Genomic DNA, 288,358 nt, shown 5'->3' with positions numbered 1-288,358 from the left:
ATAAAACAGATATTTCTTCAGAGCATAAAATGTATTTTTATTTCCATTTCACATCAGTGAAGGCATTCACTCTGACATGCAGTTGTGGGGTTAGAATGATGAGCTTTGTAAAAATGTTTTTATGAAATTAGATTGAAACAAAAATAATGAATGGTGAATAATATCTGGTGTCACTAGGGTCATGTTGGTAATGGATTTTGCAGCACGCAGAGAATGTGGTAGGAAAACAATATTCTGGGAATGGACTTCAGTGCTTACAATGTGTAGTTCTTTATAACCCTGTTGAAAGGGCCATTCATGTGTATATATATATATATATATATATATATATATATATATATTTAAAAATAAGTCCATAAATGTTTCAGCTGGGGTTATGGTCTGGACCAATCCCACAGTCCATCTCTTGCTTCCAGGAGAAGCAGCCACCTGCAACTCCATGGACCAGCTTTTTTGGGGGGAATGCCAGTGTGAGGCTCTGCCAGTGCAGCTGCACGGCTGGGCTCTGCCCTGGACCAAGCACTTAGCGTGGTGCAAGTTGTGCTTTCAGCACTTTGCCTATTTATCCCTACAGCCACATAGACATAGCCAGGAGTCTGTTTTTGTCAGCTGGTCAGTTGAGAAACAGCCTCCCATCTAGCTTCAGTAAGGTGTGCATCAGGTCGTGGAAGAGACGAGAACGAGACTTGAAAGTGATAGTTTACACAGTCACATTATCTTTTTTTTTTTTTTTTTTCTTTTTCCTGCTTAAGCTGTCTTGACCTGCTTGGGCTTTGAAGCAAGCAGAATCCTGCACTTCAATAGGGGTGAAATGATGTTGAAACCAGCTGGAATTTTCGGAAGCAGCCGCTTTGGGGATTGTGACTTCAGCATCACACACATTATAAGACCAGGAAACTTTTTGCCTGTGGATAAATTCAGTTGTATGCTATAATATCAACAGCATACATACGATTATTCTTGTTCTTGCTTCAAAAGCATTTTTTATGGATGACGCAATGCAGATGTTATAGCCTACTATCTACATATGTCTCTGCCAGTGATGTGTTTGTGAGAAATGACACAGAGCACATAGCAACAGAATTAAATATTGAGATGTGCTGTGGTGCTTCTTGCTTAAGAAAGTCCGAAAGAGTAGAGACCTTCTTATAGAATCACAGAATTGCTCAAGTTGGAAAAGATCTTTAAGATCCTACCTAACTTTAACAGCCCTCTGCTGAATCATGTCCCTGAGCACCACATCCAAATGGTTCTTAAACACATCCAGGGTTGGGGACTCAACCACCTCCCTGGGCAGCCTATTCCAGTGCTTAACAACCTGTTCTGCCAAGAGGTGTTTCCTGATATCCAACCTAAACCTCCCCTGGCACAACTTGAGGCCATTCCCCCTTGTCCTGTCAGAAGTGAGAAGTTTTTTTCTTGTACAGAAAAAAAATAAGGAAAAGAGTAGCAGAAGTAGATTTCTTCAATATTTAGGGCTTTATATTTTTTTTGTACACTTGTTTACTTCTTTTTTTTCTACTTTATTTCCTCTGCAGACTAATGTGATGTAGCCAGATAGGATTGATATACTTTCTTTTTTAATAATTCCAACTGTCATTTCACTTCATTGAGTCAGTAAAAGATACAAAAAAATACAAACAAAAAAAGCTGTCTAGGGAATGTTTTTTGAAACTGTCCCAAACAGAAGTCTGTTCAGTGAGTATCAGTATTCCGTGTTACGCTGCATAAACAAAAAGTGGGCTTTTACATTACTAAGGTGCTGTGGTGGTGTGCTCATGTCTTCAAGCATCAGTGTCAGTGCTGCAGCTTGGAAGTAATGTTATCAAAGCTTACTTCAGGTGATCTATACGATTTAGTAGTGAAGATGCTCTTTAATACCTAAAGCACATACAATCTATAGTCCTGATGATTTGTTGCTGAAGATGTTGGCCTCAGTACAAGGCCTTGCCATATAACACTGATAAGGAAGAGAATTATTTTTCTAGGCAGCCCTTGGCAGATGAGTACAGTATTGTCTTCTCATAAATTTTCATCATTTACCGAGTTTAACCAGAAGACACTTGTTAGCAAACTACTCTCACGCCCTTTCTCACCTCAACTGTGACTTAGATGCATGTGATTAGGAAAAGAAAGTTGAAAAAGGATGTTATGTGTGCTGAAAGATGTTGCATCTGTAGTTCCAGTCGTAATCCAGTCAGAGCCAAATCGCTTCAGTTTTCCTCAACAGTGCCTTCGGTAGGACTAAGCAAGGCAATGCAACGACTTCTGCTGCCAACAATGATGAAATTGTAGCCAACGAAAAAATTGATACTGTGCCAAAACAAGGTGTGCTTCTAGTTACTGAAGTTGAATTATTGAAGTTTCAACTGAGAGCACACAGTTCTCGTGAGATGTTCTTTACTAGAGTAAGACCACCCCACGTATACTTGTTAACCATAAAGCTCTTTCTTTTATGGAACATCACTTGCTACTGTAACAGCAAACAAATTTCAAACTTTTCTTAAAAACATTGCTGCTTTAAAGCAAACAAACAACAAAAGCATGCAGTGCCTGTGGAAGTTGTAAATTTCACTAAAAAAGAACCTACCACCCAAATAACAGTTACATGCCATTTCGTAGAGTGAAATGGAAGAGCAGATGTTTTTCTTTCTTTCTTTCTTTCTTTTTTTTTTTAATCTTCTGATACGAGTAGTAAACAGCTTTGAGTCTAGAAAGCAAAAAAAAACCCTTTGGCAGTCAGGCCTCTTTAAATGATGTGAATTGCAGTCTTCACCCATCCTGCAACGTAATTTGAAGTTTTGTTGAAAGAGCTTTGTGGTATTTATAATGTGGGAAGAAAACTCAAACAATTTATAAAACCAAACAGTATACCAATGTAAGAAAGAATACAAACAACACTTCCACCTTTCTGGAGGCTCTTTCAAGCAAGCTTTCCCGTGTGTCCATTGGTGTCTCCTTTAGGATGCAATATTAAGACCAAAGTTAACAGTTATCAATGAAATAAACTGTTCAATTACGTACTGTAAAAATGTCTTTTTCAGTAGAAATTGACAGCATAAATAATAGCATCTTTGCAGGGAAGAAAGAATAAGGACAATAAAAGTTATAATTCTGGAAATTATGCAGGATCTTCAGGGAAAAAGTGCTAAGGGAGAACAGAAAGCAGCTCAGGAATGCAGGGATGTTATAAAAAGAACAAATATAAAAAAAGTATTAACAATGTCAAGTTGATAATGATAAACTCAGTGTAGATAAAGAAGGAAGCGATTATTTAGTGTTTCTCGGTATAGAGCCTTTCCCAGTAGGGTATTAAAGCACAAGGTTGTAAGATAGGAGGCAGAGACATGTGAAGTTTTTCCTTAGCTTATCAAGGAATTAATCTTTCTGATAAAGTGAGAGCAATATCTAAATATGTCCTGCGATATCTGCCGCTGGATCAGTAGTTCATGTGTTAAACAGCAAAACTTCTGAAGAAAAAAATATGTAGAAATAAGAGGTAAATGTGGAGAGAGATCCTATAGAAGTGGAGTTAGTAAAGACACAAAATGTTGCAGGTACTATGAAATGTGAAAGTCAAGAAGGAACTCTTAAAAGCAGAAGAGGAATTTAGTAGTAATAGTAGTTTAGTAGTAATAAATCGGTAGTTTATAAGGAAAGAGTGAGAAACAAAATGCAGAAGAAACGCTGTAGTATTCAATACTTTTTTTTTTTTCTTTTCTTTTTTTGCATGTCTCCATACATGAGTAAAAAAGCCCAGCCGGGACTTATAGGTTATGATCATTTGAACAAGGAGGTGACAATAAGATTCGACAAGGTAAGAACATTTAGGTGGTACATCTTTAAGGTAGTAAAGCCCGGTGAAATCTGCTTTGGAGTAGTTAAGGAGTTTCCAAAGCCGCTAGGGATTATTCTGCAGAGGTAGCGGAGATTAGGTTAGATGCAAGAAAACTTAAGAAATTTTAGTATAGAAGTTCTCTATAATTTCTAGGTTCAGATGGCATGAACATTAGAGGTCAGGAGATTGTTTTGTTAAACTAAAAATACCTGAACAAGTTATTAAACAACCTATAAATATCTGGAATTTAAGTAAAAGCACTGATTGGTTCTTGAAAAATCCATCACGTTTTGTTTTTGTAATAATTGGTCAAATAAAAGAGAGAAAAATAATAGATGTTATAGATTTTGGCATCTTCACAAGCAAAGGAGATTAATGAAGCCTCCAGTAAAATGACTGTTTTGGAGCAATTGGTCTGTAAGCCCTGTATAGCAGGAAAATAATTAACTCCAGCAGCAATTAGGAGTAAGCTCTGAAGGGACCAATGTGCAGAACGGAGTACTGGCAGGAGATGAGGAAGGGAAGAAAACTGTCAAGAAAACCCATTTTGTGTTTAGATAGGGTTCTTAGGGAGGTCACATACAGAATCACTAAGGGAACAATTTCTCCACCTGGTAACTGCAAAAAAAAAAAGAAAGGAAAAAAAAAAAGAGCCTCATAAGCCAAATAAGATTTGTATGTGCTAATGGCAGCAGGTGGTAACAGGTCTGTGCTGTCTGAAATGGCATTGAAAACTGACCCCCGAGGGCCTGTGGGCTTTTCCACATAACCACGTACTGGGTATAACGTGAGGTAGCCTTGCTTGCTGTTTTTCCTGAATGCGTTACCCTGATGTAGGATTACAGCGTTACTGCTCAGAAGGGTTATGTCAACATCTCACACTTCCAGCCTGATGTTGCCTTGTATGAAAGAAGAGCCAGCTCGCAGTACTCTTCTGGATGATAATGGTTTTAGCAGACAGTTCCTTAGTTAATTTTTTTGTCCATAAGTGGACAGTGAAACAGTTTACAGATCCAAGGAGATAGACGGAGCAGTGATCCCAGATCCCATTTGTTCATCCACAAGAAACCACCTCTGGGGCTAAGCAAAACGTTAATATACCAGGTATTCAAGAGCAAATGCAAGGCATCACCAACGTGAGTAAGTAGTCAAGTTTTACAAGGGAGTATTTCTGAGTAACCCTAGAGGACATCATATCTCAAAGGCTGTAAATCTGAATTTAACTTCTCCTTTGACACTTGCAATCTCTTGCAAATGCCAATGAATGTTCTGTTGGTAAGAACAGTGTGGTGGAACAAGTGCTGTCTTTCTCAGCCTCTTGCTCTTACTCATCCTCGTTAGCTGAGTAGGAGTAGGTAGATACATCCATTTTGATATTGTGTCTGCCGATTTAATAGTAAACACCAGCAAGCTGAATTGTTCTCATCTGATGTCTTCATTTTAAAATGTCTGATACATAAACCCAGAAATCAGCCTATGTGATAAATATTCCAAGTCGAATGCTGCTGAAGACTTTTCTGCTAGCCATGCCAAGTTTACGCATTGAGAAACACCAGAGGAAAGGAAAATAATAGTTAAGAAATTGAATGAAGTATTGCCAGCACAAGAAGGAAGAAATACCAAAATGGGAGCGTACATCAGAAGAGAGAAAACGGATGGTAATACCTAAATTACCACATACTGAGTCTGGGAAAAAAATTAGACTTAGTAAAAGAGTTACTATAGAGATATTATGGATGTGAATAGGTTGCATTAAAAATTGCTATGAATACAGCTTGAGAAAATGTCAGTACTCTGAATTATTACTGCTGGCTTGCTGGTATCTGAGCTGTGTAACATCTCATAAACATCTGTTAACCCAGACAGTTGAATTTCTACAGTGAAGTGTGATCTCATGGACATAAGATGTGTGGATTACAAGATATTTATGAAATGGAGCATTTGAGAGGAAACATTTGCACCTAAGAAATAGCAGAGTGGCTGAGGCATAAGCAACAGATCCAGAGTACTGATTTCCAACTGATACATTTTAAATATCTTTTAGTACCATCACATAACAAGAGTTTGCATATTTAAGTAATCTTTCTTCTCTTACTCTCACGTTTGCTTTACTGTATTTCTCTCTAAGCAGAGAACCAAAAGACAGTTACTGTTTTACAAATCCAGGTAGAGTTTGATCTGTAATCTAGTCTCATTGCTTTGCAGTCAGTCATTGTATGATAGAAATACGATACAATTATGTTCAGTAAATGAACGAAGATTTTGATCCTATAATGGAGTTCATCGGAACTTAATCAAAGTTATGGAATGATACCTTCATGAGGGGAGCCCAAAACAAAAAAAGCATGAGATGTTTTTAGTGAGAAAATTCATTGGTGATTGCACTGAAATGCCAAGAAAGAATCAGAAATGTTAAACAAAAAGGTTAAGATGCAAATGTAGACGGAATTATTATATTTTGCTTGAACTTTTCAGCTACTTAGAAGTATTTCATGATCTCGGTGAAAGTAATTAAAAATGTTAATTGAATTATTTTTCAGAAAAGTATTTTAAATATTGTAGAAGAAAAGTAATAGATCTTTTTGTTCTTCTGAGAACCGAGAAACTTTTTAATTAGCTCAGAGATTTGCTTGGGACGTGAAAGCCATTTTCTTTGTCTTGCCTTATTAATGTTCACAATTGTGAGTGTAGACTGGATGAAATAATGTACATTCACTGGGACCTGGGCAGTATTCTGGATTTAAATGTTTCAAACCTGATGGAACAGTTTGTAGCAGAATGCATTCAGCGGGTAATTAGTACTGAGGTTGCATTCAGTCATTATATTCTTCTGCACCTCTCAAGATGCTGTGACTTCAATCACTTCAAAAAAAAAAAAAAAGAAACAAATTTAGAAAAATGTATCATTGGTTTACAAGAAATTATGTGTGTTCGACTTGTGTTGTGCTGTCAAGTGATGTTTTTCAAGTCTAGGTTTATGTAGGGCAGATTTTTGAGATGGAAGCTATATTTAAGTCTCACAGTTTATTTCTGTGTAATGTATGCAGTATTTTGTAGAAAGCTGTGTTTTCAGTTTTGTCTGAATTAAAGGCAGTGATGACTCAGAAAATGAGTGGGCTGCAGCATGTATCTCTTTTTTCTTCCCAGCTGCAAGACTTTGTATTTTGCCTTGTTGAGATTCATGAGATTCCTGTCAGCCCACATCTCCAGCCTGTCCAGGTCGCAATGAATGGCAGCACATCCCTCTGGTTTATCAGCCACTCCATACAATTTTGTGTCACCAAGCAAACTTGCAGAGGCTGCATTCTGCCCTGTCATCATTAACAAAGATACTCAACAGTACTGATCTCTAGGGTACACTGTGAGCTAGTGTCCTCCATATGGACTTGTACAGCTGATAACATTTCTTGGAGTCCTGTTGTTCATTCCATTTTCAGTCTGTCTCATTCTCCTCGTCCAGCCCATCCTTCATCTTCTCTGTGATGGTGTTACGGAAGACAGTGTCAAAATTCTCACTGAAATCCAGGTGGACAATATCCACTGCTCTCCACTCTCATCTACCAGGTCAGTCATTGCGTCGTAGAAGCTTATCAGGTTGCTCAAGAGTGCCCCATGCCATGTCCATATTTACTTCTCCTGATGATTTTCTTCGTGTGTCTTGAAATGGTTTCCAAAATTGCTCCATCATGTTCGTAGGGATCAAGATGAGGCCTGTAGTTCCCTGGCTTCTCCTTCTCACCTTTTTTGAAGATAGAATTTCTCCAGTCCTTTGGCGACACTCCGAAACCTGAGTTGTTTCTGTAATTTTTTAGTTTATTCAAAACTTATGCTAAACACAGCTCAGCAATTAAAGTTTTTGAGATGCTCATTGAATACATTAATACATTCTAGCTTTCAGATTTTTATTTTTTTTTACATCAGATAGCAAAAAAAGGATGGACTCCTGTAACTCCTTTATGGTACTATTCCTAAAAGCATAAATGCATACTGGCAATCCCTATTTGAGTGTGGCACTTATTTGGCTTACCATGCTTCAGGTCATATTTAAATGTTAAAGAGCAGCAGGAGAGTCCTATGAGAATAGGAATGCTGACAAGGTGGGATACTCAGATTTTGCAGTAGTGAGGGTCTTGATGTAACTATTCCCTTTTTTGTGTTCTCAGAAAATCCACCTCTGTTCCCTTATGTAAGTAGAAAGAATGGCAAAAGCAGGCTCTGTCTACTAATGAAAAGAGTCTGTGAGAGCCCTAGGTTTGCTGAAATAAGATGCAGTTACACCAGCAAATGAATCAGTATAGCTCTTATGATGCACAAAGTACACATAAAATGCTACTTGCCAAACACTTTATTGGTACTAAACTAAGCCCTATTGTAAATGTTGTCAATGTGCATTTGTATATTTTCCTTTACTTGGTGACATTTTTTGCATTTTATAGATTGAAATTTCACATTTATAAATAAAACACTTTCAGAAGCGTATCATAACTATAAAAATACGTACTAGCTTCGTAATTATGTAAAAACTTTGAGAAACCATTTGAGTTTGCTATGAACACGAGTACGATAATGCACGCGGTTTAATCAATATACCTTTCAAGGGAGCCTCATTTGGGGTAATGCAAAAGCCATATCTTGCAGTCAGTAATAAATATTTCATTAAATTATCTCAAATTTAACTCTCACTCCCACTGGCAAACCTCTAGTGGTACATAGTTCTTTCCTCTTGATTTTATTGCCCTGGTAACATGCAGTCATCTCACAACCCTTTGCTTTCTCATCTGCAGTATATTGCCTTGCTTTAGATTAACCTCACAGTCATTATCTCATTTAAGTAGGTAATATTTGACCATCTAATCAGCTTAAAGAAATTTGAGTAGAATAATACGGGCTTATTTTTAGCATTCAGAAACATTTTTGAAACAATGAGAAAGAGATTTATTAAAAAATACATGGTCTAAATTATTCTTTTTGTGCATGGAAATGCACACTGCATTTACTGACATAATTAAATTGGCTGTGTATCTGACTTTTTAATAATGAAAAGGGAAACCCTAGAGTGCTTAGATAATTTGCTGTTTTCATTTAAAGCGTGGAATTCAGTGGTACCTATTGAGGCATTTAGTCTTCCTATGCACTGCAAACGAAATAAAAACAGTGCCATAGCTTTCTAGAGTGGCAGTTTTTTTAATTTCTCTGATTTAAGTGCTCTTTTTCAGTGCTTGCATTTGTATCTGCTAATTAAAATGAAAAGGAAAAGATATGTTTACCTTGTCCTCCCACAATAAGAAGAATAGTATATTTGAATGCCAACTTGCAATTTTTGATAGACAAATAACACTTTTTTTTTTTTTCAAGTCTGTGTTGTTTTTTGTTGGCAGATAGCAAAGGCTTCTAAGTGTGCTTGGAAATAAGATTTAGATCTTGAAAATTATGAGCTAATTATCTTGAGGCCAAGATAGCAATGCTGTATCGTCTGTGATCTAAAATGAATTGATACTGAGGTTAATCTGCAAGGGTTTAGCTACCTGCTAGTGTTTGCAAAAAGACCTTTGCCTTGCTTAGACTGTTGTTTAGGTAATATGCATTACTTAAGATATCTTTTCAATTCTCTATGTAAAATTCGTCCTCTAGGAACCTTAATTTCTCATTCTTTGCACATTACCCAATCTCGGCTTCTTCGATTTTTATCTCATTCACTAGATGCTATCCATCTTCTCCAAAAATATGTCAGTATCATTTCATGCTATGTTTTTGTGCTTATGAGTGGCTAAGCTTGTTGTAACTGTTAGCTTGTGTTAAAATTAATAAGAATCTAGGAATTCAAAAAATGTACATCTAGATATTTATTTGAATATAAAGTTCTAATTGGCGTGGAAGTTTACTCCTGTCAAAATCCTGGGTGAAAAAGATAATCCTCTAAAACCAAAAGCCTTATCTCCTTTAGCTGCAATTTCCAGCACTCACATAAAGCCCTCAGCAAACGTGCATGGCAGCAGTGCAGTAAGCCATGAATCCCACTGGCAGTCCTCCAGCTATCCAAAGAAAAGTATGACTTACTTTTATCTATTATTCAATATTGTGGTATGGTGAGTTGCTAAGTGTATGGTCTCTTCCTTTCTTTATCTCTTTTTTTGGGGGTGGGAGGTGGGGATGGAGGTGGTGGTACTGTAGCACACATTCTGGCGTTAGCACTTACTACATACCACAATCTCTAGATTCAGAAATAGAAGGGGAAGTATTGCAAGATTTTCTATTCCTCTCTAGGTCTGTACAAACACTGTTACCCTTCTTTCTTCACCAAGATTCCTTCATAACCCTCTTATTATACATTAACTTTGCATTAAACCCAGGGAGAACACTCCAAATCCATTATTAGTTACTGCTCTGAAGGACAGCTGTTTTAATTTCCAGTTCATTGGTTATCCCAAGTACATAGCACTGTATTTGAACCCTTTGGTTATAAACAGACTCTAACTATTCCAAGCATGAAAAACTCATGAGTAAAACATAGATGTAATTTGAATGCAAAGTTAATGCTTGGCAGTTGTTTTCACAGTTCGAGCATGGAAGACAGGTCACAGATAAAGCATATGAAATCTCTCTTCATAAGGGATAGATGGATAGAAAGATCAGTATTGCTTTTTATGACTGTGTTTTTGAAAAAAGGCAAAGGACAAATCCATGCAGTAAAAAACTAAAATATGTCATGGACTTAATTTGGATACTATAACTTTTAGAATGTTACTGTAGGAAATACACTACGGCTCATACGTGTTGTTCTGTAACATGATTTCAGAGCCCAGTACCTGTTGGTAGAAAGGCAGTTTACTGTTACAGCTCCTTCAGTTACCCAAATAAGGTGGCATGTGCAATTCAAACATATAAACATTCCCAAAGTTGTAACCCTAGTGGAGGAATGTTTGACTATTTGGATTTAGGTCTGTTTGTGTCTGTTGCAAAGGAGATGGTTTAAACGTGACATCTTCAAAGATGATGCAACCGATGCTAATTGATAGGAAAAAAATTGATCTAGCCTCGTGACTTGTCTGCAAGGTACACTGAAAGAAGAAACTGCAAAAACGTCTCAGTGCTACAGAATAAATAAACCGTTGTATGTTGAGGAAATAGCAATGCAAACCACAGGAAAGAGTGTGTGAAGAAGAACATGAAAACTTTTCTCATGTATAAATACAAAAGAAGTAGAGAATTCAGAGAATAAAACTGTCTTCGTAATAGCAAATCACTGGTGGGTTTTGTGTTCCTGTGTTATTTATGTTGTCACAGTATGCTGCCATTAAAGTTATGAATCTGTGTTTTCTTTGTGATGTGCTTAAGCTGAAGTGTTGGCAGTTTCTCTTGTGAGTTTTACCGCTCTTACATATTCTCTGAAGAAAATGTGGTCTGAAATGCAATAGCTCCCATATGTATCTGGTGATGGTGATGTGGAGGCACTGTTTGTTCCACTAGATGAAACGCATATATTCTGTGTCAGTTTAGTTTTCAGACACTGTGGGAAAAAAAGGAACAATGGGTTTTTGATTTCTTCTTTGTAACGTGGCATCGCTCATCCTCTGGTGATGTCATTAAAGAACAATGTTTGTACTTCTCCTGGACCTGAAATTAAATATGTCAGACCATTAGAAGTTGCTTGAGGCGTTTTCATATTCATTTATTCCTGAAAGGGAAGTCATTTTGCCAACACATAGGCATTTAAAAAATTACTCTCACTTCTTGCTTACTCTCTGTATTTTCAAGCTTGTGTTTCTTGACCCTGTCCTGATGCTGTTATTTGGAAAGAAACATTCTACCTCTGTGCTAAAAATAATTTTTATTTGATAGCTTGGATTCCGTTAATGAAGCATAATGAGGAAGATAATTTGATGTCTCCTGATTTCTAACCTCTTCTTCCATTCATTATCCTTCTTTGATATCCACTGCATAGGAAGATGCCTCCACTTCCAGGTGTTTCTATATTAAATTCTTCCAGGCCAGAGAAAAAGCACAAGTTATCCCAAATGCTGAAAGTTCTCAACTCATTAGCACATTTTACATATCGTATGGACGTACTGACAATGTTAATTAGTGAGAAAGAGTCGATTGTTCTTTAATTACTTTGCCGAGAGCTGGTACAAACTATAAAGCCACAAATTATGTGACGTATTGTAAGTGGATTGACTTTAATGGTATCTTCATGTACCGACATGCATATTTAATTACTAAGCTTTTAGCTTAGTTATTAGCATTTTAACATGACCATTACTAATAAAAGTGCTGGGTTATGTACATGAAGGAATTGTTACTGCAGAATTTTAAAAAGCACCTGACAGGGTGCTGCACTTTTTTAGCGTGTTGCAAAATTCCAAATATCAGCATCAGCACAGGACATGCAGATTGCAGAGCTCTTCTAAACTCCGAACCCTAATTGTTGCGTCCTCATATATTTCATAAGAAGACTCCTTAGTACAAAAAATGCAAGTAGCTTGTGGAAAAGAGTAAAGTGCCCTCTTGAGAAATTGGTCAAATTTGTCTCATGGCTGTGGCCTCTGAAGATCTGACTTTCTGAAAGTTAGTATTCATCTTTGGGGAGAATTCCTCTCGGAGTGAGGAGATATTTCTGCTGGAGCTGTAGGTTTAAGGCTAAGCAGGGTGTTGCATGCTGGTCCCTGGCTTTTTGCATGTTCTTGATAGCGAGCTATTATGCATAAAATGGAAACATTAAGCCCCCCAAGCTATCTTTCTAAGAAAATTACCTGCTTACTGAAACAAATCTCATTTCCTTTAACATGGAACTTGTTTTCACAGCAGTGCCATACTGGCTTGAGTAAAATGACTGCTCTCACTGATTGATAACAAGACAAAGCTAGTTTAATTTATTATATCTGCTTGTTTATTGCCATCATATTCTAAAGATGACATTTATGTATCAGCTTTGATTTGAGCAAATAACTTTGACATTCAGCAACAAAAGGTCAATTCCTCAATTTTGCTTTGAAGTTTAGAGTTCTATTAGTCAAATACAAACTTTTTCTCACTTTACCTGTGCTCTTTTGTGTTCCACAGGATAGGACTAACAACGTGAAAGCAAAAAGAACTACACGCATCTGATGAAGATGCACTCTTTGTTTTTTTCTATTTTCTATCATCTACCCACTCTCCTTTGAGACCAAAAAGGAGACAAGGGATATTTCTATCTGATTCAATGAAGAGGAAAACTCTCAATCCCCATTGTGTAGGTAAGAAAGCTGGGATGGCCTTTTTTTCTCTCTTCCTTTTCAGCTGTTTAATATTTTCTTTCACAGAAGATTCTTAGTTTGAATACCTCTTTCTTTATGCCTGCGTTCAAGAGTGCTTTGTATTTTGAGTAATAAGAATGCTATTGTAATTGCGTATTCATTTAATGCATTGCAAATATCATATTTCACTTTACTAAACACAGTAAAAAAAATCTAGGAAGAGCAGATGGTTTGGCATTCTGAAGGAGACAGACTGCAGAAGGATGCCGAGTTCATTCACAGTGTTGCCATGTTCAGTTCAAAAGATGCCTTGTTCATCCTAGTGAGTAGCGAGGATGGACTGACAATTTCACTCTTGACTATTCATTATGCACACATAATCACTTTGAGAGTCTTGCAATAGCTGAGATTCTTGATGGAAAGCTGAAGATTTCTGTAATGCCACTTAATGTGAGAATAGGTCACGAGCAGAGAGAGGTTAAGATAATAGATGGGAATCAACAAACATTCTTTGGACCAGAATGCTGTTTTATTTTTTTGAGAGAAAATTCTGATCTACTGTTGAAAAATCCTGATTTAAAGAATCTGGAATACTCGTTTCTAGACCAAAGGAGAACAGCTGAAAGGCTTGAGACAGAGGAGTGCCTTGCTGTATGGTTGTATTTTGAGCATATTCCTAGGGATTCTGGGCCATCTGTAAGCTGACTTTCACTTTTTGCTCACTTGTATACAGTTCTAGAAAAAGAGATGTGGCTCTTGAGAGGAATGGATACTGTGCAAAGGAGACTTTTTGTGGAAGTTGTCATCTATACTTAATTAATTGACAGCTTATTCGTGATCTATTTTTGCAGTAGGAGTTTAGGGATAGAAAGCTGCTGTTCACCTTTTGCTCTGATCGAGGTTTTCACTCAATATGACTCACCTCTTCTTTATAAAGGGAAAGAGTTCACTGGCTGGAGCGCCTAGTGGTGAGTATGAGTGCATTGAAAATGCTGAGGATGGATGCAAGTGTTAATGGTTTCCCTTTGTTTCTCTTTGATGGCTCAGGCTATTTATTGCCTGCCAGCTTTGCTTGCCTGTTTTCAGGTATTGCCAAGCCTTCACTGAAATGCGTGGAAAATGTTTCTTTTAAGAGGAGCAAAAAAACCCCAGACTCCATGCTGACATAGTTCTATCCTGAATTAAACGTTCATATATTGTCTTCCAAAGCCTCCTTGACTTACAAGGTTACAAACAGGGAGAATTAATTAAATGAACAGTTTCTCCTTTCATGGTTCTGCGAATGGCCCTTTTCCTAATTTAGACATTGTACAAATTACATTTTTAAGATAAAACCAGTGATTTCTTACTTTTCTGGTCACTCGTCTTTTTCACACACACACAAAAAAATATTTGTACAATTTATGTGAAGTAAGGTATATGCTATTTTTCTATTTCACGGAAGTGAAACTTCAGTGAAAAGATACATTAAAATTATGGCTGAAATATTTAACAAAAGTACAGCTTGTTTTGTTTTGCATTGTATGAAAGGAATTAGGCCCAAAGCCCAGCTCCTATGTCATCAGGTAGAGCTGTGCATGTGCATCCTTGAAGCAGAAGCAATTTCACTTTCAAGAAAATGTTGTGGTATTTTGATAAAACTGAAGCCTCTGGTAACAAATGGCAGCAGAAGCATTGCCATGCAAGGAGGGCACACAAAATCCAACTGTGGATGCAGCTTAGTGGTAGCCAGCTGGCTAATTAGCACAGATGTATTGGCTACTCCATCAGCAGATTTACAGCTTTCACTCATAAAACTGCGGCTGCTCAGAGTGAAGCGAAGAGGTGGAGGGGGAAAATGAAGCTGTAGGTAAGAAATAGAGGCTGAAAAGACACAATTTTGTGGGAATCTGAGCTGTTATTAGAGCTTCTTCTAATAATTTTGGATCAAGTCCTCAGTCATCCAGGACTTCATGGATCCAGGAGATGCTTGGCTATGGTTTGGATTCAGAGGTTACCAGATGATGGGATTCTGAGGGTAGGATGCTGGTGTCAGAACACTGAACCCAATGCTTTCTCTCTTCTTCGTGTAGTCTTCTACTTAGGCAGTTTTCTGACTTGAGGTTTTGATGTTGGATTTTTCAGTAATCTCCTATGTGCAGTATGCCAGTGACCTGAAAAAGATCTTTGTAATAGAAGCTTGAACTGCTCTCTCTGGTTTGTGAGTGTACTGTACTCTCAGATTATGATAAAGTGAGGAAACATATACATGCTATGCTTTAAGTTCTTCATGAAGTGACTAGTTTCCTTAAGGTTTTGCTCAGCTTCATGCTGCGAAGCTTCTCCTTTTGTTAAGGAGGAACAAAGCTTTTTGTATGTTTACTGAAACGTAAATAATCTCATACTTGGCTAGGAACAAAATGATTTAGATTGCAGAGATTTCTAAGGAGATTTCATCCCAGGTCATCATGATGTGAAATTTAGGAGGTGCTTAAAGTATATCTGAAGGTGACCCAGAAAGCATCTCTGTTTGATTTGGAGGCCTAGCTTGTCTATTTATTACTTCTGATTTGTATGTTTATTGATCTCTTGACACACACACTTCCCTTGACAGCAGTATTGGAAATGAATGGGCATTAATACATGTGTATTTTTTGGAGGACACCACTGGCACGATTAGCTGTGGTGAAGGTAGTGAAAATGAAGCAAAAGAAAAGGAAAAAGAAAAAAAAAAATATCTCATCCCCAGCAGAGGTAGGTGATATTTGGCCATTTGAGACTACTGGGAGGAGGCTGTATAGTAGATACTGAAGGGTAATACATTTGTAATGTGTAGCCATTGTGGCTGGAGGCATAAATATTCAGTACCTGTTACTACCTGATAAAGTCATACATATGTATAGGTATATTTCATGTGATAATTGGAGAATCTATTTTAGCATCTGCTTTTACCTGATAAACTAATGTGTTTTGTTTTTTTTTTAATTTTAAATAAGAGAAAAGCAATAATTCTGAAGCCGTGGGCAGCAGGAAGATGTAAGACAAAGCTGTCCAAGAGGAGGGAGGAAAGGAGGACAACGTTTTAGATACACTTGCACTGGTATGCAGGAGGCTGAGCAAACAAGAATTACATGTGCTTTTTTTTTTTTTATATGGCTTGTTAGAAATATTTCTGACTGCTTTCAGAAAGTGTTTGTGAATGCTTAAACTAAGTTTACTTTCAAGTAAAATGAACTTATGAACAAATCTGGACATACTATGTACGTCTGTTTTTGGGGCTGATTCTAAATAGGAGTGTTCACCAGGATGGATGATTGTTATTATTATTACTATTTTACTGTTTTTAGCACACATACAGCAAAGGATTTGACTAATGTGTTTTGAAAGCTGGTTATTGCAGTGGTCAGATAACAGCTAATAAGTGAATTATAAGAAAAGTGAACTTAGTGTTGAACGTGTGGTGAGGACATGGCAAATGCACTTGATGGCTGTAGGTTAAGGTCAGAATTTTAAGTTGAACAGAACCAAATATGGACTGCATATTTAAGGACAGGAAACTTAGCATTCACCTTCAGGTTTAAGAATTCCATCCAGCAGTGATCTTCAAACTGTTAAGGATTTACAGGATACCTGTGCTGGTACCTTAGTTTGGATGAAGAGTGTGTTTTTTGAACCATTTTCCCATTAATTTGTTTTCTGGAGTGGTCCTGCAGCACATGCAATGCGTTCTTTTTCAGTGGAGCTGGTCTTGTTTCCAAGGAGTACAAAAAGGAATTGATGTGCTCCTTTGGATACATAAACACAGGCTGCAGGATGAGAGATCATTCTGAAAATAAGTATGGATTTATTTGCTGTTATGTGTCCAAGGTAGCACATACAGTTCAGTTATCCACATTTTCAAAAGGTGACAGACAATGTAAACATACACCACAAAGCTAATTCTAAAATACATCTTAGGGCAAGATATAGAGCCATCTCTTTGTTTAGGGATGTGGTTAAGGCTTTATTATTGTGAATAAGAATCTTAAAGAGAACTATCATGTGAACCACAGGGCTAGAAGATATTTTTATGTATACAAACTGGTAATATGCACTGTTTTTTTTTTTTTTTTTAGTGGTGAAAATTATTGGAATAAACTTTCTTGGGAAGAAATGAATTTTCCATATATTGATGTTCTCAGTTCAAGACAGAATGCCTTCCTGGAGGATGGACTCCTGCTGATCACAAATTGTATGTCCTGCTGCAGGGAGGTATGTGATATGCAATAGGTCAAACTAAGCAATATCACACTGATAGGGCTTTTGGACCCTGAAATCTATGAATCTGGGTTATCACATTTATGTATGCCAATCTCTTACATACTTGGAACCTCATTTTGAGCCACTTGATGACTGTGAGTTACCTGACACCTACAGTATTCAGTTTCTAGTATGCTCTTATTTCTGGAAACGGTATCACTCTCTCTCTCACGCTCTCAAGCACTTCTTCTAGTCATTACATTCAAAAAATAAGGTATTCTCTAAACAAAAGAGAGCAGTGCTCTTTTGACGGGTGCTGGTATAATATAACCTTATTCATCAGACATACTGCTTGCAGCTTCTTCCAGAGAGCCTGGCAAAGGCATGAGCTGTGGAGAAAAAAAACGTGGTTGCAAGGAGAGATGATGATTCCCACAGCTGAATTTGTCATTCTGTTTTGTCTCTGACTGTTTTCAGAACCATGTAAAATTTTAATCTTCTCTGCTGGAATCTGTCATAGGAGTTTTATTTTATTTCTTTTGAGGGAATGAGAGTACGTACAGTAGCCAGTATTTCCAATAACAGTAATAAGTAAGGTTTAGTGACTTGGGGATGCAAACCTGTAGCTGTTGGTAATCTATAGAGGAAAACGGGGAGTACAAAGAAACCGGAACAGTCCAGATTTTCAAAACAATAAATAAGAAATAATTTTACTCAAAAACAGTCCATTATATGTGTAACTGGAAAAACTCAGTTCAAATGTGATTCAGAAACAGACATGATATGTGAATATATGTTGTAGGTGAATGTTCAGATAAAATTAAAAAAAAACCCACCAAATTTTAAATGCAGGGGTTAAGATTATTTTGAAGACTGTTAACAAGAAATTAACTCATTAGGGCTAAAAGGATATATGCTTAAAGGACATTTTAGAAAGTTTGTTGATAGAGACCCATGCATGGGGACATCCTCGGTGCTGGAGTGACATGACAGCGTTTTGGGTTGAATCCTGATTTCACTGCTTTTTATCATGAAAAAAGAATCTTAATCTATGTGATGTGATCAGATATACTGTGACTTTATTTTAATTCAGATGATCTACAGGGCTGCTGTCCAGACTTGCAGAGAGAGGATTAGGAAAGCCAAGGGGAAGATGGAAGTGAACTTGGCTAGGGTTGTTAAAAACAACAAGAAAGAATTCTATAGGTACATTGGCCAGAAGAGGCAGGCCAAAGAGAGCATGCCTCCTTTGGTAAATGAGAAAGGAGAACTGGCTACGACAGATACAGAGAAGGTTGAGATACTAAATGAGTTTTTTGCCTTGGTCTTCACTAGCAGCCAGGATTCTCATATATGTCTCAAGTCCCTGAAGCTCACATCCCTGAGCCTCTAGGTTGGAACTGGGGGAGTAAATCCTCCTTGCTGTAAGGGCAGAGCAAATCTGAGACTGCCTTATGAGACTGAATGTGTACAAGTCTATGGGTCTGGATGACATGCATCATTCCAGAGTCCTACAGCAGCTGGCTGATGTTGTGGCTGAGCTGCTCTCCATTGTATTTGAAACGTCACAGCTGTTGGGTGAAGTTCCCTGGGACAAAAAAAAATAAATAACATCACTCCCATTTGCAAGAAAGAAAAGAAGGAGGATCCACACAACTAAAGGCTGGTGAGCCTCACCTCTGTGCTTGGGAAGGTCACGGAACAGATCCTCCTACAAAACATGTTAAGGCGCATGAGTGATGAGTGGGTGATAAGAGACAGGCAGCGTGGCTTTACCAAGGGGAGGTCATGCCTGACCGATCTGGCGGCCTTCTGTGGTGGAGTGATAACATCGGTGGGCAAAGGGAAGGCAGCTGATGTCATTTACCTGGGCTTGTGCGAGGTCTTTGACAGGATCATCCACCATATCCTTATCTCCAAATTGGAGAGATAGAGATCTGAGGGGTGGACTATTCAGTGGATAAGGAACAGGTTGGAAGGCCGTAGACAGAGGGTTGTGGTGAATGGCACTGTGTCCAGGTGGAGGCCAGTGATGAGTGGTGTCTCCCAGAGGTCTGTCTTGGGAGCAGTGCTCTTCGACATCTTCATCAGTAACACTGATGATGGACTCAGGCATCCTCAGCAAGTTTATTGATGGCACCAAGCTGAGTAGTGCAGTTGATAAAAGTGCAAGGTTTTGCACTTGGGTCAGAGTAATCCCAGATACATATACAGACTAGGAGAAGGAACTCTTTGAGAGCAGCCCTGGGGAGATGGACCCGGGGTCCTGGTGAATGAAAAACTGAACGTGAGCCAGCAGTGTGCTCTTGCAGCTTGGAAGGTCAGTGGTATCCTGGGCTCCATCAGAAGAGGGGTGGCCAGCAGGGGCAGGGAGGCAGTTGTCCCTCTCTACTCTGCCCTCGTGAGGCCCCTTCTGGTCTATTACTGGATCTAGAGGTTGGTGGCCCTGCCTGTGGCAGGGAGATTGGAACTTGGTGATCCTTGGGGTCCCTTCCATCCCAAGACATTGTATGATTCTATGATCTTGTAAGCATAGCCTACATTGTGAGCAATCTCATTTGCCTGATCTTTGCCTGTGGGAAGGTTTCTCTGTTCCCCACCTTCACTTGTATTGAGGATCACCCATGTTTACCTCAGCTGACTTCCTGGACATCTAACTGAAAGTAGTCTGAATTAAGCTGCTTGTGCCGCAAACTGAGCCTTGTGTTATGCTAAATTGGTATCTGTCTTCTTATATCTCTGGTATCTATCAAGTATTGTATGCCAAATTACCTTATACTAACTAAATACAGTACTTACTGCTGTGTAAAGCAGTTATGAGTAAATTAGAACTTTACACCTTTCCTGAAAACTGCAAGCATTCTTGTAATGGATGTTAAACCCAACAGTAGAAAAATCTTTCAGGGACATTAGCCTCAAGTCAGTATCGTTCCCAGAAGATTTAGGCTTGCTTTCCTCCACAGATTTATGTAAATTAAGATACGATATCTGTGTCAAGGAAGTTATATAGGATAAAATGGGAGTTTTTGCATGTGTTGATGGAAGGCTGAAAATTAAAATTCAATTCTGAAGTGCTTTCTTAACATCTGTACCACTCAGTGACACGGTTTGTTGTTTGTGTCCTGCAAATTAATAGCATCAAGGCCAGTTGCCTGGAGACAGCATAAGTATTTCTGTGTTTAGAAATTAAAGCAACTCTGGGAATTATATGAAAAATATGTTTGTTTGAGTAGGGACATAGGGAATTAAATGCACTTAATTTAAGGACGTTTTAATAGGCAAACCCATTTTATGTGTTTGTATCGGTTACAGAAGCCATCTCATAAAGCTGCTCATTCTTATTTTCTCAACTAAATACATTTTCAGCATAAAACCTATACAATGAGTGGGAGTAAATTTGGCCAGGAGACTGTGGCTTATGTGATATGTACATATACATGTTTTAATTCCAGTTGGCTCTCTCCAGATTTACTCACTAAGCAAATATGCTTCTCTCCTGACTCAGTTATTGTAACTCAGAGAAATGTCTGGAGTTTGGTTGGCTAAATTGAGCTGTTCCTCACCCTTCCCAGCTCCATGTGCCAAGTCTCTCTCAGGTAGTCTCTTTCCTCACCTCTCAAGTGGGTTAGAAGGAAAAGTACTGTACAAAGCAGTGTTTTGAGTGGAACAGTGATAGGAGTCTCTCCAAGCATTCTCCTGTATCAGGCTGTACTCTTGAACCTGTTCTGCACAGTGATACCACGTATTTCAGCTAAACGATGCTCATCCTCACCTGGCTTGTGGACAGCTGGGAGAAGTTCTTCAGGAGACATCAAGTCAAGGATGTGTGATCTTCTGAGGATCAGCAACAGCAAAACTTTCCTGCTATTCTATTCTTGGATGTTAGAATTTACCACTGGAAAATACAGCCCTCATCTCCCAGTGTAAATCAAAAAGCCCTCACTAATCCTTATGGCAGAAACTGAGCAGAGAAGTTCAAAGCCATGGACTTGTTTTTACTCTCAGATGCTGCTTCAGGAGCAGCAAACTGAGCAGAAAGCTCAGCAAAGTATCCCTCTGCCCAAAAAGTATGAAAGAGTCCTGAATGTTAAGCATTGGCTTAATTGCTATATTGTTTCTGGTGACTGATCTTTTGAAAGGTGTGGATGGAACGTGAACTTCTTAAAATGGCTCAGTGTTTGGAGAGAAGCATCACATCAGTGCCTGTGTATGCCAGGTGCGGGTTTTACCAGCTGCAGATAATTGAATTATCTACCCGCAGGAAGGGAAGAACAGTGAAAAAATCAAAACTTCCTGAAAAAGAAATGGGGAAGGAAAAAAAATAGTAATCTGATATTCAGATACATGTCATGTCCTATCCATTGGCATTATATATGTAATCTGATGAAGTATTTGAGTGTGCATGGAGCTTTGAGAGTATTTATTTCTTTAACTACAGTTTTCTTTACACTTTTGTCTGGATGATTCAATTTCCTGTGATTCTGAAGAGTCTGAATGAATTTTCTTTACTCACCTTAGCTTGCATGCAACTCAAAAATGACAGCAAACACAGGGTCTGCAAAAAAAAATAAAATAAAAAATCTCCAAATGTTATCTACAACATTTTAATTGTTCAGTGCTCATCTGGTGATCTGTATTTGGTAAGGCTGGATATAGAGATCACTGCAGGAATGTTCTTACGGTCATGATAGACGTAGCAGAACCAGCATAACTGAAAAAAGAAATAGCAAAAAGCTCTTGGGCAGTTGTGCCTTCCTTCCAGTAAGAAAGGGAAGCAAGAGAACTTAATGCTATATGCAGTCTGGAAAGATAGAAATCATCAGATACGTATCAACCAGCCTGACTGAGAGAAAAGGTCTGGTATCCAGCGAATTAGGTGGAACGCTATGTGGAGAGACATATTAAGGTGATGATCTTTCCATTGCGAGGGAGGCAATTTCATTTACAGGCTGTGAAACGTTGGGAGGTTAATGCTGAGAGAGATGATGGTTTGCCATAAAACCCACACCTGTGTCAGATCCCTGAAATTTGAAATCCAAGAGTTATAAATCGCGTTGCAAACAGTTGCCTTTTGAAGTTGTGCTGTATGTCTCCCTTAAGGATTAGGACAGAGAGATCAGAGGTAAAATGACTGTTTTCTGCATTCCCTTCTGACAGGAAGGTGTGTGTGGAGCTGAATTGCTGCAGCTCTGATTCCAGCTGGGTTGTCTTATATGTGATTCCCTGGAAGACTGAATGCAACGGTGCTCGCATGATAGCAGACCTGTACTGGAAACGTTGAAGAAATGACATTATTTCACCCCTGGTCTGCCTCCAGGTTTTCACACAGTGGCCTCCTCCTTGGCTTCTTATCTCAGAAATGCAGTTTCATCTCTTCCTCTGTAGTTTTTAGAGGGGAGGACATAACAGAAAAAGCAGTGTTGCACCAGATAGCCCAACCTTGCTGTTTTCAAATGTCAAAACTATCTCTGCAGTATTACTGTGAGACAGAAGGTGCCATTTGTCTGGGAGAAGTTTTGGACTCTGGATAGTACAGAACCTACGTGTAGTGAATGTTCTCAATGCTTTAATCTAGTTAATCAATTGAAAATCTAATATGATAACTTACCATTTTGTGCATCCCACCTGGAAAACCAGTCTTTTCCATGCACTGTGTAGGAAACCTAGAGGCTGGCATACTTTTATTCTGTAATCTTTCTCTGATGCAAGTTCACATTTATCAAATCACTGTAATGCTTCCTAATCTCATGGGGGGTTGTGTGATCGGATAGCCTAAATCTCTGTGAGAGTCGGTAAGGCAAAGGTCTGTTAAATGTGCCATTGGGAATAACAGAGAACGACCTCCAGTTGCTGGCAGAAGTGGATTGCAGAGGAGGAAGTCAACCTTTACTTGACAATACAAAATATGGGAAAGCTGATTTGGAAAAGAAAGGCTTTCAACTGCAGAAGGAGTTGTAAGGTGATGAGTCACCTGTGAACCAGTGGTGGGTGAAGCTCTCACACACACATTTAAACCTGACAGCTTGCCTAGTGCCACTAGATTTCCTGCTATGTGGGTATGTTCACGGACTGCAAAACTCCAAGAAGAGTTGTACCAAGAGCCACACGACTGAATCAGCTTTGCACTGAGCGTTAAATCTGGCCAAAACTGGAGCTGAGGCTAACAGACCCTTTGGCCACCATAGATAAGAGTGACAAAGCCCCAAGTCTCTGCTCTTCAGGACAGGTTCTTTTTTTTTTTCCAGTAGTATACAATGAAGTCAGCATCTTTCATTCCTACTCATCTTAAGTTTAATGTACTTACCACCAGTCTCATGAGCCCTTCTCTTTGCTGCCAGTTTTTATGTGTAAGTTCTGACCTGTCTAACTAAATTGCCATCAAAATATGATTTAAAAGTTATGGTGGCAAATGAGGAATATAGAAAATTACCAAATTTTCACAACACTTGCAGTTAGTAATAGGAATTATATTGTGTTTGATTCTTGTATTTTGAATTAGGAAAAAAAAAACAACAGCAAAAAAATATTTTTAAAAAAAAATCCTTTATGCCAGAACTTCTGAAAAGGAAAATTGGCTGATCCATTCTGCAAATATGGCAGAATAGAATCCAGTCTGAACTGTCCTCTGTGCACTACTGTATGCGATCCGTTTTATGGATAGAGTAAGGTATTGTTATCCTGTTTTTTAATTTGTCAAAAGGTGATTTTTAAAAACTACTTATTTATTTATTAAGTGCTGAAGACTGCTGTGAGAAATGCTATCTCAAAGGAACCATCCTGGTTTAAAATGTTTCATCTGTTCTTTTTCTAGATTTACAGCACTCTGCAAGCTATCTGGTATAATAACAAAGCATGAGCCTTCTTCTCTCTCCTTTTTATGTATTGCTTTTATTTCAGTGTTTGCATGGACGGCAGAAAAAAATCCACACCTAGGAGCACCTTGCCATGCTCACGGCACGGATAATAAACACTGTGGAATTTTTTCACTGAGCATCACATTTACCATCCGTACTGTGAATCTTATGAATCTTAAATAAGCCAGCTGACATCACCGAGGCCGTGCATAATGACCAAAAAAAGAAAATAAAAGAGAGAAAAATGAGACATCTCCTTGGAGTTCTGTAGAGTGCATAGGACAGTGATAATAACGCAGAGTATCATGTGCACAGTGTTATTTCCAAATGAAAACGCCTAATTGTATCACTGATGTATTCAGATGGAGGTGTATGTTTTTCCATCTATTAATTTTTCATTCACTGAGATTATGACACTGAATTGCATTGCAGCTGCTCTCACCCTGTGGCATCCTGGTCTAGGAAATGCTGCAGTTGCAGTGTAATTTTCGGGAAGCTCGCTGCTGTTCCAGTTTCTCCTGTAGCTTCTCCTTTTCCTCTTAGCTTCCTCCCCTTATCAGAGCTGTGCAGGAGCTGCTGAAACGCATGTGACCGAGGGGTCTGTGAGCCTGAGCTCCCCTTGAGCTGCTGGGTTGGTGAGGCTGGGTGTGTTGGTTAGGGCAGGGTGGGCTGTCATGCTTCATATGTTAGGGTGCTGTTAAGAAGTTAGTGATTAAGTTAAATGATTGGTGCCATTCGGTATGGTTCATTTTATTTGTTTAGTTAATTTCAGCAACTTTTTTTTTTTTTAAAACTCAGTTTCTGATTAGTTGCATTATTCATTAGGTTCGTGATTAGCAGAGAGTTTCTTTCACCTAAACCCAAAAATGGAGTGCATTCACAACTGCCAAAAGAAAGCCTGTCAGATTTTTTGTTTTGTTTTTGTTGTTGAGATTCTCAAAGCAGAGATTCAGAGTGTATGTTCTGGTGTCAAGCTGTAATTTATCAATACTTGCATAGTGCTGCATTTATTTCTTTCCTGACTTTAGCATGTGTACCTTATTTCTGAATAACTTTAAGGCAGGGATTTGTTAGATGAGCATCTCTCTCAGTCAGGCTGTGTGAACAAGGTACTAAAATCACTCGCATACTTTCTACAGTCTGCATTTCTCCTGACTCCTGTTTCTCCATTTTTCAAGAGGCCTGTTTCCTTCGGCCTTTCCGTGCAATTTGGTATTTTTTTATTTTCACTTCTCCATTTTCTGTGTATTAGCAATTTTATAGCTAGGTGGTCATAATTGGTATTACAGTGTAGTGTTGGTGTAGGAATGCCAGGCATCACATTTATGGCAGTTTCTCTCTGAAAAATCTCTAGCAGTTTGTCTGAAAATCCTGCTTGCCACCAGAATGTTCACGATGGAACTACCTAAAATGTATACTCATTCACGTATCGATGTCTCAAGGCACTTTTTTTTTTTTTAATCCATCCCTTTCAATTCTGCATTTCAGAATCATCACCATTTAAGCGTAAGAAATTGGGTGAAATTTAATTGCATGAAATTTCAAAGATGCAAATTCTGCAAATTCGTCAGGGGAGGGGAGACCACATTAAGTCTATTAAGTTTTCAAAAGCATTGGACACTGATTATAAAAAGGCTCCAGAGGCAATGGCATTCAGTGCAGGATGAAGTTCCTCACAATCAATTTTGTACGGTCTCCTCATAAGCTGAAAAAAGCATCTATATATCTGTATTTGCAAGCGGGACAGAGAAAGGCACTCTATGGCAATGGCATTAAGCCTCTAATTCCTATACTCTCTAAGAAACACGTGAAACACTGTGTTTATCTGCAGCTTTAATTTAAAAGCAGGAATAAGTTTAAACTGCTCAAAAAATGTGCCGGCGTGCGGTTTGCTCGCTGATAGCTTGTAAGTAACTGTAAAAGCCTCTCATTTTGGGTAAGCTGATTTGTCCGCATCCTAAATTTAATAGGGCAAAGCAGTGATTTTCCAGTACTGTGGCTGTTTTGTCTGACATGATGGCTTGGATGGAGGGACACGCCAGTCTCAGTGAGACCGTCACTGGACAAGATGCTGGCAACAGGGCACAGGAGCCTGGCAGGGCTCCTCTGGGATGGGGCACAAGCCAACCTCACACCAATCCTGGCCAATTCAGCAGGCGGTGTGGGAAGGGAAGGTGCTGCTTCTCCCCAGGATAGAACAAATAATGTGATAATTCAGTCTGGGAAAGAACCTCTTTGGCCTGTGACTATGGTTGCTACTATTACTACTCTTTAAAGTTTGATGTGTGGTGTGTAATAAGATAATGAATGAAAGCAGGAAGCTCTGTGTGAAGAGAAATTGCTCTCACGCGTGCAGTGCGTGCTCATTTAATAACGTGTTGTAATGGGTCTAAGATTTTTTTTTTAAGAAGATAATTTAAAAATTGCAAGACCTAGCGATACTCTTCTCCTTTAAAGGGTCTGCACTTATCTGACTTGTCATATGGATTTCAGTGAAAGCTTTCCGTGAGTAGGTGCTGCAGGAATATGTTGTGTTTGCATGAGCTCATCCCCTTTGTACAAAAAATCCATCAAAGCAGTAAGAACGCAGCCAAGTTTAAGCTTGTGTTTTGTTGTAAGAATGGGAGTTGCTATCAGGCCAGTCCACATGTCTGCGTTCTAATCAACAAGATCTGCAGAAACCAAGCAAGAGTTGCTCAATAGACATTGAGGAGGTAATGAATGTAAGGACAAAGGAAGCTACTTGTCATTCATTCCAAGTAACTTTTTACTTATATCTCAAATGTGATAGAAACTATTTCCCTGTCTTGAAGACCATTGAATTAGAATTTCAGTTCAGGAATATCCAGTGAATTTTATCTTAAACATTTTCTTCCCATCATACTCTGTATATCTCGTAATCATTTAAATCCAATGGAGAACACTGATCCACCACTGCACCGAGATTTCTTCTTAGAAGTTCTTCCATGTACCACTTGTACACTGTGAGTACTTAGATAAACAGTAAGAGACAAGACAAACTCCTTTACTCCATCTTGTTTTCTTTGTTTATCTTGATGTTGGTTTTGTATTTTTTTGGTTTGTTTTCTTTTTTGTGTAGGATAAGGCTATTTTTTGAAGGTTTTTAAGTAATCAAGCACAAAAGCAGTCCAGGGCAATACCAATGTCTGTAATGCTGAAATAAGTATTGTTGAGGTGATTGTAATGCTTTCTCCTTCCCAGGATTTTTAGGAATAAAAATGCAGATGTCTTTGTCAGGGGTGACACCCACAACATCTATGAGATATTTCTCTTTTTTTTTTTCTTTTCATTTGGTCTTTACGTATCGTTTGTGATGTGCCTTGCTTAGAGATCTGGCTGAATGTAATATCAGTAGATGACAAGTCTGGTTACCAAAGTTCCTGGATAGATTAGAGATCATGGGATTCACCCCACTTGAGTTCATACTTCAGCCTGTGCAGTAATGACTTAAAGTAATTAGCTACCTGCTTGAATAAGGCAACTCAGAATATGCTTCTTCTATTAATCCAAGCATTGTGCCAAGGAATATTCAATCTTATTAAAAAATCGACAGTGGTAGTAGACAGTGTTGTCACAGTGCTTACTTAAAATTAGGAAAATTAGTATAACAATTAATTATGCATTAATTACAGATTATTAATTATTAGTCATTAATACGTTACAGGGAATTTGTCAGAGCAGAATGGAGTTGGACAGGACCAACGTTATTGCACGTTATTTTTGTTTCCCTCTGTGTATTTATGTTGAAAAAATCACGGTTTTACTTCAGCAAGAGCTTGAGCATGAGCTAGTGTTCCTTTACTGTGAAAATCAGAGGATGAGGTGTTGCCACAGCCACAACTGCCCTTCCTACTAAGATGTCCTACTTACCTCTGCCTGACTGTGCTCCACATGGACAGCGTTAGCCTCTCCTCGGCGGATATAAAGGCAGTCATCCTCTTGCAAAGTGGCCAGTAGTGCAGGATGTGCGCATCTCTCTTTCCGTTCCTCTTTCACATAAGCCTACTCCTCATCCCTACTGCCCGTCATGGCTGCTGCTCCCCATTTCTCTCCTACCTGCCTGTTTTCCTAGGCTGGAGCTGCTGTGCTATCCTGCTCTGTCTTTTCCTGCCTTCAGCTGTGGCCACCAGGTAGCTCAGGGCCGTGGAGCAGGAGGATCTGACAGGTAGCACTTCAGGTTACCCACGTGCGAGGCTGCACCTCTTAACACTCCTTCAAGTCCTTTGAGTGAATATAATAATGCAAAGACCAAATAGCAATTAAACAACATATTTTTAAAGAAAAAAAATATACAAAAAGGCGTTGCTCATTCCCTTTTACTTTATTCCATTTAGCTGAGTGCCTTAACACATGGGAGATCCATCTGTATTGCATGTACAGTAAAAATACCAGCGCCCCTTATTTACAATTCAAGTCACTTTTTAACAATTTTTTGACTTTCCTCCTGCATGTATTTCTGCAGAGCTAATTATGTTCCCCTGCAGGATCAATGCTTTATTAATTTAAATATGTTGTAACAATATTGTCACCAATGAATTTTACTGCTTCAAAAGGCAAATTGTTCTGTGCCAACAACTAGGAAAAAAAAGTGCTTTGTTTTTCTTTTATGTAAATTCTTTGACATTAGCATTCACCTTGTCAAGGAGGCATCTGATAAGGGACAAGTAGCATATTACATAAAAGGATATAAAGCAGAGAAATAATCACATCTCTCCAAAGAGAGAAATTAAAGTAATCTCTGTGACAAGCAGGGAATTCTTGGAAATCAGATACTGAAGCTGTATCTGCTCTTTAAAAACCTGATCAGCACATGCAGTACACAGCAGGTAAGGTATGTATGTTCTTCCACTTGCTGGAATTACAGTAATAATCCTCCCGCCTGTAGGATTCTTTATACCTGATTTATTTTTAAAACCTATGATTTGATGTTCTTTAAATGTCAGGAAGCACAATGTGCTTGTGGAATGGAATTCTTTTTTTCTACCAACCAGCTCTTTTGGGGGCAAGAACTGCTGCCTTACATGAACTATGTCACCTCGACAGTGATAGTTTAAGAAAAGCACCTTTGCTACCTCTCCTTGTCTGTTCTTTTAATTTCATATTCACTTCAGAAGGGAAGAAGAAAGATGAGAAATATCTCTTGCATGGAAATATTCGTGTTGTTTGATAGAAATCTGGATTGATTGGCATGTGAACTGGAATTGGGAGAGTACCATTTCCCTTTTTAGTCCCTCTTCCTTTTTTTCTTTTGCTGCTTGGGATTGTGAAGGAGCACCAACACCGCACAGACAAACACTGAAAGTGTTCGTCAGTTCAGCCTGAGTGCTGGAATGTATCTTGTGATGCGGTTGGTGGTGGTTAGTGCATGTGCAGGAGCTGTTTTATTCAGTCTGTGTTAGACTTTTCATAATGTATTTTATGATTAGCCTGAAGATGTGTGGGAGCTGTCTTTACTTTGGATGCTGGCTCATGCATACGTTACGCTGCCTGCTCTTAGCAGGAAGCCATGCAGACATACCGACCCAGTCTTCTGGCAGGGTCTAGGTGAGGCAGAGGCTTTGCCCTCTCTGTTTCTGCCCTTTCAGGATGGTGCAGGTGGCACAGTGGCCCTGAGCTCTTGGCTTTGACCTCCTCTGAACAGGTTGGATAAGCAAAGCTTTTCCCAACTCACGATTCCTAGCTTGTCATACTCAGCAAGCAGTACCTGAGGCTGTTGAATAGCAGTGAGCTGGGAATTGTCTCTGCTACCTGTAGCTCAGCACATATCACTGGTTGTATACTGCGTGTGCCTGATAACGCCTACGAATCAGTGACCACTTTGCTGCCCTGTTAAGGACATGTGGGATTTCACAGCTTGGTTTGGGAGTGCCCTTGTTCCCTACGGAGTACAGCCATTTTTTTTGCAGCTCTGCTTATTCCTTTTCCTTACAGCTGTGCTGGATTGCCTTTAGAAGCTCTCTAGAGACTGATGCAAATTCACTTTAAACCCTCTGCAGCTGATACTTAAATAACATTGAAATGAACTCTCTTCAGTCTGTAGGCTACTGTTGTACTAGGTCTGCCTCACAAAGCAGAGCAAATGTTCGTGTCTTTCTCTGGAGAAATAGATTTGAGGCTTCCTTCATATGAAAAAAAAATCAGTGTTATTTATTTACAGGTTATTTACAGGATGTGCCCGAGCACATCCCTATAAATAATGCCTTGGCCTTATTTTTTCTTTTGTGAATTTTTACGTGAACTTCACAATTTTTTGGTGCTTCTTGAGGCCTTAAGGTTATTATCACTGTGAATACTGCTACTCTTTACGTGTTGTGTTGGAAGAGACAGGTTGTTCCCCTCCATCCCATCTGCTAATATCTAAATCTAGTCTGCATAGTACTGATATTTAACATCTGTTTTCTGTTAATTTCTCTTTTGGTTGTACTTCTTTTCAAATTAGGTATCTGACTATTAGTGGCTTGTGAAATTTATTACGTATTTCAGGATGCTGCAGTTAGCAGCATCAATGTGATTATTCAGGTATTATCACAGGTGTACAACAGAGAGGTATACAGGAGAGTCTAGAAGAAAAAAAAAAAGGGTATTTATTTTACTAAATTTCTTCAAAACTAAGTTCTGCTTTTTAAATTACAACCGTTAATATAATTTACTAGGAGCTTTTGACACCTTGTGCTGCTGCAAAATATTTTTGGTTGCCACCAGTAGATTATGCATTCAAGTCTTAATTATCTATTAGCTATAACAGAAGTCAATTATTTTAACTTACGGAATAGCTGCAAGCCTGAAAAGCATTTTATAAAAGAATGTTAACAGAATTGCTAGTTTGCAACAGATGAGAGGAATGCCATACAAGCATGCCACTTTCTGAAGGTGTGTATCCATATAGCAATTGTCCTTTGACATTGATTTTACTGTTGTAGTCTGCTTAAATATGTCTTTAAAAGCCATTTTCCATTATTTTACTATCTGATTGTTTTTGTTGTGTGTGTGAAATAAAATGCTGTTACGCTTTTCTCATGGGGCTGCCAGCTGATCTGTTGGTAGAGCGACCCCCAGGTCAAAGATCTAACAGGCTACTTGCAGCTTTTTATGCTGTTCTTACTGGGACTATTTTTATTAGACTTAAAATGGATGCTGTTATGCCTCTAGTGAGTCAGGGCCCTGGAACATTTCTACCACCTGTCATCCCTTCTTAACAGCTTTGATCTTGCATGCACTGGTTGGAAAAATTATTGTGCCATTTTTCAGTTTCAGCCTGCAGTGGTTTAACACAGCTACTGACACTTTTTCACAATATGAGTTGATACAGACAAGCATTTTTGAAGAGAGCCCCAAGGCTAACAATAATATTTATATCATCTGCCATTCATGGAAAAGCAGAGCCAATAAAGCAGGCAAAGGCTCTGGTATGTATTCCCTTTAGCTCATTAATATTTCAGCTTATTCTGTGGGTGTTCTGTGGAAGAGTGGTTGCTTTCATTTTCCCATGAAAAGAAAATACTATATTTCTTATTCAGATCTATTACCTATGAGATTCTGCTTTAAGCTTTTGCTTGAAGGATGTTGTTCATCTCTTTTACTTACGAGACATATATAAAACAGAAATATGTGTGAGTTGAACAATGCTGGATTGCCTTGAAAAACACATTCACTGCAAAAATAGTACCTGACAAATGCAGATGGAGAAACAAAGCCTGGTCCAATAGGAAACACCTACAGCCTTCCAGATTGTGTATCTTTTTTCTAAGAGGAGAGGACTAGTTCTCAGAAATGTGTGCAGCCACAGAAAGAAGAGGTTTGCATGCATGTCCCTGTGTTGTCTTTCTCACCCTGAAGGCTCTGCCAGTCAGTCTCTGATTCCCTTGATGTGAAGAATACCCAACTCCCACTCACCTTTTCCCCAGTTATCTTGCAACACATGCTTCTGATTTGTTCCAGCCATAGCAAGGTGCTGCTTGACTGTCTTGCACTCCTACAAGCTGTAAAGAGTGCATTTTCTTCCTTAGCATCTCCTTAATTTCCTTGAATTTATTCAATCTTTGCTCCAGGACCTGCTGGAGAAACAGGGAGGCTTGTGGTCCTGAGATGGAGTGATCCTTGCGACCACTGAAGAGTTTAGAGCAGTTAATGTTTTCTGTCCAGGTGTGCAGGATCAAGTCCTCAAAACTGAAGGGAATCTGATTAATGTTATTGGGCAGCAATATTCTTAGTCAATAATTTTGTAGTTCTGGGAAAAACAAAGATTCATAGCATGAAGTCTGGGGATCCCCTGGTCCCATCTAGGTGGAATTCGAGTGTTTAAAATGTTAATAAGCGCCTACTTATAAGAGTCTCTCAAGAGGGCTGAAAGAGATATTTGTCCTGAAAAATGACAGATGAAGTAAATTACTGCTTTTCTGGAAGTACCTTAAGTAATTATGTTGAAATAGCTGATATTTGTTCTGTTCTTAATATATGAGCTTTTTTTGATGAGCTTTTTTTCCTTGAATCTATGCAGTGAAGCCACATCAAATGGTACTTTCAAAGAGCAGTATTCTAAGTTTCAGTGTTTGGTTTCAAATGAAAAGAATGAAATCCGCTAGATAGAGAACATTACGAAGTGGAATAGATCAAAACTGCTTCATTTTTATGTTTTAAAATGCCAATCTGTAGAGCAAAGTTTGTAAGAATTTACTTGAATTATTTAGAAAGAAGTCATGAAAATTCAGAATAATTCAATATAAGTTTGCTTACCTGGTTGTCGTAGTTAAATTATGTATATATATATATATCCGAAATTGTGAGGACTGCTCTGAAAATAGTGCCTCCTATTTTGTTACGTTGGCCCCTAATGTCAAAGGCAGATGGTGGTGGTGTGACAGCAGAGGTCTCACGTGGACTCAGTCGCATTAAATTGCTTCATTTGATAATCACAGTCATACAAGAAGCAATAGAAGATTACATTTAAAGGTGGAAAATGAAGTGATGGGAAATCTGAGCCCATCTGAAATGGGCTTTTTAGAAATAGTGGCAAGTTCCAGCTTTTTCTCTATGTTTGTACTAGGGAAAACTGTTTATTTTTTTTTTCCACCAGGTTCACATATTGCATCTACATTTTTTTCCCACTGTTTCCCAGTAGTCCACATTATCCTTAACAGTGTGAAATCATGAAGATGTTATGGGCCACAAAAACAAACTGTAGTCATGATTCAAACATGAGATACGATGACAGTACATAAGATGATGAGAATAATGTACTGGAAGTTCAGGATGACCTTAAAACAGCGTTAATAGAAATGGAATGAAATGTTCTAGTACAATGTCAGGTACTTAAGAACTGCTAATAAGAAATCTACTGTAAATTGAAAATGGGTGATAAAGACAGAGAGACAGTTAATCATAGAATAATTATATGATGTAGCTCTGAAAAAGAATAAAGTCTTCCTAGAATGTGAACATTCAGAGTCTGGGAAAGTATTTGTGGCATTGTAAAAAGTCTTGGAGAAATACTGGCCAATCATATTCCAAAAATACCAGCAAACTTTCATGCGCATAACTCATCTGGTTAAAAACAAAACAAAAAGACAACAAACAAAACCAATACAACCAAACAAGAACAAATGCCCTTGTCATTATCGTTACAGATTACATGATTGTTTTTGAAAGACAGCACTAAATCACAGCCTGGTGACTTCAGAATCTTCTTTCTTTACTGCAGGTGCTTTTCTCCCTTAACCTTTTTACACCTCGAGCTTTTTATAACTTCAGGCTACTGCTCCTGCTCCACCTTGATCTCTGTTTTTATGTCATTTACTATTTTAAACGTGCTGATACTTGGAAATATGAGGAGGTTGTAGGTGAAAAACAGTGACCTTTTAAAATAAAGGTTTTACAAAGGAGTATGTGCGATGATCAGGGTGACAGAGAGCATATCTTCTGGTAGGAGGCTGAAAGAACTCTGCTCAGCTTGAAAGTCCTGAGTCCACAGGAAGATAGGGTTTCTGTCTATGGAAGTCCTGATGATGACATCAAGAGCGTAAGTAGCTTAACACAAAAGTGTTACTTAAGGGAAAAGGTAAAGCAAACAAAATGTAAGAGTAGGTCCCAGTAACCTTAGCTGGAAATTCTTTTAAAAGAAGAAATACCATAGGATTTGTATTTCAGTATAGTCTTGAAATTGGTGCAGTAGGGAAGCAAGCACCAAAAATTAATTGCTCTTATTTGATTTCCTTACAGAAGAGAAGTTACTTACCTTGCTTGATGTCAGGAGACTAGACTTGCTGATGTGGGAGGGTCTTTTCAGTTTTCAGTGTTTCAGTTTCCTCTTTGCAAGACACTGGCTTTTCTTTCCTTCTCTTTTGTTTTTTTTTCCAATTTCAGTTTCTGTGGGCAGCATTACTCAAGTCTAAAAACTGACTTGAATTTAAAGGTATCATGTATTTCTATTACAGCAGAAGTCTGGTTGGCCATCTTGATTAATTTGGGGATTATGTGCTATTTGTATACCAACCCCCGGGCGAATTAATCTCAAGCACTTAGAATGGGATATAATCTCTTCTGTTCAGAAACTGCAAAATATTTTACCAGCAGTGATTAACCTCACAGCAACTAAGTGAGTTATTGAACTCTTGCAAAAATACCCATCAATCAATGACAGAATGGCAAAGAAGAATCCTTCGATGTTTCTGCTAGTTAAGAATTCTGTTTTCACTGATTAGAAAGTAGCAACATAGGTGTATTTTTAATATATCGTGCTGCATGTTTTGTTATTGTAAGGTTCTGTGAAAAAGATCATTAATACAGTTTTGCTTCAGAATATTGGAGTTACATTGATTTTACAAGAATGAGATCTTTCCACAAGCTCGATTTGTAAAATGTTCAATCTGTATCTCAGTTTTAGAGTTATTTATGGTCCCTAGAACAAGGCTTGAACAAATTAGGAAACTAAACCAGAGAATTTTAAAAGACCAACAGTAACAGAAGAGTGATGTCATGTCTGTTTCCTCTTTGCATCATTGGGTGAGCAGTGTTTATATATCCGAGGCTGACAATTTCCAGAATTAAGCATTTGCTCACTGCAGGTACTTAATTCCAGTTCTACCTTCCAGAAACATCGGTACTAAAGATGCCTCATATAGAGCCTCCTATGTAGATAAAGAGATATAAAAATGTGGCAAGTGAGAACTGCAGAGAGAAGTGATTTATTCAGCAGCGGTGAGTTGCCCTGAGAAGTATTTGGTGTCTGCTTTCATTGTAGATCCCCCGAACAGTTAAGTGTTAAATAATTTGTATGAGAAGTATGTAAACCTGAGTGGTACTGAAGCTCTGAAGATTTGTGAATGATAAATAAAAGATTGTTGTCTGTTTTAGCAGCATGTGTCCTTACTATTCACTGTCATGCTGAGCAGCTGAAAATGAGATAGTGGAGATGTGATGTTGTATTTCTGTAAGAAAAAAGAAGACAAATTTGAGGTCAAATACAAGACCTGCAAGAGCAGATATTTTTTTCTTCTCTGGTAGTAAATATGCTGGTTTTATGATTCCAATGCAAATGAAGGCATAATTAAACCATAGAAATAGGTGCTCTTGGTAGCATAAGTAAGGATGAAGAGTTCCATTATGGACTCATACTAAAAATGTGTAAGGCACACAAGACATCTGCTACCTGGAACCACCATTCAGTTTGCAGAAATCAGATTCCTGCTGGCTTAATCACGAGTTAGGCACCAATCCTGATACCATATGCAAGAGAGAAAACATTTCAAATGTGAAAGCAAATGCAGCCTTACTTGCGGTTGTGTTTCAGGTTGTGTCAGGTATGGCGAGAATTAGTGCGAGATGGGGAAAGGTGACACAAAATAAGAAAAGAGCTGAATTCTTTATACTGGGAAATAGAGAGCTTGGTGTCATGAGTGACTGATCCTTGTTTTTTCTGCCTTGTCCTCCCCTGCATTGCCTGAGAGTTGTTGCAAAAAATATCTGGCAGATAGGTTGTGAGGTGCTGAGGTCCGATGTCCTTCAATCAAGGCAACTGGAGAAAGTCAGATGATGTTATCATTAGCCATTCAGGTACACCGTCAATCTTAGAGTTCAGTCCCTAGAAGTGCATTTAGTGCCTACCAGTATGCTCCACACTCTGGCCCCAGGTCTCACACGCGGTTATTGCAGTCTATTACTCACACAGTTGCCAGGCACTTTTGTAGAACAAAAGAGCTTGATTATTGTCAATCACTTGAAACCTCTTAGCTCACTTACAGGAAGCAATCTAGACACTAAGTACAGAGCGAGCTGCAAAATTCAACTGGAAAGCAGAGTAATTTAGTTTTCACTGTGCTCCACACTGGAGCTCTGTGGTTGGATGCTACTAGTTCCAGCTTTCAACTACTGACATAGGATTTTGGATGACACGTCATTGGCATTGCATCTTCAACTCACGTTTCATTCAGGATAAGGTCACGACTACTATGTTGATATAGTCCTTGTCTTGAGAAATTTGTATTCTAATTTTGAACACGGTGAGGAATAAGAGTAGGTAATGATAGGTATGCATCAGTGTGAAACGGCAGAGGTGACTGTCGTTCCATTATGGGCTGCATACATCTTGATGGCTCTCTGGGAAAATTGAAGACTATAACAGTAATTTCCCATGAAAGTTGCATCTGTTAGAAGGTAACAGATTATTTATTGTGATAAAGTGATACTACAGTAAAAAGCCTTTTCTCCCAGAAAAATGCTCATTCAAGGGCCAGGAGCTGTGGGTTCTGTCAAGCTCAAGTTGGCTGCCCTGTAGCTACCTATAATGTTTGCAGTAGGGACTGAATTTCAAGATACATTTCAAGTGGCATTTAAATTCTCTTGCACCTGTGTGTTAAACTCTCTCATCTTGTTTTTATTTTACTTTTTTTTTTTTTTCTGTGTGGGCTCTCTTGCCAAGAAAACTGTAGCTCAGTTTTTAATTGACTGCCTTTCCAAAATGCTGTCAGGCTAAGGCACATTTTCTTTTATATTATCCACCAACAGTTCAAGATTAATTTGTATTTCACCCATATTAAAGGTATCATCTGTATCCTGAAGGCAAAGTATGGTGTTTGGCAGCCTCTTCAATCATTTCAAATTCTTCTCTGTGTACTGTATAAATAATCTGTGGAAAAAAGTGCTCTGTTCTCTGAGTAGCTGCAGATACAAATGGCATATTGTCTACAACTCCACAGTCTTCAGTCCTCACAGATTACCCCATTTGCACATTATGTGAAGGATAATAAATATTTTTTACATGTCCTATAATCTTACAACAAAACTGACGTCAGATTAGCGTTCGTTCTGTGATTTCAGTGCTTTATGTATTTTTTTGTTTGCCTGGCTTGCAGAGTGATCACTCTGGATACAGGAAGGTTTGTTTGTACTGCTGGAAGTAAATATTTTTAAGTATACATATTAAAAATGGGAGGACAAATTATAAGCAGTTGCAGTGATGCTGTTTGGATGCATTATGTATAGGGTGATTAGGTCTTTAGATCATTAAGTGTTGTAAGCAGATGCAATAACTTCATTGTTTACTTCCTTAAGTTCCTGCTAATTAGTTCTATTTCTTACGAATTAAAATAGCTGCCCAATATCCGTACTAAAGTATGATGTCTGCTGTTAGTGACTGTGTATGCATTCTGAAAATGCACAGAATACTTTATTGAATGACTGATTTGTTGAAGTTTTGAATAAGATACTGAGCATTTAGCTCACTGCCTTGTGAATAGGCAGCAGGACAAAGGTAATGCGGGCAGACTGTTCTCTGCAATGCTCTGTGAACTGGCATCCTGCTATTGCAGTGTGCTTGGGTAGGTCCTGTTAGTGGGCTTGGCTGTTTACATTAAAGATTGGTCACCATTGCCCGAGGGTGAAATCCTCAGTAAAAGCCTTAGACATTAGAAAAGCGTAGAGCAGAACGCTATGTTTACTCTCCTCCATCCTTGTAATGCCAAAGGGAAGATGACCGTATCTGTGTTTTTTTTTTTAGCTCAGTGATTCTAGAGGAAACATTTCCCAAAAAGCTATAAGCTGACCTGACATGGTACGGTTTGGATTCAGCCTGATTTCTGGCTTGGTAGAGGTTGTGTGGGCAGGATTTTGCTGCCAGGAAATGCTCTGGTCCTGGTGCCTCTGAGTCAGCTGGTTATCACTGCCTGACAGCTCTTTATTTGGTAGACTCTAAGCTGTCATTTATAAATAAATAAACAGGCTTCCTGCATTGCAAAAATAGTATTCTTAGCATGAACTGATTCACTTCTTCCTCAGTAAACTTCCTTTACAAAAATTCTTCAGCTGAACAGTAGAAGAGAGGTATGAAATGTATTACCTTGTGCTTCAATACTTTCGCTTCAAAACTATTTAAGCAAGCTAAAACTGTAACCATGAAAATTGTTTTTTTTTTCCACATGGCTTACATGTCAGTCAAAATATCTTGGCCTGGTAAGGAGGTGGAATGCATGACCTAGTGCACGTTTTCTGTTTTTTGTTTTTAATATCTCTGAAATACTTTGGTAAGACTAGGAAGAACAAAAAATCCTGCTTTGTTATTCCCTTCCATTGTTCTGGATAAAGCATACCTACCTTCTCTTCTCAGGTCAGCATAACAACAGCCAAACTACAACGTGCTTCTGTTATTCTCTTGCACAATTTATTTTACTTGATTTCCACTATATTTGGACCATTCTTCCATTTCACTGTGTTTCAATTAATATTATTTTTGATGAAGTGAGAACATAAGACATTGACTTTGCACTCTTACATGAAGTTTTGAGCCTCCCTGGCCCTTTTAATACTCATTTTAAAGATGTGATTGTGCACTTTCCTGGAGTTTTGCTTGGCAAGTTCAAAGCAGTGTTTTTCTTCACACTGATGGAACAGTTCTAAAACTGATTTAAAGTTGTGGATGAGGGAAGTGGCTGAGGTCTTTTGAGAATACATACAAAGGAGACATTTATGTTATTAAGTTGCATGCATATTAGAACACATAACTCACCATGGACTTCAAACTCACCTTAAAACTCATGGCTGAAAATTCACTGGCTTCCAGCAGCTATTAGAAGAAGTTCTAAATGCTGTGTATTGGCCTTGCTTGTTCCTCTCCCAATTGCAGACAGTGGTGTGCTATGAAATGGGCTGCAGAGTTTTCTAGAAAGTTATTTAGGAATAATTTTTTTTGTTGTTGTAAGTTGATGGGTTGATCTTTTTAAAGTTATATAAGAAAGTATTGGAGAAAAAAAATTGAAAGGAATATTTTTATTGTCTTTGGCATGCCTTCTAGCCATGCCAAACCACCACAGCAATAGGCAGTGCCTCTGGTTTCCTTCAGGCACAAAATATTTGCCATAAATTATATATAACATTTAGGATTCCTTGGCTGCTGTGTAACAGCTGGCTCTTTTTATTATTTAACAGATTCAGTAGGTTACAATTTTTGGAAATAGAACTCTGAAAACTCTCAGCAGTCTTTGGCATTTCAATATTGGAAGTGATAAGCTAGGGAACTCATCCACACCTACTTTCTGTGAGTATCCAGTCTTTGTTCTGATGTTCGTTACTGCATTTATTATGCTGTGTGATGTTTTACAGGTTAGTTTTGCTCTGAGTATGAGAAAGTCAAAATGTGAGGGCATGGCAGGGAAAGTAAGAGGAGGTCATCTCACTGCGCTGTGCACACCTCTCATTTCAGGGAAATAGGAAAGTCAGACACTGAGTGGGTTTTGGACTTCTTCCACAGAACTGTCAGAAGAAAGTCGTGGCCTTGAATGATCACCAGTATCTATGTTCAATTGAGTGTGACTAGATGAAGCAAGAATTCAAACCGAGTCTCCTCAGCGATCTGGCTGCTGATGGAGATGTAGCACAATGAGAACAAAATGGTCCATGGAGGACAAATTTCTACTGAAAAGGCAATTGCAAAATCCCAATCTGAGGCTAGAAAGTACTTTCCAAATAGGTTGTGATGTCAGATTATGATAAGAAGGGAAGGGAGAAATACTTGGACATTTTTTCTTTGGAAATGAAACGTGCATCACGCATTCCTACAACAACAAATACTGTTAATTTCTTGCTGTTTCTTTAGGAATACATTCTATTTTATCTGACCACAAACTGGTGGAAATTCCCATCAGTCAGATGTTGCCTGGAGTTTCATTTTTTCTTATTGTGGGATATTTCAGATTAAAAACTGTCACCTTGTGTTGTATTAAAGAGCAGCTTACAAGTCACCCCTTCTGCTAGCTTTTTCTGGTACCTTAATGGATTTAGAATTGGCAGGATTTTCCTTCATTTCTACCTTTCTGCTGTTCTTATCTTCCTATGTGGGATATTAAAATATTAGAAAATATAGCAGAGAATAAAAAACAAAAGGAGAGAGAGAAATACAAGGAACTCTGGAAAACTCCCAGAAGATGCAGTCTCTTTTGATGTAGAGACCAAAATGCTGTCTGCCCAAAGCAGCTTAGTACATTCGAGCCTTCTCCAACCATTCTGCCTCCTCACAACTCAGGAAAGTGGCACAAAAAATGGAGACGTTTAAGAGTGAGTGACAACGTATTCTGAAGTTCCTTCAATGCAAGAGAAATACATGAAGTTTCTCAGGCAATTAATAAGTGTCCCCGTGAGCATGTGGTTTGGATCCTTGTCTTATTAGTGCAGGATCCTGTTTTCATCCAAGCCAGCCACTGTCTGGCAAACTGCTGAAAGAGCTCTCATCTGCCTTTTAGGCATTCTGTTGATGAAGCCCTTCACGTCTTGTCATCATCTTGCTTTATGGCAACTTTCTGCACATAGCATTTCTTGTGTTTGTTTTTTTTTTTAATTATTATTTTCACAGAACAATTGTCTGCATCCCCTTTTCCATGCTGCTGACCTGGCCATGCTCACTGGTGGGTGCTGCGCTCTTCCAAGGACACGTACAGCCAACTGCTGGTGATTTTGCTGCAGTCAGGGAAGTCCAACCTTCCTGTAACAGTAGGTGGAGAATTCCCTGGCCACTGAAAGATTTGCTGCTAGAAATTAATAAAGTAATTTGGCGTAGTGATGAAGTTAGCAATCTGTTGAGCAAAATTTGTGTTTTCGGGTGAGAAGATCATCAGGTGCAGTCATTCCTTCAGTTTCACTCCTATCTGAGGAGCTCAGAGAAGAGCCTTTTTGCCATGAGTGATGGCTGCAGTAACATCCCTCCAACCAAAATATTATCACTGCTTCTGTAAATGAACTTATGATAATTTCTGTAAGAAGAGCATTCAAATTCTTATTTGAATACAGATAAGTTTGTCTAAGTGTTTATTGGATTTTATCTACCTCTCTTGCTTTGTAATGAGCACATTGTAACTATATGACTGTGCCCTGAAGTCTGCCACAGATAAAACATAGCGCATAGGTAATGAGAACTTTGGATTAAATTGAGAGCCTTACATTCTTCAGGGATCTAATATATATCAAGGTCTAACACCTCCCAGAGGTCTAGTCGGTTTTAAAGCATAGGCTTATGTTCCATTTGTATTCTGATAACAAGTCATGTTTATTACAGTCTTCCTAATGGTAGATCTTCCCTCAAGTATTAAGGGAAATATAATTCACAGGTGACTTGTACTAAAAATAAAAAGACCCTAAAATATACCATTTGTACATAATGACTTAAACCAGTGTTAATGGGAGGAAGAAAAAAAAAGTACATTTAGGTGAGACGATTATAAAGGATGCAAATTAAAAAACAAAATTGAAAATTCACCCTACATGAGCAATACTTGCATGGGGGCTACCAACTTAAAGGTGATTAAAATGTTTTCACAGATTAAACCTGTATGAGAACTGTTGACTAACGGCGTGAACCACTGGTTGATCACCTGAGGCACAGGTGAAGCTGTAGACCCCATTGAAAGGCTGACTGCCCTTAGGAAGGCTCTCTTTCTGGGGATCCCTCCTCTGTGGAGTCTTTCCTGTGAACCTGCATCTTTGAATATGGTTGAGCATTCCTGCCCTGTTTGTTTCTTTTCCTGTTTTCACCACAATAGTCTTTCCAGCTGTAATACCAACTGTAACAAAACCATAGAAAGAAATTGCCTGGCTACTCGTTTAGTTAATTATCTGGCTATACAGCAGGTGATTTTCTTATTATACTACATCATTTAAAGGCTGGCTGCTGCAGAGGTGGTGTGTCCTACTTTTGGATTAAATTGAGTTTAAAATCATTGCGATACTGAACAATGGGCTCTGGTTGAAAATGTATAAAGAATTTTAATTCTGGAAGTGTGCTTCTGAAAGAGTAAATACCTAAATTGGATGGAAATAAACAATCAGATTAATTGTCGTGGCCAGCACCAAGGTTTCAGAGGAAAGTGTTGGGGCTTGATACGCAAAGCTCATTACTCTTCCATGTTGGGTTTATGATAGCTTGTGCCCTGAAGCGTGGGATTCAGTACTGTCCTGCAAAGGTTAACCTTAATATTAATAATGCTGTTATGTCCTGTGAAAGTAATTTGGAAGCCATGAGTTACAGCACTCCGGGAGCTGAAGGCCCAATTCCGCTTTTAATTGCTTACGTACACTCTGTAGTAGAGTCCGGTTTGACTTTAAGACACAAATCTGCAAATCTAATAACACTTGCTAATGAAAACTATTATTTAGCATGCTTACCATTGTCTGCAGTACATCTCTTTTAGCATCCAAGCATAGCAGTCACATTTATTCAATTCACAAACAGTGATTAAGGGATATCTCACTCTCAGCAAGTGTTAGTAGTCAGCTGGGAGAAAGAAAATGGTTGTAACAGCAGCTTTATTGTCTCTTCAGGTCCTTATAATTCTGTCAATAATATCTGTATTATTTAGAGAGGTAGCTGAGGACAAGTAGTGCAATATGGCCTGCATCTGTGAACTGCCTTTCCACCAAAGCAGGGTGCCTTTTCCCGCTCTGCAGTTGTTATCTTGCTGTGGTGTTGCTGGAGAGAAATTCTCTCCAAGGAGGCTAAAGTTGTGTGATGGAGCATGTTAGAATTAATTAGTATGGACTGTTGTATACCTTGTCTGTAAACTATACAGTAAACTGTATAGTTTACTAGATATACTGTATAGTATAGTACAGTTTACTAGATAAACTGTATAGTTTACTAGATATGAATATAAATAGCTCTTTTTAAAGCCATGCTTTGCCATTGGCTTTGGAGACTAGTGATAGATGATGACTTGAAGCAGGGGTAGCAGGCTTTGGCTGTGCTCTGTGCAGCCTACAGGAATTTAGCAAGAGTTAAGAGTTGTTGGTGGACAGTGGGACAAGTGGCTGCCCAGCTGTTCATCAGCTTTGGCACATAAGCAATGGATCAAGATCCTGTGGGCATCTGAGCATCTTGAAAAGTTAGTGAATTCTTAGAGTCAGCTTGCCTCTGTATGAGAAGCTGAAGCAATTACCTGCAACCTGCGTGCTTCTTAGCTTGCTTAACCTTGTGCCTCACAGGCTGGAAAATCTTGTCTTCACACTAGGAGAAATTCCTATGTGAGAAACAGAGGCAAACTTAGGAAGCAGAATTCACTCTCTGGCCTCTCTCTGTGTTAATAAGTCAAGAAACCTGGTTTATCTGTCAGGAAGCTATAGGCTGTGTGAGATACTATGCCGCCCACCAACAGTTGATGTGAACCCTGAGGAGTGTGCAAAATGCTCACCAAATGAAATGTACTTAGCTTGCTTTCATACCTGATTCTCAGTTCCTGTGAAAACTGTATCTCTGTATGTAAACCACATCTTCAGAATGGTGAACAAAGCTCAGAAAGCAGTTGAAACAGAAAAATGTGAATCATGTTTTTAATAAAGTACACTGCTGGAGAAAATTTGCCTTCAGATGTTTTTGTATAGAACGTAGTGAGAAGAGTTTGGAAGAAGTCTGGGTCAAGAGGTCTATTTCTTCTGGTGCAAAGTTGTTCTCCATAAAACCTTCCCAGCTTTATCCACGCAGGAGTCTCAAACAATAGGGATCAAAAGGCAGCTTTTGAAAGGCTATATGACAACTTGACTCTTGTCCAGATCAGGAAGGTTTTTCTAATATAATTCTAAATTTCTGCTTCCTCAGCAGTCTTTAGTTACGGTTCCTGCACCACATAAACTTTTCTCCATTGTGTTCTGTGTGATCTTGATGCATATCTGCTTCTAGATACTCACAGGCTCTTTCCTACTTATCAGCTATTTTCAGGTCTGCACAGCTTTGGTTTCATCAGCTATTTCCAGGTACACACACCCAAGGTTTCCATTTTCCTACTGTGGACTCAGTGCTCCATGTTCCTTAACATCATTTGGAAAAGATAATTTTTTGAAGGTGAGGGAGCAGGTCAAGTTCCTTTATTCTTCCATCTTTGCTTTTGTTACAAAAGGTGAAATTTGCTTGCCCAAAGCATTGGCATCTGGTGACAGGTTAGATGTATTAAAATATCCTGCCTGGCCTCCAGCCACTGCTGCAGGACCATGTGAGTGTCCTTTGCCTTATTCTCATCTCCTTGAGGGTGATTGTTCCCTGAGAATGTATGAGAGAACACTGGGCATCTTGATCATAATCTGAATATCTACACTAGTTATGGAAAACTGAATTTAGATTGTCAAACAACATCATTAAAATTGAGTCCTGGGGAGCTGTTAAGGAAAGGATTATGACTCAAAAGTGTCATTTCCAGCAAAAGCTGATGGTAACTAAGAGAGCGTTTGTGAGTATATTAATCCAGAGATTTAAGACTGCTACATACACAAACACAAGCATAAGAAAGCCTACAGGCCAAATTTGAGTCTCCTTTCAGGAGAGTGATAGGCATTTCTGTTACCCATCTGTGGAATGACCCACTTCATAATTAATGACAATTGTTAGAGCTTGGTTTGGTAAGTTCAGTTAAGGGCAGAGTATTTGGGGTTGTGTAATGGCTAATGATAATAGCATTGCATACTAAATAAAAATAGTCTTGCAATAATTATTTAATCTTGTAGGAAATCATCTAAGAGATCTGGGAGTTAAGAGAAAGGTACTCTGTAGCACAAGATTGAATTAAAAGCATGAGTTTTTCAAGTAGAAGCAGGCATACTAAGTTATGTTACTATATTGATTTTACTCCATGCAGTAATTGTTTTATTATTCTGCAAATCACATTAGGAGACTAATTTGATAGAAAATAGTGCTGACATGGAGAACAAGAAAGGGAGACAGTGTACTAGAGAATAATATGATAGGATCATATTTTTCCATCTTTGTTGTCAATTTGGCAGCTGCTTCTTTGTAAGAGCCAAACCAAAAAGGTCAAGGGAAAACATCTGTAGAAAGAAAGCTGCTGGTCCAGCAATGCAGCATGTTGCTGTCACAACTGAGGCAGCCCTTCAGCTTCCTTACTGTATGTAGTATTTTCTACTAACACTGATATTATTTGTTTTATTTATTATTTTGATATGCTCCTCCCATCTCAGCCGTGCTTCATCTTGATGGTGCCCAACAATATTCGATATATATTTAAGATGCTTTCTGAATCTATTTCTTTTTTCCAAATCTTTGTTTTGATAAACTTTTCATTGCAGCAACTGCTTCCTACTCTTCTTTTTTTTTTTTTTACTAATTTTTACTCAGTTCATATTTATATAGTAAGACCTATTTAGTTGAGATTCCCATTGAGAATCCCCAGCAACGAACTACCAATAATAAGTAATATTATTTCTTATTTATTTTGGGAGCTCTTACTATGTCCCTCTAACCATGAGGCTTAATGAGTTCTCTGTAATGAAGGAATCCACAGTGATGCTATTCAAATGACTCTTGGTAATGCCAGTTCTATAATATGTATTGTTGCTGAGAAACCATGGAAATGGTGTCATACAATCATTTTATTGTTTAAAAAAAGTATAAAAATTGCATAAATTCAAAGAACATTGTCTCCTTCCCTGAAGACTTAATTTTAATTCTTTTTTTTTTTTTTTTAAACAGCAAGAATCATCCTCTTGAATTTTCTTGATGCTATATTGAGGATCTTACTCAAAAATGTTGTTCATAATGTAGCTTAATAGCTAAACAGCCCTGCTCTTGAGTTAGGCACATGTTGTAATGCATTAATTAAAGTTTGCTTGTAGTGTTTTAGTTTGAGGAAATACATTTAGATGTTACATAGAATATCTTTGGACACCATCAAAGATCGTGAAGTTGCTTGAAAAACCAACTCAATTGCATTTATAAAAAGAAAAAAAAAAGGGAAAAAAAAGCAGCAGTAGGCAGTAGGAATTCCTGTTCCTTGCGTTCAAGCTGTTAACTTTAAGGCCAGTACCTTTCAGACACTTGTCACTTGTGTGTCCCACTGTCACTTGTGGGACAGCTCTATTAGAGGGGATCTTGTGTCTGAAGAGCAGCACTTGTTACACCGACAGCTGAAATAGATGCATAGGTAATTGCTGCCAGTGGTGCTTTCTTTATCAGGAGCTATTAAGTGGAAACACTGGCAGAGCAACAACAGTTGTAGGAGAGGCCGTGCATTTTAATATCCAGATTTTACTTACAGTTCAGACTCATGGGGACATGTGGATGACTTTGGGCTGGGCTCCTGAAAGCATGTTGAGCTGCAGGGCGTTGTGAAACTTGTCAGTACTTCTTTCTCTCATGGTCATGTGGCAAAGATTAAGGACAGTACTGAAAATATTGTGAAAATCAGCTGGTTTAAAAACAAAAAAAAGAGTTTTGAAGGGCCTTTTTAATTTCTCAGATCTTCAAGACCTGTTCCTCAAGGTGATGTTTTTGTTTTTGTCTGAAAGACAGAATGGGTGTATCTTAACAGAGTCACTAGGGAATGGTGACAGCATCATTCTCTGAAATTGCAGGGGAAAAAAATAGTGAAACTGGCGTAGCTGGGTAGGAATTGAGGAACTACTTCAGAAGGTGACCTTTCCTTATTAGTCGTGGGTTCAGTTTTTGTGTTCATTGGAGTAAGGGTCTGCTCTGAGTCCCCTCTTTTAGACTTTAAACTCTGCCTCAAGGCCTTTTAGCCTGGAAAATTTTAGAAGACTGCTTCATGGAGTAAATGGGATAATCAGGGATAGAGATGCACCATTTCACAAAACTCTACAGGAACTTGTTTCTGGGTTACTAAAATATACAAGTTGCTTCCAGGTTTTATAAATTAACATGAGATCTTTATTGAGTGCACAGGAATTCAAGAACTGACAACTTCTTTTAAGCTAAAATATTCCAAGTAAATACAATACGACATCCACTCCAAATAATATTTTCTTGTATTTTAGTTAAATAAGGCAAAACTTAAAACTTTTCTCTTTGCAGTCAGCGCACCTCCTCAGGGAAGCATGATCTTCATACCAACTGAAAATAAGTTATGCTTAAACATACCTGTCATTCCACCTCTCAAAGGAAAAGCCATGGATTATTATCTCCATTTCTGTAATCACTCTTGAGATTCTGTTTGCCATCATGCTTTAGATCAGTAAAAACCAAGTAGTTTGTCTCATGGATTAAAACCTTTTAGATAACAGTACGATTATTATGTAGCATGGTTAAGTGGAATTCAAAGTTCAGACTCTTAGGACCAATCTGTTGCCTGTGCAGGGCTCAGTCAGACACTGGAACGGTCTTTTTTCTGACATCAAAGGTCAAATTTCCTCCTGATGCTATTTGGAGTGAGAAAGGGCAGTGATGACAAGAGTTGACAATTGAAGCTCATGGTCTTGACATTCATTCTCTGAAAAATGCAACCTCAGTGAGCTCGCTATGCTTTGGGATCAGGTCTTTGCCCCAAAATTCTTATGAGAGTGCCTGTAGTTTGTCAGCTGGAGGCAGAAGGGACAAAGGCGATTATGTTGCAGTTAATAGGTTATATCTGTTATATTCTCAAACTGTCATCTTTGTCAGTTTCCTTCTATGGAACTCAAAATACACAAACTTTGGTTCCTTCTGCCTTAGACTCCCGCATCAGCAGTGATTAAAGCTAGCAGAGGAAGATAATCTCCCTTCACACTCTGTTTCGGATCCCTTGCTGCCCTTGACTGATGTGAACTGTGAAATACTGCTTTGGCAACCCTTAGAACGAGGATTCTGACAGAATGTAGAAGTGCCTGGTATCCTACTGCATGTCTCCAAAGTGCTTTCAGCTGGAACCCTCACTATGTTGCACAAGCCACTTTCTGTGAAGCCGAGAAGGCAATGATCTCCTAGAGACTGTTGCAAACCAGATGGACTCGTTGCTGGCAGCAAGGAGTAAGGGTTAGGTAAGATGAAATTCCACTGCATGTGAATACTCTACGATCCTGATTTTAGTACGTATGATCCCTTTATGCACTGTTAAAGTACATCTTTATAGGACTTTGCAGAAGTTTTTTAGACCTATTTTTTGCTTGGTTTTGTTTTCAATATTAAGTTTTCTTCCCATGCAGTTTTAGATATCTTTTTGATGCTTGTTTTCTGTTCATCTGATATAACATTCCCCACATTCCTGAAACATAGCAGTGACTTCATATTGATATTCACATTTTTGTTAGTATACAAGTTTAATAGCCTTTGGCCAAATTCTCCTCTTACTTACAAGCTTCAGTCCTTAAATTTTTATGAACCAGATATGAAAGCCTGTGTATGCCCATTGGTGACTGTTTTTTTCCCTAGTAGTGGAGTGATAGCTCACTTCTTATCTGACATGTTTGTGGGAGTTATCGTGATCATTAGCATGGACCAGAGGAGCGTACAGTGATACTCAGTTCTACACCTGTCTCGTGGAGTCGTGGGGTGGGAATGCCCCAGCTGCTCCCTTTGCACAGCTCAGTGACTGTGTGGCAGCAGGGCCCAGAGCTCTGGAGATGGGCAACAACTGTCATGGGAAGGATGATGAAGAAGGGAATTTATGTAACTTGAGCAGATATTGAGCCATTTTTCATGACCAGCACATATTGTGGCTTTTTTAAATAAAAGTGCTCAAACATGGCTATAAGAAGACAGAACTGAGTAGCTTTCACGCAGTTTCCCTTATGCACCTGAGAGGCTTGCTCAGTGCAGAATTAGAATTGCATCCTGATTTTAGTTGCATGTCGATGAAAAGACCAATGGTGAGTTGGCCACTGCACTGTAAAATATGCTTTTCAGTCACTCTGATTTTTATCTGGTAATTCCTTTGATTTGAGGAGTCTCACAAGAGTCTGGTAACTTGTAAATCAGTTTGTGGTGACTTTCAGAAAAGCATATTTTATGGAGATTTGTATTTATCATTGCCAGTATCAGCTTCGGTATCTTCTGGCTGTGAGATCACTCTGAACTCATATACTTAGTGATGACACAAGGAGAGAAATGCAAAAAAATACAGTGTGAAAATAGCAGAAGTTTATATTGTTTTTTAGACTAGAAATGTTTACTCATCCTAGAAAGGAAACTGTGGCCTCTGAAGTGGCTGGAGTTTTCTACCATCAGCTTCATGAAGCAGAGTATTTCCATCAGAAGTAAGGAGCTAAGGGATGAAAACATCATAATTTTTTAATAGCATCACTTCCAAAGTTACTTTTGAGGATTCCAGTCTTCTTCATGATGCTAATTAACAGCTGTGGAATAAACAGTTTTTTCTTAGAACTCTAACTATCCTGAACTCATTAATTTACCTTGTGTTCACTAAAAAGGACAGACCACTTAAAGCACTGTATAAGGTCACCCTTGAATGAAAGAAGTAACAGTTTTCAAAGTAAGATGCAGCAGTCTGACCCCAGTTGCAGTACAAAATCACCTTTCACACTTGTCATGGGCACAGTTCTGGCTCTCCAGCTGCAGCAGAGCAAACCCTTGCACAAGGTATAGTACCAGCCTGTGTTAGGTCCTGGATGTAGTTCTGCTGCCTGACAAGGTCCTTACTATCAGCTGAGCTGCAGGAGGAGACAGCGTGCATCTCCTCAGCCTGTCCGGGCTGCAGAATGAAGCAAGCTGTTTGCAATTCGGATCAAGGATGTTTCAGTTACTTTATTTCCTAGCCTGGAGTTTAGGGCAGCTCAGAGCACACAGACAGATATATCCATTCAGCATGGGTGCACTCAGCATTCCTTGTGCCTGGGGAACATCTGCTTTTAACATCAATTATTTAAAAATACAGTATTGAGAGCATTCCACTGCACCAGCTCAGGTCCTGCAGGACTTTGCTAGTCAAATAACAGAAGTAGAAGTTCACAGAAATTTGCCAGTTATATTCAGATAATCATTTTATGCCATGGTAGCAATTCAGTTGCTGTCTTGCTGAGCTGCTGGAAACGTTATGAAGTTGTTTTACCAGGCAATTATCTCTTGCAGGCCTACCTGGGAACAAAAGGGAATTTAGAATATATACTTGCTTTTAATTTCTTGCTTTTTGTGCAAGGCTCATTTTAAAAATCATATGACTTCACCTTTGTGCATAATACATGGTCATTCTATTATGACAGCTGATGAGCTTAGCGTTGTTTGGCAGTTATTAAAAATGATTATAAATAACATATGCAAACAGGATTGCTGTGTTTCTGCATACTTTTTCAATGGCTTATTTACTGGCACTTCTCTTCAGTACTGTACAAACCATAGTGACAGATTTTCTCTCAGAAATCGTCCATCATTGCCTTGAACTTGTCAAGATGAGTAAGACTGTGCCATGCTCATCTATAATGGCATTCATATGTTAAAAGCCAAGGCTTTCATAAAGATATTAGGCTTTTTGGAGGTAGATAAATTTGATCGGCTTCTTTGAGTTCTTTGTACTTCTTTGTTAAATGCCCAAACTTTAGAAACACAATTCGTTGTAATTTCTAAAAGCTCCTAAAGGAAAAAGAGTTAAATACTTCATCTTTTACTTTCCTTTGGTATGAATAAATATCAATTTTTCCCTACTGTGAAAAGAGAATAAGAAAAATTTGCTTTTTTTTAAATCTGCCTGTTTGTCTTAGAACTTCATACCATATCCATATTAATTCATACGTTAACATAAAGACTTAACACAGTGAATCACAATGCTAAGGAAGGGAAAGAGGAGACAGTGCTATAGAAGATAAGTTAATCTAAAAGTAAGGTGATTCTTTATTGAGGATGCTTGGGTATGGAGGCAGTGTGCAGCGTGTGTGATGCCTTAACAGTGCTGATGACTCAGACCTGTCTCATTACTGAATGGTCAGCAAGCCAGATGCTGCTGCAGGGATTTGCTTTCCCTTCCACCCTGCTCCTTTTCCTATGGCAAATGTGTCCAAACACTGAATGTGCATAAAACCAGAGCATGGTTTGGGCTGGTAGGGAGCCTTAAAGCTCTTCTAGTCCAACCCTCTGCCATCTGGTTTTCCAGAATTCCATCCACCCTGGCTTTGTATGCCTCCAGGGATGGGACAGCCATAGCTTCTCTGGGCAGCCTATTCCAGAGCCTAACCATCCTCACTGTGGAAAGTTTCTTCCTGATGCTGACTGCACTGATAAGGTTTGCCCCACTCATGTGGGAATTCAGGTCAGACTCCCAGACTGCAGTTTCTGTCACACTGTCTGCAGTATCTGCCTGTAGTCTGAAATAAGCTCAGCAGGCATGGAGCACATTGCTGACTCAGATTTCCACTGGATATTAGCATTCAGAAACAGCATGTATCTTGCTTTTTATATACCCTGCATGTTTTGAAGGAAAGCAGGCAGGAAAGCAGATAATCTTATTCAGTACAGATGTAGCCAAGAACCCCAAATGATTGCTCTTGAGCTTCAAAAACATAAACAGCTTCCTGGGAGCAGCAGCAGGCTGTGCCTGGTTCTTGCCAGGCAGAAGCCATTCCTGGGGAAGGGACAAGTTCCCAAGGAGGAGATACCAGCAGACATTAGACCATTCTAGACTGTCTTTCATTTCTGTCTGTTCCAGAAAAAAGTTGTTCCACATTACTGTAAGCACACTAGATATGGCTCTCTAATCTTAATTCAATTGCATATAATTGCCATGTTGCATTCTGCTGCATAATAGTCTGCCTGTTCCACAGACAGATGTGAATTTATTCAGCTTGAAAGGCTTTCAGAGTCTGAGACATGTAAGTTCATGAGAGGCTCTGCTCTTGATCCAGATGCAGCTATAGATTTGTAGTGTGTTTTTTTTTTTAGGAACGCTTTTTAAAGTTCTTCAGTCATGCTTCCACACTTTGGGAACACGTGATAATAAGGAGCAATGACATTGACCATTGACCTGTTAGCCCCACAACATTCCATTTTCTGTGATTCGTTTAAAAATGAAAGAACAGGACTGGCAAATCTGGAAGGAAGAAGATAAATGAGAGAGATCTGTTCATCCTGTTTTGCATTCTCAAAAGTTGAGCATATGAGCGGGCAGGAGATAAATTGGAGGAAACGTTCTGAGAGATCTCCTTGAGAGCAGCCCTGCAGAGAAGTGCGCTTGCAGCCCAGAACACAGTTGGCCTTCCAGGCTGCGTTAAAAAAGGGGTGGCCAGCAGGGATAGGGAGGTGATCGTCCCCCTCTACTCGGCTCTTGTGATGCCCCATCTGCAGCGCTGTGTCCAGACCTGGGGCTCCCAGCACAAGAAAGACATGGAGCTGTTGGAGCGGGTCCAGAGGAGGGCTGTTAAAATCATTGGAGGGCTGGAGCACCTCTCCTATAAGGAAAGGTTGACGGAACTGGGCTTGTTTAGCTCAGAGAAGAGAAGGCTCTGGGGAGACCTCACTCAGTGCTTGAAGGGAGCATATAAACCGGAGGGGAGCAGCTGATTACGAGGGTGGATAGTGATAGGATAAGTGGGAATGGTTTTAAACTAAGATAGGAGAAGTTTAGGTTGGATATTATGAGGAAGTTTTTCACTGAGAGGGCAGTGATGCACTGGAACAGGCTGCCCAAGGAGGCTGTGGATGCCCCATCCCTGGAGGCATTCAAGACCAGGCTGGATGTGGCTCTGGGCAGCCTGGTCTGCTGGTTGGTGACCCTGAACACAGCAGAGGGTTGGAACTGGGTGATCATTGTGGTCCTTTTCAACCCAGGCCATTCTATGATTCTATGTAATACCCTATTTTTTAAAGTGGACTTCAAAGATAATTGTATGATTATTCCCCTAACTGTGTTTATAAATATAAATTATAGTTTTATTTACAGGTCTGTATCAATATAATATCTGAAAGCTTCAACCTTCAGTGTATTGAAGTTGCAGCATTCCTAAGGAGTATGAAGATACGACTTTGACCATATATTGCAAATAAGAAATTGAGGCCAAAATAGAAGCAGCCCTACAGGAGAAAAATTTTGTGAAATTACATGTGCAACACTGAACTCCTGAGTGAAGTACTGAAGGTGAGGCCTTATAAGAGCAAAGTAGATGGGGACAGTCATCTCCTCCTCCCTCTGGTCACACTGCTTTTGATGCAGTCCAGGGCACAGTTGGCTTTCCGAGCTGCAAGCACACACTACCAGTTCATGTTAAACTTCTCACCAACCAACACTTCAAATTCCTTTTCCTCGGGGCTACTCTTGATCCATTCTTTGCCATCCTGTTTTTGTGTTTGGGATTGTCCCAAACCATTTCCCTCTTTGAGCTTCATGAGGATTCTGTCAGGCTATTTCACCTGCCTGGCTTCCTGAGCGTCCTGGCGTCCTGGCTTCCGTGAGAGGCATTACATTCTGGTTTATCAGCTACACCTCCTGTTTTGTATTGTCTATGAAATTACTGAAGGTACACTGTCGCATTGCCCAAGTCATTAATGAAGCCATTTAACAGTGCAGAGCTCAGCAGAGAGCTCTGAAATACACCACGCATGACTTGCTTCTATCTGGACCTGCCTAGAAGGAAGTTAAGGCTTAGAACACTGTTCAGGACCTTACCAGCAGGTTCTGTTCCTTCCTGGCTCTTCTAGCTAAACTCACATTTCTGACTTTCTCTGTGAATTTTTTATCTACTGAACTGCAGAACACACAAAGGTGAGATAGTGAATAGAGCTGTTTGTTTTATGTTCTGTTTTGTTTGAGTTACTTTAATAGGGAATACCGTTAAGTATGTAGGTTGAGAAACCTAATCGCTCAGAGGGGCCCTTTCTGCATCCTATAAATTAGTGTCTAAACCTGAGAAAGGTTAAGGTTTGGGGTATACTCTTCTTAGTAGTATCTTTCACTGGCCAGCATAGACTAGTCCCTACCAATTGTTTGCAAGTATAGTGTTTGAAATGAATAAGAAATCCAGTCTCGAATAAAAATGGAAAATCCTAAAAAGGCCTCATACATGGCTTTTATCTCTTCACGTTCTTTAAATCCTACTCTTCTCTCCCCCCTTCCCCCACGCCTCTCTTCCTTTCTTTTTAAAATTGTTTTATCATAAAAGTAGGGGTAGGAACTCTGTTTAATCTTGCCTCGCCAATCCACTGCTTTCAATTTTTAATGATGACAGCTAAATAATAAAAGCTCCCCAAAGGTAACAAAATCACAGTAACATTCTGATGGATCCTTTCTAGTCTGCTATGGAAACAAACATCTGTGAAATATTATTTTCTTTAATGCTGCCTGATGAAGATGACCTTTAGAGTTATCACAAAAGCAAAGATTTAACCACCTGCTGATGAATAAAAGGCAGATATTTACACAGTAAATGTTTTAACTACTGCAGGGGGGAAAATAATTTTTAAAAATTCTTTAGATAAGCCTTCAAACTGTATAATAGCTGGTAATTGGACGCTAGGAACTTTTCAGTTAACTTGTTGCATATTAAATTCATGTTCAGTAAGTAATAAAATAAATATCTTAAAAAATATCCAAGTAAACAGGACTCTGAGCAGGCACAATGGGTTTAATCTGCAAATTGAGAAAAGAACGTTAAAGATAATTTAAAAGTTTTCTAGACTTCAGTAAGAGTGCAAAGTAATGACCAGTACAGAGTAAGAAACCTGTGCTAGAAGAGCTTGAGGCAGCAGTGGGTAGTATACTAGGTGATGGTGGGTTTGGGCTGATGCAAACTAGGAGATGCCTTCTGGAAATTATTGTGAGTTAAGTCTGAATTGCAAGCTGTGCTTACAGAAGCCTTCCATTAAAATGAGTGCAGGACAGAGTCTGGCATTCCTAACGTTTGGATTACTAATCTTGGAGTCTATATAGACTTTTTTTCAAGGGTAAAAAATGGAATCCTTTTTTTTTTGGAACATTATGGTATTTTCAGTTAAAATCCAGGTACCTTTAGATATAGGTAATATGCAGACATATCAACATAATTCCGCATAGTATAAATATCCACAAAAATACAGCATAATTCTGTCACAATGAAACAATTCATTTGATATGACGTTAATGTGTCTTGTTATTGTATTCCACTGTTTCCACTCTTGATCATTTTTGCCTGACTTTGGAAATACTGGACTTCTCTGTAAAAAATCTTGGAGTTCTTGAATCAACCACAGTGAGAATTCATGTTTTCTTTTCTGTGTAGATGCTGGTACCTGCAGAAATGTGTTTCTCCCGGCACTAGCTGGGGACATGGATTAGTCTTGCCCTGCAAGCAATAGGTAGCCTCAAAAGCTACCACATGCTGGTATCTACTAGCATTCTCGGGTGACCTATCGTTTCCTGGCCTTGCTTACTTTGTCAGAGGTAATAGGATTACAGCAAGTGCTTCAGTGGGCATCTTTTCTTATTTTTCATCTCTGCATTTTCTATTCAGATGAGGCTGTCCTTTTTTTTTTTTTTTCTTTTCTTTTTTTCCCCTATTGGCGTAGATATTTAGCCTTCCCAACATAATACCTAATAGTTAAAGATGAGACTGCCAGCAAAACGGAGTATGGGAAGGATATCATATGGTTCTCAAGATTAAATTTAAAAAAATATATATCTGAATCTTTATTTTTCCCAGACATGGATTCAGTGAATGGAAACAAAAAAAAAAAAAGAAATAAAAAGAAAATGGATTTTTCAGAGAAAAGGAATTATAAGAGCTGGTTGACTTGACTCTTGATCACAATATTTAATAAACCTTGGATGATTCGGACAGAAAGTAAATGATTGAAATCAGCCTTTAATTGTAGAGGTCGGGCATTTCTGGTGGGAGGTTATGCTGAACTATCTTCTCTATACGAAACATACGAATTAATTTCTTTAAATTTTGAGAATTTTGAGAATGGTTTACTTGGAATAAAATTAGGTACATTAATTTTAGTTGAGGAGTTATATATTTTTTTGTGAGCATATTTTATCTCATCTTATAAGCTGAGTTTGGAAAGATATTTCCAGTGGCTTTCCTGGCATGATTGACAGTTCCTTGAGAACTGTTCTTCTGGTTGAGTTCACAGATACAGTTTTTGATATGCACAGAGCCCATTTAGGTTTTGGCTGCGTGGCAGATGAGTGTTACAAGATCAACATCTTCTCATATAAGCTGTTCTGAGTAAAGTTCTCAGTTGAGAAAATGTTTCTGGATTTTCCTGGCCCACTCTTAGAAAATGAAATATTTTTTCTTTTTTTTCTCAAAGAGAAGTGAATAATTGCATCATGTCTTGAATTTTAGTTTAAGCTCTCCCAAAGATATATATGGTTAAGTAAGAGAAAATAAGTTCCTTTTCAAGCCTAAAACTGGATCATTTCAGATCACTAGTAGTACTATGAAATGTTTAGCCTTGGACTGATTGTTACTCATTGCAGATAGGAAGCTTGTGTTTGGGGCAGAAATTAATCTGAGCTATCTAAGATTAAATGTATTGCAGTGATTCTCATGAGAAATGCATTGTTTCTGATAATGCCACAGAAATTTTAGAAACAATGCAAGAATACCACACGAGTAGTTCAAGTGTAGTCTCAGCAGCTATCTTACAAATATTAGCTTGATCAAATTCAATTACTGGTTCTCAGAGGGAAGAATGCTCAAAAGTGAAGCATCTTTTTAGGGATCAATCTAAATTTTTAATGAAGGTTTACATCAGGGACTGAGAAAACAACATAGAGCTTTCGCTGTTGGCTTATGGTGAGAAAAATCCTGGGGACTGAAATATTGATGATTCAAGGATTTGAGGGCTTAAGCAGTTTGTGTATGGTGAGATTGTTTCATAAGATCTTCATTAAAATTTTGTTTGAGCAGTTAAGGAGAGAAATAGCATTGCTAAACCCATTTTGTTGTAGTTGGACTGTTAGATTACGACCCACTTACATTCTAATTGCAGCTTTTAACCTGTTCAGTGTAGGACACAGGCCCATGTCCATAAAGCCATTTAAGAATCCAATTTCTGTTTGAACATCTAATTGTCACTGATTTAAGAGAACGTACTTACTAGAACTGGACTTGAGTGCCTAAATACCTATGAATAGCTGAACCATGGGGCTTTTCTTTGGAGCTGGAGTTCATACAGATACTTATATTCTGTTTTTTATTTTTTTTTGAGAGATGCAGCAACGCCCTTCTAACTTCCCCCAATCAAACAGTATGTATCTGCTTATTATTTTCTGGCAATGCTAAATAGACAGGCTTTTATCGTTTATTTGTATTTCTGGAGCAATGGACAGAAATAAGTTAGAAATTCATGTCAGCAAAGATAACATTACCTTTTCATTTCTGCAGCATACTTTGAATTAGAGGCCGTTAATGTTCTCTTCATGAAGTGTCGATGCAGCCAAATTAAGCTCTTTAAATAAGCAAGGGATTTTTCTTAACTGGAAGTATAATATGGAGTCAGCAAAACCACCTGATTATTTTGTATTTTTATATTTAGTTAGCTGTGCTCACTTCCGTGTAATTGGGCTGCTACTATTAGCAGAAACCATTCAGACTTTATTAAACGTATTTGTAAAACTCATTTTCATTAAGTATTTGACATCTGCATTTCTGTCTGCTGGGCTCTGCCTTCCTACCTCAAACAATCAAAGCTACACACATTATACATCTGCCATCTTTCATAAACTAAACTGCCTCAAGTAGGAACAATGCATTTATATTTTATAATGAAAAGGAAGACTCTGAATGCCAACTAGTAGACACCAAAGATTATCTTTGTATTTTCTGAGCATGGATTGTCAGACATAAAATTTTTTAGCAGCCACTCCTGATGAATTATTGATGCTTTCACTATTTAGAAAATGGATCGCGTCACTAGAGTAATTAGCACCCTGCCACTTCTGCCCGTCATATTTAATGTGTCATGAGAGAAGACTGCGTTGAACTGTTTTTTTTAAATGACTGACTAGCTTTGTTTTGGATCCGTAGCCGTGTTGCATATTTACCATCTAGTACATCCAGATGGTATTCCATAGGGTATATGTTTCTTGTAGCAATTTTATAGTGTAGATTTTCCCTCTGAGGATTGTTACACTGAGCAAGTTTGAAGTCATATCTATCTATCTATCTATCTATCTATCTATCTATCTATCTATCTATCTATCACATATATAATATTTTATTATATATATTATCTAATATTATATGTGTGTGCATATATATATTTTAACTCACCAGCAGTATCTGTTGGTCATAGTGAAACACATTCTTCATGAAATACAGTTTTATCACGTTAAAAAAGACACCTTGACTCTGTCGTGTGACTATTTGCATCATGTTTGTAGTGGGAAGTATTTCTCAACAGTTGGCTTACAATGCAATTTAATATTGTTAGCACAATATTTGTTTGAGATTATCGATATAAATGGTTTTCTTTAAATTATTATGGATTCATAAAACTCCTAATGAATTTAGTAGAGATCAGCCATTGTGTGCATTGTGCGTATTGGCTGGCTTGAGTGGTGTAGCATTTGAACTTTGCACGTAAAACATAAAATGGATGCCTTCTGAAACTGTCAAGCTGTGATAAAGGCACCTACTAGAGGTATATTCAGATCAACATAACCAAGTGTGAGCCTTTATATGCAAGACATCTCACTTCAGGATGTCTAAGTGCTTAGAAGCAACATTGCTTAGCAGATTTTTCTATTTTCAAAATGAATGAAATACAGCTCTGCTTTGAAGCTCAAGTCCAAAGAAACAACCACCTCTCAAAATACAAGATTTAGAATAGAAAGTACTTTTAAAGTTAACTAAACATTAAATACACAACATAGAAAAACGCCACAGTTCAGCCGTGACGTAAAACCATGACAAGATCTCATCAGAAATAAAAGTATTTGACATAATTTGCTCTCCTACGATAAAATGAAGTCGCCACCGTGAAAGTTTCTCTTTCTTGACAATATACATCCAAGTATTTTGGAATACGTCATACCTTAGTCATTGGTTTCTTCCTAAGAGCCTACCAGAAATGACAACACAGAGAAATGTATAGCGGTACTATAATTTTATCAGATCAGTAATTTACAAACATAAAGCCTGTTACTTAGCAATAGAGTTTTTTCAAAGGTATCCAGGACTGTGTGTTTGCCTGCGTTACTGGGCACTTAGCTGAGCACTCAGTTATTCTCTGCATGTAAATGATCTCAATATTCGATACGTGGGAAAATAGAAATATTAGTAGAGGTACTTAAGAAAATAGGAAAGTGGAAAGAAAGATCACATACAATGTATGAAATCTTTCTAAGAAATCAATAATTGTGTAGCTAAATAAAAGGCACAATCCGACCTTACTCCAGACACATGTATTTAAAGGCACAAGGGCATTGATCAACATAATTAGATGCTTAACTGGGCATGATAGTCCCTGAATATGAATGTGCATTGCAATACACCGTGTGGAAAGGTAACCTCCTCTGTTTCAGAATGCTTTGTTTTCTCACCTCAGACATTTTATGTTATTGAAGAGTATAGATTCTGTAACAAGGACAGTCGTGGCAAAATTTCAGAACTAGATGCAAACAAAATTCAGTCGGCAGAATAAATAAAACAAAAGCCAAAATCTAGGTGATACAGTATAAAAAGAAGTAATGATAAACAGGATAGCCCTAAGGACCTCCAGTCACTTTTCCAGATAATTTATTCTCAGTGGTAGGCACGCATTTAAATTGCGTCCTGCAGTCGCGGAGTGAAATTGTTCCTTATTTCACCGTGCCAATCTACAGAAGGCTTTGCTCAAAGCAGCGATAGAAGCTGAAGGAATGGAAGCTGCCCTCCCCTTGACGTCTAGCACATTAGGAGGGAAAATTCTGTGACCACCTGGCAGCTGCAGTAAGGGCTGGAGCTCCTGTAGCATCTCTAAATGGAGAGCGTTAAGCCTTGGGATATACTTAACGCATTAGCAGTGGACGTACCGCCCTTCACCTCCCAGCACAACCTGTCTGCTAGCTGTCATGCTGCTGGGGAACCACAGCCGTGTGACAGTCAAGTGCTCCGGAGCTGCCAGAGGGTCTTGTCTGCATGTGGCCTGCCGTTACCGACAGCAGCAGTTGTTGTGTTTCTGCCTGTCAGCACTGCAAAACACTTAAATACGTGAGGGGTCTACCAAAGTTGTCTGTACATCCAAGCCATCTTAATTTCGTATCCTACAGACATCAGCTGTTGTCTCCTTGGTGCAGCCAAAACATTTTGATGCGCAATTGCCTCCATCTGAACGTATGTAAACTTTTGATGACTTTGATGACTATAAAGGCAATGTTAGTGAGGCTCTGTGCAGCTCATTTATTTGGTCAGAGGTTGCTCCTGGGGTGAGTATCTCAGGGATCTGCTGCTGAGCAGGCATCCTCCTTCAGCTTCCAGGAGGGAGCCTGCAGCTACTGAGGGACTTGCAGAGGTAAAGGAGAATATTTGTTTTCTGTGGAAAATTACGGGGTGGCAAACTGAATGGAAATTGGGTACCAATGGAAAGACGGAGAGATTTGAATTGGGCAGGTAGCTGACCAGTTTGCTTTCTTCCCTTCCCTACTGTCTCTGCCTGTAAATTTTGCATGAGCAGACTTCACTTTCTGCACTGTGTTCAAAAACTAGTCGTGCTGGGTCTTTTGCTTTTCCTGACTGTGCAAGCTTGTGGATAGTTGCAGAGCAAAGTTTGCCTTCTGTTATACATTCAGTTGCAGGAGGAAGATCTGATATCTTTTCCTTTCTTCTAAGAGTTGTACCACTAGCCACAAATGTAGGAAATGCTTGAGACTCAACGCTTAAATGGATGTTCTACTTATTTATCTACTTTAGAGTTAACATTTCAATGCAGTAGTTTCTCTCCAACAGCAGAAGGAGTAAGAAAAGGAAACAAAAATTACACATCTTATATTAGTCTGCACTCTCACAGTTCCACAATTAGCAGTAGCAGGGCTCTAGCACTAAAGTGGCATCTCAGAACAGTGGTGAGGCTTGCACAGGACTGGAGTCATGCTGTACTGCCACTTCCAAGGTGCACACCTTGGTTTATATTCCAAAGTGTGCACTACCAACATTTACATACTATTTAAGATAAAGTCTGGAGGCAGCAATGGACTGCTGTTATGTGCTCAGAATGCAGATAAGAAAGCTGCTATAAAGAAAAAAGTGTGCTTTTCTGTGTGTTTAAAATTGACTTGAAAGAACATACTTGAAAGAACAACTGCAATTTACAAATCCTTTTTTCCTTAGTACAACCAAATAATAATGAACAAAAGATGTTTAGAAAAAAGGAAATAACTTCTATTGCTTCTCAAAAAAGTGATTATGTATGCAGAGAAGAAGTGAGAGACACTGTAAACTAATCACTGAATTTAATACTTTTATCCAGCTTAGATGGCTGCGAGGGTCCAAAAGAATACTTCTCTTTCTGCTGGGATCATAAAACTCATGTAACATTGTATTTTTCCTCATATAATGTCAATATGAACTCTGCTATAAAAATACCTCTCAGTGGTACTTGGCAAAAATAATATCACACTGAGCAATGTAAAGAACAATAAAGAGAAAAGTACCTTGGTGACTCTAGCCTTCTGTCTCACTAGCTCTCAATAATACGTAGGCATCTAAAAGTCTTCTCAAGAAGAAGATAGAAAGACCTGAACATTCAAATGAAACTTAGAGCATTTTCTAGCCCCTGTTGCAGTTTAGAAAGCCCCCGTTCCCCTGTCTCCTTCCACCCAAACTTCCCAAATCAAACAGGATCCCCTCCTTATCTGACCAAGCGCTTACCTCAGTTCTCACTTGGTACACCCACACAGCTGCCACCTGACATCCTGAAACCTGGCAGAGATGCAGGATCTAGGTCAGGTGCTGTTACATCCTTCAGAGGTCCTTCACAGAACCTAGGTGTGCCCCTTGCAGTGCTGGTCATAGTCACTCTCCTTCCTACTCCAGACTTGCCAGGGAGCAGATGAACGGAGGCTTGTGTTCTTTGTTGTTTGCATCATGTTTTAGTGGACAGAGCTGTCATCCAAGCAGAACATTCCTCTGGGAATCTAGATGGGTCCCTCTGCTGTAATCCTAGGCCTAAAAACCAATTTCATTTCCTGAAGTAAAGTTTAACAGATAAAACTTTTCCTTGGGGGAATGAGGGGGAAAAAAAGGTGGTTTTTTTTCTTTCTTCATCTTCCTGTGAAATAATGAGGAGGAAGCATACGTTTTCTGTGATTGATAGATTGCCAGGAGGGTAATTAAAATATCTGGATATATGGCACTGCTCAATTATTTCTAGTTATTGTGCACTTCAGCTCCCAAGTGTTTATGATTTTACATCATTTGTTTTTGCACACATGTACATACTTTCCATTTAATGTGCTCAATCTGGGGAATCCCAGTACAGCAGCACAGAAACTAATTATTTCTTCAAACAGATCTGGCATCATGCACAATTGATACTGATGGGTGATGAGGTTATAATTTTCATGTGATTAAGCTGATTGCAAAAGCAGAGTCATCTGTCAGGGAGTAAGGGAATCCTAACGTTATAATTGACTGATGGCCATAAGCTCATCCAGCTGTCTTGTCATAATCATATTGTTGTCTCTTTGTAGTAGGAATCTATTGGACTGAAAGTTTGATAGGAATTGATTTGTCTTTTTAACTTGCTCCCAAGCATAAACATGAAGCTGTGGCAATACGACTGCTTTCTCAGGCAGTGGTGATAAAAATTCCTCAGGCCTGGTTGTGTGTGGAAGCTGGATCTTTGTCATTAGAGCCTCTTCTGTCAGAACTTTCCTAGAAGGGGTAGCTTGTACTGATAATTTATGTATCTGGGTTATTGACCTATTTTGGACATAATAGGAAAATATTTCCCCTTTTGGAAAATACAAGGGTATAGAAGGAGGAAAAGAGTATGATAAAAATGTGTAATGAAGCAGACTGGCTTTTCTGCATTTGTCAAAGCCTAACATGGAGTCTTCTTGTGAGAATTTAACATTATCACTGGGATTGCCAAGTGAACTACTCGAAAGAAGTTGATGCCAGCATATTTTCAACACTGCTATTTTGAGGATGCAAGTTGCAGTGAAGTTAAGCTGATTACTGCTTTTTCACTGTGCAGAAAGTGCAAGACCCACATCCAGTACTTGCAACCTTTAGCCTTCAAGCACAGTATAAGGTGCTCAGCTTTATCCACTGTTAACTGTTCTAGCACTACTGCAGATTCAAAAACAGTTCCTCTGTAGGCTTATCTGTGAACTTTCATTGTCATATCCGGGTGCACGAACTGTAATTTTCACAAGTCTGAGAAAAGGGGTATTTTTGCTTTAGTTCCGTTTTACAGATAGAATACCTGGGATGCTGGAAAGCATCAGGATTATTTCCCCCTGAAGCAGCTTCTGACTTTTTGTTTATTCTTCTTTCCATGTTAGCATGGCAAATCGTATGCATTGAAACCACAGTTCTAGTGAGCTTTAGTCACAGTTGTGACTCTGCAACTCAGACACCCAGTCTCAGGATGAATGTTGATGTGTTATATATATATATTGCTAACTGATCATGGAGCTTAATTTAAAGGACTAGTCAAACATTACACCAGAGATGCTTTACACTTCACATTAGAGCACTGCTCTACAGTTATGTCTCCAGTCGCTTAAATACCTAAGCCAGCAGATCTGCATTAGTATGTCATTCCCACTTTGGCTCACAAGGAACTGTTTTGTTTAGCTTCAGTGGAGCTTGATGTCATCCAGCTTAAGTATCTGTGCACAGTGCCGCATTGTGCTACACAGATGTGTCCTGCATCAGATGCGGCAGCAGAATCCAGCTCTGCGTGATGCCATTTAACTCCTGTGTTCTTAAGAGTAGCTTCTGTCTTGTGAATGTCCTTGTCTTTGTTCATTACACATATCCTAACCCTCATAATGCAGGGCCTGATAGATGGCATGTCCACCTGTATAGTTAACAGCGTGCATAAATTAGTTCAAAACGAGGAATTGGAAGCTTTGATTTTCATGCACTTCTGCAAGCTTTTTGACTTGAAAATACTGACCTTCTTCAGTAGGGTTTCTGGAAGAAACTGTGCAGCCAGGAAGTTCTGATCCTTCTCACCCAGTTTATTCCTTGTTCAAATCCTCTTCTTACTAAAATCTACTTACTCCACTGCTTACTGTGGTAATGCCATCTTGCTCACGCCGTCATCTCTCTGCTTCTTATGTGAATCCTGTCTCTTGCCTAGCAGTTGTCCCCATTCCCTAATAGGCTAAAATAAATCCAAGAACATTTCTCTGAAAGGATGTGAAATGTAAAACCTTTCCAGTGCATTCAGTGCATTTGAAATACAACTTGTCTTACTTTGACAATCATTAATCTAAAGGTACTGAACCTTGAATATAATTATAGCACCAAGCATCAAGCTGTGGGATTTCGTATTTTTCTTTTGCTTTGGTTTTTTAAATATGTATTCTCTAAGAAATTTACTTGATCTTATAAACCCATCTTTGGCAGGTGTGGTGTGGCTCTGTGCAGAGCCCTGATGATCCATCAAGCCCTGGGAGGACAGTCCCTGAAACAAAGCAGGGTTTAGACCTTGACTCAGATCCCCAACTCACTTGTGCTTAGCATCCAAGGGGAAGTAAATCTTGTTATTCTTGTTCATTGGTCATCCTGTGTCGCCCTTCTTAATTCATTTCCGCTCATCCTTCACCTCCCTGTCTGTGAGCACAAGAGGTTGTCTATTGTAGAATCCCTGTGCTTCGCAGAAAACCAAGTATTCCCTGCTCTGAGCACTCAGAGCTCCTTTGCTTCCTCAGGTAGATGCATGGGTCGTCCCCCCGTCCAGACAGAGGCTTCTGTTCACTTCAGCTCTGCTGTTGTGCTCTCATGAGTGTGTATTTGGCCTGAGTTTCTTTGTTTTGCTTGCTTCTTTCTTTAATTTTTTTGTTAGATGATCTTCAGAGTAGGCTCTCTTAACAAATTCTTCTGAAAAAACAAAGTGTATGATGTTTTCACATGCGTGCTGCATGTAGCCTCTTAAAAAGATACCCATTAAGCTAGTTAAGAGACCTTTATCACTTTATCACTTAGCACTGTCAAAGCATATTTTGCAAGTCCATCATTCACTGTGATGTTTTCCATACATCCTATATGCTGAGAGCTGGTATTAAATTAACTAGACAATAACCGTGTGCTGCATAATAGCAATCTGTTGTCCTTCAGCTACTTTACAGATACACCGAGCTTATTTGTGTAGTGTGAAAATGACATTATTCTTCTAAGAACACTCTCTGAAAAGGCTATCTTCTGCTATTAGTGGGAGAGGCATTATTTTCTGACGGAGAAGATCTTAACTTACATGACCTGATCTTCTACTGTTAAAATGCCCCTAACCTCCATTTACTTCACAATGAAAATAATAGGATGGCAAAATCAATACTGACAGTTCAAGGCAAAAGAAAATCTAGCTAAGGGCTTTTTTCATTTCTGCTTCCCCTTTAAGGCAGGATATGGTATGAATGTGTTTGCTTTCCAGTCGTAGGACTTTCAAAAGCAAAAAGTTTTGGTATTCTGATAGAATGGCTAGAGGTCAGTGCTTGTACCCAAATCTGCCTGAGTAGCAAGTAAGTATACACCATGCTGACCCATGAGGTTTCTGATTTTTTGCATATCGTGTACATTGCAAGTACCCTCTTTATTGTGCTATTTCAGGCAGTGCTAGGAGCCTTACTCTCCAAAAAGATTGATTTTGTTTTCCTGGCTCTGATTTGAGAGATCGTCGTGATAGTTTTGTCAGTCCGGATAAAGTGGCCAGGGTCTTCTCTGTGGCTATTCCATGAATAGGTCTGATACTGTAATATTTTAATCTTTTTATTTCTGTCAAAAAACTTTTTTCATTTCTGTCTTCATTTCCTTTCAGTCTCTTAGCAGTGTATAGCTAGACGTAGTGCTATGTCTATTTTAATATGTGACTAATCTTTTCAGACCCATTTCCACCTCTGTCTCTGCACTACAATTGCTAGATGTATTATACCATGGAATATGGTATGCAGCAGTCCATCAATCCTCTTTAGTCATCTAAAGGCAAAATATATAGTAATTGCTTAATAAATCTGCCATTTCTTTATCTCAATCTCCAATCCTCCATTTGCATTTTTAGTAGTTTCATCTTTAGGGCTGGGTGGTCATCTAACCAGGTCAGGATGATGATAGCTAACTTTTATAGTACAGAAAGCAATAAGATTCTATGGTGAATTAATGTTTTTTATTAATAATAGGCAGTAAATCTTGATAGAATTGTTAATGCTGCGCATAGCTCCAGCCCTGAAGAGCTGCTCTTGGCTGTTTGCTTTGAAGGCACCTAAAAGTTTTAGCCAAGGAAAAGCAAAAAGAAAAAACATAAAGGTTCTGATCTTGTTTATTACAGTCTTGTCTTACACTATATTCTGTGCAGCATCAAGTTAAGAATATGCCATTACTTCTTTGAAATTTAATTTTCTACTTACCATTTGCCTTCTGAACTTGCTGTCCAAGTTCTGTGCTAGGGAGGTTTAGCAAGAAAACATTTATTGCTGATCCTACTTGTCTGTGCTGCTTATCATTTTTGAACAGGAATTTCTACTGGGTAGATCTTCAGATTCAATCATGAGCATTTTCAGAACCGTAATTTATATTTTATCAGCTAAACTGTTTGTTTGTTTGTGTGTTTGTTTAAACACATTTGATGCATCCTGCTCACCCTGCTCCTCAGGTGAAAAGGTCAAAGTAAGTTCCAAGTCCCCATCTTTATCCAGCGGGAGCTCCATAGCTTGAGCTCCCAGGTGTCTAAAAGAATTCCAAAAATTGCAGCATAAATGCTGTACTGGATAATTCATAGTTGCAGCTTCCTCCATAGGATTGCATCTAACTTCTGATTACTGTAAATCTCATAAGGCTATGACAGTTGACAGTGGGACTTTGGACCATCACAAATCTTGTAAAATCCTCTCCTTACACTTTGCCCTTGCTGGAATAATTACACAGAAATAGAAAAGAAAAAAAAAAATCCTTAAAAAGCAAATAAGACACCGATCCAAACCAAGTCAATGATTGCCTGCACTCCTGAAGGACTGTTGTTAAATACTGTATATGTTTTCCTCTATTTACTTTGCTTAATAAATATCTAGAAAATATTAAGAGAAATCTGTGAGGGACTCCTGTTGAGCTGTTGGAAGGAATTGCTGCTCGCTACTGTTACAGTCAACAGCACAATCTAGGAAAGATATAAAATCCTTCATTTATTTTTAACTGTGTGCCAAAGCAAGAGGAATAATCAATTTATAGAGTGCAACAACACAGATGTGACACATAGGCTCAGTTTTTTGCTGCAGGGAATCTGGGAGATTGTATTCCTAAGGCAGCAGAGGTACATATGGGAATATACAGTGGAAGAGTTACTGTTTTATCTTGTCCATTTTCAAAACAATGGGAAGCATATAAATAAGGCAAAAACTGTCTCAGTGAAACATGAACAAATGTTTCTTCATGGGATCTTACGGTACTTTTTATCTTAAACATAAAATGAACCAAATGATGAGTGTGAGACACGAATCGGGCTTCCTGGGGTGTGTGGTCCAACACATGCTGGATCCAAATAGGGAGGCGAATTCAGATCTTGAAGGAAAATATTTTGATGCTGACAAACAAGCATAGCAAGGAAATAAAACATATTATGTACAGAGGAAAGAGATTCAAAGACTGCAGATCTTTAAGCATATTCAAAAACACTTCTAAACTTATGACAAAGTGCTGCTTGGAAGGTGGGAAAGCCACAGCCTCTTAATGTACTGTCTCCTAGAGAACTAGGTATGCAAAATAGAATCCAAGGTCTTATTGCAACGAGATTGCTGTGTGTTTATCTCCCTCTCTTACAACACAAAAACAGTCTGCTACTTTCTTCAGCTTGATTCTGATTCACATGGGGGCCTCTAATTCCTTTCCATTTTTAGACTGTTCAAGTTTTACAAAAATTTTCATTGCTTCCCCTCTTGATTATTCAATATTACTTGATAGAATTGGTCTCTGCTGCCCTATTTCTTTTTAGCTTCAGCCTGGCTGAGGTTCAGTTATCTCCAATTCCCTTTGCACTGTCCTTTAAAAGATTTCTTTTACACTGTAGAATTTTGATCACATTTCCTTATTTTACGTTCTTTCAAAGGTACTTGTATTAAAAGAAATAACTTTGTTTCTTGCGATAGTGCTTGCACTTGTATTTGTGTGGAATGACAGTGCTTTATTTAAGCATTCCCTCATTTGAAATTTACCTGTTCCTATCTCTCCTCTTACGTACAAGTTTCTCATGGCTGACCTTCATCCATGTTTCCTAAGTAGCAAGCAGAAATATGAGTTCTATGGCCTTTGAAAGCAGAAATCCTTCTGATTTATCCAGGAGCAGGATGGAAACTTTCTGTAGATGTCCCTGGATTTATCTACATGTTCCACGGCTGCTGTTCTTCTCCCAGAAACTCCGTCTGTGTTTTTCACAGGTCTCCTGAAACTTCTCATCTTCTCCAGACACAGAATGGTGTATATGATTCATCAAAGAGGCAAAGTGAACATCTAAGAAACTTCCCTGTATTTCTTGTTGTTTATTGTCCTTTTCCATTACTTCTCACCCTCTTCCCGCATTGTCTTTTACTGTGCATTTGATAAAAAGTGCACTCTGGTATTTTTTGTTCCATATGACATTTCTCTTTCAGTCAATCTTTGATATGTGTAGGTGTATGTGGTTTTTTTTTTTAATTTTGTTTATGTTCTTTAAAGTAGTTAGTGAAATGCTTTCATGGAGGAGAAAAGGCGAGCCAGTCTTTGCTATCTGTGTAGCAAGGCTTATGTCTGTAGATAAAGCATGAATGACTTCACAATAAAAATATAAGGTCTGTTAATGGCTGTGTTTCTGCAATGATAGCCCAGTAAAAGCCTGAAACTACTGTGAATAAAACAAAATAAAAATATATGCATTTTATTTTCTGTCCTGTTCAGACATGCCATTTCTGGGAAGAGATTTAAATTGTTAGGTGTCAACTATGAATATGAAGATGGAGTATAATACAGAAGATTCAAGAAGTATTTGGAAATCTTCTACATGACCTTGTCTGAGATTGGTAAGGAGTGTCTTAAATCAACATGAGCCAATCACCATCACTTTGGGACAATTCTGCATTTGAAAGCATCTCTTCGGAGTTGTTTGCCTTTGAATGGGAGCACCCAGGAGTGGTTTGTTGACTAAAGACTTGGCCTGGGAGAAAACGAAAGCAGCTTGATACGGGAGATTGGGGGATGATACCATTTTATCCTGCAAAGGCAAGATACAAGCTGAGTCTTCCTGCTTTCTCCTACCTGCTGACTTAATTTTTCAAGGCCTGGAAGACAGGAGTCTTGCTGAGATCCCAAAGCCAGAAGCTGTCACTCCAAAAGAGCAGGCTCGCCTGCGTTGGACTATGAGTAATGGTCATCGTTAGTCATCGTCCACTGAACAACACAACCTCTGGGACCCAGCACTACAGAAGGTCAGCACCTAACATCATGACATGCCTCTCTTTCCCCATTTTTGATATTTTTTCTTTATCTTTTTAATTTTTTTACTCTTTGTAGTAGCCATTGCCTAATATTGTCCTGTAAGGCTTATTAATCTTAACTAGGAAATTAGCCAGTTTTACCTCCAAGTCTTAGTTGTTAAGAATGCACTTCATAAATGGATGTGTATTATTCCTCTGAGTCTCCAACAACTCCATCGAGGAAGAGAGCCCTACTGACTCTGGAGGCACGGCTCAGGAGACAGAGAAACATTCAGCTCCCTCAAAACCTACTGAGTGGGACAAGACACACCTCTGTGAACAAACCTAATTCTAGTTAGCTCTGGATCTGTGTTGATTCTATTTATTTATTTATTTATTGGTTGATTGGTTGCTGCTGATGTTTTGTTTGCTCTCTGTGCGTGTTGTGTGTGTATGTGTGTGTGTGTGATTTGCATTTTGTAGTTTTTTGTTTTTTGGTTTTTTTTAATTTACAAAAAAAAGGAAACAACCAACTAACTGAAGGCTTGAAAGTGTCACAAGAATTATAAACTAATCCAGAGATCAGCTAAAGAAGTGCCAAATGTGCCAGGTAGTCTCAGCACAGAAAGTTAGTTCTAGTGAAATGCAAGGCTTTCTTTGGCTTCAGCAGAGCCAGGATTTCACCTGAGAAGCCAAGTACCGTTCCTGATTGTTCTGGGGCACCCAGAATAGGAATGAGACATTTATCTAAGGCATTCTTACATACTGCAGCCAATTACACTATTTGATATATTAGCTTGCACTGTAGAAAAGTAATTTGGTGGTGAATGGATATTATATGTAGGATACAGGTATCCTATGCTGGTAAATAAAGTCAAATTATGAGTTTCAAAACAACTCGTTTCCATGGTGGCCTCAGGAGTTTGATTCCTTCTTACCAGTCTCATTGCTGAAAGACTAAGTTCATTCTAAAGCTTTTGAAAAGTGAAAGCACTTTCTATGGAGGTTTTCTTAAGCCTAGGATCACCTCCAAGAAGGCAGGATCCATTTGCTGACTGCTTGCTGCTATCCCTGCTGAGATTTTTCTAGACAAGCAGCAACAGTGGGAAGCTCAGATCAGAAATCAGGTCGTGCTCAGGTCATGAGTGATTTAAAAAGGCTGCCTTGAATGTGGTGTGGAAACACAAATAAAATGTGTTAGCTGCCCAGTGTAGAAGGGATGTGAGCACAGAACACGCTGTATGCTGCCCCTATATATTTACTGAAGACACACTATAGAATAGTCATTGTCACTGTACACACTAGACAGTGTGTAGTATGGACAGAGTTGATGCAACTTGAACAATAGGGATGTGGGTTGGTCCTGTGTTATCAGGATCATGTTGTGGAGCACACAGGAGAATGTGGTTGTATTACCATGCTCAGATGTATTAAATCTAATATTCCATGGGCTGGGTGAGGAAAAGAAATGGACAGTTATGAAGCATATGTTTCTTTTAAGAGAGCTTGTAAAACAGACATGAACATAGAAAACAGCATCCTTTAAGGGTACAGATTACATGTAGATATTACCTTAACTGTGGACCAGAATGTCCATCTGGAACATTTTTTACTTGTTTATTGCAAGTGTTTCCAGTTCAGATCATATATATTGATGTCTGAGAGTCTCCTTACACTTGTCAGTCTGTAGTGTCACTTCCTGTTGATTTCTGTTGGTTTTTTTTTTTTTGTTTTTGTTTTTTTGTTTTTTTGTTTGTTTGTTTGTTTGTTTTTGTTTTTGTTTTTTTTTTTGTGCATTTCTTCTCCAGCTGTGATTTGTGGTCACCTGCATTTTTTCTGACAGGTACTAAGAGCAAGTCAAAACCTATCAAGTACTTCTGTGCTTTCCTTTTGCTGGGGACTTCACGGATCGTCATGACGTGCTTCTTCAGAAAGCAGAATACAATTTGGGTGTGCATGCCACCAATAATTGTGCTTGTCAAAAGAAACAGATCATGTTATAATTTAATCACAGCAAATACGATAATTCATAAGGGAAATCATGTTGTGCAATTTCTTTCATTTCATGGAATTTAGCGTAGATCAGGGAGAAAAAAATATGCTCTTCAGGCAAAGCATACAGAATAGTATAGAATGGCAATCACTTGCAGAGTTTTTACAATGCCTTGGTGATTCCTGATGATTAAAATACTTGAGATTTCTACAATAAAAACACTGTATGAGAAGTTGAAATAAAGAATGATTATAGTTAATTATTGCATAACATACCTAATTTTATTCAATTAAGAACTGTTTTATCTTTTTCTGTAAAGATATGTGCTGCTGGGAGCACATATAAAGTAGCATTTCAGCTGTGGTGATTGAGACTGTTCTGTCTTAAGTATGACTCTGGACTAATCCATTAAATCATATTTGTTGCATGCTGATGACTGCATAAGTGAAGTCTGGATCTGGGCCAGATTACACATACTAAAATGTACCGCAATTTTTAATTTTGATTTACAATAATGACATTCAAATTACTTTTTAAACAGCTAATCATCAGTCCGTTCCTCTCCAAGTAAAGTAAATAAGTGATCCCAAACACAACAAAAACAGTTAGCTTACAATAAATGAACAGGAAACAACAGTTTATCAAGGAACGAGTTATGAAAATAAGGTTTTTTTTCATTTTCATATCCTTAGCTGACATTTCTGTAGTAACTCAAGTATGTTCTTAAGGAGTTGTTTGAAGAAATGGATTAATTATGTGAAGCTTGTTGTTCATAGCCTGACTGCAGATGTGTGAGCCAGCCTGGAGGTGGGTGCAGAACTCCCAGGCTCACTGAGGGCATGGGGAGCCTGGGTTGGCACAGTGGCAACTCCAAGCCCCAGCTTGTGTGCTGCTTTTGCCTGTGAGCATCCTGGTGAGCCCTTCTCCTTTGCTGGTATCCTTGTACCTAGTGGCACTCTGGGTGCTGGACGCATCCTGCTAACGATGCTGAGTGGCTCAGTTAAAGCATGTATAAAAACTACCTGTAGCACTGACTTAAAGCATGGAAGAAGAGCCAGTACTTTGTTTATCATGGGGCTCCTCTTGCAGATACAAAGAAAATCAATATGTTGTTATGTCCTGGAATGATCTCCTTGAATTCAGTCACTGCATAACATGGTTATTATCTGAGACATAGGATAGAGAAGACAGTCCCAATTTTGCTTTATGTTTACTGATTTCAGGATTTTGCCCTGCAAAAGGGAAAACTAAGAATCCAACATCCTCCTGAGGTCTTTATAGGTAGCAGTACCTGTCTGGAAATAGAGAGCTGCAGGGTAGACAGGCAGGCTCTACAGAAGAGAAAAGGGAAGCTCAAAGCAGAGGAAATGGCCAGCAGCAGGAGACTTTACAGTGAAAGGCTGTAGCAGCAATGCTAAGTCACAGCTTGAAGCAGTGATTGAGCACCTGGTGGGAAGGCAGGGCCAACCCAGGACAGCTCACATACATGCAGTGCAGCTGAGTGACTGGAAGGTTGGAGCCAGGATCCACCCCTTCCCTGACCTCATTTAAGGGCTGGTAGTGGAGGTGAAAGTATCTCACAGCTGTAGCCTAGGGCTTTGCTACCTGCTATTGTTGCTGTGCTTCCCAACACATTATAGTGTTATACAGGCCAAGGCAATGACAACTGCAGTGTTGAAAATGAAGATTTTAATAACCACAGTTCAGAATAATGACCAAGTGCTTTTCATCGAGCTTGATGGAGATGACTTTGCTCAGCAAAGAACCTTATCAGCAGTGCTATGTAACAGTCATGACAGGAGGTTCTTTGAACTCAAGACCCTGTGATACATAAAGTGAGAAAGCATTCTATGGATTGTCTTGCCAGATTCTGGTTTTGTTCAACACTGTCAAACGCAGAAGATGCAGAGCGGGATCTTTTTTCTAGTTTGATTTTTCATTGTTAGATATAAAATATAAGCATGCATACGTGAAATTGTTCTGTTGACTGGTGTATATAAATGCTAATGTGATCAAAATAACCCACCGTGTTTAATATTTCAAGGGCATTGTACAAAGTGTCCTCTTCAGAAACAAACCCTCCAGCAGTATACAATGACTTAAAACTGTTATGATAATATAAGCCTAAGGAATCCAGCAAATCGTGTTGAAGAAACCAGCTCTTTATACTGAAATTTCCTGCATCTAGCAGTCATCTAACAGTTGAGAGCTCTGTAAGTACTAATTATAAGAAGAGTTTGACAGCTCTGTAATTTTTGTTCTTTGTGGGTCTCTACAGTGTATTAGTAAGGTGATTCATAAAACAAGTCAGCTATAGATCTGGAGTTAGTAATATCTGGACTAAGAGAAAATATTTCAATCACTTTATACAGAGTCAGTTTTGCTGTTGCATTTTAGGGGATACTCTTCTCAAGATAAATGCTCCACTACACCATAGACTATTAAATCAGATCAGTCTGATTTATCACAAATACATTTCACAATGCAATAGAATTTATACTAGGATGTTATTTTATTTTAAGGTGGAAGTTTCTTCAGCCCTGTGGAAATGTGTAGGAAGGGATTAGGAAAGTTGAAGTTATGTCATTTTACTACTTCTCACTGGATTGTTGAGAACTCTTTTATACTTAATATTTAGAATCTCATTTTGCAAATAGAAGTCTGTATTGCTCTATAATTTTTCCATAATTTCATTCAGCATTTGAGTACTCTAGCTTTAAGCTTGATAGGTAACATTTCTACTGTTTCTTCTTTCATCATTTCAACCAGTATTGGTGACTCATGAAATGGCTGTGAGTAATGCATCTGATGCTGCCGTACTGTTGGTGGTGCTCATTTGCTACAAAATTTGGTGTAGTTACTGGGAGTGTAAAAAATGGTTTTTGAGAGAATGGAAATTGAGAAGAGTGTATCTGTGATTTGTAAATGCACTGTGTGTTTCATGAACCATGCTCGATGCTTTTTAAATGGTGGCCTTTAATTCTAGTCAAGTACCACAGGAAACAGATGCAGTAATCAAAATGTTTTAACCAGAAATTTCTTTGCTGACTCAATGGGAGAAAGGCTGTATTCTTGCTCTGTCCTTCTTGTTTTCCTACCTGGGTTTGGAGAGGGAATAAGGCACTGATTGATCACCTGAGGTGAGGACTGAGTCAGCCCTGGGAGTACAAGTAAAGGCAATTCAGCTGTGTGACTAGAAAGGGTAGAGCCTTGCTCCACCTCTCCTAGACCCCATTTAAGGGCTGACTGTGATTGGAGAAAGGTTTCTTTCTGGAGATCTCTCCTTTTGGAGTTTTCTACTGTGAGCCTAGGACACGGGTGAGATTTCTTTTTTTTGTCTTTGTTTTTTATTGTTTGTTATTGTTTTTTATTTTTCCATGCATTTTTCTAACTGTAAACCTGTAAAATACCATCCTAACCGTTTCACTTTTCTGACTGTACACTTGTTAACTGTGCAATCGGTTAATGCATTAAAACTTTCTCTCATCTATTACATAAAACAACGGAGTAAAAGTAGCCCATTTAGAACTACATCTCCTCACTTCAGTAGTGCAAAGAGAAACATTCTCTTTTTTTTTTTTTCTTTCTATTTTTTATTTTTAATGCCTGTAGGAAGTAGGTAAGTGAGAACTTCTCTGTCCACTCCTATGTATCCTTCTATACCTTCTAGTTGCTTTAATACTTCAGGAAACTGTGTTGCATTGAACAGTTTTTTTTTCTGCTTTTCAAACTTTACCAGAGTTCTACAGTGTTCTCCAGCCTCTTTAGCATGGGGACTGGTTTAAATGAGAAGGCATCTTTCTCTTAACAACGTATTGCTAAATGAAAGTAAATGGTGTCTGAACTTCTTCATGAGGAGTTCAGGAAGCTAAAGAGAAGTATAGTGTTTGAGATCAACGATCAGCGCATTAGACCTGAGAAAGTGAGATGTAGATATGGTGGTATATTAATCAGGAGAGTTTCCAATTTTTCCCCCTTTGTGATAAACATATTGAGCTCCTTCATGGGCGTTTCTGGAGAGAATCTGAAGATTGTGATGTGGCGAAGGGCCTGAAGCACCTCTGTAAAGAGGAAAAACTGAGATATTTGGGTCTGCTTTTCTTGGAGAAGAGAAAGTTCAGATGAGTCTTATCTATGTCTATAAATTCCTGAAGGGAAGGTTCAAAGAAAGTGAAGTCAGGTTCTTTTCAGTGGTGACCAGAGCACAGGAGGTTCTGTCTGAACTCCAGGAAGGACTTCTGTGCTATGCAGGCAACAGAGCTCTGGCACAGGCTGCCTTGGGAAGCTGTGAGATCTCTCTCCTCCTTGGGGATCTCTAGAAGGCACCCAGATATGGACCTGGGCAGCTGTTCTGTGTGTCTCTGCGTGAGTCCAGAGTGGGCTGGACTAATGGCTTCCAGCAGTCCCTGCTAACATCAGCTATCCTGTGACCATGGAAGAGAATGGGGGAGAAATGCAAGATGAGCATTTAAGCATGTAATAGATGTAGAAATAATGTTGAATGGGGTTAATGCCTGTACATGGAAAGAGATCAGTATGTGTTCCTATTTCCTTCAGCATTTTGGAGTTGGTGGATTGTATGGGAACAGCTGAGTCAGGGCCTGAACCTCTGATTGATCACCTGAGGGGAGCCATGAGTCAGCCAGAGGAGCACAGGTGATGGCAATTCCTAGACCTATTGAAGAGCTGGCTACCAGTGGGGAAGGATCTCTTCTGGAGATCTGCTCTGCTGGAGTTTTGTGAGTGAGTGCAGGATAGGGGTAAGCTTTCTATCTGTTCTCTTTTTGTCAACATTATTTGCTTTGCCAAACTCTTGTTTATTTTGTAATTATAACATCTTACTATTCATTGATTATGCAGTGGATGTTAGTTAAAAGTTGTGGCTTTTGAATAAGGAATGTTTAGAATAAAACCAGGGCTCCAAACAACCTTGTTCATTTTAGAAGTTCAGAATTGAGTCTTAATCCAATGTAATGCCATCTAAGAGTGACTTGCACCTGACCTTGAATCCCTGATCATCACCAGCCACTACAGAGGAGAATTGCTTGGTCTATATAATTCATATACTGAATACCAAATCATTACTTTGGAGGTGGAAATAAATCGCAGAAAAAAAAAAAAAAAAAACTGATAGAAAAAATACCACAAAAGATGAAAAAAAGATAGGAGAGTAAAAATTTTAAGCAGGTAATGGAAAACCCATATTTCAGGACTGTGGTTCTAAACTTTTCCATTTGTTGATGGAAAACTGCAAGGAAGATGGAGCTAATTTTATGGTTTCATTCTCTAGGATAAATTCTTTGCAGGTAGTATGAACGTAGATGAAGAGAGCATTCCATAGTAAGCGGTAGGTGGGGTAGGGATAAGCCACTTCCCTCAATGTAGTGACAGAAGCAGCTCATTCTGTAGAACAGAATTATCTGTTATGATGCTAGCTAGCTTTATACGCTTACTCTGAATGTAATATTTTGGGTAGAGCTGTGTGAAGCTTTGCTATCAGAGCTTTTGTATTCAAACCTGTGCAACAGCTCTGCACTAAAGCAGCCTTTCTCAAGCAGATGCAAGAGAATCAGGTTGGACACAGAACAGGGAGATGTTAGCACGTTGCAGGATCAGCTCCAAGACTCTGAAGGATCTTGCTGTGCTGCTTTTGCTCATCTATGTGTTATGCCTTTGAGACCTCTGGGTTTGCTTCCATACGTGCTCATCATCACAGCATGTACCACTAGGCTCCAGCAACTGTCCCACATGTTGAATGACATAAGTGTTTTGTTGTTTTTTTTTTTCCCCTGCTTCTCTGTTGTTTCTATTCTGCGATGTTGATGTAGTCAGAGCTGTGCCTTCACATGCCTGGTTGGAGATCTTCTAAACATAATTTTTGAGTGATATATTTTGGCTTTCTTAAACATTTAATGTTTCTCTTTTTCATCATCTCAGCCTACTCCATAAATTCAAGCTTGGTTTGGTAATCCATATTGCCCCTCTATGTGCAGTGAATTCTTCTTGTATCTCCTATCAGTATTTTTTCTTTTATTGATAAGTGCTATGTCAGATTTCAAAAAAAAAAATAAATAAATGGAGAATATATATATTTTTTTCAAATAGACAATGAAAAAAAATACAAAAAAGTCAAATTAAACTAAGTGATAAAAATCCTGAAAATGATGTCCCACTAAGGGGTAAAACAAACTGTGCTAGACCACTGAGTTATAGTCTTCTCTTTCAAATAGGATATTGGATTTGTTGTGCTTGCAGATTTGATTTGCTGGTATGCATGTAACACAAAATTCAGGATAAATTCATTTGTATGTAGCTATGTAAGGAATTTAGGCAACGGCTATTGGTCTTGAGATAATATTTATGGAAACTTCAGAGATACCAATTTCTTAATTTATCCCCTATTTTAAAAAGTTTTTAGATTTCACAAGTTAGAGCAGTGACCTAACATTTTTATCCATGGTTGTTATGCAAAGCAGGAACATCAAATGTTTGATTGTATCCAATTGGTTATTTTGAACTAATGAGTAGTCATTGAGAAGTTTAATTTCACAATGTTCAATATGGATTTTTCTTTCAGAAATCGAAGGTTACCTTTCTCTATTTGTCATCCTACCCCACAGGGCCCCAGCATAGTTTTCCAATAACTTTTGAAAGAAAAAAAATATTTTATGGTCCTTACACAGAGAAGATTAATATGCAGGTTTAAATTATGATTGTAAACCTTCATCATCAGGATGTTAAATGCTCTTAGACTATGGACTAAAAGAGGAATTTGCTAGTTTCAGTCAGTTAAAGTAGCTGGACAGCTAGGACAAGAATGAGATGAAACAGATGTGATTTGTCTTTCAAACAGAGAAGTCTAATGCATGTGTAGGTTCACTGATTTAGTTGGACTTATTTCTGCTTAGGTATAAAGTAGTGCAAGGCAATTAGAGTCAAATATGGTCTTTTACACTCTTAGGAAAGTTGATTTTTTTTTTTTTTTTTTTAACTGAGGAAAATTAAAAGTCCCAAGACAAGTTAGAAAAAGAGAAATAAAAGATAAAATCATTCTAAGCACTCCATGCTCTCTTATTTTATTGTCCTGTTGAGAGAGAGAGAAACTCAAGTGAATAAAAATAGGCTTTGATAAAGGGGGGGGGGGGGGGGGGGGAAGCAGTCAGAATAGAAAGAGATCGATGGTGTGTATAGCCAGGTAACTGTCCTTACTGGAAGGTACTATGCAGACTCTTTTCTAGAAGTGTTTACAAATGTTCTGATAAACATCCTTGCGTAGAATATCATCTCACAACTATTTATTAAACAAAACCTTTAGGATCAAATTGTTAGCTTAAATTCTGTTATGAATTGAGAAAGATGGGATTGCTTTCTCCGCAAATCATAGTTATTTCCCAAGCTGGCTTCTAGTTCCCTGAAGGAAAGTAAATTGTTTTGGATCTAGCCTGCCTCCGTGTCTCGAGTGAACCAATTCAGTATGATTTACTGACCTAATGACTCGTTTGTTCTGTTTGGCTAAACTTCATGTTTGTCTTGGTGAGAGAAATTCCACAAGCTTTCACCTTCAGGCTTTCAGGGAATATAACCTGCTCACAAGATATACCAAGAACTGTTTCAAATCAGTATTCCAGTATTTGTTGGTTTCTCAGAGCAGAGACTATGCATTGGAAACCATTGTATATTGAGTTATTGGTCATTCAGTTGTGGAAAATAAAAGAAATACAGCATTTAACAATTCTAGAAGAGACTGGACTGTGGATATTATTATGACCTTCACAAACAAAGCAGTTAACTAGCAATGTGGAAAAATCTGTTTTGCTCACAGTCTGGTGATGACAATTGGGAGTGTATGCTCTTAGTGTAAGACAATATGCTGAAGCTCTTTTAAGCTTTCTCAGAATTGCGGATTCACAGGATGTCTTGGGTTGAGAGGACCTTGAAGGTCAGTTAGTTCCAGCCCTGCTATCATGGGCAAGTTTGCCACCCAATAAACCAGTCTCATCCAACCTGCTCTTGAATGTCTTCAGGGATGGGGCATCCGCAGCTTCTCTGGGCAACCCTCAGAGTAAAGATTTTTTCCTCATATCTTAAACTGAAGCCGTTAGCCCTTGTCCTATCACTGCACTCCCAGGTAAGTAGTCCTTTCCTAGCTTTAGAATTATAGAATCGCTAAGGTTGGAACAGGCCTAAAAGATCATCCAGTCCAACTGTTCACTTATCACCAATAGCTCCCACTAAACCATGTCCCTCAACACAACATCCAGCCTTTCCTTGAACACCCCCAGGCTCGGTGACTCCACCACCTCTCTGGGCAGTCCATTCCAGTGCCTGACCACCCTTTCTGAAAAGTAATACTTCCTAATGTATTACAGCTAATACATTAATACTAATAGCTTTCCTGTAGGTCTACCTTTAGGCACAGGAAGGCTGCAGTAAGGTCTCCCCGAAACCTTCTCTGTGCAGAACGAGCCCAGCTCTTGAATTGTCCTTACAGCAGAGGTGCTCCAGCCCTCAGAATATATGTATATTTTTTTCTTAAAAATGATGCTGTATCTTCATGCATCTGTTCCGCTTCTCACCTTAAAAATTATTTTATGCAACGTTTCTCATGTTTGATGTGGTTGGAAGGAAAGCGATTTTCTTTGATGTTCTGCATCTTTTGAATGTTCCACGAGGTACTTGAAATACTCAACATAGAGGAAACATTCTCAAGTGGACTGTGGAGGTGAGAAATTACTTGCACTTGTGTCTGGGCCCTATGGGGACTATCAGAAGACATGCCTTCTTATGAAGTAGTAGTAAAATGTTAATGGGATAAATTGCCTTTTAAAGACCAATGGCAGTCCTTCTATGTATTTTTAAAGAAAAAATAGTTTGTTAAAATATTTTTACAAGAAGTAGTCTAGCAAACATTGAAAATGAAAAGTGTTTGGATTTTCACAAGTGCATTTTTAAAAATTACAGCGTTTACAAGATAAGTAAAATGGAGAAAGTCACTTGAACCTAGGTGGGTTTACTGAAATAATGGCAAGATATTAATAAAGATATTAAATGTAACTTAAAGAATCAGATATAAACTGTCTTGAATGATTAACTTTTGACTGACAGTTGATTTGTTTCCAAATTATGCTCACCAGTGTCTTAAGAGCAGTAACTTCAATGTGATCAGTGGTGCTTACATATTAAATAGAATTCGCAAGCTCTTAATTTGATTTCTCTTGGGCTGTCTAACCAGGATGGAATGCCATGTTGGCCACTGGCAGCTGCTGTAAAACTTGAAAGAATACAGGTGGAAGGGAAATACCGTGGCAATAAGAAATATGGCATGAAAAAAAAAATTACAGGCTATTCAATTAGAACATACCCAGTTCTTCTAGAACCAGTAGCCCTGAGCCAGGTACAATGTACACTTGTAGATGAAGATAGTCTGTGGATGTGTTTATAAGGGATCTTTTTAAATTCAACGTAAGTAAAAAGCAAACAAAATTTATCATTCTTATGGTTTCTGTGCAAATTATCCATCAAGATATGCCCAGAAATCCAGAAAGACTGGATTTATTTTTCCAGTGCTGAAATAATAATCACAAACGTCCATTGCCATGAAAGCATCCTTCAGTAATAATCATCTTACTCAGTTAGAAATTTAATAGCCTTAGTAATAGGATTTAAACTTAAATTGCTCCTACTGCTGCCTACAAAATGACTTTGAAAATATAATTATAAATTTTATATTGTATCACTGTAATATCACTCTATGTTCTATCTTAAAAAAAAAAAAAAAAAAAAAAAAACAAAACAAAACCAAACAAACGTAAAGGGCTTTTGTATCTCCTTGTTAATTACATGTGTATGAAAATGGGTGAAGGAGAAAAAGATGTGTGACTTTTCAAACTAACTGATGTTTCCAATGGGAAGGTGATAGTAACCATGAAACTGCAAAATGAACTCTTAAGTTTTTTGACTGCTGTATATATAAAGTAACAGCTCATCAGAAGTGGGATCTGAAGAGCATAATTAACCTAACAATGACTTCAGTCTTACAGCAGGCTTGATAAATAGCTAACCAATTTAATTACTGTTTACAGCTTTTATTACATTTCATGTTTACCAGTGAGTGAACAAGAAATTATATCCCTAGATCTTACTCTTAAGTTAGACTCTTTGGTTCTATCTGAAATGATAAAATTCTCTTTGAAACAGATAAGCAAATATTGAAAAACAAATAAATACCGTGGGGAAAAAAAAAAAAAGAATAATTAAATGTATTGTAAGATCTTGATGACTTTACACTCAAAACTAGTGATTTTCATTTAAAATTCTGGTTTTATAGGGGGAAAAAAGCGTACAGCATAAGTTCTAGCGGTACTCTTTTATCTAGAAAACTTCAATATTACTGTGCATGTTTTATATGGATGTTATTGACTTCATAGTGAGTTACAAAACTGAAACATCTAAATTCATGCCTTGACCACCAGACCAGTTCACATGCTATTGATATAGATGTGTTAAATAAGGAAATACTGGGACTGAAGGAGAAAATCAAGCCAAACTTGAAAGCTGTACTGGCCAGCGGTATTTCTACTGGCCTTAAGCTGTTTCCAGATGCTGCGTGGAAAAGAAAAGCAGATAATGCTTTTCACTGGAACAGGCTGCCCAGGGAGGTGGTGGAGTCTCCTTCTCTGGAGATGTTCAAGACCTGCCTGGATGCCTACCTGTGCGACCTGCTGTAGGGAACCTGCTTTGGCAGGGGGTTGGACTCGATGATCTCTGGAGGTCCCTTCCAACCCCTACGATTCTGTGATTCTGTGATAATGCACGTTTTCCTAAAGTGTAAACAATTGTTATTGTAGAGAGTAATGCTGTTTTGATATTTCTCACCCTTTGGCAGTAAGTATGTTTCCAGTTATGGTAAGAAAAGGAAAGAATCAGATGTCTTATTTCTGCTTACAACTTCCAGACTTCCCTTATTCCATCTGGTTGCCGTTGCTTCTTAAAGGAGATAAATTATTTTCTCCTTGCCTTGCTCATGACTGTTATCTCAAGCAATGGCATGCATGGGACTGCCCATGAAAGTAAAGACTGCTCTGCCTGTATCAGGTAGTAGAAGTGGAATTCCTTCATCTTAAAATGAGTGTTACTCAGAAGAATGAATATATAAACAAGCCTATATGAGAGACAGAAGTCGACCAAAGGTGAGACAATGAGTAGCAAACATCAGAAACTTAATGCAGCACTTCTGTAGGTTGATACTGCTTTTCAAGGTATCTTTTTTTTCTGTTTTTTTTTTTTTAATCTTGATATAGCACACCTTATGAGCTGCCTGACTGCCCAGGCAAGAAACTATTGAAAGACAAGTGTGCCCGTGATCTTATGAGGAGACTCATGGAAAGAAGGCTAAAGGCTAAACCTTTTTGCTGTGCTTGAGTACTTCTGGAGATTTGTCATTTTTCAGCTCTATTAGGTCAAATCTGGGAAGATCACTTAAAGTGTCTTGATCTGAGAAATGGGTTGAAGGTCTGGTGTTTTGGCACTGGCACATTTTAGAGGAGTGTGTTTAGCACAACTTCTCTGGGAGATGAAAAAGCAGCTTAGTTCTGCTAAGCAGTTGTTTGAGACCAATGCCTTCAGACAGAAGTTGAACAAAAGACCAACACTTTGGTGCCCCTCGGTTGGGGAACCCGGAGTCACTCAATCTGCTTGCAGTACAAGTGGTTTTCTCAAGCATCCTTGAGAATCCTTGGTCATCCTTGGTCTATGACTTTACAACAGCCATACTACGTTCTCTAGGGATGGGGCAGACACTAGATTAAGTGTTGCTCTTTCTTAAGTTTTCCTTTTGTTTTCTCAAAGGTGAATTTATGATGAGCAGTGAATGGTTTTTGCTTAAATTTTTTTGCACAAAATAATACTTGGAGGAAACTGGCTAAAAATGTTCTGCCATTCTGTGTGAAATTTGCCAAAACCAGAACTAACAATGTCTGACTATATGGGCTGCACGTATTCTCCATTAAAGAGACGTTCCCATTGCTAATAACATGGTTGGCTATGCATACAGATCTATTAATTTAGGCTTTAGAAATAGCCCTGTTTCCTTGAGATCCATGAAACAATTGTGCTTGCATTTCAAGTGGCCTACAAAGCTGATGAGTGCTCGTTGTCACTACTTGAATTCCAGCTTCTATTGTCTTCTAAGGAGCACATTTGCACAGGAGACTGCGAGACTTGCATGCTTAGCATTGTGTTGCTGCAATGTAATGGCACTACTTGCATTCTTACTGCACTGATATAGCAGGGAAATGAGGTGCTGGGAAGAGATTCAGATGCAAATACAGACCAACGCACACAAAAAAAACTTGTACTGAGATGAGAATGCCTGTTGCTGTTAGAACTTACTGCCACCCTTCCCTTAGCTTCTCAAAGAACAGCAGTCCTAAAACTCATGAGCATTATACTGGAGTGCCAGAAGAGCTTTGGATAACTCTAAGGGCACAATTTCTAACTTCTGCAAGGTTTCCAGGAGTAAGATTTTTACAGGTATTACAGTGCAAGAAACTAAGAGAAACACCCATTGTCAAGTGCTATCCACTGTAAGAATTAATAGCTTAAGTAGAAGCAGAATGGGAACACCAGTGTTAGGACACAGTGCAAGTATAGGAATGGAGTTTTAGAGCTGCAAGCTGAGTTATTACATCTTGACTGATCTCAAAAAAAAAAAAAAAAAAATTCAGACATCACTAGGGGGCACTGCTCTCCTAAATACATTAGGAAAAAGGAACTTGAAGTGCAATCGTATCAGGTTTTCTCAGTGTTAGGGACATGCCCGTGGGTCTGGTTGGAGTTCTCTGTTTCTTGAAGTAAATACTGAAAAGGTAAAAGACACCGGTAATTGCCTGCGTGTCACATTCCTCTGACTGTTTGATCTGAATGAGTTCTATTTAAAATTGATTGTAGAAATTCTGGTTTCTCCTTTAAAAAAAAAAAAAAGTTTTTCTTGAGGAAATTGGATGTTAAATATCTTTTTCTTGATTTCTTGTCAGTCCAGGAAGGTTGTTATTAAAAATCTTATTCCTGCTTAGAGTTCTGTGATGCCTTAGGCCTGTCAAATTCTTACTCTTCATTGTCAGAATTAATAATTAATTTTAGTCAATCCTTGTTGAATTTATTATCCATGTCTTTTTGAAGAAAATTATGTACTATTCTTTGACTTAAGGAAACAAAATATAAAACTGTTGCAAATATTCAATGTACATTCATTGCTAACTCTTCAGATCCTAACTCAAACATGTACTTCAATTCTCTGCAAGGATCTTGGCACTCTTTGTAGGTCAAAATATTCTTAGTTTATAGTCCATAAAGCAATTGGGAAGGCAGTTCACATAGGGTTAGGGAAAGGGAGGAATGAAGAAGGGGGGAGTGTTGACACTACAAAGCATGAAACGATATTGTAAGTCAAAAGTAGTTGATTGCAGTATTCATGTTTCAGTTTAGTTTGCTATCACCTCTTAGCAAAACTCATCCTGTAACAAAACATAGGATTAGAACAGCTATCACTTCAGTCAATATACTCGTGCTTTTTCAGGCTGGGAAAAACACAGAGAACAAATTGCATTTCAACTACCAAGTTCTGTTACAAGAAAAGCATTAACTGTGTGTTCTATAGCTGCCTGTTTCTTTATACCTGTTCTGCACACGGCCTAGGATCAGGGATAATCAGATTCAAAAACAATTCAAGTCCTCAATGATTAGTGCAGGCTGCTAGCATACTTAACATAGCCTGGCATACATCAATCAATGTACCAGTTCCTTTAATGTTCTATGTGGAAGTTCTAATTTGATTCAGTTACTCCAATTCTGTGAACTCTTTTCAGAACAATTTCTGGACAGGAAATGTCAAGATGAAAATTTTATACGCACAAGCTCTATGACACTGTCTGAAAATGTCTGCACGGTGTCCATCAAAATATTTCCTATCACCCTAGCTTCCATTTCGGTCTGAGAACCGATGTCAATTCAAAAACCGTGCAGCTAATTTTCATGCTCCTGAGATAGTTTCAGCAAAATGTCAAAAATTAGAAAGCTCTGTGTCATTCCCCCTGCCAAGAGCACTTCAGATGACAGCATGGTTGTTTGAGTCTCTCACAAAAAGCAAAAGACGGGCTCATCTCAGCATCAGGACCCTGTTGACCACACACAGTGCTGGTTCATGTCAGTGTAACGTGATGGAAGTGACCAAAAGTGGGGCTGTTCCTCATTCTTGGTTAAGATGAGCTCTTGTGACCAAACTGTTCCTATCCTGTAATTGTTGAAAATAACCTTGTTATTAGGAGCAGAAGGCTCTTTGATAGAGTGCTCATAAACACAAAGCTAGATGCTGTGCAGTATTTTGGAAAAACCAGGACGGTGTTTTCTTAGAGTTTGGCAGTATTTGTATAATTTAATAAACGTAGCATAATCCCTCCTTCAAGGATGTTCATAACTCGGGGATTAGATTCTCAAAGATGCAGACAATTATTAAGCTCCTAAGTTCTTAACTCTTCCTTCTGCTGCGAGTCAGAATTGCATGTGAAAACTGAATATCCCCAGAAACCAGAGCTGTGCATGTACCAGCAAGTGAAAAAGCCTTGGAGAATCATCGTGGGGTTTTTTTTCCCCTCTCATATAGTTCCATTTTAACTTTTGGTATTTGGAGGGACTGGGCTGCGTATCTTAAATCTCTCTGAAACACCAGCAGCCCCCTGGAGGTGCACACTGGACCTTGTGGGAGGCCCTGTATGCTACAGATTGTAATTTCTATACAGGGAAGATCTGTGGCCTGTGCCAGGTCTGAAGATAGAAGTCTGAGATCCGTGGTATTTATTTTGGTGACATGTCATACGGAAACTTAAAAAACAGAAACGCCCACACGTAATATTGAGGGATCAGCCTTACTAAATGTGAGTTACAACAACTGATTTTGGTGATGTAGATATGGGAAAATTACAATTCAAGTAATTTAAATATTTGAAAGTGCTGTGTTGTTTATTAGCTACTATTTTACAGTAATAAAATAGAAAGCTATTGGGCAGTAAATAAACTATCCACACAAGAACACTTTGAGCTATTAATTGCTGATTAACCTACAGTCTGCTGTATAGCCTAACTGCATGTGGAGGGAGAGGTCAACAGAGGAAGGAAGGTTTGTTGACTGGGTCCTTAAATATCTGCACTTCTGTTTAGTTTAATAGTGTTTTTTGGAGGAAATGGGATCCTGTGGGTTGGGCTGTGCCTGCTGAATCTGGTCTGTAGCTCAGTGTATTACCAGAAATGTGACACAACAACTTCACTGCTGTTTGGGGCAGCATCTCTCTGTACAAAACATGCTGTGGAGAAACTATAGCATCCCTATTCTAGACCACAGACTTTAGCAGAAACATTAAATTTGTTTCCTTATTCATCTAGTCAAATCTACTTGGATTGAAGTGTGAATAAATTACAAACTTTGGAGGACTGTGCTCATTCGCATGTATATGTGAAAGGGGGAGAGCTGAGTAATGCCTGCTAGTTTTTTACTGATTTTTTTTTTTTTTTTTTTTTCATTCATGACTATGGAATATTTTAAAGGCAGCATACACTAAAGCAGAATTGAAACAGTACAATTGATTTATAAAATCAAGCCCAGAACAAGGACTTGAGCCAATTTTAAGTCTGTGGTCTTTTTTTTTTTTTTTTCTTTTTTTAACTGACAAACAGCTTTAATCCACCTTTTTAAAGCACACATTTCACAAACATTTATTCACAAACTACATGTGCACAGCTATTTGGTATAGTATGGGTCTATGTTAAGAAGACATGGTTTCCTAAATATGTGGAGAAGTCACTGTATTAGAGAAATATAGATTTGAGGTTGGATTTGTGGTAATTCTCCCCATAGTGTCTTGTGCCCTTTGAGCCATGTTACCCTGAAGGAAAATCAACATTATGTAAAGGGCATGCAAGTTTCTAACAGATTTTAAACTGCCTTCCAGTCTCCTCATTATGTGTTTAAAACAAAAAAACATACTTTTCATGTATTACTTCATGTCTAATCTACATGGAAAGTCTATGCCCAGACAGTTTCTGTAGGAATTTCTAGGTAGGCTCTGTGGCTGAACTGCAGCTTCTACAATCCATCACGATCTCCTTTGAGGTATGGACGTATACCTGGACCATAGAGACTGGAAATCTGATTAGCTTGGTCTTTGAAATATAGCAACTATATGTTGCAGACAATTAATTCTGACCAACCTGGAAACTTACTGCTCAGTTACTTTTTGACAAAATGGAATCTTTCAATTCGTTTAATTGAAGTGATTAATTTTTATTATGCTATATGAAAATCCACACGACATAAGCAGAACTAGTATCCCATAGGAAAAAAATACAAGCAGATTTTACAGACAAAAAAGCCCTAGCAACATCTAACTGGATTGTCCGTAGCATGTCCTGTAGCTAGGTCAACCTTTCCTAAATTCCCTAACTATGTTTTATTTTTTTCTCCTTTTGACTGTCATGTTTCAGACTTGTCCATGTATTGAAGGAGCTGAAAAAGTTGAAATAGTAGCAAGAATGATCATTTAGCAAAATATTGCCTTAGTTCTTAAGTGTCTGATTAAAAGATTAATTGTGAAACACTGCTGCCTATTCAAGATGAGCAAACGACTGGCTGGATACAGAGAGATTTGGCTGCATGCTGCAGTGATTTGCAAATTGGTGCCAATATGTTCCCTTTGGTTTTACCAACCCCGGTAATCTGGAAGAAGAGATCAGGCTACAGCAGTGTTGTTTGTGTTGTATCTTTCTCATTTCACGGCCGTTTTCCACTTCTGAAATAGATCAAATACACGATTGAATATTTATTATGTTAAAGATACAGCCCAAAGCAGTCAGCTGGAGAATAAGAAAAAGTGAGGGAGGAAAGAAGAGATCAAAAGAAAGAATGACCAGATATTTGTATTCTGGAAATCATACAGAGGGCGATGAGTTGGAATGATTTCACTATTTCTGAAAGACAAAAAGTGGCAAAGATGAGAAAGGAATAAGTGGTTTTAATATGTGATATTTCTGTAAGCAGGGCCCATGAGGCAATAAGTTATTGAGAAGATTTTTGTCCTGCAGTGACACATTTTAAAAATATTTTAAGATCAGATGCAAGTGCCCAGAAGTTTTTCTGAGTTATATCATAAAAATCTGAACTTAATATTTGCGATGATCCATTTCATCTAAAATCATGTCGTAAGTTAAAATGTTGCAGCACATACTTGTGGAAAAAAAAAATAAGACAGCTTCAAAGACCTAGACTTTATATCACAGCTATTTGTAAAGGAATTGCACACAATAGCCCTGTCTTGACTCTAAATGATTTAGTATCAAGCTAAGATATACAGCATGTGCAATAGTGCCTACAGGACCAAAGCATAATAATGTAATGGATTCCAGTGAGTACTCTCATCAAATTATGTGTTTTATTAGAAATGGACTTGGCTCCAACTGGTTTTGAAGAAGAAAAATATGCCAGTAAGGTACAACCTTGTAATTATGAAATATCTTCTGAAAATATAGAAGCAAAGCCAAAGAATAGATGTGGTTTGTGATCTGACTGTGAAAGTGAGTAGGATTCATCTTCCTCTGTTGCAGTACAAGTTCCTTTAATGCTTACACTTGCTCTTAAGTATAATATAAAAGAAAATGGTGATTATTATTAAGATACGGTTGTATCAATTAATCTTCATAATAGCACTCCCTAAATTCCAGTAAATTTTAGAGCAGACATCTCTTGAATACATGTAGTCCTCCAGACATGCATCAAGGTAAAGATTTGTTTTAAGTGGATGATGAATAGTAAGTACAACCAGACTGTAAACTGCATCACTGTTGCTAGCTAATTCCAAAGTTTAACTAACCAACCTACAGTTGATTAGTTAAATGGTTAGTCATGGTTAGCATTTCAGGTCAACCCATCATCTTTACAATGCACAAGGTCCTTTTTGGGGAAGGCCTCTGTGCTGTTGTTAGCACAAGGAAATGTGCTTTTGTTTGAGCAGCTAACGCTTACTTTTCTCTTTTTTTATTACCTTACATCTTCATGTTATTTACATTTGGGAAGATTTCCTTCTTTCACCGGCACGAAGCTAGGACAAACTAGTACCTATTTTCTGTAGCTACTCATTTTTGTTCTCCAAGAATATTTTCCTAGTTTATTTTATTTAAATACATGTAACTTTCACTTCGTAAATAGAATCGTGCAGAATGTTGAAGAAAGGCACACGCTGCAATGTTAGAATTTTATTTGGCGTTTAATCATTGTGGTGTTTGTCCCCTCATGTGTAGGCTAGAGCCATTGTTAAGAGAGACATTTAAGGATTTTAAGAAGCCAGTCTCTCCAAAATAAGATGTAAAAGCAGACAATGGCTTGTGGTCAGGGAGAGTAAACATTAGAGAGGAGATTAATTAGCATGCCAAAAGAACTTTGCTAAAATGAGGAGACTACAATGGGGCTGAAAATCTCCAGCTGTGAGAAACTATCAGGAAGGAGGAAAAAGTAGTAAATGGGGAATCAGAAAGGACCCCCACCTGTTTAACCAACCGCGGTGATTAGAATAATTCATGGCTTTTTCGAATTGTGTGATGTGCAGGCATTTCTTAAGAGGCGCCAGTGAGATCCATAGTGAGTAAGGAAAAGCAGGAGAGGTGGTTTTGGAGCAGATCAGAGGAGAGAAAACGGAGAAAAAAAGTTTTCTGCGGGTATGTCATGTGCATTTTCCATTTTTATTTTCACTGTTATTCAAAATTAGGAAGACCTAGCTTGTGTAATAACTACCTGGCATGGGATTTGTCAAAAAGTATTTCATTATATACTTCATCCTCAAGGTTTGGTTGTAATAGAAACAGTCACCCGGATAAGTTATAGAAGTGGATTTTCAGTAGCATTGCTCAACTCCATACCTCTTTTTCTAGCAATTTTATAATACATTTCAGACCCAAACATCACAATTAAAGGAATTTTTTTTTTTTCTAATGAATCTGGCAACAATTAACTTTTCATGTCATAGTTTCATCCACAGTATCGAATTATCATTTCCTATGTATTATTTCCTATTATGTCCTACCTCTGATTAGGAAAGGTTTCTGTTTTTTTACAGAACTACTGGAATGGATAGGTGAGAAGACTTCTCAGTTTATAATGAATAAACATCATCAAAAGAAATTTGACGTGCAAGATCAATCTTGCCAGTGGGACACCATCTGTTACTATGCTCTAAATTCTAAAATACAATAAATTGTTTGCAGGATATGAAGAGCATTTTACATTTTTGAATATCTGGAAATAAAAAATTTCATTACAGATTTTTCTATAGATTTAACCTTAGCTTTCACTGACAATAACTGAAAATACTCAGTAGTTGAAGTAGAAAATGGAGATCCGGAGGAGATATTATTTTGAATAGGTTCTGGTCACAACTGCTAGGTTCTGGCTAGTTTGAATAAGTTCTAAACTAAATGCTGAAGTTAGCGTAGAAATTAAAGGATAAGTTAATGCATTTTGTATTATATAGAAAGTGAGATCCTTCTGTGTTTAAAAGCCCTGGATGTTGAACTCAAACTCAAAAACTCTTCTGTTTGTGTAAGCTTGACGTCCATTCCAGTACGTAGGTGTGAGGCACTAATTCTTCCATTGGTGGGGCTGTGTGGAGTTGCAGAACGATGACATAAGATGTCAGGCAGGGTTGACATGTCCATAAGCAGCTATTCTCCTTTCCATTTCTAAACTTGTGAGGAATTAGCCCAGCCCTTCTTGAGATGGTCTTGTGCCCCTATCCTGAATAGCCTGTCCATCAATGCCTTATTCTGATGGGTACATAAACTGTCAATAATACTGTATGGATGTGTACTTCTTGCTAATCACCTGAGTTCTTGTGGTGCCTGGATCCTCATTTGTGCTTTCTGACAGTAGTTGTGTCAGTAGAGAATGCACAGACGGTTAGCAACCTAATTACATTCCTGAAGAATGGGGATCAGTGAGCATCTCAGAGCATTTACTCAAAAGGGTAAATATTAAGGATTAATTTGCAATAAAAGCAAAAGGATAGGGAAAGCCATAGAAGTCTAAATGTATTAAATTCTTGAAGTCTGCCTCGGTCTAAAATTGAAGATGTAAGTCAAAGAATATTACTGGAGATGAATATTTCACACAGTTCGAGACAAGTATCACAAGCCAAGGTGAAGCTGAGGTGTAGCTGGTAACCTTGATTTCTCATCAAGGTTGATGAGAAATCATTATGAACACTGTATTAATATAAAGAGGGCCAAAGAATGGGAGGTGCCCTTTGTGCAGAAGGAACGAAGCAAGCAGAAAACTGAAGAAACAGTTATTTAAAACCTGCGTACCGAAGGTCAAAGCCATGTAGCTGGTTAGCTCAGCTGTCACAGCAATGACAAGGAAAAAGGAGGAGTTTAAGGCTTTGTAACCATTCTGGTTTACAATTTTTTATTAAAATGTGATCATCTTTATCATTTTATGAACTCTTCCACTGAATGTTTACACAACTCTTTGGAAGAGTTTCAGATTTGCTAGCGTTTGCTTTTGAGAAGCTGTGGAGAACAAGTAGGGTACCGGACAACTGTCAAAAAAGCAAATTAAAAGGGTTCTTTAAAAAGTGCCTTCAAAAGGAGGCTGGGTCAAAAGGGGACAAGAAAATTAAACTCCTGTTTTCCAACTCTCAGTTCCTGGAAAACACAGGACCAGATAATTCAGTGCACCTCTTCTAAGCATTTGGATGATAACAAGAAGATGCATAGCAGACTGCATAGATTTGACACAAGAAATCATATGAAGCCAAACTATTTTTAGGAAGCAATCCTTCTGCTGTAATCAACAGTGGGTAGGTGTAAGAGAGGTATTCCAGTCTTCAGAGCACCGATGATGAAGAAACTGATTTGAAGGACTGATTTGAAAGGTGGAACAGAACAGTAGAGAAGTGAACAGAGATCTCAGTACCATGGCGTAAAATTGAAAGAATAGGGCAAAAATATGGTTTAATAAATAAATAAATACATTACAGGGGGGAGATGTTTGATGAGAATCAAATAGCTTCTAATATAGGAAAAAAAATATGGAACAAAGGAAGATAGGAATTTGTTTTTAGTGTTTACAGTGAAGAGGATTCACTGTAAGAAATTACAAGCTTAAGCTGCAATAAGAAAAACTGATTTCAAGTATCGAAAACATGTCCTGAAGTTAGACTAGTAAATCACTGACATAGATTAAGTGTGCAGTTTCCGTCACTGACAGACTCTGCTGATGGTCTAAGAATGGATTTAGATCGACATATGCCAGGATTGACAAGTTAAAGCTGGTTTTGCTTGTGGGCTGTGGGATGGCTAGATGTTCCCTTGAGATTTTCTCCAGCAAGAGATTTTTACATCATTTTTATCGTCTGCAAGGGCCACATCATTATGTTTGCATGAGCTTCAGGCATTAGCGCCTTTCATTTGCAGGAGGGGGGTCAAGCGCTTCTGAGACAGTTTTCCAGGGTGCAAGTTTCTTTGTATTTCTTAATTTCTCAGCACGTTTCATGGAGATGTACGTATAAACTTTACTTCCAGTGCAGCTCTTGGCATCCTAATTACAGATTCCAGCACCGCACCCTTTTAGGTATTGTGTGTATTCTCCCTCTTTTTCCACTCTCCATCGTTTTCCACATGTGTTTATGACCATCACTGAATTTTGGATGTGTTCATAGCCAGTGACAGCGTCTCCCCTGCCATCCCTCTGTAGACTCTACCAACTAGCCAGCTTTAATATTTGAAAAATCTGTCTTTCTGAACACTAGGAAAATATATGTTGAATTTTGAAATTGAGAAGCCTTTTTTTTTTTTTTTTCTGATAACAGTGATATTTCTTAACAGTACAGTGATGAAAAGAGCTGTAACTCAGAGTTTCTATGATCTTAGCTTAACATTATGTAACTGTTATCATTAGTATGATTCTCTTATTGCTGCTGCAGAACTGGATTCCCTGTCATATCTTGAAGATACCATTGTTAGGCACATCCGTATGTAACAACGCAGATACACTTTCTGTGAGAATTGTACTTAGATTTGAAGTACAGGAAAGAATAACTCTCGAGATACAAAAATTAGATCTTCGAAGAGCAGTCAAATTATTAAGAAGGAAACTTCTTAGTTCTGCATCTTCAAAATGCCATTTCAATCAAGCATCATTTTTTGTGCGCTCGAAGCAATGGAATTACCAACTTGTCTTAAGTCCTTGATCAGAATGAGGCTCTTAAACCAATTATGTGAAGATCAGAGTGCTTAAAATTATAAGGAATACGTTCAGAATTATTAAAGGCTTCAAATAGCTTGGTTCAGGCAAAATTACATATAATTGATCATTTAGTATGTGTTGTCAGGAGAAGCTGCAGTCATAGGTGTGGAAGAGCGCTTTCTAGATAAATCACAACTAAACTCTTGTAAAACCCAAACTGTATCAGAGCTTCCTCTTCTTAATGAAAATAAATCCCAACCACTTTTATTCCTGTTGTACAAAAAGATCTACAGAAAGATGCACCGTAAGTTAAAATGCTGAATAACATTGCCCTAGCTGATGAAGTGGAATGCAGATGAAGGAAAACCAAAATGGATTACCTGGATTGCTTAAGTGAATGAAGGCACAAAATAAGGGGTTGGGATCTTCTTTAAAAGTTTTAATAGTTAAAAAAAAAAAAAAAAAAAGAGAGAGGATAAATCATCAGTGAAGAAATCTTTGCCAAAGGGCAAAGGGACTTACAGGAAATTAACATTAAGATTGACAAACACAAACTGGATTGTCAGAAAATGATTGTATAAGGGACTGACTCTATAACCCCCCTGAGAACAACATGACTGTTTTATTGATTCTTATTTAGCCTCTGTCCAGTCCTTCCATCCCTTTGCTTTGAACTTTATGATTCATTTATTAGAAAATATAATATTATTCTGGGTAGGTTGCATTTTCGGTCAGGCACATAAATCCTAATCTTGCAGTCATCCTCTGCATCCCTCCAGTGATAAGATTCTCATTGATTTCAGTGACACAGGTTTAGGAACAGAATGGTACGTATTACGTAGTGTAAGATGCAGGCTAGTGGATTCAATTCATACTTCACTACCAGATGAGGACCAAACTAAAAACTTGGTAGGCTCAATGACAATCTCATATTCGCACCTCTTCACATAAAGTGGCATTATTTCTGCTTATCAAATCTAAGAACGTCTTGATGGACGTGGAGATAGTTTCAGGTCTGAAAGTAGCTGCTTTTGCCGTGAAGGATACTTTCAGATGCTGTGCTAGGAGTGCTTTGTTACAGTCATGTAGCTCTAGCAGCCTTGATTTGCACCCAGTCTCTTATGCATCCCATCAGCAGGACCAGGAGGGAACAAGCATATGCAGGGATGAGACAGTTCCTGGATTAAGGCAAAGTCAGGGAGGCTTGCCAATTGCTCTTGCAGACAGAAAAAGGCCTGAAGAATAACAATTTGCTGCTAGTTAAAAATGTTAATTGCTAATCTGGATAGTGAGAAACAAGAAGATAAATGTTGGTAAGGATGTTTCTTCCTTCCCTTAGCTAGGCTCCACCTCATTGGAAACAAAGCCCCAAACCAGCAGAATGGGAACGGAGAAGAGCGCAGTCAGTCGTGGTTTCTCCCCATGGTTCCTTCCCACACAGCCCCTCTGATCCAGCATGGCTTTTCCAAGGGCCACTGTTCTCCAGCAAGAGGTACTCTACCACGGATTCTCCACAGGCCACAGTTCCTCTGGATATGACCTCTGTCATCTGTGGGCTGCAGTGAGCATCACAGTGCCTCCTCCTTTCTCTGCCCTCGCATTCACTCCTTCCTCACCCTGTTTCCACCTTTCGGTTCTATCCATGTGCTCCCAGAGACCCCATCAGCGGGAGCTGGCTCGATGCTGGGATGTGGGAAGGCCCAGATACTGCTGCAGAACCCGTTGCTGATGTGAAGAGAGGAGCTCTGCTCAGACCTGGGAATAGAACAAATGCGGGGAAGTCGGTGAAATAGGTCAACGGGCTGCAGATTGAACTGGAAATTAAACGTGGAGTGAGCCACACCGCGGAGGGAACTGAACTAGTTATGCAGCTGGCTCATTTCTAAATTAGGTTTAACTAGTTCGGAAAGAAAAAGAGACGTCCCTGCAGTCCGAGTCCAGGCACGGCTGCAGCACGAAGTCCACGCGGGCAGGGAAGAACGCACAGAACACGGATAGCGCAGGCAGCTCTCAGAGGCGACCGGCGAGCCCCAACCACGGGAAGCGTTATCCCGAAATCACTTAAAGTTTATCATGACCGTAAGCCGTCCAAAGATTGTCGCAGCCTTAATTTGGGAAGCGAGGTACCGGCACAGCTGGAGAAAACTTCCAGCGGCGCAAACCCGAAGACGCCGACGGAGGGCAGGGGGCCGGGCCCCCCTCGGGACCCCCTTCGGAGCCGGGAACCGCGCGAGCCGCCCCGCTCAGCGCCCTCCCGCAGACCGTTAGCCCGGGCGCGGGGCGGGGAGGCGCGGGGCGGAGCCGGAGGCGGGCGGAGCGCGCGGCGCGGCGCGGCGCGGGGCTGCAGACGGCGGCGCGGGCAGGGAGCGGGGCCGCCTTTCCGGCCGCGGCGAGGAGCGCAGTTGCGGGGCTTGCGGCAAGGTGACGGGCTGGGCGGCTGCCGCGGCCTCTTCCTCCTTCTCTCCCGCTTCCCGGCGGATTCGGGCTCCCTTTCCCCGCTTCCCCTCCCGCATCTCTGCCCCTCTCGGGTGGGCGCGCCGTTCCCGTCCCCGCCGGCCGCCCGCCCGCGGGTGGCTAACCGACCGCTCCTCGTGTCTCCTCTCGCCCAGATGCTGAAGGCGGCGGCCCTGGTGTGCGTGTACGCGGCAGCCTGGTGCAGTCCGGTGCTGGCGGCGGCGGCGGCGGCGGCCGGGGGCAGAGCGGACAACGGCAATTTTCTGGACGATAAACAATGGCTCACCACCATCTCCCAGTACGACAAGGAGGTCGGGCAGTGGAACAAATTCCGAGACGTAAGTTCAGCCTTTGCCGCGGCCCCGAGAGCAGCGGCGAGGGCTGGGGACTACCGCAACTTTCTCCCCCCTCCCCCCCCCCCCCCCCCCAATCCCCAGTGTTATTTTTGCGCCTTTAATTCCCGATCATGCCCGGGCACGGGGGCGGTAGGGGGGAGCCCTGGCCGCCCAGCTCCGGGTGCGCCGCCGCCGCTGCTGAGCGGGATGCGCCGTGCGGGGCGCCGCGCTCGGAACGGGGCTGCGTGCTGCGTTCGCCTCTTCCCCCGCCCCGTACCGGGGCTGCTCTCGGGCAGGGCTGACGCGAACCCCCTCCCTCCGCCGCCGTGCTCACCTTGCAGAGGAGCGCAGAGCCCCGCGGGCGACCCGGGGTGTGAGAACAGCGAGGTCCGCCGAGAGACTTGCTAGAATCGGTGTCCGGAGCGTGCGTGTGGAGCCTTTCTGACCCGCTGCTCCTCGGTTACGAAAGCCGGAGCCTGCAGGTGGCCGTCGTCCTTGAGGGTGCCTCGCTGCTGTGCGTGGTTTGTGGCGAGTTTAGTAAAACGGAACGGGTTTTCAAAAGTCCGTCTCTCTTTTTATGGTGAAAAACGTTTTCCCTTCATCTTCCAGTGCTCTGTGCTCCGGCGTGTCTGCTTTGGATATCCGAATTCCAAGTGGGAGAAGTAATTTTCTTCTCAGCCTCCCTGTGTTGCTTACTGGGATCCTTGGGTTTGGTTTGCAACTTCTGTGTCAACAGGTTTCTCGTGCTGCGGCTGCCGGTGGCCGCGGTTTGCTGCAGGGAACTGAAGGCAGCAGCTCTGAGAAGCAGTAGCTCTGCTCATAGGGCTGGAACACGCCTGTAGTGTTCTTGTTCGACAGCTCTGTACGTATCCCACATGTGGGATGCAAACTTGGCTATTTGTGTTAAGTAACCAGGGAAGAAGAGTTACTACTGGAGTTGTGAGAGAGCTATTTCCACAATAGTTCGCATTAAACAGAATAATTTCAGTGTTTGGGAACACTCACGCTAGCGGTCTGATATTTTTGTTTACATCAAGTAGCTTAAAATCTGAAAATGCGTGTGAAAAATGGTCAGCACAGCATGCTTCGGGACCATCGTTTTTGGAGAGGAGGAAAAACCACGCAGCATGCAGTGCTACGTAAATATTTTAGGGCAAAACGGTGCTGCTGAAAAGCACCAGAATAAGTGCCTGAGTTACGTTTTATAATTGGGTGAAGTCATTGATGCAAGGACTGCCCTGCAAGGCTGAAGAGGCTAAGTGCTGTCTAATGCCTGTCTCCCGGGTGCCCGCTGAGGTACACTGTAATGCTGGATATTAGCCAGATAATTTATTCTGTGACAAGTAGGTGTCCCCAAGGGCTTTGGGAGTGACTGCTCTGAGGAAGTGCTGCATACTGATTCTTCGGAAGCCACTTACAAATAGGCAGCCTTCTTTATTTCTGGGCCGTGGAAGTTTTGTTAGACTGGTACTTTAGAGAGGAGTCAGCTGGTACTTAGCAGGATGCTTGTATCCTATTGATTACTACTTGAGGCGGAATGTTTACAGATGATCCTCGTACTGCACGAGGTGATCCCTTTTACAGCATGGATGATTTTCAGTTATTCATAGCTGTAAAAAAATAAATGAAAATTATGAGTTAGTCTGCCTGCACAAGCATTTGCTCAAGAAAAAATATAGTTCAAGATGTGCCGATCAGTTATCATCTGTAGATATAAGATGATGGAGACATTTTCTTAGTTCTCTGGTTTAGGTAGTTAGTAAATCTTCATGTATGGCTGTAATTTGTTGGTTTTGAATTTGTGGGGAAGTAGCTGCCCTGCGGACTTTCAACAAATGTATGCCAGGCCCGTGTCCGTAATTTATTCTCTATTCGCTGAACAGGGTGTTTTGTGGGCTGTAAGTACCCTGCAGATGCATGGGTGAGATGGAATTCTGGTGTGAAAAGAAGTGTTTAACGGCTTAACTTCAGGCTTAGCTGACAAGACTGATTAATGTGGAAGATAATGACCCTGACTTCTGGCTCATTGGCTCAGTTTCTCAAGAGTTTTAGGTCACAATGAGAAAGAGTATAGTTATTGAGAAAGGGAATCCCTACAAAAACTAAGCCGCAGTATGATTACTTATTATGTTAAATTTAGAGCAAAACTAGAACCCAACAGCCTTAACATTGCATAAAATGTCAGACTTGCCAGCGAAGTTTGATATTAACGTGATGCTAATATTAGCAGACATCTCTTCAGTACTTTGTTCAGGCGAAACTGTAATGACTCTTTAGCTCTCTTGAAAGATCTTGATCATTCTGACAAATCTTTTGAAAATAATAAAACAAATCTAGGCAAGGATTTTGCTTTGCTTTGCCTAAATATGGATCAGTGGGAAGCTGGGCGCTCGTTAGAGACTGTCTTTTCACATCTTGAGACTTGGTGGGATGAGCGCAGGGGAAGTGTGTTCGTCATGTCAGAGATCGGCTCCTCCAACTTGTACCTGTGAAGTTAACGCTTTGAGTCACAAGTCCTGCTCATTTTTTGCCCATAGGTGCTCGGTAGGAAGATATTTTAACCCTATCTACTTGTTCCTGTAGTGCAGTTGCTGAGTACCAGCAGCTCTTTAGTCTGTCACTAAGTGAATAAGTCTCGGAGTTGATGGATTTTCTTTATGACTTTTCAAACTGCCTGGTAAGGCTGCTTCAGCTGCCAGTAGGATGTCCTGCCTACCCTGTGCTTACGTTCCTTGTTGGGATTTGAGGTTCCATAATAAATGCTGTGGTGAGGGAGTCTGATTTCACATTTGGTTGTATCGGTAGTTCTTTGTGGCTTCATCTACGAAGGCTGGACTAGATACATGTTTTATATTGAAAAACTGTGGTTTTTCTAAAGTGAAGATTATTTCTCCTATTTTAATAGAACTGGTTAATGGTGTCGCGTGGTCCTGTTCATGTGTTCTTTAGGCAGATTGCATAATAAATGTCTTACGTACTAGACTTCACTTGCTGCTGAAGAGCACCATTCTTTTTTATTTGGCTGCCTTATTAGTGATTTATTTGCTCGTTTCAGTGGGTGATAATTTAAACTTATGAATCAAAGATGTGCGAGGTATTTTGAAAGGCAACGTGCTTGTCAGATATAAACTCCAAAGAAATCCACCATGGCACAGTTACACAGGGTGACTGGTACATGCTTTGTTATTTATTTGACCGGTGAAAACTGGAAGCTTATTTACATTTATCCCTTAAAGAAGTTGCTTTTCTTTTAATAGTAATGAATGAAGAAAAGCTTATTAGGAAATTTGTGATTCTTGTGGCTATGGTAAAATTCTTTTCTCCTGTGTAATCCAGAGGTCTCCAATCTGGCTGTATGCTGGCCCTCAGTTTTCTTTTATTGTGGACAGTATTTACTGTTACTTACATATTATTTAGTGATTCTTTATATATTACTTGTGAGTATTGACTTCATTTGCTGCCTATGCTTTCGTCCAGGTCTGTTTTTTGTCTATGTTTTTTTTTTCTTTTCTTATTGATCTTTTCCAGTCTGTCTATGAGAAGGTAATGGTCTGTTAGCTTTTGATGCCAGTATGCAATTAGTGCAAAAGGGGTTATGTCATGGTATAAAAATGTTAGTTTCTTTAAAGGTACAAACTGCTGAACTTAGTTGTGAAACTAGCTGCTCTACAATCTGTTCACTGATAGGCTTTTTTCTTTTTCAGTTGAAAATAATTTCAGAAAGTAGTTTTGCTGCTTCTGTCATCTAGAACTAAAATATAGCCAGCAGCCAGTTGTAGTCTTAAAGTGAGCTTTTGCTTGAAAATGAAAGGATTGCGGATAGTATGTAGGTCGCTAATATGCACGTGATAGAAGGGAAAGGAATGAAAAAAAGGATCATGAAAGTATTTTAGAGAAGGTCAAACTTCAGGATTGGGTAGTACAGCACTCATCAGTCTTTCATTGCTAATGTTAACTTGTTCATTTGCTGTCGAAATTGGTTCATGAAGATATCTCTTCCTTTGTTAGTGGGGGGATGAGCTCTTATGCTACATCTTATACTGTATATTTATAGAAACATGGAAAAGAAATGAGTTGCAGAGCAGGAATGATCAACTTCTTCATTAAGTTGCCATAGAGTTAAGTTAGAGGAAGGGTAAAAGGGTGAGCAGTAAAACACTTCAAGTTCCTTTTTGTGTAAGGGCACTGAGTCTTAGTACCTATTTTTTTCTCCACAAGCCAGTTGGTTATTGGACAAGTGGTTATCAGCTATTCTGAAGTGGTGTCCATCTTCGCGGGGTTTTGTTTTTTTATTTGCTTTCTCCTTGAATTGACTTGGTATAATCTTTTATTTTTATTAATGTGGCAAAGGATGAAAGACTTTAGAAACTTTAGAGATCTTACAGGAAGAATGAGTGTTTTATACCTTCAGCAATGATAGCTACTTTTGAAATGGAACTCATAGAGTAAGAATTGACCCTGGTTTTCTTAACGGTGAAATAGAGGAACATGTTAGGAATTTGCTTGAAAGTTAAGGGAGTTTTAAGCAGCTTTGTAATTGTTGACCACTTGTTGACCGAACGTGCGAAGTTGTATTGGAAATCTTAACTTTTGGTTCCTTAAGTATTTTGGATAAAGGCTTCTAATTTTTCTGTGTGTAGCTTTTGCTTGATTTCAAATACAGGTTGCTTTTTGTTTGTTGGTTTTTTTCCTCTAGTCTTTTTTTGCTGCTTGTTTCTGGTAATGAGTGTTGTTTGTCTGTAGAGTTTGCTGGCCTCAAACTATTGTTAATACTGAGCTCGGCCTCTTGGAAGGCATTAGCTTGGAAGCTCTTTATATAGCTAACATGAGGAGTTAAGTAAACTGTAATGTGCTTTTCCTTAGGCTGGCCTCATAATCTAAGGGAAAGCTGATAACATCGTTTCATCTTATCTTTATCTCCTTTCTGTGAAGAATAATCTTTATTTTATTTGCGATAGGTTGTTTAGTGGGTATGGATACCCACTGTTCTCTTGTCTTACCGTTAAATCTTATTGGGATTGACTGTATCCATCTGTGCTTATTATGGTGTAGTATAAATAGATTTGTAATACACTAATAGGTGGTAGCAGTAATAGCAACTGCATGGGCTGTTTTTGCTTTATAATCAGGGTGGAAAGATGGCTGGAGCAAGAGGTATATTATTAGAGGAAGATGAATGTGGAAAACAGCAGAACCTAAGTGCAATTAGAGTATCTTTGCTTTTAGAAAACATCTATTCTTTATTTTCTTATGTTTTTCCATGTCCTGTTACTTCATAATCATGGAAGCATTTGAACCAACTAGCTGTGGAAGGGAAGAGTAATGTTTGGTTCAATTTCTTTGCAGTTCTTGGCCACTTCTCAAGTTTAACTCTTTCCTTTACTAGCTACTTAAATTTAAACTAACACCCACCGAGAGCTGCTGGATACCTACAGTTCCCATTCATGAAATAAGGAAATCAATCTCCTTCCAGTTAGTAGCTGGTTATTTTTTTTCATAGGTAGTTTTAGAACAACTCCTGAATTTTCAAGCGTAAGGAGACTTGAATTCTAGGGAATGTATATATTTATTTTTCTTATCAGTACATGAAATAGACTTTTTTGTTAAATAGTTTCAATTATGCTTTATGGATATCTTCCTATTGTAGGTATTTTTAAAAATACTGAGTTGACAAACGGGTCTGTGCTGTTGTATAGATATATGTTTTAATCTGATGTGACTATCCTCCTTGGAGATATTCAAAAGGTGCCTGGACGTGGTCCTGCTTGAGCTGGGGTTGGGACTGTATGGGACTTCCATAGGGCCCTGCCTTATGAGCATGCATATCACACTTGTAACAATCTGTGCCAGTGGAGGTGTTTCCACAGCTGCTACGATGCCCTCACTGCCCACCACCTCACTGTGGTAATATGGAATCCAGTTTTGGTCACCATAAATGTTCAGCAAGCATTGATGAGTGTCAGTGGGTGCAGTTTTTTCCTCGTTTCAAGTGTGCTTCCATGTCAGGCACAAATTTGTCAGACTGCCCCTTTGCTGCCATCTGTAACAGGGCAAGAAAATGGATTGGAATGCTGTTGGGAAGGTTCAGCCTCTACTGCTGTACCACCAACATTCACCTCTGGTGTTGCAGGCCAGCGTAATAAATTAAGAGACATTCCTTTCAGAGCAGCCCTCATACTACATGGTATTTAAGTGTTGTTTTTGTAGGTGTTTTGTATTAAATCTCTTGAAGAGAGACTTGTGCTAGTAATTTCGGTGATCAAACGCTCTGCTGAACAGCCTTTAGTTACTTGTTAGATTTTTTTTGATGATTTTTTTGCTCTTGCTTTTTCATTTCTCTTCATTTCATACGGGTACCTTACAATAGTGAAAATTACTAGTAGAATTAATGGTTTACCGGAGAAAGCTGGGAGTTAGGGACAGAACATGAAGGTCTGATGTGAAATTGCAACCTGTGACAAAACCTTTACATTTCAGTGAGAATATTTTCACTCCGTTGATAACTTCACGAGCTAAGAGAATGGGTTTAAAAGGTACCAGAAAGTTTGGATGGCTTGTGTTCTCCTAAATTATGGAAAAACTTCTCTTGATACACTGCATACTAAAGGCTGTCCAGGCTTTGTTGATTTTTCTCTTGCAGAAAAAAAAAGCTATTTGTTTATTTTCTCAAGTGATGTGTAATCATTGATTCAAAGAGGACTGTTTATTTCAGTCTGTTCATCATCTCTCTAATAAAAGTCTGCAAGTCATCAAATAATTCTGTATATCGCACTTATCCTTAAGCTTGCCTACAGCTGAAAGTAAACTCCTTTGACATTTGTTGAGTTTGCACTGATGGTGAATTTCATTCTGTTGCTAGACCTGTGTAGCAGTGATAAGGACAGAACTTACTCCTCTGTGTATGCTTCTGAGCATGGAAAATACCCTGTGTTTTGACAGCTATTTGTTGAAATTGGGGAAATTTATTAATATGCAAAGTGTAGATGTATTTATTGATGCTTGTCTCTTTGAGGATTTGATGGTAGTGTTCACGACTAAAAGATCACTGTTGCAGAAAACCCAAAAACTGATTCTTGTAAACAGAATCAGTCCATTGGTATGCAAAGCATCAACACCAGGAATCCACTGTATAATGTGCCCTTCCAGAAGAATACATAAGCCAATTTGGTCACCTTTAGGAAGCCAGTCTGGAACACTGAGAGACCTTTTCATTCATGAAATGTAGGGCCAAAAGGAGCTATTGGATCTGATAACATGCTTATGTCTGAATATAGTAGCTCGTTAACTTATATCCAGACATTGTATTAAACCTGGAAATTCTAGTTGGGCGAAAGTATTTTAGGCCTTAGGAGGCTGTGTGCCACTGGCGTAGAATAAGAAAGACTTGACTTCTAAGGGAAGTAGTGATCTAAGCAGCATATCTATGATGTTTTGCAGCAGGATAAGGGAGAATGACATTTAAATTCGTGCCAGTTGGATCTGGGGTGTTTCCTGCTTAGGCCCAAATATGACTGTGACTAGAAATGGTGCTTCATTTGTCTTTCTCACACTTCACTTTCCTACCACCTTCATGTCATTATCTTGTGTATATTGTCAGTAATTGACGTGAAATGATGCTAGTGGAAAAAAAATCACGAAAAATGGAGTACAAACTAGTTTAAATCCTAAGGAAGACGGTGAAATTTCTATCAGGTTGCACAATGTACTGCAAATGGGATGTGTTTTCTCATGTGAACTGGATTAAAGCTCGCTAACTGCGTATCTATTTTTCAAAACCTTTGTACATCATCTTGCATTTCCCTCCTAAGCTGTTAAACTTTTAAATTTTTCATCTTTGTCCTTATTCCAATTTACTTTTAAAGTTGAATATATCTAACTTAACTCAGAAATTTTGGGCAGGAAGTTACACTGTTGGTACTTGGGGAACGTGTGAACAGGATTTCTTCACACTGTTAAGAGAAAGACTCAGTTTTGCTAGGAAAACAGACTAAGGGATTCTACCTGTGGTGTGATATTCCAGGCCTGCTCAAAAGAAAACATTCTCTCAAAGAATGGCGAGATGTATGGCCTCAACTTCATTGAATTTGTCACAAGCAATGCCTCAATGAAGTTAAAACATAACATGATGGTGGGACTTTGCTCTCAGATTTACAGTTGTAGTCTCATAACAGAAGGAGAAATTACATCTGGAATTAGACTGATCTGTGTACTATGTTTTGTACTATGGACTAAAGTAATACAGATGTAGAAAACTTCAAAGCGTTTCCAAGTTGTTCGTTGGAACAGAATGTGACCTAATGTATATGATGGAACAGATTGGGATTCCATACTGCCTTAATTTCCAGGGACCTCCACATTGTGTTTACCCCAAAGCTGAGGCACCTTTCTGTCTCTTTTTTCATATTTTGAATGCTTACAGTTCTATTTTTAATGTTCCTGCATAAAGATGATAGTTTCCTAGGGTGTGTGATGCTCTTGTTCCTTTTCCTCAGATTTCCTGGGTTAGAATTGCAGTATGGCTTTTGTAAGTTAAAGACATGAGTAACGTTTTTTCCCCAGAAGATTTCAAGTACAAACTTGAAATACGGAATATTTGGAGTTGAGCAAGTGGAGGATTGAGCTCTCATGTTTTTAAAAATAAATAGGAATGCATGCCTTGTGCTTGTTCACGTGCCCTCACATAAGCTCTCAGGCCAGATTGGTGACAATTGGTAGGAATTTTACTCTGTGTCTCATAGATGAGGAGCAAAATACTCAGTATTAGAAGTGTTTTGTAGATCAGCCTCATCGTGTCTGCTGTTCTTGTCTTACTCTCAAGTTTTCTGTTGGTCATGGAGTATTTGCTGTACACTGAGAGTGATGTGTATTTAACTATGCTTGTGAAGGGCAGAATACAATGGTAATTATTGGTTAATATCTTTGTTATGTGTCACAGTTGTCTGAAGTGACTTATTAGTTGGCGGGAAGAAATACTTGATTTCTTTACATGTCTTTATGTATCACATAAGAACATGACAAGTATGACTGCAAATAGCTAGAGATTTACAAGAAAACGTTTGTGTCAAACTCCAGTTTTCACAGAAAGGTAGTAGGAGGTATCAAATATGTCCTAATGAAATTCATCACATTATTCTGTGAAGCAAAACTGGAGACACCGGCAGTGCTTATCTGTTGTAAAATACTGTCTACTGACTGTGATACTGTCTTACATAGTTCCTGTCAAGCAGGTCGGCTTTTAATTTGAACATGAGGGGATCTAAAAGTTTTAGGAAGAGTTAGACTGTGACTTTCCCTGTTCAGCTACAGTCAAACAATTCAACAGCATGAATGTCAGGAAGCATTTATCTTAAAACATAGCAAGCTGCTATCATATGTTAATGGCAATAAAGTTCAACGTGCAAATAACACCCTTTTAAGATTTATTTTCACAACTATTTCTGCTTTAAAAATTTTATTTTAGTGCAGGCAAAGGATAGTAACTCACACTCGTTTAAAGATCTGAAACGTTTCTAGTACATTTCTAGTGGCAGCTAAAATTCCTATGGATGTAAAGTTATGCACATCCTTTATACAACTGATTTGAAATATACCAGTGTTCAGTTTTTACTTATGCTGGTATAAAACATAACTGAGCTTGAAAATCAAGTAGATGTATTTTCAGTTTTGACAAGTGATTTTTTTCAGTTGCTTTAGCCAAACAGCTTGCTCATTAGACCAAAAAACCTGCCAAGAGTAATCAAGCATAGGGATGAAACAAAAGACATTATGATTTACTGTTTTATGCTTGGCGTTTATCAAGAGAAGTGCTTGAATGAAGGGAAGAAAAAAAAGGAGAAAAGCAGGAAAAAGTCTTCATGATGCAGAATTAATGACTATCATAAAATTTGAATACCTCAGTGACGTGCAGTCAGCTAACCGTGTAGTGCATGAATTGTTGTGGGAATTCTTTCAAATAGCATGTTTTTAAGGAATTTTGCAGAATGTCCTATTAAATTGGACTACAGTTTAGTTTGTGTGGAGTCTTTCCTTTTTCATTTGAGGTCACTGAGAACGTGCTCACCAGTGTTTGTGAGAGGTGGTGTATATCTTTCATTATGCCAGCGTGTTTGTTTAAAATCTTTGTATGCAAACTAAGGCTACAAAATAGACTTTTGAATATATTATGCCACTTTGAAAAATAGAAATTGAATCATAGAGTCGCAGAATAACCCGAGTTGGATGGGGTCCGTAAGGATCGTTGAGTCCAACTCCTGGCTCTGTCTAGGACCACCCAAAAAACAGGCCATATGGCCAAGAGCTTTGTCCAGATGCTTTTTGAGCTCCGGCAGCTTGGGGCTATGCCTGCTCCCCTGCAGAGCCTATTGCAGTGCCTGACCACCCTCTGATGAAGAACCTGTCAATCTGACCCTCCCTTGATACAGCTCTGTGCTGTTCTTCGGGCCCTGATGCTGTCACACAGAGTAGAGCTCTGTGGTGCTTTACTGTGGTGCCCAAAACTGCAAGTGGTATTGATGGTGAGGCCACACTAGTGCACTGTAGATAGGAGCAATCCCTTCCTCAGCTGGCTGGCAGCGTTGTGCTTGATGCTCCTTCATGCTGTGGTTGGCCTTCCTGGCTGTCTGGGCACACTGGGAAGACTTAAATTTGTTGCTACTTCTTGGAGCACAGTGAAAATAGTCCCATTTTAATTCCTTAAGCTACTGTGTTTGACTGGGGATGCGGAGTTCTTTTTTTAAAGCAAATAGCTTTCATGAATAAATTCCTCACTTGGTTGTTCATTTAATAGGAAACGATCTTTTGATTTCGCTGACCTGCATCAAAATATTTTGTTTGGGGGCAGTTTGTCTCATATGGTTTCTGCATGCGTGTTTGTAGCCCGCGTCCACTGGTTTGCTGCCTTGCTTCCTGGAGGTGTAGGTATGTGCGTCTACGCTGCCTTATGCCTGGGTGCAGGCTTCTCCAATGAGATGCATATTGTATGACGCACTCTGCTTACCCCTCTAGCTGAATCATGTGCTGCAGTGTGCAAAACAGTGCCGAGATTCAATTAAATGAGAGGGTGGCAATTATTAAGGAGAAGGAAAATCAGACAAACTCAAAAAAAAAAAAAAAAAAAAGAAAAGAAAGCTCTGGCATGCATTGCAAAAGAATGTTACTGAGGCTAGATTTTCAGGCTGGGTTAGGAAGACCATTTATATAGATAATATTATTAAAACTAAAGCTGAATAACCTATTTTGTGAGAGGTATTAAGGTATTTGCCGCATGGCTTAATTCTGTGGGAAATTAGTAGAGTTCATGGTAAAGCTAAGCAGTGGGAAGGATTTACCTACTTTTTTTTTTTTTAATCTGAAACAGATTTGTTTGAATTTTCTTTAGAGATCTGATTCTCGTTTAGATTAATCATCTAACATAGTAATTCTGAGATGCCTGAAGCAAGGCACAAAACTATGGGCAGTGCTTTATTATGGTTTGAGGAGTGTATTATTTTTTGTGTCAAAAATCTCTTGTGAGCATACTGGAATGTACCAAGAAATCAGAATTCGAGATTCAAATTGGAACCTTGACTAAGTAAGAAATATCATATTGTAATTGAGAGGGTTAAGTTATTGAAAATCTACAGTTTATTTGCTGTTCTTATGATGATGCACTTAGTCCGCTTGTCTTACGAATTCTGAAGTTCCGTTATACTTGTCCTGGGTTTATTTTCATACAAAGTAACTGGGTCTCTTGATGTTTCCAGTGTTTGTGGTTTAAACTTCAAGGAAGAATTCAGAACTGGAATATTTTTCTCCTTTCTGGCAGTAGAAAGTGTAAATCTTGAGGTCTTGTTTCTTGCCTCTGCAAGTTTAAGTTCCTTAAAGGACTTCAGTGAGCTTTGTGCTTAATTTAAGTCCAGCACCCATAAGAAGAAAGTGTTCTTTTCCATTGCTTGTGTGTATGTAGCCTTTTATGAAAAACAAACATTTTTGGCTTGTGTGTTTTTTCTTGTTTTTTTTTGTTTGTTTGTTTGTTCGTTTGATTGTTTTTTTTAGAAGTTAAATTGTTACAAACTCTGTTACAACATGCAGGGAAAACATCCTAAGGACAATGCAGGTTATTCAATGGGAAAAGGGTTTAAGAACTGATCCAGTTACATGGGATTAAGAAGAGGTTAAAGGCTCTGCTCTGGTGGTATAAAATTAGTTAAGGGCCTAATAGTATGATTTAGCTGTGTGATGTTTAAATGATTTTGGCTTGAGCTACTTAGGAGCAAGCATTTGAAATGACTGACATCTCTGCTACCAGTAGATTGATGTGACCAGGGAGAATCCTCAGATGATCTGCAAATACTATGTCCTAGTTTTCTAAGAACAATCAAGTGTTTTATTTGTTGAATATGAAATAGTTTTACCACACCTAAATAACCTTGGCTTTAAAGTTAAAAATAGATGCCACAAATATGAAGGAAGTAACCGGTGTTGCCGTTTGAGGTACCGTTTCTCTACTGATCTGATACACATATTCAGTTTACTCTTTTTTTAATTTTTATTTTTTAATACAAACAGCAATTAAATCAACACACTGGGAGAAGACTTTGAGAATAGAGGTCTCTTAGAGGAAAAGGTCTGTGTGGTTTTATGATTACATGAGAAGAACAGAATACCATGTTTCAGGATTTCTTGCTGTGAGTATGCAACAGCACAGGTTTGTGAGAACAAGTTTACCCGAAGGCCTGTGGGTACCCTGAGTTCTTATCTCATCTACGTCTGGTTTTCCTAACTAGACAAGCTACTGTGCATGCTTATTTAGGGAGAGAAAATTTACTTGACAGATTTCAGGTTTGTTTCCAGGAGTCCATGAAAGCTTTTCCTTGAAAGCTTTGAGTAATCTAGTGAAAACCAGACTGAGATGTTCATAAACTCCAACTCTTAGTTTTTACAATGGTCATTAATGCATGATTGTCACATCCTTAGCCGCAAAGGAAGAAGAGATCTAGATGATTGTTAATATAGCAGTTAAACATTAAGATTCATTTGTAGTCCAGTGTCATTGATCTGTGTAATTGAAGTCAATCCTAGTTCTGCCACTTGGTTTTTTGAGATGAACCAAACTATCAGTGTAATCATACTTGCTATTCTACATTACAAATTTGATTCTCTCATGTCCTGAGTACTCTGTTTTTTATCCAGCAAGACGACTAGGCTTGTGGTTACCGTAAGGTGTAGAGTTTGAAACTCGTTGCTGTGATTCCTTTTTGTCAAGACTTATTGTCTGGCCTGTGGTTTTGTTGTTGTTGACTTCATTTGCATCTAGTATAGATAAAGCTGCTGTTGGTGATCTTCATATTTATGTCTTGTTACTTTCCATAAAGCCTTTAATGAAATCAACTTTTTTCAACATAGACGATGTTTAATTAAAAAAAAAGTATATTTTCAAGTGCCAACATATTATGAGAATACATGTGAATGTTTGCACATACTGTTGGAGAAAGATTTACTAAAGTGCTCATTAACTGAACACTTCTCTTAAGACTTGGGTAGTGAATTCTGTGTTTGGAAGCTGGAAAGAAGGTAATATTGTGTAGTCAGCAGCACTTAATTTTCCCATTGGTATTTTTAAGGGTTTGCTGGTTTTAGGTGGTATTCTCATCTCACAGCCGAAGGTTTTATTAGGTATTTTGGTGATACTACCAAGGTATGTGAAGTTTTGAAACTTGGTGTGATGACTAAAATCCAACCTTTTTAGTTTTCTGTTTTAGGTTAAAAATGTATCGTTTATTTTGGTCAGAGCATTGATTAGCAGAGCTCTGCGCAATATGTAATGACTTACTGTTTCTTATGTAAATATAATTTACTGTGAAGATTGAAACATTCTGTGACTTATGCTTATGGAAATATTTTAGAGTGATTTAGTTTGATTACTCACGTTTTGTGTTGTTGAACATAAATTTTAGAGCAGAAAGAAAACAAAAGTTGGAGGCAGTGATCATGAGGTTGTCAAGCAAGCTAAGCCATTCTATTTTGGTGGTAGCAAAGATTGGTGTATTGCTATATCTGTCCAATTATGCCACTACTTTAATGTAATCTACATGGTTTTGAAATAACTTCCCTGAGATCAGCTCTAAATTAGCATTTAGAAGAAATGGTTGCATTTCTTTGACTTCCACAATAATTTCATTTACCGAAGAACAACTGGTTTTATCCATAATTGTTAGTTGTGTGGGAAGTCAGATATTAAATTTAATTGAACAAGCAGAAGTATTCAGAATTATGTTTTTGGTCTGATTTTGCAGGGCTTAAGATTATTTTTTTTCTGCACTGCTTGATGCGTATGTGTGCATAGTGTTATTTGTTACAAGATGACTCTGGACACTTCAGAAAGGTAAAATTTCCCTGCTTTGGAAAGATTAATTGTTGTGCCATTTTCTTTGACAACCTAGTTTATGGTTTAATATGCTACAATAAGGGAAATAAGCTACTTGAAAAGCAGTGTCTGAAATCAATTTTTTTTTCATTCTGGAAAATAATAGTATCACTGCTTGTGAGGATCAGTGGAACTTGCTAATTTCTTTTAGTTCAGTTATATATGTAATATAACTATCCCAAACGTGATTTGTGGAGGAATTTGCTGTGCAGGAAAAATATTGCTCTAGTGCTTGGTGATGTGAGGTCAACTGTTGAGAAACTAGCAGATTAAATTAAAGGTAACTATTTGTAGATATGCTCTTCCTGGGCAAACAATAATTTTTCAATATTACAAACTTTATTCAAGAGGAATATACAAAAACAAACTGAAAACATGTGCCTTTTCAGTAGTTGGTATGGGTCGTCTTATTTGGGACAGCTTTGAGAATTTCATGTTTAAAAAGAAACCGGAAAGGAAGATGATATTCAATTTTTTACATATGCCCCCTCTCATATTTAACATTAAACAGCAATTTGTGGTTTAATACAGAAATCTTTAAGGTCACTTAAAGCTTGCAGAACTGTATGGGAACAGCCGAGTCAGGGCCTGAACCTCTGATTGATCACCTGAGGCGAGCCATGAGTCAGCCAGAGGAGCACAGCTGAAGGCAATTCCTAGACCTATTGAAGAGCTGGCTACCAGTGGGGAAGGATCTCTTCTGGAGATCTGCTCTGCTGGAGTTTTGTGGGTGAGCCCAGGATAGGGGTAAGCCTTCCACTTATTCTCTTTTGTTATCATAGTCTGCTTTGCCTAACTCTCTTGTTTGTTTTGTGATTATAACTTCCTAATATTCTTTGATTATGCAAGGAAATAAACTTTTAATAACTTCCCTTACTTATGAACCAGCTTAAGCGGTTATTACTTTAGCAAGAGCTAGAGGTTCCTTAGTCAGCATTAGCTGTCTGTTGATATATGAAGAGAGCAGGCATTCCTTGACCGTAGAAGAGTGTGCTACTAATACAAAAACAGTGCACAAAACCAGTCATTTGGGGAAAATCATAGTGGTTTTAAGTATGTGGGCCTCCTTTGAAAGAAGGTTCCTTGTATAGGGAGGCTGGCTTGAAAGAACAGAATTAGAGACTTGTGCAATATTTGAATTAATATTTTTTTTATCATAAAACAGTATTTTTCTGCATAGTTTTTGGCATATTAGAGAGAATGATGAAACGAAATGACGTCAAGGAACCATTCTTGGTGATGTGGTTGCTAACTTCTGTTTGCAAGGTGTGAAAGGAGAGCTGAGGTAGTTGTAGAATTGTGGTTTCAAAAACAGATCTGCCCAGGAACGTAATGACAAGAATGAGAAACATAAGCGGGAAGTATTCCAATGAAAATTAGTTGGAAGAGGCAGCTTCAGAGTAATAATGTTCCACAGACTGCAACTGTGCCCACCCAAAACCTGCATTTCCAGTGGAGGTGAGATGTTGTGGAATCTGGATGATTGACTGAGTTAGGGAGTTGTGTTCTGAATGCAGTCCTGCTGGGCATTCCCATCTGGAAGAAGAAAGAAATGGCTGAGACCGTTTTTAGTCTCTCTTTGTTTTCCTGCAAAAGATGTTAAGGATACAAAAACGGTGCAAATACAATGCAAACACAAATCTGACACCTTTAAAAAAACCCCTTTTTTTCTGAAGCAGTCTAAGCAGAAACAGTGCAAACAAAATGCTTGCTAAAGATAGTCTTTAACCTAATTAGGGCCACTCATTCTTTTATTTATGTATTTATCAATGTATTTATTTTGGCATGGATATGGCTGTCTCAACATGAATGCTTTTTTTTTTTTTTTTTTTTTTTTTAAAGACAGGAAACATTCAGTGTGCGTTTTTGAAGTCATATATTCACCATGTGTTAAACTTGATTTTGCTTTCCTAGAGATAGACTTTGGTGCTTCTCATTCCTTAGGTCTACTGATGAATTCACCTGAAGATGAAAATTAACTTAAAGGCACGTAGGAAACAGTTGGCTTTTAGAAAAGAAGCTTATCCTGTAGGATTTGTTTTGTCTGGTTATTTTTATTAAAAAAAAAAAAAAAAAAAAAAAAAGCAAGCTAGACGTGTGTGAAATCTGCACTGTAAAAAGATGATCTGCACAGAAATATTTGAGTCTGTAAAGAGTCATGTATTTTATTGGTCATAGGCAGTAGATACACTTGGTAGGAAAAGTTGCATGTTCGGAGGCTTAAGTGTTGTGCAGCAACATCTGGAAAAATATCATCAGAGCCACTGTTTGTACCCTGAACGGTTGTCACAGGTCATGTGGTAAATTCAAGGTAGAATGGAAATGATGTGCTTGATCAACTGACTGAAAAAATAGTGAAAAATACACGATGAGAGCTGTTGAGTGAATACGACGTGTGATATATAGCTATTTATGCTCCACTAATGTTACATGCTCCCAACTCTTACAATTTTCTACCAAAGTTAAAATTTGTTTGTAGTTGATGCATTTCGTAGTTGTTTCTGTCAGTGTGCTTGATTCAGTGATAGTGTATTTCTGGCTGCATTTTTGAAGTCAGTATCATGTGTTAGATTTACTGAGGAGTAGAACAGGAATGCAAGCACGTGGCTGCAGCAGGAGCAGGGTGTATATGCGTGAACATGATGAATTTTTTTCAGCATAGAGGTCCTGTGACTACTAATTATAGAACTGGGTAATTATTATTCTTCTGTAAACTAGAAGAGAGAACAGATGAGACCAGCTAATTTATTTTTTCTTCAGTTCTCATTATGGAGCTAAGTTTGAAGAAAGGATGTTCTGGATTCTCTTTATTGGATGGGAAGTATAGATGAAGCTTGTAGGAAAGTTAAAAGCATTTTTGATTTTATTTTTTCTTTTGCAGTTAAAATTCCTGTAACACGTTACTATAGATCTACTTATATATAAATATATATAAATATTTCTTTATATAAATATTTATTATATATATAATAAATATATATTGCTTATATATTTCCTATTCCTTTAATTTGGGCAAGTTATTAATGCTTAAATGAGCTTGTGATAAATGGATGGTGTGTCATCCTTTCCATCTAATTTTTAATAAGAGGAGAGAGAAGTTTGGAATGACTTGTCTCCTTAAATTAAAATGGAAGCTCTTATTACAAGTCTTTGTCATTTGCTCAGAGAAGTATTTGTCAGCAGAACATGAGTCACTCCTGTGGGTATTAATTTCTACTGAGCACTTCTGTTAGTGATGGAGTTTTACTTCAAAGAGTGAAATGAGCAACTGATTGAGATAACATTTTGTTGGAATCACAAACCATCTACTGATTCAAATTGTGATGATAAAATGGCTGTCAACAGTATGTGTATGAGAACATTAGTGTAGAAAAAGTAGTGATGGGGAGCGAAGTACAATGCTGTAGCAATTCCTTCTGATATCTTCCCTTTGGAAGGACTTGCAGTTTATCTGTGCAGCAAATCTGTCAGGAGCTGGATTATGAATGGTGGTAAAAATGGAGATGTAGAAATGGTGTAGCTCTAGTAATGCAGAATTGTAAGCAGGCCAATTAATACTTTTTCTGAGCAAAGCCTCCAAAAAGCACTGCTTACCTACACCTTTGTGGCTGTGGTACTTGAACTTGTATGCAGAAATGAGATATCTCTGTGGTACTTTGCTTGAAATATGTGGTTGCGTAACAGTATTTTATGTGGGATGGCATAATGTGAAGGTAATCATCAGTATCTCTGCTTGAGGTGTCCTTGCACAACAGTTAGTGGACTTGCCTGTATGCAGCAGTTAGTTAATTCCACCACAGTCATTAAAGAAAAAGAACAGCTGTCTGTTATGCTGTCAGAACGTTTCTTGATGTAGCTTCCTGAAACAAAAATTCCATGACAGTACTGTAAAAACAAATAGTTGGTGTTGAGTGACTGTGAGGCAGGACACTGTTCTTATCTGTAAGGTGTGTAATTAGCTCATGAGTTTTGAATCCCCAAACTTGAAAATTATTTCAGTTGCTCATGTACCTATTTTCTTTAGTTGTTAACTACGTTTCTAATTCAACTAAAGAAGACAGTGGTATTTTATTGAAAACAAACAAACAAAAAAACAACAAAGCAAAACAAACGTGGCAAGTTTCATGAATTTTGCTTTCTCTTTGGAGAATGTTTCAGAGTGCCCGAATGCTTATGGCACCAGAGAAAGACCCCATGGAGATCAGTGTTCATAAATAAACTGTGCTGCTGTAGCATTTCTGTTGTTTCAGCTGAGACTCAATTCAGGACTCCCAAGGTTTAGAAGTGATTTTTATTCTTATTTCTCCTTTATTCCCTGAGTACATTCTTTCTTGAATTACTTTTTTTTTTTTTTTTTTTTTTTTTTTTGTATATATACCAAGCAAATTAGATAAGAGAAGAAGGATCCATAGGACAAATTCCTTTCAGCCGTGGTTAACCTGAGTATTAACTAAAGGAGTAAGAGCAATAAGAAGATTTAGATTGAGACAGGAAAAGAAAAGAATATGTTAATTGAATGACAGAGCAGAGAGATGGGTTTTTTCTAATCCATTTCAGACCGCGACAAGAGACATGAGAAAGCTTCAAACAAACTAAGGGGAAGCACTGTCTGAGATGCTGCTTCTGTCCTCTGCTATGTATGCATGTAGTATTTAAGTACCCTTTAACAGCCAAGTGTGAGAAGCCTCTTTACATCCATATGGTGCTTCAAGGTTTTCAAAGGAAAAAACAATCAATCTCTGGGAAATAAAGAGCTGAGTTCAAATTCCTTTTACAAGTATAATTTTTTTGTAACTACTGTGTTTTCTCTTTTCCTGTAGAGGCATTGACACCAAAGTATTGAAATAAGATCATGCTCACATGGAAATGCTTGTGACTGGACATAGCTATCACTGCTGCACGACAGCTTTATGAAAATATTTAAGACAAGCTTCAGGTTCTTTTAGTATTTTATCATTCTTGTAATAGAATTACAGTAATAGGAATTACCCGTTAATGTTACAGTTACCATTGTGTTTTGTTAAACATGCTTCTGGATGTTACTTTTTTCCTCCTTCTCCACTGTGGCACTGACTGGAAACTGAGAAATTAAGTAAGACATTTATCATTTGAGCCTTTCAACTTTGATTAATGTGACAGTTGAAAAGGGAGAAATTTTTTGCAGAAGTTTCTGTCTCCTGAAAGGTCATCCCTTTTCTACGTAATTTGCATTGTAATTAGAAGCAAGAGTTCTTTAACAGGAGAGTGAGCTTAATGGGTACTACTCATGATTAAAAGACTGATATCAGTACAAATTCTGCTACCCACGTCTGGGCTTCCTTCTCAAGAGACCTTTTTCCTTTCTTCTTCCCTTTGTTTTTGTTTTGTTTTTCCTCTCCCCACTCCTTTTCCCCCTCCCATTTGTGCCTTTTAGGTCCTTGTTGCTTTTTCCTTCTATCCTGATTGACAATACAGTCCAGGCAGGGGTAAATTGCTAACATGATGGTCAGAGGAGTGAAAAGCCTTCAAGCTGTGTGGATGACCATGCTGGTTTTGCTGACCAGCTGTTACTCTATCTGTCTTAATTCAGAAGCTGTGGGTTTTGCAGGGTATGTAGTAGCAGTGTTGTGTAAAAACTTTTTCAGGCTGAATAACTGTAGGTAAGGTTTCCTACTTTTTCACTGTAGGTTGTTGTTGTAATTCTAGAGTTGTCTGTCTTCATTTTAATTGTTTCAGTGGATAAATTTCTCTGTGATCTACACCTCAAGTACTTGCAAACTTCATGAGATGGCTCTGTGTTAGGAAGAAAGTGTCGAGGGGTAGGGCAAGAGGAATTTTCTCTAAAGAATGTCAGGAAAGATGCCTTTTTATTCCTCGTGACATGTAAATCTATCGCCTTAAGAATCAGACAGCAGTGGAAGAAGTTTGAGGAAGGAGGAAGGATCTGTCTTGTACATTCCGTTTATATATTCATGGCTTTGACTAGACTGGGAAGACCTTTTAAGGCCAGAGCGTTTATTGTGATTCCTTTAAGCATCAGAAACTTCTTTCCTGTTATTTCCCTCACCCAATTCCTTTCATTCCAATAGAATCCATAGAATTCCATAGAATCAATAGAATTCCATAGAATCACAGAATGGCCTGGGTTGGAAAAGGACCACAGTGACCTGGTTTCAACCCCCTGCGGTGTGCAGGGTCACCAGCCACCAGGCCAGGCTGCCCAGAGCCACATCCAGCCTGGCCTTGAATGCCTCCAGGGATGGGGCATCCACAGCGTCCTTGGGCAACCTGTTCCAGTGCCTCACCATCCTCTGTGTGAGAATTTGTTACTTCTCTTCTCTAAGGCTTCTAAGTTGAGTGACATTTACACCAGACCAATGGAAAATAAACCTTTAATGCAGGATTTGAGACTAGATATGTAAACTGGCTTTCCTTAAGATCGGCGGGTAATTTGAATTAGCTCTTGCCGTATTGCAAGTGAATATGTTGATGTGTTTTGCCTTGATCACTCTTGTTTAAAACAAACTATTTTTGCAAAAATCTGATTCTGGTGGAGTTGGAATTACTGTGATACTGCCCACCCACCTCTGTTCTCCATGTACGTAGATATGGAAAAGTTCAGTTCTCTTAGGGTAAATTTAATAAGTAATGAAAACCTTTACTGTTTTATTACTGTCATTACTTACTGTCATTACTGTCCATCAAGAATTACTTGCTTTATGTATCTTGTGAATAACGAAGGCTGCATTTCTTAACTGAATAATTGGATGCAAAACAGAGATACCGAGAAAGTTGTAATTTTTTCTTCACCAGTAATGGTTGAAAAGTTAGAAGCTCAGCATAAACTGCTTTTCTTTATCCTTCCTCCGATATAAGTGGAGACAGATCTCTGATTTTTAAAAGTTAGTTGTTCTGCTGTTGCTTTTGAGTTGCCCTTTTAAGGTGGCCCCCCTTTTCCCATCAGGAAAGCTGTTTGCCCTAGATGCTCTGTGTAGATCAAACATGTTTAGATGACTCAAGTTAAGTGTAGTATTTCTGGGTTAGATTAATTTATGCAGGAGACCAACATGGAGATTATAGATGTTTTGTACAAGTTGAGGTAGAAATAACTTCAATTTTTTTGTGAATTAAGACTGTGATAAAGTATAGAACCTACGTGCTTATAGACTATTTTAGATATTGCAATGAGGCATGATACTTTAGGTGAAAAACTAAAAGCCTGGTATGTCATGTTATTCTGTACTTAGCTGACCTTTCTCTAAAACCTGTTATTCCAAAGATCTACTGAGGCATGAAAGTAAAAACTGTTTGTTTGTTCCTCCACTAGGTGTAAGGTTTTTCACGAAGAATAAGGTAAACATTGTAAGTTAGACTCTGCAGGGCCATTTCAAAATTGGTATCTCTTTTCTGCCTTCTACTCTTGATAAGATTACTGATAAACTGTACTCTTTTATGACCACATCTGTGTTGGAGAAGATGCGTTGTGTACTTCTGATTTTCTGGTTTTTTTCTCATTATTTAATAATTTGCAGATCTAAGTGTGGAATGTTGCATCCTGTTTTCTGTTCAGTGTAGAATTGATAGAAGAAGAGTATTGCTTGAAATTCTTGGAAATCTGTGGGGTGCCTCAGTGGGCTTTAGATTGGACTTTGAAAATGAAGTTCTATTCAGCATTATGAAGTTCTATTCAGCGCATGTTGATAGGAAAGTCTGCTATTAAACCCCTCACTCCCCACACTATTACAGTACTTTCTCTGAAGTATGTTTATGCATATATATACATAGGCAAGAATTCTGTTCTTGTAGTATTGCTGCAATATCTGCTGACCTGGTGCTGCTTTCTCCAGGGAGATAAGCAGTGACATTTTCAGGGCAATATAATTTAGGGAAGCGTAGCTGTATAACCCTGAATTGTTCTCCTATTGCTCAGCTGACTACATCCATTGATCCATTCATGTACAGTAGTTTCAGGGAGTAACAGATTGCGAGATCAGATGTAAATTCTCTAGAAAACAAGGCCATGAAAATAGATAATGAAGGGAAAATGACAAAAATAGTAGTAAGATGCGTGCATGTCCATGTATGGGTAAAGCTGTTCAGCAAAAACAAGGAAGTTGAAGGTAAATTAAGCAAGCAAAGCCAGATTTTCATGACATACAAAATGCCGTATTTGTTTATTTATGAATGCTGAGATATTTTTTAAAAGAAAGTTGCTGCTCTGTATACAAATTAAAAATGTAAATCTCGTGATTTTGCACCAGAACTGTTTATTTTTGAGTGTGGAGGAAAAGACCTTGTCATTGTTTGTGCTCATGCCTGCATAGAGACAAGGGTTGGGAGTTCACCAAAATGCTTAAAAACACTGAGGAGATGAATGTGATGACTATTTTCAGCCTGTTTTCCAAAATGAACCATCTTTTATGCTAATAATACTTTTTTTTTTTTCTTACGTAGCCTTTTGTGAGAGGCAGTGACAGTTCAAAAGGAAAAACATTCTGACTGTAGGATCCTACCTAAAATGCTTTGTTGTGGAATGAAGCATTAGACTTGAAAAGGTTTTTGCTGACTTATCAACACCTGAAACTTCTGGACATTGTTTATCTGTCAGCTAAAAAGAAGAGGCATCTCTCTCTGAGTGTAACTAAAGTTGTCATCCCAACATATGTTGAATTTGTTTCTTCTAGTTGGTCAAAAAGTATTTTATTATGCACTATGAGAACCTGTCCTCACTTTAGACCACAGGATAGATTCGGGAAAATATTCTTAGAAATAAGAGTCATAGATGATTTTATATGAATGGTCTGTGTAAAACACCTTTTAAAAATCATTTAAGTACACTTAATGGAAGCTCTATCTAATTTAATAGTTGATGAAACAAAGCAAGGAAAGAAATCTTGAGCAGTTGGGAATAACTAAGTGCTGGTGGGAGTTAAAAACATTGCTCTGCTTTGTGCAGAGGAATTAAGGTAATGATTAGCACTTACTCAGAATTCCAAAGAATAGCTGGTAGTGTACATTGGAAAAAAATTTTAGAGTTTAAATTGTTTTTTTCTTTAATATTCCTTCAGACAAGTCAGGCACCTTCCATTATTTTCAGTGTCCCAGCAACGTTTTAGGTTCTACTGCACACTAGCACCAGGAAGTGTTAAGTGTGTATGAGGTTCTATTGCCGCTGATAGTTTTAAGTTGCAACCAGCTTGCTTTTTAATGCTGTTGGAACATCACTTGTTGAGAACAAGTATAGAATAGGTTCTGAGTAGATTTATTCCCATCCTCCTATTCTTTCCAGAGAAATTGAAAAACTTGCTGTGTTGGTTGGCAGTGTTTCTTTCAGAACTCGTGTTTATTGTTTTAAAAAACATCTGGTACATTTTCATAGTAATTTACAAAAAATTGAAAGTGCAATTGTTTGATTTTTGGAATAGTTAACCCACCCAAACAAGAGGACTGTTCTTGTGTTTATCTGTTGTGTTCTAGAACTCTGCTGCAAAGTAGTTCTTCTCTTGAGTCTGACTACTGTGTATTGAATGCAACTTTGGGCCTTAGACTTAGACTTCACCTTTGTCAGCACAGTCTAATGTTAAGTTGGCTAAGTTTTGACAAGCCTTCAGCTCTTCTTGCAGTCCATTTTGACACATAAAGCTCAGGCATTCTGTTTTTCCAGAAGTGTATTTTGTCCACTGAGTTTTAATTATTCTCTAATCCTTTTGGAAGTATTTAACTCTGTTCTGAAGACTTCTGGCAGTAACTTTTATCTGGAATGCTCGCATCCTCTTAATAGCAACCTGGAAAATGAAGTTTGCTTTGTTAAGATGGGAAGTTCTCCTTCATTTCTGTATACCGAACAGAAACTGCCTTTGTGTATTTCTGTTTTGTCTTCACTACTTTGGATGAAAAACATATCCTGTATCCTCATTACAGCCAGAAGTCTAGTATGGTTACTTTGCTGCTCATGAAAGCTTTGTTCAAATTAAGCCACTTAGTACCGGTCTTCTTTTCTTTTTTGCTTTTCTAGGGAGCCTCTTGTAAAGACAATATAATTATGCAGAAAGTACGCTAATGACTGGGCTGGTATAAAACTATTAAAGGGCAGCCTCAAATTTCTAAATGATCATAAACAGGACTAATTCCCTAATTATTCTAGACATAATTACTCCTCTGTAATGCAGAGCTAAATTATTTCTCTTCTTTGTAAATGTTTCAACTGTTGCTGCTTATAAAGGACAAAGGGGTTCTGAAATATCTCCAGTTTTATTGACACAGATTAGAAGTTTAATGAGTAAGGACACGCAACGTGCCTGTACTGTTTACAGTTGTTTCATTATATTGAGATTTTTTGTTAGCAGATAATCTTTGTACGCATGCAGTGGCTTATCAGTTGAAGTAAGATCTTGCTGGCATTAGTGGCTGCATTTACTGTTAAACTGGACTTTTTACTTCTGGGTAGTAGAATTGAGAGTGCTCCAACCGTGTCAATATAATTTCTTCTTATTTCTTTAAATACTGCAGAGAAGTTTTCTGGGGGGGGGAAACCTCTGAAATTTATGAAATAAATACTTGGAAAAACGCCTCTTTTGAGAAAATTTACAGTGATGTGGGACTTAGTGCTTTGCACTCTTCTCTAAAATGTATGCAGATAATCAGTAATGCTAAGATGAACTCAGTACTGCTTCTGTATCTCACATCACGGGCCTATTTACTACTCCATATTGTTGTGAATGAGTATGAATTTTAAAGGAAAGAAGAGATTACTTTTGGTTCTGTGTGGAGGTTTCGTTTTCTTTATTTTCTTCAGAAGTTTGTATCTGTTCAGGAAGAAAACTTTTTTTTTTTTTAAGACCATGACAAGCTCCTATGCAAAGGAAGGAAAACAGTGCTGAATTTCTCTTGAAGTCAGAGAAATGTACAGATATTTCAGCATGCAGTATAAAAAAATATATTTTTTTATGCCAGAATTCATGGCGCATTCAAAGAAGCCTTGAATTCAGGACTGATTGAACAGTCTGTCCACTGATCATCTGTTAGGCATTTGCAGTATGGAGTTCTGTGTCTATAGATATAGATATTTCCATACCTGTAGATAATCTGTATCGATAGTATGGAATTCTGAAGAAGGAGTTGGTGATGTATTTATTTAATTTATTTATTTTGGTTGTTGTCTTTTTCTGTTTGTCAGTTTTTTCCTCTCGTTATTTTATACACATATTTTTACTGCATGGAAGCAAGATGCATTTTATGTATTAAAAAAATACTACATGGAAAAGAAAGGCACTGTCAGACTTTGGTATCCAAAATCTGTTTTTCTTATGACCAAAGACTATTTATTACAACATATACGAGGGGATCAAAACTTGTCGAGATAGAAATGCAAAATCCACAAAGGCAATTCTCCTGTCATTTCAAAATGAGAATAAGTCACATAAGCACAGCAGATTATATTACAGGCTTTATCAACATTGCATCAGTTCTTTCCTTTGTAAATATTTTAATCAAAATAATTGCACACTGGTGAAAGTGATATAAGTCAAAAGATGCTATTTATCTCCGATATACATGAGATGACTGCAGCTAAAGATAATTAGTTCATTGCTCTATTGACAATTCCCCAGTTCGTCTATAAAACATATTCAGGAAGACTTTTGGCAGCATACTCATTGCAGGCTGTATTAAACTAAGTAATTGGCTCAGTGCAGTACTAGTCCTGTTGCACTTAAGTCACTGCAAATCCTATTTTTTCACTTAGTTGCATGGGAAGTCCCTTTCCTTGGTTATGTTATAAAGAATATAACAAGCAAATATTTAGAATTATTACTTCAGTTGGTAAATGAACATTAGAGAGTTACAGACATTCTCATCTTGCTTTTAGTCTTTTTCAAAAGCTCAGGCAGCTGTCTCTGTGTATTTGCTTTGTGTGCCAGGCAGAATTGGCAGCTCGAGTGTTTGCAATCAGAATACTTTTTTTGTCAGACATGGGAAGAATAGGGCTGTGGGATTGCTAGAATATTCGCTGGATAAACTGCTAAGGTTAATGTCATTTACTGAAAATACAAGCTTTATTTGCTGACTCTTGAAGTCTTGAGTCCTTTTCAATTTTGCAGTACTAGGAACTCTCTGTACTGAAGAAAGCCCCTTTGAGGCTGTCAAGCTAATTGGTCTCAAAAAGGGGCAGCGTGCTCATGGGTTTGAGGAGAAGTACCCAGTTGCTGCATATATTTGTTTCTTACCTCTGGAGAAAATATACGTACGTACATGCGCGTCTTGTTGCATGCTGGTCAGCTTGATGTGCCATTTTTCTGTATCTGAGAACCATATCATCAAATAATGCTTAGTAGACCGGTGTATGTCTAAAACAGAAAATGAGATTTGGTCCATTGTGTGGTATTTCTGTGCAGCGCAGTACGACCTGATTCACTGCCGAGATACGAAAATGCTTCCTTCTTCATTTGACAATTCAGTAGCTATCGTTTTTAATCTTTGTTCTGTCCTGCTGTGTGTTTGTTCCATCAAACCCTACCAAAAAAAAAAAAAAAAAAGAAAAACCAAAAAAAACCCACAAACAACACCATACTGAATCAAGTTCTCTGCACTTTGAAATGTACAGGTGGAACAGTCTGCTCTGGAAAAGTAGCCATCAATTATTGGTACGAACAAGTGCTTTTGAGAAATTCCAGGAATCTTCCTTGGAGTTGTGTTTTGCTTTGCTCTGACTTGCTGAAGTTCAGCGGTTAAAACCAGCCTGTTATGTCTTGCAAAACTGTCAGTCTTCCTTCCTCCTCCTTTTTTTTCTCTTTGTAGAATATTAAAGAAGTTACGTTCTTAGGGTTTGTAAAAGCGTCTTCTCTCTGGCCTAATTCTGGATATGTTCCAGTGGTTTACAAAGATATTCTATATAACTGTGGGAACAGCAACATGAGAACAGCTGTAGTTGTGTGTCACGATGTGTGTGAGGGATGAAGAACTGAAAAAATATTAGTAATGTGAACCTAATGTGTTTTAATTTTACTCATGCCCTTGTGTTCTTGTTCCCTCCTGTAAACGTAGCTGAGGCTGGAGTTGACCACCAGGGGGCAAAACAAACATACTTACTCCCCTTTTTATGTTCTTGAAGATCAACTACAATTGCTGAACTTACTTCTTCCCCTTAGTAATTGAAAACAGGTTTTCAAAACAAATATTTATTTTTGCTGAGGAAGCTTAGTTGTCTTTATTCATCGTGTGGCCGCAATAATCAGAAAAACCCACTCTGAAACAGCAAATAATTGCTTTCAAGCAATAATACAAAATGTGAACAAGCTAGTTGTACATCTTACTGCTGGCTGGATTTCAGTGGCACATGTAATCAAACCCATAATGTCTTACCTATTTCTTAAGGGGACGATTGCTGTTGTCACCATTTAGTAGTTTAAATTACTTCCTGTCATATTGTGTTAACAGATGTATTTTAATTTTTAACTTGGTTTTCCTTTAAAGAGATTATTTCCTATTTACCAGAATCAGATGATCAAATGATGTGTGTAATATGTAATGAAATACCTTCAATGTTGGAATGGAAACTTACAGTGATATACAGTTTTCTGTATACCTATTATTTACAGTAGGAATTTGTTAACAGTTTACATTCCTGTTTTAGAATACGTGAGTCTACATTCTTGTGCATGTTTATGTTTAACTTTGGGATTTTTGTATGTAGTCATTTTTTTTTTTAATCAGACCTTCAGTATGGCCTGGATCAATCCACTGAAAATAGATTAGATGCTGCAGGATGGAAGGAAATGTTTTGACAGGCTCTGTACTGAGTAACCTCTGACAAGCAGGTCTGGCATTCTAGTGCTTTCTGCAAAAAAATGATTAACGTGATCAGTATTCTTGTCATACAATTTATATGTCATTACTTGTCAACATTTCTAAAATGATTATATCTCTTGTGTTTTCTTGGAGATTCATTTGATCTTGTAGAAAAATCTGAGCTGGGTTCATTTAGAATTAACATTTTTTAATAATGAAACCACTAAATTGAAACACTAAGTTGAAAAATGATCCTGACAGTAAACTAAGTATTAGACATCTTAAACTGGATGTATTCTATAGGCTCTGTGTTGTAACATAACTATGTTTTCGTTCCATCTGGTGGAGGGAGACTTTGAACTTTTACATCAGAGGCTGTGAATTTTATTTTGAAAGATATGTACATGTGCTTACTAATGAGGCTTATAAGACCATTTTTTGACCAATAACTTCGTATTTTAGGATTGGCAGTTCAATTAGAAGACCTTGAATGTCTGTTAATTTAAAGCAGATTGAATGCAAGCTTGAAAACTATATGCAATGCATTTATTACTGAGGGGTTTTTTGTTTGTTTTTGGGTTTTTTGCTTTTTTTTTTTTTTTTTTTTGGTGGGAGTTTGATACTTCTTCACAACATCTTTACCGTATCATGTAAGTTTCGCAAAGCTTTTATTTTGCAAGATTGAGCACGCTAAATGAATGTGTCATTTTGTGGAGATACAGTTGTGAGTAATTAAAAGAACATGATGTCATCTGCAGACTTACTGGAGAATGAGTGCACACTTAGTAAGTTAGCAGAAGGCATAAGTTGGGAGGGAGTGTTGAGCTGTCAGAGGGGAGAAAAGCACTACAGAGGGATCTGGGTGACTGGACCAATGGGCCAAGGTAAACTGAGTGAGTTTCAGTAGAGCCAAGTGTCAGGTCCTGTATTTAGGCCGTAACAACCCCAGGCAATCCTACAGGCTTGGGGAGGAGTGTCTGCAAAGCTGTCTGATGGAAAGGGACCTTGGTGTGCTGATGGACAAGTGGGCTGAATATGAGCCAGCAGTGTGCCCAGGTGGCCAAGAAGGCCAATGGCATCCTGGCTTGGATCAGGAATGGAGTGGTGAGCAGGACCAGGGAAGTCATCCTGCCCTGTATTCAGCACTGGTGAGGCCTCACCTCAAGTGCTGTGTTCAGTTTTGGGCACCTGAGTACAGAAAGGACATGAAGGTGCTGCAGCAGGTCCAGAGAAGGGCAACAGGGCTGGTGAAGGGCTTGGAGAATATGGCCTGTGAGGAGAGTGTGAAGGAACTGGGGCTGTTTAGACTGGGGAAGAGGAGGCTGAGGGGAGGCGTTATCGCTGTCTTCAAATACCTGAAAGGTGCCTCCAGCGAGAGCGGGGTTGGTCTCTTCTCACTGATGTCAGGTGACAGGATGAGGGGAAATGGCCTCAAATTGTGCCAGGGGAGGTTTAGGTTGGATATCAGGAAACACTTTTCTTACAGAAAGGATTGTTAAGCACTGGAATGGGCTGCCTGGGGAGGTGGTTGAGTCCCCATCCCTGGATGTGTTTAAGAACCGTTTGGATGTGGTGCTCAGGGACATGATTCAGCAGAGGGCTGTCAGAGTTAGGGTAGAATGGTTAGGTTGTGGTTAGACTTGATAATCTTTAAGGACTTTTCCAACCTGAGCAGTTTGGTGATTCTATGAAGAAATGCAGCAAAGTGAAATACTGAAATCTTTTACAACAGGCAAAATTACAAGCTTCAAGAATTTATTTCATGAAGAAAAGATGTGTATTCTCATCTGTTCAAAACTGACTCTAAGGCTATTTCAGATGCTCTTCTGCATTTCCTTTATTATGTGACTCAGGAGATTGATATGTGTTCTGGAGCAGGTCAATTTAATGCTCAGGGGAGGAACACTGTGATAAGCCTATAAACCTTAAGCAGAGGAAAGAAAATAAAAATCTGTATTGTGTAACATTTATAGATTGGCTGCATTGCATCTTGTATGACAAATCTAATCAATAAGTGTAATTGAAGACTTAGTTACTGTTTGAAAGAAGTAGAATACTGCTCAGTCATTTGCTTTCCACTTTTTTCTTGGGAAGTCTGTCTGTTTACTGGCATGCAAGTGAGAAGGTGAAGTTATCTTACAGATAACTACAGATACACTGTGCTTATCTAAGCACAGTGGCTTCACACTCATAAACAGCTGAGGTCTACCATACTGCTCTTCTACACTCCCTCCTCACCCCCCTTCCAACAGAGCAGAGGGAGAAAATGAGATGAGGAAAGGTTGGCTGATTGAAATAAGGACCTAAGGTCCATCGCAAGTTACCATCTCAGGCCAGGCAGGCTTGGTGTGTTAAGTGTAATTAATTACCTACTGCTGTTAACAAACTAAAGCAGTGAGAAACGAGCAGCAAATTAAAGACACTTTACCCCATCCACTGGCCTTGCCAGGGCAGAGTAGAGGGGCAAGATCACCATCCTTGACTTGCTGGCCATGCTTCGTATGATATGGCCCAGGATATGGTTGGTATTCTGGGCTGTGAGGGCCCATTGCTGGCTCACATCCAACTTGTCATCCACAAGTACCCTAAGTTCTTTTCAGCAGGGTTGCGCTCAGTCCTTAGATCCCCCAGCATCCACTGACTGTGGAGGTTGCGGCACTTGGATTTGTGGAACCTCATGAGAGTCTCCTGGTCTTGGTGCTTGAGCCTGTCTAGATCTCTCTGGGTGACATCCTGTCTGTCAGACATTTTGTCTGCACCACACAGTTTAGTGTCATCTGCAAACTTGCTCAAGTTGCACGCATTCCCACTACCAGTGAAGATAATAAAGTAGACTGGTACCAGTACTGACCCCTGAGGGACACCACTTGTAACTGATCTCCATCTGAACACTGAGGACATTGACCATGACTCTCTGGGTATGATCTTGCAACCAATTCCTCATCCATCAAACACTGTACACATCAAAACCATATCTTTCCAATTCGGAAAGAAGAATGTTGTGGGGGACCGTGTCAGAGGCCTTACTGAAGTCCATATCGATGATGTCAGTGGCTCCGATGCAGTTATACCAACGTAGAAGGCCACTAGGTTGGTCAAGCAAGACTTGCACTTGATGAAACCGTGCTGGCTGTCCCTTATCACCTCCCAGTCTTCCACATACTTTAGCATAGCTTCCAGAAGAAGTAGGTGTCAGGATGGTTGAAGTTCCCCAGCAGGATGAGAACCTGTGATCGTCTTGCCTCCTGTAGCTGGAAGAAGAAGGCTTCATCAACAGGCTTTGCTTGATCAGGCGGCCTTTAGTAGAAACCAACCACAGTGCTCCCTTTGTTGCCTCAGTCTTTAATTCTCACCCTTAAGGTTTTGCCTTGCTTGTGGCCTTTCTTCAGGGGCAGCTGTTCACACACTGTTTGTTTCTTGATTTAGGAGGTAAGGCGTCCTGCACTCCTGCCTTGCTTGTCCCTTGTGAACAGCTTGCAACTTTTAATAGCAACACTCCAGTTGTGGGAATCATCCCACCCAGTTTCAAATTTGGCAGCTGTGTCATGGTTTTCTACTAGCATGATGTCTTCTAACTCCTCATTTGTTTCTTAACCTGTGTGTGTTGGTGTAGAGCCACTTCAGCTGGGCAGCTGGCCTTCTTGCAGGATAACTCATTAATTCCTTTTAAGTTTCCCTGTTCCCTTCTCCTGCTGCCCTGTGGTAAATGGCAGATGTGGTAAATGGCAGTGGTGTATGTTCTGTTCACACACCATCAGAAGAATTGATGCAGATGGGTTTCTTATTCTATTCCAAATAAGAGTTCTCACTGCAACTGGGTAAGGTAAATGACTGCTCAAGGAGTGGGGCAGGAGGAAAAAGATGAAAGCTTTTCAGTAATCTAATTCCTTGTGAGATTAGTCTAGTTTATAGCAAATCGAAACTGCTTTGAATATAATATTGACAACTTGACCCTGGATGACTCAGAATGTGTATTTTCTCTCTGTGGTAGAAATCTTTCAAAAACATGATATTTTCAGATAATTCTGAGCTATTTAGTCTTCTGTCATTATGAACATATGTTTATGTGGCATGGCATTTCTTCCGAAGGTAATTTTGTTTGTTTAACAAGCTGTCTTGTGTTCAGTGTTATTTTGGTAATAGGCAATTAGTGCATTATAGACTGCACCTTAATGAATTATTATGGGGAAAAGAGTCTTCATTCAATTCACAACTGTCTTTTGCTTCTTAATGGAATTATATTTGCAGTTACACTTGTTCAGCTGTTGTCTCTCTACAGTCTTCAAAGTGGGTCATTTGTCATAAAATCTGGTTGGCCTATTTGATCTCATAGATCAAACAGGGGATTTAAAGTTTCAGATCTTACAGAAGAAAAAAAAATCCCATCATTGATGGACAAACACATACACGGGGTTGCCTGTTAGTTTACAGTGCTGGCTATTGGCAGACTGTTTTGCATTTCTTCTACTCCAATCTGGACTTCTTCAAGAGTCACTTGCAACTCATCTTCTAATAAAATGCTATGGCAGCTGATACTTCTGCAGAATAGTAGCTAAAGTAACTGTAGTGATGTCTGTGGCAAATTTTCTCTAAAAGTAGCACAGAATTGAGTGGAGAAGAAAGATTAATTTTGTATCCAGCCTTATTCTTGCCTGTCAAAGAAAGATATTCAATCCCAGTATTAAAGATTATGTCTATATATAATGTTTAGATTCTCATCAGATTGCTTGCAAGCTTTTGTATTTTGGTTTGTTCTTTCAGAATTATCTTCATTTTATAATCAAATTGTTAAGAGTTAGAAGAGGAAGGAGATAAAAGGCATTTAACAGATAAACTATGTGACTTACATATGTCATATTGAAGGGCTCTGGAAACGTAGCAGTACAAGACATCAGTGTTGAGAAATGGCTTTACTTGATGTTCATTACATGCACCTTATAAAGCTGCTTACCGGTGTATATGTAAGAAGAAATGTTAGGCAATGCAGGTAAGATACTTAGCAATACTCAGCTAAGCACAAACATCTAGTTTCAGTTCAGTTGTGGTAAATTATTCTGTTCTATCTTACAGTGCAGGAGTAGAGAATTCCTTTAGATGCTCTGTCGTATGTGACAGTGCTGTGCAGATGTCTGGAATCTCCTAGGTAACACAGTGTTTAGGCAGCTACATCTCACCTCAAGTGCTAATGTGAACTTTTTAATAAGGAAAGCGACAGAAGTCTGAAAAGCAGATGTTAAATAGCGGGGGGAAATCTGAGTATCATTTGTGCTTCTGTATCTAATGTCAAACATACGGATTGAATTAAAAATAGGTAGTCATTAGTACTTTTTCCTTGAAACATTCTGACTGGTTAGAAGTTTCTTGTATCTTAGGACGCCATTAACTAACAGTCTTGTGGCTCGGCTTACAGCCTTCATTAGTCTGTTAGTGAGTTTACAGAGGCATTTAATAGCCATCAATCAAAGGTTTTTCTCCTTCCGCAGTCCTCAAAATCAGCTCCTGGTATCAGTGGTGTAAAACAAATTACGAATCTTCTGTTGCTGCTTTGCTTATGGAATTTCTTCTGTTTTATCAATGTACTCCTGAATCTCAAGTCTGCTAGTTCTGTTGTTTTCTCATTACAAATGAACAAGTTATGTTGAGGCCTCTATCCTACAGTGTCATCTCCCTCTTGTTATATATTCATTGATAGCTATCCCATTTGACTAGAGGTGCACTTCTTGTTCATAGGTTCATGGCTTTGAATGTGACTTGATTGAACTAGACGCTGTCTGTTTGCACCCAGCTTACACTATTTCCGTCTCTGTAGATGTGCATCACTGACTTGTCTTCTACATTAGTTCTGTCTTACTCTTGCTTCAGCTTCTTGTTTTATTCGTTTATAGATATTGAAAAGACAATAATTGTTTATGGACAGGAACATAATATCCATAACATCTTGCAAAAAAATTGGATGGCTTCCTGAACGTAATTCTGTTTCTATATCATCACTTCATTGTTTGCTGTGTCACTTCTGTTCTGTTGTAGTACCTCAATTAAAAGTTTGTTTCTCATATCATGTGCGTTATAATAATTGAGATGTATGAAAAATGAGGAAATGATACATAAGTCAAGCCAAACATTTAACTATCTCAGCAACTTATTACAAAAGGCTGATAGTTACAACACCTAGAACAGCAGATATGTGCACAGAAGTAAGTAGAAGTAGCTTTTCCATAGTCTTGATTCATAAATTTTAAGAAATGTATATTGTAGTAACTTTTCTATATTTGTATATCATAAATATAGATGCTTTTATGAACACACACACACACACACACACACACACACACACACACACACACAAAGTAGGCTGTAGTAGATTGGACTGGATATAGTTTGCTCTTCTGCTTACAAGTCTCCTTTATATTTTTTCTTGGTTCACACTTGTTTGAATTGCTACTTACTATTGTAGCTATTGTAGCATTGTACTTGTACATTGTATTGTAGCATATTGTAGCTTCCTGTTGTAGCTTTGTAGCTATTGCTGCTACAATGATCAGGATAGACATATGCAGTAAATCAGGTTAAAAAATGAAATGAATTCCTGTAGTACATTCTACATTGATCTTGTCCATTATACTCAAGGGTGTATTTCACTTTTTCCTTTCATGACCGTAATTTGAGCTGAAATTTTAAAGACTTGCATGTTTTTAAGTGTTTTACTCTAGCTAAATGCTCTTTGTTCTCTTCACAGTTTTGTGGCCTTCAAAAAAAAAAAAACCAAAAATGCAGTGCTATGAAACTTTCTGATAATGTTGGGAGGGAGCAGTGAATTCAGAAGGGAAAGAAAGATGAAAAAATGCCAAACGACTTAATTAAAACTAGAATTGTGATAGCTAAATGGCCTATTAAATTCGGTGTAAAAGAATCTAAAATAATGAACTTACTAACAAAACCTTAGCAAATATAACGGGCCTACAAAATAGTGAGCTGAAGAAATATTTTAAAATAATGGTGGATAGAATTCCTTAAACTTAAGGATGATGTGCTCATACTGGATATGCATATGAGGCTTAATTTTGCAATGCAGTCTTCACGTGCTTTGAAATTATACCTTATTTAGGTTTGCTATAGAGGTAGTTGGAGATGGTATTACAGAATTGGTTCGGAGATATCAAGGGAAGGGGAAAAAGGGGATGTGATTTGATAAGTCAGGTGGCAAAAAGAATGTGCAGGCAAGTACTGGAATTTTGGGACTAACTGATGCTGTGTGAGCAATGTTCAGTAACACCTAAGACATTGGTGTGTTATCAGTGTGATTTCAGTCATGAATGTGAAGCACACCTCTATACAGATTGCTAGGAAGAAAATAAACTTTACCTGATCTAGTGCTTGATCTAGTGGTAGGCAATCCTGCTTGCAGCATGGCAGTTGCAACTAGATGATATTCTGGGTCCCTTCCATTTTATGGTTCTTTGATCACGTTGCAGAATCAGTGAACCATGTTATAACTTCAAAACTGAAATGGCCCTGTAGATGCAAGTTCAAGTTTTGCCTTCGTATCTGTTCCTCCAGTTAACAGATTTACCTGCTACTGCGTGTTTTTCACATTTAAGTGTGAAAACCAAATCTGAATTCGCCCCAATTTAGGCAGATGACAAAAGATTAAACCCCAGAGGCATACTCACAAATCAGTCGTATGCCAGAGCTATCTTGGACTCTAGTCTATATTCACATACTCGGTCAGAGGTTGTTTGTGATTAATGTCAGTTTAACAACGGTGAAAAGGGAACCACCTGGTACACTGCCAGCTTTTCTCCCCTGCCTCCTCCTGGAAAGGGTACCATAGCTGAAAGTAGGACAGCAAAGCAATACAGGTCACCCTCCTGCTGTAATAATGCCACGAGAGGTAGAAGTATGACCAAAGCGGTGATATAGCATGCAAAACATTAATTCCACCTTATCTGGGCCACAGAACACCAAAATACCTTCTGGGTGATAATTCAGTTGTTTCATAAGAACACTGAACAACAGAGGGAAGCTCTAGTCGCTGAGAGGGCTACTGCAATGATATTGTGCTTTGATATAGTTTAATTTTTAGCTAGTCCTGTGTGGAGCACGGAGTTGGGTTCAGTGATCCCTGTGGGTTCCTTCCAACTTGGTTTATGATTTTATGACTTTCCTCAACAAGCCTAAGCTGAAGTGTGATCTTTTAGAAATGTCGTTATCCTTTTTCTGTTGCAAAATAAGCACTTGGATTTGGTAAAGTGGTGAAATGAAAATGTCTGAGTCGTGTTTTGAATTCCAGTGTGTCAAGATATGTGAAAAAACATATTGTGAAGTAATGTGATTTGTAACAAGTATAGGAACTTGCTGAATACTTGAAGATGCTGAATTGAGAACGGTTGTCTAAACTCTTCCTGAAGTTCTGAAATTATGCTGTTGGATAAGACCAGACATTTTTTCCTTCATTTTTTTGATAATTAATATATAATTACACCACATCTACAATTAGGTTTCAATGCTCTTTACTGCATAGCAGAGTATAGGGGGAAACTTCACATTATTTGCAGTACTTGGCAGATTCTTACTTTACATAAACTTTACCATTACGGAGCTTGAGCTATGAAACTTTAACCATGATGAATGACGTGTTGCAGTCGTGTATCTGACCAGGTTCAGGAATCCTTCCTTGCTGTGTACTTAGCTATTAAGGTTACTGTGCACCCTTGTTCTTTTGCCAGGAGTACAATCCTAGTAAAAATCCTGCAATTTTAGAGATGTCATTCTTTTCTCTGTTAGCTGTGATTTATGTATTTCTCTGTGTATTTCGATGCTGTGTATTCATAATTCTAGTTTCAGTTGCTGTTTGTTAGTGAACTGAAAACACTGGAGATTCAAGGCTTTTGTTTATAACTGCAATTGCAGTATAATGCTGTTGAAATTACATCTGAGCATTCTCTTGTATTTGCATTCTTTCTCTTGGTTATAACTTTGTGGGATAATTCCACTGAATGTGAAGGGAGGGCAACATAATGGAACTGCTTATTCCTGTGAACAAAGTTTCAGTTCATTTTGTTGAATATGTTTTGTTTTTTTCCCTGCAAGTAGTCCAATTAACATGCATCCAAAATTCAGATTATGAATTACAGAACATAGCCACTACTATCTCCTGCATCACACGTGTTCATTGCATTGTTATGAAAGTAACTTGTCTCAAAGCTATGATGTTCTTAAAAAGTAAGCATAGGTACTGATTTCTATTTCTTCCCTTTAGAAAAAAACAAACAAGAAACTGTTTGACAAGCAAGATGTTAGTCTTTCAAGGGCACAGTGAAACTAGTTTTTTGTGAAGAGACTGTGATGCTGAAGTTGTTTATGAAGAGACTAATGCGATGCTGAAGATAAAAGTTGTACATTTTTTTTTTCCTCTGCTTCTTTTGTTGGTTAGTGGTCCTGCTCCAAGTAAAAGAAAAGTAAAAGTTTTTCCACCAGCTGTGGTTTTTGTATTGGGCAGGCATCTTCCAAAAGAAATAAATGAAGATTGCTATAAAAATTTTATGTTAATTTACACCTTAGATGCTGGCCGACAGGAGAGAAAAAAGAAAAAAAAAAAAAAAGTCAAATTATATGTTAGCAACTATTAAAAAGCAGGAAAAAAAAGTAGAAAGTAAATTAAAAGACATAGTTCCTGTATAATTCTATATGGTACCTTGTTCATATTGTCAGTCGTCGTCTTTCCTCTCATCAAGATATAGTAGAAAGAGAAGAAATACTAAGAACAGAAAAATTAGTAGCCCACTGTATGAAAAAGGTGGATTCTCAAAAGAAGCTGCTTAATATTTTAGGACTCTCCATCTGAAGGAAGAAACCGTGAAGAAGGGTCATTGGTCTGCCTTCTTTCACTTCTGAAAAACTGAGTGTGTATCTGTCTGTGTAGCTATCTGTTCTTGGGTCTGATTGGAGATGGAGCCAGAAAACCATGATTTTGTAAGGATGTCTATTTGAAGTTTAATGTTACAGTCTTTATTTTATAATAACTATTATCCTCTGTAGAAACATGATCAGTTTCCAGTGCAAAGCATGCACGTTCTGCCCTTACAAGGACTGCATTGCCAGAGGAAGTTTGACCGACGGCCCTCAACTGTCAGATGTGGCAGTAAGGTGAATTCACTAAACCCACGTAGGACAGCAGAAAGGAACTCAGAGCATGGAGTGTTATGAGTTTTTATAAAGCAAGTTTTTATGAAGTGATAAGAAATAAAATGTAACCTTTCTTGTGGCTGTAAAAATTCCACAATTGGTGGCATATATTAAAAAATTATTATATAAATTAAGATGCGTATCAGAAAATTAATTAGGTTGGAAAAGACCCATAAGGTCGTCGAGTCCAAACATCATTGCCACTACCATGTCCGCTACTGCAGCGTGTCTATAAATGCCACATCCACATCTCTTAAGTAACTCCATGGATGGGGTCTTCACCTCTTTCCTGTGCAGCCTCTTTCAATGCCTTAACATCTCTTTCTGTGAAGAAATTCCTCTTGACATCTAAACTAAACCTCTCCTGTTGCGACTTCAGGCCATTTCCTTGTGTGCTGTCACTTGTCACCAGAGAAAAGAGGCTGACACTCATCACTGCAACCTCCTTTAGCTTCCTTTTCTCCAAAGTTTTCTCAGCTTCTCCTATTTCTTGCTTTCTAGAAAAAATGTTATTATATACAGATATTTTCAAGTAGCTTTATTTCTTTTGCTTTGAATAAGTTTGTGCTATATGTCACCAAAATTCCTCCTTTCTTTCTTTCATGCCCTTAGAGGATTTTGCAGAAATAATGAGTCTTTAATATATCTGGAGTCTTGATTTGTATCGATTTGTTGGTATATAGGAGAGCTGACACTATTCCATCATACTGGAGATGAATTGGAAAGTTTGGTACCCGTTGGGTGACATAATTTTGTTGGTGTTTCTTACTATTTACTTTCTGAAGTATTACTCTTATTAATTCTGATCCTTCTCTGGTAAAACTGCAGAAAAGCATTCTGAATCAGGCCAGTAGAATTTTAAGTGTGCATTTTATGCTCGTTTGTCTCCATATCTAAGATTACATCACAGTGTAGTGCTGCTAGGTAGACTCACGGTAAAAGCATGAGGATTTGATTCGTAGTTCTGTTAAGCAAGTAGTTTATTTCTGAAGTGACAGAGAAGGAAATACTGCACATTATTTCTAGAGGTTAGTTTTGTAGTAGATCAGATTTGACTAAGAAATGCCACCAGCATTGCTTCTGCTGCACTGAGCCATCATTTTCTGCAAGGATATTCGTTTTTGCTACTGAAGTCCTGTTCTGTTATGTTCTTTATAATTGATAGCTATGAAAACTATGCTGTTTGTAAGATAAATCAAAATCAAATATTATGTCAACATTTCCAGAAAAGGTCCTGCAAAGAGGACTGACTGAAAAAGCCTGATTCTTTTACCTTGTATTTACTGTAGTTCTTGTAGAATCAAAGTAGAGTTAAACAAATAGAACGGGTTATCCATAGTATTTTTTTATTCACTGAAAGCATTAGTGTCTCTGTTAGTAACTGTGAGGCTGTAGCTGGTTTTTGCTTGAGCAGTCTTCTCAGCTCTGAGTTTTCCTTGGGCAGGGATTTTAGATTTGTACTGGCAATCAAACGTATGATATCTTATTGCCTTTGAAGTGCCGTTTTAAGTAAAAGTTGTTCGTTTTAAATAAAAGTTGCTTCATTTCAATAGTGAAAGCATTATAGAAAGAAAAGCAGAGAAACTGTGTTTCCAGTGATAGAAGTACAACCTAATTCTGAACTTCTTTTAATAAAACAAATTTTCTACTCAGTGTTTCCTGAAGAATTAAGCTCTAGGTACAGATGGTCTGTGGTAAACAGTAACTGTCCTATTTCTTGCAGTAATAGATGAGTCAGTTTTTGTGTTAAAATTCAGAACAATATGAAAAATGTAACTGAACTTATGCTGAATGTGTGAAAAGCAACTTGGTATATTTAGTTGCACTTTCAAAGTCTCTTTTCCTGCATATATTGTGTGCAGTCATTAATATAAACTTTATTTGTAATATGAGTAAAGAAACTAATGGTGAAGTCTAGTCTGAAGGTCAGGATAATCTTTGGCAAACCTTTTATTGTATTTAGCATAATGCTTTAATGGTACTTAAAGTAATAGATGTGAGATAAACGTAGGCATTTGGTTTATAGGTTCTAAAAAAAAGTGTGTTTAATTTGGTTTTTTTTTCCCTTTACCTTAGCTTAGACTTTAAAATAAGCTTCAGTAAAGAAAATTTTAGAACAGAAAAGACAAAACTGCTTGGAGAGGAAGAGCAGGTCAGCATAGAGCACTTATAACAGTGCTTTATTCAGAAGCTAACAGAGTGAAAGAAAGACTAAGAAAAGGTCGAAGTTGACAAGTTGCCTTCTATTCAGAAAGATACCAAAATACATTGCACTGTAAGTTGTACAAATGAAATTGATCCCATTCTCAGACAGATTTTAGTGCTCAGTAATATAATTCTATTTCAAGGCAGATTGAAGGTACTCACTGTACTTGAAACATTGCAGAATCTCAAGAATACAGAATGTAATTTTCCAATTGAACATCAAAAAAGCTAATCTTCTATTTTTATATGGAAAGAGTTATTTCAGTTGTAATTATAGCTACCAAGAGTTTAGTCAAACAGTCAAGTCTTTGGTATTAAGTCCCATAGAAGAAAAAAGCTTCTAGCAGCACGGTTCTTTCTAATACAGCATTTCTGCACGAGTTCAACACTGACTTAGTGTGTCACATACTGAAGCATCAGCAGTTTCCTGCAGCAACTGGCATTATCCTTTGTCAGTCATCCTGGCAAGGACCAAATCTCCTCAGTTTGAGATTAAAGGCAATAATAACCTGCCTTAGGACCTGAGGATCTGAGATAACAGAATGCTTTTGTGGATTGGAAAGGAAATGTTAGGGTGCAATAAGGTTGTGAAAGTAGGACAACATAATTTTTTTAACTATTAGATACCCATTTATATTGTCTGGTGTTTCTAGAAATAGTTCTAAGGTATCACCAGGAATTTCATATTCATAGAATCCTTTCTATAAATATCTGTAGTGTGGGACTCAAAGACACATGGCCAACCTCTTTCCAGTGGTCTGTGGGGACGGGACAAGGGGAAGTGGCCATAAACTGGAGAAGAGGAAGTTCTGCACCAGAACGTGAAAGAATTTCTTCACAGTAAGGAGTGATGGAGCACTGGAACAGGCTGCTCGAGAGAGCTTGTGGATTCTGTTTCTCTGGAGATATTCAAGAACTGCCTGGATGCCTACCTGTGCAGCCTGCTGTAGGGAGCCTGCTTTGCAGAGGGGTTGGATTCAGTGATCTCTGAAGGTCCCTACCAGCCCCTACAATTCTGTGATTCTGTGACTTCTGAAGGCCATGCAGCCCAACTTCCCCAACAGTGAGCAGGGACAGCGCAGCTACATCAGGCTGCCCAGGGCTTTATCCTGCCTCATCTTGAAAGTCTCCAGGGATGGGGCATCAAGCACATCACTGGGCAACCTGTTCCAGTGCCTCAGCACCCTCGCTGTAAAAAATTGTTTCCTTATATCCAACCTGAATCTACCCTCCCTGAGCTTGAAGCATTTCCCCCTTATTCTGTCCCCACAGACCCTGCTAAAGAGTCTGTCCCCTTCTTTCCTGTAGCTCCGCTTTGGATACTGACGGGTCACTCTGAGGTCACCTCTCAGCCTTCTCCAGGTTGAACAGCCCTAGCTTTCTCAGTCTGTCCTCACCTCAGAGAGGTGTTCCATTCCATGGATCGTTTTTTGTGGCCCTTCTCTGGACACACTCCAACAGGTCCACGTCCCTCCTGTGCTGAGGACTCCACATCTGGATGCAGTACTCCAGGTGAGGCTTCACCAGCGCAGAGTAAAGGAGCAGGATCACCTCCCTCACCCTGCTGGCCATGCTGCTTTTGATGCACCCCAGGATACAGTTGGCTTTCTGGGGCTTGAGGGCACATTGCTGGCTCTTGTCCTGCTTTCCATCCACCAATACCCCCAAGTCTTTTTTGGCGGGGCTGACCTCAGTCCTTGCATTGCCCAATTTGTGTTGGTAATGGGGGGCTGCCTTGACCAGGTGCAAGACTTCACACTTGGATTTGTCAGTTATTTTTTCGGTTTTACTTGATAATGATTTTGATACAGTAATAGTAAGCAGTTTTTCTTATTGATTAGACCATAGGCTAGCTGGATAGCTGGATCCCCCGCTGTCTGGCCCTCGTTTTCCTACCTCTGCTGTACACCTCTTTATTTGTAAGAGATAGTGTTGCATGTTTCTCATTTTCAGCTTCACCTGAATTAGCGTCCTTTATGAGATGCGTGTCTAGTCTTCTGCTCCTGTAAAGGGCCCATGTGATTTAATTCTAAGTGTTTATACTTTAAGGAAATCAGATTTTTGGCAAAGGATCTGCAATAAGGGATACAAAATAATTTGGGCAGTACTGATTACTTGGTGTAACACCCAAAATTGGTGTTTAAAGCTGGAAGTAGAAACTGCTGCATTTTATTGGAATAAAATTTGCTAATGGTGGTATTGTGTGTAACAGATTCGTAAGCATGTAGTTTTAGACAACCATCAAAAGATATTAGCTTTTAAGGAAAATAAATACCAAGAAAGCAGAGAGTATGAAGAAAAGAAGAAACATAAGATAGTGGGGTAGTATGTCATAAAAATGAAATAAGCAAAATGTGCTTTTCAAATAAAAAAATAAAAATGTCAAGGAAAATACATTAGATGAATAATAACTCAGAGACTAGGTGATTAGTACAGTAAATTTTGAGAATGTGATAGTGTCCATTTAGTGTTAAGATGCTGCTGAAGCAGTGTTAATAGACTTTTTGTCTTTCAGAAGACTGGATGTCAGTCTCAAATTTGTAGTATTTTTTCCTTAGCAGTATTATGCTAACAAAGGGAAGGGGATTTTCTTTGCTCGCACCCGGTCTGCTGAGATTTCTCACTGCAGAACTTTGTCCTGTTGCACATTCAGAATGTCTGAAGTTGGAGAGAATCCATTACAACTTTCAGGGAGCCATCTAGAAGTTGGCTCTTTCTTGCTCCCTGTCGTGCTGTTTTTCAAGGGATGCGTTGTGAAGCATCTTAAGATACAAGCAGTCGAAGTTGATTGGAATTTCCCTTACAAAGCAGGAGCTTCATATCAGACTGCACGTGCAGATGTCATATACTCTTTCAGAACAATGCAGTCACTAATGATCTAGAAGAAAGTGGCCGATTAGTTTGAGTTTAATTGCATGTAAGAGCAATTTCTTCAAGAAATTCAGCACTTGGTGACATGCTTGTGCATTACGAATTGATGAGGTACACATATTTCGAACTTTGTTTCGTGCTTGAAATTCCTTGCTGAGCTGCCTTTAAACACATTCGGTTCTCTTTTTCTTCAAGCTTCATCGGTGAAAGTTTGTCCTTTAAGGGGTTGACAGATTATATTCTCGTAGTGAGAGCTGCATGCTGGGTTGCTCTTCTTCTGAATAGCTGCTTTTCCCAGCAATGAGACTGAGGCCACAGTCTTTGCTCTTATCAGAAATGACCGTTTGCTCTTGTTTTCTTAAGAAGCATTGGAAGACACAGCCTTTTTGGAGAAAGTTCTTCGTTACTTTCCCTGAAGAAGGCTGTCCATGTGCAGCAGCAATCAATCAATCAATATGCAATGATGAAAGAGATTAGTAAAAAGTACATGATACCAAAGTGTTTTTTTGCCCAGTCACCTCTACTCAATAGAGAGATGAAGAATGAAGTTAAGGGTAGGAGCTGTGTTACGCGTAAGAAAAAGAAACATCTGAGCAAACAGAGAGAAGAAAATAGGGTGTGTATAAATAAACAGAGGAATGAAGGGGCCAAAACTGATACCTGGCAGAATTTGCTTTAGGGCTATTCCAAAATGCAGCTAGAATATGGGCTAGATTAGCTGCTATGGAAATGAAAGGGCATAAGGGGAATCTGCATACACGGCGTAATGAAGATTGTAAGCTGTGCCTGGAAGTATGAATAGAGAAAAGAGGAAGCTGGATTTGAGCTTTTTCTGGTATTAGTAAATCTACTCCTATCATTTGAAAGATCAAGTAAAGCCACTGTATCTCAGCTGTTTTATAGTTCCTGCTTATGTGTGTTAGGTGAAGGGTGTTTCCATTCCTTTATGTTTCACTCTGACATCCAGGTTTTCTTAGCTTTTTTTAGTTATTTCCTAATTAATGAAGTTAAAAAATATATATATTTACTTAATGTGAGGTTTTATTTTCAGTGTTGTCTGTCTACATAAAAAAGAAATGCGCAAGGGTTTAGGATAGCCCGAGCACCTTAATTTTGTTTGGTGCTATAGTGGTGTATTAGAGAAGAAAACATCCGGAGTTTCTTAAAAATTAATTTTCTTTCCCTTGGGATATCATTTGTCTTTGATCCTTTGATCTCTGGTTGTTTTGCGTGGGTTCAGTTTAAACTTCTTGTTTATAGATGTGGTATCGTCACAATTCATTCTGTCTGAAACTACATAAATCATATTTAATTTCATTTTGAGTAGTTACTGTCAATGCAAAAAGTAATTAGACCGTACAGTGTTGTCAATGCTATTTATTTAATACCTGCAAGTAGGATGAAGGAAAGTCAGAAGACAAGTGTTTCTTAAGGGATGAGTAAAAGCAATTAAATGAAAGTCATGCTGCAACTAGCGTCTGAGAAACTGAAAAGCCAAAGAGATTTTTGAGATAGAAAAAAATATAATACTATAGTAGTTTATTAGCTAATACAGAACTTTTATGGGGAAGAAAAGGCTAGGCAAAGATTAGGCAAAGTTTATTGTAGGGTAAGTAATTAGTGGTATTGTGAATTTTGTATTTCATTTTCCCTTTAAATATAAGTTGAATGAACAAATCCAAATCTTACTGGTACTTGTTGAAAGAGTGGCACATTTTTAATGCTGTAGCTGTGAAGTGCATTTCCTGATTAAAACTAAAGCCTACATTTCTTGTTTGGCACAGGGGACATAGTTAAGCTTGCAAATATTTTCCTAAGAAATGATCTCTGGCTAAATTTTCTTTAAACAAACATACAGACTAAGGCAGGTATGAAATTCCTTTTCCAGCTGCAGGGTAACTACTTCTTTTCCGTGAAGCTGGTGATCTTCAAACTTAGCTACCCAAATGATGGAACCCAATTTCAGTGGTGTCGTGCAAGGTTAGAATACTGCTGTAGAATGCATGCTGCTCAAATTAAGTTTTCTTAAGCCACATCTTACATCATTCAGATTGTACTGAATAGGATGCAGCTCATGCAGATCTCATGATAATATCTAAATTTGCGAATTTTTTAGCAAATTTAAAAATGGGAACAAATAAAAAAAGGGGACTTGTTAATTGTTTCAGTTTTCCTCGGCTCAAAAGTGATTGCAGTCTGACTATTAAGTTGCTTATATGATGCATTTTTACTTTGTCATAAGCAGTAAGATTACTTAATTTTTCAGATTCATCTAAATAGTGATAATCAGTTTTCTTTGGGGTGGAACACGCACTCTCCCAAGTCTTCTGTGGTACATCTGAACCAGAATGTAGAAGATGTAGAGCTGACTCTAGTTTCTACTCAGAGCTCTGACAGCTTCAGATATTGGAAAAGCAGTCTATAGAGTTGGTTTTCAGAGGAGTGTAGGGGTTTATTTGCAGAGAGAAGGAAGCAAAATAGTAGGGTGGGTTTTTGTTGTTTTTTTTTTTTTTTTCCCCTTCTTTTGCTGCCTGATGGTGTTTACTACTTTGCAGGAAACCAAATATTAATCCAGGAGCTTTATGCTTGTATTCCAGCTGTCAAGGTCAGTTCCTAACTACATTACAGCACTGTGTACCTTGGAGGCAGCCCATCTTTCTCACCGAGAGCTCAAAAGATAACAGAGTTTGAGCCAGTGGACTTAGTGAGGGAGATCTTAATGCTGACTGCAGTTATTGATACAGATACAGCCTTTAGCCCATTTTTCAACCTGCTTAGGGTATTCTTCATTTTCTGTATCATCTGGGAACAGTAGCTGTTCCTTAATGAGTATGGTTGTAGCTCACCACGTTAAATGTTATTTTATGACTCACTACAAGGGATGTATTTCTCCCTGTTCTGGCCTCTTTCTGGTAATGCCGTTCTGCTACTGCGAGAAAAATCACTTTTCAGCCTAGAAGAAAACAGTTACTCATCAACTATACAAAATTTAGTCTCATGCAACTGAAATGAATGTACTTCGTGTAAGCAGCTCTGACTGGGGGAATTTCTTAGTTCAACTACTGCATATTTTCTTTTGACTTCTGGTGTTCCTCATACAAGCTTAGGCAGCCAAAAGCTCCAAAAGTCTTCAGAGCAATACTTTCAGACATGTACAACAGAGGCATTTATCTGTTTATTTTGTTTTGATGCAAGCCATGTCTTCACAGTTCCTTGTGCTTTGCATTATACTTGCACATTCTACACTCTCTTAAGTCTAAATGTTTTGATTAGGCAGAGTGTTGTGATGTTTGAGTAATGCCTAATGTAATGACATACTGTCTTGATTTGAGTGCTGCAGGAGAAAAACAAATTTAAATTTCTAAATGCTAAACCATTTTAGTACATCTTTTAAATACTCTTCTTTGAACCTGTTTCTCTGGACTGTAGTTATCAACCTTGTGAGTCGCTGACAAGTTTCAGTTGACTAGCAGTTGGAGTCATTCACTTCTAACAAAACTGTCCGGCTCTTTTGATTTCCTTGCATTGTGGGATCTGTTAATCAATTAAAACAGGGCAAATGGTCTCTTTCATTCTGCAAATGGTTATTTATTGTATCAGTGTGTTCAATCTGTTTCACTGATATTTCTTAGTTCTATTGGATAATGATGCATCTTGTTTAATTCCCAGAGTAAGATGAAATAACACAGGTTCTTGTCATTGGGGATGTTTTATTTCAGATAATCCAATCCATAAGTAAACCTACAAGGAATCAAAGATTAGGTTCTATCAAGGAATATATGATCTTCCCTTGAACAGACACTGCCAAAACAGTTTTGAGGAAGCTTTTAAATTTTTAGTAGTACTTTTTAAAGGTTTGGAGTAGCAGCCTGCTTGACGTTGTAGCTAAAGCTATTCAGTTTAAAAATGCTCCAGTTCAGCGTTCTTACTCTATGTAAATATGAATTACAAACTCAAGTTTTTGGTTAAAGCTGTAGAGTGGAGATAATCTTACAGTTGTTCTTGCCCTGTTGCCAAATTAGTATCCTGTTGTCTTTGTATGGAAATTAAGAAATCATTTCTAAAATGCACAAGCAAAATTTTATGCACTTGGCGTTCATGCAGATATAGGTAGAGATTATTTCTAAAACTGGCAAAATATTCGAGGTAAATATTTTATTAATACTGATCTGTGGATAAAATAGGAGTGAGAAAATGTTAAATAGCGTGTTTTGAATAAGCAAGTACCAACAAAGCTGTGTTTTGTTAGTTGTGGTTTCAGCAATGTACGTATGTTTCACTGTTAAATAATTGAATCCTTATGTTTAACTTACAATTCTCTCTCAATGTTATGCATGTAGGCATGTGTACATATCAACAATTCTGAGTTGAAGAAGAAAGAGTACACTTAGCATCCTGTTATGTCATGCAGTGTCTGTTACTCGGGGTTTGTGCCAGATTGGTGGAGCAGAAGATTTTAGAAAGTTGTGAAATGGCTGTAGAAGGGATTCACAGAAAATATACCATCAGTTTAAGCCCTTCCCAGCATGTCCTGGGATGGCAGGATGTTCTTCCAGCTACAGATGTTGTAGCTAAGTAACTCAACGTGTCGTTGAGAAACGCCATGTGTGCTAGTAGTTTAGAATGTCGTAGCAAGTATCTTCCCTCAGTCTTACAGTGAAATTTTGAACGATTCCGTATATTAGTATTATTCTGTATTTAAACTATCTTATGATTTCGCATTAATGAATAATATTTCCAGTATGATGCCTTGTTATCATGTTTGTGCTGTGGCTAGGAATTAGGAAAATTCGAATATCTGCCTCTTTTTATGCAAGACTTACCAAAGGCAAAACACAGCTACCAGGTTATTCATTCACATGTGTAAAGTATTTTATATGCTTTATTCCTAGATTTGTAATTTCCCCAGAGCTCAGTAATAGGCTTTGTAACAAATGAGCTACAAACTGCTGCATTAGGTGTAAAATATTTGCATTATACATAAATAAATTCTTCCTGTAGTGGGCAAAGATAGCAATGACATCCGAAGTTAAACTTGCTAAAGTGGGTTCCTCTTGCATTTTCATTGACAACTATTAAGTTTGCATCTCTGTCTGAGAAAAGCAGCATTTGCAGACAGTGGAAAAAATGTTTATATTCTGCTCATCTATAAAGCAGTGCATATATGTTACTCAGAACTAGAGTCATGCTGTGGGATCAGATCTGATGTTCTCTTTAGAAGTTGCCAGCCATTTGGGTAGTATGGCTTATCTGTCTTACTGATTCCTTACGTAGATGCTGTGTAAATAAGAAGAAAAAATGTAATGGTGAGGATACGATGGCTTCTTTGAGGATTGTTTCTTCACATTGAAATTTTTCTTGCTTTTCTCTACTTAATGACTACACTGAAACTGTGGTATTCGGAGTTTCTTGATCGTGGGTCTGTTGGTGGGAATATTAGCTCAAAGGTGCTAATGGTGCAGAATGTCTTTCCACGTATTCTAGAGCTCTATTATCTGATCCTCTTGAATTCCTTGTTTTACATATACACCTACTCCTGTCAGGAGCAGTTTCTCTTAATTAATTTAAAAATAAATTTGTTTCTTCAGTAACAAGATAATGAACAAAAATTAATGAGGGAAGTGGTTCCAGAAAGAGAGGAACAAATACATTAATGAACAAAAACTTATTTGTATTGTGAATTCTAAGCTCTGTTAGAGAGTGAAGAAAAAAATAGAGAAGATAATGATATTCCTTAGTTTGTCCTTAAAGTTGGAACCTTATTTGTTGTAACAGTTAGATTCTGTCTACCAGCAACTCTTAAGTATTTACGTACATCGAGAAGCTAATACTACTGTTCAATTTCCTTTGGCATCTGTAGCTCAACTTTGGGGATGCAGAAGTGGAATGTACTTATTTTGTACGTAAGGATGCGACCTCAGTCCTAGCATCTCAGGATACGCAGTGGCCTGCAGACAGGGCTGTGTGCTTTTACCTCACATTTCGCAGGTCCCACACAGGATGGGGGAAGGCAGTAGCCTTTGACAGGTGAATTTTTTAAAGAAATACTAAGCCATACTAACATTCAGTAAATGCAAACTTGTTCTTTCTTTTTTACTCACAGTAGGAACTTTGGGACCTGACTGAATACAATGTCAAAAGTTAAAAATGATAAAGAGGTGCTCAGATACCTCATCTTCTATTAGAGTGATTGGGTAATTTTTTACAGCTACATATTGGAAGACAAAATGGTTTTCCTAAAGACTTGGAGAAAGTATTTGTCTTTTAAATAAGATATATCAGAATCTTATTTAGATTACCTTAGAATTACCCTTAGAATACCTATGGTAACATTTTTCAATAACTGGAATTAGATAATTTAAGGATTATAATGGTATTTCAACCATCAAAATCATGTTGCACTATGTCAGTGATCAAAATTTATTGTTATGTATCTGATAATCTTGTGAAATGAATTTATCTCCCTAAAATTCCCAGTGCACTTGCAGACATTGCTTTTTTTTTCTTTTCTGTTTATTAAAAAATACCTTCTTAATGTTTTATCAAACATAAAATTCTGTTCTTATACATGTTATAAACGTATTGCCAGTAGAATCAGTGAAGCATGCTAATAGCTTCCATCAGAAAATACATCATTTCTGTATTATTAGTTTGATTGCATACAAACAAACCCATGTAATGACTGTTGAAAAACAAGGCGTGTTTAATGTTCATACCGTTTTTCGTAGTCAGTTGTGACTGCTTTTTTTCTACACTTGTTTGTATGTAAATTAGCATCATATATTCATGAGACGTGCTGATTCGTGGTATTTTTAAGCTTTTGTATCATTGAGGTGTCTTCACATAGCGTAATTGGATAAGGACCAGTAGGGGCAAGAGGGCACAGGAAGGCTTTGAACTTGATGGTTTTATCGATAAGTTAAAATCGTAACTCCTGAGAGTCCCTGCTTTGAATCAGAGAACGGTTTGCATATACTGTGAATAACCTTGAAGTATAAAAACAACAACAATATATATGTATATATAGGTAGGTAGGCAGGTCTACGCTGAGTATTTCGTCTTGAAAGTCAAGTGCCTGGAAATGCATTCCAAGCAAATGTTTTTCATTGATCTTTACAGGCACTGAGGTGAGATTGTTTGTGGCTTGTGGCTCCCTGGATCTACCTTCTTAAGTTTTATTTTTAATAAGCTAGATTTTGTTTTCTTAAGAACACCCTGATGTAGTTCACCATAGGTGATAGCCTCACTGTAATCTTGGCCGTTTCTTGCAGAACAGTGGGTCCATTGTCTTCACCCTAAAAGAAGTGATATGAGCTCTCTGTGTAGTCTGTTCTTTATTTTAATACTACTATCATCTGCCCTTCTCTTGTCCAGACTATGCCACTGTATACAGAACTCAGGAAATAAGTTTTTGCTCTTGTTACCAATGGTTTGTACGTTAATGAATAGGCATCTGTGTCATCTATTTTCATCTATTGTCTCTACTCTGGACTTCATTCATGTAGTACAATTAACGTTCTCCTCACATACTGAATCTTGACAGCATAGCAGGATGAGTGCGACCAAAATTTTTTATTTGTTTATAAGGAAAAGGCAATTCTTGTTTATTTAATTTTTATGCATAGTAATCTCTAGGGTATGCACTTTTAAAGAAACAATGCTTTCTAATTTTTATAGGAATCTAGCAGATTCAGCTTTAGTATTAATTCACTCCTCTTCAAAAAGTTGTCCAATATTCTCTCAGTATTTGTGAATACAAGCTTTAGTGAGCATTTGGTATTTCCTGGCAAATGATTGCAAAGCTGTGCTGTTGAAACCTGCTGTTATTAATGCTGATAGTAGCAAATAGACAGCCTCCACAGAAATCTTTGTGAATGAGATCTGTGAAACAGAGGGGGCTGAAAAGTGGTGGCTCTTAGCCCAGCCTCATCAACAGTACGAGAAGTGCGAGGCAAAGAAAAGGGAGCGGGATGCACATTGAGCACAGGGAGGTTGGTGCCAGAGTTGCTAGAAGCAGTTTCTGATTCTAATTGTGTTGTGCCAGCCCCATGAATGCAGGCCTTGCGGGTGGCATGGCCCTCGAGCCATGAGCAGCAAAGGAAGCTGACAGCAGCCTCCCTGGAGGCTGGCACTGAACGACAAACTAACATCCTTTCACTTGTCATTCCTGTGCTCTACTAGAGGCTAGATGCCAGAAAAATAGGAAGAGAATGTGTAACAAGACTCTGTGTCACCTAATGGCATTCAGAGTTTGTTCCAGAGGAGCAGAGTCGTGGTTGATCGTTGTTTCGGAAATAGTTCTCTCATGCTGATTGTTTCATACATGGGGCTGATCCTTAGGATTACCTGATTCCAAGGTATAAATACTGGATATGAATTGCATTGCCGTTATCTGTGTCTGAGGTGTTTTGTGTACTAAGCTGGTGCTTTTAGGTAAACTAACTGTATTTCTCATGGGAGACATAAGCTACAGAAAAAATGTCAAATCTGGCAATAGTCAGCTTTCTATGCCATCCTGTAAAAATCTTAAAAACTGTTTTTTTGTTAAGTCAAAGAATCATAGAATGGACTGGGTTGAAAAGGAGCACAATGCTCATTTAGTTCCAACCCCCTGCTGTGTGCAGGGTCACCAACCAGCAGACCAGGCTGCCCAGAGCCACATCCAGCCTGGCCTTGAATGCCTGCAGGGATGGGGCATCCACAGCCTCCTTGGGCAACCTGTTCCAGTGCCTCTCCACCCTCTGTGTGAAAAAATTCCTCCTAATATCTAATGTGTATCTCCCTCCCTCTACCTGCTGGCCACCCCTTTTTTAATGCAGCCCAGAACACAGTTGGCTTTCGGGCTGCAAGCATGCACTGCTGGCTCATGTCCAGCTTCTCGCCCACCAGGACCCCCAGTCCTTCTCGGGTCTGCTCTGAAGGGTTTTTTCTCCCAGTTTGTATGAAAACCTAGTTTAAATCAAAGCAATACATGTATTTTTCTTTAAACGTTGTAGCTCTATCATTATGACCCTGACTTAGCATAATGCTTAAAAGTGCATAATTTTTAGACATGGCTATTAGCCCCATGATACATAGCTAATATTAGTGCAGTGTGTATGCTTTAGATAGAGACTTTAATTAATTTCATATAGTTTTAAGAAGAGCACTAAGGATGAGTTTTCTATTTAAAATACCTAGCTATCATTACATAGGTAACATTGGAAAAGCATTATGGATATTGTGACAAATTTGTGACTTCGTTGCATATTGCTTCAGTACCTTCAGGGCCTTGAATGTGCCCAGGACAAACCTTAGAAAATCCCTGAAGAACATAAGAAATTAGATTCTTTCCAGAGGGGTTTCTTTTTGCATTTATTCAAGGCTCAAGGATTGGCTAGATACTATAACGCTATTTGTCTTTCACTGCTAACTGTGTATTTGTTCATTCAGTTTTTAATACTAATCTTACCTTACAATAATGAAAAATGAGGCTTTGTAAATTCATATTATTCCTTTGATGATACCCTAAAAAGAATATTGAACATTTCAGTAGTCTCCATTTTATTTACTGAAGGTCAGGAAAGATCGGAATGTAACAGGAAACCACTTTTTAGTGTGTTAAGTAGCGTTAGGAATATTTGTAAAAGCATCAAACTGTGAAAGTTGTTGAACATAGTGCCTTACTCAAGAATGAGAGTCAATTGACTATTCTCCCTGTTTATAGAGGTGTGTGAAGGTTTTGTTTTACTGTAGTAAACAAAGTAGTGGACTTCAAGTAATGGGTGATGTGAAAATTTTAAGTCTTCAGGAAAATCAATGGAGGTATGTGATATTTTTGTGTAGTGTATCGAAATAGATTTGTGTTGACATTTAATTCGATGTATTAAGAAAGACCTCAAATTTTCAAGTAGAAGCCATTTTTCTGAAGGCTTGAGTTCTGTCGGTTGATACAGGGCAGAATGACATGCTTAATTCACTTGTAAAATAAAGAAGTGCTTGGATACACATATTGGATTTGTCAAGTTTTCTTCATTACACTTCACATTTTTTATTTTATTGTTGCTGAAAATCCTGTAGCAGCAGGAGTAATGGAAAAAGTCGGGGGGAAAAAGGAAAGTGGTATAACAGGAATGGTGTAGAATGCTTTTATAAACAGGAATGTGTCAGGTGGTCTCTTGGTTCTAGAAATATCTGAGATGATGTTTGGGATTTGCGAATTTGCCTGTGGTATGAAGAAGGTTAACAAGAATTGATTTATTGTCTTTTCCAATACAAAATGAAGGCTAGTAGAAAGGCTAGTAAAATGATCTGAGTGTATTCCAAATCATGGGTGGAGCCTCTGTCCTTTTAGTCTTGTGTTCTACTTATGATAACTTTTCAGCTTTCTAATTGCAAGTGATATCTGAATAGGTTAATTTTGGGCAAACGTTACTGCTTTAGCAGAAATGGATGGAGGATCCAGTTCTTTCTGAATAAATGTTACAATAGCACTCTTTAGTCTAAATAAAGTTTATGAAGAAAAGATGATGAAAATGATGTATTTTACTGTTTTAATGCCATTTCCATCCTAACTTCTTTCTTTAAGATACACAAAGTCAAAATGTCTCTCTTTTTATTACTTCAGTATTCAGCTAGATTGTATGTAACATAACAATTGTAGGAAGAAAACCTTTTCTTTGTAGAAAATCCCAATATATTTGATGCAACGGAGAGGGGACTACGTGTGGCCATTTTGAGAAAAATGTGAGCTCCAGAGAATAAATGATAAAGTGAAAATAATTATTAGATGCTTTGGAAAAACACAGAAGGAAGGTAACAGAAAATTGAGGATTTTCTGTTCCTACCCGATATTCCTGTATAATGCAATTAAATGTAATGTGTGTATTTTAAATTAAGTGAAAAAAAAAAAAAAAAAAAAAAATAGAACAGTAGCCTGTAAAGACATTCACAAATTCTTTTTGCAAGAATTGGAAGCTTTACCAATCCGATCTGATTCATGGAGGAGATGCCTCAAAGCTGTTCAAACTACCTCTGTAGTTTACTACTAGGATGAATAAAAGTGGAAAACACTGTCATAATTGTGATTTCTCCTCATCTCTTCCAGTGTTTTAAACTCATTTTATTTGCAGTATTTATTTACATAGTAATTAATAAGGCAGTTATCATTGTTCATCTATGCAGCATTGAGTAAAAGAATGCACAAGTATGCACTCATATCTTTGATTCTACTTGGTACTTCCAGATGCTGCTCATTTGTCTCTTTGCGTTTCAAAGGAGGCGTTCCCATAAAAACAGTTTTTACTAATAAAACATAATCAGTGAAAGACAGCTTAGGATGCAACCACTTTTTTTCCCTCTTTGAAGTAAAATTATTGTCCTACTAAAAACCGGAGAGCTTTTTGTTCTTGTGAATGTGCTTGCTGTTTGATCATTCTTTTGGCTGTAATTATGTGGTTTCGACAACTGTGTGAGCTCACTTTATCTCAGTGGTTCTAATTTTTCTAAATTGAGGTTTCTTGGTGATCTTTCAGCCAGTTGGATAAAACTCCTGGATGAAACACTTAAGCGATTCACTGTAGTTAGTGAACTCAAATTTATTCATAAATTCAAATGAGTACAGTCTCAGGTAATTAGAAGGATATTTGATGTTTAGGAAAACGATTTGTAGGAAATGGAGTTAATTAGAATTATTTAATGGCAGATTTTACAGTCGAAAACTTGAAAACAATATCTTTCTCAAATTCATTTATAATTGTTTAGAATGTCATTGTATTGAATTAATAGTGATGTTGATGCTTTAGGTTTGAAAAATTAATCATGGAAGATGTAATTAAGATATTGAATATCTCAGAGTACAATAAAGCTACTGTCATATTTTATAAGCAGAACTAGAAACATATATAAGTGCTTTGAGAAATAACTATTTTCAGTGTTAACAAGTAATATTGCTTGTGTAGCCGTTTTACTTGATGAGTGCAAATGACCTCAGAAAAACACTGTTTTATTCTATGTGTGTAATTTGTCCCATTATGATGACTGTAATCTTTTTCTCATTTGTTTTTCACTGCTTGCCTTTTCTAGGAAGTAGAGGTTGGTATATATCTTGTCTTCTACGATCAAATGACTTTTGGGTGTACATGCTGATTTATTATATCTTACTAAATGTAGGTTGTTTCTCCTTCTCCAGGATGATTATTTTCGCACATGGAGTCCGGGTAAACCATTTGATCAAGGTAAGATTCTGCTACTATTTTTTTGTTGTTTGGTTTAAGATTAAAGTACTTATAAGTGTGTTCCTGTTCTAGAATAGCTCTGAAACTATGAGTTTGTTATCTTCTCACTCTTCAAATGATTGTCATGAAAAGGGAGCAGAAGTTGATTTGTAGCCTAATTGTTTTACATCTATGACTTTTGCAAGCTTTTATTGATTAGAGGCTGAAAGAGGGCAGTAGCAGACTTGCTTGAAGTTTTTCTTATCTAAACAAGTTAATGGGATTTGGGTCTTGTTTTGTTTTACGCGTATACTTAAAGCCAGCCACCCCTTGTCTGTTGGAGCCCAGGATACTGTTGGCCTTCTGAGATGCAAGAGCACACTGCTGGCTCATGCTCAGTTTTTCATCCACCAGGACCCCCGGGTCCATCTCCCCAGGACTGCTCTCAAAGAGTTCCTCCTCCTAGTCTGTATATGTATCTGGGATTACTCTGACCCACGTGCAAAACCTTGCACTTTGCTATGTTGAACCTCACTAGGTTTACACAGGCCCACCATTTGAGCTTGCTGAGGTCCCTCTGGATGGCATCCCTTCCTTCTAACATGTCAGCTGCACCACTCAGCTTGGTATCACTGGCAGAATTGCTTAGGGTGCACTTGAGACCATTGTCAATGTAATTGATGGAGCTGATGAAGAGCACTGCTCCCAAGACACCCTGGGAGACACCACTCATCACTGGCCTCCACCTGGACACAGTGCCATTCGCCACAACCCTCTGTCTACGGCCTTCCAACCTGTTCCTTATCCACTGAATAGTCCACCCCTCAGATCTCTATCTCTCCAATTTGGAGATAAGGATGTGGTGGGGGACCATGTAAAGTGCTTTGCACAAGTCCAGGTAGATGATATCGGTTGCCTTCCCGGTCACCAGACTGGTCAGGCACGAGTTTCCATTGGTAAAACCATGCTGGCTGTCTCAGATCACCCGTGGTGAGGCTCCCCGGCCTGTAGTTATCTGGATTCTCCTTTCTTGCAAATGGGAATGATGTTACCTTTTTTTTTTTTGGGGGGGGGGGGGGGGGGAGGGGAACTTCACCCAACAGCTGTGACTTTTCAAATACAATGGAGAGCAGCTCAGCCACAACATCAGCCAGCTGCTTTAGGACTCTGGGATGATGCATGTCATCCAGACCCATAAACTTGTACACATTCAGTCTCATGAGGCAGTCTCAGATTTGCTCTGCCCTTACAGCAAGGGGGATTTGCTCCCCCAGTTCCAACCTAGAGGCTCAGGGATGTGAGCTTCAGGGACATGAGACATATATGAGAATCCTGGCTGCTAGTGAAGACCAAGGCAAAAAACTCATTTAGTACCTCAACCTTCTCCGTATCTGTCGTAGCCAGTTCTCCTTTCTCATTTACCGAAGGAGGTACCGAAGGCTCTCTGCTTCTACTGCCCAATGTACCTATAGAATTCTTTCTTGTTGTTTTTAACATCCCTAGCCAAGTTCGCTTCCATCTTCCCTTGGCTTTCCTAATCCTCTCTCTGCAAGTCTGGAAAGCATCCTGTGTTCTCCCCAGGTGGCATGCCCTTGTTCCCATAGTCAGTACAACCCCTTTTTTTCCCTCAGCCTGACCAGCAGATCTTTGCCAAGCCCTGCTAGTTTTCCACTTCCCTTGCCTGCTTTCTTATTCAGAGGGGGAGAGTGCTCTCAAAAAGGCATCTGTAAAGAGTGGCCAGCGTTCTTCGTCTCCTTTGTCTCTAAGGACAGCTTCCCAGGAGATCTCATCGAGCAATTCCTTCAGCAGCCTAAAGTTCACTCTCCCAAAGTTCAGGGTCCTGACCCCACTCTTTGCCAGGCCCACATTTCTTGAGATCACAAACTCAACTAGGACATAGTGGCTCTAGCCTAGGCTGCCTCCAATCTTTATTGCCTTCAGTGATCTCCTCTGCATTAGTGAGTACTAGATCCAGCAGCACTTCACTTCTGGTCAGTCTATCCAGTACTTGAACCAGAAAGTTATCATGCATGGACTCCAGTAATTTCCTGAATTTATCTAGTAGATATCTGGATGGTTTAAATCTCCCCATCAGGACAAGTACCTGTGAGTGGGATCCCTCCTGCTGCTGAAGGAAGAAGGCCTTGTCAGCAGGCTCACCTTGATCAGTCCTATCCCTACATTAGTCCTCTCCCTAATTCTGACCCACAGACTCTTATCTGCTCCTCACCATTTTTCGCAGAGAGCTCCTCGCATTCTATCCACTCGTTTAACACAGAGGGCAAGTCCCCCACCTTTCTTACCTAGCCTATCCTTTCTACAAAGGCAATACTTCTCTAAAAAGGCATACCCTCTACAGTGGTATTCCAGTTAAGGGAGTAGTCACGCCATGCTTCCACGGTAGCAACTGGATTGTAATTTTCCAAGCACATCATGGTTTCCAACTCATCCTGCTTATTTCCCATGCTGCATGCATTAGTGTAAAGACACTTCAGCTGGGCTTTCTGACATGCCACCTTTCTAGAGGGCCTTCCCTCAAACCTCTGGGAGGAATCTGAGATTTCCCCCCGCTGCTTCCTAGAGGAGCAAGAGAAGATTTCAGATGGGGGGTTGGCAACATTACTTCCTCTGAGGAGTCTCTGCAAGATCTCACAGGACAGTTCAGAGGTTTTTCCCCGTAATCTCCTGGTGTGACAGTAATCCAAGCCTTCCTGTGTCCCGCTCGACTCTCTTCCCCTGTTGGATCTAATATAAAGCCCTGGACTACTCTCTCAACTCTAGTGAGCCTCCCTTTTCCCCGTCTTGTTTAAAGCCTTCTCAATGTGCTCTATTAGCTCTTAGAGCTAGGATCCATTTCTGTCTTAGAGACGAGTGATGCCTGCCTGCAGCCATTAGACCAGTGCTGAGTAAATTGTCCTGTGGTCAAAAAACCCAAAGTTCCTGTGGTGGCACCAGCCTCTCAGCCACTTACTCATTACCTGGGTTTTCCTAGTCTGCTCCATGTCCTTTTAAAACCAAGAAGCCAACAATAAAATCAAAACAACTGAAAAATTTGGAAGCCTTTCTAAAATGAGAAGAACTACAGTTATGATATGTAATAGCAGGTATTGTAAAGAAACGGCATAGTAGCAAACTGTAAGTACTCTTCGTCCGTGTTTAACTAAATCCTAGTAGAAGTGATCGTAGCATTGCCCAGTAGTGAACAACCATAGTAAGGAAATGAAGCCCAAAGCTGACTTTCCACAAGGTGACTTAAAAAAGGAAGTTAAATTTTGACTGTATGAGAATAAGAGAGTGTTATTACTGCACAGACTTTGCTTGTCAGATCCTAATTGGAGTGGCAGTACTCTTTTGTTGAGTTAGTGCCAGTATGGTGAGAGAAAATGAAACCTTGAAAATGTATTGTTTGACTTGTTGAACAGTTCTCATCTTTTGTGGTTGGCATATTTCATTTATCTATTTATTTATTTATGTTACTTGTTTGGTAAATTATGACCATGTCTCTTAGAGTAGGACTTCCCACCAGGTTTGTCACTTTGAATTTGTCACTTCAATTCAGGTTTACCATTTGAATACAGCAGGCTTGTTTTGACAGCCTGTGTGGGAGAGGTAAGAGAGGAAGGGAGGACAAGTTTGTGTTATTTGTCACTGCTCTCTGAATTATGGTGATTTTTGTGTGGATTGGTGGAAATTTATAAGTGTTAGTTCACTTATGGCAGACTGACAGTGCTGATTTCACAAACCACAGTTCTTTCTTCGTTGTATGCTAATACATTAGGAAAGTTCTTGATTTTGGTCCTCTGACACCTCAAAGACAGATTTGCTTCCACTTGATCAGTGACTTCTTTTCATTGAAGGACGTTCATTTCAGAAGCAGGCTTTTCATTTCACTAGAAAGTACCTTAGGGCTTTTTTCTTCTTTGGCTTTTGACAGGGAGGTGTGGTATGTGGATTTGTTTTTTGTGTAAGAACAGTAATAAATAATACTTTGATTAATGTTTTAATGGTAGCAGTGCCATTGATCAGAAGACACTGAGTAGAATGCACTGTAAATTTTGCTAGTGATTTATTTAGTTATCACATACCTACTATTATTTTTCTTTCCCAACTGGCTGTTGGTTTTGCTGAAGATATTGAAGATAGAAGCTTCTACATGCTCAGGCTTGTTACATTACTCTGAGTTATTTGGGAATCCTGATGCTAATGTTTGTAGAATACTTGCCTGAATTGAGCAACAGGCCAACCAGGAGAACACGTTAAGGTTACTTTCTAAACTTCGTTAGCAAAACGCATTGTATATTGGGTGGTGAATATTTCAAAAGTGTGCCTACAGGTTTCAGATTTCTATTTTCATAGACTTGTTAACTGAAAATTAACACTGAAGAACAAACTGCAAGTGCTGTTTTGTTCTTTTATCCATGTTGTACTGCCTGATTTACAACTGAATAACAAGCAGAGCTAGCTGGGCACTGTTTTTAATACTAATAGGTATGCCGCAATTCTGATATATAAGCAGTTTTGTCTTAATTTTTCAACCTTTTGCAAAAAGATTATCAGGTATTTTTACCTGCCGGCGCAGACCTTTTCAGTTTTAATAACATAATAGTTCTCCCACAGTTTTTGTCAGTGAATTAACCTCAGCAGGAAATGCTTAGCCTGAATTTAGCAATTATACTGAACTGAGCTGTATGTTAAAAGATCTGCAGTTTCTCCCACTTTCCTATACTCTGATTGTCACACAGATGTTCTTTATGATCAGTGGCTTGTGTGGTGGTGGTGGTTGGTTGTTGGTTATGAGAGTGACATTATGCCCTTGAGTAGAACTGGGAATAGTACTGAAAGATAGAAGGTTTCCCAGTCAGTATCTTGTTGTCCATGTTGTCAGAATTGGCTTCCCTGTACTTTCGAAAGTGATTTTTGGAAACACAACAAAACACAGAAAACCAAGTATGCAGTTACTATGTATATGTTTATATGTCTGAAGCTCTCTCTATTTAGATGAGAAAAATGACTGTGTGGTGTTTTGTGGGAAAAGCCATACGTACTTTGTAAGTGAGGGAACCTTATGAGTCGGTGGCTTAGGAGTGAATGTAACGTGATGGCTAAAGAAATCATGTCTCTCAGGATTCCCTGTGTTTGCCAATAAAGGAAATACAGCAGTGATTCTTGGCACACGTCTTTTCTTTTGACTTGTGTCATGAGGTAGGGAGACTGTCATAATGAGAAGTTTTTGTAGTCTACCCACACTCGCTTCTTCCTAAGTATTATTCCAAGACTGTGCCGTAAGCAAGACTTCACTTGTCTAAAGTTTAAAGTTGACAAAGTTTAAAGTCAAATAAGATCTAACTATAAATTCTGTTTTTCACCTCGAGAACCTTGCATGTAGACTTGGGATTTTTCCATCTTTTGAATGGGGCATCGTGAGTGCCTGGCTATGGAGTTGTGTGCTCTGCTGGGGCAGGCTGCAAGCCCTGCAGTTCATGGTACAGAATCTTCACGAGGGGTTTCCCCTTGATTCTGTTCCAGCTGTGCCATTTTTTGCTACTCTCCATCAAGTGGGAATATTCCATGGGAGAAGTATTTTCCCAAGTGAAAGCTCATGAGTGCAGGGCCTCTTTATTTTTTCAAATGCAAACTTACAGTGAGAGAGTAGAATTGCAATAAAAAACCACGTTGAAACAGGAGCATTAACAATTCCACTAAAAGTCTGCTGCATCACAGTTTGAAATAATAACGATAGAGATAGGTGATACAGGCAGTGTGTCAACGTGTTATGGGCAGACAGGTTCTCTGAGGTTAGAAATAGTTTCCTAACCTTCTCTGTTGGCTTTTGCTTCTTTTCATTGTATTGAGTCAGTATCTGGCTTTTCCAAGTCTTGCCTTTAAGTCTGTGAAAGCATTGAATAAGCAGATCTTGAAATTGAAGCTCTGAACTTCCACTCTGCTTTCTATTTTCTGTGGGGAAAAAAAAATGGATTATAGGAACTACTGATGCTTCTACAGATTTTTTTTTTTTTTTTTTTTTTTTTTTTTTTTTGGCTGCATTAAGTTTTAGCAGTTTTACACAATGAAATTACAAGTCAAATTTAGTAATTGAACAAGCCAGCCTGCAGAAGTATGAATACTTTCAAGCTGCATAAACCCCTGCTGCCCATATGTAGTAGGGGCAGCGGTGGAATATTCAGCTTTGTATCTGTGTTTTCAAATTGTTACCTGTTAATTTTAAAAGTCATTTGATCTGTTATCTCTCAACCCCACCCTTGTCTTTCAGGCTTTGGTGTAAGTTCTTGGTACTCATGTGCCTCCTTGTCAGAGTCACCACTCATCATACACGTCTTCTCATTAATCACTTACTGTATTCTGTGTCTGTGTTCTTACCCAAAGCAACAGTATACTGGGACCCTTTGCAAATGATATTCAGCCAACATTCATTAATTTGCTAGCAATATATTTTTTTAGGAAATAGTACTTTTCATGCATATGCTCCTAGGTGCTCTGAAAGTAATGCCTCTGTCAGAATGCCCTTCTGCTGCAGTCTGTCACACAGCAACAAAATGGGTCGGAATGTTGGTGGGAAGGTTCAGCCTCTACTGCCATCATCATCTGCCTCTGGTGTCGTGCACCAACCTGATAACACAGCAGGCATCACGTTTGGAAAAGCCATCCTAAGCTTTTCTAATGTTCTCCTAGACTTCTGGTGTACGGAGTTTTTTGCAAAACACGTCCTTAATCTGATCCCAAATTTCAGTGTTAGTGTGTTATGATGTCGAAAAGGATGCAGTTAAAGGAATCAATACAGTCCTGCATATGATAATGAAATGGCTGCCTTAACAGCGCTGAGATCTGTTCCTTTATAATTTGGTATATGTTGAAAGGCATTCTTACGTTAATCTAAGATGTCAGAATTGCTCAAGTAGACAAATGTGTAATTTTATGAGTATTAATAACTGGTTATTGGAAATATCCAAGTATTCCAGGACCTCTTGCTCTGAAAATGTGCAGTGATACTCAACTTGTGTTGCTGCAAAGTCTAAGTTACCATAAAAGATGGGAAGAATGTTATTAGCTGTATTTCAATCCACCAGTACCTTTCCTTAAAACATTATTTGACGCTTATCCAAAGAGTACTTGTTCCCACTGAACTCTTTTGATTATATACGTATGCATGTAGATGTGTTTAATTAAGTGTTTCAATTCTGTATCTCGTATTTATGTAAGTATTTGCATGAGTATAAAAATGTAACACTAGTTTAGAAAATAATATGGAACAGGTATTATCTTTGAAAACAATGAAAGTATTTTATTAATTGGGTTGCTGCTAAAAGGTGCATTTTGTCCTTACAATTATTTTAGAAACAAGCAGTTAGCAGTTCTTTGGACTATTAGAAGCTTGAGTATTTTTAGTAGCTTTACATATGTATTATCAAAATAAATAAACCGTATTTTCTTCATGTTCTGCCCTTACATCAGATAAAAATAGAATGTACTGTAGTACATTTCATTTTTAGACTGCAGATATAAGTAGCTTAGAGGCTGTGGTTGTTGAGTAAAGTTGCATACTCATAGACACTGGTTTGTGTGTGTGTATATATATATATATATTTTTTTTTTTAAGTGCAAAGGATGTTTTCCTTTGCTCAATAGAAGTATTTGGTGGGAACAGTGAAGAATTTTCATATAATGGAGGAAACTTGAAATGACATTTCCGTGGAGGATGAACACCCTGAAGATTGTTTTGTTTGCAACAACTGTAACATTTCTTACAGACCATTTCGCTGAATAATTTTTGGCTTTTATTGTGTTAGTTTATATTGTTTACCTATTTACAGAAGTATTGTGTATACAATAGTACAACAGAAAAGATTTTGAAGCGATTTCAGCCAGGTATTTTTAGTTGTGTCTTTACATTTTAGCTATTTCATCTACCTAGTTTTGTAGCAATTTGGGTAACCAAGGATATGCAAGTGCATGCACACACATCTGTGTAATTCGTGAATACATTTCTGTACAGTGAATTGAAATCATTTAGAATCATGTTCAATAAAATTGTTTGATTTAGCTCATTTGCAAGCCCTGGGAAATCATAATGGATTTTAATGGAGATCCATTAGTTGAATACTGTGACAACAATTATGTTGATCTAACTTATTTTGCTATGAAAACTGAAACATCAGCACGTGTAGCAAAGTTACTGATGTTTTAAAACTAGAAATATACTAGTTACCTAGTATACACTAGTTAGAACTAGGTGATCTTAAAGTTCCCTTCTGACCCAAACCGTTCTATGATTGAATGGAGTCTGAATTCTTACAGCTGTTTTAAGAAAGGCTGCGTGATAGATTTTTAGTACCTAACTTTTGACGAGATCTTGCCTTCGATAGCAGTGCCAACTTAGTCCTGTTTTCCTGCCGACCTGCTTTATGTCCTGATGCAGAGTCCATAGTGCCACCAAATCCTGAATAATCATAAAACAAATTTTGAAAGTGTATTATTTAAATTTCATTTTAGCACAGCTAGATCAGGCATTCAGGTAGCCGTTCAGACCCGCAAAATGCTTATATGGAAGTGAAAATGTGACAGAAGGCTGCAGTGACTTGCTAGAGGGAGAGAGCAGAACTTTCAAACTGGCAGTATACGGAGAAAAGGATATATGGAACTGGATCGTTTTATTTTGCAAACCTGCATAACTTCCAGTCTGGTATGCCTCTTTTGAGGAAGATTGGTCTTTAAAGCCTTTCTTCAGAAAGAGATGCTTCGGAGCATCTCAGTTCTCAATGCTAATCTGAGCTTAGTGATATAGAATGCCAGAAACATTAATGCTCCTGAGCATATTCCTGATGAAAGGTTTTACACAGTTGAGCCTGGTAAATCAGGCTGGAGTTTTCCTGAGCGCTGTTATGAGAAGATGCTTCTTGAGTGGATGCAGCCTTCATACATGCAGGCACCTACTTAATGAATCATTTGTTCATGAGCTGAAACTTCTACACTATTTGTAACTTCCAGAGGTTCTAATCTAAACTCTTATTACTTAACCACCAACAGAAACACCTTCTCTCTGTGCTTCTTACTGAAGTTGCACATTCATTGGATCAGATGAAAAAAATACATAGGAAGATTCTTTGCATTGAAGGTTCAGCTATAGCTGCCCATTTTGCTTTTCATGTTACCTAGTGTATGATGTGAAATGCAATTCCCAGGAAGAAGAAACAAAAATTCTAGGTTCTTCTTTTCAGACCATTCCTATCAAGTTACTGAGGAAGACTGTTTCTTATTATTTTCTGAAGTTTATTTATGAATCTGAGACTGTTTATATTCAGTGGTTCCTCTTCACATGGAAACATGATTTCTCTCAGGTATATTGCATATCAAGACTGGGATCTCTCTTGGAGGGTGGCTGCACAGGTGGGCGTCCAGATGGGTCTTGAACACATCTGCAGAGAAGGAGAATCCACAACCTCTCTGGGCAGCCTGTTCCAGTGCTCCATCAACCTCACCATGAAGAAGTTATTTCACCTATTGGTGCAGATCTTCCTATGCTTTGATTGACTGTTTCACCTTGTCCTGCCCCCACAGACCACCTCTTTTACCAGAAGTAAAAGCACTGATTAGGTTTCTTCAAGAATTAGGTAGTTTATCAAAGCAAGTAATATGAATATAAGTTCAGGTGTTCATAAGTAATATGAATAGCTCAGTTCAGGTGTTTGTTTGCTTAGGGTTGTAGCTTAGACATGTGACTAATTATTGGTATTCTAGTTGATTTACAGTTTTCTCCCCTACCTCTTAAACTAGAGGAATTAAACCAATCAGTGGATGCTCAAAATATGTCTTAGGTTTTGGCAGATGTAGTTGATCAAAAAGTGCAGGTTTTTTTTCCTACCCATCAGAAATGAATCTAGAACTTTAGAGGGGAAAAGTAGAATTCAAATGTGAAAACTCTGCCCTTTAACCTTTCTTCCCTATTTGTTTTTGCTGGGTATGAAAGCTCCATCTGTCTGATTGCAAAATAATGGTCCTTCACTGTGATTTCTACCACAGAGCTTCTGTCAAGAGGATTACTGTGTTGTCTTGCTTTCACTCGATTTTCTTTTGTATTCCCAGTAAAAATGATCTGGCTAATGTCAGTTTCTGGCAGTGCTAGCTGTAAATTGACTTAAAGAAGAGATTATGAGCTTTCCTGCATTGCTGTTCCAAATCTGAAAAATAAATAGATCCATTAGTAATAATTGAATCAATTTTTATGAGTATTAATTGCTTCCTCAGGATGTGAGGATAACAAATCCATATCCGTCTGTAAGAAGTCACCAAGTGAGCCTAATTCCATTCCAAATGTGCAAATTATTTTTAATTAATAATGCGAGTTCTTGGAGAAAGATTAGAGGATACAAATCATTTTTTTTTATTTAATAATTCTTTTTGTAACCCCTATTTCAATTTTTCTACTTACTGAAATTTAAGTAAGGCTACATTTGGTGTTACGTTAGGGAAATGCATATTAAGTATGTGTGTAACATCACAGAATGGTTTGGGTTGGAAGGGCACTTTAAGATCATCTAATTCCAACCCTCCTGCTATAGGCAGGGACCAGGGTGCTCACAGCCCCATCAGCCTGGCCTAAATAACACATGGCAAGCACTTTTTCTTTTTTTCTGTTTATTAGGAGCTAAATGGAGTTGGGTATTATCAAATCAACAAAGCTGAGGTCAGTCAGACCTGTGTCTTTAGTAATTGTTCAATCTGACTAATGTGTTTAGTAATTGGTTCAATCTGACTTCCTTGGAAGTCAGCTGATATATTAGAGGCACTGATAATAAATGATGTCTTGTGGGCTGGTTTCCAGTATGAACGTAGTACTGTTTTGTGTCTGTTTTAGCAGAAAATGATGGCAGTGTGATTTGTTGCCAATGAAAGACTGCACGCTCAAAGTGGGAGTAATGCCAGCATTTTTGATCAATATTTACCAGAAGATACAGTGAAGAATTAGACTCTATTCTGTATCTTTCTTGAATTAGCTTGTTTGAGTTATAGACTTACATGGTATCAATAATACTTTGCATGGAAACAGGAGTCAGTCAGATATGTCTCTAACGTGTAAGGAGAGTCTAGTTCCTCCAGAGCATGAAAAGCTTTAAACTGGAATGGGGGAGAGGAGGTGGGGGGGAAGAAGAGGGAGGGAGTGAAAGACTTTCACTGTATTATTTATACGTCTAGTTGAGGTGTGTGATGGAGTTCCAAAGGTAAAAAGTCATGAAGAAACGTTAGAAAAATATGAGGGCTGAAAGCAATGCCTGTGATTTTATGTTGGCCCACGACACCAGAGCTGGATGTCGATGTTATGGCCGTAGAGGCTGAATCTCCCCACCAATGTTCCGTTCGTTTTGTTGCTGTGAGACGGATGGCAGCACAGGGGCAGTCTGACAAAATGATGTTTGATGTGGAAGCGTGTATAAAGCAGAGCTGTGTCATTGAATTCTTCCACATGGGAAAAAAAAAGGAACACGTTGACATTCATCAGCACTTGCTAAAAGTTTACAGAGATGAAACGTTACTTTCAGCAGCATTAATTTCTGAGCAATCCATGTATGCAGAAATATATTTCTGTTCAAAATGGAACGATGTATAAAAATATACAAAAGGAGAAAGATAGTTAAGGAAAAAAGATTTAAACATTTCAATTATGTATTCTTCAAAATAAAGTATTCATTCTCTGATTTTATGTCTGATACAATCTGGTATCTGTATGTGTACATATGTATTTCCATAGATGGTAGGAGGACGCTTGTTTCAAAGGACCTGAAGGTGAACTACTTCAATTTGAAGTTACTTAGGTTTTTCAAATGCAGAATATATGTAGAATGTGGTTCCATGTCCCTGCCAATTGTTGGTAGTGTTCCAGAAATGAATTTGTTTTTAGGATGTGTGTTACCAGACATTCTAGACAACTTCTTGTAACAGAAGTGCTTTCAAAAAAGTAGCTACAATGTATTTCTGTTTCCTGTATTTATTTAACAACATTGATTGATTTACCAACAAAAAAGTAGCCATTTCCCTGCAACTGTTACTGGTGTGAAAGCATGAAAGATACTTGGAAACCTATGTTTTTATTTATCAACAAAATTCTAATTACAGAGAGCTGTTACTGGATGCGTATGCCAAGAGGAGCACAACAAAAAATTGAGGTTCCTAGTCATCAGGAAAAAATAATTAAATGCAAAGATGCCCAAGCCTATGAGCATATAAAGACACAAATTTGCCCACAGGATGCATTTATCAGACTTACTCTCATAGTTAGCAATCTTTTAAAAGATAGCAGTAAAATCGTGTTCTGCAAACACGAAATAGAATTCAGGTGTAACATTCTAGTTTGTGTGCTGTTTACTTGATACAGATTACATTTTAAAGTTTCACTGTCCTGATTTACAACTCTTTACTTGAAACTTAGAAGGTGAAATTAGGATCAATGCATGAACTATCTGGCTTTGAAACTGGTTTTCTGAATCATCTGGAATAGGTTGCAAATGTTGCAATAATTGATAATCGCTTTTGGTGATGATTTTTGCTTTTGTTGCCTGGATTTCTGGGATGCTCATGTCCTGTCACAATTTAATAACAGTCAATGACATTATCATTTGCTGACAGTGATATTTATCTGTTTTGTTACTAGTTTGAAAGGTACTCATTTAAGAAACCGGGATTATTCACTGGGAACAGCAGGTTGGAGGCCAAGAAAAATGGCTAAGATCTCGCGCCCGTCCTGGTGTGATTGTTCTCTATCTGAAACAATGGGCACTAATGTCATTTTGAGATGAGTTTCATCAAGCACACTGGACGTCAAAAATGAAGAAATCTTTGTAGAAGGAGACAAGTGGGAAGAGGGAACCAGCCTTCTAATGCCATTTTTAACTGATGCCCAGTGTGGCTTTGGGCTCGCTGCTTATTCCCCATCTGTACAATGGGAACATTGCAGATTTTATAAGCACTATGGTTGGTGTATGAGAATTATTGTCAGCTCATTGAAAGTGATGTGTGTGCACGTGTGTGGCAATTAATAAACCATCAGGATCTACTGAGGATGATAAATGCAAGAGTGTTTTACTTGCAATTGCCTTTGTTACGAATGCTGACCTGGAGAGAGTTGGATGGGGCACTCAGTGTTTTTATAAATAAGTGATGGTGGTAACATGTGAAAGCATACATGAATACACGTGATTTGTGACGATCCATTTTCCTTGGTAAGGAACTTCATACAACTAACTTTCTTGGACCTTATTATTGAATATCCTGCCTTTTATGCTGATGGAAATCGGAGCCTTTCATTTCGGTGAGCTGTAAAAACAACAGGCCAACCCTCCCCCCATACTTGGTGGGTTTTGTGTGCGGTGTGTTTCTTTTCTTTATTTAAGTGCCTGCTTCTAGACAATCGTTAACAATTTTCTAAAATTGTTTTTAGCTTTAGATCCGGCTAAAGACCCGTGTTTAAAGATGAAATGTAGTCGTCATAAGGTCTGTGTTGCACAGGATCAACAAACTGCTGTTTGCGTTAGCCACCGAAGGCTTACACACAGGTAAATACTTCAAAAGTTAATCCTATAGACTTTTTCAGTAGTGTTCATGACTGACTAAACCATAAGTATACTATAATCAGTTATGTAACAACATATAAGCAGTGGATTTTAGAAGTAATTATGCATGCATAATTTGATTAGACTGTTTAATATTTGATATTTTTAATGGGCCGTTAAGCTGGAGGGTGTACATATTTAAAAAACACAAGCTGATGATCATCTGCATTTAAGCAAATACCAACCATACTAGTACCAAACCAATCTAATGATTGTGATAACGTCCTGCTGCTATGCATTCATCACTGCTTATATGAAACAAGAGGTCTTTAAAGCTGCACATTATGTGGGGTAACTTTTTTCTTTTAGGCTTCTTTGTTTTCCTTTTTTTTTTACTTTTTTTATTTTCTTTTTTTTTTTTCTTTTTCCTGCCTTGGATTAATTAAATATAAGGAGCAAACATATGAAAAAGTTATTCAGAATCAGAATGCAGATTTCTTTTATTGTACTGTATTTTATTTTTTGTAGCAAACAATTCCAGGTTCTCTGTTAACGTATGTCTCGGTGTGGCAAAATGTTAATGCACTGTTGTGGCTTCATTTGGGGAAGACAATATGTAGGTAGGGGGCATGAAGCTTACTGCTAGTTGAATTGTGAGATTATTGTCTGCTCAGGAGTTGGAGTCAGATTGAATTTTTGACTTGGAGTTGGTCAATTTGCTGCTCTTCGTTGTGGGAAGCTTAGCATGGTAGAAAGAATAGAGCCCCACTAAACTTCAGTAACATGACTGAGCTCAGGATTTGATAAAGTTTCTTAATCATTAAACGCTGAAAAGGGTGAGGAAAAACAGTCTTGTGTAATGTAAAAAGATAATTTCAAGCTTTTTAGAAAGCCAGTACTATGTAATGAATGATATAGAGAATGTTCTTCCTAGCATCTAGTTACATTTAAATACATCCATCTGTGTCTTTTGAAACAAGCAGAGTAGTACACAGTGGAAGGAAAAGTTTAAACTATCTAGATTTGCAGCTGCAGTTAATTAACAAAACCTTATTTGTAGAGGTTTGCTGTTCATATCAAATAATCTCAGACTACAGCTAATCATTTTGGTTTAATAAAATGTTACATATAAGAAGTTGAAAGAAATATTTTCAGACGAAGGCAGGTACGTTAATTTCAACTACATGTGAACATTTGGGAGTATGTCAGCATTGATAGTTCATCGTTTCTGGGGCTTTACACACGCTGTTGAAAGCAGTGGAAAAAATGATATCTTAATTTTATGAATACTTGAAGATGTGCCTTTGTTTTAGATGAAATATTAGATGAGTATTACATGAAAAATAGATGAATCTACCCTTCAGATTAGATGAAACTGGATATGATGGTTGAATTAGTAAATATATTGACATCTGCCTTCATACCCAGATTATTCCTCCCACAGTTCCCGGCATTCATTTTGAAAGGTATCTTAATATCTTAACGGGCAAAGCCTCTCTGAATATAGTACTGGGTCTGTATGGGAACTGCTGAGCCACGGCCTGAACCTCTGATTGATCTCCTGAGGCGAGCCGTGAGTCAGCCAGAGGAGTACAGGTGAAGGCAATTCAGCTGTGGTACTCCTAGACATATTTAAGAGCTGGCTACCAGTGGGGAAGGTTCTCTTCTGGAGATCTGCTCTGCTGGTGTTTTGTGAGTGAGCCCAGGATATGGGTAAGCTTCCTATCTGTTCTCTTTTAGTTATCATAATCTGCTTCGTCCAACTCTCTGCTTCATTTTGTAATTATAACATCTTAATATTCATTGATTATACAGAGCCATAACAGGAAACATAGGCTCTGCAGATGTAGTCTTGTAAGCTAGATGAAGCAATTCACCACCTACTTGTCCTGAGCCAGGACACAGATCTACAGGCATAGATATCTGTTCCCACAGATTATTAAGCTCAAGGAGAAATCAGTTGCTTTGTGCTTTCTTTCTAATGAGGTTTTCTTCCTGCAGTCTTTGACCTTTATGTGGTGTAGTAAGATAAGTGTTTGAGCAGCATATTCACAGGCAGTCTTGTCTGCTGGTCTCTTAGTCTGTTACCTTCTTTAGCCCAAGGTGATACTCCTTCACTAAAACCTGTAACTTGCATATTGATTTTCATTGTCTGTTTTTCCCAAAGTTTTCCCAAAGAACTGGTCTACACTGCTATGTGCTTTGGTAAAATAGTAAATGAGAAAACAATGTATCACCAAAGCTATCAGTTTGCATTATCTACTTGTATTAATTTCTGATATATCAGCTGTTTGCGGTTGTTGTTATGTGGTTAAACATTGACCAAACTTCATCTCAATAATTTCCCTCTTTCGCTTTCTCCATGTTTATGTGTTTGTGTTATTCTTCAAAGATTTGGTAATTTCACTATTCTCTGATTTTTACTTTTTTTTTAATTAAAAAGAAAAAAAAAAAAGGCAGTTGGAGACATCTTCTAGAAAATAATTGAAATATTTTTTATGGATTGTAGAGAACTCTTCACAAAAAATGAGCCGATTGGATGTACTTAGCTATATTTGTTGTGTAGATTGTAGATATTCCAGAGATTATTCTCAAGACATCTGCACATGAAAATTAGTTTTAAAGATGCGAGCTAATGGAGTGGCAAAGGTTATGTTCAAGAGACAGTCAGTAAAGAGGAGACTGCATACCTCCAAGACAAATGAAAGATTTATAAGCACCTTTGGGCCTGAGATGTGCTGGTATAGCAGAATAGGTTACTGTGGAAAGTTATCTAGTTGAAACTCTCCAACCTTCCTATTATTAGAAGCACTGCTTCCAAGCAGCAGTATTACCTTGTTAACTTCATGTATTAAAATTTTGTCACTCTTTGAGGTAATAACACAGGCAAAGACATCTGCTGTACTCTTGGGATCCGTGAACTCATCTCATCAGATTCCATGGACTTGTGCATTTTCCAGTTTCTTAGGTGGTCTTAAACCTGATCTTCTACAGTGGATAGTTTTTCATTTTTTTCCCCAGTCCCTGCTTTAGCATACTACAGTGTGGCTAGAGCATTTGCTGGTGAAAACCAAGGCAAAAAAATTTGCTGAGTTCCTCAGCCTTCTCCATGTCCTGACTAGTCAGAAGTCCCTTCTGAAGAGGGCTCACCTTCTCCCTGCTCTTCCGTTCATCGCACTGACATTTACTGATAAGCATTTCATGTCGCCTTCCACATCCCTATCCAGATTTATTTCTACAGAGCTTTCACTTTCCTGGCTGCTTGGACAATTTCTCCGTATTCCCCCCAGGCTACCTGTCCTTGCTTTTGCTCTTCATCCAAACCATTTTTTAGGACGTGCCGAAACTTAGTGTTTCCTCCCCACTCTCTTAGTTGGTGCTAAGTGATTTTTTCAGTGAATATCTGTTATGGCTGAGTTAGTGTTGTTAGTCCAGAACCTCTTCAAAAAGTGTCTTTTGAATTCACAGGCTTTGGTAAGATGCGGAGATTACCATGGCATTCTGAATTACGTTGTTGTGCTGCAAAGTTTGTTGATTTCAGCTGTCAGTTAGATTTTTTTCAACGTTTTTATCAGATTTACTAAATTAATAAGGATGTCTACAGCACTGATTTCCACAAGGTGTTTTAAAAAAGAGAAGCTTGTTTCTTGAAGATGCCTAAGGCGAGATACTTTTCTTTCTGCAGTGCCAGAGTATTCAACTTGTGTGCTGATCCTGTTTAAACTGCCTGAGAAATTTTAGGAGTGATATATATGGGGTGTTGAAAGGCTTTTGTCTGGTAGAGAAGGTTGAACATTACCTGCTTGACATGACAGTGCTTTTATTGCTACAATACCTCTGAGGGAATGAGGCAGTCAGGAAAACACTGAGAACCTTGTGCCAGACAAATAAGGCTTACTCTTTTTCTGCTGAAGAGTTCTTTTAGATTCCTTGTTATTTGATTATTATAAAAGAAAATGTTCTTGCTGTATAGTTCTTGCTGTGATGACCGTTTCATCACCCACTGAGTTTTGGGAAGCTATTTTTAAATCAAGTGCCAATGTTTTACTTCAAAAATTGCTCCTCTTTACGCTTTATGTAATCTTCACTTATATTTCATTGAAAAGAGGGAAGAATACTTAAAACATATTGTTTAATATTTAATAATCATTTTAATGAAATGCCACAAAAATTAAGTATTACAGTTCCATATTTTAACTCATTTGTAAATGAAGTTTAATTATTCTTAATGACAAATCAAGATGTTAAATATATTATTTATAATAATCATAGAATCATAGAATCACCAGGGTTGGAAAAGACCTAAGAGATCATCCAGTCCAACCGTTCACCTATTCCCAATAGCTCCCACTAAACCATGTCCCTCAACACAACATCCAGCCTTTCCTTGAACACCCCCAGGCTCGGTGATTCCACCACCTCCCTGGGCAGTCCATTCCAGTGCCTGACCACCCTTTCTGAAAAGTAATACTTCCTATGTCCAGCCTGAATCTCCCCTGCCGTAGCTTGAAGCCATTCCCTCTGGTCCTATCACTAATGACACGAGAGAAGAGGCCGACCCCCAGCTCACTACAGCCTCCCTTCAGGAAGTTATAGAGAGCAATGAGGTCTCCCCTGAGCCTCCTCTTCTCCAGGCTGAACATTCCCAGCTCCTTCAGCCTCTCCTCATATGGCCTGTGTTCCAGACCCCTCACCAGCTTTGTTGCCCTCCTTTGAACACATTCCAGGGCCTCAATGTCATTCTTGCAGTGAGGGAGGAGAAGGCTGGGAGAAGAAATGATGTTGCTCACAAACTTAGCAAAAGGGCAAATGTTTGAAGAGAAGATATTACAGATCTGTGAAATTTTGATAGGCAAACTGGAACTGAATAATCTTCTTTACAAAGTTCAGAAACATGCTAGCTCTGACCTTGCTGATCACAGCAGGATTTTTCTACAGGCTTTCTTCCTCTACTTTCTTGGTTATGTAATTGAAAGTGTTACAGAAAAGCCTCCGTATGGGTCTATAGAACTCACTTTCCTTAACTGTTGTGAGGGGTAGATGATGTTTGTTGAGATGTGATTGCTTTTGTAGGCTTCCAAAACTAGCCACGGCATCTCACTGTCCTTTTCATGGTGTTGTGTATTGGTCAAGCCCAGGTTTACTGTTCATTCCATGGCAGCAGAGATGGTTGTTTTCTCTCAGTTCTGAGTTACTGCATGTAGGTCTTGTTTCCATGAAAGTGGCAAATCCTCTTCTAGTGAGATTCTGCAGTACAGCATCATCTGATGCAAAAACTGTATGTACTCTACTGTGAAGACTGAACATTTTTGGCAAAAAGGTCAAAATAAGTTTTGTATATCATTCATTATGAGAGTAGCTTGAAACATCAAAGCTTTAGAAATTGTCGAGGCGTGATTAGAGTTGTCAGGTGTTTGCTGATAGCATCTAATTCTATTTGCCTGTCAGCCAGTCAGAACTGTATTGGAAGTGGTATTCTATGCTCTTAGCTGTGTACTATGGGGAAAAAAAAAGGGGGGAATATTTCAAAGGGGGAAACATGCAGTGTATATGTTAATATTATTCATTCAAATACTTCCATGTGAATTGCTGGGGAAAGGGAGTAGGTGCCTGCCATAGAATGCCTGATAAGCAAATAATTCAAAATCTGACGTGCAATTGAGTGTTTTTCATTCATTCTTTGAATTGCTGGGGATTGACATTAACTTCTGTCTTTTTGCCTAAGTGATGCTTTACCATCTCTTTTTACTTTCACACTTCTCTTTATTGGTTAAATGATCAGCTTTGTGGGAGTGAAAAAATGAAATGTTTGCATTAATGAAATGCTCTGGAATGTACCTCATTCAGTTAGAAATCCAGCTTGTAGGATATCAGAATGCAATATTGCCAATACTGTGAATATGGTGATGAGAATTTTATGGTTACAAGCAGGATATTCATAATGCTAGTATAAATTTGCCTGCTCATTCTGGTCTTCAGTTACTTCAATTTAAGGAGATTTAATGATTTAAATCTGCTGTTCTGAGAATGGCTGGAAACTATGAGTTAAGCACTGTGACCTTAGGGGAGAAGAAACAAGTTGCTTAAACATTCAACCAGAAGAGGATTGAGTAGGAAATAAAAAGGAACGAGTCAAAGTAGGAGGGCAGGTTATGTGGTAATGGATATTTCAGAACACCTATAGTGGAATATTGTTCTCTATTTACTCAGAGAAACAGGTGGTAAAGATAAATCCTTAAATCTTCATGTACTTGAGGTTGCCCCATTGAGCAAAAGAGTTTGCAATGATATTGCAACGTGTAGGAGTGCATTAAGACCTTGGAAAGCTCTTACCTAACTGGCTCAGAAAAGCTGTAAAGCTAATCTAGCAGCACCTGTCATAGCTTTGCTGGTTTTGATAAATAGTCTGTGAACTTCATCTTAGATTTGAAAAAGACGTTTGTAACATCATGTAATTTTCTTCAAGAAAAGGAATCCTGTGAATCATAGGCTATTGTACTAAACTAAGCAGTGTATAAGTCAAGTTCTAAGCAAACAAGTTAGTGGCAGGTAAAGACCAAGACTACAAGGTGCTACAGCACCTGTGGTCTCAAATTTTACTGAAAATCTTCTGCTGAAATTCGTTTTTGGTACTGTCTGTCAGAACACAACTGGATCTTATGTTGAGGGACATGGTTTAGTGGGAGCTATTGGGAATAGGTGAACGGTTGGACTGGATGAGCTTTTAGGTCTTTTCCAACCTTGGTGATTCTATGAAATACCCGTTTTCTTCAAACGTTTCTCTGCTTTTTAGTCAATTTGCAGGTGTGTTTAATTCACTTGAAACCTAATCATTGCACAGCCCTTTCCGAGATTTCACTGCTTAGTACAGCTCAGTAATATTTAGAAATGCAATTTGTGTAGCTTTGGAAATGCAGAGAATTGCAAGATGGTTTTGCTCCAAAAATATGTTTCTAGTAATTGAGTGTCTTTGATGTGTTGGAACCTGCTGACTGTCTTTGCACTGAGTGATCCTAATAGAATCTGATAAAACATTATCTTTCTCTTCCTACATAAAGAATGCACTGTCTAAAATAGGCTGGATATATTTAATCTATCAGTTTTAATTCTACTTATTACACATAAGAAATCTCTAGAGAAATACTTAGAAATAAGGGATCTTTCCTTGAGTAGCACATTTGTTTATGATTGACTTTCTCTCTGTTTGCATATTATGCCTTATGTAATTCCTTCTTTGTCTTGTTTTTCCTTTTTTTTTTTCTTCTTTTTTTCCTTTGTTTACTTCTATATGATAGCAGCTTTTGTGTATGTCATTTTAATAGAATAGGGAAGATGTGCATAAGACAACTAGGATTGCCTTATCATAAGGGAATGCAGTTATTTTTTTGTGAGTAACAGATAACCAACAAATACTAGCATAGTGATAGATTCTAGTCTTTCAATTTAGGTTGTTTTTAAAGCTTGACTGGTTTATAGTCGAGAGTTGTGGCAATTCACTAGAAATGGATAGGGAGTCATAACAAGTAAGCATTTTATAAAAGGTTAGCCAAAAAATTTTTAATTGCTCCTCTTGAATTATAGCTTTCCTCTAGGCATGTTTCAGAGAAATCTGCAGACTGGGCCTCTGTATAATTTGGATCTTGATAGGAGATGAGTGGTATGCAGGGCCTGATGATACAGAATTAATTGTTTCAAAAATTAAGGAGAAAGTGATGGGTGCTATTGCGGTCAAACGCTTCTCCTAGTGTTAAATAAGAATTCTACAAAGGAAGGTTAGCTTTAGGGAGAGTTATTCCCTATTCCCAAGCTTCTGAAAGTATGCATGTAGTGATTAGCAGAAGGTTTCTAATATACCTGTTTTTCCACATGCTTTCACTATTAATGCCCATTAAAAAAACATCACTTTATTAGAGACTCACAGAAGTCAGTGGTGTTTAAAAAAAAAAAATTATCACTAAATCTAATTTACTAAATCAAAGCAGTTGGACAGTCTGATAGGTTTTGTGCTAATGCTTAATCTTATTACAACTTCCTTTAGGCTTTTGATGTAAATGACATTTCCAACTGCAGATTCAGTTCAAGTCCATTATCTTTCCTTGGACTCCTGCCCTCTTATAGTATTTTTGAAGAATATTGGAAGTGGGGATGATGAAAATTCAATCTAACTACTTCTTTATGCGAGTTGGATCACCAGAAGTTCATCTTCCCTGGCTGTGTTCACCTTAATGTTATAACATGAGGAAAATGTTCTTTCTCGACTTAGAAGTGATGAGTGTTGGGCCCTGAAGCATGAGATTGGTTAACCTTTCCCTGTAATGAATGATGTGACAGAAGCCCAGTGTAATTTTCAAGTGCTGCAGAACCGTAACACTGATTCTGTTGCAAAAGTGGAAGCGGAACTTCTGTTGCCACACTGTGGAGCTGCATGGCTGAGAAGATTCTGTCCCACTCACAAAAAATGATCTAGTCCGAGGAGAGATGCCCAGTTAGTAAGAAGAATGCACATGCCTCCAGACATGCGTATGTGCACAGACATGCATATGCATGTGTACGTGCATGTGCATATTAGTAAATCTGCACTCACACATTTTTCTCTTGGTGCCATGTGCACATATCTCAGGTTTCCAGAGCACCATGCTTGGGATTTGTTTTACGACGAGTCTCATTTTGCAGATCTGGAGATAATAGTTGTTCACAAGTGCTAATTTTTAAAGAAAAAGAATTCTGTAAAGGCTAAATTTGGCACATGAGAATCCATCTTTTTGAAAAATACTAGGTGCTCCTGAAGATCAATGCACCATATTTTATATAACACATGCAGTATTTGAGTCGTGTGTAATGACACTGGAATTCTTGCAGTACTCTCTGGAGATGTTTTCTGTCCCCTCATCATAGCTGAAAGTGAATTAAATGGTGAAGAAAACATTTGTTATATTCAGAGCTACCCTGAAGAAGTAATAGTTTTTGCTGTTTGATTCATATGTGCTGATGCCTTTGTTAGCCCCAACAGTTCCTGTTAGATATGAATTCCAAAGAAAGGAGGTTTGAGTTTGGATTTACAAAGTTTGGGATTTTAAAACAGTAGCTGCAATTCAAATCTGTAGCTGTTTCAAGCAGTTATGAAAGATTGCGTTCGGATGGGGAAGGTAATGATGAGGAGGATTTTTATTTTTATTTTTATTTTTTCAAACTCCGAATTAGAACAGTTCAGTTCTCTTTTAAATCAGAAAAAATTAAATAGAAAAAAGTAAATCATAAAAAACAATACAACATAGTATAAGGAACAGTACAGCCTTATAGCTGCAGCATTTTTTTGTAACTACAAAAAAGGTCTAAAAAAAACCTGAAGCGAAGCAAAGGATTTGCTTTAGGCACATTGTGCAAAAGCTGCAACACTTTTAGGATGTCATCATTTTACATTATAATGTTGCTGAAGAAAGCCAGCTGGTGTAGTTAAGTCTCTTATTGGAAATTTTAGTCTGATTCATTACTGTGATTTGTGGTTGTACAAAGAAACACTTAATCATTCTTATGCTCCAAGCTCTGTTGAATCTACTGAAGATTTTCTGTTTCTTTGCATAATTTGAGTTGCCAGTCTGCCAGCTTGGCAGTGTTTCAAGCTTGTTGCGTTATCTGTGTTTGTTTGCTCAGGAAGTGATGCTGTACGTAGGATGAATTTACAGTAATTCTTTTGTAATGGGTTAATGAGCAGCACTACTTCATTCACAGTGCTCATGCTCACATTATGTAGCTTTGATTGGTTCAGTAACTGTGCAGCTCTGCCATTGTGATCATACCGACACTGTGAAGTACTGAAAAGGAAATTTTCTTAGCTGTAGGTTAATTAAACTTGCTGAGAAAATAATTTGGGTTTTGTGATCTTAAACAAGAGGTAAAAATATTTGTATTCTGGAGATTTTTATATGCTCCATCATTTAATTCATTAAAGGAAGAAAGCTGCTTAGTTGCTAGCTGCTTCTTTGCTTTGGAACAGAAGAAGATGCTCTAACACTGTGTGCGATGTTTTGCACGTGTTGTGAGAGACTTCTCTTTCGTCCATTGATTTTGATGGGACTCAGGGATACATAGAGAAAAACAGTACCCTCTGATGTTATTCTCCATTTATAAGTAACTTCTGTTAACAAAAACAAAAGATACGCTTGGGGATTTCAAGGATGTACGCTGCCTTACCTGTGTTTACCACAATAGCATTACTGTTTACTAAGGTTGCTACTAAGCCATAAACTATTTATGCCTTCATGAGCCAGACTTCTAAACTCAAAAATTGTTGTGCCTAAGAATAAACAAAACAGCTCTCTAGAAATGTGAAATAAAACATGCTTTGTAGGAGATCAAAGGGAACTTAAAGGAGATGTAGACAGAACTTATATTCTTTACTCGTGGAACTCCACCTTCTCAGAACACTTTTCCCTTTCAAAATCTGTAATACGCCTGTTTTTAAGAGAAATACAGATCTGACTCCACAATTATGCAGATGGACTTCAATTTAGGAAGTCCTGAGCCTATTCATGTTGTACCTCCTCCTTTAATCTTGTTCTGTTTCTCAGTAGCCTATGGGGGCATTGGATAACTGGTCAGAATTAGGAGGTTTTCAGCGATCAGGAGTATCCCACTTTCCACTTTTGCAATGAGTTTATAACGTAGGAATTTAATTTTTTTGCTGACATCCTGGTGACAGTCATTGAAGGCACACTCAGCTGAACTACTTCCTAAATGGTGATAAAGACTCTTTTCTTTAAAATATAGGAATGTGAAATCTGATCTGGAAAAGCATTACTGCTAGAAGAGCGTAGAGCTTGCTACCAGTGCAGAGTCCTATTAATCAGGAATGGTTTCTGATCTTTTTTTCTTTTTCCTTCACAAAATTCCTGGAAATCTAACCAGTAAAGAGATTGCTTTTTTTGATAAGAATAGTCAGGGAAAATGGTGCTTATAAAAGGTTTTTTCTTTAGAAATGAAATCATAATTTTACTTCATAGCAATAAGATTCACTGTAGACTTCCACGTAAACATGGAAATAACAGAAAGTAATAGAAGTAAAATCTTTCAACTTCATCAGAAAATACACGTAAAATGGATTGAAGAACTTGTCAGTGTCCCTTCTTTTACCTAGCTAAAGAAAAGCACTTTTTCTGTGTGTGTGTAGTGGTTTATAGAGTAGTTGTCAGTATTAGTTTTGAGCTTGCTGTAGTAAAATACGTAATCAACTGTAAAATGTCTGCAGTAAATATTTTATAATCAGTTAGTGCCTAATTTGGGATTTTTTTTGTCCTTTGGTGTTACTGCAATATCTTGCTATAATGGAAAATAATAAAATGGGGATGATTGTGAATGGTTCTGTGAGAGGCTTAAATATTTTCTTGTGGATTTGGAACTGATTATACTTAGGTATTCTTATTACTGATTAGCATCAGTAATAATGCATTTCATTTCATGTGAAGGTCTTTCTTCGTAGGTTGTGTGTTTATAAACCTGTGGTGAAAAAGCTGCTATATGTTTGAAATAGAGTAGGGAAAGCTGTGTTCTGATAACAGAAGTCATTCCACTAATTTCCATTTGAGTAAAACAGTGCTTCTGAGATGCCCAGTGGTTAAAAATAAATTACAGCTGGAAGTGTTTGTCATCATGGTGTGGTGTCTGTACGTATACAGAGGTTATTCATTGAAAAGTATACTGCTGCTTTTGGAAACCAAATAATTCAACATACTTTATGATAAATAAAGGCATGTCATGAGTTACTAAATGTTTATCTTCAGTTTTTTATGTATTTTTTTTTATTTAAAACATTAAGAACTATTTCATGTGTCCATATAATCAAAATTGGTGGCAATGGTGATGAGGAGACGGTTGGACTAGATGATCTTATAGGTCGTTTCCAACCTTGTAATTCTATGATTCTATGAAAACTATGCTCTTTTTGTAAAAATGCTGTAGTCTTAAAGTAGAGAATAGTATTAAACTCACAGATGTCTCCTCGCACAAATGACAACACATTTGGTACCAGATACTTGTTGCCTGTAAATTTTGTTTGCCATTTTATAGTTTAACCAAGATGTTGGAACACTGGCACTATGACTTTTCCTATAACCACTCTGCAAAATCTCTTAGTAGTAGTAGTAGTAGTAATAATAACAACTTCTTTGTAATCCCAGTATGTGATTATTTCAGTGGAGCTGTGAGTATAATGCACGTTTACAGACCTTCCACACAATGCATGAACCGATGCATGTCCCTAGAAATCTCAGAAAAAAATGCTGAAATTCCATTTAGATGAACTTTCTGGGTGAAAGGAGAAAAAGGAGGTTACAGCTTAGGAAACCTGCACTCGTAGGAGCCTTGACTCCACAGTGCTCTGTTTCAGTTCCTTTGAGGAAGGCTCTCAAAGACAGACCTTTGGTGTTATGGTTGAACATACAAACAACATCTTCTACTGTAAGGTTAGATGGAAGGATGAGGCAAAGCAGAGGAAAGATTATCTGAGAAGAGTTAATTAAGCTGGAGAAGACAGGAATAAGTGTACTGCTCCAGGAGACATATCCTGAGGATATGAATTGTTGATTATAAATCTTTTGGGCCTGCTAATGAAGTCTGTAAAAGACATGAATATACAGGTAAGATGATTTGGATCAGAGCTAAGTCCCTTTTTCATAGTGGTTTTAAAACGAAGATTGGTGCTGTGAATTAGGATATAAAGGCTTGCTGTCCTGTCCCTTTATTGATTGATCTTAAAGCTAAAGCTGTGGTCCCATGTAGTTCTGACCCCTCAACTGGTCAAGTCCTCTTTTATAGAGAAACGACAATATGGACAGTTCTGAGATGGCTCTCAAGTCTCTCCTGTCTCTCACAGATGTGAGGAAACTTGAATTGCCTTTTATATTTTAGAAATTTCCTAACATCATATAACCAATTACTTCACAGTACAAATCCAGAACTTTTTTAACTACTGCAGTACTTCTGTCACACATGCTGATCTGTTTCTCCTGTCTTAAAGTTGTAAAACAAATAAATGCATGGCACAATGAATAGTGCTTGTATGTTCTACTGAGAACCAAGCCCCAAGCAGTGTTACGAAGAACTCAGGGAAATGGTATGGAGATGCAGTAGTTATAAAAGCAAACCGAAAAATAGGAATGGTGAATTCAGTGGTCTGCAGATATTACAGAATCAATTTATGATTGGCAGTCTTGCCATTCCTTCGTGTTAAGTTCTGGTCATTACTGGCCACGCTGGCAAACAGCACATAGCAGGAACAAAAACACTGCAGAGCTGTTAAAAATATGGTCAAAGAGCTGGAGAGACTTCTGGATGAAAAGGCACTGAAAAAATTGGCATCGAGTGGAAAGGTAATTTGATAAGACTATAATGGCATTTTATTTCTGGAACTGTTGCTCGGTTGCTTTCATTTACCCACTCAATTGCAGCAGATTCAAAACAAATTTTAGGAACCTGTTTAATTTTGACATGGCATTGCTCCCACCAGAGCTCTTGGTCGGCACTGTGGTTAAAAGAAAGGTGTAGATATTAGTGTAGATAGCTGGAACAGGCCTTTAGGCCTTTAAGCTACTGCGCAGGTGAGACAACTGATTTTTCTGCAGCCACCTCTTGGCAATAAAGAGCTGTTGAAATTTTCCCATGGCTTACGGTCACTTTCTGCTGTCTGAAAGGAGATAACTGCTTCATTTCATCAGCATGCTGTGCTGTGTAGCAGTTTAATTAAATACTGCAAAATACTTTCTTTCTAAAGCCACCTAGATATACAAATGAATCTGTATCTTTATATGCTTGAGGCTAGAACAACAGCAGTAAAAATAGAAATTGAACTAGAAAGTACCACTGTTCTCAGAAGTTTTAAGACAAAAAAAGACAATTAGGATTTTTTTAATGACAACAGATGTTTTCCCAAACAAATTATGAAATCATTCCTTTCCCATACTACTGTTTGCATTTGTCATCTTTTAATAGATCTCTGTTTGCCTTTTGCAGTGTAACCATGGCCTCTTACTAATTCTTGCTACGCTGCAGTCTTTATACTTGAAAGTTGGATTTCTGGTTTTCCTTTTAAAGAAATGTATTAGGAAATACATTTAACTTTGAAGATGAGAGTGAATTTATTGTTTTGCATAGTCATGCCTTTGAAGGTGAAATTAGGGAGATAACATAGGATATGTGTTATGCTTTGGTGTGCATAATACCAGGGCCCCACAGTTGGGATACCAGCAGGGGCTCAAGGCAGAGGTAGAGTGTCTGTGAACAGCAGAGCAGAGAAAAAGTTGAGGCCTAAGGTATTTTATTTTCCTTCAAGAGCTTAAAACAATTTTCAAAATGTTTATGGAGAGTTTTCCAAATCCCGGATGATGCAGAATGAAAAACGGCTTGGAACTACAGTCCAGCTTGAAAGAAAACACTAATATGTAAACTGCAGTTCTATGGTGTTGTTTCTTCCTGAGTTTGATCCCTAGACATTTTTCTTCTGGTTCTCCTTAATGTTTTTATCTCATTGAAAATTATTCTTCTTTGTTTTTATCTATTACTGTGTCCTTTTCTTTAACAGTGCTTTCGCTTATAGCATGGATAAATTTGTTCACGTTGTCACGCTTTCATATCTAAAGTAAGATCTGATATGAAATAGTTTATGGAGCCTAGTAGATTATGTATTGTCCTGTAGGTACCACTTTATTGACCCAACTTTATGACAGTAGGGAAGGAAGAAAAGAAAAAAGACTGGTGACAGAGGATGCATTTTTGCTCTAATGGAATAAAAATCAGAATAAAATAGAAGCCTTAGCTTTCTTAACAATAGATGTGGCTACCAACATGCTTTGTAGAATTTTTTTTCCCCTAAGATATAGTGAGGAATGTAACACCATCATAAGTAAGAGAATCTCTGTTATCTTAAACAGAATGTGAGACAACGTTACAGTTTATAAAACATATTTTGGCAGTCATAGTGACAGTCAGTTTCTCTTTCATATTCTAGCACAGAAATTTTATCACATGTCTGTTTTTTTGATTATTTCTAACGTTCATCTTTAAAATAACCTATTTTATGTATACATGTGAATTAGCAGACAAGAAAAGGTCGTACTCCTAATCTGTTTCATTTCCTCACCAAAAGCAGCAGCGCTAATAACATTACATGTTTTAAAAATATCTTGATATATAGATACTCATAGAAGTAACAGGATTTTCTGGTGTTATCAAACACCATTTGTAAATTTCAAAATACCATACGGACATCGGGATGATAGGAAGTTGAGAAGAGGTGTTGACATGTGACCCTCCATCTATGTAGAGAGCACTTAAAGATGGCAGTGCAGTAAGCTGACAATTAGCTAGATCATCTTAGGGAATTCTGCTTTTCATGGGAATCCCATGGCTGTCGATGAGCGTCAGGCTGTAGAAGTTTAGTTTTTGTGAAGCTCTGTTGTGCATTATACTTACAGAAACTTGTGAAGTGTTCATGTTTGGAGCTTGCAGCTGTTCTTTAACATCTTGTTAACGGCATCGTCTGAAAACATCACAGGCTTTGGCGCAAATGAGTTCATCTAATCATGCTAGCAAAACCAGTTCAAATCGATACCGTTCTGTTTTTTTGCTTAAATATGGTACAGTTACTCTCTGTAACCCTGAGGGCCATTACATAAGGCAGTTCTTTCTCTGAGTGTGTGCAGCTTCTTGTAATTTATAACTACAAGCATGATATTTTGGTAGTTTTGAAATTATCTTACGAAGGTGAAGAGTTTTGGCAGTAGAATTCAGTACAAGTAATGCTTGTGCAGGAATTACCAAGACAGCTGGTTCATTTCAAGCCCTATTGCTCCTCAGCACCAGACAGCAAATAATGTATGTATAGAGGCTTAGTTCTCTTTATTACATGATTTTCTTGTTCAGCGGAATTACTTCTGATTTAAACTAGAATGAGAGTAGAATAGAGTTCAAAGGTGTTTAATTAGAGCAGGTGCCCGGGGTACGTAGAATTGGTTAACAGAGTATTTGTAGTATAGCAGGTTAATGTAAAAAATGTTATCACTGTTTAAGTAAAGCAGGTATGATATTTCTTGTGGTGGGAGATCAGGTAATTAAAACTGCCAGGTGAAGTAGTAGAGCTGTCAAGTAGTGGGAGCAGCACCAGCCTGGCAATGGAACACAGCGATGAATGGACTTAAGTATCATAGAATTAGAAGCAAAGCAGGTTAGGAGCAAAAAAAGAGGAAGGATTGCTTTAAAGCTGTTGTTTCAGAGTAAAGAACATCCAATAAAAGAAATGGTTGGCATTGCAGCGTGCTGTAAAGATTCTAAAGGAATCCCAATCCACTCGTGTTCAAGGGATATTCAGACCCATGAACATGACTGTTCTGGATTTCTTCTTTAGAAAAATTGTTTTTTCACTCCTCGCAGATGTAATGGAACTGCTGAAAACAATGTAGAGTGAGTGCTCTCCTTGCATTTTGCAGTTTGCTCAAAATGGTAGTTACATAGGCATTGTAAGAAGATGACAGAAAAACAGAATTGTAGGGATTAGAAAATAAGCTACTAAGCTTGAAAGGCACTGCTGTAGGTGGTGTTAGAAAAGAATTTCATGAAAAATTTGCCCTCTAAAAATGGGTTATTCTCTTTTTTCTGTTCTGTGTGGGTTGATGTGAGAAAGGACGTGGCAATTGCATAAATATCATCAATATAAATGAACAAGAGAGACAGAGATACACAAACAGCTGTAGAGAATGTAGTAGAAGTACATTTAAGTTCAGAACTGTGAGACTCTAATGGAGCCTGTTGATTTCTGGATTCTTCCAAAAGTCATATTGTGCTTTCCCCATTTTCTGTTGAAGTGCTGAAATTAAAGCTGATTCAGTTAAAACCAGTAAAAACACGTCAGAATGTATATATGCAGGAAAACATCCAAAGATAAGCTGTGCAGTGAATCACTTTGCCAGTCGAACTATTAAAATGTGTTCTGTATTGCCTTCCTTTTTTTTTTTTTTTTTTCCTTTCTACATGAAGACAACTGAAGAAATTTTTTGGTGGTTTCTGGCAACAGAATAGAAACAGAAGGCTCAAACCAACTGCATCCATTAGTATCAGACGTTCTATATTTGTTTTGATTTATTTTCCTTTAGTAGCATGATTTTGCCAGTTAAATATGGAATATGATAGAAAATAGTAAGCTTCTACTTGATCATAAATCATTGACCTGTCATTTATGCTGGGTATACAGACATAGTGTATTCAGCTCTTAATGTCAGAAATTGTCACTAGCTATGCACTAATAAATCAAGGCTACAGAACTCTGAGCGGGTTTACAGCGGATGTGTCCATGTGCTTGTATGTCAAAATGCATATTAATATAAACATTGGCATATATGATTCAAATTGTAAAGATAAGAAAGAAATGTGCCGTGTCAGAGAGGAGCAAATTGCCACATCGGGCACTGCTTAAAAACTACTTAAATAAGTTTGCAGCGTGACACTGGCATCTGCAATGTTAATGCCAGGTACATCATTGGACAAGTTAAGGATTTGTGAGTGTTAGTAAAAATGAATGGTCATGATTTTGAGAGTTGTTGCAGTAGTGTAGTCACGTTGAAGTAACCCAGTCTGTTCCTGGTTGTTTTAGAGCTCCTGTTTGGCAGAAAGCTGAATTAATGAAATCATGGAGCTGATGTAATGATCTTGTTCTATATCTAAATATTGCTTATAGTACTACAGTCAACCTTGAGTTGGTTGTGACTTTAAAGACTGCTGGCTAGTTGGGGGAATGCAGTTATCTTGAATTAAGTGTACAACAGTTGTCTTATTACAACTCTATCACAGTACTGTGCCGTTACAATATCCACAAATCAGGCAAAATATTGAGAGTTAGGATTCAGAAAAGAGCTACAAGAACAGTTGTATGTTTAAAAAGGTATTTTCTCATGAAAGGCAGGGGAGCATCGTTTATATTTGTTTACCGTGGAAAAAAGGCAGGTAGGCTCCATAGTCACTGTTTGAGTATTTATTTGGAGAGATACTTTCAACAAGCTTGAAAAGTAGCATTAAGATTTAGCATAGGAATCTAAATTGGATGGTGTAAGGGTACTTTCTTCCAGCTTTTTAATATGTGCTTCCTAGTATGTTTTGCAAAACCCTTCCTTGTTACAAAAGAAGTGATGATAGAAATGACATCAGTTCAGTCAGATACGGAGGTAGACTTCTGTAAATAGTGTTGCACCTTTTTTCTGTGCTTGCTTTGAACAGGACATATCATCAGTTCTATTGATACACTTTCATACGCGATGTGCTGCATGCATACATTGATCATGAAATCTGAATTAAATATTGCCATAGGATTGTTTTTCTAGCTAGCAGTTCAGTAGGTATTCAGTGTAAGTTTTCTCTCTGGTGGATGTAGATGCACGTAGTTCAGATACCACGTGATCAGCGCATCTTGATACCAGCAAAACCAGAAGAAACGTTTGATATGTAGTTGTACCCACTTATGTATAGTGTGCTGAAACTAATAGGGTTGGATTTTAATTTGTTGAATTTTTTAATTTTTTTATTAGAAGTGAACACAACTGCAAATGATCGTCTGCGTTTCGCATTCGTGTCTCATTCCTGTACCTAGGACTCGTAGTATTGTGGAAAAGTATGGCTAACCATGCTGACATGTAATGGCTGTTATTCCTGAATTGTCTTTGCTCTTTTAAAATAAAAACAGCAACAACGAAAACCACCATACTTATACCATATATCTATCTGTACCACAGTCCACTTCAGGCTGGAAAATATTAGTCTGATTTTCTAGAGAGCTGTAGTACTTTATGTATCCTGGCTTGTGCCAGAATACGTTTCATCCTGTGCTAATAAATGAATTTGTATTTAATAAATTTAAGAGTATTTTAAATGGCTCGGGCTGGTATTGTAAAGCCACAAATAACAAAGAGATGAATTAGTGAATCTAAAAGAAGGTTAAAATATTATTTACATTGGAGCGTACTTGTGTTCTATGTTTACTATTTTAATTTCTCACTGACTACTCAGAATATTGGATAGCATTCAGTATTGTGTTTTTCTTTCCTTTCAAAACTGAATTTTATATAGATTTTGGGTAATATTATAGGTTTTTTCTTATTCCAAGAGCTGAAAACAAAGCAGACCATCCTCCTGTCAGTAGACGCTTCTAACCTGTACCAGCTCTGACCACCTCATTATAAAGTTTAGATTAGCAGTGTGATTCGTGTGTTTTAACACGTAGTATATGATAAAAGCACAACAATATGTGTAGAGATAGTGGAGAGCTTTTTTAGCCTGCTAATCATGGGAATATGTGGGGAAAAAGTTAATATAAATTCCATAAAAATTGGTAAAAGCTTATAGGAGTATCTTAATTTTTGATATAGTTACTGTTTTTGAATATGTGATTAGAATGTAGTGTACATAAACCACTGCAAAAAGAAATCTTCGGTCATGTAGATGAGCTTTTACAAATTTTATCACAGTTTGTCGCTATTTAAATGTAAAGCTGCCTCTTAGAACTGCTTTAAGTATTCTAAGTTCTCTGAGAGCAGAAGACAAAGATTCTGAAATATCTGCTATAGGATAACAAAATTCAGTGGGCACAAATTCTAAGGTTTGGTTTTGTTTTGTTTTCTGGAACAAAAGTCAAGTTTTGGAGAGAGGGAAACAAAATCCCTTTATTTGAACTACAGTGAAACCTAGGAAGTATTAGAGCTAAAAATCTGTTAAAACCTTTGAAAAAGGATGACTAGAGGATGCTATTAGATTTTTAGAGTATCATCATTTGTCTTTGCATTTAAATGGGCCGTGCAAGAGGAGTAAGTGGAAATTTGCTGAAATATCTTAAGATCACCTGCAAGTGAAATGAGATGCGTGTGGCATACCTGCATGTTGACACTGGTTAGTTTACAAAGAGGAATGAGAGCATGGAGCTTGGTCAGCAAGAGTGAAACTTGCTCTTAGAAGGCAGTGAGAAAGGTAGACTGCATGGCAATCTCTGTCTGTAGATTCTGAATGTTAGGAGTGGACTGTGATGGTAAAGATGAGTTTTGTAGCAGTTTTGAACCTATTTTTAGCTATTTTCTTGTTACAAAGAAAGAAAAAATCTGTGCTAGTTGGAACAATTCTGTAGTGTGCTATGGTCAAGGTCTATGTTTAATACTGCTGATTTACCACCAAATGTCTTAATAAACTTCAGAAATCTTTCCCTAGTTGCTATAGAAATGTGGCATTCTGAACTGCAATTGTGACATGTGAAGTCTAACAGAAAAATCACAAACTGTTATTTGTTGGCAGTCAACAGTTTTCATAATGAAACTTGATGAGAAAATTAATTCATCTGGTCTTTAAAACTTAACATATTCAATATGTGATGTATTTGTTCAATGAGAAGTCTTTGATTGCTGCACTGTAGAAGTGGTGCAATAAGAAATGTGTGTGTGATCACAGAATGGCTTGAGTTGGAAGCAACCTCGAAGATCATTTGGTTCTAACACCTCCAGGTGTGTGATGCCCACAACTTCTCTGGGCAGTCTGTTGCAGTGCTTCACCATCCTCGCAGTGAAAAATTTGCTCCCAGTATCTAACTTTAGAATCTCTTGTTTAGTTTTAAATCATCTCCCTTTTCATATCATACAGACCTTGATGAGGAGTCTCTCCCCATCTTTACTGCAGGCTCTGCTTTAGAAGGCCACAGTGAGGTCTCCCCAGATCATTCTCTTTTTCAGACTGAACTACCTGAACTCTCATCTTATCTTTGTAGGAGAGATGCTGCAGCCCTCTGGTCACCCTCATGGCCCTTCTTTGGACCCACTCTAGTAGGTTTATGAACTTCTTGAGATTAGGGCAGTAGGGCTGAATGCAGAGCAGAATGGAGGCCCTGCTGGCCGTGCTGCTTTTGGTGTTAGCATCTTGGAAATCAGGAAATCAGCTTGTCTAGGAAATCAGCTTATCTGCCAAATGTGTTTTGTGTGTATGTTTGTGTAATAGTCTTTGCTAAATAATGGTCTGGGATAAGATTTCTTATTGTGGCCTCTAGATGGCAGAATGATTTGGACATACTGAAAATTCCTAAGGTGTCAAAGGGATGCCTGAATGGAAAATAGCTTTTAGAGAAATGAGATCCTTTCTGTAAAAAAGAAAAGGGAAATCTGATGTTTCATGGAAAACATACTTTAGACTTACAGCAATGACCATCTCTTCTGTTCCAAAAGTTTGTGGTTTGTTTTTGTTTTTGTTTTTGTTTTTTTTTTTTGCTGTTTACATTTTTGGAGTTTATGGAATAGATCTGACCATTTGAGGATGGACTTGTACAGAGCTATGTAGCTATGGTTAAGTCATGTAGTTCAGTATGTTTAAATGGTATGCTCTTTGCAAGCAGACTTTTTAGGATTGCAAGTTGCTGTAATGTGGTTGTGGTTCATGCTTTGCTCAGTTACAGAGAATTTGCAGCAGGAGTAACTAGTATTTTGTACTTTCATGTCATACATATTGCAGTGTTCTGGAGGTGCAAATTATTGCATTTAGGAAACAAGAACCTTTAAACCTGGGGCATTCAGAAAAATATTCTTTTTGTAGTTGAAATGTGTGTCCTGAATATTCTATCACCTGCAATGGGAAGGAAGATTATTGCTTTGCTTCAGCTGCGTGTGAAGTCTGTAAGTGGCATCGATACTGTTACTGCAGTGCTAGCAGTACTTAAGAGGGAAGTTGAAAGAAGTGAGGGGTGTAAAAAAAACAACATCAAAAGAACTATAAAAAATATTCTTCATATTAACCAATACGTAATTTAAATGTCTTCTGGGGTGATGGTGTTTTGTACCATGTAGAAAGATGTGTCACACAACTATCTTAATCCTTTAACAAAGCTACATTCTACTATTGTCTCTAGGTAATATTTGAACATCTCTTTTGTGTCTTTGATCTTTAACTAAAAAAAGAAAGTTAATCATAACTTTTAAAAGACTAGCTGCACCTGGGATGGGAGACTGGGAGATATTAAGCTCAGAAGAGTTACCATCTGTTACAGATTGGAAGGAATACTTAGAAATTTTTAAAGAGGTCAATTCTTCCTTGAGATTGCAACACAATTCTCTCACTATGGAATGGCTTTTTTAATGCAGCATATGCATGCAGCCTACCATCTGGAAATTAAGGTCTTTATTTATTTGTAAGTGTTAGTCTCTAAGTCAGGCCTCTTTCTCTTTGTTTTCCCATTATTTGCTCATTACCTTAAGTCTTGTTTTTTCTCCTCATTTTGATATCTTGGATGTTCATTGTAATATTTGTACATGCATATCTCCTGAAAAATCTGGCTGTGTGACAGTGGTGAACAGAAAACTAGCATAACATGTAATGATTATGATTCAAGTCTTTTAATATTATTTCTTTGTAAATCATATTGTAATGGAGAGGTAGGAAAATACATGCTCATCATGCTTGGATATGTAAGTGACAAGTGGGGTAGTTGAGGAGATTAAAGAGAAACATGTACAGTACTATCTGTAAATAGGATCTTTGCGTGCTCCAACATCTGAAATCATATTTTTTTTCTTAGCAAAAAAGCCATGAAAAAAGCTTCTAAGCTTTTGGTAGTTTACATAATCATGTGCAACACATTGCTTCTAGAAATGCCTGTATTGTTTGATTAAAAAAAAAAAAAGGAAAAAAGGTTGGTGCATAATTATTCATTCAGGTATTTGTGTATTAAAATTCCTTTCACTTCTCATGCAACTATTATTTAACAGATAAGTTAAATAATGAAAAGTCATTTCTGTGTTGCTGTGCATTCAATGCTTTTCCATCTCATTAAAATGCTATACTAGCTAACTTCAGACAGTCAAAGTGGCACAGATAGAAGGCAAATTTCAGCAGTGTTACTTACAACTTTTTAAAAAATACACATGAATTTTCTTAAGGCTTTAATTTTTTTTATACGAGGGCTGCTCCAAAAGGCGTGCCTCCTATTTTATTATACTGGCTCACAACACCAGATGTTGGTGCTATGGCAGTTAAAGTTAAGCGTTGCCGTGTGACAGATGGCATTTGATGTGGAAGTGTGTCTGAAGCGAAGGTGTATCACTGAATTCCTCCATGCAGAAAAAATGGCACCCATTGACATTCATTGGTGCTTGATAGACGTTGGTGGAGACCAAACAGTGGATGTGAGCACAGTGAGATGGTGGTGCATTTTAGCAGAATGACAGGGGTGCCAAGCCATGTTCCAGACAGCCACGCACAGCTGTGACACCATGAGATGAAGAGGAAGTTGATCAGCTCATCCACAAAAATCAGCAGGTTGTGACCAGGATACTGTGCACAGAGCTGCACGTTGGCTTCAGTGCATTGGGAACCATGGTGGCAACGCTGGAATATCACAGAGTTTGTGCCAGGTGGGTCCCACGGATGTTGATACAGGAAGAGAAGGAAGACTATGTGCAAGTTTGTGAGCACCTATTGCAGGTAATAACCAGTAGGAGGCTGAAAGTAATAGCTTCCTGGATCACATCACTATGAGTGATGAGACGTGGTGGTGCTACTATGGGCCGGAGTCAAAATGGCAGTCCCTGAAGTGACAGCGCTTGAATTCCCCATTGAAGGGAATCTTCAAGACGCTGACCTCAGCAGATAAAGTGATGCGCACTGTCTTTTGGGATAGGAAAGGCATGATCCTTCTGGAACACGGATAAAACTTCAACTCTGATCACTACATCATGATGCTGGCTGAGCTGAAGGCTAGAACTTACAGAGTCAGGCCAGAGAAGACAACAGCATTTCTCTTGAAACGCAATAGCATCTGGCTCTATATTAGTTTCAAGACCATGGAGCACACTGGCTATCCTGGCTGGGCTATCTGATCACACCCACCAGATAGTCTGGATTTGGCACCTTCTGACTTATGTCTATTCAGACTAATGAAAGATGGACTGAATAGACAACACTTCCTTAGCAGCGATGCTGGTGCAGGTTTTTTGCATTGCTCAGCATGCAGGCTCTTGTTCACTACTGGCAAAAATGCATAGCTAATCATGTTGACTGTGTTGAAAAATAGTGTTTTGTAGCTGAGAATTTGCTCTGTCTCTGAAAATAGTAATATTGTCTTCTTTCTATCTGTTGTAGTTTCCAAGAAAATAAATAGAGGGCATTACTTCCGGAGTGACCTACATAGATATTTAGAATAAAATAATGATGTCTTTGCTTTGCAAAAGTATACAGAATACTGCTGAAAGTAGTGAAACTATGTAACAAGGCAAGAACTGTATTGAAGTAAGCACATATTTTGTTATTACAAGTAGATGGAAGGAGATAGTAAGAGTTGAGACAAATTCTTCTTGAATGTGTTACAAATAATGCAAAATAATGAAAAAGTAAAAATAATGTAGAGACAAACACTCAAGAAATGGCTGTGTGTTCTAATTTTAGCTGCCACTGAGTTAATTTTCTATACTGCATTTGTTACCATGTTGTGTTTTGGACTTATGAGGAAAACATTGTTGGTAACACACTGATGTTTTAGTTGCTGCTGAGCAGGTGCTGCACAGAGCTAAGGATATTTCAGCCAGTGCAGGGTTGGAGGTAAACAGAGAGCTGGGAGGGGACAGAACAATGCCTGATCCAAACTGGACAAAAGGATATTTCATATCATATCATGTGGTGTGCTGAAACTGGGGGTGTTGGCTGGGACCACTACTGCTGCATGGGACTGTCTGGGCATCAGTTGCTGTGTGATGAGCAATTGTGTTGTGCAGCACTTAATTTCTGTGTTGTTTTATCATTGTTGTTATTTTCCCTTCCTTTTATGTCCGATGTCTTTATCTTAGCCTATGAGTTTTACTTGTTTCCCAGTTCTCTCTGTCGTCCCTTTGAGGGGAATGATTGAATATCAGTGTGGTACTGAGCTGCCTGCAGCTCATTACACCATATCATCTTGGTTGCTTTTGTCACTGGAGAGAAACACTGAGAGCTGTAGTTTTATTTTAGGATGCTTCCACAGGAAAAAGGAATTTTGAAGGAAATTCATTCAAGTCTAACAAAAACAAATAGGATTTGGCAACGCAAGTGCTTTTTCTAATTATGTTAATGTGACACAGCCTGATTGTGTCTCTCGAAGGCCGCTGCAAAACGTAATCAGTCTCTAAATCAGAGTAATTCTAAGAATATCTAAGAAATTCAACTATAGCTGTCAGAGGAAAATTGCAAGAGTTCCTTGAAACATGAATTCTTTACTAACCCGAATTTGTTTCTATCAGTTTGCATTTGAAGACCTGTATCTGAGGATTCTCAAATCTAGCTTTTAGCTATTACGTTCATTCAAGTGAATTGGACAGTAATGCATTTTATATGTCATTAAAAAAAAAGTCATGTTATGAAAGAGTTAGTAGCGTGCAGCAAAATATTCAGTGTTATTTTTAGCCTTCTTGAATTATTTGGAGGCGTGATCAGTGTATAAACGGAAAGGTAAGTTTATGTATGCAAACAGGTACATAGGCTTCAGTAATTGAGCAGATTGCCTAATTATGTTTCCAGACATGCAGTTGCATATGCAGTCTAAAAGCATATGTGCAATTTGGTTTATGCAAGTTAATGTAATCAGAAGTGTTGTTGGCGAACTAAAACCCATAGATTGAATATAATCACTAGGTGTCAGCAGTATCAGAGGGGGCAGAGCTTCTGTATTTAGTACTTCATTGCTAGAGAGATCCCCAAGTGGTTTTTCAGGAAATCAAGAAGTACAAAATCTGTGAGTGGAAGAGATTGTCTTGTATATGGCTTCTTATTTTTATTGTGGCAACCAACTAACAGGGGCAAGTAGTTTTTTAGTGAGTGCAGTGGAATCACAAAATTAAATGGCAGAATTTTAGTAACTTCAAGTTGTGATGATCTGGATGTCCTTGCTTATCAAATCGAAAAAAAAAACCAACAAAAAACAACAACAAATACAAGGAAGAAAAAAGAGTTTTTTCTTACAGTGACATAACTGATTTGTCTACTGATCATTTTCCTCTAACATATTAAAGTATAAAAATATATTGTTTTAAATGCATAGTTGTAACTGGAATTATTTATGTTGTCTTTAAGCTGTTTTCCTGTATCCTTTTATCACGTTCATACAACAGTGCTTTATAAATCAAGATGATGTTTATCATTATAATCATTTCTTAATTATTTGCATGTAGGCAATTTGTATGTATGGTCATTGCCTAGGTGGGGGAAAAAAAGCCCACATAAAAAAAAACCAACAACCCATGAAAGCACTAATGAATAGTCAAGGGAAACAAACTTGATAGAATTACATAAGGGAGAAATGAAATGTTAGGATATGTAAGTTTAAGTCAGTACTGATAGATTTTATGAAGTGTTTTGAACACCGTACCTGCTATTCAAAGTGTTTTGCACTGACTTTCTTATTTCCTTGCCAGGTTATCGACTGATGGTCCGATAGCTGAGCAGCTATAGTACAGAACCTTTTTTCTTACTAAGGCTTCTGAACATATGTCTGTCTAGAGCATTTGCATGACTCAGAATCTCCAGACTAACATGATTTATAGTTTATTTATCTTGAAATCATTTATCTAGAGTTTGGAAAACACAGATGCTTCTGTTTTATAGGGAAGTTATACTAGTTACGTGGAAGCTAAGATCTTGAGAGTGATTTGCGGAAGGTCTCAGGAGAGCTGTGTGTAGAAGAGGAAACTTAACTTTTCAGCCTTGAGTGAATGGCCTGGGGCAGCTCGCATTTAAAATCTTATGTCTGAGGTGATCTTTCTGGCTATGTTCTTCTCACCACTCTGCTTGTCTTCACAGACCTGTGATTTGTTTTCTCTGCTTGTTCCAGTGTCCAGCACTGTTGTGATCCTTTCTGAGACATCAAACTCTTTTCTTCCTTTAGATGATTTTACTCATCCCTTTTCCTCAGTTGGAAGTGCCTTTCTCCCACTCTATTGCCATCTTTATTTGTTCTGTAAATTCCACTGAGGTTATTGATATGATTGTGAGGACAGATAAGCTAAAAATCTGTCATCTGTACTGGTCTTGAGAAACCATGTAGAACAGCAGCCTCTGTGTAGCTCAGAAGTCCTCTTTCCAATTGCTGGTTCTTACTTACATCAAAATTCTTTCTGTTGATGTGTGGAGTTTTTGCGATTGATTTATGCAGTGTTTTACAGTTACCTTGGCTCAGATGAACAGAAATTACAATGGGTTGATAGCTGGGAATCCCTAACCCTGTCAGTTATCTCAGGCTTCTGAGACGATTGTGGAAATTTGTAACTTACAGAAGAAACAAGCAGTAAGAGGAAGATGCAGCCATCTCATTAGGCTGGAAAAAGTCAAGTGAGAGGGAGCCCCAGTAATAAGATTATTGCCACACATTATATATAACCAAAAGTGCTGTTCACCTGTACCTTTCTTTAATTGAAATGAAATGGTGTGTGTTTAGCCTTCAAACAAAGCAATCCAGCAGAAAGTATTGTTAGTTATTATGAATTAGCAATGTCTTTGAGTTCTTTCCTTTTCTCGTACTTCCCATACAGATTTTTACCACTCATTATGCTACATGTAATTGAATCGGCTCAGAATATAGTCACTACAAAATCCGAATGTAAACATGTATATGTAAATCACCTGATCTTTTTCTTCTTAAAGACTGTGTTTGCAGACATAATTAAGGATAGCGTAAAGACATCAGTGCAACCAACAAATGGCATTTTGTTTTTGATCATTACCAGTTTACCATCAAGCTATTTGCTTACGTTTACTCTGCGCATCATAGAAACAAAGGACAAGTTGGTTTTTTTTTTTTCTCATTCCGTTTCATTTTATTACTCTTGACAAGTTCTTCTCCGGAGGTGGTTCATGACTAATTAGCAGAACAGTTGCTGATGATCTGTAGGTGAACTGAACTGAAAGAGTTCTGCTCCATTAAAGATTTGATTTGAATTTTTTTAGTGTGAACACTTAACTGCTTTGTTGTATCCTGGTAAGTTATTGCTGAGTCCTAAGCATGATCATTTTTAGATTTTTGACGAAGATTCCAAGCAGGAAACAGAATGAAAATAATTATTGTTCTGTTTTCTTATTTATATGGAAGCCATTAGTGTATAAGGCGTATTGTAGGTCAGTATGTGAATTAGGCAGCTCTCATAAAACAAGTGTTTCAGAACAGAGTGGTTGGTATATGCTTTCACAGGTGCAAAAAGCATACAGAAACATAGTGAAATAACTGTTAATTTAGAGCAACCAGAAGAAAACATTTTTCTTAGAGAGTAGCTGTATGATAGGAGCTACTGAAGGCTGGGAGAGTGTTTTGATGAAGTGTCAAAACTTAGTTCGTATTTCAGTCTTTAAACTGGCCAATATAGCTTTTTGTCTGTGTTAAAATCTGGTTTTGTATGTTTGCATATGGTTGGATGCATGCATGCAAGCACGTATATACAAACACGTGCAGTTCAAATCTGTGTTCCAGCAAGCTGCCTCTATTTAACTTTGAACTCTACCTTCGATGGTGGAATCTGAATTTTGAGAAATGCCATCTGTGAAAGACAGTTGTCAAAGTAAGCTAAACAGTACTCTGAAGGACCACTTGCTTCTATTGAATTTCTTGTAGTAACATGTAATCGTATGTAAATGCTAACTCTTTAAACTCTAGATAAAATAATAGCTCTCTTCATACTATTCAATAAGAAAAAAATGAGCAAATACAAGTCAAGCATCATCTTTATTATCTTTTTTTACCAAGATGTCTTAGAAATTACATGCAGGTACCAAGTATAGCTACAGTGAATATGGTATGATAGCAAAAAAGCATGTAGCGAAGACTAAAGACTGCCAGCACTTTACTTAATGGCTGAAATAATGTGTGGCTTATTGTTTATGAAGGCTCGTTAAAATACCCTGCTTATGTTCTATTTCTACTACTGCTTATCAGAATTACATACTTTTTGTTTACTTACAGTATGAAAGAGGCTGGTTTAGGCCATAAACAGTGGAGGGGTGGTCCCATTTCATCAAACTGCAAGCAGTGTCCAGTAGTTTATACCAATCCTGTTTGTGGATCAGATGGTCACACATATTCTTCTCAGGTAAGAATTAAATACAGAACTGAATTATACTTTCAATGTTCACTTCAATTCCAGCTCTTGGAATGTAAAATACTGTATAGTAAAACAAATCTACGTTTATTTGTTTTAAATATATTCCTCACTTCCTTCAGCAACACTAGCACATCTTAAGACAAAAAGTCAAAATGGTGGCAAATCCCAAGCAGCACAGAACAGCAGTGCCCAAGGAAGCACAGTGCAGCAGTGCTCTGCAGCGTAGCAAAGCTCCACTGAAATGTATTTGCTACAGACACCAAGGCATGGTTTTTGAAGAGGAAGAAAAGTCTTGTGTGTCCTCAGTCTGTGGTCAGGTAAACCTCATAAATCAGATATTCCTGTTGGCCACTGACAGGATGCTTCCTATTTCAAGCCTAAAGGCATAGATGTACAATATACAGAGGAAAAAAAGTAGTAATTTAAGTAATTGTTGTCTGTCGTCGCTTCTTTCATCAGCACTTTGCCGATTTTAAGAGTTTTCTGTCATACTATCTGGAGACAGAATAATAATTCAAAAACGTTGTGGTCAGTCTAACTTGTTTTTTGTAGAGAAAAGATTTTGGTCACACTGAAGCTCCAAAAGCCATGAGCCTGCTTTTGTACAGTGCTCAGCTCAAAACTTGCAGATGTCACTAGGAAATTGGGAGACTTCGTTTTGAAGTCTGGAAACAAATGGATTGTTTTAGCATCTTCCTTACAACTTTCAGTAGAAGAAAGAAAAAATCAGGGTATAACTAATATTTTCTCCACCTTGACAGTTCTTGTGCTTTTATCTTGAACCTCATATTTTTGTTTAACAACAACAGCGCTTAAAGAACAGTGTACGTGAATCTTAATTTTAACTGAAAACTCTCTAAAAATTAAGCTAAATACTCTCTATACCAGGTACCTGAAGCCCACTGAATATTGGACACCTTCTCTGGCTTAGCAGACATTCTGTCTTTTCAGAATCAATACGAGTTAGAGGTTTAATTTAAGTATTTGAAAATGGTCTTGTTTTAATTCACAGTGATTTCCTGTGTTCTGTCAAGAGCTTAAAATGTGCTTGCGTCTTGTAACTAGACATCAGATTATATTTTTACTGTTTCTTTTGCTGAATCATGTCATGATTCATGATCATGTCATTACATGAAGTACCAAGTCTAACCTTTACATAGCTATCAAAAAAAAAGGCAGTCCCTGTGATTTTGTAGTTTAAGTACACAGGATTAGTAATTTGGGATAATTAATATTGAAACGTAAGTGTTCTTTTTTTTAAGTGTTAAGTCAAGTCAACTTTATCTATCACAATTTCTCCCTACAGTCTTCACAACATAACGCAAGCATCACAAGTGTTTTTCCTGTTTATTGGGTAGTTTTGTATATTATCAATTTTATGTCTCACAGAGACCCTGGAGGAGCTGTTGCTGCCTTTGAGGAGAACACAAGGCAAGAATGAAAGCAGGCTTTAGTTATCATAATGTTGTGGGTTTCCTTGTCCTTGCCTTTGGGAGCTGGCATATTGTCTGAAGCAAGGAACAAAGCAGTTCTTTGTAACTTTTCTCTGACCACCATGCTGAGGCACAAGCAGTTGCTGATCACAGAAAGAAGTATTGTAAAGGAAGGAGTGTTTTCTCACAAATTAAGCTGAAACTGTAGAACTAATTTTAAAAATGTTAAGACCAGTCATCATAAAGTAAACACACAAAAAAAGGGGGGGGGGAGGGTAAAAAAAAAAAAAAAAAAAAAAAAAAAAGCAACCATGTGAGCATGAAAAGGCAAACCTGGATGCCCCCATTTCTTTTAATTGAAGAATGAGCTTCTCTAGCTGTATTTATTTATTGTAGAGGAGGAAGAGAAGAAGCCAGCAGTTCTGTATTTGCACAGAAATTGTCTCTGTAGCTGTGAAGCAACCTGTAGTCATTTTTAGAATCAGTCTATTGCCCGTAATAAATTATTCTGAGATGTGCAGTATCTCATATTGTTAAACCATGTGTGAACAAGCTCTGAAATGCTAGCAGAAGATCTCGAAATTAATTCATTCTTTTCAGGAAGTGTGGGAAAAACTAATCAGGAATAATTGATCCATTTAGAATCAGGTAACTTCATTAATGTTGCATTCTGAACAGTCCTGTGAGTGAAAAGTAACCTTTATGGCTTCTCTGTGTCTGGTCTGAAGGAGATACACAGAAGTCTATAAATAATGATGAGTTGCAGACATTTTTACTCAATTAATGTACTGAAGATAAGGTGAGGATGTGTTGCTTAAACAGAATGGTGAGAAAAGAATGGAATAAGTAAATGTACCCTGCTTCCCTTCCAGTGCATTGTCAGAGCTACAGTCATTCTAGTAGTACATATTATTCCATCTCTGTGCCCATTGAATGGATGTCAGACAAAGGTAACATGGCATCAGAGTGCGTTTGCAGGGCTCTTCCTTTCATATTTCACTACCTCATAATGGTAGAGCCTAAATTTACAGCAGCAGAAAGCCTGAACAAAAAAATTAAAAAGTTAATGACAGCAGCTATGCATTATTATAAAGGTTACATGGTTTTTTTCAGTGGTGTTATGTTCTGAAATCCAGGGGTGGAGTTGCATCTAAGTAGAGGTCTCTGCAAGGTTATTTCAAGGGCAGTCATTTTTAAAGTTGATGTTAATATGGATGTTTTACTCCAGGCAAAGTCTATTTTCATGGTGTCTGTCATCAAACTCCAGCAGGAGTTTATATAGTAATTTTCTTTTGCTTATAATGCATTTGTCAATGACCGTGTCAAAATGTGCAATATATTTTCTGAAAATAAGTCAGTAAATGGTAAGTCAGCCAGCAACTTGCAGTTATCTGAGTGGGACACCATGTTCATATAATCTCCCTTTTCAGGCCGAACCCATGCAAATGATTTTATAAAATTATACAACTATGGATATTTCATGAATGTTGGGTTTTTTTGCTTTGGAATGGAAAAAAACAGACTATAATGAGTAGGCATGAGTAAGGTTAACTTCTGAATTGAGCTTATCTGAGGTCAGGTAAGGTTGCTGTGTTTCACACTGATCTTTAACAGGCCGTATTAAGGCTTTCAGTGCTCTCAGACCACAGTCATTCACCGGTAGTCAATATAGAGGAAAAAGAGCGCTTAGGAAATACTAATTATTAACAGTACAGGAATGTTGAAATAAAACTTGCAGGCTAGCATGTTGAGTTATCAAAGTGAACATTAATTATTACGTGCGAAGAAATTCAGCATAAAGAGACCCGACAGTTTTCTTGCCAGGGTGGCATTAATACACAGCTTGTGGTTAATAGCTTTTAAAGAATATGTGTGTTTTAAGTTGCCTTAGTCTAGTTTTACATTCTGAGTTTCTCTATTCATGCACTGAATGAAGCTGGTGTATCTGTGGATAAGGTGATGGCTGAGATGCTTGAAGCAATTCACTAATGCTGTAGCATATTATAAGCAGGACTTTGGAAAATACCACTAGGAAAAAAAATAAAGATCACACATCAGAATAATAGGCTGAAGCTATATTTCTTAGGCTAATGGTGATTTGCACGTAGCCCCACTGTAACAAAACATATCCTTAAAAAAGATCTGTGAGCAATGATTGGAGCATTTTGAAAGGAAAATATCATGTAAGTCATTTCATTGGAATATGCTAGTTTCCCTATGATTTTATTATGGAATCATCTTGGCAGTAAGTTCTAGGTCTTCTGTCAACGACTTGCTTCAGTTGTTTTCATATTCACAATGAATTTTTTATGAAGTATTTTCTCTGCTTTATGTGAACACTTCATAATATTGATGACAATGCTGTGGGTATAAGTAGCATAAAAAAATGTTATTTCACATAAATAATGAATCCAAACTTTATTCTCAGACTAAGATAGAAAAGATACAGAAGAGCAAGCAAAAGGATACGAATCCTTAACTTGACAAAGTTGTGGATGTTTTATTCAAGTACTTCAGTCTCTCAAATTATGGTCCCTCTGTCTTTTAGAGGGGCGAAAGTGGATGAGAAACAGATGGTCTGCAAAAGAGGGAGTTTAGTACTGGTTCCTTACTTAATGCTTGTTTGTTTGTTCGTTGTTTTTCATAAGCCTGAATTCTAAGGACATCCCATTTTTTATTTCTTTTTTCAAATTGGTGCTGTTTATATTGACTTCAGCTGTGTTTAAGACTTGATCTGCGTGTCGAAGCTGTGTGTTAGATACAAGAGCTTGTTTGGAGAGAACGTAAAAGTATCAACATTTTAAATCCTTGCTTTTACTTCAATCATTACCCTGTTAGGAACGTTAAATCTATTGATTTATTTGTTAGCTTTTCCTGAGTTTTCAGGACACATGCCTGCACTACTGGCAATTCCTTTCTGCTTCAGAAAGTTATTCTAAAACCATAGGTACTCTTTGTCGATGACTTGTCTATGAATATTTTATTCAAATTACTCCCAGTTGTTATCTTATGTGATCAGAATGTTATCTTAGGAGTGATCAGATATTTTAGTGACTGATCTAATTTGTTATGGTAAATGGAAGTAATATTTACAAACCTGCGTGTTTGTCAGTTAGTGTACAGAGCTAATCTGATACACTGGTTATTTCTTATGTGCGTTGTTACTCAGCTGTAGACCTAAATGAAACACAGCCAGAATAAATAAGTTTTAAGGTTTACCTACTATGCTTAGAAACAAAATGTAATCTGAAATAAATTTCTTTATAACATACTGGTCCACAGACTTGCAGCTGGAAAGAGAGAAAAAGACAATTTCTTGAATACGATTCACTACTAGTCAGCATGATAAAAGGTATATTGTCTCATTGATGCATCAAGTAAACTTTATCTGGTTAGTCTGATTTTCTCAGAAATGCTGGAAGCTCCATGTTTATTATTTAAATGTTTAAAAAGAAAGACTAATGCTAACAAACCAGATGGAGATTGTGTGGTGTTCCAGTCTTTGTAATCAGTGCCTTTTGCCAGTAATGCTTGAAGTTTTGTTTGGAACCAGAAGTGATAGGATATGATATTTTAAAAAGTCAGTCAGAGAAGTGTTAGAAGGGTTTGCTCACTTCATTTAGTCAGTTTTTCCAAATAGGTTCGTGTACTAAAAATCCCAAATTATACATTAACTGATATCTTCTTATCAACTGCTTTCAAAATAAATAGCTGCCAAAGCTGTAAGAAATTGAGGTGACACCTTAGATGATAAGATACTTAACAGAACATTCAGTGTTCTGAAATTCTGAGTAGCTCAGTATTTCTTAGATGAGGATGACATGTTTATACTGCCAGTAATTGAATTTGGGCTCTTTTTTTCACTTCCAGGGTACTATGTTAGTTTAATATAGAACTATGTATTGCACATACATTACAGTGTACATAAACATTAATACTTCAGCTAAAAAAAAAATTCTGCTTTATGGACTGAAAAAAAGAATTTAAGCCTTGACCTATGTAATGCCTTGAAGTTATTTGTGTGTAAACTGACAAAAAGACCACTATTAAAACAAGAATAAGCAGATCAAGTGAGGATTCAATGATAGTTCAGTTTTCTGAATCTGCTATATTGCATTGGAAACGTCCTGAGCAGCTTTTAACCAGCAGCAGTTCATCATTGGAAAATAGGATTCAAAATGGTGCAGTTGGAATTACAGCTGAAATAAACAGGATAATTGTGCTCCAAGACCTAATTGGAAGAGAATCTATACATCTTACAGAAATATATGAATAGAGGCTGAATGTAGGAACTGCCCTTGGTGTTGTTACGCTGGTGTGGTATGTGATGGTGTGGAGCAGATAACAGTTTGGAAAGCAGACCAGTGGAAGGATGGATCTGGAGCATGAAGGTACAGTAAATAGTGCTTATATGGCCATTTGAAACATTCATGCACCTGAAAAAGGAGTGGAGATGGCAGTGGTGAATTGTGTCAGTTAAAAGAAGGGAATGGAAAGAGCGGGTTGTCTCCAATTTACCAAGCAACAGCTCATTAGTGGGCTTAGATTCAGTGGAGAGAAGGGTATAGAATTGTAACTGGAGAGGAGGGATTAGAGGATTTTTGTGATCTTTGGGACTGCTTTCTTTTTTTTTCTTAAGGGAAAAGATGGAGCACTTCAGGGCACTGAGGATCAAGCAAGATGGTGTCAACCTAGGGCACAAATTTTGAGCATTAATGGCAGACAATCTGTGCTAAGAATGGGATTAAAGTAAATGAGATGGAAAGTCGCAAATGACAAATCAGAAAACAATCATAGGTCTCGGCCCAGTGAAATAGTTTAGGTATTACAGCGATAATTCTTTGAAAGAAGATCTCAAACAGTGTGCCCAATGTAATAGAGGATACGTAAGTCGCTCCAGAAGGGTAGCCTCCTATTTATTTCCGTGGAAACCACAACAGATGCAAAAAGCACAATAACACCATTTGATAGAGCAACTTCTCAGCTACAAAAAGCATCTTTCAACGTAGTCAACCAACTATGCGTTTTTGCTAGTGATGAACAAGAACCTGCATGCCATGCTTGTGAATATCTGCATGGCCATCCAAAATGTGGCTTGTCTTTCACTGTTATCACTGGTGGAAATTGCCCTCTGAGATAATGCAGATGCTGCAAATATGCAATGAAATGGAAGAGATTGTATCAACAAAGACATTTATCAGTTTGCTGTGTGTTACAGAAATAAGTAGGGTTTAAAAGGTGTCGTTTTCCAAATACTATCTTGCAGACTCAGAATAGAATCATTAAAAAAAAAAACGGTCTTATAAGAGGTCTAATAAGTGTTGATTGGCTGCAATTTATTTCACTTTTCTGAGCAATCTTTAATTTTCTTAAAGATTAATTGTTTTTCCCTGTAAGAGTGGTTTTGTAGCAATGTGTGAGTAGCAGGTCCAAAAGAAGTTATGCTAACTTAGTTGTATTGATTTTTCTCTGACAATTATCACAACAGGAAGCATTCGAAAAGCTGCAGAACTGACAAGTGAAAATGACTGGAGAAAGTGGAATTATTCAAATTAAAATTTACTAGGACTTCTAATTAAATTTAGTAATCAAACAGAACAAAGTGTTCAGCTTCTATCAGAAGTAATTATACACACTCTTCATGTAGGTCATTCTAACACTTAGCAAGAAACTGAAATAACTATGTGTAAAGCACTAACATCAGACAGCGTAAGTAAAATTTAGACCAGCAGTGCTGTCAACTAGTCGTGCTGTGTCAGAGAAAAGACTTAGTCCTGCCAAGTTAGTGCATCTCAGTGAAGTACAGTATCAGCAATAGCCTACTTTCAAGGATCACTGTTTTTGTATTTGTAATTTTGGAAAGCACGCCATGAAATACTGCAGACATGAACCTACGTTTCTGTTCCCTTGTTTGTTGTTCTACATTAATCTTGATCCAAGGGAGACCAAGTATTTCTTAATAAACAAATGCACTCTTGGGTGAAATCCCAAGTAAATCAGAAGGAAAATATGCAAGTAAAATTTTAAAAAAATCAAAGAACGGATTTGAACACCACGTGAAACTGAGAAATGGGGATCTGAAGAATGTGACTGAACATCAGTAGAGTATCCTCTGTATCAAAGGAGAGAATGGAAAATTCATAGATCACCATGGACTCATTGGGAGAGTGTGTTGGCTTAGAAAGACTTGCTGCTCTGTCTCTTCATTTGGATCATGACTTCAGGCTTTGTGTCCTAGTTTTAATTAGTGTATTTGATGAGGTTAGAACATGGAAAATGTTCCATATTTTATAAATGAAGTACTGACAGCAAGAAATAGAAAGATTTAAGTACAGTTTTGTGTGGCTGTATGCAAGAAATATCTCCTTCAGTTCAAATGCAGATGCATGTCATCTAGAGCAAAACTGCTGTGTTCTGGACAACCAACTGCCACCTATACAACAAGGCTGTTTCTTCCTGGACTGGATGAAAAATAGTAATGAACCGTTATGGAATTTTATGAATGAATCTCCTTTAATGAAAGCATTTGCAGCCTAATATTTCAGGCCGAAATAAGTAGTATGAATTTTAGCATACATTCTTAGGTGGTCAAAATGTAGAGAATGGAGATTTGAGGTGGTAATATGACAAAAAGAAATCTGAGAATATCTAATTGAAAGCTATGATTGAAAGGGGATGATACTATAATGCACAGGATTTTGTCAGAATATAAGTACACAGGTTTTTTTCTGTTGACCCAGTATAGTTTAAATGTCTTAGACTTGGGCAGTATAGCCTAACATGGACTAACCAAGTCTGTACATGTTAATTTAATTATATTTCCTATAATTGAAGTCTAATGAGCATACTCTTCAGATGATATTTTAGCTCACATATAATTTTATAAATATTTCAACTTAGATATAATTAGATAAATTCAACTTGTTTAATTAGTAATGTAATCAGCCAGTATAGTAGGAAATATATGATATTAAAAATGAAGTGATTATGCATGCTAATGAACTATGAGCAGATTTTTTAAAATAAAAAGCAAAATCCATGCTTTCTCTGTATTCTTACTTAGTTATTGCTTTTACTCAGAAATCTGCACATCACCTGAGGATTGCTGAAGGTCTTTCTTGGTAGGTTTTAAACCCAAATTTTCATTTGTTTCTACGATGATTTGGGAGAATTAACTTGCGCTTTTATCTTTCCTTTGAATATTCATTTTCATTTGAAGTGGGAACTTGTAAATGTAAGGTTAGCTTTGTCAAAGCATTATTTTATTTTTTCAGTCTCTCCAGAGATTTTTTCCAAGTCACAAAACTATGAATGCCAGAAAGAAGGTAGACCAAGAGTCTTCTGTACCTGTTGAGTGAGTTGAGTGAGATTCCATGGATCTGTAGCTTGTGTCTGTTAGAAATTATGGCGAATTTTCAAAAATGGAGCTCGTTAGATGTTGGAATTCGAACAGATAACATGGACGAAAGCAATTGAGATTAGAGATTAAAGTAAATAATAATTAGAAATAATTCAGAAAGTGAAATTTCTAATCTCAAGCGTGTTTACAGTAGGCTGTTAGTCTGTTTTTAAGCTCTCAGAGATTATAATCGAGATTAAGCCAAGAACAGAAGAAAAAAATATAGGTGGGAGTAATATAGATCTGATTTTGCCCCTTTTGTTAAAAATAAATAAAAACAAAACCACTACTCTAAGTATGTTCTAATACAGATTTGAAGAATCTTGTCTTTTGCAGAATTTGTCCTCAAGGGGAATATTGAAATGCTAACGTGAAAATTAGGTAATATATTGTTTTAGACTGAAAATGATTGTAATGAATCGTGTGATTCTGATTCTGGGAATTATAATAAAACCTGTAAGTATATTTACTGGAAATAGCATGTTTTAAATTGGGATATCATGTGGTTTTGCTGTTTAGCATTAAGCAAACTTTACAAACTTTATGTTCTTTTTTCAAAACGTAAACCGATTGCAAAACATGTAAAACAAGGTGGTGAGGTATGTATAGGGACAGCTCCGAAAGTAATGCCTCCTATTTTATTAAGTTGGCCCACAAGACGAGAGGCAGATGTTGGTGGTATGGCAGTAAAGGCAAAACCTTCCCAACAACATCCCATTACATTTTGCTGCTATGTGACAGATGGCAGCAGAGGGGCAGTCTGCCAAAATGACGTCTGGCATGGAACTGTGCATAAAGCAAAGGTGTGTCATTTAAATAGCAAATTGATGCGTAGAAGGATTTTCAAATGCTCCTGAGCAGCATATGCCTCAGAAGCATCTATGAAAGCAAAGGCAGGTAGGTATCTAATTTTAAATAATCACAGTAGGCATCTGTCTGCTTCTTCCTGTGAATTAATATTTTTAAGGAGTCCAAAAAAGGATTAAGTGGTTAGTTGGCTTAATTTTACGCTTTTGTTTTTACACTGTTGCACTGTATAGTGCTGTAGAAAACAGGCAAATGCTATAGAAGAGTAAAGAATGAAAACTAGATACTGATTTTAATTTTGTTATCTGAATGGCTTTTTTGTTGTTCATAGCTTCAGAAGCAGTGCATCAACAGTTCTTTCAAACACAGAAGATTTCCTCTGCTCAGGGTCTTGGTTCAACAAATATCCATCCTTTGGTTCTCTGGTGAAAACGCTAGTTGCGTAGTTTCATAATTGGTGCTTCTCCTGTTAGTTTCATTTAAGCAGTAATTTATTGGCTGGAGAAGTTTTTTTTTACCCAAACTCCTATTACTTGGGTAAGTAACACACATAATTAACATCTTGTTTTAGAAAGATCAGTTGCTGGCAAAACAGTTTGAAAGCATTTGTACATCTGTATGTGACACTTCACAAATAAGTTTACAGGTTAGTTTCTAGTTTCTTGAATTACTTGAAAATGTTGTATCTTAGCATTATGCGTAGCTGATTGTTTTTAGTTTGAAACTCTGTTGCAATTACTTATGTCTTCTCAGCTGCTCTTCCTAAGGAATTACAGATTTGCATAATAACAATTTCCACATTGGGCCTACCATTATAATATCAAAAGTCTGGACATGTTTTTACTTACATTCTCAGGTAACCCTAATGTGTGATAACACAGTAGAAAGAAGCGATATCGGCAGTATTGCTTTGTATCTGCCACTTGAGTACTGAATTTCTTTACCCCTCTTCCAGATTTCATATCAAGTAACACTTCATGTTGAACTGCATCTGGAACATTACCAGACTAATATGCGCTTTTTTATCCCTCTCACCCCATTTGAGATAGCAGTGACAAATCCAGTTACAGTACATTGTAGTTTCTTACCTATTTTACTTCAGGACATTGAAATCTGAGGCCATAATTCCACAATAGAGATTTGCACAAAATGCAATAAAAGCAAAATTTTGAGAAAGTGTAGTCTTCTTGAAATTGAGATAGAATCGGAAAATAGGACTCTGGGGGTGAAAAAATTGCACAAAATGAATTGAAATCATCAGTACTGCTTAGTGGTGTGGAGTAATTATCTGCTCAACTGACAGAGACATCATGTTCTAAAAATGGAGAGAAAACAGATCTCTGAAGGTGGAGTAATGTGGAGTTCTGTGGGAGAGATTTCTATTAGTACGAGACATAATTATGCTGGAAGAAATATTTAACGTTTCGTTCTTGAGTAGCCTTCTTTGTTGTATTCCAGAAGAGATCTTTTCTCAGAGATCCTGTTGACTGCATCATACTAAAATCTCCTTCCTATCACCCATTCATGTTCATCTAGAAAATATGGAAAGAAGAACTGTAAGCTTTTACTGTAGGAATGTGTAGATATTCTAAATTCACTCCTTTAAGCCACTCTATTTGTCTGTACTGTAACGGATACGTTTCTCTGCTTGACCCATGGATGTTCAGTTGATGGGTGTTGAGTGCTGCGGTCTACAGCTTGTAGACTACAGTATTAAGGTTCTGGAATTCTCCAGTCCCTATTGATAACCGTAGTTTCCCCTTATTCTCTCCTGTTGTGCTCTAAAAATCTTGGTTAGAGCTGAGGGAGAATGAGAGTGTGGAAAAGTTGGAGTCAGAAGTAGGGCCTCTTAAGTTCTCTCAGTGGCTGGTGTCAGAGCAATAATCCCTGACCGTAATTGGTAGTAATAACAAAAAAAATCTGTCAACTGTTTTTTCCCTCTGTGAGTGTATGTACTCAGGTATTTCTAGCATATGAACTACCTAGTATCATATGAGTTGGAATTTAATTATTCATCAGTGTATTTTTTTCTTAGATTGCACAACCTGTTTAATTTTACACGTACAGAAGAGTCGTGGACTTCTAAAGAGCTCTTATTATTCATATAAGGTACAATTACAAGTGACAGCTATCTTTCAAAGATGAAACATTTTTTACAATTGTGTGAGTTAGAGGCTGTCAAAAAGGTAATTTACTAAGTGCTTGGCATTTAATGGAAGAGTATTGTAAAAAGCCTCTTTTTAAGTTATGTATGCCTCATTGCATCAAAAAAGACTTTATATCTTATTCTACACTGCAAATTTATGTTTGTATTCTAGAGAAGGGTGTGTTGACATATCTAACCTGACTTCAGGCTTTCAGTACTAAGGACTAATAGTGTTGCCATGGCTTGAAGCATGTGATGGATGCAATAAGTATAGGTGTCCGAAGTGAAAGCTCTGGCAGATGACATCAATGAGTTGGATCTTATGCTACCAGTGTGTCAGATCTGTCTCTAGTTGCCCAGTGTGTATAAGGTGAAGAAAAGGAGGAGTTGGTGGGAGTATCTGCAGACCGCTCAAGTGCATGAGTTGCTGTTCCTTGCTTTCCAGGGCAACTGTATGTATCTTTAATAATTGGCGTTAATTAGTTAGTTTAAAAGCTGATAGATATTCTTAAGTAAACAACGGTGTTGTGGAAAAATACATTATCTTGTCACTAAGGAAGTATTCTCAAAATGGATAGGATTAAATCTATGAGGAAAAAACTGCTTGATAGCAGACTGGGAAATGCCAAAGCTCATGTGCAAGCACTGCTTGTTTTTCTTCTCGGAGAGACATACAGTGCAATCTTACCTTAAGTTGTTATTGTTTCTTTTTCAAGTCTTTCCCTCACTTAAAACAAAGAGTAGGCTTGTGTCTCATTATCTAATCAGTCATTTGTTAGCTCTGCTTTGTTCAGCACAGTCTAATATCTCTTATTACATAGTAGTTGCACAGTTAAACTACATTCCTTGTAATGTATCTCTATTCTCTGTGGTTTTTGAGAGTCTGCAAATAGCAACCAACATGCACTGTCTCATCATAGTCCCTCTACGTGATATGAGTGTTGTCTTACATACAGAAGACTGTGTTACAGATAAATTAAAACCAATTATTCATAAGATTAGGCTGTGCAATTTAAGGATCATTTTCTTCACGTTTCACATCGAAAAGAATGTGTATATTCAACTATTATCTTTTCTAGTTGGATCTAAAAATATCTACTGTGTTTTCAAATCATATTTTGAGTTTCCAGAGAAGATTTTTCCATATTTTGAGTTCAGAAAAACAAAAAATACAGACTTGGTACTAAACAAATCAATTTTGCTGAATTAAATTATCGAACATCCTTGGACCAGAATAAATACTAATTTAATATAATTTAATGCAGTCTCCCTGCTTCTTCTTTCTTTGCACATCATGCAAGTATGTCTCTCGATGCTGAGAGCAAACCTATCCTATGCTTTCTCATACAGCAAGCTTTGCGTTGCCTGGTTGATCCATTTTTTTCAAAGCAAGGTAAGTTACACAGGTGTCATTCCTGACAGACTTATCTAATTGTGGTTATAAAGATTCCAATGCTTAAGATCCAATAAGCTTTTCCAACAGAATATTTTAATATCTCACTACTTTATTATCAGAAAGTCTTCCTGGTATCTAATCTAAAACTCTGCTGCATCAATTTGAGGCAATTATTTCTTGTAACATTTTTACGGTGCTACTCTTTTTGAATACCTTTCAGATACCTTTTATTTGACAGCTATTACATGGGTCCTCTTTTCTCAAGACTGAACACCTTTACTGCTGGAGCTGGTTTCCCACTTACGTTTTTTTCTAGGCCTTTGGTTATAACTATTAGTTTGTGGGGTTATTTTCTGACTTTTTCATGTGGGCTCATGACCTGTTTGAAATCTTGTCATAAAGCTGCAATAAGGTGCATTCTTTCAATCTTTACCAAAGCTGTACAGAATTGTTTCACATTTTGTAGGCTACAGTCTTGTTTATACATTATAGTATGACATTTTTCTTAAAGACTGTGCAATTGTTGACAGTGATCACTTTTGTTTTCCCTTTGGAATGGAATTCTAGCCAGTTACTCTTTAGTTTGAACGTTCACGTTGATTACTATGTATGCTTGAAAGAGGAACAGCAGTTTTCTGAATTACATTGTGTTTTCAGCCTTTTTCAATATTATGAATATTTTTAATAAATTTGTGTATTCCAAAGTTATGAAAATGCATTGCATGTTTATAGGATACCTCCTAAGCCATTAAAGAAGGGACAAAATAGTTCTAGGGTTGTGATACACTCTTGTGAAAATCTGCTTCCAGTGTAGCCTTTCATGACTGCAAGTCATCGATTGCTTTATCTAAAAATCGCTTTCAACTAGTTTTGTCATCATCATTCAGCATGATTATACAAATAGTGAGTGTGCTTTCTGGTGTGGCTTACAAGGTTGCAGTGCAAGAGAGCATGACAAGCGCTGGCAAAATCAAACTACTTGAATTCTATTTTATCTTTGTTTTCTAGAAATGCTTCCATAGAATGAAGCTAGATCTACTACTGTTTGTCTGACAAAACTCTGTAGCATTGTTCATCTCCTTTCATCTTCTGAGTGCTTACAAGTTATTTGAGTATTTATTTCAGTGTATTTCCCAGAAATCGTATTGTAATTTCTGAAATAATCTTTCCTTATTTCTTTTTTTTTTCTTCATTCATTTCTGCACTGATCATGCATTTTCTACCCTTAACAGTTTCTCAGCAGCTTCAGGTTTGTTCAGTCAGTTCAAATTCTACTAAGTTTGAATGTTCTAAACTATAAAAATATCCTCAGAATATTCATTTTTTACTGTACGGAGAGTTTTTACCTGTTCGTATTTGATACTAATTGACATAATGCTCCTTTCTGTGGAGATTTACTGCAGTCTTTCAGTCAAAAAGTTTTCCCAAGTCACAGGCTTGATCACAGTCTTCCACATATGTGTGCATGCATACTGTCATTCACATTTGAAAATTACATCAGTTGGTCAGAGGAACTTGATTTGGAGGTATTTTAAGGTAATTAAGTATGTATGGAAGTCTGTGATATCTACCCGGAACTTCTCTGACATACAAATACAAGAGAAGGTGGGATTCTTCAATGAGCTCACTGTAAAAAAAAAAGTGTATTGTTCTTCTATTCATAACAATTGAATGTACACCTAAATACATGCTTTTTATTTTACTGTTTTTTAATTTCCCTGTGTATCCATGATTTTATGGTTTTGCCATGGAAAATACTTTTTTCCATCTTGAGGCAAAAGTAGTCTTTTTATACAGAGTATACAGAGGTTGGTTTGGCAGCTGTTGACAGGTAGCTCTTTGGATTGGAAGGTAGCACAGCTTAATGAAATCTATTACTGTCATTTAATCTTTCCAACTCTATGAGAGTAGTTATAACAACAGAGCTGATGTATATCAAAATGAAGTACATAGTAATTGTTCCAGGAATATAACTGTTCTCATCTTTACTGTAATAACAGTAAAGCTGCATGAGTCGCGTCTAGAGATGACATACATTCTTTGATGTTCTTCCCACGGATCTTAATTGCTTGTCTCTGGTTCACCAAACAACTACTTAAGGTAAATCTAAGAATGTTGGGTCCATTTACTACTGAGCAGGTTGTGAAACCGAATATAAGTGAACAAATTGCATCGTCAAATGGGAAACTTAAGAGTACTGAAATGAGGAACTTTTCATCCTCAAATACACTGCCATGAGACCCTGACGTGGTACTTATACTCCATCTGTTTTCAAAGCTGTATGCTGGTGCATAGTGCTTATGAGTAGGAAATAGCTAGCTATTCTTCTGTCTTGAAACAAGACATGCAAGAACTCGAACAGTTGAAACGGCCCTAAAATCAGACATACACATGAGACATACTGAAACTCCCGTGCAGAGAATCAAGATAGAAAGATAAAAAAGATAGATGTGTTACAATGTAAAATGGATTCTTTTCACGCACGTGAAGGATTGTAGTGAAAATAGCACAAATAGTCAGCTGTTCATGAAATCAAATTAAGTAATGCTATGGAAGATGAATTCCTTGAAAAATGCTCAGTGATATATTTTCCCCATATAAAAAGTCAATATTAAAGATGAATAAATTAAAATCATTTTGATTCCGTTTGTAATGTTATACTTCATGGTTATGTTCCTGTGTTTCTCTGCTGTTTCATGTATTCAGATATTTTTCCCCAAAATCTCAAAACAATTTTGTCGTGTTCCTAATATTTCCTCTGCTGGTAGTGCACATCTATTTTTCACTATGTGCTCATATTCTCTACGTCATAAATTTCTTCTTCTGTGAAGTTTTTTCAGGTGTGTTACCTGCTTTGCTGCCAGTTGATTGAGCTGAACATTGAGATATCTATCCTGCCTTTGGTTTCCTGAGCTGTCTTTGTGATATCCCAGTGCATTGTTGGTTTAGTGAGCAAAGACACGAATTTTGAGCTAGAATCATACTCCTGCAGTCATTAGCTGCTGCTGTTAAATTGTTGGAAAAGCCTGTTGATTTATTTCTGGCTTGTGCAAGCACTTTGATGTTGCCTTGTTATTGGAGATGGAGAGTGTAACTCTGCCCACCTGTCCATAGAAAGAGTTCAGTGCATGGAAATTCTGGTATAACTGTGAATGGGAATGCTGAGTTAGAACTGTTGTGTATTGACCTTACACTCGCTCAGGTATCGGTGTCCATGACAGGTGCAAGGCACTATTTTTCTTTATGTTTAAGAGGGCGATGTTATTTTCAAAATGAAATGAAGCAAGCACCTTTAAAGAAAATTAATTCAGAGGACTCAACTCATAGTTCATACCTATCATGTTGGCTGGGGTGATTTTGAAGTGTTTATTAGTTTCTTCAGCAACACTTGAGTGAAACAAAGTGCAAATACTGGAGTCTTAAACAAAGGAGCATCAAAATGTATTTCTTTGTTTTATACTCCTCATGTTTGATTGCCAGTATTTTAAATAAACAGAATTTGTATGCCTAGTTTTAAATGGTCTCATTGAATTCAGTTGCTAACGGGCTGAGTGCCTGATGCATTTTTTTTTGTAAGCATCCTGAAAGCAAAGTGTTTATAGACTTCCTAATCTACTAAGACAGGACTGTAAAATTCTCAGATCTTAAAGCAGGGAGCAGAAATATATATTGAATTCAGACTATGATCTGTTCTACTGACACTGCAGATTATTTCATGTATTAAAATATGGGTTTTACATCATGTGCTGTCTGAAAGGAGCATCGTGGTACCTTCCAGTACTTCCAGGTACACAGTAGAGTAGCCAGTTTAGTCACAGTCAGCTCCTGTAAGGAAGTACTTTCAACTGGAAGAGTTGCACATCTCAGCATCTTTTGATGCTGAGGGCAAACCTATCCTTGGTTTTCTCATACAGAGAAATCTGTATGAAAACATACAAATCTGTTTTAGTGTTTTGTTTTGTCGAATTGAAGATTATTTTAGCCATGCTGTCTTCAGGTGTGCCTTTTTTTGAGTAAAGGTAGCAAATTCAGAACTGGGCTGCGATTATGGTTTTGTGTAGGTGCACAGCATTTGAGATACTCTCAGTCTTCTAATACATCCTCTCTTGGATACTGGGAATGGTGCAAAAAGATATTTCAGCGTGGTGAAGTTCAGATGGAGAACTGCATGGCAGTGTGACAAAATTAGAAGTGCAGCAGTGTTAAAAGTTGATAAAATCACATGATGAACTGTGTTCAAGTCATTCTGTCTGCATACTAGTGGAAACCTCAGCAGACCTTTCAGCAATGTCTTATATATAGCTGCAGTGTGTGCCCCAACTCCTTCCTCATTTTTGTGCAGGAGAAACTTGGACTTGAGGATTTGCCAGAAATCCTGTTATTTGTATGATATGATTGCATTAAACTGATGTTACATACCTGAACAGAACAGGGAATATAGGTCACAAGTTCTTAAATTATTTTTTTTCTGTAATTTTGTGGTGCATAAAAAATAATTTTTTATTTTTATTTGTCACTTGAAATGTTTTTCTGACTCCTCCAATTTTTTGTTATTTGTCTTCTATCTGACTAATGAGGCATCTTCAATCCTTTGTTCAAGGATGAAGTGTTCTACATAAGCACTTTGCTCTTTTCCTTTCCTTATCTATGAGCATTTTCAAATGCTACATTTTTTTCTGTTTGTTTTCATTTTTCTTGATAGTATGCTGGTAATCTTACAGACAGATCTGTATGTCAAGAACTTGTTTTGAAATAGAAATGCAGTTTTTTTAGTAGCCTGACAAAATATTATTTTCTGTGTATGTGATCTTTACTATATTAGTTTTATTTATTTCAGACAATTCTATTTCCTGGTTAGATTTAGTTAATTTTTGCAAGGTTTATGAATCAGAACTCTAAATCCACAGATCAGAACTGTATAGGTGAATCAGTTTCTATATTAGAAAGACTGCCACTAGAAAATCAGCCACAGTTTTCTGTTTTACTTGTTATTTTTTTTTTTACCATAATAATGCCATTTTAAAAGTGCAAAATAAGTTGTAAATCCCATAATAGATCTCTCTTAGTTCCTTTCTATTGATAGTGAATGTTGATGCCTTGTTTGTTTGCTCATGTAATATAAATAAAACCAATGCAGCCTAATTCTGTTTGGTACATGTACTCAAATCAGTCTAAAACCAGTAATGCATTAGTGCCTGAATTGAGTTTGAAACTGCAGGCAGCTTAAGGAGCAAAACCTATACGTTTATCTACTCAGACTCTTTATCATATACTGCAAACATTTTTCCTTGCACTTGTGTCTACGAAAATTTAAGTACTTTACAAAAAATCACTTCAAAATATCTAAGGAGCTGTATTTTTTACTAAGTAAAAGATGTAAAAGATGCTCGTATTAATGCCAGTCGTTCTCTCCTCTTGCAGTGCAAATTAGAATATCAAGCTTGTGTCTCAGGAAAACAGATCTCAGTGAAATGTGAAGGACGTTGCCCTTGCCCTTCTGACAAATCCACAAACGCAGGCAGAAGCGATAGGAGAGGTGAGTGATGACCATTTTTAATGACTCATGTCTAGAAGGAAATCAGGTTTTGTTCATAGATGATTACAAACGTTGTGTATTTTTTAATAAAAAGTCTTATTTTATTCAAGGATTTTTTCTTTAGAAATTGTGCCGACTTCAGTGCGCCACTGTAATTTTCAAATGCGTTTATTTTAGTGAGAGTTATTGTTCTTTTGTTGCTTGTTAATATTCCTCATGATACCTGGGGCAGTACTTAAGACAAAGAAAAAATTGTTCTCTGCTCCTTAATGTTTTCAACTGAATTTGCAAGAAAATGTAGTGTGATTGGGGAGGGGGGGGGGGAAGAAACTTAAAAAGTCCTCATTAGAGCTCATGGGGAAAAGCAGTTGCACTTAAACTGTGGAACTTCTGGTAAAGACTGTCATATAAAAATGAGCTCTTTGGAAAGTGGATTGAAATGTATCAACTTTTTTGGTTCATGAGTACAGAAACGTTTGGTTGCTTTGCTCTGCTGCTGCTTAGCCACTGATGCAGCTGACAAAAAGAATTGTGGCTAACCATATTTGTATTTCAGTGACTCCCAGGTGATTTTTAAATGTTGTTAAACAAAACAAAAGTTGGTGATCCTGCAAGGAGAGCCATCGTAGCATGGTGTGTTAGGCAGCCATGGACCTGGATTTGCCAAGAAGAGCAAAACTGGAGGTTAGCACTGAACTTTGCTAGGTGTATTTATTTTTTGCTCTTTATGTTTGGTCACGCTAAATTTGTGAAGCACAAGTATTCTGTATCCTAAATGGATGAATACCAGAATTAGTGTTTGAAGATGTGTTGGGTTTTTTTTTTTCCTATGGCAGTCTTTTGAATACAAAAGAATCCAGAACTATATTTCTGACTTGTGTTAACGTTGTTGGTTTTTTTAAGTTTTTTTTATTAAGTTTGATGCAGCATTGTAAATTTATTGAGAAATTGATTGTTATCACTTCCTTTACAAGCTCTGGCTGCTGCCAAAAATAGATTATTTTTTTCTCCTAGTTTAAAATGAAAAAAAGACATTCTTTGAACAGGGAATGAAGGTGTGAGCACTGTGAACACTGGGCTGTGTGCAGTCATCAAGCCAGTCAAAAAACTGCTCTGAAACATCCCTTTAGGACACTCGTGGTGTTCTGTAATACGACTGATTATGTAATTAAATATTACATTTTGTAAATGATTTTGTAAAGCATCTATTATAAAATTTCATGTGGCAATGGTAAAAAAAAAAAAAAAAAAAAAAAAAAAAAGCACATCTGTTATTTGCTCACATTGCCAGCACAAATTAAAACCATAATGGAAGAGACAGTCATACGTGGTTAATGCCATCCCATAGAGTATAGCTTAAGTGAAGTTTGCACTAGCAGCGATTTCTGGCTTTCCAGCACAGATGTAAGGATATTAGCCTAACAGTGGGTAGGAAGTGAAATTCAGACAGTCGGTCGAGAAGCATCTCTCTGAGTAATAGGCCTGCCATTTTCTATGTTAGTTTTTGAATACATCACTGCCTCCATTAAAAAAACAGAAAAAAAAAATTAGCATTGTCTCCGCTTTAAATTGTTTCACCTGATAGTTTTTTCTTTTTAAATTTATTTTAGTCTGTGTTTTCTCAAGTGAACTATTTTTTGTACTGCTCTACGTAAACGTTGAAAGCAACCTGTTTTATTTTTAATTAGAATTGTTTGTAATTAGTACTGGTAGGAATGAACTCTTCTTGAAGATCTGTGCTGCCAAGGGAACAAGATTACTTACGCTTAGTTATGTAAAAGAGAAAGCAGAAAGAGCCTATATGAGTACAGGAATTAGCACTAATCCTGTCCTGACAGATTGTCAGGGCAAGCAAAATCAGGGCTTTTCCACATTCTTCATTTTACCAGAACATTGAAATTTGAATATAATTTCCTTACAAGGCCAAAGGCCAGGGGACGTGAGAAATACTGAAGTGAGTTGACTATCACTGCTGACATTTCAGCCACTATTATGACTTGAATACAAATTTTTTTTTAAGTGCTGAAAAAGAATCCGATATTTTCTTTAAACTGAATTCCAGTGTTAACTGCATGTGCATCTGTGAATTGCTTAGAAATTTGACAAAGCCAGACAGAGGAAGATTAGCACTCCACTTTCAGCAGTAACTTAAATGAAGACTTCCTAGAGCGTATTTCCTATCCAAAACATTTTTTCATTTATCATTTATTCCTATTCAAAGGTTCTGAATATATTTTTTTTTTCCTCTCTTTTCGTGTATCTAGAAAGCAAGTACCTGTACAAACTTACCCAGAGTATTTTCAGTATGAAATGCCATGCTCCTTTGGGAAGCAAAATGAAATCAGTATTCGGGGGAAAAAAAAAGATTTGCTTTTCAGTGTGTATGCGAATCTATTCATAAAATCACACAAAACTCTTAGTTGGAAGAAAACTCTCAAGGTTATCTAGTCTCTCTCTCTGCTCAATGTATGAGGCAAGTGAGGGTGCCCTGTTCAAGCTTTTCTGAAAGCTTGCTCAACCCAGTGATGCATTCAGCTACAGCAAACCTGCCCTGTGTGCAGGGATTGTTAGCTTGAATCCAAACACGAAATGGCAGAAGACTTGATCTTGACTTAGAAGTACAACTTGATGACAAAACAAGCAATAGAAAAGGGCAGGAAAATATCATCATGCTCATCTTTATTTTGTTGTGGTTATACTTTAGAGAAAGGAATCTGAGTATGATACAAGCTTAAAAAAAAAATAAAGACTCTTAGTCTATGGCCATAAGAGTGGGGAAAATGTGAAGTGGTGTTGGAAGGGTCACACACAGACATGTGGGTGTGAGATGTGGAATAGTGGGATGTGTTAGGGAGTCAAGAAAGAAAGGTAAACCAGAATGAAGGAGTGAAAGGATGAGGTGCCATCTCTAGTGACAGAGGTGTTAATCAAGAGTAGTGAGGAACCATTTGCAGGGCTCATTCTTTTCCCAATAGATCCATTGCCACATGTCCCACTTTCACCCTAATCCTACTGAAATATGCGCCAGGATTTGGGGCATTCAGGTCACAGTGGCTTGTGCAGATGGGCAGATAGGGATTTCACTGAGTTGGAATCTATTGGGCTTCATTTCTGCAAGCTCTTCAGAGTTTTTTCCCCAGCATTTAAACAGGACTAGAAAACAGGAATAAAGCAGACACTCTCTGCTTTTTATAATACTGAGGAGACTTATCCTCTTGGCTTTTTTTTTTTTTTTTTTTTTTTTTTTTTTTTTTTTTTTTTTTTTCTTAAGAAAGCTACTGACTTTTGCTCTGGTGCAATTTGAGGCCTTTCCTTTCTCATCATGGAAGACGAAGAGCTTTTTTGCTAGACCTTTAGTCTAGCAAAGAGGGAAGGAATGTAGGAGTCCATGAAAGAAAATTGTTTCGTGTTGATCTAGAAGTTGAGGTATGGAGTGTTTACACAGAATTAAATGAAACCTCACTCATTTCATCAGTAGGAATTTTTTTATACAGTTAGACATTTTCTTCTGTTTCTCCTTTACTTCTTTTGAAGATTATATGGAGGCCTATGGGTTAAATAAGTTCAAAAAGAAAAGGAATACAAAAATAGTATTAAAAACCTACAGGAGGTCATACTTTTACTGGTCTTTTTTTCTTGCCTGGACCAAATAGCTAAATACTAAACATGTTTTGAATCCTAAGGACAGCAGATAAGCATATGGATGACAACTCTAACTCTGAGCAAATTGCCTTTAGAGATGAAAGCAGTCGTCAGTTGTCTTGAAATTGCTCTACTGGAATTTGCTCTACAGATACTGGGGAAGGTTTAATAATCCTTAAATCCAAAAAGCGTGGAAACCAGAGCCCTAGACAGAGTGCCTATCTTCCATGTCTCTGTTAGGCTACACTAACACTGATAAATGTGCCACAGAATGCTCAGGATCTTGGACTCCCAAAGAGTCTATATTAAGAATTTGACTGATGTGTGCTATAGGTTCTTCCTGGTTTCTTCTTTCTGGGAACAAGTTAGGGTTCTGTCCCAATAGACAAAGTCCAGAGATGAGACAGATACATCCAGAAGCTCAGTATTAGTTGAAGGTCCTTCAGTTTAGACAGAAGAAGCTACAACGCTGTGGGTAATATATTCAATATCCATTTTTTACTGAAATAGATGAATTTGCTCTCAAATTTTTTTGTGAGGGATTTTCAAATAAATCCTGTAGTAAGAGATTACTTGTTATTTTCACTAAAGTAAAAGAGGTAGACATAAATGTGAAAGAGTGGGCTTCTCTGTTTCTGGCCATCTAGAGAGTACAACATAGCTAATGTAGGAAGCTGCTATAAATGCCATGCTCTTCAAGTCTATGCTTTTGCTGGAAGGAAGTAAAAAAGGCAGTGCTGCATGCTGAAAATATTTTTCATTTAGTATATTTCAAAGAATTTAATCTTAGAATGTAGCTGCTTTCTCAGCTGCATCCTATTTTACGCTGAATACTGCGGAATTGTTAATTGCTGTGATGAGATGAGGGTAAATAGCAGTAGGATTAAAGACATTGTACAGTCTGTTAACATTCTGTGTGCACCAATGCTTGAAAAACAAATAACAAGACTGCACCCCCCCAAATCCTCTTATTTTATTTACATACCACCATCTTCTCGATATATGACCTCAGCCATGCTTCATATAGTAAAGATGTAGGTGCCAAAAAGAGCTTTTGTTCTCTTTGCGTTCCATTGTTCACGAATTCAGAGATTTAGGGCCAAAAATAACATTTGTGTTAACTCCTTCATCTCTCCTTTTCACTTGCTGTCCTTGAAAGCTTAAAATACAATTTTTTTAATTGGCTTTTTTTCTTCAGCATTAACTCCAGGTTATCAATAGAGTAATGTCTTTAACCAGAACACTGTATATTGGACCAGTTAGGCCTCCTATTATTGGTGCTCAGATACGGAATAGCCAGAAGCCATTTAGAAAAGACAATAAGCAAAATTGTCTCCAGAAAGGTGCAGAAGTTCATGCTGTGTGGTCAGGATTAAAATGTAACTTTCAAACTTCGAATGTGAGAAAAACAACCTTCCTGAGAAATGGCTGACAGGTTAAAATGTGCTGTAGTGCTTTTTTGCTGATACGTTGTAGTGTTTGGCATTTACTCAGAAATAAATTCGTATGTTCTAAAATATTTCACAAAGCATCGAATCACAGCATCATACTTCACACTGCCTTACCTGTTTCAGAAAATAAAAAGTAAATTTAATTCCTGATAAAAAGAAGTACTAAGAGAAGTGTGCTGTTCATAATGGACGAGCTACTCTCAGTTGTTAACTGTCTCGGAAGCATATACACAAAAAATGGAAGGTTTTCTTACTAGTTTTGGGGTATACACTGTGGAAGCATTACATACATGTTGATTAAATTTGTTTTAGGCAATGGTCTGATTTCTAGTCCACCCTTTTTAACTGCATTTTTATATAGTTCAGTAAAATGCTTTGTTACATAATTGCTACTCAATTCCCTAGAATGTGACATCGAATCAATGAAAACCTCTATACTTCTTTAGTTGCTTAATTTTCATTAAACTTTGATTTTTCTCAAAGTGATTTTGAATGAATCCAGAAAGGCAAGTGAACAACTATTATTGCAGGCACTGAAAACCAGATATTTGTCTCATCTAGGCAGGCATTCACTGTTAGAGAGTGACGTGTTGCTTTGTAGTCTAACCACATATATTGAGTCCTGAGCTACTATTTCTGCTCTTGTCTTAACTACTATCACCAGTGTGATACCACTTACCACTAATTTAAATGTAAATAAGTTCTTACACTGTATCCCAGTTTCCTTTTTACTGGAGAATATATGATTTGCGGGTGAGTATTCCTATTGTGCCAATGATTCTGAGATCTTTTGTGATTTTAAACAGACTACGGAAGTAACGTGTTACTGTACATCCATTTTAGTCCTCTAGAAAGTATTGACTTAGCAGTAAATGTTCATTTTGCTCTTATTGCTTTTTACGTGTAGTACTCACTTTTAAATCTCAAAGCGGTTCATCTTAGACGTACGTTTGACCAGCCATGTGACCAAAAATACTATTTTTTGTTTTGCTTATTTCATCGTATACATTTATAATAATTGTGAGCTGTAAGCGTATATTGTATACACAGCACAGCCATTGGAAAGTAAAGAGAAAATGGAGGCATTGTTGATTTTTATGCTGATAGACTGAGTCATGCAAATTTGTTAAGAATATCCTTACTCTTATGTATATAAGCTGCATTGCAGACAATTTTTACTTGATCTGTAACAGGAGGCGTTATTGTTTTACCAGATTTTGTTGCGTTAGTATCTTCCTGGTTTATAAGCATTTAGTTTTTTCTTAACAGAGTAATAATGTTAGCAGGAATTCATTTGTATCTAGAAATGATTTACTTATTTATGATATAACATAGATGGAATTTCCTGGCACTGTGATACTGTATTACTTCATCTGTAAAAGACTTATTTCATATTCATTACTGTATTTGTGTAGTAACAGAAAATTATTGGTGCAGATTTTATTTCTTCAATGCTAAGACGAATATTCTGCATGAATCTTTTGGTGCTTTTTCAGTAGCATTTGTTTTTGCTTGAGTGACATGGAACCAATTGAAATTGTTAGCAGTATCTTTTACTAACTCTTTATTAAGAGTTCTTAAAAAGAGGTATTTCTATCCCAATTAGTAGTAATGGAATTTAATGTCAATAGTAGCAGTGTTGTGTGGAAGGAGAGGGAATTGATTTGGAATGAAAAGGCGTTTCTCATCTGTAGGCTGACAGTCTCCTGACCACCTTACCTAGCCTGTGCCAGAGAAAAGCACTTTCGCAAAGTTCCTTCCCCTGTAATTCCCCTGTAACGTGTTAAAACTTGACAGTTAGAAGAAAGAAGTGAAGGATTAAGGGAAGACTGTCAGTTTGGGTTGGAAGAGACTTCTAAAGTACAGCCTGCACTGGGACTTCTTAGACTATATAAGCGTTGCTCAGAGCTCTGTCCAGTCTCACTTTGAACACTATTGATGAGGCATCCACAAATTCTCTGGGCAGCACTAGTGACATAAAAAAAAATTCTTATATCCAGTCTAAATCTCTTTCAGTGTAAAACTGTTGCCCCTTGTCACGTCAATACAGTCCTGGGTAAAAAGACTTTATCCTGTCTCCTTTGTAGGCCCCCTTTATATACTGAAAGTCCGCAGTGTAGTCTCCCTGCAGCTTTCTCTTTCTTCCAGCTGAAAACGCCCAGCTCTCTCAGCCTTTATAGAGAAGTATTCCATCTCTCTGATCATTTTCACTGCCTTACTGCAGACCTGCTCTAACGTGTCCACATCTTTCTTGTGCTGGGGACCCCAAAACTAGATATAGTACTCCAGAGTATTCACCTCTTCTGACCTGCTGTCTGTGTTTCTTCTGATGTAGAGAAGGATGCAGTTTGCTTTCTGGGTTCCAAACATGCATCAGGCTGCTCGCAATCAATTCCTCACTCACTCTGTACTTATATTGTGGATTACCTCAACCCAGTTGTAGGGCCTTGCACTTGATTTTGTTATCTTCATAAGGTTCAAATGTGCACACTTCTCAAGGCTGTCAAGGTTCTTCTAGATGACATCCCTTCCCTCCGGTGTGTTGACCGCACCGCTCAGCTTGGTGTTGTCAGCAAACTTTCCAAAGGTGCACTCAATCCCATTATCTGCATCATTGATAAAGATATTAAACAGTAATGGTCCCAGTAATAGTAAAACTTGTATAAAAGAACAACAACAACAAAAACCCAACACCAAAAAACAAGCCAGATTCCAAGATGTTTATTGTTGTATTTATGAAAATAACCCCCATTGCACTACAGAATGTGAGAGTGCTATGAAGAAGAATACTTCATTGTTGCCAGGATTAAGTGAAATCCTTAGAAAAGAATGCTTGCTGAGTGCTTGTTGTCAATGTTTCAGCAAGCTAATACTAAAGGGAAAGCTGACATATTACGTACCTACCACTGAAATAATTATTCGCTCACAGTTCGAAGCCTCTTTGCAACAGCAGCCTTCTTCAGAACAACTTCATTGTTGCTTTTCCTTAAGCTGCTTTCTTATTTCAGTCCCTCCACTCATTATGGTTGCTTTTGGCAACCCTTAATACTAAAACCTGCACAGCTTTGTCAACTCCATATACATCAGGTTCTAAATTTACTTGTAGAATCACAAGGTTGGAAAGGACCTACAGGATCATCTAGTCCAACCATCCTGCTGTCAGCATTGCTACCACAAGCACTAAACCTTATCTCGTAGCTCCTCATCCAGGTGCAGCCTCACCAGTGCTGAGTACAGGCAGATAATGACCTCCCTGCTCTGATGGCCACACTATTTCTAATGCAGGCCAGGATGGTAGTGGCCCTCAATTCAGTTTAAATAGCAAGTTCCTCAGGTGTTGAAGCTGTGGAGAGCAATCCTGGGGAAAGGCTCTCTCTGTCCTTTGCTGCACATTGAGATACATCTTCCATTAACAGCAAAAGGATATAACTTTGGATCTGGTGCTCTGTTAAAGGTTTTGGAATAGTATGCTTTTTTCCTTTCTGAGTGCCTCAAAGAGTTTTAGTGGCATATCTGTTCCCTATGTTGGTGTTTTAATTCCCAGGTGCCAACAGCTTGTGTGTGCTTTATCAATGGGGATTTGGCAACAGATGCATGTGTTTGAGGACATAAGTATAGCTGGAGTTACTCTGTGCCTTGTCCGCCCTAGGGAGCAATATTGGACCTAAACTTTGCCTTAGTTGAAATGCTTGTCTTATTCCAAATGAGATTTAAAGTAGGTAAGAGTGAGCTAATACACTTGGAGTGGACAGTACACTTGTGGCTTAGGATTTATTGCCTTGTTTTCTTTTTGTGGACAGTTCAGACAGGACCATTTAGACACTCTGCTTCTGAGGTAAAGACTTATTATGTGCAATATGAGTAATTAGTTGTTCAGAGTTGGTTTCTTCTTAAAATAATCTATGCTCTGTTCATACACTTTTCACAAAGGAGAACATCTCTATAGCTTGCTTTGAAGTCATCTATAAAGTCTGGTTGATTATTTTTTTTTTTTTTAAACTTTCCTTCCTCTTTTTTCATTATATAAATTAAAAGGGGAAATCTCATGGTGAATGCCTTGAGGAAGGAAAAGGTTTTAATTTCAGTGTGTTATTCTGCTGTAACCAAGTATATTGCTTGTGTGTGCTGCTGCAGTTCTAAGAAAGAGATAGGCAAGCCATCATAATGAAAGAAGATAATTAATGCTGTTTAATTTTTATATAGGTCATTAAACATTTGATGAGTGATCTTGGTGTTAGAGGTCCCCCAAACATGCAAATTGTTAGGGAATTTCGGGCTGTGCAGTGCAACAATCTCTATAAAACTGTTAGGCAGTCATAAGAGCATGCTTTTTTTAGGATATGTTCCTTATCTTTTGTTCTATGCCAACCAGCATTTATGGATTATGAAGCTAGAAGCTTAAATATGGCTCAGACCATTAATATGGTGTTGCATTTAATTGTAATGGCTATAATTGCCTTAATTATGTAAATGAAGGGGCCGTGACAGTCTTATGATACATTAAAGGCTTTAGAAGTGTGTCACAATCATTCTATTGAGAATAAATAACCAAAGAGATGTAGATCATATGCTAAGCATCTGGATCAGCGTTATCTTTCTGTTCATGCAGCGCATGAATAAACTAACAACGTGCAGCTATGTTTGTCTCAATTACTGATGTGATTGTAACATTTTCTCACCGATACTATTTTTATACCATCAATATGCAGTTGCATTTAAAAGTGATTCATTGCACATCAATGAGAAATAACTGCCAGAAAAATGCTTTCTGTATAAGATAATTATTTTAAACTAGGTTATTTGTCCCTCCTGCTTATTTTTGGAAGCTAAAACTTAGGCTGGCAATTGTGCAACCTTCTGCCAAGCTGTTTTGTGCTGTCATCATGTCAAAGCTTATTGGGTGATCAAGAGAGCATTAGGAAACTCAGGCATGGTGCGATGTGTTGATAGTGTTCTGAGTGAAGGTTGGATCAGTGGAGTTCACTGAGTGGTCTTCAAGTCAGATGCAAACCCACTATTCAAAGAATGTGTGACATCCTATTTGTAAACAGTTCTCAGGAAGGGGAATTCAGTCTTCAGTAGTTTAATTTCCTGCTTACTTCAGAACTTCAGTTGTATCATGCATGCTTGCTGTTAAGTTGCTGAAGTGATTGTTTTAGTAGCACTAATTTTGACATCGTCTAAATCTACTTTGAGATATATATTTTTTTATATCTGCATGAGTTTCACTGTCATGAAGGCAAATTTTCTTTTTAGAAGAGGAAAAAAAAAAAAGCAAGGTGTGCTCTGATGAATCAGCACTATGAAAACATACATTAGTAAAATAATTAGGTATTTTGTGGCTCAATTATTGTAATTGCCCAACTGTGATGCTTTTTTCCTGCTTCATGAATTACAGCATTAGTTTTATTTTTCTTTCTTGCTATCTTAATTTTATATCCCAGACAGAGACTACCTCACATATCAGAAACCCAATCAATAAAACATTAAAGTCTTTGTGAAAAGTAAAAAAGCCAACTTCAGCCCCGAAGGCACAAAGATCCATGTAATTAACTGCAGTATCTGTTGTAACTGTTGCTCCTGCTGATACTGCAAGATCAAGTGCTATAGTCACCTTGTATGCAGCATCAGCAGTTGCTCAGTTGTATCAAACTGTAAGCTCTGGCTCATTAACATGGTGACACTGTTACGATGCCACTAGTATGATGAATGCTAATAAGAAGGACTCAGTGTTAAAATCGTAACTACCCCCTAAATTCAGGGGGCTTTGAAAAACGGGTTTGTATTGGGATTTGTTAGTGCTTGTATGGGAATTGTTGGGTCACAGCCTGAACCACTTGGTGATCACCTGAGGCGAGCAATGAGTCAGCCCTGGGAGCACAGGTGAAGCTGTAGACCCCATTGAAGGGCTGACTGCCATTAGGAAGGATCTGTTTCTGGGGATCCCTCCTCTGTGGAGTCTTTCCTGTGAACCTGCATCTTTGGATACAGGTGAGCATTCCTGCCCTGTTTGTTTCTTTTCCTATTTTCACCACAATAATCTTTCCAGCTGTAACACGGTTAACAGTGCTGAAATATTGTTTGTAAAAAGTAATTATTAAAGAAAAAAAAAACAACCCTTGTGTTTATCATTAATTAAGAAGTCAGAAGAGGTCAGGTATTTATACATACTGGATAGCAATCTGTCAAAAATGTTAACGTTATCGTGTTTGTATCATGTTTGTAGTAGAGGTCTGTTGTAAACTCCTGTGATTTAAAAAGAGAAATGTAAACCTTGCTTTTGGTGAAACTGACTACTGAAGGGTGTTTGTTTTTTTTCTGTTTTGTCTTTTCAGTGACACTGTCCCCTTACCTGCATCTAGATGTAGATGAAAGTTTTAAGTAGGTTTATAACCCAGTTTACTGTGTCTTAAAGGTTTTTTTTTTCCTCTGCATTTTCTTTTAAGATTAATATTTGAAGTTGTTCTCTTGCAGGACTTTGACGTGTGCTGTAAAAGAATGCTAAAAGATACTTCAGAGTCCATTAACATACTGTTATTTAGTTAACCTCTTTCTGATGAGTTAACCTCAGAAGTGAGAGGACAAAAGGCAGGTTGTTTGGCAAGTGAATAGGATATTGTGGTAGCTCAGAAAAACAAAATGCAATACACGTCACTCTTTTATTTTAAAACAAAGAAAGCAGTGGGAAAGAGCATCAGAATAGAGTTTCCAAACTATGGCATAAGGATATCTAATATTTTTTTATCTGGCAATTGTAAGGATGGTATATTCTTCCGTTGACCAGAACACATGAGTGAGAATGTACATTGGCCTTACTTTTTGTGGTCATGAATCGAGAAGTGTGTGACTTAGCATGTAACATAAAATGTAATCATAAAAATGTCACTTACAGCTCTGAATGTATTTATCACAGAAAAATTGCTTGTAATCTTTTAAATGGCCGCGTGCATCTGTACCTTTCCTAGAAAGCTTGATATTTATGGCATTTAAGTCTTTCCAGGCTTTCTAGCCTACCAGGAGTGACTTTCAGAGGAGTACATGTAGGCTTATGAGAATTAATGGAGTCAATTTTTAGCTGTAGGTGTCCCTGTTCTTTGCTGGGAGTTGGGCTAGATGGTCTTTAAGGTCCCTTCCAGATCAGATGATTCATGGGCAGCTCTTCCTTAGAGGATTTCTCATACAAAAATCCCAGTTACATCCATTTAAAGGGACCGGATTTGTAACTGTCTCTGAATAATGGAAGGATTTTAGATCTGTAGTGGAATAAAGCAAAGTATATTCATAAATGGGCTTTTAAAACTTGTTTTTAAGATTACGAAGAAACAATACTTGTTTACCAACTGAAGGAAAGTAACAGTATCTCCATTTTAATCACAGTTTGTTTATCAGAATCCTGTCTCAAAAATACATGCTGTTGCTAGGAAAGTCCACCCTGTAGTTGTAGCATTTGGGAGATAAGAAACGCAAAATTATTTTCTGTGATTTAAAAATATTTTTAATCAGTCTTTAAAAGAAAACCCTATTATTGTACTATTTGAAGTTTAATGTATGTTTTATTTTTATATTACTATACTATTTACAATTGCAAATGAAATGTTTCCAGTTCTTTATGCTTACTGTAAATTCTCATTTCAACTTGGAACTGTTATGATTCAGAACATCATACATATAATTGAAAGAAATCAGTGGTAAGTGAAGTTACTGGCTAGCTTCAAAAATTAGAGGTTGAAGTTCTATTGTGCTTTCTTACACAGGATGTTACACTAGGTCCTGGTAGTCACAGAATGGCCAGGGTTGGAAGGGACCTCAAGGGTAATGAATCTCCAACCCCCCTGCCACATGCAGGGCCACCAACCTCCACATTTAATACCAGCCCAGGCTGCCCAGGGCCCCATCCAACCTGGCCTTGAATACCTCCAGGGATGGACGGGGCGTCCACAGCCTCTCTGGGGAGCTGTTCCAGTGTTAATGGCAACTGTTGGCCATGCTGCGTTTTGTCCTGCAGCAGACTTCAGTCTTCCCTTCTCATTTTTCACGCATTCATGTATGGTTATCAGCAGATGACACTTTTAGCTCTCTTTGATGTTTTAACAGGTCAGTGGTGGCAAAAACCTTGAAGTGGCTATAATGGTTTTGCATACGCTGTGGTTCTATGGCACGGAAATAGTGGTAATGTTCTGAATATGTCTGCCTTCCAGTACTGCTGTCGGGGGTGAGCCGACAGAATGAATGTTGTGTTCTTCAACTAGGTTTTCACCTCGACTAAGAAACCAGGTTACTTTTGCTAGCTATAAAAATTCACATCTGGCTTAAGAAAGGCCTTATGCACAAGTGCTTAGAGATAAGACAGATGTTGTTATGTGCTCAGTATGTTGTATTGAGCTAGATGAACCTTTGGTGTGACATACTGTTGCCACTGTTAGTTCCTTTCATAATTAGTCAGTTGTAAAGAAGTTGGTTCCAATATTTATAGGCCATATCCAATTCACAAGAGGAAAATGATGGGTTCAGATAAACAGCAGTGTCTTATAAATACTGATGTTTTATCACTGGGTAGCGAAGCACTTTCTTAATGGGATTTGCAACTTGTACACGGCAAGTTTACCCTTACAAAATAGTGAGTAAATAATGAATAGATTTTAGGAGGATCTTTATTGCACAGATACTTTTTTTTTTTTTTCACTTACCCTTTCATGAAAATAAAGACTGTATTTGCTTAAAACATGAAACATGCTCATAGTCATAAACAGTCAGATTCTTCACTACTAACTTAAGTTGGGTGAACCCAATATGTCTATGAGCCATTGTAAGCTTTCATCCCCCTGCCTGATCCACAAAAATATTGCTCTGCTCTCTTTCCAGAGCAGTTGTGATAATTTGCTCTTGGAGACAAGACATTAGACTTGATAGAGTTTGATCTGAAACTGTTCTGAAGCCACTCGTGCTTACAGGCATAAAATTGGCATCCATAATGATGGAAAGCTGCTGTTTTACTGCAGTCAGAATTTCTCTTCTGCTTCTACAAAACTTTTTCTCCCTGCAAGCAGAGGTTAAAGAAGTATGTGCATTTGGAGCTTTGAAGCACCCTCCTTGCCATTGCAAACAATGAGCTCTTTAATGGCCTTGTGTATCAACTTCCTTGTGTGCTTACATTTTGTTAAATTTACATGGGATCTTTTGCTGCCAACACACAAGTCAGTTTCTCTTTTTAGTGTCTCAGATGACAAATTTTTACTCCCTATAAATGCTTAAGAAGCACCCTTTAAAAGAGTTGAGATTTATTCGACGCTGCAGGTCAAAAGGCAAATGTCTTCTTATTTCTTCCCTTCTAGTCTTCATTCAGCTTGACTGGAAAGGCTATATAAACATCCTGTTTTGTTGCTTACAGACAGGATATGTAAGGGCAGGATATAAAGTTTCCTAAGAGCATGTGCTGTTGCTAGGTTCAACTTGACTGTAAGTACATGCACGGGCTCTGATCTGTGATGGGAAAACAGCAATGTTGTTAGAATCCAGTGTGCACAGACAAAACCTATAGTTTCTTAGCCTACTAGGCAGAACAGTTTGGGAAAAAATACATAAATGTTTCCTTCTTTCATTAATATATATATATAATGGTGGATTTTTTTCTTTTTTGTTAACTCCCTCTTAAACCTTTTTTGAGAAAAAGGTTTCCAGCCTCTGGAAGTCTCGTTTTCTGTTCTGCAGAAAATTGTTTGCTTTGCTAAGGGAAAGCTTCTATGTATTTATTTCATAACTGGTAGATAATGAAGCAGTTGATTTTGATAGCCAGTTCAGATCAGTACCTCCCCTGAAGAATGATGTTAAATTTGTCCCTTAAAATCAGAGAGCACCCATAGGGAATATCTTTTATGAATGCCTTGCTGTTAGCTTGCTCTGTAAGCATTTCTTACACTGAACATAAGTGGTCTCTATTTCTGGGACACAGATTTAAGGTGGAGGAACACTGGAGGTCATAGAAGGATGTATACGCACTGTCAGATATTGCAGCTCATTGGCTTTCTCCTCTGCTCTTCTCCTTGGTGTGCTGTGGGTTCATTGCCAGACTCCCTGTTTGCATGAACTATCTATTCCACTTTCAGGTGTGCCTCTGGGAATAGCTGTCTCCACGGTCTGCTTTCTGTACGCTGGGTGAAAAGCAATAGTTATAGTCCTTTATTTGGTTCCACTGTGGAATTACACTCTGCTAACGTTTTTCATGTCTGCATGTGTGAGCCTTTCGGATATTTGTACGCTAATCATATATTTTAAAAAATCATTGCTTTTTTCATTTCTCCTTCAACTTCTGAGTACTGAGTTTGTGTGAAGTCAAAGCTACAGATTACGTTTATTTAACTACAGTTCTGTTTTCAGTGAAGTGGTACAGTGTACTAATTTTTGCATCTTGTGGTGCACGTGATGGAAGTTGGCCCTACTGTTATATTGTCAGCATAAGGGATTCCTTTAGTAGTAGGGCAGGAGCTTGTTTTATCTGCCTTTGAAGGCCTCAAACAACAAAATTGCTGCAATGGTAGCCTTAATCTGTCTGACATTAGTGAGGTCCAATGTGATGTAAAATTCTTTTATGATAGACACGGAACAGAATTTAGTTAAGGTTTCTATTGTTGATAATGCTGATTGTTTAGCCTCATGTTCACTTGTGCTGTCTTTCCTTGCAAGAAGAATAGAGCAAACCAGTGGACAGTTCTATCAAAGTACACTGTCAATTTTCCATCCACTCCTACCCAATGTGGTAGAGCTTTGAAGCCTCTTCAAGCACAGAATGCATCTGATTTCAGAAAAATTCTGATTTTTCGGTGTAGGAATTTGTGTTTTCTCTATATAGTGTCGTTGTCCAGTCATTTCTTACCCTTGTCTGTTGATTGGAATGACTTTATGTCAAATACAAAAATGTCATTATAAGACCCTGTCAGTCTTGTCCTTGAAAGGAAGAAAATGTCCTGACTTCTTCCCAGTGGTGTGTAATGCTTTGAGAGAGACTTGAAACTAAATTTTAAAAACTACATTACCGTTAGAGTAGTGTTGACTAGAAAGCTTTCACTACTAAGATGATTGATATTCTATCCTTTGAAACTTGTTATGCCTTAAATGATGAAAAATACTGGATTTGGGAATGAAAAGGTCTTAGAATATAGCATGTTATACTGGAGCATCTCCTGGCTGTCTGATGCTTTTTTGTTGTATAGCTACATAAACTGCAGATCAATAACATCGTCTTCATCCTCAGAAATTACTTGTTCAAAATAGCAGAGCATGATGATAACCAACACTTTAGGTTAGTGGCAGTTAGTAAAGGAGGCCACATGTAACAACTGTCTTCAGAAAGTAAATTGATAATGCAACAGAGCTGTGATACTTGTGACAGATTAAGAAAGTACTATTGTCTTATTTGTGATGCTTTAGAAAGCTTGTATGTTTTAAGTGGAAAATAGTACCTTAATATGTAAATTCTGTATGTTGCTGCTATTTTTCCTGCACTGTGAAGTGGTCATTATATTTCAATCTGTGGAGTCTTTAAAGCTGTGAGGAAACAGAAATGTAAGTTTTATTTTTTGAAAACGTAATTTAATTGAAATCATTTTAAATTTTACAAAACATTAATCATGAGCAGAATGTCTGTATGGAACATTAATTTGAGACAGTAGGACTAAGCAGCTGCAGTTCCCTGATACGGTATCTGCAGCATTTATATTAATTATCTCATAACACAGACTAAGTGAAGTAGAAAATTCATTATGTTTAGTTAAATAGTAAGGAAATCAGAATGCCTTTATTCGTTAATTTCAAGGTATCTTCTTAAAATCATGGGCCCTGGAGGTAACAGATGGCTAATAAACTCCATCGTCTTGTAAAAATAGAAGTATATATACAAAGTTTTTCAATTTACATTATTTATAAAGTTCTGGTTATACATGTGGGACTGTGAAGAGCTGACCTAAATGCCTGTCCTGTTGTTGAGCCCTTGTTCGAAGGGCTTTTTGTCCTTCAGACAAATTGTTTTTAGTGAACACATCTATTTTTGCCGTACATAATGCTTCCCATTTGTGACAGAGCTAGAAATATTGCTGTTTATTGCAGGAATTGTTAGACCATTTGCATACCACTTTTTAAATGTATTCTTAGATGTTCAGTTACCTAGCCCTCAGTCTGAGCACAGTTTGAACGATCTGTTCTTTACGTTTAAATTCATACACCTATGCAGAATGGCAGCCTCACAGAACACCAGTTCCAGATAGCTGTCCTTTATGTGATAATCCACTTCAATACATGCTGTATTTAAAGGCAGCACTGCTCTGCAGTATTGGGGTTACTGTATTTTCTTGAGCGGCTCTCCTGAGAAGAAATACTCTTACAAGCACGTGCTGGATGTGCAGTTAATTAGCGCAGCAAAGGTATTTCAGACTGACTGTGCAGCCATACAGTAGTGTGACCAGGTAGTAGATAGAATATTGGACTCTCCAAGCATTGGATCTGAACTGTTCTAAATGAGCATTCTCACAATTGAATTGGAATGGCTGCTGTAGCCAGTAGCTGGATGTCCAGCGATCCTGGATGCATGGTAGCAGTCTTCCCTTGAAAAAATAGGAAGCCTTATAGCATTATGTGATGGTCACATACTGTTGCTTTTAATGCGAGTTAGTCTTTCATAGAGTGAAGAACCTTCATGTGAATGGCACAGTGGTCAGTCAGGACACTGCCCTGAGCTACCTGATGCAATAAGGCTTTTTGACTGAAGACATTTGGAGTTGCAGAAGTCTGAATGCTTCTGGAATTCACTTCCAATCTAAGTTATTCTGTAATCATCTGTAATGATTCCAACTCACTGAAGAAGCTGAGATGGTAAGTCTTGATTTAGTACACACTTAAGTTAGTTATCTCAAGGAGTGTTTTCTTGTTTGCTGGAGGAAGTGTTAGATGTTATCCTGCTTCTCAAGCTTTCTATAAACTGTGTATATTTACTTCTGATTATTTTTGTATTTATGTGATTCTCTAGTTACAATTCTGCTTGAATGCATAATTGATTGTATGAGCTTTTCTGCACTTCTCACTGTACCAGGAAATACATGATGAAGTCATGTGGTGGACAGAACCACATCATGGGATATTCTAGGGCCACGTTGCATCTTGGAGGTCTGCCTTCTTGCAAGGCAGGGTCTTCATGTCTCACTCTGAAATAAAGCTTACTCTGTCTGCTACAACATAATTCCATTGACCAATAAAAACTTTTGGTCAGTAAACCATAGCTTTTAAACTAACTGGCCATTAGCAAATTTGGAAGTGGAAGAGAGTCGCATTACGTTGCATCATATAAAGTCTTCAAAAAAATTGTGTCTGTCGGTCTCTGAAGAAGACAGATCAGTGGATCCATTTTAAACTCAAATTTATATTAAACTGTATGCTAATAATGCCTTCAATTTTGTATGGCTTCCTTCACAGCTGTCAGGTGATGTGTTCTTAGAACTGAGTTTGTAAGTAGTTATGCTATATTGAAAATTCAGGTGAAAGTACATCTTCCTGAAGTAAATAGAGGCACAACTTCTGTCTCCAGGTTTATGGTTCCTTGTCCAATTGTGAATTATGCTAGTAGCGTGGGGTGTATGTATCCTATTTTTCTACCAGATTGCTTTTGGACTCTTAACAGAAGTTTATCTGTAATATAACAGTATTACAGTGTGTGTTTTTCAATATGATAATGATTTACGTTTGTTGAATTCCAGATAACTTTATATATGTATCTATTTATATGAAAAGTATGCACTGTTAAAATACCTTTTTCTCTGCTGTGTCAGAAGGTCCCCTTCGACCCAAGCCATTCTATGATATTCGAGTTCAAACCAGTAAAATACATTCAGATGCCCACACAAGTTGTAACATTTACCGTACGTGAAAATAAATGGAACAGTTGTTTCCACGTGATGTTTAAATAATACTGTAAAGATATTTCTGGACTGGGTATCTACAAGTTTTCAAATCCCTTCATGTTTTTGCTTAGCTATGTAAGTTGTTATTAAAATTCAGTCAGTTTTTAATACTTCAGATGACAGGGAGCTCTAGTAACCCCTGAGCTGGTGGCTTCATTTTACCTCATACTAATTCTCTTAATGGCTGCTGGAATTGACTGGAATAGCAGAAGTGCCTTGCATTGACATTAGACAAAAACAGAAGTACTTCCTGGCAGGTTCCTGAGTGAATTTGTGTGATTTAATATGCGTTTTCTGATTACTGTCTAACCTTCTACAACCTTTACTGTCTGTCTTTCGCCATTAAAGATTCATCTCCCAGTCTATCAGATGAAATAATAGTCTGAATAAATCTGAGTTACCTCATCTTGACCTATTTTATATCAGTACATACCAGTGCATATAGTAATTTCAGCAGCAGGTATCTCAGGAAGCTGATCACTGGGACAGAAAGTCCCTAAGCATATTCTAGAAAGCATTAATTAATAAAACTTTTCATGGTATAGCCTAACCTTGAGCAGGCCTGTTTCATTGGCAGTGTTTTAGTGAATAAAGCATTAGGCTGATCCTCTCTTACAGAGAGAGCAAAGTTTATTCACATTAATTGTTACGATTAAATTGGAATTCTGTGGCTGGTACTGCACTGAGACAGGACACAAATAAAACCCCACACCAGTGTAGATGTTTTCAGCAACTATACCTGATTTTATTATTTTTATTTTTGTTACAAAACAATGATTTTAATTAAGCATAGCTTAGGATTACTTTGTGCAGCCCAACTTCTGTGAAAAAGAAGTGTATTTGTAATTGTGATAATGTCTCATGTTTGTTCTCCTCAGGACCTTCAGAAAGCTACTTCTTAGACTAATTTTTTTTTTTCAAAGTGTGCTGTCTATTAATCTGAATGTTCTTGGAAAGATAAATAAAACTTCTTGATTTGATGCCGAGTGGGAATTTATTTTGCAGTTTTCAAGATGATCTTGCTGCTTTTTTTTACGTGTTAGAATCTTAGAATGGTTCTTATATGTCATAGAATTCATGGGATGTGGAAACAGGGACAAAATGTGATGAAGTGCTTTTAGAAATGAGTAGGAATCTTCAATTTGTCTGTCAGCCTGGGTGGCTAATATTCTTTCTCCTGAAGGGATTTATGATCTGCGCTACTCTAAGGATCTGATTTCTCCACCTAGTACAGTGTGTAGGACCTGATGATCTTTTGTGGTTTCTCCCAACCTGTTCTGATTCTATTGATTTTATGTGTTCCTTACATACTTCTGTAAATCTGTTTTTTTCTGCTCTGTCATTTTTGAGGAGAAAATGCCATTTTCTGATAAGGTTTTTAAAAAAATGTTATAATTCTCATGTTAGAGTAGCCTTGGCTTTTATTTTCCCCTAGTTTAGTATGATATAAGCATATATATTTTCATAAGATTGTTTTATATTTCTGAAATGCTGAAGTAGTCTTCTGAAATGTTAGTAAATTAATGTTGGTTGATTAAAAAAGCACCTGTGATAATCAAATATTAAGATATGAGATATTTTTATAAGCTCATGCTTGGTAAGAGCACACTTTGTCTATGTAAATTATTAGTTGTCCATATCACTGTAGTTCTGCTGCATCTCTCATGTATATTTCACTTACAGAAGACATCTGGTTTTACTTGACATATTAGAAGTGTTATGAACCGAAAATTCACTGTGCATTTAAATTGATAATAGGGTAAATGTAATTACCTGCTGTGTTTGAGAGCTGACTCCGGCTCTTGAGTAGCTATGGGGTGTAAAATAATCAAATGACAGTTATAATCAGCTTGTTTTGCATTGCCTTGATTTTTGGGAATAATCTATGATCAAGATACCAAAATCCGTAAAATTAACAACAGCAACAAAAAGATTATCATTTTCTCAATCTTTATTTTGATCTAGAATTCGTAATTTAAAATTTCAAGCAAAGTTTGGGAAGAGGGTTGTAAGAAACTGAAGTTAAAAGAATGCTCCCAGTCTGAGAACTGTTACAGGATGTGTCTGATGCCCCAAATGTGCCATGTGTACATTCCATTTTGAAAGGAAGGCAATTCACAAGAGCACAGAAAATGCCATTTTAGGTTATATTATAAACAACTGTGGCAAGTGTCAGGTGCTGAAACTGTGAGCAGTATCTTACACATAGCAGTCAAAGAAGCACTGTTGCCTTTTCCTAACGCTTCATTTTCACATCTAAATTGACTTATGAGATGGATTAGCTTAATGATGTCTATTTGACTGCTTCTAGGAAGTGGAGAAATTGTACGTCTCTCTATCATGCAGTTGTCATGTGCTTCTTTCAGTTAGTGTTACTGAGATAGAACTTTTTACTTAAATCCAGAGCTCCTTAATTAGACGTAGACCAAAATAGCCAGGCTCAAGTGCTGTCCCTTTGGTTCAATTCTGAAAGTTTTTCTGCTAAACCTAGGAAGGGTAGTTAGTGGAGACCATGTTATGATGTAATGGAAGGGAAAATTAAAGAAGTCAGTATTCCAAGTCAGATTCTTTATTCTGGCCTGCCAGCTGATGCGAGACTTAAAAGGGAAGATAGGATTTCCATACTGCTATAATGCTACGAGCTTGACATATGAGGTGGATCTTGGCTCAGGAGATCGTTTTCATCCGGTTGTCACAGGATGACATCTTTGAATATACGGGCCATAGATCATTAACGATTCTTTCTCTAGTGCCATGTTGAATTATCCAAGGGGAAAAAAAAAAAACACAGGTAGGTGCTAATGCACAAGAAAAAAAGCACAGTGTAAGTTTTAATAATCAACTTGCATATATTCTGCAGATATATTGCACCTAAATCTTTGGTGGAGAGAATCAAAGTCTTGAGATGTTTTAGGCCAATTAAAAATAAAGTGCAGCGGTGCCTTCTGTTGCTGGCCTGGTGACTTGTTTCTATCTTAGTCAAATAAAATAGGTGTTATTTAATTTACTGAAGTGTGCTGAAAGTTATGTCACCAAGAACTATAGATTGCTACGTAATTATAGCAGTTTTAAGAGATAATCATGCAATACTTCTCTCTTTCTTCCCTCAAGAGAAAGGAGGCGGAAGGAATAGGAGGAAAAAAGTGAGATAGGAGAAGCTAATTTATTGACAGGAATGTGAGATAATACAGAATAAATAAGACTTGTAAATCGAAACACCCCAAAAATAAATTACTCAGAATTGAAAATCATGGGGAGGCTCTTGGAAAATGCAGTACATTCCAGTGTATCTTCTCGGAGAGTCAGAACTTACATGAGGTTGCTGGAGAAACATAGCTCTGCAGCGCACTGTGCCTTTACACCCAAACAACCTGTTGCGTGATGTGCAATACTGACAAAACTGGGACAACAATAAAGGAAAGGCAAGCTGAACGAGAGATTTACTTTCAAGATCATTGCTGTAGAGCCTTGATGCCTCAGGTTGTAGCTTAGTCAGTTACTGGTGTTCAGTCTGAACTTCCCCTTGCACGGGTTTGTGCTGATATCGCTTGGAAATTATACCTGTTGATGAGAGAAATGTATACCCAGTTATTGTCAAACAGTTGAAAATGGAAGGGCAGACTTCTGGAAGGGACATCTCCAAGTACACATTCTCTTTGCCATCTTCTCCAGCAGCTTGATAGTGAAGGAACAGGTCTCATCCATGCAAAGCTGTGTTATCTGTTTCTTCTGCGGTCCTCAAGCCAGTCTGCTGCTTATCTCTTGCTCTCTGCTACATTTGCTCTTGTTGCTGCAGATTGTCTCTTTAGTTTTGTGTGCTTTCTCTGTCTTTGCTGTTTCTCATCAAAGAAACCATCCTTTCAGTCACCAAGGTCTGTTGCCTTTTGCAGGTAAGTGTTCACGATCTTTTGCTTTTAAAACTGAATTCAATCACATAAGCTTTCATGGCATTCTTGAAGCACCTTCTCTGTCAACACCGTTTCTTTTTCTTCACGTTTCAAAGTAGAAAAGCGAGGGGAGTGTTCCTGCATTAACTGTATACATGTCCAACATCTTGTGGTAGGGCTTACTGTACCATTGCCCACTGAATGTAGAAATAGACCTCAGAAAGGCTGTCCTGGATTCGTGACGCAGCCTTCTAGAGTAAGATGTGAGAATATCTTGCTAGGGCTGTTTCAGTTCTTTGCAGTAGATTGCAAATGACTTAATCAGCTTATAGGTACATTTCATGCATCTTTACACGCAAATATTTTTACACTCACGTAATAATTTTATTTCTCAGGACCCTAATTGGGCTGTGAGGGCTGACCTAAGTAACGAAAGCGAGTTTTATGAAGGAAAGCAAACTCTGGAGTGTATGTGTCTGTATTGTTCTACATGTTTTACTTCAAGTATAATTAATTTGAAGAGTTCTATTTAGCATGCAGGGAAAAAAAAAAAAAAAAAAAAAAAGTTGAACATTTCGCATTTTGTTTTTCAGTTTGCAGTGACCTGGAATTTAGGGAGATCGCAAACAGGTTGAGAGACTGGTTTAAGGCACTTCATGAAAGCGGAATTCAGAACAAGAAGACTAGGATTGTTCAAAGGCCTGAAAGAACCAGTAAGAGATTTCTACTTGCGTTATTTGATGCTGTCTTTGGTGTTTGCTTGCAACACTCGCCTTATCATTGTGTTTTAAAACATGTGCGTGAAGCTGTAACTTTGTGCTTTTCTAAAGTTAATTTCTTATTTGTGAAGCAGAGCTGTATGGCTTAGTTCAGATACATGTTGCTCACTTGAAACTTCAAAGCTGTTTGAGGAATGTTTCTTCGCTGATACTGAGAAAAACATAACATATATTTCCAGTTGGTTCACATAACTGCTGTATGCTCTTAACTAGGAGTAAAAGCAATGGAAAAAAATGTGAGACACTTCTATAAGCATTTATTGTATAGTAATACATGTACCTAATAATATAACTGGTGTAACCACTCAGTTAAAGTTCAGCTCAAGCACCGCGTAGAGTTCTATTTTTTGCTGAGTAATCGCTTGAGTGAAGGGATAAAATGATGATGGGTAAAAAAAAGTCAAGAGGCCAAAAGTGCAGCTAAACTGTTTAGGAGCCTTTTGTGGTTTTGGCTGGCATTGAGTTAATTTTCTTACTGGAGGCTTGTATAATGCTATGTTTTGGATTTTGTTTAAAATAGAGGTGACAGCACACCGATATTTAGATGTTGCCAAGCAGTGCTTGCACAGAGGCAAAAACATTTGTCTTCCTTGTGCTGCACTGCCAGCATGGGGCTGGGGGGTGCACAAGGAGCTGGGAAGGGACAAAACCAGCACAGCTGACATGGACTGACCAAAGGGATGTCCTGTATCACATGGTATCATGCTCAGCACTAAAAGCTGCAGTGAAAAATGAGGAGGGAGAACATGGACAACAATGGCATTTGTTTCCCCAGGAAGCTCCTGACAAGTCCTGATCACCTGTATCCAGAGTGGTTGGTTTGCTTTTGAAATCAGGTGGTCACTTAATAGTTTGTAAGGAAATATTGTGCCTCTGTGTCCCTGTAGAAACACAAATAAGAAATACTGAATGATTATTGTTCTTTTTCTGGTAATACATTTTCTGGTGCTGTTAAGAAATTCTTACATCTGTTCTTCAAGATGTAAGCTCTGGATAAGGTCTGATCAAGTCCCTCAGAAGTTGGTCTCGAAAGTCTTAGTAGGTTGAAAATATCAGGCATCTGAATTCTTAACGATGTCAGGATTAAAAAGTCCGGCCCTTTATTTTAGGGGTGTGCAACAGCTACACCTAGAAACAAATCATGCAAAGAATTTGTTGATCGTATGTAGGGACCTTATACTTGTTGCCTGAGTTAAGGACCTATACGTTTCAACAGTAACAAAGAAAAAAAAAAAAAAAACAAAAAAAACAGCTACTTGAATGCATTCATAGTACTAATTATTTCAGCAGAACCCTGGACTTGTTCACTACCATTGAGGAGTTAAAAATCTGTCATGGCACACTCTCCCTCAGGCTTTTATTCTTGTCAGTGTTCCTTCTTTGCTGAGAAACGATTCTGAATTTTAAACAGCAATTTGTGACATCCTTCCTGGATGTCTGTTTGCATTTAGGTTTTTTTTTTTTTCACCTGTTTCAGTCTCTTTTCTGGCACTTGGGACAGGATTTATTTCAAGTCTTGGGCACAGTCCTTCCGACCAAGGTAGAGAGGGTGAAAGTTGATAACGCTATTCGGAATTATTTCAGCTCTTAAAGTTCACATTGATGGTTATATTCATGGTTGCTGCTTCATAACAGCCCTAACACCGGTGCTGAAATTACTGTTCCATTACAAGCTTCAATATTCTGATACTAAGCTAAAAACATAAAGCATTTACGATGTTGTGTTTTTGCCAGGACTTACATGGTTTGTTTTTAACTGACACTTTTTTTTTTAGATTTGTATCATATTAGTTGTGCAAGCTAGAATGTTTGTAGTAATTGAATAAATTTCATTTCCAAAATCTGTTTTCTGCTCAAATGTATTCAGATAGTATGTCCTTAGAAGTATCATTATTATAAATGGTATATAAGAAGAAGATATTTTCCCTTTTCCCATTCATGGTCTGGTTAGATGACGTAAGCAGGAAAAGGGTGCTTTATCTGTACTGCACTGTCATACTCATTATGTCCTTCCTTTGTGCATAGGGAGGTAAAGAGTTGATTTTACTCATCGATTTAAAGTTAGTCTATTTCTGTATTAATTTTGTGAGATAAAACTCTGCGGAATTAATGCAGCAGATGTAAAGCATAAAAAATACCATAGTCCCATAAATATTTGTGTTAGCAGTCTGTTTCTGAGGAGTACTTGTACACCGTGTAGTGTTGGGAACTGAAAGACCAGAGGCCAGATGATAGAGAATATTCTTAGGAGTTGGTAATAATGTGGTTATTTGGTTAAAATACGCAAAAGAAGTAACAACAACAAAAAAATCTGAAAGAGAAGTGTAAATGGCTCGTCTAAAGCTGGTATGAAGAGATATTGTTACAATAAAATTGCCAAATACTCTACAAGCTCAAAGCAATATCTGACTGATATCATATAGAATAATGCAAATAAGTAACTTCAGATATCTGTGTGGAGGTCTTTAGTTCATTTTAAGTATCTGAAGTTTCTTCTTGAAGAGACGTGGTACAGTTGGCATACAGAGAAATTAAGTTTCCCTGGACCTCCTTGCTGAAGTGTATTTCAGAACTTCAGTAAATAGGCAGAACTGGTAAGCAGACTGGTAAACCACTACTACTATGGTTGTCTCCCATACAGTCATTGTGTAGTTCTAAGAGATGGAGCTTTTAGTTTTAAACATTGTTTTTGATGTCTTGAAAATACTGACTTGACTGAAAGCTTGCCTGCTTTCTGATGTTATCTTTGACAGTATCCAATATCCTCTAACTGCAGAGCCGCTGAGGCTGGTGAGCTGAATCGAAGTTGCAGTTAAGTTTCCTGGAGGGAAAAGGTTCTTTCAAGGACTTTCTGCATTGTCACATTAGCCTACTCAGAAGCTCATCTGAATTGGAATTTTAAATTAATGCATGTTCACCTAAAATCAAGAATCTAAATGAACTAAATTTGTACTGTTGGCTGGCATTTGTTTCAGTCATGTACAGGCAAGATTATTCTTGTACACAGCGAAGCAGATATAGATGGTTTTTTGTAGCATTGTTAATTTTATTCCTCCCTCCTCAGGTACCTTTTCCTTAACAATCTGTTTATTTAAAATGCGGCCTTTGCAAAACTCGTTTAATCTATGCCATCCACGTAGGAGCATGTTTACAACTATCTGCAATAGGCTTCAGCTTGAATTTTACCTTTTCCGTGTAAAATTCTCTAAAACACTTTCTGGAAAAGGAGAGACTTCAGGATTTGAACTTTCACAAATGTTTAAGGGACCTTACAACAGTGCTCTATTTCTTTTCCATCCGCATTTTGTTGTAAAACGAATCAGTACCTTTGGTACCTTCCCAGTGTCTTTAATCCTGACTCTGCTCCCACCTGTGTAATTGTAGTCATCAGGAATACGTTAAAATTTTAGGCTACAGGGAGCGCGTGCCTGATGCTACCACTTGGTGCCAGGTGAGTCTCAACTAGAGCAGCATTTTTTGTGAGCAGCAGACGTGACAAAAAGCCTTCACATCTGCTTAATTGGACAGACCAGTACAATGGGAAAGGAGTTAGAACAGAGGTGTGATGACAGAAGGACCGGCGTGATAGAAAGGTGCCATAAAGGAAGGGAAGATTGCTCACCTGTATCAGAAGGTTGTAGGTTTGCAGAGGGGAAAGCTCAGCTAAGAAGGCATCTCCAACCAGAGCACCTTCCACAGTTTGGCAGTCAGCCTGTAATGAGATCTAGGTTCGGCCAGGCTTCACCCCTTCTGGTCACCCAGCTGAATTGCCTTTGCTTGTGCTCCCAAGGCTGACCCCATCCTTTCCCCAGATACTCAATGAGTGGTTCAGGCCATGACTCAACAGTTCCCATACCTCTCTTAAGTTTAGTCCTTGCTCAGATCTGTTCTGGTAAAACTAGACTGGGAAGGAAAAGTCATTCCCAGCTTGTGCAGTGTAGACTTCAGCTCTGAGGTACTGTTAACATAAAGTTTTCTCATGGCCTATATATGATAAAAAAAAAATAAAATCACAAGTGCAGACCTTGCTATGCAGCTTGCTAGCTGAGCAAATAAAGACTGTGGTTTAGACAGTAGTTTGCTCTCAAGCATAGAGCACATTGAGTTTATTCATTTGTGTGATTTGGCAGTGCTTTTTACTGTGCTGGACTGTGAGCTGGTAGCAGAAAGAATCACGCTTTTTGCTTCCCTTGGCATATAAGCAACTTTACATAATGCACTATGTGAGCCCTGTGTATGCTGTTTTGATTTCCCCATAAACAATTACAAAAGCTATCTTCCTCAACATACACAAGGATTTATTTCTTGTGAGCATAATAACCAAGCAAATAATATTTCTACATTGAAAAGCAGATTATGATTACCGTGAGTTGAAATTCTCTCCTGAAAAATAATCAGAAATGGATCTTGTTTTTGTTGGTTTCTTTCAAAATAACATTTTGGATGCTGATGTTTAAGCCATGAGCGAGGGGTACGTTTGTCAGTAGCGTTTCCCTTGGGATTGTTTTGGCTGGGGAAAGGAGCTTATGCTGGTACTTGCCATTTTTTAAAAATCAAGTTCTTTTGCAGTATATGCATTAGATGAAATAAAGCTAAATCCTTAATACTTCTTTTGTTCACTTTTACTAGATTTACACAATGTTCAGAAATAGCTACATAAAAGCCCTCTTCATTATCATATCTGGAAATAGATTTCAAATAAGTGCTTAAAATGAGAGAGAGTTTTTCCACTAATTCAGGCATCTGAGCAGCAGTTTTGCTCTCTTCAACATGATATTCTGGAACATTAACAGGAAGAAATTACTATCCTTTTGCTATAGTAATTCTTCCCCTTTCTTCGGTTTGTTTTCTTCACAGCTGTGAAAAATGTGTAAGAGCAGCATTCCACTTGACTCGTGAAGTAAAAATATAGGTAGTCTGTGATTTGGAGCAATTTATTTCTCGTTCTGGGTCACTTAATGTTAATTTACCTTGCGTCAAACCACATCAGGTGTTCTTAAGTGCTTTGACTTCTTTTTTTTCTGAAGTCTGTCACCTTTGAGAATAAGAGGTGTATTGATTTCTCAATATTACAGTAGAGGTAGAAAATCATTGCAGAATGAAATGATCATCCCAAGTTTTCCCAGTTGCTTACTTGACATCATAGTAATCTTTTATTATGAACACCAAACTCGGGTAATGATCTTTGTGGGGTAGAACAGTTCTAGAGTAGGTGGACAGCTTGTTTTTAACTTGGTCATTTTTTATCTCTGTCAACGTGTGCCTAGTCTACTTCTAGGTACTTCAGCCTTTTTTATTTATTTCACCTAGACTAGTATTTGACGTAGACTTTAAACATTTCTCTACAACACTGCAATGCAACCTGTTGCATTTAGCAAAATGAAAGCGAAGAGATATGATTTTTCTCTATTTAAAATGCTACGTTTGTAAATACCAAAGAAAGGAAGAATTTTAAATAATAGGGTACAGCTACCTGGAGGGATTTTTTAACAAAGTAGAGGACAACGTCTCCCAGGTAATAGCGATAGGATGAGAGGTGATGGGCTCAGGTTGCACCAGGAGAGGGCACTGGAATGGGCTGCTTGGGAAGGTGGTGGAGTCACCATCCCTGGAGGTGTTGAAGAAGAGGGGAGATGTGGCACTGAGGGATGTGATTCAGCAGGTGTGGTGGGTATGGGTTGATGGTTGGAAAAGATGATCTTGGAGGTCTTTTTCAACCAGATACTAATGAATAGGTAGGTTATGACAGCTTTAATGTAAATAAACGTTATTTTTTAGGCTCTGAACTAACCTATGAAGTTTTGTTACACAGAATTATCTTGGAAAGCCAGAGGGATTTCACTACTGGACACTTTTTTAAAAAATATAAAAGCTGTATAGAAGAGAGAAAATTCTGAGGAATTGGAGTAGAGGATGAACTGAAATCGCTAGCTTATGGATAAAACCTCCCAAATACAACCTCTTGAAGTCATGTAATTTTATTCCACACCGTAACTTAGTGATGCACAAAACCTTTGAAATTTTAAGTGGCCTTTCAACGTACCTCAGACAAATTTATTTCCTTTTATGATAAAAATTGAAGTTGACTACTAGAAATGAAATAACCAGAGTGCTTGGTTGTTTTTGTTTTCCTTAAGAGTTCTTTTACTTATATAACACTTGCTCCTAGTACCCTAGAAGGCAGTATACTTAAGGGTGTACTTGAGTGAATTTATTCTTCCAGCATGGACCACATATATTGTGTACTAAACTTGAGAATGATGACTCTTTCACTAGACTGATGCTAGAAATTCCACATACTGATGTACTTTTCTGCACAGTTATCTAGTTTGACAACAACATTCAACCCTGAATACACATTTAGAATGACTTTTGTCTTCTATTCTTGCCAGCATCTTATTGAATAAAAACTCTGTCTTCTCCTCATGGTTGCTCTTTTTCTGCAACTTCTCTTACAGTCTGGTGAGCTAGCAAGAATGCCAAAATCAGAAGAATTTTATGAGCACAAGAATAATTCCTCCCTACATACAGGTACACAAAAGGCAGGATAGGAAATGGTATGTTTCATATCAGGCACTTCCTGAATCCAATGTCTTGTGGAGGATCTCTAGCTGAAAGCAGGACTAGCGGAGGACAGAGAAGTGTCTGGGAAGTGTTAAGAGGCCTTCAGGAACAGAGCCGGAGAGGTAAATAATATTATACTGAAAATTCATCCTTGGAAAAAAATGTTTTAAGGTGGAAGAACGTTCCGAAGTTCTTTTGGAACATTTGGAACACTTGTTGAATAATTTTGATGTCTTTCACAGGTGAAGGTGAATAACACGTGTACTGGGATACCCTTGGACATTTGGTCTGGTCTTGTCTGTCTCTGCTCTCCGTAGTCCACAGAAAAATTAAGTTGTTTTGTCAGAAGCTGGAGAGTAAGGAAGAGTGTCCTTTTCTTGGATGCTTCATAGTTGTTTTTACATTGTGTTAAACATATCAATGTAATCGGTACCAAAAGGATTGTGATATTTTTTTTTTCCTGTAAAGCAGAAATAACCGTGAATGCAACAAGCCAACAGGGAGCAAGATTAACTGAAGCAAAAAACATTTATTTAGAATTTTTAGGGAGAGGGAATTTGTGTTTGGGCATTTTCCTTTCTGAAATGGTTGCTCTGCCACAGTCTGGATGTTCCCACATGCATATATATCTAAAGAAATGTGAATTGATTTCTAAGTCAGGTTTCTGAATTCTCCAGTTTGACTTGTTTTAGAAGTATACAACTATTTTTCGGATTTTATTGTTTTCAGAACAACAGCTCGATTTTTAACAATAGTAGAAGCTGGGAATTCCTGTATGCTAAGTGGAACTCTCGCATCAACTTCTCTATAGCCACGGTCTCATCTCGTCTCATCTTTTCATTGCTTGGTTTTAGCTGAAAAGCTATTCAGTAGAATCTTGTATTCAGCTAAATCTTGTTGTCTGTTAGGATGTACAGTCAAGTGCTTTACCATGTTCTCCATGGCAAGACCCGTGACACATAAACAGGAAAAAATCTGTGTTAAACGCAGCTCACATCTAAGTGAGAGGCCTGTCAGTTCATGCATTTCCCTTCCATGTCCATATGCAAGTCTGCTTGTACTTCACAGCTGATAGAGTATGTGAAATCTGAGATCTGGCTGCAGGAGTAATTAATTCAACCTCTTCCTGGTGGCCTGGTTACCAGGGAGCAGTTTAAGCAAGATGTACAGGTAGATCTTACACTGGAAACAGGCTGCTCTTACTAGTCCCTTTTTGCATGCCTCCCCTGATACGTGCAGTGCATCAGATAAAGCTCGGATACCAGAACTTTCTAGGCATTGCTGAGACCGTATCAAGTTCCATTTTCATTCAGCTGAATATACGTAATGGGAAGAAACAAGTGTACTCCAGTAAGTTGCTTGGTTTTTAGTCTTTTATTAGTTTTGTGAACTTTGCGTGCCACTTCAGCTTTGCTTCCCTCTCCTGATGTGTAACATCACTAAATATGTCCAAAAAATTACTTCCCTGGAAATCGTAGGTTGTTCATTACTGCACATACTACGCGTGCTATAGGTGTAATATTTGACAAGAAGGCTCATATTTCTAACTGTTTTGAGATTGATGACAGGATTTATTTTAAGCAGATTAACTTAATGATTTTTTAAAATGAAGACAAAGTGTAATTTACACATGGAATTTCAATGGCGCACGCTGCTTGTGTACTGTATCCTCGTAGCACTGGGACAGTGTCTGTGATACAGCATGGTTTTGTGGTGGCTGAGCTCAGTACCTGCTTTATCTTTCCTGTTACCTGATTTATTTTTGTTTTTGGCTTCTAGGATTTGATACCAGCATTTTGCCAATTTGCAAAGACTCCCTCGGCTGGATGTTCAACAGGCTTGATACAAACTACGACCTGTTGTTGGACCAGTCAGAACTTGGAAGCATTTACCTTGACAAGAATGAGCCGTGTACAAGGGCGTTCTTCAATTCCTGTGACACATACAAGGATAGTTTGATATCTAACAATGAGTGGTGCTACTGCTTCCAAAGACAGCAAGGTAAAAGATGAGAACAGCCTGTATATTTGTATGACTGATCTTACCGTAGTGCTCCATCTTTTCTTTAACATAGGAAGATTATTACGGTGAACTACAAGCTTTTTAAATGCCATGCTATCAATCTGTGTACAGCTTTTTGATCTATTGGGAATACCTAAAAAAAAAGGGGGAGAAAAAGAAGCTAAATGGAAGAGTTTGATGGAAATTCAAGGATAAAGTACAAAGGAGTGGCAAAAGCTTTTACAGCAGTATTGTTTTACCTGCTGATTTCTGGTATTCACACAGAGGAAGGAGACCAAAATAAAGAATAGAATCACTCACTTTAGTTCTTTTCCTATCTGCTTTGCATATGTTATAAAATAAACATTTCACTGCTAAACTAGGGCATCTTAGTGTTTTGGCTTTTTTTTTGTAAGCCTATTACAATAACTACACTAACATCATGGATAAAGTTTTTTTTTCAGTCATTTGAACCTAAAACCAGTTGATTTTCACTGTCTGCAAGAATCTTTTTTTTTTTTTTTTAATGGCCTGATGTGATTTCTTTAAACAAATAAACACAGTGTGTAAGTATTGATTTTTACATTTGGGTGAGTCATCACGTGAGTTATATTCAAACAAGTTGTGAGGAATTATAGAGTTCACTCAGTAAATATTGGCTGAAACTGGATAGAATTGCCCATTCAATTTTCTTGCTGATATGAGGGAGATTTTTCAAAGGGATAAATAGCAACTCAGATCCAAATCTCTACAGATGTTGACTGTACAGGAGGGAAGATTGATGATGCAGTGGAAAATTTCAGAAACTGTTCAATGCTTTTGCAATTTAATATCTCTTTTTTTTATATCTTATGCTTTTAAAACTTCCATGATAAATTCCCATTAGCACTCACTACCTATGGTTTGGCTCTGATTTCTGTGGAAATAAAGATCTATCAGGCAACATTGAGCAGTTGAGTAGATTTGAGCAAAAATAAAACTGCACTTCTTTAGATGTATAGTAACTTCCTTCTTTCCTTTGGTAGTCTTACCACTAAAAAGTTAACAATCTTTCAAGCTCCTTGCTTTATTGTAGAATAATGTTAATTTCTGTAAGTAGTCAGTGCTACCAAAATTAGTCAATCAAACATTACCCAAGCAAAGTAGTTCTTAAGTAAAGAACATAGAGTGTTTTGGTTGTCTTCTAAAATAAAGCCCCAAATGAGCCTAATAAATAAACATCTTTATTCTTTGGAAGGCAACATAATTCTTCTAATTAACACTTAACACAATTGGTTTTTTCTAAAGGTGTAAGGAGAAAAAAGTGCTGAGTGCTTGTAGTCTTTTGTCATTTCTTGTCTCACACAACGTTAGAACTTGCAGTATGTGTGACTTACTGAATTATCTAATCACTATTTATTGTGTTGTAGCATCTTTTAATATGTTCAAGTTTAACTACCTTTTACCTTCCCGAGTAGAATAGAAATAAGGCCCTTCACTAGGCCTTTGCTGCAGATAGTAAGGAAGTGCGTAGGTAGAGAAATTCAGTATTTTCTTTCTGATGTTCACTATAATAAGATGAAGGCTTCAGATCATGAAGGCAACTGTCTTATTCATTGAACTTAATAGGTGTTTTCTGGGTACACTTAGTGTTTTACAGAAGTATTGATTAACCAAGTTTGAAGTGAATACGAAACTTAGTTAATTATACATATCACACTGGGGTAGAAATTGTATTTTACTATTTTTGAATTCCATAATCTTTGCTGAAGTCATCATTTGGGAAGGCCTCTTACTGTGTCATTTAATTTGTCAGTTCATGACTGTTTGGATCAGACAATTACTTGCAATTCTTTGCGCTTTCTTTTTGCTCGAGTTTTATTATGGTGAGTCAAAGTACAGTAGCCCCATTACTGCACAGTACTCACATCTAGTCAATACAAGTAATTTTTTGCAGTACTCGAATCTCATCTGTCTTGCTCTTCCTGTAAAAGCTTTCCCACTTTGGCTGCTGCTTAATTTCTTACGTAAGGCCCAGCAATGCATATTGCTTTTTTTCTTGGCCTTATCCCGCTGTAAATGCAGCTCAGCATTTCTGCAGTACTTCAGAATCTGGACTTCCTAGTGCTCTGCTGTCTTCCCACCTGTTTTGGTCCCTCTTGCCCTCTGGTTTCAACTAACATTGATGCAAGTGATTCAGAACTTTTTTTCTTTGGTCCTTGACATTAATTTAACACTTCTTTCTTAACTAAATGCTGAGGCACTTCACTGTTGGCCTCTTTACAGGTTGGTTATTTCTTCTAGTACTTTATCAGTATTACAAGTTTTTGTTTGTTTGTTTGTTTTCATTGCTCCTTGAAAATAGAGTAGGAGAGTAACCACTTTTACTGGGAGTATTAATGCTTGGAACATAGATATTTATTTACTGCAGGCCGCTGTGTGGGTCTGTTAGTCTAGCATTTATCTTGGATGTCTTTTTCCTACAGGCTCTTCTGCCTATCAGGAATAAAAAACTACTTTGTGACCTTCAAACTAGTTTGTCTTGCAGAATAGTGGTAAACGTTGTGATTTTTTTTGTTGCATCAGTCTCTTGAGTCTGCAGGGTATGAGCATAGGTGGTTTGAGAGGAAGGTATAATGTGGGCTGTATAAATGAGGTCTCCAGGAAGGTTTCTGGAAGTGCAGTATTGACCACTTCAAATCTCTATAGCTTGAGCCTCAGTTGTCCATAATCAATTATATATACTTGACTGCAATTGGAGACAAGACACAACGTGACAACTTTCATGTCAAAAACTAGGGGATCTGCAAAATATTATCTACTTGATACTTGGAAAATCTGTTTTGTAATTGAATAAGATAGAGGATCTGAAAGCTGGAGGCTCACTATTTGAGCAGCAGCTCCTTGAGGCATTACTGTTAAGTATCCTAGATATTTTTTGTCACATCTATCTATTTTCCTCCCATTGCTTTGTGAACGTACCTCTTTTTGTAAACCAAAGCTTTATCATACAAGCCCTGCACCACCTTTTGACATAGCTGAATATTGATGTCTCAAAGTCCAGCATTAACAACGTGAGATACTCTGGTGTACATCAGTACTTGGATGACTGCATAAACGTGGGTGGCCAGTAAGTGGTTCATGAATCACTCAGAACAACGCAGTGATTTTGTCAGAAAATTCCTGTCACGTTGCTGGAAATAGGTTGAGGATGGAGATGGTGAGGTCTCTTGTTTGCATTCAGGCTATCAGAAAGGCTTTTCTGATGTCAGATTCATTTCAATTTCAAAGGAAGACTCAACAATAATTTTTGTACGGAATAAATCTTCGTTGGTCATGACTCCCAAGGCTGGTTTTCTACTGAATCTGCTTTGTATTGAATTAAGTTCAGAAACCTAGAAGAAAGCTTTTCCGAAAATCACGAATTAAGTGGAAGAAAATGAAGAGGGAAACATTATCATTTGGGAAGGGTTGCAAAATTATGAGCTATGAACTACAACAAACCAGTTGAGCTTCCAGCCTGCCATTTTCTTGACAGCTCTAAGCACAAGAGTGTTTTTAATATTAATTGCTAAGAATGTTTTGCCACTTCTATCCTGAGAAGCAAATCTTAAATGTGTATCTTGAAGACTTAGCTTCTATAAAGAATTTTGTGTAAGTAGCTTCTCATGATTGCCTTGTTACCTTTTGATTAGTGGTATTCTTTTTTTTTTTCTAATTCTCCCTGATCTGTAGCTGTAATTGAAGGGGTTTTGTAGGCATAGCCTGTCACTTTTATAAAATATATAAATGCATTTCTAATTTACTTTTTTTTTTTTTCTCCATAGAACACAGTAGATGTATCTTCTTGCTAGGCTAGTTCTTCATCTGCATGTTCCCATCTTCTTTCTGATCTGTGGGACTTCTTTGTGTGAATGGCTGTAATCATTCGAGTTGAGGGCAGTCTAAAGTTGTATGTATCTTTTAGTGTATGAGATATGTAAAGAGCATTTAAAGTATAAAGCCAAGAAAAATTAACAAGTGTTTCTTAATGAGCGGTTTTTGATCTCTTGCAGTTTGTATTTGTTCTGTTAGATAAGATGTCATTAATAGTATCAAAAGCCTATTGGTGTATCCAGGCTATGCTGATGATGAGACTCTGCATTGACCATGAATTTATTTTTGATCCAGTTACTCTATGTAATTATCACTAGTGTTTGAGCATTCCCGCCAGAAAGATTTCTTTGGATATTACATTTTTGTCAGTCCTTCACCCTTTTGTGAATCCTCTGCTTCTCCCAGCTGCGTTCCGAATTCTTTCTCTCCTGACTACATGATGAGAATACTTGTTTTCCTTTGGTGGAATTCAGGAAAGGCTGCTTTGGACTTGGACCACTGAAGTGGGTTTTTTTTAGCCTACACAGTGACTGATTTCTGCTCAGAAGGTCCTTTGCTAGTGTGTCCAAAGCTAAGCTGGTCTTACTGATCTTGAAGTAACTTAGATTTGTTTTCTGTGTGCGTGGACAGAAGTTGTTTCACGAGGAAGCCTTGAGTAAATAACATGGAAAAGATACATTACAAATAACCAGAGTGTCTTCAAATGAAAAATGAACTTAATAGCATGTGAGATTCTAGTAGAGATGTTATCAGAATATAGTCTGGGAACACTTAGAGCTGAAGACACACCTGTGAGTAAACCCATGAATATTAATACTGTTTCAGAGTGAGAAATACCTTTGTGCTAGTGGTGCAATGTATGCAGTATCTGGATTCAAAATTTATTCAGCAGTGATGGATGTGTATTTGTGTCTTATTTCCTTCCCGTTCATGGAATGTACTCTGACTTTATAGAGAGCAGAAAATTAAATGATTCAGAGTTATCTCTCTGACTAATGGAAATCATATTACCTCTTCTGCCTCTTACCTGAAGTTTTGGGCACAGTTTTTAACTAGATTGCTAAACAAAGAACTTCATGCCCATTGAATTTGTCTTTAATTGTTGCAATAGAACCCCAGTCTTGCAAATTTCAGTGAAGAACATTCTTACGTAGTTAACGCCATATTTGAAGTTCAGAACTGGAACATGACTTGTAACGGAGATGAAAGGGTAAGATTGATTTCTGTATACTGATGAAGTAGGGTGTGGTAGATTTACTGTTTCGTTATAACATTTTGAAGTGGTCAGTACTGGTGACCAGATGTTCACTTACAGCTGGGTTAACTGGCAGTTGCTTTCTGCTCTAATTCGTGGCTGTGCTTAGTTTCCTAATTCCAGAGCTGTGGCAAGCTGGATTAATTCTTCTCTTTCAGAGCTGAGAATGTGACTGCTAAAGTAAGGCCTGTGTGTTTTTTAAGATCAGCAGTTAGAGAATGTAGCAAACTGTGAAAACTTAGCCATATGCTTTTCTTCCTAGTTACCATGTAATATGTTCAATCTTTCTCACGTCCTTTTAGACCCACCTTGCCAGACGGAACTCAGCAACATTCAGAAGCAGCAAGGAGGAAAGAAGCTCCTAGGTGAGCCATAGATCATTCTTTTGAAGGTTTTATTGCTTACATAAATAATCCTAGTGAAACAGCAACATAAAATCAATATTAATCCAGCAAAGATAGAGAACAGTAAATTCTAGTAACGAAATTTATGAAGTTTTTGAAAGCTATTAAACTTAGTTTTATTACCATACCTACTGAAAGATACAATGTCTGTTCTATTAACCTAATAGGAAGTATGTTTTTATGGTTATAGAGTGTCTCTGCTGATCCTTACTTGAATCCTTCTTTAAGCAATTGAAATCTTTCTTGTTAATCAGTATATATTGTATTAATATCACTAAAATGCAAGATCTTCGTTTTGCTCTTAGCCTCAGTGTGAAAGCTGCAATAAAAGGCTTGACCCAAAGTAGTCAAAACTGCATTTCTGCTAAGGATGGTTTCAAGTAACTGTGTACTTCTGAGTGTTTTGTACAGTGTTGTTTGTCCATTTTTTAACTTTATTTCAAAAAGATGTCTTTCCTTGTAAATTAAAAGCCATGACTTACACAGCCTTAGGAAAGCCAGTGCCTTACAGAATAAGTCCATGATCACGTCTCTACTTGTCACTGTTCTTGGGCTGGTTGGGCACGATTCCTTGAGTAATGGGTTGGAGGGACCCACAGGCCAACATCCTGGCAGAGGGGAAGGGAAAAAGGGGAGAAGATAGGGAGATTGGCCTAAAAAGAAAACAGCAGCAACGAGCTAAGGGAGAAAAGTAATTTACTAAATATGATAGTGGAATGTGAGATAAAATAATAGAATACAGCATAATTGGAATTTAAGCTAATAAATAAAATGAGAGTGCCCAAAATGAAAGATTTTAGATGAGACTAACCTGTTCAAAGCTGGTATCCGCTGTACTCTGTTGCTTATCAGTCACTGCTGCTTAACAGAATCTGGCAGAAGAAAGTGACCTTTTTTACATTGATCAAGGGGCATTTATGTCTGTATTTGATATTTATATATTCCAGGACAGTACATACCCTTATGTGATGAAGATGGATATTACAAACCAAGTCAGTGCCATGGAAGTGTAGGGCAGTGTTGGTGCGTTGACAGATATGGCAATGAAGTAACAGGATCGAGAACAAACGGTGTGGCGGAATGTGGTAAGTTAAGAAACTTCTGTGGACTTGATTTGGAGATGTTACGTGCTTTGATGGCCAACCAGGCTATAAAAAAAATTTCTTCACAAAGAAAAGGCATGGGATGCAACTACGTGGGTTTTGATGTAAATACAATTTGTGATTTTTATTTCTTTGTTCTTTGTAACTCCTATGACTGTGACAGTTGTTAATAGACCTCGTGTCTGTGCTTTTCATGGTGTAGGTAAACTTAGGGAAAATGAACTACCTATAACAGTATTAGACAAATACCCTGAAATGCTTGGTGGCATCTCTTTGGGTAATAAGCATGCTAGATTTTTTGTTTTGCTGGAACGAATTCCAGAAGTTTTCAGCACATTAAGTCTTCCCTTTTTCCTCTAAAAAGCTCTGCAACTTCCAGGAATTCCCATTCCACCTTTATTTCGTGTCCAAGACATCAAAAATGGCATTTAAAGCCTTGCATTTCTCCATTTCCCTTCCTTTGCAGAGGAGCGTAGCCTGAAATACTGGATAAATTAAACACATATCAGCGTTACAGCAATTGACATACCTGTTCAGGCCAATTTTCCATCTAATCCAGTTCTGGGTAGTTGTACAGTTCCAGGTTGTTAAAGATGATATGTAAGAGCTGAGAAACAAACTTTATTTTGTCACTAGTCCTTATTTTGAACTGTAAGTAGGACTTAAATCCTTTTTTCTTTTCCTGGAGCTTATTCTGTTTCTGCAAGTCCATGACATTCATCTCTATTTATTAAAATTGAGGAATTCATCCCTACTGATGTGGATTTCCTGTAAGACAAAAAAGAAAAAGATAGTGTTTATATTTTATTGTGTAATTATATTGTGTGAAAGTTTTTTTTTTTAAAGTAAGTGATTCTCCTGAAACTGAATAATTTGCATCTCTTTTGAATGCCTGTGAATATTACTTTATAAATATGGTACATATTATTCTATGAATGTATGATAGAGTTTGTGTGTCTCTTGTGTAACTCTCATGCCTTTTCAGCTATTGATTTAGAGACGTCAGGGGATTTTGCTTCTGGTGATTTCCATGACTGGACAGATGATGAAGATGATGATGATGAAATAATGAATGATGAAGATGAAATTGATGATGATGATGAAGATGAAGGAGATGATGATGTGGATGACGACGATGATCACGATGGATATATTTGATGATATTAGGAGGGTGGATGAATTGTATCTTTCTAAAATTCACAGTACGACATTTCACAAAATCCCTTTGCTCTTCAAGATCAAAAGGATTCTAACAAATGTGTATATTTTGTATGATTATTTCGAACATTGCAGCTGGAGTCATAGACTTTTTTGTTTAAATAAGAGTAATTATATTATGTGCTTTTGAGTTTTTAAATGCCTTTGCGCTGAAGAAAACACATGGGAAGCGTAGCCTGAAGAAGAAAATGTTATGTGCTACTGAACATATAAATGATATAATGTAGAAAATACACTATTAAGACCAGTTCTTTTAAAACTTCTGTGAAAAGTTATTTCCCTTACCTGGACCCTGTGCATGTCCTCTTCAGGACACTTACTGTAACTTCAGTTCTGTCAGGCACAGCAGGCTTTGCAAGTTGCCTGCTTAATACAAGAAAAACACGGTGCAGGAGAAAAATTTTGATGCACAAGTAGCATCTTACCAGCCTTTAATTAACCAAAGGTAAGGAGAAAAATTAACAGGAGGGAAAAATGAACAAAGTCCTCATTTGTGTTTGCATTTGGAGTTGTTTTTTAATAGGACTCGGCTAGGTTCTTGAAGGGATTTTTCAAAAGCAGTCTCACAGACGAGCACTAATTCTGTAAATTAAACATTTCCTTGACTTTCTTTTTTTTTTTCTTTCATGTCGAGGTTGTCTAGGCTTTAAGGTTATTTACTCAAACATTAATTCACCCTTTGTTGTTTTTCAGTATGTCTCTCTAATCAGATTACCATAAAATAGTTAACGTGGGGAAAAAATTGAGTAAAATTATATTACCTTTATATATGACTGTGTTTCAGAGTGTTGACAGTTGGCCCAACATAGTTTTTAAGAAGTGCATAATTATACCTTTTATTTTCTAAATTCAGGAAATAGTTTTGCATCTTTATCTTTATTCATGTTGTTTTCTGTTACTAGTGCAGAAACTTAGCGAAAGTATTGTAAAGGTGCCTTGCAAAAATAGAGATAGAGAGACTTGAGCATGCATACCAGTATAGGTTGTTAGGCAATAGCTGAGCACACCCAATTACCAAATTAATGCCAGTATAGGTACTGCTGCTGGAATGAAGAAAACGGAGTATTTTTTTTCCTACTGTTATGTAACTACCATGTGGATTAGATCATAATTATTGTGTAGAGTAGCACTTAAGATTTGATTGTAGAGAAAATTTCTTTAATCACTGTATTTATGTTAGCATGTTAATTAATTGTGTAGAAACTTTGGGACTCCACCATCTTCATATCACATCTATTGCTTTCTGCCCACAATAAAGTTGACTTGACCTGTATAATGTAATACTACAGGTTGTATGATTTCAAAACTGGATTACTGGTTTCCCATCAGTAATTAAAAGGAAAATCAGTTTATTATTTGAATTAATTTTTACACATTAAATACAAAATTTAATGTTTATCCTATGTGATATTGAAAAGTATACTGCATTTTATTTTTTACTGTTTCTGTATAGTTTGCAAAATAAAGACTCTTGTAACCAACTTTTTTGCCAACACAGCCCATCATTTTGAATTTTTGCATAGTTTGAAATTATGAAACAGGAAAATTCATGTTTCAGATACATTTCATCTATAAAAACATGTATTTATTTATATTAAAAAGCATTTTTTTATTTTATTTCCAGTAAATAATTTTGGATTGAGGCAAAACCCATTGTGGACTTCTATTTTTCTGTATTTTTTTTCTGAATTTTCTATAGATTTGTTATATACTTCTGTGGCGTTGTCTTCGTTATATAATTAAGAGAGACATACTTTTGTTTAAACTCAGTCATAATTTGTGGGGCATAGGTGTATTATTTTCTTAAAATAAAAATAGCTAGGGGTTTGCCAGTCAAATACAATGGGATTTTATCGGAGAACAGTTTCTTATGGATGAAATTAACTGATATATAAATTGATTTTAAATAAAGAAGCTGAAGATAAGTTGTTGTCATTATTGGCTGATGTAGCAAATCCTGTTGTTTGTTGTTTTTGTTGTCTTTTTTTTTTTTCCTGTTAGAACCAAACTTCATTAGATGGCAAAGCAAAAATCATTTCTTTAAATCCCGTGATGTGGGGAATTAAAGCATAAAAAGAAAATTCAGCGTTTATTTAGCTAATGAAATTACAGTTTGAAGGCTGAAAATGAGCTGTTGCACAAAAGAACGTGAAATAAGTTTGTGTTGTTTCTTCCCTGAAAATTCCACGTGGGAAAGGAAGAGATCAACCTGGATTTTAGTCCTTGAGTATCACAACTGCGTGTCATACAAATACAACTCGATAAACTAAATTTACTAAAGAACAATGGAGATTGGGGAGTAATTTTTAAGAATTGTTGTGGTCCAAAACTAAGGGATTAACAACAAAAATCTGAATTTTCTCATTCACGGGGAAAGCTGTACGGTTCGAGACTTCATTTGAAGGCATCTTTCCTTGCAGGGTGGAAGGTAAATGAGTCTATGCGTTAATGTTACGACGTTGATTCTGCTCTCGTGAATTGTAAGCTGCCACATTGCATCATGAAAGGAACGCATGAAATCGAGAGCAGGTATAACAGATGAAGGCGGAGGGTTAAAATATGAAATGAAAAGCTATTCAAAAGCTGCTTCCTTCTGTCGTATGCAAGTGCAGGCAGGCAGAAATAGGGAGCCCAGGATTTTTAAAACTTCATAAATGATTTTTATGGTGTCTTTTGCCGTTTCTTTTTTTCTTATGGTTGTGCACATTGTTATTTACATAGATATGCAAATATAAATATATAAATGTGGAGGATTTTCAGACGGTGATTAATCTTTCTGCTTTTCTTGGAATGTGTGAAAATATAATTCTCATCTTCATTGGAAAGGAATACTGAGTTCGATGAAATGATTACATAATCACCCAAGAGAATATTATTTTTTCAGGTCAAGCCAGAAATGTATGCTTAGTTTAGAAGCAAGGGAATTACTGTCATTAATTCACTTGTACAAAACCAGATTACTGTGCAAGACTGAGAAGGTGAACCATGACGATAGTGTGAAATTTTTTACAAGAACTGGATTTCTTTAATAATTATTTAAGAATCAAGTGCCCTGGTGGAATAATAAAATTAGAGAGTTACTTTATGTTTCATAGGAAACTAAAAACGTCTGTATTTGCAGAGTTTCTTCATTAGAATAACACATATGTTTTCTTTTATTTCCAAGTGCTGTTAAAAATTTCAGTTAGAGCTGTGGTAGCTCAAGTTCACTTGAAATACAGTAATCATTTTTACTCTTTTTCTGCCAACTTAAACATAGAATGGGCAAATAGTTCACAGTTTTGATTCAGCTGGTTTAGTGGATGCTGCGTCATTTGTTTCCAAATTTCCATTTGAATGAACAGATCTAAATAGAAGTGAAGAACAGTCTAATGGATTGGAAGAATCTTCAGCTGAAACAGTTAACAGTTTTGTCATTTCTGATATCTGAAAAGTGAGGAAAACAATTGAAAATCCCACTCTTGAAGACAGTGACCAACCTGTGTGCTGAAGTAACAGGGTAACCTTTTGTCACGAGTAGAACTCCACTCTGATTGTACTGGTTGTACAGGAGTAGATGCGGTTTGCCAAGTTGTTAGTTGAGCTAGTGAAATGGCAGTAGAAAGAAATGACTCTTTGAGGTTAAGGATCCAGAGCAAGAAGAGAAAAGGAACGTTCTCACACTAGAGGTGATCCCTCGCCTTGAAATCTTTGTTGTGTTCCAGATTGAACTGCTTCCTGAAGAGACGACTTCACTACGCCATCTGTCTGATGTCTCAGAGGTGAGTTTTACAAATGAAATGACCTATTTTTTAAAAAGTGTCCCTATTTTTAAAAAGAATCTCTATGCTTTATTAGTAGTATAAAACAGTTTTATATCTCTTCACCAGTTTCCCATATGACCGCATAGAAAATTATGATTAAAACTTCAGAGAGTGGTATCCATTTTAGTTACTGTCTGAAAGTAGGGCAAGTTAATTATTCTTTCCAAGACTGCAGAAAAGCCAACAGCACATCCTGCTATTATATTGTTCATCAGGCAAATACCAACTTAAAAGCTCTGCCTATACCCTTCAAGGCAGAGAGAGTGTGCACTGTAGGTCTTTTTATTAGCATGAGATACCCATTTTTAGGAGTACTCTCAGACACCTTTCCTATTTCGTTGTTTACCTCACCCACTTACGTAAGGACGGGTTTTGGTGAGGTTGTGTTGTCTGCTGGGCTTAGTCTGTGTGAAGTAGAGAGGACTGGGTCTCTTCCATGGGTCTGTGATTTTTCTAATGAGTTTCCAGTTGCCTGATGGGGCTGGAGGGCCAAGCTACAGTTTGCACAATTTTAAGCACTACTGAAGTAGTGTTGGACAGAACACTTTGTTGATCTTGTTTCAAAGCTAGCAGAGGTGGCTGATGTTTTCTTTCAAAACAGTCAAACAGAAATTGACTATAAAGCAGTAGCTGTAACTAAGAGCACAGTTTTACAGACGTAATGCTGAAATATTTTTCCTTCCTGGTGAATAGTAATGTGGTTATTTGGAAGTGCACTGTGATTAAGAATTAATTGCATTGAAGTATTATGTAAAACTTCTTTGGGGCTCGCTCAGTTTTACACTTACGTTTGTATTCCTTAGTGCTTCTTGGTGACAAGGAACTAAAACTGGCTTTGAGACAAAATCTGTGTTCTGCTTGTGTTGAAGTTCATCTGTTTTCTGGTGTAAATAAGAGTTCTTGATGAAGACAAAATCTATAGTTAAATATGTCACCGTGATAATTTCAAGCCAAATCTCCCAAAGCAAAAAATGACTATAAAATTAATCTTGGTTCATATGAGGCATGCTTTTTCCTTTTTTTTCCCACCAAGGAAGAAGTGGTTAAAAACTAACAATCTTTAATGCCTCATCTATGACAGCTGCCTGGCAAGTAGAGCTGTATGTTGAAGTTCATTTATTTGTTTTGGCTTGGGAAGCTTTCATGTTTGCTGAATGTGATGAAAAGATTTGTACAAAGCTGCAGTCACAAGTTACAATTGACTGATCAAGTGGATTTTACAAGTTTGTATGTTAATGCAAACTCAGATGAGAGGCTGGCTGCACTGTGTGAACGAGCATCTGCAGCAGCACAGGATGTTAATACCAGTTTGCTGATGTGCAAGCAAACTTGAGTGAAAAAGCACAGTAAAGCAGGCAAGGAGGTTCGAGGGTTCAGATAGTATAGCGACCAACTTAGGACTTTTAAGCTATGTACATAAATAAAACCACGTGGGCTATCTCACATAGGCAAGCAAGAGCTTGTGTGGCTTTATAGTCTGAGGAATGGAGGCCAACTAAAGGGGCATTAGCCTGGTCTGTTGAGCTTACCTCACTTCGTCCTAATCAGGAGTAGAAATATCCAGAGGGGGTGTGACAGGTTTGCCTTCTCTCTGTTGGAACCTATGTCTCTGAAGACTCTGAGTAAATGAGGGGGTTTGTTGTTTTGCTAAGGGCCATTCAAATTTTGTAAGGCTTTGTAGCCCTGTAGCATGCCGTTCACATCAGGAATAGCGTGTGAGTGTTGACACCAATGCAGCTACCACAGCAGCATCGTGGCACAAAGTACCTGCAGGCAGTTGCTGAAGATGTTACTGACACTTTAAGGAGCTCCTCAGAAGAAAAACATAGCAGACTTTTGCCCAGATGTAGCCTGGTGCATCCAGTACAAATGTTTGCCTGACTGAGTGCAGGGAATGGCCCGGTGCTGTTTACATCGATGTCAATTTACTTAAATTCTGGAGGCAGAACTAAAATAATGCTGTTGAAAATCACGTATCTTGTACATTAAGACAGATAATTACATAGTATAAATTCATCACTATTTTTTTCTTATCATAGTAATTTTCATTTCAACCAGCAGTAGCAGAAAGAAACATAGCCACGTAAGTAAGTATCCTGTATTGGCTTTGTAAGGATAAAAGAAATGGTTCTGGCACATGAGATGTCTGAAAGTCAAGCAGCTAACAAATAGATCCTTCAGTTTACAGTTTACTCTTTTGATTCGTACATCCGACTTGTACCACAAGTACTGGCTGCCTGCTTAACTGTTCCCTGGTCATATTCAGATTCCAATTATTATGAAAAAGTGAGTGAAAGAAACTATTTTTGCTCCCCTTTTCAAATCTGTAGTATGTGTCTTTTACTGTTAATTAGAGGTCAGTTTATGTTAAATTCTCTTACATCGTGTTGTTGGAATACCACTAAATAAGAACTGGGAAAAGGCCTATAAATCTTGAGCAACAGGAATTAAAGCATGAAATTTCTATTATTTGCTGCCCTACAAGGACAGGCCTTTTCTCTTCCTCTGTGCTGATAGAAGCCTTGCCGTGCATCCCACATCTCCTTTGGTGTGCAGGGTGCAGCAGAGCGCAAGTCTCAGGAGGAGCAGCTGAAGGAGCTGGGATTGTTCAGTTTAGAGAAAAGGAGGCTCAGGGGAGACCTCACGGCTCTCTACAGCTCCCTGAAGGGAGGTTGTGGCAAGCTGGGGATCAGCCTCTTCTCTCAGGTAGGATGAGAGAGATGCACTTCAAGTAGTGCCAGGGGACACTCAGGTTGCGTATTAGGAGCAATTTCTTCTGAGGAAACGTAGTGAGGCATTGGAACAGACTGCCCAGGGACGTGGTGGCATCACTGTCCCCAAAGATATTCAACAGCCGTGGAGATGTGGCACTGAGGGGTGTAGTTAGTGGGCGCTATGGGTTGGTGGCTGGACCGGATGATCTTGGAGGTCTTTTCCAACCTTAATTTATTCTGTGTATATGGCCATTTAAGTCAGAGTTGCTCTAAATCAGAGTGAATGCCACTAAGGTGAGCAGTGTGGGCTTTCAGAGCCCTGTTGAGCAGTATGTCCCATCTGTGTGCTGTGCTGCCCGGTTCATCCCCACAGCTGCTTAACTGTGTTGTCACCTCTCTAAGGAGGGATCAGCTCTGTCACGGAGGAGGGATTTGCTGAGTGAGAGTTGCATGACCCCAGAGGCTTTGTGGTGTTGCTGCTGCTATTACTTCCCTGGATCATGAGGAAAAAGGAATGTGCTGTAAACTGGATAGTCGTCCCACAGCTGTGGCATCTCTGTGTTCTTTATTTTCTTCAAAGACATTTACTGTGACAGGTGCACCAACTTAACGTTTCTTGTGGTTGGTCAGTAGAAAAAGAATAAATTCATTTTCCCCATCAGATTGTCTACCTCTAACAGAAACAAATGTCGTGCTTATAAGGCTAGCTTCTAATTTGACTGCTTCACTTTCAAAGTGTTCTTGGCCCAGATGTTAGAAAAAGGAAAAAAGTGACATAAAAGGGGAAAAAAAAAAAAACAAGGCAGAAATCTGAAAAACAGTCCTCTAGTGAAGGTATGGAACCTGCACAGTGTTTTTCTTAAGGGCTCTGTTAGTCCTGTGATCTGTCTGCACCTGTCCATAGCCAATGCTTTATTTCTGGAATGCTGACTTTAGAGCTTGTCAGCTACTCCCTCAGAAAGCTCTGATTTTCAGTAACTTCCACTGCTTGGATCCTGGAGCCAAAATGTTGATCTTGAAATGATTACTGCGTCAAAACACTGCAGGAAAAACTTCCAGAGCTCTCTGAATGCCTTCATAGTTGTGTTGCTAAAATATGCACGCTAACAAGGTGAATTTAAATTCAAAATTATCCCAACTGAAGCTTAAGGGATGTTTAGTAAAAATATCTGTGCTGCATTTACATAGACATATGTAAGAATCAATTCATATGAAAGAATCAATTCTTTCATGCACTAACTTCACACTCGTGGCAAGATCTAAATTAAACAGTTCTGATTCAGAACTGGATAATGAGTTAGATTTGTACACAGAATTCATTAGGAGTGTTATTTGAATGCTCAATGACAAAGAAAGACTATGAGGAATTATTTGGGAGGGAATGAAAAGAAATGAGAGCAAAACCCAAAGAACAGTTTGTTACATACTGCTTCTTTGTGCTGATTTGCAACTCCTCCCTGTTACTGAAGGATAGAGTGGGTCTAAAAAAAGTTACAGGTAAATTAGAGGCCAGTCAAAGGTAGGAGGTGTTTGTAGAAGACAGAAACAAGCTAGCACGCTGAGTGCTGGTGTAAATGTATCCAAGTTGGAGTTGTGTTAGAGTGTGGTAAAGTCATTGGAGACTTAGAGAAAGTGGATGTAAGATTTTCAGATCCACTTAAGTTTTGAGTTGCAAATGCACTTGGCTCTTAGAATATTTCTGGGCATGCTGTAAGAATACCAGCATGCTTATGCTGGGACACAGCTGATGAAAGATATCAATATTTACTGAGCTTTTTCATTACCTTATCAAAGGCTGTAAAAACAGCCATTTAATAACAGGCATAACAACTAGAGCAGTACTATCTAGCAGATACTGCCTTGCAAATAATAAAGAATGAAATAAACAAGAATGATTAATTTTTATGCAAATAGATCGTTTTTCTGTTTGTCTGGTGCAAAAGCATATTATCTAGCATATGATCTAATTTTGGTGGTAATCTGAGCCATTCCCTCTGAATTTTATAGACCAGGTTCTGTTTTTAGAATAGACTTTGTTATTTATTCCCTAGAAGGAGTTCAGAAGGTCAATACATGGAATACAAACATTAAAAAAATATGCATATTGAAAACAAACAATCAAACTACAAGAGCAGAATCAGGCCGTTAGTGACAGTAACATTTCTGCCTCTTTTTGCAGAAAATGAATACTTAAGCTATGCTGCTAGCCTCCAGTCAGGTGTCCTGCAGCAATAAATGGCTTCCAATCTTTGAGCTATATAAGCCTATAGCAGATGCTAGCTGTTCACCTTGAAGCTGTCTGAGAAGCAAAGGAGAGCTCACGCAAATCCTTTCTGTGCTAAGAGTCAACCTTTTGGTGGTATCTTCTCAGAAGTCTTGGGAAGCAATCAACACATTTTCAGAAGCAATAGTCTTGGCTACAGAGGGAGCAGGCATGACTTGTGGTTATATCTTTCCTAACTACGCCAAACTGTAACACATTTTTCCTTCTTCAGAAAGTGACTTGACTGGTGAGGCTTATTTTTCATTGTAAAGACTACTCACTGTGCTTCTATTCTCTTATTATTCCTCATAACTTCTAGTGATCTACAGCACAAGTAAGTTTTCCACGCTTCGGGTTCTGCTCCCTCCCTTCCCCCTCGTTACGTCTATTTTTCCACTACTTATTTTCAATTTTTAAAGAATTACTACTGCTATCAGGAAACTCCTACCTTACTGTCAGTCCCATTATTTCATATGCACAACAGATCTCTTTCTGCAGTTCCCCTGAGACCCTTCACATAAGATTTGAGCAGCAACAGATGGCCAGCCACATCCTCAATGGGAACTTGCAGCTGACTTAAAAAGTAAGTGTTCTTACGCTTCACACCTTATTTTTTACCTCTTACTTCATCTTTCCTTTGCTATCCTGCTTGTTCTTCTGGCTTGTTTCTTGAAAGTAGGCTTCCCTCCTGAAATTTGTCAGACATCCAAGTAATCAGGTCTTGCCACTGTTGACCCTCATTGCAAATTCTTGGAAGTCAAACACAGAAGATCTCCCGGGAAGTTTCCTTGACCTTTTCTTTCTTTGGCTGAATATTAGGACTGGAAAGCCACATCTGGATTAAGAGGGAGAAAGAAAAGCATGACCTATTGGCTGGAATTTGTATTCTGTGTAAAATCTTACATAAGTGTTGCATCCATTGGTATTAAAAAACGTAGAAAATTGTAAGCTTTTCTTTCAATAAGTTATATGGCATGCGTAGCACTTGACAGACATAGTGGAATCCGTGGTAATTCATTCTATCATGCTTGTGAAGAGCAAAGCCTTTATAGTTGTTCAAGTGAAATATATTCTTTTCATGAGTAATCATTCATGTCCTACTCCTTTTAAAATCTGGATTTTTATTTCAGTCTCAGTTAAATGTTACAAGTTTTGTTGAAACTTATTTACTTGACTTTTTATTACTAGTGGATAAAATAAAAATAAAAAAGAAGTTTAAGGCTTTTTAACCAAAGCAATCTTAAAAGATTTTATTGCTTTTTCTTTCTGCCACTTTTTTCCCCATAAAGCAAATAGAGGCATACAAAAATGTAATACTTAATTTTGCTTTTTGGTTTTGTTTTGTTTTTTATTTAATTTGTGTGTTACTGGGCTTGCCACCATTTGCCTGGTCCCATAATTATATAAGTATTAATGAAGTATTATAATGCCATGGTGACTGTGCTGGCAAAGTTAGAAATATCTTCAGTTTACTGTTAGCCTTGCTAACAGTAGGAAGCGCTGCAGATCTCATCTGCAGTGAGGGAAAACTTCTTGTGCAATTTCCACACAAAACTTTTTGCCAAACTTTTTTAATTATAAGAGTCAAATCTTCACATTTCCTCGTTTGGCTCTTCAAATTCAGTGCATTTCTTTCTTTGGCATATACAGCATGCACCTAAGGGCAGGGCAAGCTCAGCCAGGGTCGAATTCTGTTTATATCTTCATGCTGGCCTTGAGGACACCTAGAACAAGTGTGAGCTTCAGTGCATGAGAGAAAAAAGAAATCAGTAGACCTTTTGCTTCTAACACGAGCAGTATGGGTTTGTTAATGTGTCTGTGCAATAGCTTGAAAAAGCCATGTTCTGTTGTATGTGAGAATGTATAGACCAGAAATCTTGTTAAAATCTTGGGCCTAGGAAACAAGTTATTAAATGCCTCGAAAACAACCAAACAACTCAAAACCTCACAGCAAAATTTGTTAAGAGATGGTTAAGGAAGTATTTGGGAAACATTTCCTTTCTAGAGCTCTTTGAGAATTAATGATTGCATGCTCTCAGCAGGGAAAGTTATTGTGGCTAAGCAGTAAAGAGAATCAGGGTGTGAGCAGCTTCACATTTCGGACACAAATATGGCTGTTAGTGATGGCTGGTGCTGGGATGCACTGGTGGCTCGTGGGATCTCTGATTGATGCTATAGGTCTATACAGTATAATGTGCCTTAAGGACAAAAGAATTCTGCGGAGTGTGTCCACACACAGCTTCGAAGTTCACAACTTTTCTTGTGAAATAAGTACTGAATATTAACTTTGCTGTAAGATCTGAATCCTTCACCTGGCGAATTTTTAATGCCAGTCAAAACCTGAATCTTTTTCATGGCCACTTGATGAGTTGCTGTTGGACAGGTAATTTTTTTTACCACTTGGGAAAAAAAAGTCCCTTCCTAAGGAACTTGCATGTGATTTTCAGTAGAAATAATAAGCATTTAAACAGATAAAGACAAATTAATGACTACACACACTAAACACCTCACAGGTTTGAAGCTCCTTTGCATGTTGACTGTAATCCCCTGCACACACAAGAGGTATCGAGTTCTCGCATCTTTACATCTGTATTTATGTTAAAGACAACAAATGAAAATCAGAAGGTGGCCCAGAAAGGATTTTGAAATCACTGTCCTCTACTTGGAAATGCCATCTAATTCAGTTATTAGCAAAGGAATCTAAGCTGGGCCATAATATATATACAGAGGAGCAATGTATGTCCATTCCAGGAAGATTTATATTCGTTCCTGCTGTGGCAAAGCGGCTGTACTGGAAAATTATGTAAAAAAATGAACATTAACATATGTGATCCACATCTGTTATCACACACCACTTCTGGACCCCATGGGCACCCTGTGACCCTTGAGCAATAAATCAGTGCCGTGTCCTCAGCTGTGGTTAGCTAACAGGACTCAATTGTCTTTTTATCCCCCATGCTGCTCTGCTGCTGGATGATAGAGCTGCATGACACAGGGAGGTTGATCCTACTCCCCTTTGGAGCTAACAGGAGGCTCAGGACACTTTTCAGGCTTCCAAATTCTTCCTGTGAAACTGCTCTGTGGACTGCAGGGGGACGGTGGAGCAGCACGTCTGGGACCGGGCAGTGATGTGGAAGGAAAGAAATTCAAGACAAAGAGGGTAATGATGTGTTTGTTGTTGATATAGTAAAAAGTTTCAGATATACTGATGTAATTATAGTTAAATACCTAATGTGAGCAGGAAATCATTAAAATTCCCTAAGCCAGATGGTCGACTTCATCTCATTTAAAGCGCTTTGGTTTGAAAATTTTGACAGGGTCTAATGCTCCATTTTATAGAAAGGTGGGAGGGCAATGTATTTCACACTCAGGACTTTATGGTCTAGTTCTGTGAAGTGGAGACTGAACCACAAGGACAATGCCAGCATCTTGCTGTTCAAGCAGTAAGCTGGGCAAACTTGTATTTGTGCATTTTTAGTGCTAGAGAAGCAGCAGATGAAAATCAGTAGGAAAGACAAATAGCTTTGCTATTTGCTAAGGAGGGCAGATGAGTAGCTGTCCTCTTTCTGCGATGTATGGATCTGCTACAGTCGTCCTGAGCGGTTTGGTTTTCTCTTTTTAAAACACACGAAGTAAGAAGCCTCACTAAGACAAACTTGATGCATAGCTGAACTCTGGTGACTGGTTAACTGGCCTTCTCCGATGGCCAGGAGAGGTCTGGGACGGGTCACATCTGAACACCCACCAGGCCTGTCCCCACTGGAGAGCTAAAAGCCTTCTACTTAGCATTGACCAGCCTTTTCTCTGATCGTTTTGTAGCGAGCAAAGTTTAAAGTCCACGGAGATTAAGGCTTTAATCTCAAGGCTGAGGCTTTTATGTTTTGGTTTTTTTTTTTCCCCAAATGTGCTGTCATTCACATATGCGTTTGTTTGGAAAAAGAGCAAAAGAATTTTGTATTTTCTATTTTACGAGGAAGTTTTACCAAGGACACCGGCAAAGGGGTTGCTTGAAACTGTTGAAATGAGTTTTCTATTGTCATTTATTTACATCGATTTTATACGTATAATAAGCCCACAATAAAGAACTATCATTAGTTAATCAGATCTCTTCCACTTCCAATCAGAGGTAATGTATTATCTGAAAGAGATGGTGTATTCAGTTATACACATTCTGAAGGAAGGAAAATCATGTCTGGTTCATGCATCTTTATTTTTCAGTTACTCAGACCCAGACTTTGGTACTGAGTATTTGTGCAGACCTGAGTTCCTTGCTTCTCAGTTGCTTTTCAATATGGTCGACTGTGCAGCTTTAAATTTTGTGCTATTATGACAAATTTATAAAGAGATGGGGACAATTTCACTGGATTTTTTTTTTTTTTTTTTAAGAGTTACCTGACCTTGGTTTTTGGGCTTAACACCTAATAATTTCTTTGATGGTCTCACTAAAAAGTTTCTAAACTTTTTTCTAGTGGACAGTCAGTGCTCCTCACTCAGATTTACTGTGGAGTTCAATAGGAGTGCTGCTTTCTGCTTAGCTTCCTCCTGTGACTGATTTGCTGGGGAGCTGCATTCATAATACCCTGCTGTCTCAGCTTGACAGGCTTAGCACCTTTTTCTCTTCCTCTGAACTTCCTTAACTGCCGTTCTGGCATATTTCAGGCTTAGATACTTATAACTCATTTTAAAGGCAAACTTATAATGACGTCCTGGGAAAAATAGTTCTCAGCAGAATTGTCAGAGCCGGTGGCTGGAAGAATATATGGATCCTTTTAGTAACAGGTAAGATGGCATCAATCTGAGTGGGGCTGACAGGGGTAAAAATGAGTTTTGCACAGAGAGCTCTGCCCTCGTATTCACAAGTACTTTCCTCTGGATCTGTGCTTTGTCACTGATTTGTTACTGATCAGAATTATTTACTGTCGACGGCCCCGATCCTCAAGGGCATCAGCTTGGCTCAAACTACACTTCTTGCTGGTGTGTCTATGAGAAATACTTACCTGGGCAGTGTAATGGAGAACACAGGGAAGAGCATGGGGACGTCAAAATGAACCTTCACCTTACTGTGGTCCCTTACATTGTGGATTACTGTGCTGCTGATGCAAATACGTTAAAATTGTTTTAGAGAGAAGTAACAGAGCAACTGCCAGCCTGATCCTGTGGGCTGTTGTGAATGCCAGCTGAGAGGGCAATAATGAAAGTGGAGCCTTTAGCAAACAATTTTTTCACCAGCTTTAGTGTTCCATGTAAGAAGCAAAAAGCATTTAGACATTATCCACCTGTGATATTACTGTCGTGTGATTTCTACTTCTTTTCTAGTCTAGACATACTATCTGAAAGCAGAATAGACATTTGTAATCAAGATATCTATCCATAACATTAGCAGTGAACATATCCTTCAAGGCTGATTTGTAATGGTGTGTCTGGCCAGTGGTGAAATTACCTGGTGCCCTTCTCAGCAATCTCTTGCTAAAAGATCGGGATGAACTTCGAGTAAACACCCCAAGCCAGCATGGTGGGGGGGCAAATTTGCTCCTCTTCTAAAACTAGAACTACATATATTGGACTATATGCCCTTAGGGTGCCCTTAGAAGAAAGGAGGCAGAAGGAAAGAGAGTTCTTTCTAATATGTAGTTTTATAAAATATTTACCTTGTGGCTTTCAAAACAGTACTTGCAATACATTGGTAGTGACTCTTGAAAATGTCCCTTTCTACAAAGACAATGAACACTGAGAGGCTGAAGTGGATTTGAAAGACAACTAGACCATTTTCTTTAGAAGCACACCATTAACACAGTCTGGTAACGAACAGAAGAAGAGCAATCGGTTTTAGCCAGATGGTTTTTTTTTTTTTCCTCCTAAAATAATTTACAATCTGCAATATAGTACAAGCTTTGGGTAAGAGACAGTGGGTAGAGAGGCAAAAAATCATTTGCAAATATCTTCCATTTGTTTTGCTATTTATGATGCGCCTCCTGTCGTACTTTAAATGTAGAATCAATTGTCCCTGCAGGCTGAGGTCAGCTGCTGCACTTCTCCAGAGAAGTCAGCCTACCTTTCCTCAACTAGATGAGGCATGTAATTGGTGATGGGTTTTATCACAAACCATGGAGCCTGAATTTTATTTTTATTGCTGGCTCAAGGCAGGATAGTGTCTGAATGTCAAAACAAGGAGTTTCCTACATTTGCAGGCACCTTTTATTTTTTCTTTTTCCCCAGTTTTCCATATGCAGGCATAAAAAGAAAGGGGAGCTTTGTAAGCTTGAGGTCTCCTTGAGTATTTACTACTTAAATGTGCAATATCTCTGACTCAAGAAGAGACTGAAGGAAGTTATGTTTTCTGTTTCTGGATTGCAAACGATCTGCTTTAGGAGATGCTCATTCAAAATAAATCCATCTGCATGGTAAACTCAGCTCCCTTCACAGGGTTTTGTTAATTCCACTTGATCTGCACTTCTTTGGGATTTACAGGTTCCCAATATTTACAGTGTCTCAATATGCATCCTGGAGAGCATTGTGAAGTCCTAACTTGGTCTCTTGAGTGCCAGCTCTTTCCATGTTGTTCCTCTCTCTTTTTTAACAATCAACCATACAGGCTACTCTTCTCTAACTACCTTTCACTTACTAAATAATTTTTATAGCTTTTTTGTATTTGCATGCCCATAAAGGAAACATTATATTCCGCTACCATCAGATCTTTTTCTTATTGGCTGATGTGAGCATCTTGCATCTTCAAACAAAAATTCTTTCAGCTACTGTTTCATTCAACATTTGTGTTCTGTTACACTTGTGTTACTTTCATGGACTATGTTTTCCTGATTTATCTAAAAATTAAGTAGCTTGAATTTTTAAATATTCAATTTACTGGTTTGGTTTGTTTGTTTGTTTTCATATCACTGACCATAGTTCAGTTGTATTGTTTTGATTTTCTTTTGTTACATTTTGTCTCGCTTCCACTTGAGCTTAATCCTTGTATATCATTCCGTGCTGTTCATTACCTCACTGTAGTGATTAATGAAGATGGAGACCTACACAATATCCTTTATTGATTTCTGTGAACTATCCTGTCCTATCTAGATTAACTAGCTCATGATGCAGCCTTTCTTTGTAAGTATCAATCTGGAAGACTTTTGTTAAAGTTTAAACCTTTTATTAACAAATCAATCAGTTAATGCCAGTCTGCTTACAATGGTAATAGAATATCTGGAGGTAGTAAAAGAGAAAAGAAAGGTGAAAGCTGTAGTTGTATAACACTCACTCTGTAGGTAGGCTGGATGGCTTTTCTCTTTTTCAGTTCATTTCTCTTGTTACTGTTCAATTTCTGTAATACTTCTTAGTAAGTCTCATAAGATGACCCAAGTGCTGACGCCCCATTCATTATCTTCCAGGAAGAGAAACTGGCTTCTGAGGGTGATGCAGAAACTTCTGCTTTCACAGATTCATATACTAAATTACAACAGCCTCTTGCTAATGTTATTTCCTCGCCCCTACGTAAATTATTTATTTCCTCAGCAGTTGTGGAAGGTTTGTTGGATGGCCAATGAAATCTGCTTTTCTTATGAATTGCCACCAGCCTTAAATACCCCTGTCAAACCACTCCTTACAGTACTGGAAAATGCCCACACGACTCAAAGAAAATGGCAGCAGAGAAAATAGTCTATAAAAGGTTAAAAAAAAATGACTACAGTAAAATAAAAGCAAACCTTCCCTGTTCAGCTTCGGTGGAAGGTAATCCTTGTTTCTCTCATAAAATATGTCATAATTTCTGTGAAATAAGAAATTATTTGCTGTAAGCCACAACAAGTATTCTGACACACAATTATCAGCTTTCACTAGCCCTCAGTCTTCCCTCCTGTTTGTCTAACTAGGCTGGTAAGAATACAGTTTCTTCCCCTATAGGGAGTATGGTGGTTGTGCAATGGTACCCATTCCTTGCTATGCTTCCCACCAGAATGCTCCTGTACTGCAAGAAATATGCTTTCATTGTAACACCAGAAAGCTCGTTTCTTTGTTAAACATTGCTCCTTGGATCAGGACAATGATCCTGTTAATGCTTATGATCTTTGTTAAACATTGCTACATCCTTGGATAAGGATTGTAGCTTTGGTAGAACAAATACAACTGTTAAGACACATTTACTGAAATGACCTATCTGAAAAATGAGATGTTCTGTTGTAAAAGTGAGACTTGCTTAATCTCAAGGTGTTTCTTGTATTTTCTGTATTTTCTAGTTATAATTTGTTCTAAAAGAAACTTAGGAAAGTTGCTCATCTGTACACAAGTACAGATGTTGGTTTGTGTGCATGGCCTGAAACTCAGGTCTTACTGAACACAGGATCTTTGTCTTATCACCCAGAAAAAAGACCCAGCACCTGAAAAACCTGATGTTCTTAGTGAGCCTGTAGCATATCACAGCAACCCATCAAGACTGAATCTGTTAGGAAGCTGATTGGAATGATCAAATTAACATACTGATTACATAAGCTTTGATATCTTGTTCAGTTGTGAACTCTGTGGTACATTAGAAGCTGGAAATAATTCTTAGCTATTTGCTGTTTCACTAAAGGATGGTCTATTTGCCTGTGTGATCTAACATTTCAGATATCTATAGAAATCCTTATCTTAACTGCATATCACTGCTTTTCTCCCTATCTGTTGAACCTGTATGGCATTTTTTCTACCCATTCTACACTTGCTGTTTTTCAGTGTTTAAAGCTGGTAAGCAAGGAATGTGACTTTTCACCTATCAAGTAGCTGACATTTCTTGCAAAGCAAACGGAGGGCTTTTAACAGATTTTACACATCTGCTTTTTGAACTGTGGTGCCGTATCTCAAAATAATGTATGATGAACACAATGTACTGCAAAGGGTAAGGTTACGTTTCAGTCCTCACTACCAATATTGATAATCACATTATCCTCCATAAATCTGAAATTCTGTTGATGTTTTGCCATTTGTAACTTTACTCATTTCCCTGTGGTGTTTTACATTTGTTTTATAAACAGCATATGTGCAAAGCTATGCCATATTCTAGAAGGAGGGGGGGAGGGGAGGAAATCTAATATTAAGCCCTAAAGGCATCTGTTCAGTAACCTGTATCTGAGAGTAAGGCAACCATGCTGCCATCTGTTATATTTTCTGTGTGATGGCTGTTGCCCTCATTGTAGGTTATTGCAGGTCTCAAAGGGCTGCACTCACTTTGCCTTTGAGCTATTTTCTAGAAAATATAAAATATCTTGCATTTTCTCCTGTCACTGCACAAGCCGTATTGTAAAGATAGCTTCAATTACTAGATCACTTACGCTGTTTCTAAGCAGAATTGATTTTGTTTTCATGTTATATAGATGAAAGTGAGCTCTGTAAAAGGCTTTTTAAGTGCTATGTTCTTGTACTTGCAAGTACCTGAACGCTGTGCACAACTTTGCATAATGGTAATGACACTATTTACTATTTATTTCAGTTATTTAGCGGGGGGAAAAAATTCTTCTGAGAAGCCATCTGCCATCTGTGTACAACAAAAAGAAGACATTCCTTAGCACTGAATGTTACAAAACAAAAACAGAATGCAACATATATAGCTGTTTTTTCTTTCCTGCTCTCTTCCAGCCGCTAATCTTCGTCAGGTGTAGGAAAAAGTGACTCCCTGCAGTCAGTATTGCTCATGGTTCTTCTAAGCGTGAAAGGTGCAATGCACTGCTGTGATCCTTCTCAGATAGTCACTTCATTTCTTTGCCAAAACTAATGGGCAAGAAAGGAGCCCAACATCTTTTCACCTGCCAATACGTGGATTTAAAACTTTGGCTTTTCTCTGCAATGGAATTTTCCTTGCTTTTGTGGATGCAAGAAAAAAAATACAGATCTGCAAGTATGTGACTTGTATTTTTGAGGAAAAAAAAGAGCACAGTTTTTTCGGATCTTTTCCATGGCCCCTAGCTCATAAATGGCAAAAAAAAAAAAAAAAAAAATCATCTTTTCTTCCCCCTCCTTTTTTAGTTTATCTTTAAGAGAACAAAATCACATTTTCCCCATCATGAAAGATTTATCAAAACTAACAGATCGTGGAGAGAAAATAAGCTGGATCAAATAATAATGTTGAAAGAAGTTGGGGTGGGAGTAGGGTTGTGAGGGCAATGTATTAATAGTATTCTCAGTGAGGATTTTTTGGGAAAATCTTATCTGTTAAAATCTGAATTGTTTGGAAAGTTAATTGTAAACTGAATACATACAGCTCATTGATGTATTTAGTAGGAGAGATGAGGAACAACAGACTTTTTCAAATCAGAGTGCAATGGCAATCTTGTGACTGAGATTGTCTCTTATTTACCACCAAATGAATTCCTGCATCAATGACTGCATTTTGAAATGTAGTAACGTGAAAGAACTCACTGCATTTTTTAGCATCTTTTCATGTGACTTAACAGCTGAAAACAAAGAGGATGCTCAGCATGCTATCAAGTAGCATTTGGCAGACTGGATTTATATATGCTAACACTGGAAAACGCTCTCTGAAATGGAGCTTGCTACTAAGTAACGCAGGCTATCTCCTTGCATATTTCACTTTATGATCTCCCACATGAAGAAACGAGTTGTAAATATGCTGTAATAGTTCCTGTTCCTTGAGTATGATTAAACAAAAGCAAGTGGAGTAAAGCCTGGCATTTCTTTAACCAAGATATGCAGTTCCTGTGAGTTGAACAATAGATTAGATTAACCAGCGTCTCGTTTCAGGCACAACCTTTATCTCTCCTCATTTCATTTGTTGTAAACGCTTTCCTGTAATTTGAAATCATATTTCAGGATGAATCTCTGTGACGAGCAAAGGAAAGGAAGAAGACTGGAGGGAGAAAAAGAAAGTAGAAAATCCCACAATAGGGTTTTGAAAAGAGGAATGGATCCGAGAGCAATTGATTAAGGTGAGCCAGCCACCATTGTGCTTAGTCTCAGCAAAGCTACGGAAAGTGTTGCACTTGTAATTAGCTGTAGATTTGATTTAGAGTAGTTACAGGGGCTAGTCTCTTCTGAGACGGAAAGAGGCAAAACTATGCTAGTCTAGATGTACTGAAAAAAAAATAATAGTCTGAAGGGTTCTCAGTCACTTGAAGGAATGAAGTATGAACTTGGTTTCTGATATATTTCCCTGTGTTTTTCTCTGAGAAAATGGTGGATTTGGGTTCCAGTTTCATCTTAGCAAGTTGTAATGGTGAATCTTAATGTATCAAGATTTCTTTTATATCAAGAAATGATCTGTTGGTTCTGAGACTCGTATTTTTATTCATGGCTGTACAACTCAGTACCTAATATAACAAATTTCTTTCTTGCTCATCCTTTCTTCTTTCATCTTAACAGAAGCAGGAGAGCATGTCCATAGTATTTTAGTATTAGTGTTTGGAAGAATATTCTTCACAAGGTTCCCTTTAGGTTTTTTGTCTGCATTTATTCAAGAATAGGGTGTCTAGGCAGCTGCCACATGCTATCGAGCCCTGTGCACTTTCTGTCCCATTTTATACATAAAGAAGAAAAATGTTTTCTAAATGCTACCAGATAAGATATAGAGCCCACCGTTATTACTTTAAAATGCCAGATGAAGAAAAAAAAGTTTTACTAAAATTGGCTTTAATAATGTAAACTAGAAAGCATTGTCTTCTGCATTACAAACATCTTCTCCTCTGTTTAGCAAAGTCTTTCTAAAATAAAGTTCTTGAAAAGGGCTGAGAGTAATTCTGATCTATTTGGTGAAGTCTTCTAAGTCCACGTTTGGTAATTAATTTATTATAATTGTCCATCTGTTTATCCCCAAACTCATCTTTTGATGTATTCCTTCTCTTTTAGCCTCTTATATTTTGCTTCTAGAAGCTTTTTCCTGGTTCTTTTTGCTATGCCTGCAGTACTTGGGAATTTTTCTTCTGTTAATCCACCTGTGTTTTTCTCATTTTGCAGTAGTGTCAGAGGCTGTTGCTCTGAGGAAATATTTTAGCATTGAGACTGAAGAAGATATTTGCGAGGGATGGGAGAAGAGACCCCAAAGAGTCACCAAAACTGTAGCAAGCCAGAGAGAGAAAGCTAGATGCTTTATGTCCTCAACTCTTCCTCCAAGCTTATATAAAAACCCTTTGAAATATATTACTTCTTTTTCTGCCCTGTGGTGTCAATGAAAGCGAGAAAACTTCTGCCCAAAGGATTATAGAAACCATGGTCCTTTTGTGAATTGGGCTGTGGAAATTGGTTACTATGACAACTCAGAAAAAAATGAAGTCAAGGTGAATACAGGTACGTAGATGTGTATCTCTGTGTTTATTGATTCAGTGTAGTTGCATACAGTTCTCTCTGAAATACCAGCTGCCATAACTGTGACACCGTTTGAGTTGTTGCCACATTTCTTAACCAAACCATCTGTCACTGTAAGATAACCTCGAGGATTTTGGTTTTTTTTCTTGAGACAACAGAGAGCATCCAAAAATCAACACACCTGAGTATTCAGTGTGAGAAACCCAACGTAAATATCCTTGGGACAGGATCCTATTTGATATTACATAACAGAGGTTCGAAGCGCAAAGTGAAAAAAGAAATCTTCGTTGCTGCCTTCAGAATCATTTCTGAAGTTAAAAACGTTTCAAGCAATTGAAGATGGGAAAACAGAACCTTTGTCAGAGGGTGCTATTGTCTCCCTCGTCACTGTCAGGATTTGGGATCAAGTGGAATCAAATCTCAGAAGCTGAAAATACTGACAGATAGTATGTGGTACACCAGTTGCTGTGACTCATGCTGGACATCTCATGTCTTTACTGAAGGAAAATCACTTTTCTATAAAGCTTTTCTAGGACTCTCAGCCTCTTATAGGTGTTTTTGAAGTTAATAAGAGATAATGAGTGGGTGCAGCATTCAGGAATGTCCCCAAACAGTGAAAAAGCAGTGATAGAAAAGAGTAATAGTATAGTCCTTCAAACAGTACCTAATGCCTTATTGTCTCACTACCTTAAACTTCCCCAGTGCCGTGATGATGATGAAGAAAATATCTAAAAATCCATATCAGGTCTCTTCTGGATTTTTTTGATAGCTTGTACTTAATTTAAAGCTGCTAAACGACCTGAGTGTTCAAAATTACTTTGTGACTGGAAAAGTTTCTGAGATGTTCTCGATTGCTCTGCAAAACTGTTAATCAGAAGATCTAGACCAAGAGCAGAATTGGAAGATTTCCTGATGATCCAGTAGTCTGCTGGAATCTTCAATTAATCGTAATTGTAACTCATTTGAGCAGCTTTTCTGCTCTATTCAGTGGGTAAATGAACTCCATTGTTTTCTTAATGCGGTAGAAGACTTGGAAATGGCCTTCTCCAGTTAAAAGAGGGAGCCTGCCCCTTATTTCTCCTTTCAAACTGTACTGGAAAAAAAGTTACATTTCAGGTTTCATATATAAGTCTGCAGTCAGTCACTGGCATGCATTTCTACGCAGCCATTCGCTGCTAAACATTTTTCTTGCTCCTAGCTCTGTCGATACTCTTGGTCTCTTTCTATTGTTTGTATCTTGCCTTTCCATCTTGAAAAATCAAGGAGTCTCTCTTCGTTCCCTTTTGTCTCCTATGTTGAAATGCTGAGATGCTACACTCTCAGCACTCTCAGCACTTCTATCTTTGAGTAGAAGGCTCTTATTGGTTCTAAACAGGTTCTGTGAATACACTATTCCTGGAATTCAATTCATCCAGTAGGATTCATTAGCTATCCAGCAGCAGAGTAAGAGGACATTCATTCTTAAATCAGAAAATACCATATCATCTTTAACTTCTTCTGTGCTAGGAGAATGACACTGGAGTGCCCTTTTTATTAAATAATATGTATGTGAGAATAAAAGGCGTGAGAAAAGATGAGATAAACTTATGTATTTAAATGTTATCATAATAGCAGACACTGAGATACTCCGTAAAATATACCATATCCAAGGCTAGAGGAAAAACAAAAAATTCCTTTTATTATATACATGTATACTTATCTGTAACAGTGAAGACTTTACAATGCTGCATGCTCTTTTCAAAGTTAGGGAAAGGGTCTTTGCCATTCTTCTTTAAGAATTAGGAAATATCAGATGTATTCTAAACTACGAAGCGTCATGTTGTTCGGACCATTCTTTTTCTGGCTTACTGCAGACGCTTAGATGCACCATCCAGAACTTCTCTACAGGTTTTCCTTTGAGCGTCTCAAAGCAGATTTAAGAAAAGATAATGCTAAACAATAAGGCTGACCTGTAGAGCTTATGCCAGATGTGCCATCATATGCATCTGTACGCATTCGCTTCTGTACTTTGTGTCCCCAGTAGTAGTTCTACCTTGCACAGAAAGATATTTAGACATCTCATCCAATAGCTGTATTAGTCTTCAGGTGCAGATGTTATCCAATTTTGTAGGTGAACATTTGTCACCTTTTAATTATTCTCTATAGCTTGTCTTTGTGAGCAATTGGAAGCTCAGGAGCTTGGAAATAATGGATTTCTCAGCTGAAATGACATTGGCCTATACTGAAGTTTCTGTGCCTCTTCTTGCATTACAAGCTTCACAGATGTATATCAGGAAAACCTCTTAATTCTGTAAATGAGGCTCTAGCAACAGTCCTTGTGTTCTGGAAATAATAACAGGAATTAGTAGGTGCTACACTGAAGGAGTCTGTAAATGTGGAATAGGTCATAGACAAAACATCTCAACAGGACTGAATGAGAACCGAGCCTCAGATACAAATGCTCTGAAATGTTGAGATTGGTGGCTAGGAAGGTGCTCACTACGCATATTTACAGTTTCTGCGTGCAACGCCTACACAGATGATATAATAAAAAAGTCTCCATTAATGATTAGGAAATTAATAATGATAAGCAAAGTGTTGTGGCTATCATTAGTGACATTCTTGTGTAATGTCTTTCTAAATGCTTTCTTGCACTCTCTCTTTATTTAACACTGCATATATTGCAATGACATATCTTTCAGTAATTAGAATGGGCAAATGACCTCCTCGCTTTCCCACTTTTATTTTTTGCAAATCCTTCAATTCTTGTTTGATATTCAGTGACTATACTCTGAGGCATTATGTTGAACGAGTGTTTGTTTCTTCAGTGATAACTTTCAAGCTCCAGAAGTGTTAAGTGTCCCTAAAGCTCATAAGCAGAACTCTTTCTAGAAGGAGTGAAGAAGTAATTGTTCTGGCAACCGCATCTTGGCTGTAAGATACTGGAAATTATTCCAAGTCCCAATGAAGTTGGTGGAAATATTTTCACTCTGAGTTTAAGATCAAGCAAATTAAAAGCTGTCAGACTCAAATTCTCTCCACAGTATCAGTAGTGTTTAATATCTGCTCACTAGAAACTACCTCTGTTTCTCTCTTCTCTAAGCTTTCTTCCAGATGTTGCTATGAGCGCATGCTGTGTTTCTTCCCTCTGAAAATTGAAATTTCCTGAAATGTTAACCAATTTCTGTACAGTACTTGCTTTGACTCCAGGAGACTACAAGGGATGCAGGGAACCAAGAGAACTTTGCATTTTTGAATTACCTTAAGGTTAATTCTTGTTAATTAAATTAGTTTTTCAAAATATTCCTTAGTCCTACTACTGTGGCTAAAAAAAATCAAATTTTATTATTTTTTTGTACTAGATTTCTTTACCTGACCATGTTTTATTGTTTCATCTGCAGAGGAAGAGATTATTCCCTAATGGAGCTTCATTGTTGGAAAGCAGAGATTAGCTTTCGTTGCAATAACATAAGCAGGGAAACACTCTGGGGATTTCTTTTTTCCATAGTGATCGTGTATTCCTTTGTGATGTTCACAGCACTTTGTTAATAATCTGTTTAGACACAAGTAAGTTAGCTGAACTAGTTCTTAATGTAATTAATATATTAAATTATTTTGATCATCGGCTTTGCTGCTGAGACACTCATCCTTTCTAAATTGCAGAAATGAGAGATGAGTCACAGCTGCAAAATTCTGTTATGTTTCCCCATTTCTGCAGTAATTCTTGCCTCAAATAAAATTACAAATGTCTGGATCCAATTATCTCCCTTCTGTCAGGGGTAGAATCCTTATTTTTTATGTAATATTAGAGATTCGGCATTTTTCTCTTAAAAATCTTTCAGAGGAAAGACTGACTGGCGTTGACAACTTCATTTTGCTTAGAAAAAGAAACGTATATATTTATGTGCACCATGGTTATTGTGTTTTGTTTTGCCTTGTCAAGGAGTTTTGCTTAACTGGCAGATTTTTCTTGTCCACTGATGATCCTATAAAAACGAGCAAGCTGTGCTTGCATCTTGAAATCTTGAGTTAAAAAAAAAAAAAAGAAAAAAAAAAAGATAAATATTTTTATTTTAATTATTTTTAAAGTAAAGTAAAACTTAAAATCAAGTACAGCGTGAAATGGGGAGTGGAAGCTCGAATTGCTCTTACAACAGAGATCTTTTCACAGGTAAGCCAAAATGATACAGATTCAGAGACCTCTTCGCTAACAATGAGAGCAGTCTCATGATAAAATTTTGGTATCATTTTTCACTGTTATACTGAATTAAGAAATGTTGTGTATTTTCTACTGACTCTACCAGCATTTTGAATGGACCACAAGTACAAACACTATTTTTGCAGATTATCTATGTCCAGTTGCACATATCATGTTGTATCACAAAGGAGTTTTTGCTAACAATTGGGAAGATAAATTCACTCATTCTGAATGTTTCCATATTTTTAAGGTATTCTGGGTTTTTTTGGAGAAATTTGGAAAACCAACTTTAAACTGTAATTCTGTGACTGGTTGCTTGATGTTTCCAACCTGTATCTAATAAATTTTTCTTAATCCACATTATGTCTCTCCTGCTCTTGTTCTTTCTCTCCTCATTCTCACTCTCTTTGTCTCTCAGTGGTCAGCACTTAGTGGTGCAGTTTTGTTCCTTGCTTTTCTTTCAGGTTATGGGCATTTGCCCAGCTTGTTGCTTAGTACAAAAATAATTAAACTTCATGACTTTGGCTACAGGTTCTTCTTGCTGTTGATGGCAACTTCACTGCATTTGCAGTGAGCGTGCTCTGCCTGATGCTTCCAGCTCCTGTCCTACCTGCTCAGTGGATGAGCACTGGAGGAAAGAGAGATGTATGGAGTTCACCAGAGGGTTTGTGGCAAGGATTTGAGTAAGGAGTATAGTTTGACCTTGTCTGTTTGAGATTTCACAAAACCCTGGTGTAAGCCAGAGTCATCCTGGGCTAGGTTGAAACAGGGAGAAAATGCAGAAGATGTTTGACTATAATTCTGAAAAGAAATTAATTTGATACTTTTGCATAGTTCTATTAAATCATCAGTGCAAAAAATGAAGCAAAGCATTACTATTTCCACTTGTTTCAGCTGTATCATTAATCTTTATTCAAACATTTACTAACTCAGTGGTTCATTTACTCCTTTACTAACTTGAGCTTTTCTTACCAGACAATTGAGTAAAGATAAGTTTCTTCTAGCAGCATCTGAAAGGAGGCTGGGTCTTTACACAGAATTATTGACTTGTGACATTTGTTATAAGGAAGCTTTACAGGAAAGTGAGTAATTGCATAGGATGGCACAGGTCCTTCTAACAAGATGGCAAACTTTGGGGAAAATACTGGGAACAATTTTAAACTGGGGCTGTGGCATGAATAGGATTTGCTCTGAGGTGCTTAGGAGATTAACAGGTAATCAAGAGTATGACATTGCAAGAGTGAGTTTGAATAAAAGTTTATAACCCTTTACCTCCTTTAGGTTTGGCTTCCTGGTCAAAAAATAATGCTTATGATACATGACCCTTATGTCAGATGTTTGATGTTTTCAAATGTAACTCATCTTTTATTAACAAAACTTCATTTTGAAGGAGTAAATGGTCAAACAGTAACCTGGGACCTCAATACTGCACCATCTTTTTTGCAATCTTTTGAGGTCCGTATATGAGCTCCCAACAGAGCCATTCAGTCTTTGACTTGTGGATGTATATCAAGCCTAGAAGAGTCATGGAACCGGCGAGCTACTGAAATACATGCCACATTAAGCAGAATGTTTCAGAGAGAAGGTGAGCAGAAGAATTTCTCAGAATGGTTCAAAGAGAAAGGTAAGTTTGAAAAACCTGAAAAAACAGGATCTTAAATAGTAATTCAGTAACTTGGTTTTTCGGGTTGTGGGAGACAAGGAAGTCACTGACATTTATGGAGAAAAGAAGGATTGGTGTTTTGTGATATTCTGTTCTATACCTACAGCCTTTCTTTGACTTTCAGGCAGCATCTTGACAAGCGGAGGCCCGGTATGTAGCCAGAATGACCAACTTTCTGCTTCATGTTCTGGTCATAGATAGCTCTACTTTAATGATACTTTGAAGTACTCACAGCGTTAAATTGTTTCAAGTCACTTTTTCTCTGACCCATTTAATTTTGTCGTTAGGAAATGTCAGGTCTGCCTGCTAAAAACAAAGCCACGTTCCAGCAAGTTTTATACACCATGAGATGAGGAAAAATATCCCCAAAGCCAGCATTATTTCACATCGTTGTGTGACTGTAATTAATGTTAATGGGTGCAAGGTGGAATATAGGATGTTCCATATAAACATGAGAAAAAAACTTCTTCACAGTAACGGTAACAGGACTGGAACAGGCTGCCCAGAGAGGCTGTGGGGCCTCCTTCTCTGAAGACATTGAAAACCCAGTTGGACACGTTCCTGGGTGACCTAATCTAGGTGTTCCTGCTCTGGCAGAGGAATTGGACTAGGTGCTCTTTCAAGGACAATCCCTGACCTTCTGTGATTCTGTGGTTTTGGCACAGATGCTTAATATTAGTACCCTCAGCACTTACTGAATGGCTATGGTTATTGTTGTTATCTTCAGGTTCTTAACTTTGCTATCTGATATTGAACATTTCTTACTGCCATCAGAGGGACCATTTTAAGGTTGCTTTGAAGGAGAATGAGTAACAATCTTGGATCTTCAATGTAGTGACAGAAGGAAACAATTGCTGGAAATATTATCCTACGTGTATTGACATGTGTGTTCATTGCCATAACAATTTTTGCATTTCTCCTTTTGCAATTCAATTTTAAAATTATACTAGAAACCTAAAACCTCATAATTCCTCATGTATTGAGTATATATATATACAAAATAATAGAAAACAGCTGCATCTGTATAGGAGGCTGTGAATGCATAGATTCTTCTGGCTAGAGGAAGAGTATCAGTAATTAGAGAATGGTTTCTGCTTGTGGTTTTCTTCAGCATTTGTGGCTGTTTACCCTTAGTTTCTGTATGACATCCCAGACTATCTTAATTCATCTCTATTGTGATATTAAAGAATCAGATTTGCAGTGGCAGTCACAAATCACGTAGACTTTTGAAAAGGGCAAAGTTTCAATGTAATCCTGCTCCTAATGATATCAGTTACCAGTAAAGAATTTTTGGAATCCCACCTAAATCTTTCATAAAATGTGAAATTCAGATTTTGAAGTCTTTTTACTTTTTTTTTCTTTTCTTTCTTTCTTTTCATGTCATTATAGACCTTTTGGGAGCGTGGGGAGAAAATAGTACCCATAAGAAAAAAGAGCCTACAAAAATCTTGTCTTGTAATTATGGTGCCAAAGAATTCTGAAAACTCACTGCATAATGAGACAAGAAATAATACAAATGTGTTTTAAAATGAAAGTTGAATATTAAAGCAAAACAATTTTACATTGACCTTCACTGTGCAGTTCTTTGAGGCATGGCACCATGGCCATTGGTTAGGTTTTGGCAGCAGCACAATCACTTTGGTCTGAGTTAATCAAGGCAAAGAAGCACTTTATTCCCACTAATTGGCTTTAACAGTTTCCTCCCCTGGGCACAACATAAGTCAGTAGATTTGCAACCGTTACAGAGGGATAACTTAGCTTAATAAAAGCTAACAAATGTTTTCACTGAAGTGCCAGGCAGCTCGGTACTTGCTTCTCTTTACTGCAAATGTTTCAAATGAGTGAGGTCACGTTAAGCTCTTTTGGCTAGTTAGGCAGGGAACCCAGGATGATACTATAAGGTAATGTCACAAAAAAATGCAAGTACCAGGAACAAATTAGAGCTTGGCCCTAATTTCTACGTGAGTCCATTAATCACACCGAGGGACACTGCCATGCTTAATGGCATCATAATGAGAAAAAGTGTAGTATTCAAATAACTTTAGCAATTGATAATGCTTGTGAAGAATTTTTAATGCATTGCAAATGCAACATTAATTGCTGGAAATACATACATACAGTAGTCAATTGAGATTTGATTTTTCTGGTTTCTAATTTTATTAGCTACAAAATTTTCAACTATGATAGTAAGAAAGGCCAGAAATAGATTCTTCAAGACTCATTGGAAATATGTATTTTACTAGTATACCTTGACTTGCTGCTGCAAGATTTACTGGGTAATTGATTCTGCTTTAGCATTATTCTGCTTTTGCTGCTTTGCTGACTTGGACTAAGCCTGATTTTTCAGGCAGTGGTCTCCAACTTTCACATGCTAATAGGGTGCTCTGAGCAACATCACTCTATCTTTCTAGTCAGCCTAAGGGATCACATACTTCTGGAAAGGACTGTACAAGCAATATTAGAGGATCCTGTGGGCAAAAAACTGCTTGTGAGTCATAGCTTGGGAATCACAGATCTAAACCGGGCAACCATATTAATGTGATGTTGAACTGCTACTCTGAATTAACAAAGTCCTTTGATATCACTGTGTGTATCTTTCCTTATTGCAAGGGTGAAGATGTTGAAAAAGTCTGTGAAGCTCTTTTCATTTGTAAAGCTATTTAAACTACCCACATAATTTTAATTAGAAGTGGCTTTTTATTGAAAATTCTGGGGCAGAATTGGCTTGCTGATCTGAAAAATTGCTTCATTTGGTTTAAACTATTTGACTTAGTCTGTCAACAGTTAATCATCAGCAAAGACCTAGTGCTGAATATGCTATAAAAATAAAAATACTATTCTCTTGCTGCTTACACGAGGGAAGAGTACTTTGTAGGGATTATCAATGAATGTCAGTAAAAACATGAAAGAAAATTCTTCAGTCACCATTTGGCAAGTGACAAACTGGTTCTTTGTTTGCTTTTCTTTTGTACAACAATGTGACTTCTTATGCATTTTGGCAGGTAGATAATTAGTACAAATAGATGTTTTGCTCTGCATCAGAGCTGAATGTGTTTGTAAACCCAGCCTCATTATGCCTAGAGAGCAGAAGATTAGATATGATCTTTGCTCAACTCAACCCAGAGCTAAGACAGAAACCCTAAGGTTGGTTTAAACAAAGACCATGAGCCAAGTGTCATAATTTCTCATTAAGACCAAAGAAGTAAATGTTTGATCATTACATGTTCTTTCTGTAGTACTCATGAACATCATGGTACGAAAAACCCCAAGATGGTTAACAGATGTAAAAGGTGCCATCTTGGGAAAAATCTGCATAAAGCTCTTTCTTAAATCTGCTTGTAACAGCTCAAAGCAGCTAATGAATGAATATTTCCCAAGAGATAATGCTCTATGCCCTTGATTAAATATCTTTTATAGCAACCATTGGCATTGCTATGATCCCAGTTTCCCAGTTGCCTTACAAGTACTTTATGAAATTGCTCAGTATGACAAACTCCTCCTTAAATTATTACTTTTGAATAGTATCAAAACATCCTTCTTTTCTTCCTTTCTTCCTTTCTTCCTTTCTTCCTTTCTTCCTTTCTTCCTTTCTTCCTTTCTTCCTTTCTTCCTTTCTTCCTTTCTTCCTTTCTTCCTTTCTTCCTTTCTTCCTTTCTTCCTTTCTTCCTTTCTTCCTTTCTTCCTTTCTTCCTTTCTTCCTTTCTTCCTTTCTTCCTTTCTTCCTTTCTTCCTTTCTTCCTTTCTTCCTTTCTTCCTTTCTTCCTTTCTTCCTTTCTTCCTTTCTTCCTTTCTTCCTTTCTTCCTTTCTTCCTTTCTTCCTTTCTTCCTTTCTTCCTTTCTTCCTCTTCTCCTCTTCTCCTCTTCTCCTCTTCTCCTTATTACCCATGGAACACCAAAACTGCAGGATATCTGTGGGTATGTCTTTAGACACTCTCTTATTTCATGATATTTAGAAGTGAGAAAAAATGTTTACAGTAAGAGTGTGCAATGTGGCTGAATTAAAAACATCCCTCACTTAGCTTGTATTTTAATGTTCTGTTGCCTGCTGGAGCTTAACTTAGGATTCTCCACATGAACAGTGCATATGAAACATTGTTTAGAGCATTTCTGTCTGGAATACAGGGACTAAATTACTTTGCATGGGAAATGCATAGGGAGGAAGGTTGAGTGAGATATGCATAGTGGATGTGTAATTGAGATGCATTATTGGCAACAGTGACCCAAAAAAGAATAGATACAGCTTTCTCTGCTCTTCTCTGTAGTAAAAAGAAACACATGGAACAAAGTGTTGTTTAAACAGCTTTGAAAGCACAGAAGTTGAAAACTGAAAAACTTCATACATATTAAGTATAAAGCAAGTTTGATCTAGGCAACTCAGAGCATGTAAAGATGAGATTCTTAAGAAAATCTTACTCTTGTAAATGCTAAAAAAAACCTCACTGAGAAATTGTTAGATGTTTTTATTAGGGATTATTTATTAGGGATAGATGTTTTATTAGAGATTAAATAGATGAAGTTTAAAAATATTGCTTGACTTCAAAATCATTGGTTTGTATCTAATTTCCTTGGAAATATTTACTTTAGAAATAATTAAAATTTTATTTTGCTAGAAACAATCATGAACCTGTTTTGTTCTATTTTGTTTTTACAGTGAACAGAGGTTTTTAGACATACTGAAGAACTGAAAGTACTGGGTAGTTGGATGTCTCTAAAAATCAGTGCTAGCAGTATTATGAAGTAGTTCTACCTGATGTCTGACCAAGACATCTTTTAGGGGAATTGTTCTTTGCTGACAATGGAAATATTTCTTTCAATCCACAAACCTTTGTGAATGGTTTCTTTCAACATGAAAACAGTACCATTTTTGTCATTTTTAGCACAGGAGCATGGAGGTGGATCTACCTCCTGCCTCACCACAGAGGGTTGTGCTACAGTTGAGGTTGAAGGCAGCATGGGGCAGACATGAATGAGGGCAGAATGAAAAGGATTGCTCTCTGCCTCCCCGTGACGTAAGCAAATGTAGATTTGTGATGTCTTTAACACAGTTGAGCATGAACATTTCTCAGTTGCCAAAATCACACAAAAATGAAATGGATTTGCCACTGGCACAACACTGTGTATAACATGCAAACTAACATTTCCCCATTGTGCAAACAGTTTTACAGTCTATCTTTCTCAGTAAGTCTTGCACGGGGGAAGCTTTCTTGAATGAGAAATCACAGCAGTGCGGCATTATTTATGGGATTGTTTATACTCTACACATGCTACAGAAAGAAAAATGCTACTGTTCCTGTTATAATATGCAGTTATATTTTTAATAATGTGTGTAACTCCCAGGGTGAAGTCCAGAAACAGGTATTCTTCATCTCTCTTCCAATCTGAAACTTCATAGACTTTGTTTACTTTGAAACGCGGAGCTCCCCTCAAGTTTAAAAAGATTGAAGTATATTTATTGTGCAACTTAGTGTTCTTAAGAACGTGCATGACATTTATTCTGACAGCTTGTATACCTGCCTTGTCTGAGTAATTCCTCATAAAAAAGAACGGATCACAAGTTTTAGTAGAATAATTATTCAAGATCAAATAATTTCTTCAGTCTGTTATGCAATTGTGCAATGGAAACATGAATCTAAGTCTCATTTTTTAAAAGCTTGGACTGTAGAAAGACCCTGAAGTGCTATAATGGAAATGGTAAAATACCTTTTAAGAGGCCAACATTTTACTTAAAGGGGAGACTAACTTTGTATTAATAATAGAGGCTGTCAGGAGAATTGAGAAACATTAGAGAGTGCAGCTTGTCACCAGACACTTTCCCAGCAGGGCATGTTTTAGGAGATGGAATTTTTAAGAAGATCCTATACATCACATCCTGAAGCTTGGAACTCTCCTGTATTGCAGAACCTAGAAAGGATGAATCTTATGGTAAGATTATAAGCTGCGAAACTTGTGCATCAGGTAACTGTGAAAGTGACTCCAGTTAACATTTGTAACTAACAACACGGAATAGAGACACCCAAGAAGTAAGACATGCACTAGCTGTCTTTGGAGGCGCTGAGAGTTCTCTATAATGGACTGTCTGTTCCAGTAAATGAAAGTAAGTTCCAGGTGTCTCTTCATTATTGCACTCGCCAGACTGCAGAAAAATGCAGCAAGGTATTTGAATGGCAAATGATGTAGTGGTAGGAAGCACCTGATCATTTTTCTTCAACAAAACAGGAAGATAACAAGGGGATGTTCAGACTTAATGGCCTGTGCCTTTAGCTTTGTGGAGTGCTAGCAATTTCAAATTCCATTATTCCCAATAAACAAAGAGGTATAAAAATTATTTGAAATAGGTTTTGTATATATTCTTCCTACAGATCTACATCAGTTTCAAGAGAAATCAATGAGTTATCAGATTATCAATAATTTCTAAGGTTATACAATTATAAGATTATCAATACTGTGTACACTGCTTTCTGGCTGTGACTGTTTTAATTTTTTATTTTTTTTATTTAAGATATTACTTTATAAAAGATTGACTTATAGAATTTATTTTTTTTTTAATGGAGACTATAAAAATATATATGTAACTTCTCAGCTTCATTTGCATGACTGTTGTAATAAGAAACATTTAATTGCTCTTGGCTTGTCAGGTTTTGGACCTGTATCTGTTTGATGACTTGCCTCAACAGAACAAAGAAGTTATGAGATGAAAGATAAAAAACGAGCATTTCCTTGCATGATTTTTATTTGCTTTAATTTAATATATATATATATATATATAGGTATGTATATAGTCATTTCTCATTTTCTAATAATTCTGTTTTTGAAATCTCATATCAGCCTGGATGGATAACAACTTGATGAAACTGGATGATCTGAGGTGATTTTCTAGGAAGATCTTTCAGAGATTGAAGATGGAAGTTTCATGCAATGTTGCTGAAAACTGATTGTCCAGTAAGAGCAGCCAGAGCTGAGAGCTTTGCATATGAAGAAATAGTGCCAGAATAACATCTGAGAATCTTCAGCTCCTTTTTCTGCTGCTTTATTGTATGTACAAGCCCCTGGCTTTTGTGTCATGACTCAGTGTGTCTATCGTATGCAGTGCCACAAACAGCTCTCCACTGGACTTGCTCCACAGCTTTTCACATATTCTTGCAAAGCAGTGACAAATCAGACTGGTTCATCTTTCCTTTTACTTCATAGTCTTTTGCTTTATTAACATGACAGTTTTTTTAGGACATTCCATGGAGTTCTGTTCCATGATCAGAGAGATGGCAGACATTTCCCCCAGTATGTTTATGCCTCGCTTATGTCTTTCACTCACCCACAGGCTGAAGCTAGCAATGAACTGGGGGCGTAGTTCTTAACCTCCTTAGCGAGTGAAGCATTTGCATGTTTTATGCAACACCAGCATCTAACGCAGCCATTTTTCTGTG

The 288,358-nt window shown here is 37.8% G+C and overlaps 1 protein-coding gene across 4 annotated transcripts; it reads left to right on the top strand.

Moving 5' to 3' along the window:
* Nucleotides 1-96,746: 96,746 nt before the first annotated feature.
* Nucleotides 96,747-253,975, top strand: SPOCK3 (SPARC (osteonectin), cwcv and kazal like domains proteoglycan 3; the record flags this gene model as incomplete). 4 transcript variants are annotated; one of them, XM_079534486.1, is made up of 10 exons in its annotated part: nt 96,747-96,929; nt 152,525-152,570; nt 165,997-166,111; nt 195,078-195,204; nt 213,819-213,933; nt 237,450-237,569; nt 245,979-246,200; nt 251,613-251,675; nt 252,662-252,799; nt 253,803-253,975. In XM_079534486.1, 10 exons carry the CDS (start codon nt 96,747-96,749, stop codon nt 253,973-253,975), a joined length of 1,302 nt encoding a protein of 433 aa, XP_079390612.1. The 4 variants fall into 4 exon arrangements, with proteins under 4 accessions (XP_079390612.1, XP_079390613.1, XP_079390614.1 ...); XM_079534487.1 differs by lacking the exon at nt 237,450-237,569; XM_079534489.1 differs by lacking the exons at nt 152,525-152,570; nt 165,997-166,111 and having other exon boundaries at nt 96,868-96,929.
* Nucleotides 253,976-288,358: the final 34,383 nt, after the last annotated feature.

Source organism: Tetrao urogallus (genome assembly GCF_951394365.1).
Source record: "Tetrao urogallus genome assembly, chromosome: 4".
NCBI classification, from domain to species: Eukaryota; Metazoa; Chordata; class Aves; order Galliformes; family Phasianidae; genus Tetrao; species Tetrao urogallus.
The sequence above is the reverse complement of the archived record's forward strand: the minus strand, read 5'-3'. Positions and strand labels throughout refer to the sequence as shown.